Raw genomic sequence first — 249536 nt, forward strand, 5'->3', positions numbered from 1 at the left:
AGAACCACATGACAAATAATGGCAGCATGAGGTTGGGAGGTAACACCCAATACTTTGTGAGGGACGTATTCTTTGCCTATGACTATATTTTCCAGATGAGGCAGCTGAGGCTTCAAAGAGTTAAGTACCTTATCCAATGAAATGAGTTACTCAATGATTGAGGCAGAGATTTGAATTCAGGACACATAGCTCTGAAGTCCATACTTTTCCACTATAATAATGCTTCCCAAACTAAGTTATCGATTTGTGCTATACAAAAGGTGTCCTGTGGTCAGTTAAGTTTGAGAATATAGAATACCATGTCTTCCCCTTGGAAATTCAAAATGCCCACATGCATAATAAAGGCTTGGAGAAGTCTTGCAATAAAATAGCTATTTAACCCAATAGTGTCCTAGACATAAGTGGCCACTGAAATATTTTTTCTGAACTTTTTAATTTAACTTATATATAATTGACATAATACTATATTAGTTTCAGGTGTACAACATAATCATTCAATGTTTGTATATATTGTGAAATGATCACCACAATAAACCTAGTTACCATCCATCATCACCCATAATTATAATTTTTTTCCTTGTGATGAAAACTTTTAAGATCTACTCTCATAGCAACTTTCACACATACAATACAGTATTGTTAACTATAGTCCCCATGCTATGTATTACATCCCCTTGACTTACTTACTTTAGACCTGGGAATTTGTATTTTTTCACCCCTTACTCTATTTCACTCACCCTGATCCCCTCCCTACCCCATCTCTGGCAACCACATATCTGTTCTCTGTATCCATGCGTTTGGTTTTTGTTTGTTAGGTTGGTTTGGTTTTTTTCTGTTTCTAGATTCCACTCTGAACTCTTTTTTTCAAAGAGTACTTACTAATGTATAGATAATCAACATTACAAGAATACATACCTCTCTATACCCTGCTGTCATTCCTAAGGTCAGTAAATATCCCTATGGCACACCTGAGAGAAAAAAAGAGAAGCCTAAAGTGGATTCATCAGGTTAGAAATGTGAGCAAGCCAAAACATCCTCTGAATAAATACATAACCATGAGACTTAACAGAAGGATTTTAGCCTAGATGACATGAAGGTAAAGATGTATCTTGGGCCAAGACAGCTTGGGTTCAGCTCCAAATTCTATTCCTGGGCAATCTTCCAGAGTGTCCTGGGTATCTCTGAGGTCTGGACTTGCAGGAGGCCAAGAGAAGTTCTAGAGATACTCAGCCAAAGAGAGGGAGGGCACAATAGAAGAGAAGGACATTTGGCAACGCAAGACAAGAAGAAAAGTAGGATAGGAACTGGTCGGGAAAGGTAAGCCCCTTGGAGAGGAGAGAGGTTAAGTGTTACCTTATTATAGCAGCAGTGGCATCCAGGCACTGCTGTGGTCATATAGCACTGTAATTGTTTCCATTTTCCTTATCAAATCACTTTACATCAGGGTTTCTAAACAATAGCACTGTTGACACTTGGGCCAGCCAATTGTTTAGTGGGGGAAGGTGTACATTGTACATTGTAAGGTGTTGAATAGCATCCCTAGCCTCTACCATATTCCAGAATTATATGCCAGGAGCACCAAAAATGTCTCCAGATTTTGCCAAATGTCCCTTGGGGCAGAGGGTGGGGGTGAGGAGTGGGGAACGGAGGAGAATCACCTCCAACTTTGAACCACTGCCCTAAACAGTTCTTTGGCATCGTCACCACGCCATGCTACCAAATAAACTCCAAGTAAGCAATTAGCCTGCAAAACAAAGACATGACCTCTCCTGAATAGTATCACCTGGGCCTCAAGCTGCTTTCCAACCTCTTACTGCTTTCCCAGTTTTTACTACCAGGTCATGTGACTTCTGCTCACTCATGAGGGCCCTTCTCAAATCTCATCAACTCCTTCCATGAAGTCTTCCTGTCAACTTGAGTCAGCTGTGAACCTTAACCTTCCTGCTCTATCCTACAATTCATGGTACAACACTGTTAGCAGGGGTGCGTGATTGACTACAACTGTTCATGGTACAGCACTGTTAGCAGGGGTGCATGATTGACTACAGCTGAACATCTATATATATTTGATCTTGTGCTGTCCTGTAACTCATTTTCAGTGAGCAAACATTGATAGAGCATGTATGATATATAAGACACCATGCTGGTGCAGTGGGACACAGAGACACAGGATATGATCTTTCCCTGTAAGAAGTTCACAGTCTCAGGGGAAGATAGACCCAGAAGTTACAGCTCTACACAGCTGCTTGTTTTGTCTCCTCTGTGGGTCCCTGGGTATAAATGCAAAAGTCTAATCCTTCTTTGGTGTCCACCACAGTGCTGAGCACACAGCAGGTGCCCATGAGATTGCAGTGAACTGGAATCAGTGAGGAAACAGCTTCTGTAAGACCATATCTCCATGAAGGCAACTGATATCTACTGGGTTTCCACTGGGCATCTTCTTTCATGGAGATGTTGTTCAGTTAGGGCAAAGATATGCAAACAGTGGTTGTCTTTATTTGAAAAAAATATAAAGATAGCAATCCTATGTAAGTTGCCCTGACTTCCTTTAAAAAAAAAAAAAACAAAACAAAAAACAAAAACAAAAAAAAATTTACTGCATGAAATCCAAAAATCTAGGACCCACTGCTTGAATAGGCAAAGTACAAAAAGGAAAGGTGGGAGGGCAAGATACACATTTAAACAATTTGGAAATTATGAAGACTTTGCAAAAATAACTATTGACAACAAATAGACTAGGGAATACTTGGAAAATGTGAAAATATACAGAACAAGCAAATTGTAAGAGTTGCATTACTGAGTCTTTGGGGGAATATACTAACGCTCTAACATTTTTGAAATTGATGGGGAACACAAGGACAAAAGGAATGTGGGAAGACAGATGGAGGTATTCGCTGTCTAAAGCCAGAAAAAACAAGAGCCCTAAATGGCCATGGTTTAGGAAAACTAGCTCTAGCATTTCCAAGAAACAATGGAATGGAGTTTAAAATGTTTGAACAACAAAGATGAATAGTGGACACAAGCTATAATAGCAAAGACACAGCTACCATTTTGAGTCAGAGGATGGAATCCACAGGTGTCAAAGCTCAGAGACACTCCCCCTCCCCCAATAAATAGTAGCCGGAGTTTTTAGTGTATCATTGACATATTTAGTTCCCCTGGCCCTGTAACCTTTTTCCTTCCTCTCCTTGGACTTGAATTAGTATCACAGGTGGCATTTATACACAAGCCTTGAAAAGAACCAAGCTGGTGACTTGACAAGAAAATTACCCAAGAATTCTATCCTTACCACTCACTCAACAAAATTGAGAGTGGTACCAGATCCAGAGCAGCAAATGGAGCTCAGGCACATCTGTTTCAAAAGGCACCTCTGTCTAGAGTTTACAGTTCTAAAACCCACTTTAGGACATGCTCCACTACCCTCTCCTTCAACCACAGCACAGCCCAGCCCATCACAGTTCTCCAGCTTCAAGTCACATTTTCCTGCTCACCCTTGCAGACACCAAAAACTCAGGAATATGGGTATGCCAGCAGAAGTTCTCCCCTTGTAGAATTGGGGCCCAAGAGCCAAAGCCCCATGTCAGGAGGAGGAGTGGTGATGACTTACATCTGATGGGCCAAGGGGCAGGGTAAGACCAAGGCCCTCCCACAGCAGGCGCCCATCAACCTTAGGTGGAAGGATTCAAACCAAGAGGCCGTAAAGACAGCATTATGTTAGCCAAGTCCAAACTTTGCCCAAATGGCACACAGCCTTTGACACAGTTACTTTCAGGTGGCAGCTCCAGTCTACCCAGCCCTGAGAAAGTTAGAGCTTCATGGAAGAGTTGCACCAGAAAGAAGCACAAATCTCAAGGCCAGCCCCAGCCCAGAGATGTATCCAGCCCTGGAACAGGAGAAACTGTCTCTCTTGACCAGAATGTAACCACTCAAGAACTTGAAAATGAGAAAATGAGCCTGTCTTTTACAGTCAGGGCAAAGATATGCAAAGCCTACCTGGCAATATTAACATATCTATGGATGGAATGTGTGTGTACATTAAAGAAGAAATTCTCTTAAGGCAGTTGTTTTATCAAATTGCCAGTCCTTTCTCCTTAGTAGGTGGTAAAATGTATGAGGGGGTTAACAGTATTTTTATTTTATCTTATTTTTTAATTTGCATCCAAATTATTTAGCATATAGTGCAACAATGACTTCAGGAGTAAATGCCCCTTTCCCATTTAGCTCATCCCCCCCCCCCCACCACAACCCCTCCAGTAACCCTCTGTTTGTTCTCCATATTTAAGAGTCTCTTATGTTTTGTCCCCCTCCCTGCTTTTATATTATTTTTGTTTCCCTTATGTTCATCTGTTTTGTCTCTTAAAGTCCTCATATGAGTGAAGTCCTATGATACTTGTCTTTCTCTGACTAATTTTGCTTAGCGAAATACCCTCCGGTTTCATCCACATAGTTGCAAATGGCAAGATTTCATTCTTTTTGATTGCTGAGTAACATTCAGGTATATATATACACCACATCTTCTTTATCCATTCATCCATTGATGGACATTTGGACTCTTTCCATACTTTGGCTATTGTTGATAGTGCTGCTATAAACATTGGGGTGCATGGTTAATGGTATTTTTTAAGTGAAATAAAAGATATAAGAATGCACCACACATGATAATAAGTATTGCTTCCACTAAGTGTCTGCGTGTGTGTGTGTGTGTGTGTGTGTGTACACATGTATAGTAGTCTCAATTTAAAATGTATATCTTGGGGGACACCTGGGTGGCTCAGCAGGTTGAGCATCCGACTCTTGATTTTGGCTCAGGTCATGATCTCATGGTTTGTGAGTCAAGCCCTAACAGTGCAGAGCCTGCTTGGGATTCTCTCTCTTTCTTTCTCTCTCTCAAAAAGAAATAAACTTTTTTTTTTTAATCTCTGGCAAAAATTCCTGCAGCACAAGTTTTTCCAAAGTCGCTTCTGGTGTTGAAATATACATGCAATGTGCATAGCTACATATACTCACCTCAAGGCAGCCAAAAACCTCAGCCCTAAAAGAAATTTAAAGGAAAACATCAGTCCCCAAATGCATTAGAAATGGAATCTCTCCCATGAGGCTGGACATGCTTTTGAGATGTGATTCTCCAAGTGTGCTTCCCAGACCTTATAAGAAATGCATACTCTCAGCCTCACCCACACCTACTGAATCAGAAATGGTGGAGGTGTGGCCCAGCCATGTGTATTTGAGAACCACTGCTTTGGAGAAACTTACCAAGGAGGAGACAAAAATAAAAGCAACAACAGTCCAGGCAACAGCTCACATGAAGAGCTGTGCTCATGATACCCACTGGGCTACACCATTTAACACAGAGGCTGAAGAGCTCAGATTCTGTAAACCCACAGCCTGGGGCTTGAACCCCAGATCTGATACTTGATGGCTGCTACTTCCTTTAACCCTTGCATCCTCATCTGCAAGTTGTTCTCAGAACTCAGTGACACATTCCCTATAAAGCACTTAGCACAGAGCAGCTCACTGAGAACCAATATCCTGGAAGAAACTCAAGAAAGTCTATCCCCTCTGAGAGTGTCAATATCTCTACGGTTTTAGCAGCCTTTGGAATAGCGGTCTTCAAATTGGGGTACACAGACCCTTGGGAGTATAAGCAGACTTGGTTTGGGAGCACTGAAAAATTTATTTTTTTTTAATTTTTATTTATTTATTTTTTCAATATATGAAATTTATTGTCAAATTGGTTTCCATACAACACCCAGTGCTCATCCCAAAAGGTGCCCTCCTCAATACCCATCACCCACCCTCCCCTCCCTCCCACCCCCCATCAACTCTCAGATTGTTCTCAGTTTTTTTTTTAAATTTTTTTTTTTTCAAAGTTTATTTTTTATTTTTGGGACAGAGAGAGACAGAGCATGAACGGGGGAGGGGCAGAGAGAGAGGGAGACACAGAAACGGAAACAGGCTCCAGGCTCTGAGCCGTCAGCCCAGAGCCCGACGCGGGGCTCGAACTCACGGACCGCGAGATCGTGACCTGGCTGAAGTCGGACGCTTAACCGACTGCGCCACCCAGGCGCCCCTGTTCTCAGTTTTTAAGAGTCTCTTATGCTTTGGCTCTCTCCCACTCTAACCTCTTTTTTTTTTTTCCTTCCCCTCCCCCATGGGTTTCTGTTAAGTTTCTCAGGATCCGGGAGCACTGACAGATTTATGAGGATCAGTTTCCAAACCCTCAGTTTTCTGGCAGATTCTCCTCAAATTGATCTGCCTGAACTGGGGGCATCAGGCAAGTTCTCTTTCCTGACCTTCTCTTTCACGGAAGTCTTCCTCCCACTGATCAAAAGAAAGACATAGTTCTCACTCATCCCAAACCTTAATAGGATCCGGCCTGCAGTATAAACTTCCAGGGCTCCAAACAGAGGGTGTAAATAGACATATTTATGTGAATGTCTCTAATGAGCGGGTAACAAAGCCATTTGCAAGTGAACAACTCAAATGACTGGTTACCTGTCCTTTTCCAAGTCACATGTTTTCAACATAATCCAAGAAAGATCTAACTGAACTATCAACTGATAGATCACTAAAAATAATTTTTGATGATAGATCACAATGTGATTTTAATATATGACTTCAACATACTCAAAATAATTCAGATAAAGAAATATTCCTTATATTTCCATCTACTGCTATGAACATTTTCCATCTACTTATGTGAACATTTTCAGCACTTGTGTCTTAATAAACAAAAAATAGGATTGTAAGTAAACTTGTCTCATTCTAGCAGTAAGTAATATTCATCTACAGGTAGATGAAATAATTTTTAAAATTCCTATCCATCCCCTACAGATGCATTTCTAATGAATTTCACTTTTTATATTTAATAATTATATATTAAAATGTATATTTATGTGTTTCTCAACTGCATAGTAATAATAATTATAACGATAATTCAATCCAGAAGAAATGTTTCAATACTTAAAGCCTTTTAGTCACGTGAAATATTTTCAAATGCTATTTCAATTTATATGCATGTTATTGTTGCAGAGAAGTATGATACAGAAATCAATAAAAAACTTTCAAGCATAAAAATATATTACATTAGGATAAAATTCTGTGGGGAAAGCAGAATGAAAATGTAAGTTAAGGAGAAAAGAAATGATGTAAAAATGTCTGACTACTGAAGAAAATCTTGTTTGGGTATTTATAAACCAAAGGTAGTAGTATGATGGTATTTAGACTTCATTGGGAATTGAAAAAGAGCAAACAAAGGTTTATTCTTAAATGTCAGTATTTACAATATGCCAAAAATTACACTCTTTGCAACTATGTAAAGTTATAATGGGAAACTGTAGATATCAAGTTAAAAACATGCAAGGGGGTACATTGTCTCTCAAAATCCTTTCAGGGGACATGCAAGGAAAAAATTCTGAAGACCTCTGCTCTGGAAAACCGCCTCCTTCTCCTCTTTCTTCAATAAGTAAACATTTTTTAATATAATTTATTGTCAAATTGGTTTCCATACAATATCCAGTCCTCATCCCAACAATCGTAAACATATTAAACAGAACTGATGTTCTCAGTGCTGAATTGGACACTGAGAAGCTTCCCAGAGAAGTAATCAGCATCGTCTGTTTTCAAAACTCATCATCTAGTTGAACCAATTTGGATATTCCAGTTACTCTTACTGTGTAACAAGCTAACCCAAAACATGGTGACAGAAAAACATCATTGGATTATGGTTTCCACATAATCCAAGGAGGACCTAACTGAGCTGTCAACTGGTAGATTAAAAATAATTTTTAATGCTTAACTCTAGAGAACAAACAGATGGTTACCAGAGGGGAGGTGGCTGGGGGGATGGGTGAAATAGGTGATGGGGATTAAAAGTACACTTACTGTGATGAGCACTGAGTAATGTATACAATTGTTGAATCACTGTATTGTACACCTGAAACTAACATAACACTTTATGTTAACTACACTGGAATTTAAAATAAATAAACAAATAAATAGTTTAAAAACAATCATTGTGAATGATAGACCACTATATGATTTTAATATATGACTTAAGAGACGCTCATAATTAAAACGTAACAATATTCCTTACATTCCTCAGATTCTGTGGGTCAGGATTTCAGATGTGGGTCAGGGGTCCCGCAGGAATGGTTTGCCTCCACTCCACCATGACTGGAGCCTCTGCAGAGGAAACAAACAGCTGAATGCCTCAAACACCTAGGAACTAGAACAGCTAAACCTGGAGGATCTACTTTGAAGTGGCTTCTTCACTCGTGTGTCTGGTATTTGAGCTGAGCTAACCAAAGACTAGACTCAGATGGGACTGATGACCAGAGTACCTTCACATGTGACCTTTCCATATGGCTTTGGCTTTTCACAGCACAGAGAGCAAGCATCCCAAGAGAATTAAGTGAAAGTTGCATGGCTTTTTATGACCTAGCCTCATGCAGGAATCATGCAATGTCACTTCTGCAGTACTCAGTTGGTCAAAGTAGTCACCAGATTCAAGGAAAGGAGACACAGACCCCATCTCTCAATGGGAGGAGTATCAAAGAATTTGCAGTCATATTTTTATTTTTTTTTTTATTTTTTATTTTTTTTGCTTTTGGTATTTTTTTTTTTATATATGAAGTTTATTGACAAATTGGTTTCCATACAACACCCAGTGCTCATCCCAAAAGGTGCCCTCCTCAATACCCATCACCCACCCGCCCCTCCCTCCCACCCCCCATCAACCCTCAGTTTGTTCTCAGTTTTTAACAGTCTCTTATGCTTTGGCTCTCTCCCACTCTAACGTCCTTTTTTTTTTTTTTTTTCCTTCCCCTCCCCCATGGGTTCCTGTTAAGTTTCTCAGGATCCACATAAGAGTGAAACCATATGGTATCTGTCTTTCTCTGTATGGCTTATTTCACTTAGCATCACACTCTCCAGTTCCATCCACGTTGCTACAAAAGGCCATATTTCATTTTTTCTCATTGCCACGTAGTATTCCATTGTGTATATAAACCACAATTTCTTTATCCATTCATCAGTTGATGGACATTTAGGCTCTTTCCATAATTTGGCTATTGTTGAGAGTGCTGCTATGAACATTGGGGTACAAGTGCCCCTATGCATCAGTACTCCTGTATCCCTTGGGTAGATTCCTAGCAGTGCTATTGCTGGGTCATAGGGTAGGTCTATTTTTAATTTTCTGAGGAACCTCCACACTGCTTTCCAGAGCGGCTGCACCAATTTGCATTCCCACCAACAGTGCAAGAGGGTTCCCGTTTCTCCACCTCCTCTCCAGCATCTATAGTCTCCTGATTTGTTCATTTTGGCCACTCTGACTGGCGTGAGGTGATACCTGAGTGTGGTTTTGATTTGTATTTCCCTGATAAGGAGCGACGCTGAACATCTTTTCATGTGCCTGTTGGCCATCTGGATGTCTTCTTTAGAGAAGTGTCTATTCATGTTTTCTGCCCATTTCTTCACTGGGTTATTTGTTTTTCGTGTGTGGAGTTTGGTGAGCTCTTTATAGATTTTAGATACTAGCCCTTTGTCCGATATGTCATTTGCAAATATCTTTTCCCATTCCGTTGGTTGCCTTTTAGTTTTGTTGGTTGTTTCCTTTGCTGTGCAGAAGCTTTTTATCTTCATAAGGTCCCAGTAATTCACTTTTGCTTTTAATTCCCTTGCGTTTAGGGATGTGTCGAGTAAGAGATTGCTACGGCTGAGGTCAGAGAGGTCTTTTCCTGCTTTCTCCTCTAAGGTTCTGATGGTTTCCTGTCTCACATTTAGGTCCTTTATCCATTTTGAGTTTATTTTTGTAAATGGTGTGAGAAAGTGGTCTAGTTTCAACCTTCTGCATGTTGCTGTCCAGTTCTCCCAGCACCATTTGTTAAAGAGGCTGTCTTTTTTCCATTGGATGTTCTTTCCTGCTTTGTCAAAGATGAGTTGGCCATATGTTTGTGGGTCTAGTTCTGGGGTTTCTATTCTATTCCATTGGTCTGTGTGTCTGTTTTTGTGCCAATACCATGCTGTCTTGATGATGACAGCTTTGTAGTAGAGGCTGAAGTCTGGGATTGTGATGCCTCCTGCTTTGGTCTTCTTCTTCAAAATTCCTTTGGCTATTCGGGGCCTTTTGTGGTTCCATATGAATTTTAGGATTGCTTGTTCTAGTTTCGAGAAGAATGCTGGTGCAATTTTGATTGGGATTGCATTGAATGTGTAGATAGCTTTGGGTAGTATTGACATTTTGACAATATTTATTTTTCCAATCCATGAGCAGGGAATGTCTTTCCATTTCTTTAAATCTTCTTCAATTACCTTCATAAGCTTTCTATAGTTTTCAGCATACAGATCCTTTACATCTTTGGTTAGATTTATTCCTAGGTATTTTATGCTTCTTGGTGCAATTGTGAATGGGATCAGTTTCTTTATTTGTCTTTCTGTTGCTTCATTGTTAGTGTATAAGAATGCAACTGATTTCTGTACATTGATTTTGTATCCTGCAACTTTGCTGAATTCATGTATCAGTTCTAGCAGACTTTTGGTGGAGTCTGTCGGATTTTCCATGTATAATATCATGTCATCTGCAAAAAGCGAAAGCTTGACTTCATCTTTGCCAATTTTGATGCCTTTGATTTCCTTTTGTTGTCTGATTGCTGATGCTAGAACTTCCAGCACTATGTTAAACAACAACGGTGAGAGTGGGCATCCCTGTCGTGTTCCTGATCTCAGGGAAAAAGCTCTCAGTTTTTCCCCATTGAGGATGATGTTAGCTGTGGGCTTTTCATAAATGGCTTTTATGATCTTTAAGTATGTTCCTTCTATCCCGACTTTCTCAAGGGTTTTTATTAAGAAAGGGTGCTGGATTTTGTCAAAGGCCTTTTCTGCATCGATTGACAGGATCATATGGTTCTTCTCTTTTTTTTTGTTAATGTGATATATCACGTTGATTGATTTGCGAATGTTGAACCAGCCCTGCATCCCAGGAATGAATCCCACTTGATCATGGTGAATAATTCTTTTTATATGCTGTTGAATTCGATTTGCTAGTATCTTATTGAGAATTTTTGCATCCATATTCATCAGGGATATTGGCCTGTAGTTCTCTTTTTTTACTGGGTCTCTGTCTGGTTTAGGAATCAAAGTAATACTGGCTTCATAGAATGAGTCTGGAAGTTTTCCTTCCCTTTCTATTTCTTGGAATAGCTTGAGAAGGATAGGTATTATCTCTGCTTTAAACGTCTGGTAGAACTCCCCTGGGAAGCCATCTGGTCCTGGACTCTTATTTGTTGGGAGATTTTTGATAACTGATTCAATTTCTTCGCTGGTTATGGGTCTGTTCAAGCTTTCTATTTCCTCCTGATTGAGTTTTGGAAGCATGTGGGTGTTCAGGAATTTGTCCATTTCTTCCAGGTTGTCCAATTTGTTGGCATATAATTTTTCATAGTATTCCCTGATAATTGTTTGTATCTCTGAGGGATTGGTTGTAATAATTCCATTTTCATTCATGATTTTATCTATTTGGGTCATCTCCCTTTTCTTTTTGAGAAGCCTGGCTAGAGGTTTGTCAATTTTGTTTATTTTTTCAAAAAACCAACTCTTGGTTTCGTTGATCGCTCTACAGTTTTTTTAGATTCTATATTGTTTATTTCTGCTCTGATCTTTATTATTTCTCTTCTTCTGCTGGGTTTAGGCTGCCTTTGCTGTTCTGCTTCTATTTCCTTTAGGTGTGCTGTTAGATTTTGTATTTGGGATTTTTCTTGTTTCTTGAGATAGGCCTGGATTGCAATGTATTTTCCTCTCAGGACTGCCTTCGCTGCGTCCCAAAGCGTTTGGATTGTTGTATTTTCATTTTCGTTTGTTTCCATATATTTTTTGATTTCTTCTCTAATTGCCTGGTTGACCCAGTCATTCGTTAGTAGGGTGTTCTTTAACCTCCATGCTTTTGGAGGTTTTCCAGACTTTTTCCTGTGGTTGATTTCAAGCTTCATAGCATTGTGGTCTGAAAGTATGCATGGTATAATTTCAATTCTTGTCAACTTATGAAGGGCTGTTTTGTGACCCAGTATATGATCTATCTTGGAGAATGTTCCATGTGCACTCGAGAAGAAAGTATATTCTGTTGCTTTGGGATGCAGAGTTCTAAATATATCTGTCAAGTCCATCTGATCCAGTGTCTCATTCAGGGCCCTTGTTTCTTTATTGACCGTGTGTCTAGATGATCTATCCATTTCTGTAAGTGGGGTGTTAAAGTCCCCAGCAATTACCACATTCTTATCAATAAGGTTGCTTCTGTTTATGAGTAATTGTTTTATATATTTGGGGGCTCCGGTATTCGGCGCATAGACATTTATAATTGTTAGCTCTTCCTGATGGATAGACCCTGTAACTATTATATAATGTCCTTCTTCATCTCTTGTTACAGCCTTTAATTTAAAGTCTAGTTTGTCTGATATAAGTATGGCTACTCCAGCTTTCTTCTGGCTTCCAGTAGCATGATAAATAGTTCTCCATCCCCTCACTCTGAATCTAAAGGTGTCCTCAGGTCTAAAATGAGTCTCTTGTAGACAGCAAATAGATGGGTCTTGTTTTTTTATCCATTCTGATACCCTATGTCTTTTGGTTGGCGCATTTAATCCATTTACATTCAGTGTTATTATAGAAAGATACGGGTTTAGAGTCATTGTGATGTCTGTATGTTTTATGCTTGTAGTGATGTCTCTGGTACTTTGTCTCACAGGGTCCCCCTTAGGATCTCTTGTAGGGCTGGTTTAGTGGTGACAAATTCCTTCAGTTTTTGTTTGTTTGGGAAGACCTTTATCTCTCCTTCTATTCTAAATGACAGACTTGCTGGATAAAGGATTCTCGGCTGCATATTTTTGCTGTCTAGCACCCTGAAAATCTCGTGCCAATTCTTTCTGGCCTGCCAAGTTTCATAAGAGAGATCAGTCACGAGTCTTATAGGTCTCCCTTTATATGTGAGGGCACGTTTACCCCTTGCTGCTTTCAGAATTTTCTCTTTATCCTTGTATTTTGCCACTTTCACTATGATATGTCGTGCAGATCGATTCAAGTTACATCTGAAGGGAGTTCTCTGTGCCTCTTGGATTTCAATGCCTTTTTCCTTCCCCAGTTCAGGGAAGTTCTCAGCTATTATTTCTTCAAGTACCCCTTCAGCACCTTTCCCTCTCTCTTCCTCCTCTGGGATACCAATTATGCGTATATTATTTCTTTTTAGTGTATCACTTAGTTCTCTAATTTTCCCCTCATACTCCTGGATTTTTTTATCCCTCTTTTTCTCAGCTTCCTCTTTTTCCATAACTTTATCTTCTAGTTCACCTATTCTCTCCTCTGCCTCTTCCATCTGAGCCGTGGTGGTTTGCATTTTGTTTTGCATTTCCTTTAAAGCGTTTTTCAGCTCCTCGTGACTGTTCCTTAGTCCCTTGATCTCTGTAGCAAGAGATTCTCTGCTGTCCTGTATGCTGTTTTCCAGCCCAGCGATTAATTTTATGACTATTATTCTAAATTCACTTTCTGTTATATTATTTAAATCCTTTTTGATCAGCTCATTAGCTGTTGTTATTTCCTGGAGATTCTTCTGAGGGGAATTCTTCCGCTTGGTCATTTTGGATAGTCCCTGGCGTGGTGAGGGCCTGCAGGGCACTTCCCCTGTGCTGTGGTGTATAACTGGAGCTGGTGGGCGGGGCCGCAGTCCGACCTGATGTCTGCCCCCAGCCCACCGCTGGGGCCACAGTCAGACTGGTGTGTGCCTTCTCTTCCCCTCTCCTAGGGGCAGGATTCACTGTGGGGTGGCGTGGCCCGTCTGGGCTACTTGCACACTGCCAGGCTTGTGATGCTGGGGATCTGGCGTATTAGCTGGGGTGGGAAGGCAAGGTGCACGGCGGCAGGGGGGGCAGGCTTAGCTCGCTTCTCCTTAGGTGATCCACTTCAGGAGGGGCCCTGTGGCAGCCGGAGGGAGTCAGATCCACTGCCGGAGGTTTGGCTCCGCAGAAGCACAGAGTTGGGTGTTCGCACGGAGCGAGCAATTTCCCTGGCCAGAGCCGGTTCCCTTTGGGATTTTGGCTGGGGGATGGGCGGGAGAGATGGCGCTGGCGAGCGCCTTTGTTCCCCGCCAAACTGAGCTCTGTCATCCGGGGGCTCCGCAGCTCACCCTCCCTTTGTCCTCCAGCCTTCCCGCTTTCCGAGCAGAGCTGTTAACTTATGACCTCCCAGACGCTAAGTCGCGCTTGCTGTCGGAACACAGTCCATCAGGCCCCTCCGCTTTTGCAAGCCGGACTCGGGGGCTCTGCTTGGCCGGCGAGCCGCCCCTCCGCCCCAGCTCCCTCCCGCCAGTCCGTGGAGCACGCACCGCCTCGCCGCCCTTCCTACCCTCTTCCGTGGGCCTCTCGTCTGCACTTGGGTCTGGTGACTCTGTTCTGCTAATCCTCTGGCGGTTTTCTGGGTTATTTAGGCAGGTGTAGGTGGAATCTAAGTGATCAGCAGGACGCGCGGTGAGCCCAGCGTCCTCCTACGCCGCCATCTTCCCATGCAGTCATATTTTTAAACCACCACATTGGTTCAGGTGAGGTGTGGTTTTTTTTTTTTTTTGCAACTTACATTCCTAACTGATAGAAGAGATGATACAAGATAATATAAAGTAGACAAGATGTTGAACAGTGCAAGTAGGCTGTTGACCTCAAAGTAGGAAGAAGTAAAACAGATAAAGCCTTCATCATAAATAAACACCAACTGAGGGCCTATAAGTACACAGCCCAGAATAAAATGCCAAGAGGACTGAATAAACACTGTAAGACCTGAGTCTCCAATGCTAGAAATGAGTTCAAATCTCAACCTTCTACCCACAAACAGCATGGCTTTGGAAAATCCTAGCTAAGCCTCGGTTTGTAGATCATAAAAATGGAGAGCATACACCAGGGTTGTGGTGAGGCCTAAATAAAATAGCATGAGAAGAGCCTAGTATGGTGCATGGCACTCAGTAAGTGCTCAATAAATGCTGTGCATTTGTTTATTCACTCAAAGAACCTACACATGTGGGAAAATTGAATGAGCATCCACCATTAAATTGACAGAGAATTAATATTCTACAAACATAAGTCAGAGCTCCAAAACTCCCTTATGGGTTCAGCAGACTTGACTGAAATTTATGTAGTGCAAAGCTTAGAGGGCTTAGACCAATTTTCCCAGAAGAAAATTAAAACAGACTTTAGAAGATCTTCTGATATCCAGGTGAAGAGTCAAGTCTTTTGCCTGCAAAGCTCATCCCCACCATTTCTGCCAATTTGGGAAAATCTGTATCATTTCTCATGAGAAGCCAACTATCCCAGTCTGGGCTACTTTTTCTAAACATTAGATCTGAATTGATTTATTTTATCCCTAAATGCATTGGGCCACAATCTTCCTGAATGGATTAAGTCAGATCTTCTATTTTTAGCAGCTGGATTATTCAGTCCATTTCCCTACTATAAATACCTACCTACACTTGTTTTTAAGTAGAATTCTTTTGTCTTCTGATTGTCCCAGTCTAGATTAGAGGGGGAAAGGTGAGGGAGAATGCAAAATGGGATAATGGAGAGAAAAAGAGGGACTTTCACAGACTCCAAAATCCACAGCTGACTGGATGTGGGAGAGAGCCAAGAGGTTCTCACCCTTCTCCACATATTTCCTTGAGAATTTGGCAGTTGTTCAGGACCTAGAGGAGCCATTCAGGCTCTCTCCTACCCTCTTATCTACTGGAAATTTCCTTTTCCCAGTCTCATGTCTCAGTGTCGCTGCTCAGAGCATATGGACAGTGACCCCAGCTTCCAAGACAGACCAAGAGACATTTTTTAATCCTTGGTCTTAATGCTCTCAAGTCAAAATACATTTTATGGTATCTCATACCCATATCCTTGGAGTCCCAAAGAAGGGGGACACTGAGCTTTCACCAAATACTGATCAAACTCCTAATGAGCTCAAAGCACTAAAAGAAAATAGGCCAGAGTCAGATGAAGGAATGGGTCCACCAGGCAGCTGCCTTCTGTGCTGGTACACATAAGGAAAAGTGTGCTCATCTGTCACCAGGGCACTTGTACACCACAAAACTTAAGGCAATGGAGGAAAAAATGGAATTTCAAAGCACTTCTCAGAAAAACTAGAAGGAATACCATAAAACAATCCTGGAGATACGACTAAGACACCTAGGAGCCATGCTTTTGATCATGAATATTTGTCATTTTAGGGGAGTCAGCATCTAAGTGTTCTCCCTATTTGGGGGTTTCTACTAATAGTCCTCCTTCTCCCTTTATTATCCTCCCTTTATTATCTCAGTTTTCAGCTCCTCCTCCAGACTAAAGCTGAACAAATATTTGATTTGAACAAATAAATTGATACAAGAGGGCAAGAAATTATCAACAGTCCACCAAGATTCCCATGTGTCTCAGTCTGGATACTCCCCTCAAGGATCTCAGAGGGTTACAAAACACACTTGTCCACCCACGTTCAGGCACCAAGGCACCACTGTAATCCAACAGCAGCCAATGGGGAGTAGAGTCTCCTGACCTCTTGATGATGCATGAAATGCAAATGTGCCTCAAATAGTAGAAAAGTGAAAAGTATTCATCAAATATTTTCAAAAACAATTCATACATGATGATGAAGTGGGGTTTATCTTGGGGTAAACTTGGAAGTTTAAGAAAGAATGACATAGACAAGGTAGCTGCCATTCCTGCCTCCACCATGCCTCTAACTCCCCAATCCCACCATCGCAGTATCCACCGTTACTTATTGGGTAAGTATGGAATATTATACTAAAATAGAGATAATTGAAGAATGTACCTATGGAGTTGTATATAAGGGTAGACAAAAAATTACAAGTCAACTGGTAGCCAGGAAGAAAATCAGACTAGGAAGTAAAGAGGAAGATGTTCCTAGTACTATAATTCAGGAAATTTCTTTATTAAAAGAAGTTTGTCATTCAAATATAGTCAGTCTTCAAGATATGCTTATACAGGATTCAAGGTTATATCACATCTTTGAATTCCTTGGCTCTTAAGAAATACTTGGATCCCATCGCTCCTCGTCAGTTCATGGATTCTTCACTTGTTAAGGCTATTTGTACCAAAAATTAAGTGTTAGGACTTCATCAAGATGAAAAGCTTCTTCACAGCAAAGGAAGCAATCAACAAAACTAAAAGGCAGCCTACCAAATGGGAGAAGATATTTGCAAATGACATATCTGATAAAGGGTTAGTATCCAAAACCTATAAGTAACTTATCAAACTCAACACCCAAAAAATAAATAATCCAGTTAAGAAATGGGCATAAGACATGAAGAGAGCCTTTTCAAAAGAAGACACCTGGATGGCTAACAGACACATGAAAAGATGCTCAACATCACTGATCGTCAGGGAAATATAAACCAAAACCACAATGAAATACCACCTCACCCCTGTCAGAATGGCTAAAAGTAACAATACAATAAACAATAGGTGTTGGAGAGGATGAGGAGAAAGGGAAACCCTACACCCTCTTGTACTATTGGTGGGAAGGCAAACTGGTGCAGCCACTGTGGAAAACAGTATGGAGTTGCTTAAAAAGTTGAAAATAGAACTACCGTGGAGCACCTGGTGGCTCAGTAGATTAAGCATCAAGCTCTTGATCTTGGCTCAGGTCATAATCTCACGGGTTAGAGAGCTTGAGCCCTACATAGGGCTCTGCGCTGATAGAGCAGGACCTGCTCAGGATTCTGTCTCTCCCTCTCTCTGCCTCTCCCCCACTTATGCACATATGCACATGCTCTCTCTCTCAAAATAAATAAATAAACCTAAAAAAAATAGAACTACCCTACAATCTGGCAATTACACTGGTTGTTTGCCCAAAGGATACAAAAATATAGATTCAAAGGGGTATATGCACCCCGATGTTTATAGCAGCATTATCAACAATAGCCAAACTATGGAAAGAGTCCAAACATCCACCAACTGATGAATGGATAAATATATATCTCACATCTTCACACAATGGAATATTACTCAGCCATCAAAAAGAAGGAAATCTTACCATTTGCACTGATGTGGATGGAGCTAGAATGTATTATGCTAAGCAAAATAAGTCCATCAGAGAAAGACAAATACCATATGATTTCATTCATATGTGGAATTTAAAAAACAAAACAGGTGAACATATGGGCAGGGGGAGGAGGAGAGAAGAGAGGCAAACAAACCACAAGAGACTCTTAATGATAGAGAACAAACTGAGGATTGCTAGAGGGGAGGTGGGTGGAGGATGGGCCAGATGGGTGATGGGTATTAAAGAGGGAATTGTTATGATGAGCACTGGGTGTTGTATGTAATGATGAACCACTAAATTCTACTCCTAAAACCAATATTGCACTGTATGTTAACTAGAATTTAAACAAAAATTTGAAAAGGAAAAAAAAAGGACGTGTTCGTACCAAATCATTCAAGGGATGTTGTTTTGTCCCTCTAGAATAGCTCCCCACAGAGGCTTAAAACCTTGAAATCCATTGGCCACAAAGGAACAACTAAATTGGCTGGTCTGGGCCTTGCCAGAGCTTTTGGAATACCTGTCAGAGCATATATACATGAGGTAGTAACACTCTGGCATAGTTTTGCCCAAGTATTGCTGGGGTCAGCTCTCTGTTCAACTCCGGTTGACCATATTTGCAGAATTAGCAACTAATAAGCCACTTTTCCATAGGGATTCAGAAATTTATCAAGTCTTCAGGATTTTTAGAGCTTTGGGCACCCCCAATAATGAAGGGTGGGCAGAAGTGGATTCTTTAGAAGACTGTAAATTTCCCAAGTGGAAACCAGGAAGTCCAGCATCCCATATTAAAAACTTGGTTGAAAATGGCTTAGATTTGCTTTCAAAAATGTTAATCCCAACAAACAAGTTTCTGGCAAATGACATTGAATCATCCATATTTTAATGATTTGGACAATCCGATTGAGAAGATGTAGCTTTCTGACAAAAAATTTCCACATGCTGTCTCAAGAACAGATAGTTATATTTTTACTGTTACCTCTATTTTTGTCTCATGTGTTCTTTTCTATGTTGTAAAACTTAAGCTACACTTCATCATCTAATTTCAAAAGTGTAACTTAAAAATGTAAATATTGTTCTATATCAATTTAAATATAGTAATTCTGTGTATGAGTGTAGATCTCACTGTAACAAACTGTAACAAGTATTTGTTACTATAATAAAACTATAAATCTAGTATTGATGATAGGAATTAGGGGGAAACATTTTTTTATGTCAGTAAACTAAGAGCAGACGAAAACTTCCCCAACCTGATAAAGAGCAGCTCCAGAAAACCTACAGCTGACACCAATACTAATGGTGAATGACTGAGTGGCTTTCCCCTAAGATCAAAAACAAGGCAAGAATATCTGCTTTCACCATTTTATTCAACATTATACTAAAAATCCTAGCCAGTTTAATAAGGCAGTAGAATAAATAAAAGGCATGCATATTTGAAAAGAAGTAAAACTGTCTTTGTCACAGATGACATGATTGCCTATGCAGAAAACCCTAAAATATCTGCAAAAGAGCTGATTTCAGCAAGGACACAGGATACAAGGTCTATAAAAAAAATAGAATTTCTATATTCTAGAAACAAAGAATTAGAAATTATAATAGATACCGTTCATTTTTTAAAAAAACACTGCTGTATTAGTTTTCAATTGCTACAAATTAGCAGCTTGACACAACAAACATTTATTATCTCACATAGTTTTGGAGAGTCAGGAATCAGGGAGCAGTTTCAGGGGGCAGCATAGCTCGGGGTCTCTCAGGAGGTTGTCATCAAGATGTTAGCCAGGGCTGCACTCATCTGAAGGATCTACTTCCAAGATCACTCATTCACGTCTTGCTGGTAGAGGCCTCAGTTTCTCCTTTATGAAGGTCTCATTTCTTCACCACCATTCTTCCGGTAGATCTGCTCCAATGTATTTCAGAGCAAGCAATACAAGAGAGAGCAATGAAACAGCTGTAATGCCTTCGATCACTTAGTCTCAGCAGTGGCCTCCTGTCACTTCTGTCATACTCTCTTGGTCACACAGATCAACCATGGTACAAAGTGTGTGGAGGGTGAGGGGTTCTATACAAGTGCATGAATACCAGGAGGGAAGGAGCATTTCAGGCCAATCTGGAGGCTGGCTACCACAAATACCACTTATAATAGCATCAAAAGACATAAAACACTTCTGGATAAATTTAACAAAATATGTGCTAAACCTCTACACTGAAATGACAAAATAATTACTGAAATATCTAAAGAAGGCCTAAATAAGTAAAGATATATACAATGTTTATGGATTGAAAGACTCAATATTAAGATGTCAATACTTTTCAATGTATTGGGATTCAATGTAATCTGAATCACAATGCCACCAGGTTTTTTCTTAATAGAGATTGACAAACTGATAGTGAAATTTGTATGTAAATGTTAAGAACTTAAAATAGCCAAAACAACTTTGAAAAGAAGAACAAAGTTGGAGGACTTAGACTACCTCCTACACTGCAGCCTAAAATAGTGTAAGAACTACACTATTTTAAGATTTACCATAAAGCTACAATAATAAAGACAGTGTGCTATTAACATAGGATAGACATATAGATCAATGGAACAGAACAAAGAGTCCAGAAATAGGCCCACTCATATATGGTCAATTAATTTTTGACAAAAATGCCAAAGAAATCCAATGGGGCAAATTTTTCAACAAATGTTGCCAGGACAATTGAATATCCCAGGAAGAAAATAACCTTGAACATTGCCTTACACTATACACAAAAATACCTTAATATTGATCACTGGCCTAAATATAAATGCTAAACTAAAAAATTCTAGAAGAAAGCAGAGAAGGAAAATGTTATGATCTTAGTATAGGCAAATAATTCTTAGACAATACACAAAAAGCACTTATTCCAAAAGGGAAAAAATTTGATAAATTGGACTATATCAAATTTAAAGTTTCCTATTCTTTGAAAAACAGCATTAAAAACAAACAAAAGGAAAATGCAGAAAAAAATATCTGTAATACATGTATCTGTCAAAAGGCTTATATTTGGAATATATAAAAAAAACTCTTATAGCTTAATAATAAAATATTAACTCAAAAATAGGCAAAAAAGAAAAAACCTTGAGCAGACACTTCACAGAAGAAAAAATATAAGTAGCAGATATACAAATGAAAAGTATGCTCAACATCATTGTCATCGGGGAAAGGCAAATTAAAACTCCCAGATACTACTACCACCCACTAGCATAGCTAAAATTAAAAAGAGAAACCATACCAAGTGTTGGCAAGGGTGTAGATCAACTAGAAATCTCACACTTTGTTGGTAGAAATGCAAAATAATACAGCACTTGGAAAAATTCAGTGATTTCTCATAAAGTTAAATATTCACATAGTATCTGACCCAGCAATCCTTTAGGTAAATTTACATAAGAAAAATGTGAATGTAGGTCTGCACAAAGACTGCTTGCAAGTGTTCATAACTTTTTCATGATGGCTTTTATTCATAAGAACTCAAAAGTAGACAACAATCTGCAAGTCCATCAAAAGGTGAATGGTGAATAAATTGCGTAATATCCCTACAACAGAATATAGCTCAGTGTTAAAAAGGAACAAAATATCGACGTAAAACAAGATCAAGAGGAGGGGATATACTGTAAAAAGCCAGTGGGGACTTGATGGACACGTTCTATGTCTTGACTTTGGCGGGGGGGGTTTGTGTGGGTGCATACACTCAAGGAAATTTATTAAAGTGTACACTTAAAATAGGTACACTTTATTATATGTAAGTTATACCTCAATAAAAGTAATTAAAACATTGTTAAAAAATATATTCATATGGTTAAAAAACAGCAAGTAAACACTGAAAAATTAGTACACTTTCATCAAATGTCCAGACCTCCAAATACCCCATCTCTCTACCCAAAGGTAATCTCCAGTGATTTCATGCCTTATTCAAAAACTGTGTGTATATGTGTATACACCTCTACACTGGTATTTGTATATGGATATTTATATAGATATATGCACACAAATGCACACATATACTTTGTTTATATACAAGTAGACATATTTCTATTATAGCAGATGCTTTTTGGTGCCTAGTATTCCCTTAGACCACCTCTGATTTCTGCTGCAACCCCCATGGTCAGTCCCTTCCTTGTACACTGACAAGAGTCCCACCTTGAACACTACCACTTTCTCCAAAGTCACAGGAGCCTAGTCAGCCGACAGGGAGAGGCAGCCTTAAGCAACAGGAGTTAAATCCCTGGAACACCCCAACTAATACAGGATGGGTTTGGGTTTGGTTAATAAACGCCCCAGTCTTCCTTCTTGCCAACAGATAGGCAATTCTGGGAGACAGGCATTCTGTGTGTTTTCCAAAGGTCTGGACTTAGGCTTCCTTTACCTATAGCAGCAACTCAATAATACAACTTGGGTGGGTTTTTTTGTTTTGGGGAGTTTGGGGGGGTTGTTTGTCATTTTTGCATTTTCTATCTCACTGTCTTCACCCTCTCACTGATTTTTTCTGGGGTTATTTCCCAAATAAACCACCTGCACCCAAGTCTCTGTTTGAGGCTCTGCTTTCAAGGGACCCCAAACCAAGACATGCAAACACCTTATTTTTTCACTTGATATATCTTATAGGTTGCACGATGTCAGCCCATGCAGTCTGTCCTATTGTGTCTCATGACTGTGCAGTTCTCAACTGCATGTGTGTACCATAGGTTTTATAACCATCCCCCATCAGTGGATATTTGTTTATTGTCTTTTGTTATTGTATACAATGTTTGTTTTAAAAGATCCCTAGGCACATCTTTATAAGATAAATTTCTTGAAATAGAACGGATAAGGCAAAGGGTGTTCTTGATAGTCTTTAAATAGGATAGTTCTTTAAATAGGACTATCTGATATAACTCATATAACTCAGGATACTGATACAACTGATATGACTCAGGACTCTCTGATATAACCCTGATATAACTCAATGGTAAAGTCTCACCTGTACACACAGTTTTTCAGTCACAAATCCAATGTGTAATCATGTGCAGTTATCCCTATCAGAGTTGATGCTAGGCCACAACCCAATACCCTAAGCCTCTTTCTGCTCAATTCTCTAGTCCCCTTTTCTATGGGATCCACCTGCCATCTCACTATGACCTCAAACACAATCAGGAAGAGGCCCTGAGACAGAGTAAGAACACAAACTAAAACAGAGAGAAGTGGCAACGGGCAGAATATACATAAAACCACTAATTGATTGCCAGAAATTTTACAAAATAGTTCTCCTATTCACAGAAGGAAGAAAGAGTACTAAGAGTCAGGAGGCCTAGGCCCCAGGTTCTAGCCCTCCCTCCGCCAAACCAAGTGGTTTGATTAGGTAGTTCTCCCCATGCCTCAGTTTCCTCATTTGTAAAATGAAGGGGTAGGCCTAAATTATTCTCTCTAAAGTCCTTCTCACTCTGATATTCCAAATTTCTATGACCCACGCAGTTTGTAGAAAGGGCCACCTAATACTCCTATCAAGTACTGAATCTAGAATAATTCCAAGGTATCAATCCAGCCACCATCTATCAAAAAAAAACTCTTTCAACCACAGGCAGATGCTAGAAACTACTGTGTAAGCCGCAAATCACTTGAGATCACAACAGAAATGCAAATACCTCAAGAACAAAAGCAAATATCCCCTGACAGGGGATATTTGCTTGTAACATTCAGTAGGAGTGGAGTTCTGCAGACCACACTTTGGGAACAATGTTCTAACCGCACGGGCAGCTGGAGTTCAGGTTTTAGAGTCAGGAGGACCTGAACTTACATCCGATTTCCTCCATACATGCATATGGCCTGGAACTAGTTGTTCTGTAGAAACTGAGGCAAATAAGCAATGTTATGAGGTTGCTGTGAGAACCAGAATAGGTGATAAATAGTGAACTTGGGTCTCATGCTTCCAAAAACCGCGGTAAGGGAAAGAGTCAGTTGAGGGAGCCAGGTTAACCTATACACACACACAAATACATATTTTTAAGAGCTAAATACTTGCTACAGATTGAATGTTTGTCCTCCCCTATTCATATGTTAAATTCTACCCCCAATGTGATGGTATTGAGAGGTAGGATCTTTGGGAGGAATTAGGTCATGAGAGCGGAGTCCTATGGATGGGATTAGTGCCCTTATAAAAGAGACCCCAGAGAGCTCCCTTGCCCCCCACTACTGCCACCATGTGAGGATGTGTCAAGCAGATATCCATCTATGAACCAAGAAGTTGGTCTCACCAGATATGGAATCTGCCAGCACCTTAATCTTAGACTTCCCAGCCTCCAGAACTGTGCAAAATAAATTTTTGTTTATAAGCTGCTGAGTCCCTGGTATTTTTGTTATAGCAGCCCACACAGACTAAGACAATACTAATGCTATATGCTAATCTTTCACCACTTAACTGTTCTGTTGCCATGAACGTTTAGTGATTTCCAAAGCTTTACTTTTATAAATAATGAGCCAGTGAAAATCTCTATACACTCATCTTTGACAGGTCCTAACTAGTTGTTAGACAATGAGGACTTTTCTGTGGGGTGATGGGGGCAGCTAGATTTCAACTGCACAAGATACAAGTTAATCCCAAGTTCATCCAAAGAGCATTTACTGAGCTTCTGGATGGCAGGCACTAGCAACCCAGGCGCACTGCATATCATCCTACAGTGTCTCCCAGAATGGGTACAGGTGTATCTCTTTTATAGAACAAGTGTGGTTTTGTGGTATAAACTGAATTCTTATGAAATGGGAGGAAGAGACAAGACCTGAGGTTTAAATATGTCTCGGCCTACCGTAGACCAGATGAGGGGAAACTCTTCCGAGAAGTGGGAGAAGAGAAAAGAGTCTGGAATACTCAGGACCCCAAACTGAATATGGAGCATCCTGTTTCCTCCCATCATCAGAACATGAGTCCAGCCACCTGTGTGCAGTTTTGCCATAATTTATTCAACTCGTCAACTATTTACCGAGCATCAATTATAGCCACTAATAGCTCAGCTGTCATTCACTGAGGCAGAATAGTGTAGGGGTTAGGAGTGCAGACTCTGCCTTTTAAGAAAATGAGGTCAGTCTATATAAAATGACCTGTAGGATGATAAGTGACAGAAGTAAGGTGCACAACAGTGTGTAGCAAAGGTACACAAAGGTATGTATAAAGAAGAGGGGATACAAATGCTTGTTTATGCATAGCCTATCACTGGAAGGATTCACACACACAAAAAAAGAAAAAACGGTAAAAGTAGCACTACTTCTGGCCATGAGAGAGTACTAGAGACTCCATCCAACCAAATTTACCCTACTTCCTTAAATAGCTCTTACAAAAAAACAGACAAAATTAAGCAATGGTTTTAAATATTGAGCAGCAGACAGTGTGGGAAGGGTCACTGATGTCTGAGAGGAGGAAGAAGAAGAAGGTGAGTCCTAAACTGCCCCAGCTTACTGCTGGCGGCTCATTTCTGGCCACCAACCAGGGAGGAGGACCCGAAGCATACAGCCTGATGTTCTTCCTGAGTTCAAGAGACCGAGATGGCATTCAGGGTGGCGAAGCAGCCAGATTGCCAGGGAAGAGCGTCAGAGAAGAGAGACTCCAGCAATTTGCAGAGGGGTCCCCTCTAATTGTGGCCTGACCTCGGTCATCACACACATGAGAAGCCACCAGAAGCTGGGAAGACCCACTGCAAAGCAGTAAGCCCAACAATGTCCCCACTTCACATGGGGGTGGAGATGGTTTCTGTTCCCAACCAGGCAAAGTGGAAAGACCGCATAATCCATGGAGCATGAGGCAAAACCCTCAGAAGTGGGGACACGTTAGCCCTAGACCAGAGGCTATTGTGACCAGCATAATAAAGCATAAAAGTAGGGCCTCTGGGTGGATGATTGGGGTCAGGAAGGAGGAGATTGGGCCTCAGGGTCAAGGCTTGAAGTGAACCTGCCTGTTCACTGTATAACTTTTTACATTCTTTCAAATTTTTACTGTATGTAAGCACTCCTTTTTAAAAACTTTTTTTTTAACATTTATTTATTTTGAGACAGGGAGAGACAGCATGAATGGGGGAGGGTCAGAGAGAGAGGGAGACACAGAATCCGAAACAGGCTCCAGGCTCTGAGCTGTCAGCACAGAGCCCGACGCGGGGCTCGAACTCATGGACCTCGAGATCATGACCTGAGCCGAAGTTGGACGCTTAACCGACTGAGCCACCCAGGCGCCCCTAAAAACTTTTTAAAGGGGGAAGTCTCTGGAATCAGACTGTCAGGGTGAGAACTTGACTCCATTTCCTATGAGCTATATAAATCCCAGCAAGTTGCTCAACCACTATGTGTCCTCGTAGTGGGATGGATTTCTTTGAATCATTATGAATATTAACTGACATGTTTATAGAAACACAAGCAACACCTGGCACTTCTGTACAGATGTTGGTTTTGCTTCCCCATGACCCATGTTTCTGGCCAAAGCATCCCATTTTTCTTTTGGGAAACACACATGCCCCACTCACCCATGTGACCATGATGCCATTCCCCAGCTCCAAGAACAGATGTATTACTATGGCATTAGAAGGTAAAGCCTTTGGGAGGTGACTAGATCATGAGGAGAAGCCCTCAAAAATGGGAGTAGTGACCTTATAAAAGGGACCCTAGAGAGCTCCCTCGCCTAATCTGCCATACGTGGTAACAGTGGAAAGGTGCCTTCTATGAACCTGGAAGCAGGTCCCACCAGACACTGACTCTGTTGGTACCTTGATCTTGGACTTCTCACCCTCCAGAACTAGAACTGTAAGAGATGCATTTCAGTTATTTCCAACCTATGACCACATTTCATGCCCCTGGAACAGCAAGTAATTGGTCTAATGAGAGTGGTATGGAGGCTTTTGCTGAAATATTGAGACAGAGATGCTGGTTTTTCACTGGGTTGCTAAGTGAGTTGGCTGAAGCTGCCACTGGTCATTTTCAGGGAACCAGCTTGAGAGGCGAAAGAAGCAAAGCCTAGAGATGGAGACAGATGTGGTCCTGATGATGTCACTTGAGTACTGGGATCCAGCCATACCTAAAGCCAGGTTCTGTTACCAGAACCAGAAGAGGACTGGCAAATTCAGTAGGGGTTATCATTATTCAATTCATTCAACAAGCACTGAGCCCACATGAAGTGCCAGAAACTGTGCCTGGAGCTAGGTATTCAAATATGAGGCCCTGACCCCCGGAAGTGTATACTCTAGTGGAGGAGACACTTATGCAAAGCAACAGCTTCTGGGACAGAAATATTCCCAGGGTGCTCTAGGTGAGACATCCAGAGAGCATCCTGGGGAGGAACAGGCTGGACATCCAGAAAGCCTTTGTGAGGAGGTGATGCCTAAATTGGGGCTCAGTGAATGCTGAAGAAGTGGCCATGAGAAAAGAGAAAGTAAAAGCATTCTAGACAAAGAGGTGAGAGAAAACAGATATGCTTGGGGGAGCGGGACAAACAGGAGGGACAGCAGAGAGAGATGTGGTTGAAAAAGTAAACAAGGGGTGGGGGGGGCACGCCTGGGTGGCTCTGTCCATTGAGCGCCAACTTAGGCTCAGGTCACGATCTCGCAATTTGCGAGTTCCAGCCCCATGTCGGGCTCTGTGCTGACAGCTCAGAGCCTGGAGCCTGCTTCGGATTCTGTGTCTCCCTCTCTCTCTGCTCCTTCCCCACTCGTGCTCTCTCAAAAATAAACTTATATATATACAAACTTTGTATGCTAATTGTTACAGGGTGCCATTTAAAGACTTACATCAAGAGAGGAATATGATCAGATTTTTGTACAGAGAATAGATGAAAACACAAGACAGGTAGGCGAGACTAACCAGGCAGATGTGGGAGAAATCCATGCTTGGAATTATGAGGGACTTAATGAAGAAATTAGTAGGGATGGGAAGGAGTGAAAGAATGAATTTGAGAAGTTTTGAGAGAAAGAACTGACTGGACCTAATGCCAATAACGTATTTCAGTTTCAAACATTAAAATGGGAATAATAGTGAACATTCTTATAGTCCTTACTCCCCACCAAGTCCTGTCCTGAGTGCTTTACACAAATTAATCTATTCAATCCAGCCCCATGAAGTAGATATTATTGTGATTTTTCATTTCAATGTTAAGGAACTGAGTCATGGAAGGTTAAGTCACTTGCCTGAGGTTATACTCTAGCAGGTGGTATAATTACAACTGGAATGGTGGCAACCTAAACCTCGCCCTATGCTATTGACCCCACACTCTGCTGCCTTGTACAAGCATACATTTAAAAGGTAGATGATAAAGTAAGGGGAGTTGGCCAAGGAGAACAAAAATGTCTAGGGAAGCAGAGGCCAGCATCACAGAAATAAGGAAGGTGAACTCTTGTTTCTTACCTCAGTGGTAATTAAATACCCAATTATGTAATTGGAGGAAGACAGCCTGGGCTTAGCTGGGAAGAGAGTGCGAGGTACTTCTGCGCATAGTATCTCCTTTATTTGTCATGGTTCCGTAAAACAGGTGTGTTCATAGCCCCAGCTTCCAGATAAGGAAGTTGAGAGATCAGGGGACGCCCCGAGGTCACACACTGGTAAGTGACCCAGCCAGTTCGCAGGCGTGGAGAAGACTTGCATTCTATGCTTGGCTCACTGGAGTGTTGTCTGGGTCACTGGAGTGTTGTCTGGGTCACTGGAGTGTTGTCTGGGTCACTGGACTGTTGTCCAGGGCTGTAGCAGGGTGGGAGGAGGTACACAAGAATGGCCACATCCCTGCTCTCAATGGGTCTATAATCTTGTTGCTCCAATGAGGCTATAACAAATGAAAACAAAGATCATGAAAAGGCAGGATGAAGGTGTGTGCCTGGGAAGTGGTACAGACTCTGGGCCCCTAGAGCAGGTGAGGAGGCATCATGGGGCTGGTGGACATGGGTTGGGTAGTGAAGGATGGGTTGAGTATAAAAACGAAAGGATATTTCTAGGAGCTGGGCCCTCACCTGGGTGCTCTGTCAGTGGCAGACACCTGCTGTTTCCACCTGTGCAGCATCACTATTATGTCCTTCTATCTTCTTTTAAGGAACCACTCCTCCCCATTGGGAACCATGTAGTTTGGACAGGGCTGGCCTGACTTCTCCCTCAGATTCCATCTGGGATCACTTGAGGCCAGCCTGGCCAACCACTCAGTTTCATTTCCCCCAACCCAATGACTGGCTCTGGACCCAATCCAACCCAATGAGACTCAATCTCAGGTGTGTGCTGGAACATTAGGAAGGAAAAATTCCCCAGGATGGCTGGCTCTAGGAATGTTATTAGCCTGGAGATCCTAGGGGTCATGCTGTAGAGGGGCCTGAGAGTGAAACCCACACTGAGGAAAAGGGACAGGAGGGAGAGAGATCTGATGTTTCAGATTCCAGTTCCTGGATGCAGCCATACCTTCAAACATCCCCAGAATTTTTAGTTATTCCAACTAACAAATTTCCTTTTTTGTTTATGCCGATTTGAGTTGGGGTTTCTGTTACTGACAAGAGAAAGGGGTCTGACTGACACAGAGCCCCAAAGATGGTTGCTGTTAAGCCCCAGGAATCCTAAGCCAGGGTCTATCTGCCTTCCTCAAAGTAAAGGAGATCAGGAGTACAGTGAGGTGAGGTCCATAAAAGAGACAAGGGCTATGGGCTTCTGTGAAGGATGAGATAAGTATAGACTTTGGAGAAGCAGCTTTAGTTTCAATCATACCTCAAAAGGTGGATAACTTTTTTACCAACTGGCATTTGAGAAAAGTACAGCACCACAAGAAAGGGACTGCCTCACATGTGAAGGCACGGAAATAGAAGAACGTGGGCATGTTCAGGGTGCAGCCCACGGTCAAACCTGGCTAGAGGATGGAGTGATGAGGGGCAGTGGTGAAAGGTAAGGCTGCAAAGGTGCCCTGAAAGGCCTCAAGAGGTGTATACTTGGGATGCTTGGGGACACAGAAATGACAGTTTCATGGGATTGGAGACGTGTTCCCTTCCAAAGCCTCTAGAAATGGTTGGATCCCAGCTAAGCAGAGCAGGCTCTCAGGATGTCCTAAAGCAGATAAAGAGCTAAGGGTCCAGTTAAGAGATGAGAGAGGGGCTTTGTTCTCTGGCTCCACTGTGCTGGGCAAGAGACCATATCATGTTCTCTGAGCCTGGATCCTCTCCTCCCTGCTTCTGTGAGGCCAGGACAGGGGGTGAAATGGAACCTGGCACAGCACCCCGCCCCCCTGCTCCAGGTGGAGCTTCCTGGGGGGGGGGGGGGCAAGACGATGTCTAAGCCCCAGGGAGCAGGGAGCCGTCTGAGTTTCCTGGGGCCCCCAGTTCCCCTCAGCCTCCCCTGCAGTGCCTCACAGCAACCACTGACTAGGGGATGTGTCCCTGCTGCTTGAGTTAATTACAGTAATTATACCTGCTCCCTCTTCGGCTCTGGTTCCCTTTGTTCCCAGTTTCCTGCCCGCTCATTTGCAAATCTAATCGCTCTGTGTATTTTTTTTTTCTTTAAAGAGAGAACAGGATGGAGAGACAAAGATAGGGAGCAGAGAATGTGGGAGAGAAAAAGTGGGGGTGGGAGTGGGCTGGGAAGGGGGAGGGGAGGGGACAGATGGAGGGACAGCGGTGGAAAAGCGGACAGGAGCAGCAGAGAAGACAAAGGACCATGAGAGCCAACCCAGGGCACCTCTTAACTGCAGGGTCACCCTGAGTCACCAGCTGAGGCCCCAAAGGTGGAAATGTGGGACCACCATTGGCATAGAGTCCCAATCTCTCCCCATACTAGGCTGGTCCAGCACAAATTACAGGCTGTAAGGGCTTCAAATTCAAACAATACCAGTAGATACCCCAGTTCTTTAAATAGTGCTTTCCCCAGGTACTTGTGGGACTTTGGCTCATCCAGATCACCTGCTGGACGCTTACTTAATTCAGTGTCAGATGGCTGACAGGTGGCCATGAGGACTCAAACAGGGAGCAGGAAGGAAACAAACTACTCTGAGGAAAATCTGAGAGATGGTTGAGGGGTCTTTCCTCTCTCACCCAACCCCATCCTAGAGACCCTCAGGAAACATCCTGGTCCAAAGATTTTCCAAATGTTCTCTGAGGAGCACTGAGTTTCCATGGAGAATCCTCAAGGAATGGGAAGGAATAAGTGGGCATAGGTATCCCCCAAAACCCCTTTCAATGACCTTTATCCAGCTCATATATTGGGTTCCCCTAAACTTTTATTTGGAAATAATACAAATTTATGTGTTTTCTCTTTTTTTAAAGTAGTCTCCATGCCCAACATGGGGCTCAAACTCACAACCCTGAGATCGAGTCACATGCTGTACCAACCGAGCCAGTCAGTCACCCTGGAAGTAATACAAATTTTAAAAGGAGAAAAATCCTTCCCTCCTGTAAGGGATTAGAAAACAATGAATCTAATCCAAACTTCTCATCTGTCAGATAGGGGAAACTGAGGCTCAGATGGATTAAGTAGCCTATCCTATATCACACAATAATCAGATCACCTCTTGACTCCCACTTGGAGATTTCCACCACCCCATGCTGCTTGTCAGGATGCCAGGGGGATGCAGAGATTTTGCCAACGCTCCTGGCTCTTCTTGGGCCCATCTGGAAGAAGGCTGATGGCATCATCCTGCCAGAAGTCCTCCGTGAATCTGAGAATCCTCACTCTTCAGTCCTCTGGATGAACCCATCAGATAAAGTATTTCCCAAAAAATAGCTGCACCTATATTTACAATCCCTCATGCCCTTTGCAGAACCTTCCCACCATCACCACCCCATCAAGAGGTAGAATCTATTTCTTCTCCTCTTGATCTCGGGAGTCCCTTTCTGATTGCCACAAAGAACAAAATATGGCAGAAATGATGCTGCATGACTTCCCAAGTTAAGTTTGAACTATGGCAATACAGTTCCTACCTGGCTTTATCTTTTGTGAAGCTCACCATTGGAGCCCAGTCACTGGGCTGTGAGAAAGCCCAAGTTACAAGGAGAGACCACGTGTAGATGTTCTGGCAACCGCCCCAGTGAAGGTCACAGCCAACATCCATTGTCAGACATAAGAGCAAGGAAACCTTCAGATAATTCCAGCCCCCAGGTGCTGAGTCAGCCTGAGTCTCCCAGCTGAAGCCCTGACTTTGGGGAACAGAAGTGAACCATCCCCACAGTCCCTTTTCCAAATTCCTGACCAGCAGAGTCCTTGAGCATAACAGTTATTTCATGCCACTAAGTTGTGGGGTAGTTTGAGACGTGGTAATGGATAGCCAGAATGGGTGGTACCCAGAAGCTAGAGCAGATATTCCCCATATGAAGTTAAATTCAGTAAGCGAGCAGCCAACAGCCAGGGATCCCAAGAATAGACTTTATGCCATGAATCCAAATCTCCAGCTAATATTTGGATTCTCCCCCCACCCAGTTCTTCTAATTAATTCACAAGAGAAGTTCAGAGTTCAGGTCATTTTGGAGGCAGGAGGGGGAATGGGAGTGGGTGTTAACTCCCCACACTGGATTCAGCCAATGTTTACTAAGTACCTACCATGAGTCAGACACAGAACAGAGTCCCCGCCCTCAAGGAACACAGTATAATTGGGGAGGCAGACACATCCACACTCAAAAGTAATTATAATGCAATAAGTTAAGTTGCTATTAAAAATAAAAGTACTTTGATAGTACTTTGAAAACAGTCAAGATAGGGGCGCCTGGGTGGCGCAGTCGGTTAAGCGTCCGACTTCAGCCAGGTCACGATCTCGCGGTCAAGGAGTTCGAGCCCTGCGTCAGGCTCTGGGCTGATGGCTCAGAGCCTGGAGCCTGTTTCCGATTCTGTGTCTCCCTCTCTCTCTGCCCCTCCCCCGTTCATGCTCTGTCTCTCTCTGTTCCAAAAATAAATAAACATTGAAAAAAAAATTTAAAAAAAAAAAAAGAAAACAGTCAAGAGTATTAGCCTCAAATTTTTGGTATCCTAGGATGGTTCCAGTCCACCCAGAAGTATAAATGTTACTCACCTGTGGTTCTCAGCTCTTGGACTCCAAATCCTCTCTTTATCCAGTCTTTGGAATGAAAGGCCTGTGGTGCACCCTTGCTTGGAAAAAGTCAAGGGCTTAATAAATGTCTTTTCACATTTTACATAACCCTGTAGAATAGAATGTTACTTGTTCCCCAGAATCCATTCTCCCATTCTCCAGAATAACAAGACCCTTGATTTTTTGGTTTTCCTGGCCACCTGGAATAAGTGGCCTCAGCGGCTCACTGGCTGCTCAGTGGCCTCCCGCTCACTGAAGCTGCATGTGGCCATGTGACTTATGGGATATATAGTAGGTGATGTATGAAACTTCTGAGCTGAATCTCAAGAAGAGAGAATGTGCCCTGCTTGACAGCATTTCCACCTCCTTCCTAGCTAGAATGAGGATGTGGTTCTAAGCCACTTTATATGATAAGATGAGACAAACACCTTAGACAAAGCAGAGCTTGTATCCCTTTCACCTTGGAACCCCCTTCTCGCTGTTACAGACTAGGTCACATGCACAAAAAAATAAACCCTAGGCTTGTCTAAGGTACTACTATTTAAGGAGACCTTCATGCTAAATCAAATCCTACCCAAAAAGTCCATTAACTCAAACTATTAGCTCTTTATTTATTCCCATGTGCACACAAACACACACACACACACACACACACACACACACACACGCACTGTGTCGAGCCTTCAGCAGATGCTCAAGAACTAGTTGAGAAATTTGTTTTTGGAGGAGATCAACTGCACACTGCTGGCATCACTGCTCCCTGCTGCCTGGGGTACCAGCTCACAAGTGTGTAAGATCAAGCTTTCCCACGGGGGTACTGAAGCTCCTGAGGATACCTTGTGGTATGTTGAGTGATATGCAAAACAACACTTTCCTAGAGACCATTTTGCTCAGAGTTGGTGAAAATGATTTTGAATTGTTTATCTCGTAAGACACTTTGTCATATATACAAGACAGAAGCAGCAAAATTCCACTTTCCTGTGTCAGCCAATCTTGTACTTTTCATGAACACCGAGAAAGCAGGAAATGTTTATGTGCACCAAGCAATTGAAAAAGTTGTTTTTGTGTGTGTGTTATCAGGGAAACCTCAGTGGTACCCAAGCAAACTGAACTATTACTTTAGGGAGAGGAGATTAAGCCAGACTTTCCCTAAGCATGTTCTGTTGATAGATATCACATGAGGAAAAGAATGGAAAGGTTTCATGGTCAAATGAGTTTGGGAAAAGCTGGATTTAACAACAACAACAAAAAAAGACAAATAACTTTCTTTGCTGTGGGATTTCTCATGGTTTTCAATATGGTGACGTGTATTATGAGTCTCCAGCAGGGAGATACAGCGTACGGAGTTGCCCACAGTACACCTTCGCATGGACAGTTTTATGGTGAGTGTTTCCAAGGAACTCACTTGCTGAGTTATATAAATGTGAGTGTTCTCATTGTTGGTCGTGTCTGCCGGAGTGGAGGAGTGGGAAAATGTATTTAACCTATTAAATTCTGGATGGAGCAATATGCCAACCCCTCTGATATCAACCCCTCTGATATCTTGCCTTTCTGCTGTCCCACTTGCCCACCCCATATGTGATGATTAGTTTGATGTGTCAACATGGCTAGGCTGCAGTACCCAGTTATCCAAACAAACACTAATCTAGGTGTTGTGTTGAAGGTGTTGTGAAGATGTACTTAACATCTATCATGAGATGACTTCAGGTAAAGTCTATCCTCAGTAACGTGAGTGAGCTTCATCTAATCATCTGAAAGGCTTTGAGAGCATAACTGAAGTTTCCCAGAGGATGAAGAAAAAACTCTCTAAAGTTTCTGCACCAAAAGAAGAGAAATGTTAGCTAAGATCAATATTATGAAATGCAAACTCAAATCTTAAACATTGCTTGATGCCCTTTCTGAAGTCAGTCTCAGAACTGTCTGAGAAGGTAAAGCTCATGTAATGAGAGAAAATGTGGTACAACTTTGCTTTCTATAGATTTGTCCCAGTCTGTTTTCAAAGAAGCAGCCAAGCTAAAATGGGTGAGTTTATTCAACTTATTCCTGCAGGCAGATATTAATGTACTCAAAAGTGTACTTGAACAGTTGGTCAGGAAACTAGAGATGACTGAGATCTCTTTGTTTTATTTTAATAGTCATATAGCAATTTTTTTCTCATTATAAAAATAAGTCAGATTTCTGGGCAGAATCATCTAAGTAGAGCAAGTACACAGAATCTCTCTACTCAATGAAATAAAGCAAAAAAAAAGTGAAACAAACCAATAAAAAGTCACAAGCAGCAATCAAAAAAAAAGAATGGAGTAGAACTTCGTACCATAGAAACCCAAAATGGTAGCCAAGAAAAGACAAAAGAATATTCTGGCTCCTTACATTATTCTGAACAAGGTAAAATGTAGGAAAGTAATTGAGTCCAAGGATTCCTGAGAATTCTCACAATATCGTACAGCTGGGGAGGTATGTCCTCAGAGAGTAAGGAGGCAGATCTAGGTAAAGCTACTAGAAAAGCTCCAGTGAGTAGAAGCCCCTCCATCACACCAGGGGCCTCAGCAGAAGCAACAAGGGCCACTGGGGCTGGCCATCTTTCCAGGGAGACAGATAAGAGGAAAGAGAAAGAGTATAAACCCAATCTAATCTAAGTTGGAGTATGGGAGGAAGTAACCCAACAAACAGAACTAGGTCCCCATGAGAGTTTTATTCTATAGAATAACTTGAAAATATAAAATCAGTAAACAGAACATGATAGAACAATAAAATGAAATTACAAGAAATGTCACAGAACTAAAGAAACAAATTGCAAACTAAAATAAATGTATTACAAATTGAATAAATTAGGAGCAGCTGAATGAAATGGCATCGACCCAGATGAAAAATAGAACTGACAGGATTGGGGAAAGCCTGATGTAATCACAGTGCATGAGGAGAAAATAAAACAGAGATTGAAGTAATTAGGGAATGATAGGTGCAGAGGACAAAGACTGTCAAACTTAAGGATAATTGGTGCCCCTGAAGTTAAAAAAAAAAAAAAAGAAATCCAGAAATGTTTTGAAATATAATATAGGAAAGTTTCACTGAAATGAAGCAAGAATCAGCAAACAAGATGGTACATCATATATACCAAAAACAATTATTCCAGAGTAATACATACCAAAATAGAGCTTAGTTAAGTTGCTGAAGAAAAAGAATAATCAAAATAAACAAGTTATAATGGACTTCAAGAAAACACATCCTAGTTAAAACACTAGACCTCAGAGAAAAAGAAAGAATAAATGGAATAAGCAAAAGAGAAAACAATCAGACTGGCTCCAGACTTCTCACAGAAACATTCAACTCATGTAAGGTCTATGAAGGTCTATGAAGTCTATGAAGGTCTAAGGGAAAGCAAGTCTAACATACTTACAAATTATGGAAGACTGTGTTCAAATGAAGGGCACAATCGGATGTTCTCAAACATGGTAGAATGCAGGCAATAGAGAATCTCAGCACCTTCTTTTAAAAACTACTCAATGAAACAAGAAGACCAGGACAGGGAATATGTTAGAAGCCCTCAAGAAGATCTCCTACATGGGGCTTTTAGACCTCCCAGGAGGCCATGTGGAAGTCTTCCCTTCTCTCGGGGAAAAATGAGACCAATAGACCGTGAACCTTATTTTCAGGCAATGAGTATCAAGTGCATCTGTGTGGAAGCAAAATGAGGGTAACTACAAAGTCCTTCTTTGATGCCTCTTTGGATTCTCATTCACCTGGTCACTTTCATACCACTTTCTAATATTAAACAAGGCAAACTGAAGCTGTTATTGGATTTCACTATCGGCCCACAATTTCTGCACCAAAGAAAGTAACTAAAATCATGGAGTACCCTTCATTTTGTGGGAACGACTGCACTGGAAACCCCGCTGTCTGCTCCCAACTGCTGTATAACCAAGCCCAGCTCTAGAGTCCAGGACCTTTCAGACAACAGGTGTTCTCACTTCCAGAAGCAAAGCTGGAGGCAGGAAGGCTGGTAGTGTCTAGACCCTGTCTGGGTGCTGCATTTGAACAGGAACAAAGGGCACGTGAAGTCCTTTTCCCCATCTATCTCAAAGTGCTGAAATCGCCACCTCGCTGCAAGATAAAGGAATGATGGCACCTCTGACCTGATCAGGATGCATCACAAGCTGGGGCACCCCCAACACCCTGAGTACAGGGACAGCTCCCCAGAATGAGATGCATATGCCAGTTAAAGTCTCCGCTGAGGCTGCCTTCTGCTGCTCCTGCCAGATGAGAGGGTAAGGGACCAAAACCTACCTGGAGAGGCAGGATAACACAAAGGTTAGGTGAGGACTTTAGCATCAGATGGCCTGGGTTTTAATCTCCTCTGCCACTTCCTGTGTGACTTTGGGCAATTTCCTTTTGTCTCTCTGTTTCTTTATTTTCAACATCTGTAAAAATGAGGTTAACAGTAGTCCCTACTTCATAAGACAGTTATAAAGATTAAATGTTAATCCATGTAGCACACTTTGAAAAGCACCTGGCACATAGTAAACTCAATAAGATGTTAGCTACACACAATGCCACCCTGGGCAATGAGGCTTCTCTGCCCAGGAGCTGGAACCAGGAAAACTTCCTGCTATAAAATCCTCTGGGAAAATAGGATTAGGGTACAGGGGACTAGAGTTTTCTCCCAGAGCTTCTGATAGCGCTTATGCCCACCCTTAGGATTCAACATAAGCCAGGACCACAACCTCTCTCTTAAGGCCTGGTTTGACATCAGGTAACAGCCACTGTAACTAGAATGTCAATGCATTCCCTTTGGTCCTCATCACTGTGATACAGATGAAGTAAAATTATTCCCATTTTCAGATGAGAAGACTGAGGTTCAGAGCAGTCAGGTGATTTTTCCCAACTTCACAGAGCTTGAGGTAGATGAGCTGGGATGCAAATCTATCCTTCTGCCTCCAAATCAGTGCCCCCACCCTCGCATATGTCCCACGTTGTCTCTTTCTGTATCTCTGCCTTTCTCTGTGTATCTGTCTTTCTGTTTTTCTCTCTGATGTCTGTTCGGCTGTCTCTTTCCTCCTGTTCTTCTCTGATTTTCATTTCTCCCATTCCTTTCTTCCCAGTTTAGACCTTAGATCCCCCACAGTCTATCTAAAACAAAAGAGGTTTAGGGCAAATAGCAGCTCAGGTCACAAGCCTGCCTGGGGATGGAGTTCTGTGTGCAGAAATACAGGACAACTTTGTTACTTCAGAACAAGAGCAGAAGGGAGATTCAGAGAGAGAGAGAGAAGCAAGCACTGTAAGAAGCAGCTCCTCATCTGTCATCTTTCTCAGTTCCCTTCACCTTCATTACAAGGCTGCGTTCTGATCATTTTCCCAGACCCCACTGCTCATTCTCAGGGAAGAGAATCTCTAGAAGGAAGGGACAGAGAAATGGCTCTGGTGGCTGAAGAAGTAAGGCCCCATGCAGTTTCCTTCATCAAGTGCATTATGTGGCTGTTTAGAAGAGGCAAACCTGGGCCCTGTGTCTCAGAGCCTCTGAAATGGCAGTCCAAGCTACAGAAGCTCATTTTTTCCCTCCCCACAGTATGGACCCACCACTATCAACTGGGCAGCGAAAGGGCGCCACCTCCTGGCTAGACACGAGTTCAGGACAATGCAGGCAGTTCATGACCCACATCCCCCCTTCTAAAGTGCAAGCAGCACAATCTTCAGTGCCTTACACACCAGTCACCCTTCTAGGTTTGGGGAATTAGCCGACTCCATTGAGCCATGGAAAAATGACCATGCCTCCACTCACCAATTGGAGTCAGCAAGATCACTACCATTGTCAGTACAGCTGTGCAATGGTCTAAATATTGTGTTCTTGGGGCGCCTGGGTGGCACAGTCGGTTAAGCGTCCGACTTCAGCCAGGTCGCGATCTCACGGTCCGTGAGTTCGAGCCCCGCGTCAGGCTCTGGGCTGATGGCTCGGAGCCTGGAGCCTGTTTCCGATTCTGTGTCTCCCTCTCTCTGCCCCTCCCCCGTTAATGCTCTGTCTCTCTCTGTCCCAAAAATAAATAAACGTTGAAAAAAATAAAATAAAATAAAATAAAAAAATAAATATTGTGTTCAATTTGCCACTTTTTTTTTAATAATCAGGAAAGGGAAGGGGAAAGTGTTGATACTAGTAAGAAAGTGAAAAGTCTCATAAACTTAGGACAATGGAGGCAAAGGTGAACCATTAGCTTTGACTGGCCACTCAGGGCTCTCCAGCCAGCCAAGTCTGCATTCAACCGTGAAGGAAAAGTGAAATTAAAGGCAAGTGAAGCGCTAGAAATAGAGACACAAAGGTTATGTCTAAAAGGCAAGATGTAATTACAGATTATATAATTTGATCAGAATGCCATTGATAACATGTAAGTCCACTGTCCAGCTTTCAGACATTCTGCTTCTATATGTTTTCAAAAGCATATTATAACAAAAGCAAAGATGGCAGCATCCTCCTGACCTACAGGACAGACCTGTGGTGAACTCTGTCTCCGCCATGGGACACTCCAACATGGTCAGAGAAGAACAAGAGGCAGCAGGGTGGGAGGAGACAACTTAGGGATGAAAGGCCTGAATTCAAATCCTGACTCTCCTATTTGAAATTTCTATGGCTTTAGGAAAGTCAGAATAAATCTCTCTGATCCTGGTTTTTCATCTGTAAAGTGGGATGATAACAATACCCGCCAAACTTACTTCCCAGAATTGGTGTGAGTTTCAGGCGAGATAATGTAAAGGAAATAGTGAAGGAAACAAATGCTGATTGAATGTGCATGTGCTGGCAGTGGGGTAAGCACTTTACATAAGTTGTCTCTTTTAGTACCATGAGGAACAGGTTATTACTGTGGTCTATAAATGAGGACATTAGTAGAGGTTAATTTTCCACAGATCCCACATGTGGGATGCAACTTAGGGGCACCTGACTTTTCAATGTAATATTTTATAAGCTATGAAGTGTTATATGAATGTAACGGCAGGGTTTTTTTTAATGTTTATTTTTGAGAGAGAGTGAGTGGGGGAGGGGAAGAGAGAGAGGGAGACAGAGAATCCCAAGCAAGCTCTGCACTGTCAGCTCAGAGCCTGATGTGAGGCTTGAACTCAGGAACCACAATCATGACCTGAGCTGAACTCAAGAGTTGGACTCTTAACCTACTGAGGCACTCAGGCACCCCCAGGGAAGTTTTTATATAGGAAATTTGTGGGAAATGACTTGTCAGAAGTTAGTGCTCTTTAGTATATGAAATTTCTAGACCCATATTCCTATTTCCCTTGCTCTTTGCCCCAGACTTCAGATTCTCTCTCCATCCAACTCCCAAAACCTGGCATCTGGGAAATTCCAGTATAAGTCATCTATATGTCTCTCAAATGAGATGGAGGGGGAATGCTTGCCTTTCTATCTTCCCTCTCGTAACCAAGTGAGCCGCTTTCCTGCCTGAGGGAATGTCCAACATCAGGGAGATGGTGAGAAAGCCTGTGGTTCTGGGGACAGACAATTACTCATAGGTCCTATAGCCACATAACTCAAAGCTCCACTTAGGATGGACCTTACTATTGATATTATGAACCACCATGACCACTCTTCCCTCAATACCCCCTCTCTCCCCATCAGAGATAGAATCCCAGATTGGACAGACTGGTAGTCAGTCCCTGTGTAGAGTTCTGTAAGTTCTATTACATTCCTGCCTATCTCTCTAGAGGCCCTGATTTCCATACCAGGGTTACAACTTCCCTTCTCCATCTCTACCTGCTAGTCCAAGGTATCTCAAACCAAACCCATCTAAACAACTTAACTGTCCTCAATACTCCCTATCTCAACATCTTGTGCCAGGCAATAGTATAATCTTCCACACAGAGGACAAAACTAAGTCCACAGTGTCTGCACATAGTAGGAACTCCATAAACATTTGTAGAGTTCATGCATTGAACACACATTTATTGAATGTCGTTGGTGTGTCAGGTAGTCTTATTGAAGCTGGGGATGCTGTGGTCAACAAGGTAGATGAAAGACAGAGACAGAAAAGGTATGAGTATGGAATGTAATTTTATGTAGTAATGAGTACTAACAGGAAATCTAAACAGAACAATGAGGTAGCAAGTCATGGGTTATGAAGTGGAGGGAGGGGTCTGTTTTAGATAGAATGGCCAGAATAGGCCTCTGAGGAGTTGACATTTGAACCCAGGTCAGGGTGAAGCAAAAGCATGAGACAGGCAGATGTCTGGAAGGAAAATATTCCAGGCAGAGGAAACAGCAAATATATAGGTCTTGAGGCAGTACCAAACTTGGGAATTTGAATCCAAGCAAGAAGGCCAAGGTCACCAGAACAAAATAAGCTAGGAGAAAGGTAGTAAAAGATGAGGTTGAAAAGATAGATCAATTTGGGTTCTGTGGAGCCTGAAGGCCATGGAAAGGGTTGAGATGGGAAACGTGAAAGCTTTCCAATCAGGGGGTGAAAGACGTGACATTTATATTATAAAATACAGGGTATACAAGGGATACAGGAGTACTGATGCATAGGGGCACTTGTACCCCAATGTTTATAGCAGCACTCTCAACAATAGCCAAATTGTGGAAAGAGCCTAAATGTCCATCAACTGATGAATGGATAAAGAAATTGTGGTTTATATACACAATGGAGTACTACGTGGCAATGAGAAAGAATGAAATCTGGCCCTTTGTAGCAACGTGGACGGAACTGGAGAGTGTTATGCTAAGTGAAATAAGCCATGCAGAGAAAGACAGATACCCTATATTTTCACTCTTATGTGGATCCTGAGAAACTTAACAGAAACCCATGGGGGAGGGAAAGGGCAAAAAAAACAAAAACAAAAAAAAACAAAGAGGTGAGAGTGGGAGAGAGCCAAAGCATGAGAGACTCTTAAAAACTGAGAACAGGGGCGCCTGGGTGGCGCAGTCGGTTAAGCGTCCGACTTCAGCCAGGTCACGATCTCGCGGTCCGTGAGTTCGAGCCCCGCGTCGGGCTCTGGGCTGATGGCTCAGAGCCTGGAGCCTGTTTCCGATTCTGTGTCTCCCTCTCTCTCTGCCCCTCCCCCGTTCATGCTCTGTCTCTCTCTGTCCCAAAAATAAATAAAACGTTGAAAAGAAAAAAAAAAATTTTTTTAAAAAAACTGAGAACAAACAGAGGGTTGATGGGGGGTGGGAGGGAGGGTAGGGTAGGTGATGGGTATTGAAGAGGGCATCTTTTGGGATGAGCACTGGGTGTTGTATGGAAACAAATTTGACAATAAATTTCATATATTAAAATAAATAAATAAATAAATAAATAAATAAATAAATAAATAAATAAATAAAATACAGGGTATATTCTTGTAAAAACATATAACTTACACATGTATTTATATATTATGGATATGCATACATGTATAATACATATATTCAATTGTACATCTCAAATGCTAAACAATTTTTAAAATTTTAATCTGTTTGATTGCATTCAAAATATACAAAATGGGATAACTAACTAGCCATGAATCACATTCTGTTGTCAGTCTTCATATGACAGGGAAAATAATTTAGATGTAAGATAGGAGCTAAAGAGTTATAGTGTAACCTGAATATAAAATAGATTCTGGGGAATAATAGTCTAAAAATAGATACTACCTTATAGTAAACCAAAAAAAAAAAAAAAGGCTAATAATTTTATTTCATTGTCCCTGAGTTTCTTTTTTGCTATATTATTGATTTGATCAAAAGATTGTGAAATGCATTTTGAATGCCTGAGGAAAGGTTTTTTTTCATGCCATATTTTTAAATTGGGGTATTAAATATACATAACAAAAATTATATCATTTTAACCGTTTTTAAATGTGCAGTTTAGTGGCATTGAGTTTATTTATACTGATTTTTAACTAATTTTTTAAAGTTTATTTTTATTTATTTTGAGAGAAAGATAGACAGCAAGTGGGGGAGGGGCAGGAAGAGAAGGAGACAGAATCCCAAACAGGCTCCACACTGTCAGCACAGAGCCCAATGCAGGGCTTGAACTCACAAACCTGTGAGATCATGACCTGAGCTGAAATCAAGAGTCAGATGCTTAACTCACTAAGCCACTGGGCACCCCTATTTATATTGTACAACCATCAATACCATTCATCTCCAGAATTTTGTTCATTCTCTACAACTGAAACTGTGTACCCATTAAACGATAACTCCCCATTGTCCTCTCCCCCAGACCCTAGAAACCAACATTCTACTTTCTACCTTTATGAATTTTACTACTCTGGGTACCACACACGTAAGTAGGATCATACAGTATTTGATCTTTTGTGATTATCTTCTTTCATTTAGCATAATGTCTTCAAGGTTCATTCATGTTGTAGTATGTGTCAAAATTTTCTTCCTTTTTAAGGATTAATAATTCTACCTTGTATGTATGTACTACATTTTGTTTATCCATTCACCTGTTGATAAATACTGGGTTGCTTATACCTGTTGTCTATTTTGAAAGTGTTGCTGTGAACATGGCTGTACAAATACCTGTTCAAGTCCCTGCTTTCAGTTATTTTGGGTATGTATCCAGAAATGGGATTGCTAGATGATGATAATTCTATTTCTAATTTTTTGAGAAACCACCTCTTTTTCATAGCAGCTGCACCATTTTACATTGCCACCCACAAAGCACAAGTGTTCTAATTTCTCTATATCCTTGCCAACACTTACTATTTTCTGGTTTTTTTGATAATAGCCATCCTAATGGATGTGAGGTGGTATTGATTTGCATTGTGGTTTTGATTTGCATTTCCCTAGTGATTAGTGATGTTGAACATCTTTTCATGTGCTCATTGGCTATCTGTATATCTTCTTTGGATAAGTATTTATGCAAATCCTTTGCCCATTTTTTAATCAGACTGTTTGGTTTTTGTTGCTGAATTTTAGGAGCTCTTTATATATTCTAGATATTAATCCCATATCTGATATATGATTTGTTAATATTTTCTCCCATTCTTTAGTTGCCTTTTCACTTGCTTGGTAGTGCCCTTTGAAGCGCATTGAAGAAATTTCAACGTTCTTCAATTTATCTGTTTGTTCTTTTATTTTCTGTTCTTTTGATACATATCTGAGGAATTTTCTTTTTCAAATTATTCTGGCTGGCATTTTGAGACTTGACTATAAGTTAAGGATGAAAACAGAGACAAGGTAGGAGGTGACTATGATACAGAAGGAAGTTTATGTGGGCATGAACTAAAGTGGTTGGTAGTAGAAACAGAGAAGAATGGATGCGTTTAGATATATTCTGAAAATAACAGAGAAACAACCTGATAATTTGGATGAGAGATACAATGAAAATTAAGGAATAAAAAATGATTCCTACTTTATGACCTGAGCTACTAGATGAATGATGGAGCTGTCATAAGATGGGAACATTTGGGGAAAGAGCTGCTAATCAAAGACTTTGGTCATGTTTTGCTGGAACTGTCTATTATGTATCCAAAAGAGGCACCTGAGAGATATACAAAGCTGAAGTTAAGAGAAAAGATCCATGTGGTAGATACGAATTTGGAATCCCCTAGTTATCTATTGCCACAATGCTGCATAACAAAAAGAAACAACCACAAAACTCTAATTGTTCGTGCAGCTGGATTGACTGGCTAGGAGGCTCTTCTGATCCTGGCTCAAATCAGTCATATATCTGGGAGTCCACTGGCCGTTATTTTATCCAGGCCAGCCTTGGCTCTCTGCTTCACAGATCTCCCATGCCCTGACAGCCTAGTTCAAGAATATTCTCATAGTAATGGTAGAGGTGCAAGAGTGGAAGACCAAGCCCAATTGTCCAAGCATTTTTCAAGCCACTGCTTGCATCAAACTTTGCTAACATTCCATTGGTCAAAGCAAGTCACATCATCAAGCCCAGGGTCAGTGGAGAGCACTGCCAAATTATGTGGCAAAAGTTGTAGATCCAGATAGGGTTGAAGAACTTGGGCCATTGTGTGATCTGCCACATTACCATTGTGAAGAGAGTGTACTGAATGCCTTAGGACTAGAGGGAAAGTAAAGATGAGCAAAGAAGAATGAGCAGTTTGTCTTTGCCAAGAACTGAAGAGGAATTCTAACAGGCACCACCCTCAAGCCTTAAATCTTTTTGTCTACCTCTCCTACCTGGTCTCCTGCAAGAGTAAAAACAGTGAGATCTGAGGATGAGCTGAAAGATGATTAAATTATGGCCCAGAACAATGTCACTGAGAATGGTTCAAATTCACATATGTTTTGAAGGTAAAGCTGACAAAACTTGATGGGAGTATAAGGGACAGGTAAGAAACAAGGAGACTCTTAGGGATTTTGTCTGAACAACTAGTAGTGCCATTAATAGGATGGGGAAGACTGGGGGAGAAGCTGGTTGGCGGGGACAAGATAAGAGTAGTTTTGGACATGGAAGGATAAGATCCCAGTGAAGATATTCAGCAGGCAATCGGATATAAATGTGTGAAGTTCAGGATGAAATGCTAAGGACAAAGATACAACTTTCTGAAGTTACCAGCATATAAGGGGATTAAAAACCAAGGGAATGAATGAAATCACCTAAGGTATGATGTATCTAGAGAAAAAAAGACAAATAGGCTAAATGATTAACTGCATTCTCCCTCTTTACCCCTGCCTCCAGTAGACACCCTCTTCCTGCTTAATATCTCCCAAATGTGGACCCTCCTGTCCACCTCTACAACCCTTACCTTAGCAAGAAATTTTCATTTTTCACCTAGACCACTGCAATTGTTTTCAACTGATCTCACTGTCTCCAGGATCACTTCATTAGTCTCGTTCTCGATATAGTCAGCAGGTGGGTCTTTGTAAAGCAAACCTGTTTTTGCCTAGCCTGCCCAAAACCTTAATACAAACTCTATAATGAATGGATTAGCCTGACATTACCTGAACCCAGTAACTAAAGTTAACTTCACTCGCCCCGGAACAACTAGTAATTCAATAGGAAGCATCAACTACGAAGCCTTTCTGCCAAAAGAAAGAGCCTGTATTTGAACAGCTGCTAGCTCTATCAGTTCCTAGGAAATGTGGCAGTTGGAAGAGCTTGTTCAAGAGCACCACAAGGGTACAATCAGCCAAATCCAAACTCTGGGAGTTCTGCAGGAAAAACAACCCAGTTTCCTAACAAATTTTTTACTAAAATTAAAAACTTTTTAAAAATTTGTTGTAAGTCAGAGGGTGAGTGCATAGAGAACTAATACAGATTGAAAGACAAGAGACAAATCATCCATACGCTATATGTGGACTGTGTTTGGGTTGTGATTTAAACACTGCTGTAAAAAAGACATTTCTCAGACAATCAGGGAAAATTGAGCATGGACTGGATTTTACTTGATACTAAGGAATTTTTGTTTATTTTGTCAGGTGTGAAAATGATATTGTAGTTGTATTTTTTAAAAGAAATAATCCAGTATGTGTATATATATATATATATATATATATATATATATATATACATATATATATATATATATATATATATCTGTGGTTATATTTTTAATTTTTTTTAATGTTTATTTATTTTTGAGAGAGACAGAGACAGTGTGAGAGTGGGGGTGGGACAGAGAGAGAGATACACATAGAATCTGAGGCAGATTCCAGGCTCTGACCTGCCAGCACAGAGCCCGATGTGGGGCTCGAACTCACATGCCATGAGATCATGACCTGAACTGAAGTCGGACACTTAACCTACTAAGCAATCCAGGCGCCCCTCTGTGGTTATATTTTTTAAAAAAGAAATTATCCTGAAGTATCTATGGGTACTGAATTTGCTTCAAGATGCTCCAACAATTAAAAAAGAAAATTGAAGGAATCAAAGAAACAAAAGTGGAAGTTAGTTGGTGGTCACTAAAGTTGCGCTATGGGTATGTAAGACTTCATTATACTAATCCATCTTTATGTGTGTTTAAGATTTTTCCATTGTAAAAAGGGGGAAAGAGGAAAAAAGAAAAAACCTTCACACAAGTAGCAAGTCAACATTAAGTTGGCCCTATGCATCTTCATTTCATTCTCCAATCTCTCACCCTCCTGACATGTTATGTTCCAGATACACAACAACCCATGTCTATCTAATAAAATACATTCACAATTTATTAACGTATTTTATCTAGATGTTAACTAATATCAATTTCCGTTTTCTCAAAGTCACTAATAGTCAAAATTCCCAAGACCAACACCAGTGTACTGTGATAATGGTCTACAACAGAGCAGACTTTATTTTGAGTTGCTAACACATAAATTTTATTGGAACGCTATACACCCTATTTCCTGGACACCTATCCAATTCCCCTTCATACCTCCAAACCTTTCTTTGTATCGTTTCTTGTTTCTGGGTGCCCTGCCTCACATCTCCACCAGGAAAACTCCTCCAGTGTTCATGACAAATGCCAGCTCCATCACAAACCTTTCCCCTCCATAGCTCCTACCTCCCATTCTAAGTAGTCAGGTGCTCCCCACTCTACCCCCCTGATTCCTTGTATAGATGTCATTGTCGCTCTACATAATTGTCTGTAATGTCCCATGCTAAATGGAGAACTTCTTGGTGTGGTTTTTCTATAGGTATATCACCCAACTCTAGCACATGGCCAGTGCTCAGATAAATTCTTTTTTTTTTTTTTAATTTAAATTCTAGTTAGCTAACATACAGTGCAATATTGGTTTCAGGAGTAGAATTCAGTGATTTATCACTTATATGCAATGCCCAGTGCTCATGCCAACAAGTGCCCTCCTTAATACCCACTCCCCCATCTAGCCCATCCCCCACCCACCTCCCTCCATCAACCCTCAGTTGTTCTCTATTGTCAAGTCTCTTTAAATTTTTTTTTAATGTTTTTATTTATTTTTGAGAGAGAGAGAGACAGACAGAGAGAGTGAGGGAGAGGCAGAGAAAGACACAGAGACACAGAATCCACAGCAGGCTCTAGGCTCCAAGCTATCAGCACAGAGCCGGATGCGGGGCTCGAACTCACAGACTGAGATCACAACCTGAGCCGAAGTCCGACACTCAACTGACTGAGCCACCCAGGCGCCCCTCTATTGTTAAGTCTCTTATGGTTTGTTTCCCTCTCTTCTCTTCCCCCCTTCCCGTATGTTCATCTGTCTTGTTTCTTAAATTCCACATATGAGTAAAATCTTATGGTATTTTTCTTTCTCTGATTGACCTATTTCACTTAGCATAATACCCTCTAATTCCATTCACATTGTTGCAAATGGCAAGGTTTTATTCTTTTTGATGGCTGAGTAATATTTCACTGTATATATAGACCACATCATATTACCCAATCATCAGTCAATAAATTCTTGAAGAAAAATGAGGAAGAGGGAGAGAGTGAAGAAAAATGGTAAAAGCAGAGCCTCCCTTCCTCCCTTTTCATTTCAGAGATTCCTGAGATAATATATGTGTCCTCAGAGGGCCCAGAAGTATTTTATCCCTCACTGCTTACATCAAGTATATCCAAGAGCCCACTGCCCACTCAGTTCACACCCACCAGGGCAAATAGTCTCTAAGCAGGTGTGAACTTTCATCACAGAGGTCCCGTTTCTCTGCCTCCTCCAATCCCTAATTTAACAGTAATGACATACACAGAAGTCAACCTTCAAGTTTCCAAAAACTTTGCCTTCTCAGCCCAGACCCTGTAGACTATAAAGGAGGATGGACAAAGCCCCCATAGCTGTGTTTCTGGGCCTTTCCTGGGGCCTCCCACGTGGGATGGGCTCCAGCAAGATGCTATAGTGTCTTGCAGGATCCAAGGCACTGATAGAAGCAGGAAACATGATTATAGCCACTTTCTCCAGCTGATTACTGGCTCTGGTACTCTGACAGCCCTTAGCAAAAGTTACCTCTCCATCATCATGAAGACAGCAACAGTCACCACACACACACACACACACACACACACACACACACACGATTAAGGTAGGAAAACATCCAGGGAGAAAACCAAGAGATCAGGTTTATTTTAACATGTGTCTAATTAACATATGAGATCATGACATAATTCAACTGAGAAAATGCGCATCAAACTGTGCAGTGCTCTTCCAATGCTACAAAGATATGGAAGATGAATTCTCTGTCCCCAAAAGGCTCACAGTTTGGGAAAAGAAAGGCAAGTATGATATAATGTAAAAAGTGCTACATCTGGCCTGTGAGCTAGAGTACCATATATTGAAGAGAAAAGGGAGTGATTAACTGTGTGATTAACTGTGCAGTATCACACCTGTGGAAAAATGCATTTCTGTACAGTAATAAGGACATAAAGGAAATTTAGAGTAATAAAGTGAACACTGTTCTATGTTCCTTGTTTTCTTCCTTTTCTTGAGGGTAGAATTCAACAAGTCTTTCTTTAGAGAAACATAAAGGACTTAGATCAAGGAATGAAGGGAAGCTATGTGAGGTAGTTTGGAGGTCCTGTGTAGCCTCTGCCCACTTTGGAAAAACAGATTATGGCACGAGCTTTTATGTTTTTGATATTTTTTAAATTTATTTATTTTATTTTGAGAGAAAGCATATGAGTGAGCAGAGGAGGAGAAGAGAGAGAGGAAGAAAGAGGATCCAAGCAGGCTCTGCACTGTCAGCACAGAGCCCCACGTGGGGCTCCATCCCATGAACCTCAAGTTCATGACCTGAGCCAAAATCAAGAGTCAGAGCCTTAACCAACTGAGCCACCAGATCATAGCATGAGCTTTTATGAGAAAACAGCCTTGAGTAAGTCACAGTTAGGAGTGGAGGCTCTGAAGATGGACAGGCTGGGTGCTCTCTGTGTGTACCAACTTGGCTATTTATCAGCTATGAGACCTTGGCCAAGTTATTTAACCTGTAAGCCCCAGTTTCCTCATTGTAGGATGGAGGTAATAATGTTTGTTGAAATAATTATATTGAACAATACTTCAATGTTTCTTAAATGGGAATCTACAAACATGTTTTCTGAGTCTTAATAATTTTCTTAAACTACGTTTTTAATGGAATAGTTTTCCATTTGGCTAGTAGATTTAAGATTCTAATATTAACATATTCCAGATCCTCTCTGGCTGACTGCCTCAGAACTAAGTCCTGCTGAAAGACTTCAGCATCAGAGGTTTTGATGCCATTCACACAAGTGTTGGCACCAATGACTACTACTTTAATGACGTTAGGCTGGTAAAGAAAGAGAGAGAGAGAGACAGAAAAAGAGAGACTAACTTATATGTAAATTCTTCTTGAGTTAAAGATAGGCCAAATGATGTCATATCACACTGTGCAGATGGAAGCTTCAGGGTGGTATAGTGGTTCGATAGAGAAATTTGTGGGAGAACTGAGTCATCACTCAGGGCAAGGGAGCAGTGATGTGCCAAAAGAGTCTGTACCCCAGTCATGCACTACAATTCACAGTACGAACAGCTATTCAGTTTCAGCAAACATCATCTGTGACATTAAATAAACGATGTTGATTTGAATTGTTTTGTGTTGTACTTTTGTTTGCACTTAATTTATAAATATCCTTTTGTTTTGTAGTTGATTAAACATTGTAAGCATAAGAAGCTGAGACCTAGCTGTATGTCAATATGTATTTAAGAAACACAATGATCAAGGAGGAGCCAAGATGGTGGAACAGCATGGGAGCTTTTCTGTGTGTCTCATGTCCATGAAAAAGAGGCAGATCAACACTGAACCATCCTGCACACCTAGAAAACTGATTTGAGGATTAACACAACAATCTGCACAACCTGAACCACAGAACTCAGCAAGTACACGGCATGGAGAGGTGAACTGGGGGAAAGAGAAGCCACGGAGGGCAGGGAGCTGTTTTTGTGTGCAGAAAGAGGATGGAGATCAGGGTGGGGGGGGGGAGAATACGGGAAAAGCACACCTCCCAAAAGCAGCTGGAGAGAAAGTGGAAAGTGGAAACGGCAGCAGGGACTGAACTAAAAAGGGAGAAAGGAGAAAGGAGAGGGTTTAAATTCCATTAAGACTCTATAAACAGGGGGAGCGCAGAGTCTGAAACTATGCAGCTCGATACCTGGCAGTGCTCTGGCAGGAAGGGTGAATTCCCAGGAGCAGAGTGAAGTCTGTGGTCTTCGGGCCACATTGAGAGAGGCGGTTCCCCTGCTGGGAGGACATCTGGTAGAGGCTGTGTGGTCCCCCAACAGGCAAAGGCCCCAGGGGACCTGGAAGAACAACCACATTTGTTTGCTAGTGCTGGAACAAGATCTCTGGGAGTAAAGCCTGGTGCCAGATGTGTGTTGTGACTTACCATAACCCCTGAAACACTGTTGCTACACAATCGTGTGAACTTTTTCTGGGGCGGGCTGGCGCCCAGCCACAGTCTCTGGGCATCGGCCACAGCACAGTCCCGTGAACGTTCCTGGGTGCAGCCAGCACCAGCAATTGCTAAGTGAGACCCTCCCCCAGAAGGTCTGAGCAGGTCAAAGCCACAGTCCCTCAGAAGTAAGGGGCTGGGGAAAAAAAGCTGCATCTAAAATAAAACTCAGAAAGAAGTTTCTGCCTGGGGCTTCGTCATGGACAGTGTAAAAGTAGGGAGAGGATGGAGGCTGAAGACAAAGGACAGGTGCACAATTGCTGATCAGGGAGAACAGAATTCCGATACTAGACACTGGGTAGCTGGGTGACGCCATTTTCACCACTCCCGCACATGTACATACACACCTATGAGTGCCCCGACAATCCACCCCAGTAAACTAAGCAGCACCATCTAGTGGAGAACGGAGCTGTTAGACAAGCACCGCCCAACTGGGTCAACCTCACTCTTCAGGAACACAAATCTCTCCTCCTGCTTAGTTTATGGACTATAAAGTGCTTCATAGCTTGACTTCTAGGGGAAAACGAAGTAATTTGAATTGTATTTCAGTCTGTTCACTGGTCCATCTATTCCATTTTCTTTTTTTTCCTCTCTCTCATTTTTGTTTCTTTTCTTTTTCTTAAATACAGAAAGAGAAAAAAAATTTTATTTTCAATTTTTATTAAAAACATTTTTAAAAATTTTTCTACTATATTTCATACTTCTGTGTAAATTTTTTTCAAATTCTATTTTACTTCTATCATTTCATTTTATTTTATTTCAGTGTATTCATTTTTTCAAATTTTCAAATGATTTCCTTTTTTTTTCCTTTCCCCTTTTTTCTCTAATCTGTCAAGCCCCTTTCAACACCCATACCAAAACACACCTAGGATCTAGCAACATTTATTTGATTTGTGTGTGTGTGTGGTTTTTAATTTTTTTATTTTAATTTTTTTATTTTAATTTTTTTATTTTAATTTTTATAATTTTAACTTTTTTTACTTCATTAATTCCTTTTCTCCCTTCAAAATGATGAAATGAAGGAATTTACCCCAAAGGAAAGAGCAGGAAGAAATGACAGCCAGGGGCCTAACCAACACAGATACAAGCAAGATGTCTGAACCAGAATTTAGAATCACAATAATAAGAATACTAGCTGGAATTGAAAAAAGATTAGAATCCCTTTCTGCCGAGATAAAAGAAATATAAGCTAGTCAGGATGACATAAAAAATGCTATAACTGAGCTGCAATCTCGAATGGATGCCATGGTAGCAAGTATGGATGAGGCAGAGCAGAGAATCAGCAATATAGAGGACAAACTTATGGAGAATAATGAGGCAGAAAAAAAAAAGGGAGACTAAGGCAAAAGAGCATGATTTAAGAATTAGAGAAATCAGTTCTAGTATTTGTGTTATTAGAGTCCCAGAGAGAAGAGATAGTGTGCTGCTAAACATTTTTTTAACAAATGATGGCTGAAAACTTCCAAAATCTGGAAAAATAAATCAACTTACAAATTCAAGAAGATCAACAAACCCAAACACAATAAACCCAAAGAAACTCATGCCCACACACATCGTAATCAATTTGGTGAAAACTAAATACCAAATAAAAGTCTTGAAAGCAACCAGAGAAAAACAACACATTATCAATAGGAGAACAAGAATTCCAATGACTGTGGATTTGTTGTAAGAAACCATGGAGACCAGGAAGAGAGTCACACCCTTCTTAAAGTTGCTGAGAGTGAAGAACTACCACCTAGGAGTCTATACTTATCAAAAATACCCTCCAGAAATTAAGGTGAAATGAAGACCTTGTCAGATGAAGGAAAACTAAGAGAATCTAATGCCAGCCAGTCTACTCTAGGAGAATTGCTAAAGGAAGTTCTTCAGGCAAGAGGGAAATAATACCAGAAGAAAATGTGGAACATCAGAATGACAGAAGAGCACCAGAAAGGGTAAGTGTCTAGTTAAGCACGATAAACTATTCTTCATCTCTTAAATTCTTTAAAATATGTTTGATAATCCAAACTAGAATTATAACATCATCTGGTGGACCTTTCAGTGTATACAGATGTACTATGTAAGACAACCATACCATAAAACAGAGAGAAGAGAGGGTCTGACAATTGCTAAGATTTTTACATTCTACCTAAAATGGTAAAATATTGCCTTTAAGTAGTTTGTGGAAAGTTAAGATGTATATTGTAATCCCTAGAGTAGCCACTGAAAAAATGTACAGAGACATAAGCAAAAAATAAATTAATTAAAATGGAATACTAAAAACTGTTTAGGGGCTCCCGGGTAGCTCAGTCAGTTAAGTTGTCTGACTTCAGCTCACATCATGATGTCACAGCTCATGGGTTCAAGCCCTGCATTGGGCTGTCTGCTGACAGCTTGGAGCCTGGAACCTGCTTCGGATTCTGAGTTTCCATCTCTCTCTGTCTCTCTCCCACTTGCACTCTGTCTCTCTGTCAAAAATAAATAAACATTAAAAATTTTAAAATAAAAACAATTAAAAAATTAAAACTGTTTAAATAGTCTAAATAAAGGCAAGAAAAGGGGGATTCAAGGAACAAAAAAAGAGGGTACAATCATAAAATAAATAATAAAATGGTCGACCTAGGTCAAAACTTATCAATAACTGCATTAAATGAAAGTGATCTAAACATATCAATTAAGGCAGATGTTGTCAGAATAGATATTTTAAAACCCATGACCTAACTATTTGCTGTCTATAAGAAACTCACTTCAAAAATAATGATAAAGGCAGGTTAAAAAGTAAAAATAAGGGAAAAGGTATACTGTGCAAACACTACACAAAAGACAGTCAGCAGGGCAATATTAATATCAGCCAAATAAAAAAAAAATAAGAAGAAGAAGAAATGAGAAAATTACCAGGGGTCAATTCACCAAGAAAAAATAGCAATCCTAAGTTTATATCTAACAACAGAGATCAAAACACAGGAAGCAAAAATTGAAAAGAACTGAAAGGAGAAGTAGGCAAATATATAATTATAGCTAGAGACTTGAATGCCCTTAATGATAAATAGAACTAGTAAACAGAAAAACAGCAAGAATATAGATGAACTACACAACACCATCAAAAACTGGATCTAACTGACATTAATAGAGCCCTCCACCCAACCACAGAAAAATATCCTTCTCTAATAAAACATATCCTTCTCAATAGAACAGCTTACCCAAGAACAGCAGAATATACATTTTCTTGGAACATTCACAAAAACAGACCATGTTGTAGGTCATAAGATAAACTCTAACAAGTTTAACGGAATTGAAACCATACAAAGAATGTTTTCCAACCACACTAGAATTAAACTAGATCAGGAACAGAAAGATAAGAGAAAAACTTCCAAACACTTGGAAATTAAACAACACAACACACTTTCAAATAACTCAGGGGTCAAAGATGAGTCTCAAGGGAAATTAGGAAATATTTTTAGCTAAATAAAAGTGAAAATACAACAACACATCAAAATTTGTGAGATGTAGTTAAGGCAGTACTTCCAGAGAAATGCATAGCATTAAATGATTATACTGGAATATAATCAAGGTCTAAAGACAATAATCCAGGGTTTCATAGTAAGAAACTAGGGCGGGGAAAAGAGCAAAATAAACAGAGAACAAGTTAAGGAAGGGGTAATAAAGAGAGCTGAAATCAATGAAATTGAAAATAAAAAAAATCAACAAAAACCAAAAGCTGGTTATATGAAAAGATCAATAAAACTGAAAACCTCTAAACGAAACCCAACCAAAACAAAAAACAAACAAACAAACAAAAAACAACAGAGAAGAGACACAAATTGCCAATATCAGGATTGAAAAAGGTGCTATCACTATAAACCCCACAGACATTAAGAGGATATAAAGAAATACTATGAACAATTGTACACACATAAACTCAAAAATTTAGATGAAATGGATCAAGTCTTTTAAAATCACAAATTACCCAAACTCACCCAGAATGAAATATATAACCCAAATAGTACTATCACTATTAGAGAAATTTAATTTATAGTTTAAAACCTTCCCAAAAAACATAAGCCACAGGACTAGATGATTTCACTAACAAATTCTACCAATCGTTTAGGAATAAATAATACCAATTCTAGACAATGTCTTCCAGAAAATAGAAAAGAAAGGAGCATTTTGTCTCAATTTATGATGTTATGATTACCCTGACTCCAAAAACCAAAGACTATATCACCTCTCCCCCCAAAAAAAGGTAAAAAGAAAAAGAAAGAAAACTAGAGTCCAATATCCCTCATAAATATAGATTTAAAATTTTCAAAAAAATATTATCATATTAAGTCCAGGAAAATATAGAAGGACAAGTGGAGTTTATTCTGGAAATGCAAGGATGATTCAATATTTGAAAATCAATCCATGCAATCCACCATATCAACAGCCCAAAGAAGAAAACCCTTAGGATTGTATCAATTGATGCAGAAAAGCATTTAACAAAATTCACTATCTAATCACTCTAAAATCCCAGGAAACTAGGAGTGCAAGAGGACATTCTCAACCTAATAAAGGGCATCTAGGGAAACCCTACAGCTACATCATGTTAAATGTGAGACATCAAATTCTTTTCCCCTAGACTGGGAAGAAAACATAGTCTCACCAGCCCCATTCAGGTGAAAATCTTAACAGATTGGAAAGGAAGAAATAAAACTGACTTTATTCACAATTTTCAAGGTAGAAAATCCTAAGAAAACAACAAAATTCCTGGAAACAAGAATGAGTTTAGCAAGGTCACAGGCTACCAGATAAACACAGAAAACTCAATCATATTTTCAGATACTAGCAAAAATACATACCATTTATAACTTCAAAAAATTAAATCCTTAGATATAAATCTAACAAAATACATGTAGAATCTGTATCCTGAAAACTATAAAATGCTGGTGAAATAATTCACATTTGACCTAAATAAATGGTGAGGCATACCATGCTCATGAAGTAGAAAAATCAATACAGTAAACATGTCTATTTTTCCCAGACTGATCAATAGATTCAATACAGCTTTAATCCAACTCCCAACTGGATTTTTGTATAGATTTGGGCAAGCTAATTCTAAAATGTATACAAAAAAGCAAAGGAACAAAATGGTGCTAATGGACTGAATGTATGTGTCCCCTCCAAAACTTATATGTTGAAACCTTAGTTCTCAATGTAGTGGTATTTGGAGATGGGGCCTTTGTGAGCTAATTAGGTCATGAGGGTGGGGTCTTCATGACAGGATTAGTGCCCTTATAAGAAGAGACAAAGGAGAGCTTGCTTCTTCTCTGTCTCCACCATGTGAGGATACAGTGAGACTGCAGTCATCTATGAACCAGGAGGAGGGCCCTCACTAGAACCCAACCATGTCAACACCCTTTCTTGGACTTCCAGCCTCTAGAGCTGAGAAACAAATGTTTATTACTTAAGCTACTCAGTACTGTTACAGCAGCCCAAACTGATAAATAGCTTAAATAATTTTGGAAAATAAAGAATAAGATTGGAGAAATCAAACTACCCGATCGTAACACTCTCTACAAAGGTACAGTAAGTCAAGACATGGTACTAGCAAAGAAATACACACGCACACTGGGGTGCCTGGGTGACTCAGTCAGTTGAGCATCCGACTTCGGCTCAGGTCAAGATCTCGCGGCTCGAAGTTCGAGCCGCATGTCAGGCTCTGTGCTGACAACTCAGAGCCTGGAGCCTGCTTCAGATTCTGTGTCCCCCTCTCTCTCTGCCCCACCCCTGCTTGTGCTCTGTCTCTCTGTCTTTCAAAAATGAATAAACATTTTTTAAAAAGAAAAAAAATACACACACACACCAATGAAATAGAATACAGTCCAGAAATAGAGCCACACAAATATGGCCAACTGATTTTTGACAAAGGTACAGAAACTATTCAGTGGAGAAAAGACAGTCTTTTCAGCAAATGGTGTTAGAACAACTGGACAGCCATATGCTAAAAAAAAAAAATGAATTTCAAATTAAATTTCACGTCTTACACAAAAATTCACCCAAATAAATCATAGATCTAAGTATAAAATATAAAACTTGTAGAAAAAACAGGTGACAATCTTTGAGATGTGAAATTAGAAAAACATTCTTAGATTTAACACCAAAAATATAATCCATAAAGGAAAAAATTGAGTATCAGACTTCTTCCAAATGGAAGATTTTTGGTCTGCAAAGGACACTGGTAAGAGAATGAAAAACTACAGATTGGAAGAAAATATTTTCAAATCACATATACAACAAAGGACTACATAAAGAATTCTTAAAACTCAACAATACAAAAACAAATAATACAATTTTTAAATGGACAAAGGAATAAAATAAACACTTCATCAAAGAGGATATATGGATGTTAAAAAAAATGTTCAACATTATTAACCATTAGAACAATACAAATTAAAAATCAGTGACTTGTCCACCACACATCTATTAAATGGCTAAAGATAAATTTTAAAGTACCCAAAAGACCAAGTGTTGATGAAAATGTAGAATAACTGGAACTCTGTGAACTTGCTGGTAAGAATGCAAAATTGTATGGCCACTCCAGAAAACAATCTGGCAATTTCTTAAAAAGTTAAATATACACATACTAGCAATCCCATTACTAGTTACTTATCCTAAAGAAATGAAAACTTACATTCTGGGGCACCTGGGTGGCTCAGTTCGTTAAGTGTCCCACCCTTGGCTTCAGCTCAGGCCATGATCTCACAGTTTTGTGAGTTTGAGCCCCATGTCGGGCCCTACACTGCCACTGCAGAGCCTGCTTGGGAGTCTCTCTTCTTTTCTCTCTCTCTCTCTCTCTCTCTCTGCCCCTCCCCTACTCACAGTGTCTCTCTCTCAAAACAATAAATAAATAAAACTTTTTTTTTCAAATTTCCACCATAGGAAGCAGAAGGCAGCAAAATCAGGGAGATTCTTCCCTTACCTACTCCACATCAGGAAGGAAGTACATGTCAAAACTTCTCTTATCAGGGAGTGAACATCTTTCTCAGAATCACCCAGAAATATTCCCTTGTATCTCATTCACACATTCGTTCCTGGATCAGGAAGTGGGCCCACCTCCCCAGAGATCACACCTGAACTGATACCTGAACAAAACTGATCTTCTGTTGGCAGAGAGGGAAAGGAGGCAATATGTGGTGTCTGCCGTGGCAGTGTTATTATTTCCTCCTCTTTGCAGATGAGGCAACTGTGGCTTAGAAAGGATAAGAGACTTGCCCAAGGTCACCCAGCTGGTAAATGCTGAGGCCAGGTTTCAAACCCAGTACTGTCCGACTGCCAAGCCTGTGCTCAGAATCTCTGTGTCAGTACCTTTTTGGGATGCATTTGATGCAATGACCAATTCCTTCCCTCCCTGGAGTGTCAAGCTGGAGGGCTAGTCGTGATCGCACTGCTAATGACATCAAAGGTCTTGCATGGAGCATGGAGCAAGGGTCCCACTGTGGATCAACATCTGGGCATCCTGCATGTGCCTCCCTGACCACATATCTGTGAAAGCCCCATCTTCCTGTGGCTCTGCCTTCCTTGGCCTCTCCCTGCTGACCTCTGTTTTTTCCCCCCTTGAATGGGCCTTTAGAGACTATCAGGCAGAACAGAGCTGAGTAAGGAAGCTGGGCTGGAAATTCTGCCCCTCTGGCTCACTCCTTTATCTGCCTCTCCGGGCTACTTCCTTGGCCCTGTTCTGTCTGCTCATCTTCTCTTTGCTGGTTTCCCCAGGGACCCTGACACCTAAAATAACTCAAAACTCACTGTATATGATTCTACTGCAAACATATCCTCCCCTAAAGTGAGGGCTGCAGACTGTATTTCAATGAGAAAATAAATTAGCAGGTAATAAATTTTCCCTTCTTTCTCTGTGTTCCTAGTGGGCCTTGAAATTAGCAAGAACCAAATGTCACATTAATTTCACTGTCAGGGACCAGGGCTCAGGATGACATCAGAGCATCCCCTGGGATCGGGATCCATTAGCCTGAGGACCAGTGGAGAAAGGGAAGCTGACACTATTCGTGAGCAGGTCCTGTGTGAAGTCCTATTGTGTTTTTTTTTTTCTGGGCAGTTTCCCAGGAGGATAGAACTGAGTCTCTAAAAAGTGAAAGGTTTTGGGGTGTGGGCATGAATAGATTTTCCAGCACTTTGGTCGTGTTCTCAACACACTGCTTGTATTCCATCCCTCTTTAATGAGTGCTTGTGGGGAAAGAGCATCTTGTTGTGTCTAAGTGATAGTCTCTCCGTTCCAAAAGAATTTCTGCAAAACATTATTGAGTGGGACAAGGAAGGATTAGCAAGTCCTCGGATTACTTGAGCAATGAAGATATACTGCCATGGGCCTTTTCATTTGGAACTCAGTCTTGGTCAATATCAACATCTTACGGCAAGTCGATAAATCCCAGTATCAACCTCAGTGGAAGAAGTGTCAATGCCTGCTGCCGGCAACTTAGTTTATGGTGAATCAAGACCTCGAACGAGGCTTTAAATTTGCTGATGCTTTTTTCTGTGGGGTTTGTCGTGGCTCACCCGGCCAGATCGATCTGATGCGTCGCGCTGGGGAAGAGGAAAAGGACTGTGGCTCTCGGAGTATTAGCAAGTTCATTTCACGCTGATGTTGCGACAGAGGCCAGGGGAAGGTTTACAGAGGCCGCATTCATCAAGCCAGCAGGTCGCCCAAGACAGCCCTCAGGCTTGAAGCAGAGAGACATAGAAGGGAGGGGCTGGCGGGTGGCAATTCATAGGGAGAATTATGGCTTCTACTGGCAGGGGCAGGTAGTGAAGAGGAGAGAGGGTCTGGAGGCTCTGATGGCTCACAGCCTACAGAGAGGAGCCAGAAGTGGGCAGGAGCCTAGTTCACCTCAACCGTCAGGAGCTATTTGGAACAAGGGCATTATTTCCTCCCCAGAGTTTGTAGCAGATTGAATGCAAAAATGGCCCTAATTCTCCATCCTTCCCACACCACTTGCAACGTGACTCAGTAGTTCCTTCCATCAAGGGGTTGAGTCTATTTCCCTGTTCTTTGAATTTAGGTTGCCTTGTAACTTACTTGGACCAACAGACTGCAGCAGCACGAGTGGGCAGCAATGTCTCAGTTCCAAGCCTAGGCCTCAAGAGACCTCGCCCACTCCCCACACCCCCTCTCTGTCTCCATCATGAGAATAAAAGCAACTAGCCTTCTGGAGGATGAGAGAGCACATGGAGAAGAGCTAAGTCTCCCCAGCTGAGTTCACCCTAGACCAATCAGCCTCCCGCCAACCTGTCAACTGACCACAGATGCATAAGCAAGCCCAGCTGAGCCCAGCCCAGATCAGCAGAGTTGGCCAACCAATCCATAAACCTGTGAGCTATGATAAAGGGTTATCATTCTAAGTCAGTAAGGTTCGGTGGGTGGTGGGTTGTATAGTATCATCATGTCACCAGATCACGGATACAAGGTTCATCCGATTATTCTTGTAACCACAGCAGTGCCCAGAGGAAAGCACCCCAGGCCCTGAACTTTAGGGCTCCTGGTTCTCTGAGGACCAGAGTTCTACCAGCTGGTGCTAAAAACCTAAATTTTATATACACACACAACAAAAAACCCACAAGGTTGGTCCATCCCTTCCCCGATAGGCTGCCAGCAAAAGGTCATTCACATTTGCCCAATCTATTCTTAGAGGCAAAGGTCATGACTTCAAAGACAACCAGTGCATGGGGCGCCTGGGTGGCGCAGTCGGTTAAGCGTCCGACATCAGCCAGGTCACGATCTCGCGGTCCGTGAGTTCGAGCCCCGCGTCGGGCTCTGGGCTGATGGCTCGGAGCCTGGAGCCTGTTTCCGATTCTGTGTCTCCCTCTCTCTCTGCCTCTCCCCCGTTCATGCTCTGTCTCTCTCTGTCCCCAAAATAAATAAAAAACGTTGAAAAAAAAATTAAAAAAAAAAAAAAAAGACAACCAGTGCAGCTTTAGCTCCAGGACAACATGGCTTTTTTTCTGTAATGAATGGGCAAATGCCCATCTGACCTCCACCTCCCCAATATGCCTCTGAGTCACTGAACCATTTGGTGCAAGTGGAGGGTCAGCCATTCCAGGCTAAAAAGAAAAGCGGGGTAGGGAGTATTTTGTATTAGTCATCTGCTGCTGCTGTAACAAATTACCACAAATTCAGTCTTAACACTAATTTATTAGCTGACTGCTCTAGAGGTCAGAAGCCTGACATGGGTCTCACTGAGCGAAAACCAAGGTGTTGCCAGGACCATCTACCTTTCTGGAAGCTCTAGGGGAGAATCTGTTCCTTAGCTTTCCAGGTCTTAGAGGCTGACCTCACTGCAGGGCCCATGACTCCCTGCCTCCATCTTCAAAGCCAGCAACAGTGGATCAAATCACTCTCACATGGCAGCTCTCTGGCCTCTCCTGCCTATTCTTTTAAGGACTCAAGTGATTGAATTGAACCCAATCAGATAATCCAAGGTCATCTCCCATCTCAAAGTTCTTAACCTTAATCATAGCTTCAGACTCACGTTGGCACTTTAAAATAATATCATTAGGGATGCCTGGGTGGCTCGGTCGGTTGAGCGTCTGACTTCAATTCAGGTCATGATCTCACGGTTTGTGGGTTCAAGCCCCACATCAGGCTCTGTGCTGACAGCTCGAGCCTGGAGGCTGCTTTGGATTCTGTGACTTCCTCTCTCTCTGCCCTCCCCCATTTGTGCTCTGTCTCTCAAAAATAAATAAATGCAAGAAAAAAATTTTTAATACCATCATTAAATCTGGGGATTAGAACATGAGCATCTTGGAGATCCATTATTCTGCCTACCACAGTTACACTGTGATTTTACAACAAGGATTGAGAGATAGGAAGCCTTTATTTTTCTTGAATATCTCCATGGAATTGATGGTCCTACACCTAGAATTCCCTAAAATGTAGGCTCAAGTTAAAGGAAGGAGGGATGGACATGGGCCAGGATTAATAGCATCCAATAAATCATCCTCAGAGTTGCAGAACATCCCTCCGTCCCTGAAATGCTGGTCTCAATATTAAGGATGTAGGGTCTGGCTCCCAGTTAAAGGGCGGGACTAGATGGCCATAGCCCAGTGGGAACACAGTCACCATGCTGCCATGATCTACACAGACCTTCCAGAAGCTGGTGATGCCCTTGTGGCAGTTCAAGGAGGCCATTCAGGAGCCACAGCAGACTTCAACCAACAAGGTCCTCTCCCCACTTACTGATCTTTGTGTTAAGAACCGAGGGGTTGTGGAGGTGGGTCTGAACAGGTTCTGCCCTCAAAGCTCTTACAGATTAGAGGATCACACAAAACATGCCCTTCAATAGGTGACTACTTAAAATTTTAGAGAAAAGTATCACAAGCAACAAACAGTAAAACGTGATGGACGTTCAGAGCAGGAAAAGATGGGAAGCGGGCACTCGACAGGGAGAGGAGGAGTACAGAAGAATCTGGTGAGGCTTTTCGAAAGAAATTAAGGAAGCGTGTTCTATGTCTTATAGTTTAAGCTGGGGTAGGCAAACTTTCTGCAAAGGGGCAGATAGTAAATACTTTAGGTTTCGCAGGTCATACAGTCTCTGCTACTCAACTCTGCTATTATGGTAGATAAGGAGCCACAGACAATAAGTAACTGCAGTACATGGCTTGTGTGGCAATGAAACTTTATTTATAAAAATAGGCAGTGGGCCAGATTTGGCCCACGAACTGTAGTTGGCTGATTCCTGTTTTAAGCCATGCTGTAGGCATCCAGTGAACGTTTGCATAACCATGAAAAGATATATAGAATATATAATGCTTTGGTTAAGCTTTGATGAATGGAGAGATCTTGAATATGAAGGAAAACCAGGGATAAGGTAAAATTAACTATTTCTATGAGGTACTGAAGAAATCAGGCCCTCAAGAGTTTCCAATAGAGGATTTTGGATAGGGGTAAAAACTTGAAATACGACTAGTATGTGTAGGGTTGTTTTAGGAAGAGTCCTGATAGACAAATAAAGAAGTTTAAATGTAAGACAATGGGAATTTGGGAACCCTTGATAGTTTTTGAGCTGGAAAATTATGGCATGCAAATATTTTTCAAATCACTGAGTAAGTTCAAGGATTGGCCTCAGGCTATGCGGGCATGCAAAGCAGAGCTCCTGAGTGCTGTCCCCACTGGATAAAAAACTTGGCCTTGTCTCTGCCAGCAAGTGGTCATGATGCCACCTGCTCCCACACACAGTTGTCACCTCACACATAACTAGGCCCAGATTCACAGAAGATTCTAGTTGTCCATTAGGGTGCGGGCCTGGCTTCCCTAAAGCACTGGACAATTTTGCCTTCCTGTCCTCTGTGAGGCGGTCCCTGTCTCCATCTCTTCCCCTGTTCCCTCCTCCACCGCCTCCACCCTAGAGCCCTCCTGCTGCTGTGAATCACATGTTGTAACAAATGAGTTACCAAAGGTTCCAACAAGCTGCTCATCATTGTCCCCAGCAGGAGAAAAGCAGCCCCGACCTGGAGCTGGGACCTTGTTAAGAGTTTGTAATGAGCTGACGGGAAGCTATTTCTGCCTGATTAGAATCCTAATGCGCTGCTGACTAGGTGAGTAGGAGAAGGGCTTCCAGCTTTCTCCCCAGCACTCCCACCCCTCTCCCTGCTCCAAGCAGAGCTCCAGGCAGGAAATGGTTCTTTGCCAGCAGTTAAGACCATAAAGAACAAACACAAAGCAGCCCCTGCCCATCCTTCTTCTCCTCCTGAACAGGATACCTCCATCTTCCTCATTTTTCTGAGCCCACCAACCTCTGCCACCTGCTAACATCCTAATGAGGCCACCTGGACCTATCCATAATTGGTCACAGGTGCCCCCACAGGTCCTGGCAAGGTCCTCACTCAGAGATGGAAAGGCAGGAGAACACACCATCCTAGTCACTGGAAAGATGAGGCCACAGGGCCAAATTCCCACAGTGACCAGTCGTAGCAAAGTCTCCAATGCAAAGAATTTCCCTCAGGTTCAATTCAGAGAATATTTTGATATCCCCATTTTCTTCCAGTTGACTGGCTTTAGAAAGCATCTGGATTAGTTCCAGAGTGAACTGATTCACCACAACAATGATTTTTAAGAAGGAAAATGAAAACTCACAACATATTTTGGGGGTAGTTCACGGTTCAATAAAAAAATAATATTTGGGTTCAGTTTGGGATTCAGGTTGTACTTATGTTCAAGTGCCTGTGTCGGAGGAAGTTGGATTTTTGAAAGCATAAGAGCTTTTCATGTAGTCCTGGGTTATGGATTCAGAGAAAAGAAGACATTTTGAGGTGACAGAAAAAGAAAGTATTCCCAGATTGGGTAAACCCCCCTTGGAGTGCCTATGGGGTACAGTCCGGTCTGGCCCCTCTGCTTGACAAGGGCAGCTCCCATGTCATTCCAAAGGGATCCCCATCACTACCAGGGAGTCCCTTTGCTGTACCTTCCACAAAAGTAGGTTCCCATTCCAGGCTAAATCACAAAACATGAGGCCTTTTGCTCCCACCAAGCAAATCACACCAAAGCAGGTCTTCTCAACATTGACTGTATGTTGTTACCACCAGGGGAACTCCCAAAAATGCTGATGCCAGGGTCTGCCCCCCCCCCAGAGATTCTGACTCAATTGGCCTGGAGTATAGCTAGGGTATTGAGACTTTCTAGTATGCAGCTAGAGCAGAGAACCACTGGTCTAGAGTAATGCTTCTCAGACTTCCATGTGTATGTGAATATCCTGGGATCTTGTTAATCCTGGGATCTTGATTCACTAGATCTGAAATGGGCCTGAGATTCTGCATTTCAGCCTCCAGGGGATGCCCGTGCTGCTGGTGCATGGACCACTTTGAGTAGAAAGGATCTAACATATCATCCTGAAGTGCTATTACATTTATTGGACACTACATTTTCCAGGACTCTGTCAACTGTCATCAATAGAAACCCCACTCAAATTGGAATAATAAAAAGGAGGAATTTCTAAGTACAAATAAATGGGAAATCCAAGGGTGGGACTGGCTTTTGGCATGGCTGCATCTAGGAGCTCAAATTATGTCCCTAGGACCTTCTGCTGCTATTCTGCCTTCCCTTGAGTTTGCTCCATTTTCAGGCAGGCTCTCTCCATGTGGCAACAAAGATGGTCCAGGCAGTCACACAGGCAGCGACGCCAGAGAAAGGAGTCTGCCCTTCTCTCCCTCACCATCCATATTGGTCCTGGAAAAGTATTTGCTTTCCCCAGCTTGGGTCATAAGCCCACTGCAGGTCAGGGACTGGTCACCTGAAACACAGGTATTGGGGAGTGACAGTTTCCTAAAGGAAGGGAGGCAGAGCAAACCACAAAGGAACCAATGACCCGCATGAGCACCATAGTTATGCACCAGAAGTTTCTTCAGCTTCCACTACCACCCCCCTTCTCTTGCCATGAGCTCTCACCCACCATCACACTGCTCCTCACAAATGGGCTAAGATCCTCCCTATTACTCAACAATTTCTCCCTTACAGATTCACTCCGGTCAGATGCCAGCATCCAGGGTGAGCAAGAGCCAAAAAAGGAGTCCTGACATCTCCCACTTCCTCCACCCCTACCGACCTCCACAGCCAAGAGAAGAAGACGACCAAGGAACGCACAGTGTTCTAGAAATGGAAAGAATATTCAGAGATCAATCCCTCCATTTCACAGATGAGAACACTGAGGCTCAGGGTGGCTGAATAACTTGTCCAAGAGCACTCAGGCAAAGTCTGGTTTTCTGACTCCAGTCCTGACTTTATGATATTTATATTGTCCCCCCTGAGATCAGAACCAGTGCAGTCTAGGCATTGGACCTCCTTGGGGCTTAAAAACTACTTTTCACTAAGGGCACCCATGTGGTTTAGTCGGTTAAGCATCCAACTCTCGATTTTGGCTCAGGTCATGATCTCATGGTTCATGAGTTCGAGCCCCATGTTGGGCTATGCACTGACCGTGTGAAGCCTGCTTGGGATTCCCTCCCTCTCCTTCTCTCTCTGCCCCTCACCACCTCACACGTGTGTGCACTTTCTTTAATAAATAAATAAATAAACTTAAAAAAATATTTTTGGCTAAAAGGGAAAGGTAGGATGGAGACATCTCTGCATCCACAGGCATAGACAGGTTTCCAGCCCACTGCTATGTCTACAACTTCTCAGGAACCAGCATGTATGAGATGTGTGCGCTTGCCCACAGGGTTCTGCGTGCAGAGTAGGAAGAAGTAAATTCAGGTGCCCGGTGGCTTTGGGTTCTGAGCATCCAGCAAGGAGGAAACACCAGCAGAATCTATTCAAAAGAACCCCTCAGGCTCCTGAAAGGGAAACTGACAGTTTATCACCCCTCAATATCATTTACAATCATTTACAATGTTATATTTTATTTCTAAGAATAGCTAATATACGTAATGTTTAATATGTGGCAGGTCCATTCTAATTTAATTTACATTAATTAACTCATTTAATCCTCACAAAGACTCTGAGATCGCAACAGTTATTATTCCCATTCTACAGATGACAAAACTGGAAAGCACACAGAGGCGGGAGGGGTTGGTGCTAAAAGATGTGATGAATTCACTTTCAAAGCATTTTCCTTTCAGGGGGCACATATCTGCCCCTCAGCTGCAGGAACAGTAAAAGCACTACCACCGCGATTCTACAGGCAGAGAAATTTAGGGCCAGAGAAGGTGCAAGATTTCCTAAGGCCTCACACATGTCTTAGCATCTGCAACCAGGCCAGCCTTCTGCCCCCCAGAGGTTGCTGCTGCTCTTTGCCACAAGGGGGCGCCCATGCCCTGGGCCCCCATCTCCTGAGTCAGAAACCTCCCCACCTAACCGGGGCAATTTAAGGCAGGAGGGCATCATGGAAGGCGTAGAAGGTGCCTGGGCTTGAAGAAGAAGAAGGAGGAGGATTTTTGTAAGTCAAGAGCCTAAAGAAAAAGACTCATTGAATCTTTGCTAAACACGTACTAGATGTGCAAGCACAAGGCCAAAGCACATCACTCACATCATTTCTTCACTTCTCACGCTGAAAGGTGGGCATTCAGATTTCAGTGTCACAGGCAAGGAGACCGCAAATATGAATCAGCTTGTCTAAGGTCACAGCAGCAGTAGCATAGCAGAGCGAGTTGTGCGCCTCTCTCGCTAACGGAACGGCCAGCACCTTGGTAGCTTCAGATCAAAAGTGGTGGGAGTATTTACACCATGGAAACGGGCAAACACCTTGGAGAGCCCACTATTAGACATTTCCCGGCACAGCATGGCACAGCCGGTGAGAGAAGGAAGGGCTGGGCCTTGAACCCACGTCTCTCTCACTCCTAAGCGTGGGCTTTTAGCCACTGTGCTGCCCTCAGCATGGCTCAGTATAACTAGTGCCCGCAGGCTCAGAAAGGACTGCTTTTCAAAGACAACCAACTGGCTGCCTTCAGACCAAATATGGCATCAGCTCTTAGTCTCTCTGTGCCTCCACGTGTTCATTTGTAAGATGGGGATCGTAATAATATCTCCCAGGGTGGCTGGACAAATTAATATACAGGAAGCTCTCAGAGTAGTATCTGGCACAACTGTTAGGTTTCATTTGTTAGGACTACACAGTGTTTAAAATGTTTAACCAAAAATATTAATTGGTTGCCAATATTTTCAAATCACATTTTTTTGTGTAAAAGTCCTGATATCTAGGCTGTTTAGAAAAATTGTAGGATGTGACCTCACTTTACCATGTGACAATTACCAGCTGGAACCAGACCACAGCTGCCCCCTCCCTCCCTCCCTGGATTATGCTCTTTGAGGAACCGCTCTTACTTCACTTACCCTCCACCTACCCAGACAGCACCCATCGTCTTCAGAGTTTGAGACCCCCGCCCTCTGCTCCTTAAAATGCACAGAGTGAATGTGCTAGGATGGATGACCTTCCAGCCACATGATCATCTGCTATTACACCCTCTTAAAGCTGAGGAAGCGGGTCTCAGGGACGCTAACCGTGCCTAACTCCGTGTTGGAAGGGCAGGGACTCAGAGCCCAGGCCTGCTGGTTCCTAATTCAACACCCACAAGCCACTTCTGAGCCAGAGCCTGACCTCAGAAGCAGCTTGGGAAGCTCTCACAATATTGGGAGTGAGGTGAGGTACGATGCGATGAGGGCTCTACCATCCTTCCTTGTTTCCTGGACACGGTGGGACACAGGAGATGTGGCTCTCAGAGTAGGGTTGCCTGATAAAATCCAGGATTCCAATTAAGTTTGAATTTCAGGTAACTTTCAGATAAATGACCATATTTTTAGTATAAGTATATCCCATGTATTATTTGGGACATACTTACACTTTACAATTTGTCAAACTTCAGATAATGAATACTTTTAGTATAAGCATGTTTCAAATAATGAATGAGACATACTTACACACACACACACACACACACACACACACACACACACAAAGTTCCTTTATCTGAAATTCAAATTTAACTGGTACTTTTATTTGTTAAGTGCTGCAACGCTAAAAAGTCCCTGGCCTCTGCCAGCCCAGCCCCAAGGAAGCCAGAGAAGGGAAAAGAGGAGGAGGAAGCCCTCACACCGGGGCTGCGGCTGCGGGGGACAACAGCAAAACAGCCAACCCACCACTGCACACAACTGCACCAACAGTTAAAAACTTTGTCTTCCCTACATTTATTTTACAAGTCAGTACTGTTTTTATTAGCTAATGTGAGCAAGTGCTGGGTCTTCCAAAAGTCGTCACCCACGGCTTCATTTCTGCGGTCACCAGGGAACCGACCCGAGGCATCTGAAACAGAGGGGCTGGTTGCCATTTGGGGGTGTGGGGAGGGGGCAGTGGCGGTGGCTTCCTATGGGAATCCCGCAGCAGGACCAAGACCCAGACTGGGCTGCACTCTCGGGCCCTTGACGCCCTCCGGGCCCCAGCTGCGCACCCCCTGGACAGCGCCCTCCCCTGCCGGGAGCTGCCACACCGCCCGGGGTCGGCTGTGTGCGAGGAGGACTCGCCGCCCGCCGCCCCTCCGCTGGCAGACTGGCCGCCCTCGCCCAGGCCGAGACTGCGCCAGCCTGCGCGGCCCTAATGATCCGTGACCGCGCAGACACCGGCTCCTGGCCTCCCCCAGCGGCTGGCTGCGCTGCTCGACCTTCCTCTGCAAACCCAAGGGCCTGGGTCGGGGGAGGGCAGCAGGCTGGGGGTCCTTCCCCATCCCTGGCCTCCAATAGGGAGCAGGCGATTGGCTCCCTGCAGGCACCTGCCCAGGTGAGGTGGGCCAAGGACACGCATGAGGACAGACACACACACACACACACACACACACACACACACACACACACAGTCTCTGCCCTGGCTGGGGCCCAGGCGTGCATTCTGCCAATCCACCCCCCTCCCTGGGTTAATAATGATCAGGCCCGAGGCTGTGCCAGCTGTTCCAGGTGGAAGGCAGCAGCACCATTGAGACTCCGTGTGAACCCCATCCCCCAACTCCTAAAACCCCAGGTTGCCCACAAACAAGAAAGCAGAGGGTCCCAGGGCACATTTCCCATGGGAGGGGGTGGTGCCCCTACCCCATACACAGAGGCAGAGAGATGGGAGCTGGCTGCTGCAGGGAGGGGCTGTCCTGCCTCTAAACTATCAGGCCTCTCCCAAGTTTGCCTCCCCTCCACCCCCACCTTCCCCCTCCTGGTCGAGCCATCACTCAGCTAACCCTGTTTGTTTTCTGCTTTGCGCTTCTCACTGTCTGACGTTATATATATTTGTTTGTTACTGCCTCTCCCTTGTTATGGACGTTGTCATTCACTGCTATGGTCCCAGCACCTGCAGCAGTATGCAATGCAGCTTCTGGGCCCCACCCAGGACAGCAGCGGAGGGCAGGTATAGCTCCAAGGGGTACGTGGGGTTGGCCGAGGGCATCAGTGGTCCTCCCTGTGCCCCATTCCTGCATCTCTGCCCTCCTTTCCACAGGTGTTGGTCCAGGGACACTCCTTAAACAGCCCACTCCACAATCTTAGCCTCAGAGTCGCTTGCCAGGAAGCCAAACCACAACAATAAGCATTTGTGGAAAGAAAGAGGAGAGACAAGGAGAAAGAAAAAGCTTTGACCCTTTACTGTTAATCATTTTCCACCTCCAAAGAGGACCTCAGATTTACCTACTTCCCTCCACATGCAATGCCACCACCGTAATCAAAGCCAGCACCCTCTGTCGTTTGGAACCCCTGTTTTGTCTTTGCAGCAGACACAGTTGGTACTCACCCCAGACCCTCTCAGCCTCCTCCGGGCTCATCTGCAGCTGGGGGGTGGGGGTGGGCTTGCAGCGCCCCCCCACCCCCACCCCAGGGCTTCCTTCCATAGCACAAGAGCTTGCTCAGCCCTTGAGCTGGGCAGCAGGCAGTGTTAGGGATTTAACGCCCAAGGGACCCTCCTCAACCAATGAGAACAAGACTCATTGATAAGTAACCACCCCCCCTTGGGAGGACAATACCCACAAGACTCCTCTGAGGCCCCCACAAAAGTCAGCCTCTCTTCCCAGGCCCACAGTGGTGCCGCATTCATCACCCCCCCCCTCTATTTACTGGCTTTTCCCTTTTCTTCTCAGTTACCCCATTCCCTCACTTGTGCTCCCCAAATAAAGACTGCCTACACCCAAATCCCCCTCTCAGCATCTGCTTCTCAGGGAATCCAAACTAGATGAGCGCCCCCCACACATACACACTTGGCCCCAACTTCTACTCGTAACTTCTTTGAGCTTCTGAGTGACAGCACTGCAGGGACACTCACCTTCTTTCAGCTTCTTTCCCGCCACAGAGACTTTACCCCAGTGGCTCAATTTATTCTTCCATTAAGCAACTATTCGTTGATTGCCTACCATTTAAAGCATTGGGATACAAGAGTCAGCAAACAAGAGTCAAGGGTCCCCGCCCTCTTGGAGCTGACATCTGTCCTCCTGTGCCCCTTCCTCTCCTTCCCCAACACAGATGCCTGCTTCTCTTGTCTCACTTCTACTTACCATTTAAGTCTCAGCTCAAATGGCCCATCCTCAAAAAGATCTTACTGCCCCCTTCCCCATCAACTCTCCCCACCCCTACTCCACACAGAGCCTCTCCTTTCTCATTACACCTGTCACCAGATTTGTCTCTTCCAACATCATGCCCACTCCACAAGCACAGGACAATGCCCATTGCTCTCTCCTGTGCCTTTGGCACTGTGCTTGGTACCTAGTGAATGAACCAATAAATGAATGAGTGAGTGAATGAATGAATGAATGACCTAATGGCGCCATTCTCATGAAGGAAAGGTAAGAGGAGAAATGCAAAACTCATCCTTGTGCATGGGCAGAGAAAGGCAGATGAGATATTTTTCACAGTAACCAGTACTGGTGACTGAGATGACAGTAAATTTTGGAGTCCTAGTCCATCAGATAGCAGCAAGAATGTCCCCGAGGTCAGGAGAGAATGGCAGGGGGCATACACAATGAGATGCAAAAAAGGCAGTCCATCAAAACCAAACTATTTATTCCTCCTTTACCATCTCCCAGCCACAGAAAGGCAGAAATGGAAGGTATCTCAGGAAACATCTATCCTCTTAACACACAGGTGAGGAAACCAAAACCCAGAGAGGCGCTTTCTAGTGAAGGTCCTATGATTAGTGACAAGCCTCCAAATGCTGAACTCACTGCCCACTGTTTGTTAAAATCAGAGCCTCAGGCTGGTCCATTCCAGGCTGTAGGCTCAGATTCCCACAGCACTGTCCTCAACTTGAGCAGCTCATTGTCCAGGAGAGATGCCTTTCAGGCTCTGTATCAGCAATCAGTGATGTGTAGGATGCCTATACCTCTGTCCTTGTAGCCTGGTACTGCCACATTTCCTTTCTCCCTCCAAAGGACTGCTCTGGGGAGACCACCCAGACCCCACCTTTCTAGAATTTGTGCTTTGGACTCCAACAACCCTTCCCAGGATTGAACTTTTGCTTTACTCCTGCATGTTCAGGACTCCTCAAAGAAGCTCAGTGCTCCCAGGTGCTCTGTGCATCTGGAAATGACTCAGTAAAGACAAGCCTCCCCTAATGGACACTCACTAGGCTCTGCCCTGCCATTTTGGGGTTTGTCCTAGCCTCAAACCTCATCCCAAGCTGAACAGCAAATGGTCAGTGACAACTGGGTAACATCCCACCTAAAATCTTTTTATACCTGATCTTCAACATATCAGAAGAATAAGCAAACATACAGAAAAAAATGATAGCTCACATTTATCAAAGGCTTATTATGTGCCAAGACCCATGTTAAGCATTATATCAGTTTTAATTTAACAATTGTATGAGGTGGAAAGTTTTATTATAAACCCCATTTACTTATAAAGAAACTGAGGTTCAGTGAAGTCAAGTGACTTGCCCAAGACCACACAACTAGTAAGTGACAGAACTGGAACTCAAGCCCAGGTCCATCCAACCCCAAGCTCTCAGTTTCCTCCCATCACCAAACCACTCACCCTTTGCCAGAGATCAGCCAGGACCTAGACACCAAAAGAGAGGCCAAGTGTGTGCCAGGCACCAACATCTCTTTAGAAGATGGGTGTCCCAGAGCCAATAGATTATCAAAGGATGGTGAGGTCTGATGATACACAGGTAAGGAGAAGTGGTGACTATCACATATGGCCCTATGCTGGCCTCTGAGCTTTGTTCTGGGGCCCAAAGCAAAATGTGAGACTTGAGAGCCCTCAGCCCCCCCTTCTCTGTACCATCCATCCCCTTTCCAGCAGCCTTACCCCAAACCCCTTGCCTCCCCAGCCACACACAACTGACACCACTCCAACATTATATAGAGAAGTGACTAGGGAGTTAGGGACGTGTTATCCTTCAAGAGCATGCAGTTTTAAAGTGGATGCAGAAGGAGGCAATACTAAAAGGAAGAGTTGATTCCCTACCTTAGAATGTCCCCATCAGTTGTAAGGTGATTTTCACTACTGGCAGTGAAAATACTAAAATTTGTGGATTAGGTAGGTTTTGGAAAACTGGAATAAATTCAGGACCTTTCTTAAAACCACACCACAGTGACTTGAACGTGATATGTATGTATTCTTGATGGAAGAGAGAGGATGGCATGGCAGTTGGTTCACTGGTAAGTGCATGACTCACAACCCATTCTGAATATGGCACAATCCAAGTGAATAATCAGGACCGCTATATTATTAGTAATGTGGCATTTAGGAATTGTTACAGCACTTTACTTTCTTCCAGGTTTTTTTTAGACTATATCAAAACCTGAGTATCCCCAGGGAATATACTCCCTGACACGGGAATATCATCCATCATGAACACAACAGCTAGGAAAAGAAGCTCAAAAGAAACTGCAGGCTCAAAAGGGCACTTTGCTGAGACAATAGGAAGTTGTGACAGCTTGTAAGATGCTCCCTGTATTCATTCAAGAAGGTATCCAAACACTGCACCCCCCATGAACTCTTCCTCCACCAGTGTGAGAGAACTGTCTGGTCCAAGGCCAGAGCCCTCCCAGGGCCAGGGGCGTCTACCTGCTCCAGTCTGCTCAGCTGCCATACAAAATGCCACAGACTGAACATCTTAAGCCATAGACTTTTATTTCTCAGGGTTCTAGAGGCTTGGGAAGTTCAAGATCAAGGTGCAGCAGATGGGGTTCCTGGTGAGGACTCTTTCTGGCTTACAGATAACCACCTACTTGCTATGTCCTCACGTGGCTTTTCCTTGGTGTGTGCAAGTGGAGAGAAAGAGAGAGATGTCTCTCTGGTGGATAAGGCCACCAATTCCATCATGAGGGTCTTACCCTCATGACCTCATCTAACTCCAATTACCTCCCAAAGATGCCAGCTCCAAATAACATCAGTTTGGGGGTTAGGGCTTCAACATAGGGATTGGGGAGGCAGGGCGGAACACAAACATTCATTCCATAACACCAGTGATGGGAGTGATCAGTATAAAAGCTGGTCCTCAGGTGACTGCTGCAAAAACTGGATCATTCATTCATTCATTCATCAAACTAATATTTTTTAGTACTTACTATATACTAGGCATATACTGATATTAATTAGCACTTATATCAGTGTTCTGTAGTGAGGTTCCAATGTTGATTCAAGTAAATCTAGTTCCTGTCTTCATAAAGATAATAGTCTTCAAAATCTGACAACCAGAATCTACGGAGAAGAGAGCACCAGATGTCAGCATAGGTCTGTACAGAGTTCATCGATTCATTCAACATTCAGTGAGTATGACCATAAGCTGGACACAAGGAGAAAACACACATGCTCTCTGCTGTCAGAGAGCTCACAGCCTATGACATAGAAGCAGGTTGCAAACACACTGTGGTTAAGTTCTACAGAGTTGAATCATGACATATGCATGTAACATTTGTGCATGCAATTATACAGCAAAAAAAAAAGAAAGAAAATCAGATAAACAATACAGTGCTTCACCCACCATTCCTCCCATTAAGCGATGCCCCAGCACTGGCATGAAGTAGGATGTGAAACTAGTGTACCTTCCATGTATTCCACTTGCCTTTATCTCTCTTGGTGTGATCATTGCCTGCTTGACTGACATTTGTTCACTATTAAAAAGCCCCATTTTTCTTCACTCAAGGCCCCTAAACTCAAGCCAGCCACTTCATCTGGTCATCAGCCAAAGAAGCGGGATCAGTTTCATCACAGGGTGGGCCAGACTACTTTTTTATTTTTTTAATATATTTATTGTTGCCATATAGTTGACATACAATACTATATTTGTTTCAGGTGTACAGCATAATGATTCCACAATTCTGTACATTACTCAGGGTTCACCGTGGTAAGTGTAGTGGGCTGGAATTGTTGTGGGCTGTGATGCACTTTGTAAGCTGCCCAGACAGTTAATCATTCAAGCCGGGACACCACTGAAAGTGAAGTCAGGCAATGTTGATAATTACACCAGAATAAGAGGCATAAAGTAAGACTGTACTGAGCAATCCAGGAATATGACATCACTATTTACCGGTGACTTTCAGGGATTTTTTTTCAATCTGAAAAGAGGTTTTTTTATAACAAACAATATGTTTTGTTATACAGGTATTAAGCGGTGAATCACTGGAATCTACCCCCAAAACCAAGAGCACACTGTACACACTATGCTAGCCAACTTGACAACAAATTATACTTTAAAAAAGAATGTTTTCGGGGCGCCTGGGTGGCTCAGTCGGTTAAGCGCCCGACTTCAGCTCAGGTCACGATCTCGCGGTCCGCGAGTTCGAGCCCCGCGTCGGGCTCTGGGCTGATGGCTCAGAGCCTGGAGCTTGCTTCTGATTCTGTGTCTCCCTTTCTCTTTGCCCCTCCCCCGTTCATGCTGTGTCTCTCTCTGTCTCAAAAATAAATAAACGTTAAAAAAAAATTTAAAAAAAAAATAAAATAAAATAAAAAAGAATGTTTTCTAGCTTTAATTTTACTTATTTTAAAATAGATTAAAGTTCACAATGATTATTCAAAAAGAACACAGAGAAAAGTCTCCCTCTGACTCCTGTCCTCAGCCACTTAGTTGCCTGTACAGGAACTGGCAGCCTATATATAAATACATATATGTGTGTGTGTGTGTGTGTGTGTGTACATGTGTATGTACAACTATATTTTACACAAATAAGCATTCACACTGTTCTGTACTTTTTCTCTTCACAGTACAGTTCAGAGATAATTTCATATCGATATGACAAGCTTCCTCCCAATTTACAATGCTTACTATCTCACTGTATGGATGCACATAATTTATCTAACCAGCCTCCATTGATGGACATATAGACTATGTCCCATCTTCTGCTGCAATGAATGACCTTGACCATACATCATTGTGTATATGTGCCAGTATATCTGTAGAATAAATTCCTGGAAATAGAACTGCTGAGACAAAGGGCATATCAACTCAGATTCTGTTTGGTTGCTCATAACAGAAAAGCCAAAATAATGGTCACTTAAACAAGATAGAGATTTATTTCTCCCTTGAATAAAAGGAGTCTGGCAGTGGGCCATCCATTTGCCATGGGCTCCCAAATGTCAAGAGGGACCAGGATTCTATCTTTCTGCTGTGCCGTTCTCCATTCAAAGCTTATACAACTATGGAGGCCTTCTTTCAGTAAAAGAATACAAAATTACACATACCCATTTAGAGTGAGAAAAAAATAATATATACAAATTCTTAAAAGCTGAAATAACACACACATCACAACATCTGGGAAAAACAATATAACCTCTCAACCACCCACCGTATCTTTATAATAGGTTTTTTTCCTTACTTTTTTTTTTTTTTTTTTGGCTACATGATCTTTGATCACTTTATCACAGGACAAGATTTTATAATACCTCCTGGAAAGTAAATAAAAAGATAATTGAATTTTTCCTTCAGCACAGCTCGCTAAAATTTATCATTGTTGTTGATAGTTGAAATGCATAAAACATGTGACACATACTATTTCTAGTACTACTACAGATTTTGCCCTACAAATATAGGAATTCTGATAAAGTCTATGTTTCACAATGCCCATCAAAAAAAATATCTGGTGTGTTTATCAATGTATAAGCTAAGTTATTGAACATGTTCCCAATAGGAGAAAGTTCCCATTTTATGTGGCATCAGTGAATACCAAATTCTCCACCTGCAATTTTGTATATCTCTTTAAGTGGGAAATATTACACAGACTAGCTTCTGGCTCCATACATTTTAACGTTTTTCCTCTTCCACTACCAAAGATTTCTGATGCTGGGCATAGGACTCATTCACATTGGGATATGACTTGGTATCCAAAGCAGGGGGAGCCGGCCCAGTGACCAGCAGGGGTGTTCATGGAAGCCATTCCCACAAAAAGATGATGAGCAAATGACTGCAAACCACAGAAGCATGTCCAGTTAAACACCAACTAAATGCAACCCCAGTTCCTCTTCTTCCTGGCTGGGTCCTCCAAATTCCCATGACCATTCCAATGCCAGCCAACCCAAGGGAAAGCGTGACACAAGGAAAAGCAGAATAGAAATAGACAGCAGGCTGAGCCATTTGCAGTTAGAATATGTTACTTCTGCAAAGATGGTCACAAGAGCACCTGACCATGTGAACATGCTAAGGCTCTCCAGGGCAATGCCTGTGCAAGTGAAGGGCTCTGAAGGCTCAGCTCCCTTACCTGCATGGTAAAATGCCCCTGGCCAGCAAGGTTCTGGATTCAGACTGATCAATCACACACCCATGATTTGGAAGATTGAAGGGAGGCAAACGCCCTTGTTCTTTTGCCACTGGCACTTGCTGGGGCATCTGTTTCAGCATTCACGACTTTTTGCACTGGCTATAAGGCTCCACATTGTGCAGTCCATCCATCACCCACTTTGGATCTCCAGGCTGGATAGGGCAGCTGGGTAGGTCCAGGAAGAGCTTTCACCTGCTCTTTGTTTCAATGTAATGTCAGTTCTGGTCTCACACATGCAGGAAAGAAAAGAATACAATGAACACCTACCTATGTACTATCCCACCCAGTTTCAGCCATCATTAATATTTTGTCATTTTTGCCTCATAATTGAATCATTTTATGGTAAATTAAAAAGACCATGACAGTTCACCCCTAAATACATATCTCCAAAGAGTAGGGACAGTTCTTCAATTAACAAGACCAATAATATCCCTAATAAAAGTAGCAATAATTCACTAATACCACCTAAAACTCACTTCATATTCAAATTTCTGCAACTGTCCTAAAAATACGTTTTATAGTTGTTTCTTTGAAACCAGGATCCAATAGGTTCATGCAATGTATTTGTTCGTTATGCCTCTTAAGTCTTGTCTTATTTGGAACAATCCCCCTCATGACATTGACTCTTTGAAGAGATCAGGCCTGCTGTCATGTAGAATGTCCCACATTCTAAATACATCTATTTCCTTAGGCTGTCGTTTAGTTATCCCTGGTATTTCCTGTAAAATGAGGTAGATCAAAAGGCTTGGAGGTTTTTCAGGTCAGATTTATTGAGGTATAATTTATATATTGTAAACATCATGTTTTTTACTTTACAGTTCTTTGCATTTTGACAAATGCAAACAGTCATGTAATCTAAAAGCTTGGTTTGATTCAGATTTTACACCACTGGTCAAAATAGTTTACAGTGATGCTGTGAACTTTCCATTGAACTTCTTATCACATCCTTAGGTAATGTCTAGTTGTCCCACTATTAATGATACTAATTTTGAGCATTGGGTTCCTGTAGCTTTCTGATCTCTGAACGTGTATTAGTTTTCTATTGCTGTGCAACAAATTACTACAAACTTAGAGACTTAAAGCAACACCTACTTATTAACTCAGTTCTGCAGGTGGGAAGTCAGGCATGGCATTGCTACGTTCTCTGCTCAGGGTACCACAAGGCTAAAATCAAGATGTCAGCAGGCTCCATTCTCATCTGGAGCCCAGGCTCCTCTTCTAACCTCATTGAAGTTGTTGGTGGAATTCAGTTCTGACTGATCTTGATTGTCAAGGGAAAATAAGACTGATGCTACTCAGTGGTGACCTGAGAGGCATATGTCTGGAATGACAGGATTCCTTGGGATGCCTACTTGTCCATTAGGAAAAGTTAATGGAAAACTATAGTAACCACATACAGGCAGAATCACCAAGAGAGTACATCCTTCAGGAAAGCAGGCTTGGATCATTCCACCAGATAGAATACCCTGAATAGCTGAATGCTGGCTGAGGGCAAAAGGAATAGGAATAGATGGCAGAGGCAGGAAGTTATAATGACCAAAATGTAGTAAACATGCATATATATTCTTCCTGGTTTTGTTAAGTATTTTCTTCCTCTTTCCTCCCCCTGTTATTTTACATAAGGGGTGTTAGTGGCAGCTGACCTTATAATGTAGTCTTTAGAATATCAGATGGATTGTGACTGAACTAGAAGGGGAGAAAACATTCAGCCAGAGATGGGCACCGTGACTGACGACAGAGTGGCTACATTCTTGTTTGCATTATTTTGTGTAACTGTGCTTTCTTTTAGATGGAAGCATGTTGTTGAATTGTTGCTTCTGGAAATTTAAATATGGACAAAAGGGTACATATGGATGCTGGGAAGCCAAAGGGCTGGATCATATGAGATGCTATCTACTGTCATTCAGCACCCCTTTCAATGCCCTCCTATACTCTCCCACAGGGAGATATGATATAGAACACAGGGGTTAGAAACTCAGGAACTACACTTTCCAGATTTTCTTCCCAACTGGAAGTTGGGTTTGGTTTCCCAAACAATCAGTTTTTGCCAATGAAGTGTGTTCACAGTGAAACACAAAAGACTAAAGGGATAGAAGCTGTTCTTAATCTGGTTCTGATGGCAGCCAACACACATAGGCTTTGGCCACTGTGAGTTTTGCAATAGTAAGCCTATCACTGGCTTCAGGGCTACAAGGCAGCTGTGACTTGAGCTGTGACTTCCTAGTCTCTGGATGGCAGCTTGGGGCAGTGTGACCAAAAAAAGAGAAAAAAATCATTGCATAATCCTATCATCCTAAATTTGGTTCTTTTAGTCCATCCAGTGGACGCCATCATCTAAGTCCCTTTATTAAATCCCTTTCTGCTTGAAATACCTCAAGTCATTCTGATTCCCTGAAGACTGATAAACTCTTCCATAGTGTTTATACTAATTTGCATTTCTATCGGCAAAGTTGGAAACTGCCACTTTTTCTCATAGCCTAAGCAACACAGTGTATTACTAAACTTTTTGTCTTCTGACTAATCTCTTAGGTGGAAAAGGTATCTTAGTGCAATTTAGTTTGCATTTCATTCATTCAGTGACAGTGAACATCTTTCCATGTGTTTAGAAACCATGAGGATAGGGGCACCTGGGTGGCTAGTTGGTTAAGCATCCGACTCTTGATTTTTGGCTCAGGTCATGATCTCAACGTTTGTGAGTTCAAGCCCCACATCAGGCTCTGCGCTGACAGCACAGAACCTGCTTGGGATTCTCTGTCTCCCTTTCTCTCTATCCCTCCCCTGCTTGTGCTCTCTCTCTCTCTCTCAAAAATAAATAAACATTTTTTTTTAGGGGCGCCTGGATGGCTCAGTCGGTTAAGCGTCTGACTTCAGCTCGGGTCATGATCTCACAGTTTGTGAGTTTGAGCCCCACATCGGGCTCTGTGCCAACAGCTCAGAGCCTGAAGCCTGCTTCAGATTGTGTCTTCCTCTCTCTCTCTCTGCCTCTTCCCCACTCATGCTCTATCTCTCTCTCTCTCTTAAAAACAAATAAACATTAAAAAAATATTAAATAAACTTTTCTTTTAAAGAAGCCATGAGGATTGCTTTCTCTGTGCATTGTGCCACTAGCTTGCTGTCACACAGCTGCAACCTCAAGGCTTGGAACCCAGGCCCCTAATCACATCAGGTCACCAAAGACCTCCACGTTGCCAAATCCAGTTGTCAACCTTTGATTCTTTAATTTATACTACTAGCAACATTTAACAAAAATGGCCATGCCTCTTCTTTGAGACACTTGCTGTCCTTGGCCTCCAGAGCTCATACTGTCCTCCTTTTCCTAACTCACACTTCTTTTTGCATGTTCCATCTCATCTCCCCAGCTCTGTACTATCTGGTTGCCTTGGGCCTCTCAGGCCTCATGCCTTCTTGGTTGATACCCAATCATCTATGATCTTGCCCAGGCTCATGACTTTCAACATTTCTACACTGAGGGTCCCAAATTTATATCTCTAGCTCCAACCTCTCCTACTCGAAATGACCACTTGATGTTTAGAAGTCATCTCAGACTAACTATGTCCAAACCAAACTCAACTCCTCCCTTAACAAAAAAATAGAAACTTTGGGGCACCTGGGTGGCTCAGTCGGTTAAGTGTCTGACTTTGACTCAGGTCATGACCTCATGGTTTGTGAGTTTGAGCCCCACATCAGGTTCTGGGCTCCCTCTCTCTCTGCTCCTCCCCCCCCCCTCAAAAATAAATAAACATTAAAAAAAAATAGAACCTTCGCCTCCCACTGTTCTCAGTTAATAGCACAGCACCTTCTCACCAGCCACCCAGGCCACAAACCAGGCAAAAACCAGGACTCCTTGATTCCTCTCCCCCATTATTCTTCATCCAATCCTTGGCAACCTACTGGGTCTACTTTAAAGGTCTATCCAGAACAGGATGTTTGCCGTCCCATCATGGGTCCTGGCTTATTGTAGTGGCCTCCAAATGATCTCCCTGCTTTCACTTTTGCCCCCTACCAACGACTCACAGCATCCCTGCCAAAATTATTCCACTAAAACATAAGTCACATATGGGGCGCCTGGGTGGCTCAGTGGGTTAAGCATCTGACTTCGGCTCAGGTCACGATCTCACTGTTTGTGAGTTTCAGCCCCGCGTTGGGCTCTGTGCTGACAGCAGAGCCTGGAACCTGCTTTGGATTCTGTGTCTCACTCTCTCTCTCTCTCTTCCTCCCCCGCTCGTGCTCTGTCTTTATCTCCCCAAAATAAATAGAGATTAAAAAAAAAACATATGTCACATCAAGTCACTCTAGTCAAAACACCCCACTGGATTCCCATATTACTCTAAGTACCTTCCAGCTCTTACAATAGCCTACCAAGCCCTTCTTGATCTGCCCTCCTGGCTAACAAGTCTCCAATCTTACTGCTACTGCTTTCCCTTTCCTATTCTCCACTCCAGCTATACAAGCCTCCTTGTACCTCAGATCCACCAAGCACATGCCAGCCTCAGGGCTTTTGCACTTGCTGTTCCCTCTGCCTGGAATGATCTCCTAGAAGGCCAAGCTGCCAGCTCCCTCATCTCTTAGGGGTTCAAATGCCATCTCATTGAGGAGGCCCTTCTTATTTAACCTAGTCGCTTCTGCCCTCCCTCCAGGAATTCCCACCCCCTCTTCCTGCTTTCTCATCACAGCATGACAAGATTTGAGCCCCTGTCCGCCAACACCACAACCTCTCCCTTCCCAACAGGGTTTGTAAGCTCTGTGAGAATCAGGATTTCAGGCTATTTTATTCTTTGCTAAATCCCTAGCACCTAGAATGGTGCTTGACACATAACAGGCACTCTGTAAGTATCTACGTGAATAAATGAATGAATAAAGCTAATATATAGCCGAGAGGACACTCATGTAAACAGAACCAGGAGATGTAGCTTTGGGAAGCCATGGGAGTGGATGAAATTACCTTGGAGGGAGGAGGTAAAGCTACAGACGGGAGATATGAACTCACAAGCCATGCAAAGTGTCTAACCTGGAGATGAAGAGTTTAGTGAGAACAGGATGAAAATGCTGTAGAGCAGGTGACAGTTAAGAGTAACAGCCGACGCATAAAACACGTCAGGCACCCTATATGTATTAAATTACAACAACCCGATGTGTTCAATACCGTTACTATTCCTAATTTTACAGACAACTAAATGAGTACAAAAGGTTTAAGGACTTGCCCGGGGTCGTTTGGCAAAACTGGGGTCTGAAGCTGGGCTTTAGTCTTTGTGTTTTTACTATGACTTCTCTGATGAGAGCTGATCAGGACTGTACCAAGGTTGTGGACGATCCCATCTCCAGTCTCCATCTCTGTGCTCACCACGAAATATAGGAAGAGCATACATGGAGCGAGGCAATGTGGCCTTCTGAAGGGCGGAAACACGTTACCAGAACGAGCTCTGGGCAGAGGACCAGCATGGGTTCCTGGCCTGGCTTTGCTACTAACTCTTTGGACCTTTAGCCTGGTTACTGAACACTCTGACTGTCCCCTGCCCCATTGTGCAAAGAGTGGGCTGGCTCACATAATCCCTCGAGTTCCTTCTGGCTTGGAAATTCCACGGTCTATAGTCAAGGGAGATAAGCACATAGGACAGAGGCACCTTTCCTGTAACACCAGCTACAAGGCCAAAGGGAAAAATCAATAAATAATTGGGGCCTGCCAGACAGACTTTTCTGATGGAATCGACAGCTCTAAGAAGGTTACTAAGAACTAGGGCCTTGGAAAAGGGAGCTATGGAGAAGCCTGGGCAGCTAAAATGTAGTCCCCATAGGGTGGCGCTGCACGTTTTGGATGCGTGTTCATTACTAGGGTTCTTCTTCTTTTTGGCATTATAATTATTAGTAAAAATAATAATGTTGGAGACTCTACAACATGTCCGGGGAGAGGCCAAGAATAAAATTTAATTCCTGAAAGCCTGGATTGTAGAAAACATAAATCTAAAAAGGAGGAAAATACAGTTAAAACCTAAAAAGAAAAAAATAAGCTGAAGCTTGTGTTGATTTCTCCACACACCTGTCCATAATCTGTGCGTATGCACATGTGCACACACACATGTCCACACGGGCACACCTAGGAGAACATGTGTGTCTATATATACCCATAGGATTGGCCAGGTATATATTTTTCTATTGGAGCCTGGCTCTTTAAAATGGGGGATAATGACACTGAAAATTATTCTAAGCTTTTCAAAGACATAAATGACCAAGCTGCCTCCTGACTCCTGAATTACATTACCCAGAAAGAACTTAATAACATGCTATTATCGCTTCTCCTCACTGACAGGATTTCGGGGCTGAAAAGACAAACAAGAAGTACGTTCGTAATCACCAGCACAGTCACCTCTGCCGAGCTGCGACCGCAGCTAATTCCAGGTAAGTGCTGTAGGGTGGAAGGAAGCCTGGGGCTGGCAATGCGACTAGGTGCTTGGTAATTGTCACCAGTTCAGTTGAGCTGTCACCAGCTGAGAGGGGGCTACAGGAAGCTCATGGAGCCAATGGAGAATCCCACGGGGTGAAGGGTAGAGAGACTGCATTATGGGAACCAAAATATAATTTCTTAGTTCAACTGACATAATGCACATAAAATTCCTTACAAACTGCAAAAGTGCTCTACCAATGTGACTATGAACAGAAAGGGGCATCATTAAAGGCTCTTGTTTGGTTAGGGCTGCCATGTACAGCTGTATAGGCTGTGTACTGCTCAACTTCTGAAAATGTCATTAGTCTATGAGAATGGTGCCCCCTGGAATTGTGCATTGTGGCAGCTCTGTTAGTTGACGTAGGGCTTAGTTAGCTGATGAAGTCCACTATAGGGGCTGCTGTTTTTCCTCCTGGATAATGCTTAAGTCCCAGTGATGAACCATCGAAGTGTGCTTCAGGGTAATTAAAAGGCAATTATAATTAAGATCCTTGAGGACAGGAGTCATGTCTTATTCACTCAGTATCCTGAATCTTATGACTGGTATATAAGTGTTCATAAAAAAGTTTGTTAAAAATAAGAATGGATGGATATTGAATGAATGAATCAGATAGAGACTCATGGGGGTCAATTCCTGGGGAAAATCGGTTATAGTGATCACAGAATCTGTTTAGCTCAGAAAGTGCAACTGCACATTCCATGCCTCCTCTTCCATGACTTGGATTATGACAAGGCTTTAGTGAAGGGCCGTGGACATGTCATGAGTTCAATAAGACTTTGTTCAAGATTTATGATGTACCTCACCCAACGGTAGGTACTATTGTCTCGTATAGTGGTAATAACACTGGGGTCAGCAAACAGAGCATAGGTCATGATCCCTGCCATCAAGGATCTTACAATTTAGACAGTTTAGTCAGATATGGGTTTATGAAGAAGTGAAATAATGCTATCAGGTAGTATGTCCCAAATATCAAGGAATAGCAAAGATGATAAGTATCATAGGAGTTCAGGGCAGAAAGCACAGGATATCTGCTCTGCCACCTGCTGTATGGTCATGAGAAAATTACTTAACTGTTCTGTCCCTCTCCAAGCTTGTAAGGCTGATGTAAGACTAATCATGCTTACCATGCAAGGTCCTTAAACAAAAGAGTAAAACCGGTAAGTATTTAAAGCCCAGTGCCTGGCACGTGGTAGAACTTTCCAGAATGTTGGTTCCTATATAAGAACTTTTCAGTCACAAGTGACAGAATACCAGCTGATCCCAACTTAAGCCAAAAAGGGAGGCGGGGTGGTATTTTTATATATACTCACAAAGTAAAGCTGCAAAGGCTTCAGGCATAGTGGTATCCAGGAGCTCAACTGATATCACTAGTGCTCTGCCTGCATTGCCGTTTCTCAGACAGGATTTCTCTAGGGATAGGAATAGCTGTCAGCAGTCAGGCTCCAGCTTAGCCTCAGAAGGAAGAGCTTCTCTCCCTAGAAATTGGGAGGAGGAAAGTCTCAGGGAGCACTCCGACTGGTCCGGCACAGCTCATCCAACCATGTCTTACCCAATGAATATGGTCAGAGGAACGAGATGACCCAGTTGATGAGGGCTGGGTTGTGCACAGACTCGTGTGTATGGGGGTGGGGGGTGTGGTGGGGAGGGGTGTGGTGGGGGGGGGTTAGCTCTATCTAAACCACCTGCAATGAATTTGAGAAAGGGCTAGTTCTTGAGTGTGCTCAGAAGAAATAAATAAAAGAGCTGCATGTTTCTACCAAAAATAGGAGAGCTCGTAGTTCTTTACAAAAGCAAAAAAAAAAATTATTTCTATTGGTTTCATATGCAAACACTATGTGTATGTGTACAAATTCCCAGAGTAGCTGCACAGAGATGGAACCCACCTGACCCCTGGAGCCGGGACTTTGCGACCCCTGGCGAGCAGGCACAGTGCTGCAGTCACTCACCGCGAGGGGGCGGGCAGGAAAGCCCACCAGATGGGGTCTCTAGCGGCTTGGGGGAGGTCAGAAGCCGAGCCCTGGGTTGAGGGGAGACGGTGGCATGGGAAGGGCAGGGAGGCAGTGCGGAGCCCCGGCTGGCTGACCTCCCGTCTTCTGTGCCTCAGACTCGTTTCTGCAGGGGCTACGGAGGGTCGCACTGTCTACTCCGGACATGCGCTGGGCCAGGGACATCCTAGCCCCCAGAAAGACGCTCGGGCGACACCTAACCACTCGCGGTCAGAGCAGCGCGGAGCGTCCCCTGGGAGACACGAGCAGCCCGGGTGGCCGTGACCGCCGATCGCGATCGCCGGCCAGGGACTGGGCCAGGCGTCCGCACGACCTCACGGCCACCACACAGGCCCACCAGCCCCCTGAGACGCCGCGACAGCCTCCTCCCCTAACGCTCTGTTCCCTTTTCGCGTCTTGAAAAGAAAGGGGGGTGGGGGTGGGGGTGTACTGTTTACCTAGCATCCTGTAACTGTGGCCTTGAGTAACCAAGCATTTATGTCACAGAGCGGGCGGGGGAAGGGGCGCGGAGAGCGGGAGAGAGAGAGGGAGAGGAATCAAGCCCGGCATAAAATGTGCCATCACAATCGTCATTTCAAATCATTTATCATGCATTCGTTTGTCAGTGCATATCTATCTAAACTCTGTTTAGGACACGGCAGTTAAGCGAACAGGCCCCAGAGTGGTAATGCACAGGTCCACACCCCAGCTCTCCTCTGCGCGGCACCTGGCATTTAGAAACTATTAATGCCATGGGCTTTATGGTGCTCATAAGCACCACAAAGTGTTTATGAGGGGCTGCCCTCAACAAGGCCCAAAGTATCTCAACTCCAACCTAGGAGTAAACGTATTTTGGAGTATTTGTAAAAATATCTACCGGACTGCCCTAGGCATGTGGAAATCACATGATGTCATAGGCTGATTCTAACATGGCCCCCAAGATTCCCCCACCCCCAATACAACCCTACACGTCTTGTATAACCCCCTTCCTTTAGATGTGGGTGAGACTGTGAATATGATGTCACTTCATAATTCTGTTATGTTAAAGGATTTTTGCAGTATCGTTGATTCAGAACTCACCCAAATAGAGATTATCCTGGTGGGCCTGGCTTAATCAGGTGAGCCCTTAAGGGGGCGGAGTCCTTCCGGAAGTTAGATACTTTCCTGCCTTAAAGAAGCAAACAGACATGTTGTGAACTGCCTGTGGAAACTGCCTGTGAGAGCTGAGGGCCTCAATCCTCTAATCACAAGGAACTGAATTCCTCCAACAACCTGAATGAACTTGGAAGAGGACCCCAGGCCTGGAAAAAGAACACAGCCAGGCTGACACTGTCTAGCCTTGAATGTGGCCTTGTGAGACCCTAAGCAGAGCATCCAGTTAAGCTTCTGGACTCCTGAGCCACAGAAAGTGTGAGAAAAAATGTCTGCTATCTTTATTCTCTCTGTAGTAATTTGTTACACAGAGTAGAAAGTTAATATACATTCTAAATCTACTCAAAGCCTTGCTGAATTTGGTTTAAAAATGGGGTGTGCCTGAATGCATATGCTAGAGAGAAAGAGCATTCAAAATTTAAAAGATGGTCCCACTAGTTTGGGATCATAATAAAAAATATGGACTATTGGGGTGCCTGGGTGGCTCAGTCGGTTAAGCATCCAACTTCAGCTCAGGTCATGATTTCATGGTTCATGGATTCAAGCCCTGCATCGGGCTCTGTGCTGACAGCTCAGAGCTTGGAGCCTGCTTCAGATTCTGTGTCTCCTCTCTCTGCCCCTCCCCGGCTCACGCTCTCTCTCTCTCTCAAAAATAAATAAACATTTAAAAAAAATTTTTTAAGTATGGACTATCATTCATTTTTTACTGAGCACCTACTCACTGTCTGCAAGGCAGTAGACTAGGAATTTAATCAGGATTTGAAACTAAAACTGGAAATTTATTACTGCTACCACGTAAGAAAATTAAAGGGAAAATGTTTAATATTGAAATATAAGGCTTCCTTCAAACCGAGAAACAGACTCTTAACTACAAAGAACAAAGTTACCGGAAGGGGTGGGAGGGATGGGTGAAATAGGTGATGGGGATTAAGGGGGGCACTTGTGACGAGCACTGGGTGATGTATGTACATGTTGAATCACTATATTGTACACATGAAACTAATATTACACTGTATGTTAACTAACTGGAATTTAAATAAAAACTTTCAAAAATATATCAGGCCTCCTTAAGTCATGCTCATCAGAGTGTATGCTTGTCAAGGATGAGCTTGAGACAGTGAGTGAATACTAGTAATAGTAATGATAATAATAGTAATATAATAATAGTAATAGAAGGCAGACCCAGAATTTTAATCCAGCTCTGTGTCCCAAATTCCATGCAAATAAACTTTGTGAAACACCTTCCATCCGGCAGGATATTAAATGGCCCCTTCGCCTCCTATCCCCTTCACCCCCACCTGCCAGAGGATGTGTGCCCTCATCTGTGTCCCGACCACCCCACCCCACCCCCAGATCTCCTCCAGAAACAACAGAAAACAAGAAATTCAAGCTACACAGAAACACACGCCTGGCATAACCGGAAGGCAGAGAATTGCCTAAAACTTCAAAACCACCATAAACAAACAAAGCAGACATGGTTTCCCACTGAGAGATCTTGCACACCCCTGCTTCACCGGCACAAGGCTCTGCTATGAGCTAGGATGAGCCTGCGGCATGGCGTCTGGGGGAGAAGAAGGGGCACAGGAAGGGACAGGCACCCTTTGACAGTTGGAGGGCCCAGCAAGCCAAAAGAGAAAAAAATTAGAAGTATATTATAGATGCTTTAGCAAATGGAAGACGTGGCAGAGCTGTGGCACATTAAGATATCTGCACTCTTCAGTGATGGGATCCTCCCCTTCCCCATTTCCTGTCCAGCTTCCTCCTCCCCAGGGTCACCATCTAGGGGCCACCAGGCTTCTCTCCGCTGAATGCCTAGGAAAAGTTAAGGCTTCCAGAAGGGGTGGTTGGGGAGGGAATCTCTTCCTGGCATTTGATTTCAAACAGCGAGCTATTTGGATCTTCCCTCAGGGAATGTAATAGACTCAAAACTTAAGCGAAGGATCTGGGAGAAATATTCGGAGTAAGAACAAGACTCCCCCGCCCTTCTATGCTCTCTGCCACTTTCTCCAACCCAACCCCGACTAAATAAAAAAAAAAAAAATTCCAGTCTGGTAGGAGGGGAGATGGCCAAGAAAAAATTATAAAAGCTGAGTTATCACTGGGTCCCAGACTGGAGTCCTAAACCCTCTTCCTTGCTATTTTATGTCTCAGGATTCCAGAGGGGTGTGAGGTCAGAGGACACATGTGGCCACCTACTAAATCAGACTCTGCATTTAACAAGAATGCATAGTGAGGTTCCCGTAGGAAGGCCTTCTGTGACAGAAAAGAGCCGAGAGAGAGAAAGAGAAAGAGAAAGAGAAAGAGAAAGAGAGAGAGAGAGAGAGAGAGAGAGAGAGAGAGAGAGAGAGAGAGGGTTATGAATGGAAAGACCAGTGCCATGATTAAGAGTACCTTAGGGGGCAGATGTTCATAGCATCTATTAATTTCTTAACTAATTATTATTTGACAAAGAAAAAAACCAGAGATACCTACGATAGAATATGTGTCACCTGCATCAAACAAGCCTGTCTGATCCCCGAGTGTGGCACATGTAAGGTTTTTAGCATATAAACATTCATAAGTGAACTACTAGGCCAGCAGGACTTACCCACCTACCCCTTGCCCCTACCCCATGTCCCTAGGGGGCCTTTCATGACAACCCTAGCCCCCACCCCATCCTCCCACCTCAGGAGAAATTGACCATTTCCTACTTTATTCCTAGCGCAAAGTAGGCGCTCAATAATTGTGTGCCAAATAATGAAAGTGTTGTGCTAGCAGGCTTTGATCAATTAGTAATTGTAATTGAAGCTGAATGTAATTAATTATATGATTTTGGGCTGTTCAGGTTTAATTCTACTAAAATTACATCATGAAAACAGGGCTGGTAGAAGGATTTCAGATAGAAAGGAGCTGTGACTGAAGCTTCCGTGTACAGTATGGTGCAGGCTGAGTTGGCCCCCTTGCCAGCAATAAAAGATTCACACAGCTACGTAACTAAGGGGTTCTGATCTTGAATCCCATTTGGATGCAGAATCCAAAATCAAGGCCTATGCTACAATACCAAGCTTACGGAGCTGTGGGCACGCTCTGCTATGGACTCTGCTTAATTTGGGGACATTAATTTGCCTTGATCCATTTCTACTGCTGCATGTTTTCCATTTTTCATGCCATGTGAATTTCTTTTCAACTCTCACAGCCCCAGAGGGTGTTAGAGCTAAAGAAGGATCTTTGGGGGAATCTTTAGAACAATGGTTTTTAGCCCAGTCAGACCTAACACAGCGTTTTTACAACAAATATTTTGTATTGCCCCTTCCCATCTGAAATGAAATCCATAGAAACTATAATCTACCTACATAATTATATATATGATTTTTTCAAAGTCAGATCGATACAGGTGAGTTGTAATGACCATTCAAATGCAGGTCCAATGCAGGTGAACAATAATTCCTAAAGAAACCAATCAGCCCTCAATTCTCATGGCAATTACATTTCTGGAAAATGTAATGGTATTAAAACCATGCAAAAAAAAAAATGCTTTACCTTTACATGTAAAACTGAGTTAGGTTGTAGACTCAGTTCATTATAAATATGATTTTCATCACACGAATATCCTATGGGACATTTGGAAATCACACAAGGTCAAAGGAAAATTCTTTGTTGAGTGAGGCTGTGCTGCCCCCAGGAAGACATCTAGCATCCTCAACCCCACCAGCTCAATGCCAGTAACAACCCCCAGTCATTGTGACAACCAAAACTGTTTCCAAGCACTTCCATGAAGTACCTGGGGGTAGTAGCACCCCCACTGAGAACCACTGATTATAACCCATTCTCCTTAATGTGTAAGTGAGAAGTCAGAGGTGGGGGAGGGGGAGATTTGCCCTAAGTGACCAGCTGGTCAGCAGCACTCCAGGTCTCTGGATTCCCATTGCAGGATCCCTCCTGGTTCCCTGCTGCAGCTCCCCAAGATGAACAGGGTCAGAGGAGATCAAGGTTTTGCTCAGAAATCCTTTGGGTTCCAATGCAGAAACTCAGGATGGCTCTGCAAACCCCAGAAGATCAAACTCCCTGCAAAAGAAAACACCGCCATGCAGTGTTGATAAAGTCCTCTAAGCTAGGGAATGACATCACAATGCCTTTAAATCAATCTGTCCAAATGAGCCCAAGATGTCTCTTTCCCCATCACCAGAAAGCTAGGAACGTTCTGTCAGTGTGGAAAAGTAAACTTGTTTGTCCTCCTGTGTTCGCTAATGAGAGCCCTGAAACTATCGCAGGTAAAGAAAGGATCCAGCTTTGAGAGCAAGAGTAGCAACTGGGCGTTTGCCAACACTGTTCCATCAGTAGCAGTTGACTGGTATGCTGTGTTAAGAAGGGTTCTAGAATCACATCCCAGCTCAAACCAAAAGGATGCAGTGATCACTTCAGAGTTTGCGCTGGCCATGGTAGGGGTTGGCAACACCATGCTGTATTGCCATACCTGTTTTCGAACCCCAGACAAATCCAGTGTACTTGCCTAGGTCAGAAGCTCATTAGTTTTACCAACGGCAGTCTATTTCATTCCATTTAATTCTTTAAAATTTCAGGCAAATATCTCCATCCTGATGGTTGACACGGTTCAATCGTGAGATAATCTGCTATGAGTGGTGGTACTAGGACCCTGCCTCAGAATCTCACTCCCTCACTCAGTACACACAAGCTCAGTGTGTTATACACCAGTCATTGGCAAGCCTGTTGCGTTGCACATAAGAATCATCCTTTTTCAGGGTCCCGAATTCATAAAGTAATAGGCATCACACAAAACTCAACATGAGTATCCACCATTTTCCACCTGAAATTAATGTATCCTTAGGTAAGGGATCAAGATGACACAGTACATAATGACTGATTGTAACTAGAGAAAGAGAGAGAGAGAGGACAGGGTTATGAATGGAAAGACCAGTGCCATGATTAAGAGTACCTTAGGGGGCAGATGTTCATAGCATCTATTAATTTCTTAACTAATTATTATTTCTTGCTAGGACAACTATCTTTTGAGTACAAGTGTCTTTTAGACAAAATGGCTAAATATTGTTTATGTTTAACTTTTTTTAGGTTTATTTATTTTGAGAGAGAGAGAGAGAATGGCAGGGGTGGGGCAGGCAGAAGAGAGGGAGAATGAGAACCCCAAGCAAGCTCCACATTGTCAGCACGGAGCCCGATGCAGGGCCAAACTCACAAACAATGAGATCATGACCTGAGCTGAAATTAAGAGACACTTAACTGACTGAGCCACCCAGGGACCCCCAGAAATATTGGTTATCTTTAAAGTCAATGAAAGTAGGTGACCTAGAAAAAAGACAGCTAGAAGAACACGAAATGATCATTCTAAAAAGCTTCCTGGGTCTCCTGGGTGGCTCAGTTGGTTGAGCATCTGACTCTTGATTTCGGTTCACATCGTGATCCCAGGGTCGTGGGACTGATCTCCCCTCCTTCCCCCAACTCTGCCTCATCAGGCTCAGGGCTGAGCATGGGACTTGCTTAAGATACTCTCTCTCTTTCTACTTCTGCCCCTCCACCACTCACACAGTCCCTCCCTCTCAATAGATAGATGATACATTATAGATAGATGATACATTATAGACAGATAGACAGACAGACAGACAGACACAGACAGGACAAAAAAAGCTGCCTGGGGCATCTGGGTGACTCAATCAGTTAAACATCTGACTTGGGCTCAAGTCATGATCTCCTGGTTCGTGAGTTCAAGCCCCCATCAGGCTCACTGCTGTCAGCATGGAGCCTGCCTCAGATCCTCTGTCCCCCTCTCTCACTTACGTTTTCTCAAAAATAAACATTTTTTAAAAAGTTGCCTGTATAATGCATTGAGGAGGGCACCTGTTGGGATGAGCACTGGGTGTTGTATGGAAACCAATATGACAATAAATCATATATATATATATTATATATATCATATATATCATATATATCATATATATGTATATGTATATATATGTATATGTATATATGTATATGTATATATATGTATATGTATATATATGTATATGTATATATATGTATGGAGACCAATATGACAATAAATCATATATATGTATATAAATCATATATATATATATAAAGAAATACAAAATTAAGTCAAATGCTCTTAAGTGAACTGATTTTAAAAATCTTAAAAAGGGGGGAACCGGGGTGGCTCAGACAGTTAAGTGTCCAACTCTTGATTTTGGCTGTTTATGATCTCACAGTTTGTTAACTTTGAGCCCCGAGTCAGGCCCTGTGCTGACAGGGAAGAGCCTGTTTGGGATTCTCTCTCTCGTTCTTTCTCTGCTCACTCTCTCTCCCAAAATAAAGTTAAAAATTTTTTTAATCTTACAAATGAAACAAAAAAAGGCAAGAAATAGGAAGGTCAAATGGATCTGTAAACATTCAAGAACACTTAATTTGAGATAAACTTGTCTCTGGAGAGAACCATTCCTTAGGCAAATGGGTTTTTGGCAATGTGACTATAGACATTTTGGCCTTAGGTGAATTGGACAGGAGCCAGTTTGGTGGGACAAGATGGGAGACTCGGAGGACAGGGAGGGGACCAGATCCAGACCAGGATGGTGGTGGTAAGGAGGTAGAGAAGAGTTGCTGAACATGGGGGGAGGGGTTGCTCTGAAGGTCAAGGAGGGGTACAGGCTGATGCCTGGCTCTCGACCTGGGCGACACCATCCAGTGAAACAGTGGGCCCTTTGGTCAAAATGAAATCTGGAGAAATAATAGCCCAAAAGAGAACCTAGAGATAGTCTCAACAAATCTTGCTTTCAGGTGGAGCTGCCGACTGGCAGCACTCGTCCCCATGAGTTGTTTAAATCCCTTTCTCCTCCCAGGCCACAGACTCCCAGCTCACCCCTGCCTCCACCAGCAATAGCCTCCCTCCTTACCCAAGGCCATCTCCTTTTGTCAGAGAGACCACAGGTCGCATTTTGTCTCTCCCCTTCCCTCCCCAATAAATAGGTGTTGAGGGAATACATGCGATACGCATGAACTGAGGCATGTGTAGGTGGCCACACAATGACCAGTAAAGGGCCTGCTATGGCCTCCACTGTCACACATGAGACAAAGAAGTGCTCTTCCCCCTCCAAGACCTGCAGACAGAGGGTAAACAATTGAGTGTGGATAGTGGAAATGGAGAGAAGGGTCAGAACTGGGAGGAGAAAGAAGCCACAGGGGCCCAGTGGCCTTGGGAGGCTCCCTACGCAAAGCAGGGCCTGAACGCTGTCACGAGCAGAAAGCAAAGGGGACTTAGATATAAGGACAAGCAGAGGAGGCAGAGTGGACAAGAGCAAGGCCATGCAGATGGGTGAGCCTGGTGTCTATAACACACTGAGATCAGCCTGTTTAAGAAGCCCACAACCCAGACAGAGAGAGAGGTAACAATCCTCATGTGAGCCCTCATCTCACTCAGCCAGACATGTGGCATTAGGGAGCGGAGCAGGGACAGAAGTTTCCACACACACAGTCCCATTCCTAAACTTGTCCCTGGTTAAGCTCGAGTTCCGTGAACTGGCCTGTGCAGCTCTCAGGTCTACAGGGAACACCTGTCTTTATCTTAAATGCTCCCAGGGACGTCTCTATCAACCTAACACTGTGATTAAAGAAAGAGCTCCCGCCAGCTCTCTGGGGGTGACCTGTGGACAGCAACTAGCAAAATCAATAAGAGAAATCAAGCCTATTTCAGCCAAAGAGCCAGCTTCTGAGAACCCCACGGGTCATTAGAAAACAGGCATGACTACTATAAAAAGCACATCCACACAAATGGCATCCAGCCAGAACGGCATGGGTCTCTGTGTTCATTCTGACCAGAAAATGGCATTTAAAGTAACCAACTAGTAGCCCTCACTCTGTCTCAACAATGGCAATAAAAGTCCTACTGTAATTTAACTCTGTCTGTTCTTGTTCAGTTGTATGGAGAGCATCCAGTCTATAATCATCTCTATTTTTTCTATGGATGTGTCTGTTATTTTCCTCTAGATTTCCTCGAGGCTCTCCACATCCTCCAAACATAAGTCCAGGGCCCTTAAAGATAATAGCTGCAATGATATGGACCCTTTTGGTTAAACATAAGATACCCAATTTAAAACAACTTACACAAAAAAGGGGAGGCAGATTTGTTGGCTCAAGTAACTGAAAAATCAAGGATGGATCTGACCTACAGGAATGGTTTGATCTAGGGGTTTAAAGGATGAGGCAGGCAAGATAGCCACCAGAGCTTAGCAACCAGTGGGAAGGTAGTCATTCTCCATATCTCTAGCTGAAGTTACAGGAAGGTCCTTCGGGTCATGAGCCCCTACCGGAACCAATCTCTGCATCCAGAGAGGTGGCCATCTGTCTACCCCCATGGTTTGTGAGAGCTCCTGGATCAGCACATTTGCAGGAATGGGTGTCCCTGCAGGAAAGGGGAATTCTGTTCAAGTGCAAGGTTTACTGGGTAGATAAACTGTCTATCTGCATGCTGTTTATCTATGTTTGCTTTTCCCTGTCGCTTTTACTAGCACTAACTCTTCGCATTCACCACAGTCCTCTGAGAAGGGCAACCTACGGAAAACCAGGCAATTTCACAGCAGGGGAAGCAGAAGCCCCAAGACCAAAGCAACCTGTCCACCGGTAGCAGAACTAGGGCGATGGGACTACTTCCAGCTGCCTGGCCCAGTATGGGCAGAGACGCTGGTCCAGGCCAAAGGTAGGAAGAAGTTCCAGATCTGCTCTGGACACATCTTGCCATTAGATTATTAGAGACATTAACTGTTACAAGTCAGAAGTCACTTCTAACCAACTCATTAAAATGGCCCACGTTGGGGGCACCTGGGTAGCTCAGTTGGTTAAGCATCTGACTCGATTTCAACTCAGGTCATGATCTCACAGCTGATGGGATTGAGCCCTGCACCAGGCTCTGTGCTGACAGTGTGGAGCCTGCTTGGGATTCTCTCTCTCCCCCTCCCCCACACTCTCTCTTGCTCTCTTTCTCAATAAATTAAAAAAAATAAATGTCCCACATTGGTGGTTTTTCCCCCTCCCCCATCTTTTGTCACCTCTCCCTGCATACTTGGGAGAGAGAGGAAAAGGTAAAAAAGGCAGACCCCCTCTATATTCCTACTTTCCATGGAGCACACTGCAATCTCTGCCACTGTTAGCTCCCTTCACAAGGATTTCCCTAGAAGGGGGCATATCCCAGCGTCCACAGTGGCCTAAGGGGCTTGATGTTTGAGACGCTGTTGGCCAGGTGAGCTCCGGGCCACACAGGCCTACCCTCCACAGAGAGATGGCTGTTCACAGGGTGTCCCTGCCCAGCTGAACCCACTGCGAGAGCCTCCCCAGCTCCAGACTGAGGAGGCTGTGGGAAGGCAGGGAGGGTCCAACTTCTTCGCAGGCTTGGTGGAAACAGTCTACTCTTACAGAAGAAAATGGAAAGTCAGAGGTTGAGAGCCTAAGCTCTGGCCGCAGACCACCTTGGTTCAGAACCTGCCTCCACCATTCACTGCCTGTGTGCCTCTAGCAAGCAACCTAAGCCCTCTGTGCCTCAGTTTACTCACCTGTACTAACGGGATAATAGTGGCCCCTAGACTTCATTGGGTTATCATGTAAATTAAGTGAAATCAAATCCAAGGCCAGCACATGGTCAGGGCTCAAAATTAGCTATTATTATTGCTAATATTTTATCATTTATTGATAACTAATTCTTCTACTCAGAACAAAGTCTACCTTAGGATTCCCAAGCCTACCCACAGAATTCAATTGCGTGGTAGATAGCATAGTATTTCCCCCTCCCCCAAGAGGTGTGCTTTCTAGTCTCTGGAACCTGGAAATGTGACTTTACATGGTGGTCAAAAGTATTTGCAGGGGTGATTAAGACTTGAGAATGGGGAGAGATTCCTGAATTACCTTGGGGGTGGTTAAGTAGTTACAAGGTACTTATAAGAGGCAGGTAGGAGGGTCAGAGTCAGAGAAAGCCACAACAAAGGAAGAAGAGGTACACGTGATACAGCCATGAGCCAAGAAATACAGGCAGCTTCTACAAATTGGAGAAGAATCCTCCTCTAGAGCTTCCAGAAAGAATGCAGCCTGTCTGATGCCCTGCTTTTTGGCTTCTGACCTCCAGAAGTGTAAAATAACGAACTTGTACGTTGTTTTAAGCCACTCAGTGGTCAGCATCACCATGACCTGGCATGGGGCTCCTGACTACCACCCTTAAGGCATGGGTGTAGGGAGCATTTTATTAAAGAACGCTCAGAAGAAGGCCTCCCCATACTCTAAAAGAACCCCATTCACATTAATCTCTCCAACAAATATTTATCATGTTTATTCTTATGAATACACATGACCACACTCACTACTTAGCAAGGGGCCTTAGCAGGGGTTCATCTAAGACCCAGGATCCTTCCATCTTTCTGGTGGGCTATCCTCAGCTTGTTGGATTTTCTTAGGGGAGAGTCTGACTCCATTTTTGAGGTTACTCTGACAGCTTCTAAGCCCCACCTTTCTCTTTTCCTTTTGGCCACAAGTCTGCGCAAACTGATATGAAAGCCCAAGTGTTTCCTCCATTGATACTAGTGGAAAAGTTCAAATTATGGAAACCACAGCCCACACACAGGAGCCCTCATCCTATCCTAGTCTCACCCCAAGAAAAACCAGGGGCATCTGGGTGGCTCAGTCGGTTAAGTGTTCAACTTCGGCTCAGGTCATGATCTCGAGGTTCATGAGTTCAAGTCCCGCATCAGGCTGTCTGCTGTCAGCACAGAGCCCGCTTTGGATCCTCTGTGCTCCTCTCTCTCTCTCTCTCTCTCTCTCTCTCTCTCTCTCTCTCTCTGCCCTGTCTTAGCTCACGCTTTTTCTTTCAAAAATAAATAAACAATAAAAATTTTTAAATAAAAACAATACAAAAAAAAATAAAAAATGTCTGGCCCTCATTCAAGCAATTCAATCAGAATCTTGGGCATTCAAAGCTCTCTCCTGGTGATTCCAGTGTGCAGGTAGGGTTGTGAACTATAGACCCGAGATTGCAACCATGAGCATGTGCATCAGAATTCCCTGGAGAGCTTATTAAAACAGATTGCTGAGCCCTGCCCCAGAGTTTCCGATTCAGCAAATCTGAGGTGGGGGCTGAGAATTTGCGTTTCCAGTAAGCTCCCAGGTTATGCTGCGGCTGCCGGGGCAGAACCACATCTTCAGAACCATCTAGGTCCTTGCAGCTCAAAGTGTGCACTGTGGACCAGCAGCAAGAGATCCCCTGGGAGCTTGATAGAAATGCAGACTCTCAGGCCCCAAACCCACTGAGTCAGAATCCTGTGTTCTAATGGTTGTTACACAAAATTTTGAGACACGCTGTTCTAGAATGAAAGTGCAGGGAGAGGGGATGAAGTCATGGGAGCTGAAAAGGCAGAGGTCAAGGGCTTCCTACCTAGCACTTCACCAGTCTTAAGAGCTTGTCCTTGCCTCTCACATATGGGAAAAAGAAAAACAGGAAGAAACATCGACAGAACCATGCAACTGTTAAGCTGAAGGCAGAACTGAGCAGAGTGTTTTCTGCCCCCAGCAGTGCCTGCCAGGGGCACAGTGACCTGGCTGATGGCACGGCTGAGGCAGCCTCCAGAGAAAGCAGGCCAGGAGGCACTCACCACAGGAAAATGGACATCACAGCTAACCCAAGGTTTAACATGTACTCTGCTGAGGACTGACCTCATCTTTCCTCCAAAAAAGGAGAGAGTGCCAAGCCAGTCTGTGCAGCTTCATAAGAGGCTTTACTTTACAGGAAGGAGGGAAGAGAGGAGGTGAGAATAGCCTTTTTGAACTAACGAGCTTTTACCAAAATGTTTATAGATTTAAGGCTGAGGAGACTGGGCCTCCTGCAGTTTCCCTTTGGCCAGTTACCTGCAAGCAGTGGGTACCAGGACACCTGGCATTCAAGGCCTCTTGTTGAATACAGGCCTTCCTGATCCAGCCCAACAAACACCACCGTCCCAAAATGTCAGGCTGCAAAGAACATGCCACTCTCTGTGGACTTGTCTGTCCTGCCTACTAAGATCTTGACCCCTTACCAGTTCCCAACTTTTAGACCCTAGGCCCTCATGGCTATACCTGGAAACTACGTCAGCCCCAAGTGTCACTTGCACGGCTCCATTTACCTCTTCTCTCAGTTGCTTACACTGAGGGTAATTCTCAACCTCCCAATGAGTCCTGCCTCTAAGGATTTGCTCAGGTGCCTCTAGGAACCACTTTGGCTCTCTGAGAGGTCATTCATTGGCTGTTCACATTCTTGGAGGCCTGGGAACAGGCTTGGAGCTCTGTGGAAATTAACCTGGCTATCGGACAAGGCAATATTCCTTATGCAGGGGATGAGCGACACATGTAGTGTATTTTTAATGTACGGATTTCAGGAGCCCTGAAGATAAAGTATTCTGAAATTCTAAATACTTGCATGTTGGGCACCTGGGTGGCTCAGTCAGTTAAGTGTCCAACTTCGGCTCAGGTCACAATCTCGTGGTTTACAAGTTCAAGCCCCATGTCAGTCCCTGTGCTGACATCTCAGGGGTTGGAGCCTGCTTTGGATCTTGTGTCTCCCTCTCTGTTTCTCTCTCTCTCTCTCTCTCTCTCTCTCTCAAAAATTTGAAAAAGAAAATACTTACATGTTTATCATGTTTATTTAGCACTTACTACAAGCCAGGATTCTGAACTTGCTAAGAACTGAGCACATACTTGAGAGGATGTAGACCACATGGCCATAGAGCTGGAATTTCTCTCTACTCCACCGAAAAGAGGAAGCAGGAGGAAATATCCATGTTGCCGAAATCAAAGAAGCCAACACCTAAACTGAATAAGAATTTAAGTGTTAAAAGGTAAAACATTCTTCAGAGTGAGCTGGTGATTTCCTGACACACTGTCGCTGCTGGGAGAAAAAACCGTCACAGGATTTTACTGGGAAGCATCAAACCCAAATCAATTTACGGCAAGTTCCACAGAGAAGGGATCAGAGCAAGGTCCTACATAGAAACTCAGCCATGCTATCGCTGAACCGCGGAATAGAGATGGAGACAGAATGATCTCCTACAGTTCTGGGCTCCAGATATGGCTCCACCCAGGCCGAGCAGAAAACACAGGCCAGCGGTCAGTCCATACAGGTATACCTCGGGTCAAGGGCACAGGACAAGAAGACAACAGAGTAGCTATTATATAATAATCTGTCTGGTCTTTGTCCCGGCTTCTGGGAAGGTAACTGTAACTCCTTGGAATTCCTCGGTGATAGGAGTATCCTTTTCAGAGTGTGTCCCTTGTATCACACCCGGGTTTTTACTAGATGGCCCAGGGTGAGGGCAAGATCAGCCCACTTTCTCCAGGGAGTGGGGAGAAAGGAGGGCTGGAGACAGAGTTCAATCATGTGATCAACGATTCAATCGTGTCTATGCAAGGAAACCGAGAAAAACTCTGCACACTGAAGCTCAGTGAACACACGGATACGCTGAGAGGGCGACATGCCTGACCCCAGGGGAGAGGCCGTGGCAGCTTTTCACTCAGGATCCTCCTAGACCTTGCCTTACATGTCCCTTCATTTGGCTGGTCCTGATTTGTATCCCTTATAATAAAACTGTAATCACAAGTATCTTGCTTTCCTGAGATCTGTGAGTCATTCTAGCAAATTATAGAATTTGGGGGTGGGAGGGTGGGTATGGGGACACCCAAATTTGTAGTCAGCCGGTCAGAAGTTCATGTGGCCCGGCGAAGCTCCAAACCTGCGGCTTGTGCCTGACATGAGTCTCAAAGGCTCTATGCCCTGAAGCCTTTGGACTCCGCACTAGCTCTGGGTGGTCAGTGTCAGAACTGCATGCAGGCCGCAGTGGTCCAGATCCACCCTGCCTCAGGCCCCAGGGAACATGCTGGACTCTCCTATCTCAACTGAAAATCCAATTCCCTCTGAAATCAAAGTTTTTGAGACTCCATTCGGGCACATATGACAGGCCAAAGAGTGAGTGTGATTTAGAACTACAGCACTGCGGAATGGAGTTCCACAATGGACCACCATTTAGCAGCTCTGTGACTTCAGGGAAGTAGGTCAACCTCTCTGAGCCTTGGTCCTCATCTCTGGAAGATGAGACTAATGACTTCTCCCCCTCGTAGAGCTGACAGGACAATTTAATGATGTAATTTATTTACAAAGAGCCTAGCATGGTCTCTCCCCATGGAAGGCACTCAATAATCATCAGCCAACTTTCCTCCTATTTTCAAACTTCCCTATACCCCAAACCCTCCCAGATTCTCTACTCTCCCTGGATAATTGTTCTGGGTGCTGGGCCCACTGGCAATATGCTGATGTTTTAGATCCCAGGGCAGGAGGGAGCCAACCATTAAACTAAAAGTGAGAAGTAACCATTACCTTGAACAAAAAGGACATTATATATTTACTTCAGTGGCTATAAAAGACACCATAAAATATAATATGCAGCATGCATCCTCATGATTAATAACAGATCTTGCAAATTATTCTCCCAGGTCCCCGGGTGCATCCAACTGGTCACTAAGAACAATTAATTCTTTCAGGAAATAAAGGGATTGAAAATCATCTCTGGTCAGCGGAAAACCTGCTTGTTGTATTGTGAACAAAGAGAAGATGAGAGTTGGATTCAGGGGTTTTCTGCCCCTGTGAATGGGATGAAGTAAGATCAGAGACACTCAAACACAATTGCTGCCGGTGAGCACAGGTGCTCGGTAATAGTAGGACCTGCCAAATGTGGAGTCTCTCAGGGACCTGGAGTTAGAGCAGGACTTTGGGGATGACCCAGAAACAGGAGCAGATGACTGAGTGGGGGCGGGGCAGCCCTGGCCGTGGGCAACAGATGGAAGCATGGAGTCCAGACAGGAGACAAGGAGGCTCCAGAGTGGAACCCTAGCCACAGTGACTGAGGCTTACATTACAGTCTCCAGGACTGAGGGCGTCAAATGAGGAGCCGAAGGGCTAAGTCAGGATGCAATGAGTAGAACAAAGCAGGTGGAGAACCCAGAGAAACCAAAGGCAGAGGTTTCAGATGAGCCTCTGAGTTCTTGGCCTTGGGCTTCTTAACTCCTCTGACCAAAGCGTCAGAGTCTTGGAAAGTAAGAAAAGCCTACATGCGGCAGGAAGTGGTCACACAGGGAAAGGCTGGAAGGATGACAGGGGCAAGATGCCAAGCAGAACACAGTGGCACAAGGCACCCAGGTCCACTGTTACCTAACGGCCAATGCGGACTCACCCCCAACCTAGAATAAAAATCCCATCAACAAAGCCCTTCCCTGCAACCCTCAAGGGGTTTTATTGAAACACAGTACATAAAATACCAAAGGGGTCACCGTGACAGCAGTGAACTCATGCCCCGGATGCCGAGCCACCTTGCTCAGGCGCAACACCTCTGGGGAGTGACAGGACAAGGAGAGGGAATCTGTTCCCAGCAAGATCAGAAACAATGCTCTTTTCCAACAAAATCAAAGTGCCCACAAGTTAAATGTAGGAATTCATGTAGGAAGTCAGTGGGATTCATGGTCCATCCTGACAACAGGAGTTGTTACCGGAGTAGGGTGACATCCAGCCCCATGGCACCCACCTAGAGTGGTGGGCCATCTCCCTGCATCAGGGGAGAAGCCTACTGCAGGGGACAGCTTGCGGGCCCAGAGACAAGGGCTACAGCATAGGGGAGGGATTCCAGAGGTGTGAAGTATAGTGGTGCCATGGACAATGATCATGGGGCCCCAGGCCACCATGTGACAGAAATAGGGCACCTGGGTGGAGACATGACAGAGGAGTGGAGTGAAAAGTCAACTTGCCCACCAGAATCACACTGGAAAGGGAAAGGGGACAGCAAGTCCACTCAGTATGGAGTGGGCAACAGCCAGCAAAGAAAGGCCAAGATCCAGCTGGCCAGCTTCAACCCCTTCACACGCAGAATGAGTTCATGAAGGTTGATCTGCCATAAGTTGAAGGCCTCGCTGAAAGAGATCTGGGCCCTTCTGAAGGACGAACAGGTACTCTTCTTCTTGTGCCTGCAGGACAGACAAGAAGGGAGGAGAGAACAAGAGATAAAGAGGCAAGAAGCACTCAGTATCACAACAACAGAAGATCCTGACTTAGTCAACTTACCAGGCCCCTGCCCTAGCGGATAACTCCTGGTTACATGATCATAGCACTGCCCACCCACCCAGAGACCAGAGGGACTCAACTACTCCAAAGGAACTTTCCAGATAAGTGGGGTAATAAAAGCAGCGGTTTCACAGGGCATCAAAGATCTAATGGACCCACTGGGTAGAACATTCCAATGTGTCCCTTTTTCTGGAAGGTTAGTAAATATATGCTAATCCTGAATTCCCCAAATTCAGTATAAAAGCTTTCCCAAACTTTCTGAGACTGAATCACCTGGAAACTAGGTCAGGTGGCCCTGAGAGGCTGAGGCCAGTATGGATTCAACCCAGCTCAACCCCTTCTGCACTAACAAAAGAACATGACAAAAATTGGTGCTATGATAATGACCCTTTAAGACTTGGTTCCCAGAGCCCTCAAAGAATAAATCATGCTCAGACCTTTCTGTGTGCAGTCTATTTTGCTATAATCTAATTCAATATCTGATCATGGTTGCATGATGTATGTGGTCAACACTCCCTTCATCAATTTGCCAAAATGACCCATTCCCTGCACTGGATGGATGGGAGTTGACACCAGTCTAGGCCTCCTCTCTCAGAAGAGAAAATTCAGCCAGAGCATGGCCATTACCATGTATCTGCACACTCAGGGAGAAAGGCCTAGAACCTTCACTTCTCTAGCAATACCTCCCTGAGGAAGCACCTTCCCTCCCTCACCAATACTCCAAGGGCACTGAGGCATCTAAAAAGATCTGATATCCCAAGTGAGCCTGCTGGTGACACTTCCCTGAGTCAGGGCCACACGTGCAGGGAAAAGAACATTGGCCTTGCCGCTTAGCCGATCCTGCGGAGACGGGTCCTGGGACCAGTTAGAGATGGGATGCATGCATCAGGGTGTCCTGATTCCAAGCCCAGGGGACACTTGGATGGGACTGAGACTCTCAGAAAGCATCTCAAACTTTAGCGAAGGTAAGAATCACCTAGGGGTGCCTGGGTGGCTCAGTTGGCTAAGCGTCCGACTTTGGCTCAGGTCATGATCTCATGGCTTGTGAGTTAGAGCCCCATGTTGGATTCTGTGCTGACAGCTCAGAGCCTGGAGCCTGCTTTGGATTCTGTGTCCCTCTCTCGCTCTGCTCCTCCCCTGCTCATGCGCTTGCGCTCTCTCTCTCTCTCTCTCTCTCTCTCAAGAACAAATAAAACATTTTTAAAAATTAAAAAAAAATTACCTGGAAAGCCTGACTAGGAGGGTGAGGTCCTAAAATCCACATATTTTAAAGTACAGGTGGCTCTCTGGACCGCCCAAAAACACAGCCCGGAATCAGCGAATTCACTGGAGCTGTCTCCTGCCCCTAACTTTTCCTCCAAGGACAGGTGCAGACTAGGGAGCTCAGGCAAGGCCCTGGGGACTGGTAGGAGAAAGTGGAGGCAAATGAGAGCCCTGGAGCAGGTCAGGGAGCTAGGAGGGAAGGAGAGGCCAGAGCCCACACTCACGTGGCCAGCGCTCTGATGCAGCAACGCGACATGTTGAGGAAGGAGCTGGCACTGGCCCGGGTGCCCAGGGCAGCCTCAATCCCACGGAGCAAGTCATTGGTCTTGAAGATGAGCAGCATCTGGCGAGGCACGTGGTTGAGGAGCTGGCTGATCTCGGGGAGGTAGTTGGCGGCATTGTTGCGGATCTCCGAGTCCTGAAGCAGCAACAGGGAGACAGACATGGAGAGTTGGTGTGGGAAGTGGGGCTCAGGGTGGTAGGTGCCTATGGCTGAGGGGCTGCAAGGAGGCTCCAGAAGGGATCTTCTAGCATATGGCTGACTCGGTGCCACGAGGGAGCTCCCCAGAAGGAAGCTTAACACGGGGGCTTTGTAGTCTGACAAACCTGGATATGACGTCTCACCCCAACTTCTGGCCTAGCACTGGATGCAGTACAGGAGCACATCGACAGGACCTCTGCCGTTCTTGGCTCCCCAAGGTCACCAATACCGATCCTCTAAGCCCACGAGCCAGTACTGACTGGGGCAGGAAGTCTACTTCCTCATCAGCCATTTGATGAGGCTGGAGTTAGCTAGCCTCTTGGCCCAAGGGTTCACCCATGTGAGGTGAACCAAGGCTTTTCTCACTGGCCACCAATTTGATGACAGGCCTGGAAGGAGCCCTGGAAGCTGGTGCCAGCTGAGTCATGTCCCCCATCCCTTCAGCCAAGCCCAGGCTGGTGCAGTTCATAGACCTCAGCTCCTGACCCCAACCCAACTCCAAAGTCTAGCTCTATCCCCTGCCTGACTCTGTGCCCCACCAGACACACCCAGAGCCCCGCCGCCCACTCAGTGCTTGAGGTCCCGCTGCCCAAAGAGCAGGAGCCAGGGCTTACCCCATGCTGGTGTCTGAGTGTGAGGTCTGGCTTCTTTCCCTGCCCCTGAATTCTGCAGGGCTCTGCGCAAACACCTGCCCCCAGCCAGAGCCCTGAGCATGATGGTGCACTTCTGACCTCTTCTCAATCTCCAGAGAAAATGGCTGCAGGCATTAGCTCATTTAATCCTCACGATGACCCTATCAGGTAAATGTATCACCCCCGTTTGAGAAAAGGAAACCAAAGCACTGAGAAGTTAGGCAACCTGCCTGCGGGCCACAGCTAGTAAGTGGTAAGTCAGGGTTGGAATCCTTGCAGAGCCCAGGCCACCACCACCACCAGGATCTGCCTCCTCTCACCTCACAGCGGGGACCCCGACCCTGGGCAAGTCCTTTCATCTCTAAGAACCCAGGGTCCTCACCTAAAAACTGGGAATGCTGAGGCCCCCTGGGCCCACCTCCCAGTCTGACCAAGAGGGACAGCAGAGATAAGGATCGGGCAGATGCTTGGTGCTAATCCAAGTCATGACAAGGGGCGCAGCAATGCTGCCAAAGGCTTCCCCACGCGGCCGCCTTCTGCAGCAAAAGCAGGACTCTCAGCCCTTTCTGGAATACGTGCGCACTGCTGATAACTGAGTAGCTGTGAAACTCGAAATGTCCCTCAGGCAGGAGCTATCAGACTGGAACATCTCAACACCAAGCCAGACACTGAGGCTGTCTGTCTCCCCACCGCCTCCCACCATAGCTACAGGCCACCCTGCCTGAGGGTTAAGGCCAGATCAAGGCCTTGCTCACCACAGGGACCCCCTCAGCAAGGTCGGGACTGACCTGGATGGAGACAGCCCCTCTCAGAGCACCTGCACCCATGCAGGCTCCCTCTAGGGGGCATCTCTTCAAGCTTGGACTATCCTGATGGTAAGTGTCTGCAGTAGACTCTGTTGGGTGCCTACCCAACAGCCATTCCTCATTCTCCTTTCTCAAAAGAACCCCATTTTTGTTCGCTTGACCCCTTGGGGCCATGTTATCAGGGAGGTGAGCCCCTCCCTAGCCCCAGGGTGGGGGATCTTGATTGATCTCAGCCATGGTGTGCCCTGAGCGGAATGCCTCTGCCAAGTGATTGGCTCAGGCATAGACATGAGACACAATTCTGGCCAATTGACCTAGGGGGGAGTCTTTTGAACCCTCTGGGAAAGGTTTTCTTGTTAAGGAACAATATATGAGAAGAAATGGCCCCTAATTCCCACCTCTGGACATCAATCAGGGCATAAAGGTGTGAAGCCTGTAACTGCCACAGTCATCTTAGAACCACGAGAGTTAGCCCAGAGCCCTGAATTGCTGATCTACTCAGTTAACCAACCTGGACCCACACACCTCCAGGCTTCTTGTTATGAAGAAAATAAATGCTTAAATGTTTAAGCCACTTTTAGTTGGAAAAACATCTACCCTGACACAATGTTGGAGGTTACACTCATTCTCAATAAGACTAAGACTCAGAAAAATGGAACCCTTACATCTCAGAGACTGGGCTGGGGCTGGTCTGGAGCAGCTAAGTTTATTCTCTCTCTGGGTTTTCGTCCAAAGTGAGGAAATGGATTCCATGTCTCCAGAACCTACACCAATACCTCTCTGTTAGATGTGGTTCCAGGACTGCAGGCCTTTATAAAAAGATGTGCAAGAAAGGATTCTTGCCCTCCAGGTACTCACCACCTAGCTGGAGAATTCACAGAGGTATACAAACAGCCACTCTCAGAGTCTAAGATGGCGTGTATGTGAGTGATACAAGTATTAAGGGGCCATGTTTGGCAAAGGTGATGAACAGGAGCTTCCTGGCTGGTGCTATGGACTGAATTGTGTCCCAAATCAATATGTTGAAGTCCTAACCCGAGTGTGACTATATTTGGAGACAAGGCCTTCAAAGAGGTCAACAAAATTAAGTGACTTCATAAGGGTGAAGTGTGACTTTATATTCTAACCCAATAGGACTGATGTCCCTCAGAGAAGAGGAAGAGAAGCCAGGAGCATGTACACATGGAAGAAAGACCGTGTGAGTCATGACGAGAAGGCAGCTGTCTACAAGCCAGGAAGAGAGGCTACACCAGAAACCAATCCTGATGATAACTTGATCTTGGACTTCTGGTCTTCAGAACTGTGAGAAAATAGATTTCTGTTGCTCAAGCTACCTCATCAGTGGTATTCTACTACACCAACCCAAGCAGACTAATACATAGCATTTATGCTGAGTCTTTATAAGTGAGTAATTCATAAGAACACATATCAGGAGCACCTGGGTGGCTCAGTCCAACTTTGGCTCAGGTCACAATCTCATGGTTCGTGAGTTCAAGCCCTGCATAGGGCTCTGTGCTGACAGCTCAGGGCCTGGAGCCTATGTCGGATTCTGTGTCTCCCTCTCTCTCTGCCCTTCCCCCCACTCGTGCTCTTTCTCTCAAAAACAAAAACAAGATTTTTAAATTAAAAAAAAAAACATATGATACACCAAGTACCTACTGTGCGCCATGCAATCTTACCCATCTCTGAGGCTTTAAATACCAAGTATACCCTGAGAACTCTCAAATTTGTATTTTGAGCCTGGACTCGTTCTTGGAGCTCCAAGCTTGGCTGCCCATGACACCTCCATCTGAATGCTCTAACTACTGTCTCCTGCCCCCTAACTATGTCCTTCCCAGTCTTCCCTATGCCAGGAAGTAGCTTCACCCCCTACCCTACGCCTGACCCCAACACATTGGGATGCAACTTTGACTCCCCGCCCTTTGCCTCCTCTCCACACCCAAGTTGACAGAAAGGCCTCCCAATCTTCCATCCAAAGTACACCCTGGCTCCATCTGCTTCCCTCCAGCTCTGCTGCCCCTAGTGAGGTCTGCACCCCCCTCACCTCCAGCCTCCTGACCGACTGCCCCTGTGCTCATCCTGCCCCGTCCAGAGAGGTACTTAAAGTAACAACTCTGGGCACATCCTTCTCCTGCTTGACACCTGCTTTGCTTGGTACTGAGAACTAATCCGAACCTCTTCCCATGGCTTATGAGACCCCGTGTGATGCTCTCTCTGCCCAGCACCCCAAATTCTTCCCATTCCAGCACCCACCTCCCCACAATCCAGACCATGCTGACGCTTTCTCCTCCTGCTCTGTGGCATCGTGTGCCCTCTGCCTGGAATGCTTTCTCCAAGCTCTGCCTTGGCTGCTGCTTCTCTTGTCCTCCAGAACTCAGATGTCAGCTCCCAGCAAGATCTCTGAGCACCCAGTCTACAGCACCCCCATTACTCACCCCACCTGTTGCCTCCTGTACCCGTAACCTGCAATTATTCCATTTACCTGTTTGTTCACTTGTTTACTGTCTGTCTCCCTCAATCACAGTGCAAATTACATGGAAGGCCTGTCTGTTCATCTTTGGATCCCCAGCACCTAGTTTAGGTTCCAGCAAAAACAAATGTTTGTTCAATGAACAAACTTCAGGAACTATGGGCAGGCACTTTACATGCATTATCAATAAAGCATCCCTGAAATTATCATCCCTATTTAACAAAGGAAGGAGATGGTCTCACTTCCAAGATAATGAGCTTTAAAGCCACACAAGCCTGGGGCAGCTGGCAGTCAATGCTGCCACCAAGCTTGAGGGGGAATGATGTCAATTTGCAGGAAAGCAGAGCCAAGAGACAGGAGAGGTGGTCTCTTTGGTGACGACATTTGAGATTCCATCCAGCCATTCCTAAAGGCCCCCATCACAAGGCAGCTTAGGGAGGACTGTGAATCTCCAAGAGGTGGCAAGAACCATCCAAGGCCATGCCACCAGGAAGAGCAGGATCTGCAACTAGAATCCAGGTCTATCTGACTGCACAAGCAGAACCTTGAGCAGGGGCCTCGGCTGAGCCTAAGCCCATCCCCACACAGCTATGGGCAAGTGTGCATGGGTCCAGCAAGCTGGGAAGACAGAAGCCAATTCCATGAGAGAATGAGAAGCCTGGGAGGGAGGTGGCAGTGAGTACAGGGAGGAGGGGTTCCTAGGACCAGTCTCAGCCCAGATTCCATGGGAATCTCATCTAGATCCAACAGAGAAATGAACTACAAAGCTGTTTTCGCTACACACTCAGGGAGAACAATGGGACAAGTGGCCGCGTGGGGAACTGAGGTGCTCTCCCCAGTAGGGAGCCCTACAGGAAGTTTGCAATGGGAGACCGTGCCCAGAAGGAGACAGCTCAAGTGGAACTAGACTTATCGATGAGACAGTCCCTAGGGATTTCTAGAAGTCTTGGAGGATAACTTGGTGGAAGCCTGAAATCTCATGTGAGCATGTTGGAGCAAAAGCCACAGCAGTCTGGATTATACAGTCAACACGACCAGGTTTGTAAGGCCAGGAGGGATACAGTGAGACACCGTTTCCTCTCCCTCCTTGCATCCAGGGCTGCAGCTTCTCCTCCAGTATATCTCCAGTGCTGCCCACAGTCCCATTGCCACAGCCCACCAGCCCACAACCTCAGGCCCTGGGTTGGCAGGGGTCCAAAGACCATCCCTGGCCCCACCCCTTGCATTCAGGAGAAGACAGGGCCAGGAGGGGACCACCCACCTCAGTGGCGGTGACCGGAGCTTGGCTGATGCCCCTGTTGACCGAGTCCCAAGACCGGGCCGTCAGCATACAGGCAAACAAGGGGTAGAGGTCCCCGGCTCCCAGGCGCTGGCTGTACTTCTTCACTCTCTCCATGTCAGTCCAAATCAGCGACTGCCAGAGGTGGCAGTAATCCAGCCGAAACTCCTCCGTGAGCACCTGTGTGGGGACAATGTGGCAGGACCTGAGCCTCCTTTCCCCACAGAAGACCTAGACCCTGGCTGGTATGATCACACTGAAGGGGAAGACCGGGGAATTAGGGCATGACATCTGCTTCTCTCCCAAAGTTCAGCCATCCCTGAAGGCCCAAGTTCAAAGCTACTATCTGGCCAGCCTTGGTCTTGAGGGCCAGAAGCTACCAATTGCCCACTAAAATCATATTCCCCGCCTCCCTCCTACTTGGATGTGGCCCTCTGCCCGAGCTCTGACCAATGGAATGTGGCAGAAGCTCCACATCCAGCTGCCAAAAACTCTCCCACCATACTTCTCTGAGCCCCCACCCCCAGGGAAGCCTGTGGGGCAGAGCCTCAGTCAGCCCCTGCCTTCAGACACCTCCACCTACCCGAGACAACAATTAGATGTCTGTTGTGTCTGGGCCATCATTTGTTTGGGGGGCTGTGTCTGACAGCAGCTGGCCTACCTCAAACCAACATACCCAATGTCAGTAAGTCTTTCAAAGGAGGCCAAGATTTTGGGAGGTGGGATCAAGGCCCTGAGGGGAAGAGTAAGAGGTCATTGGGGAAACCTCCCCAGGACCATCTGCCATGAACTCAAGATAGGCCCTGGTTCCCAGGACTGGCAGTGAACTTCCCAACTTCCAGGCAGGAGACCATGGCTCACCTGAACCCAGATGAGTCCCAAGTTCCAGAGAACAGAGTCTGGGGGTATCCAGCCCCTATCAGTTCCTGGCCCTCTTTCCCACTACACATTACATCCTCCCTGGGGCTGAGTTACCTCCTTACCCTGAATTTCCAGCTCATCCAAGGGCAGCTCATTTCCCAGTGGGCTGGCCTGGGCTTCCCTGGGAAGCAAGGTTTTTACAGCTGACAAAGCACCTGCACATACCCAGGCATATCCCCATCTACTCCCCACAGCAGCCTATAAAGGAAGCATTACCAACCTCATTCAACTGGAGAGAGCTCGTATGATGTGACTTACACAGAACAATAGCTCTAGGGGTAGGGCAGGGCCTCTCCATCTGCCCTGGATATCTGCCTCCCATGTCTGTGGCCGATCGGGAGATCAGCAACCTCTGATCCCAGGACCAGACCCTGGACTGGCTGGGTGAAAAAGGCCTCTTCTACCTGGTAGAGCCCGTGGTCCAACAGGACAATCTCTGCCCTTCCTGTGCCCGGGTGCTTCCGCACCAGCACATTGCCAGGGTGGGGGTCGCAGTGCACAAAACCATTGACAAAGATCATCTCGCTGTATATTTTTCCCAGGTGGCGTGAAATCTGAAAGAGAAGGGAGGCAGGTGGGAGTTACACCACATGGATACCTATCTCAGAGACTTCGACACTGGCCCCTCAATCTGGTCACTTTCAAGAGGAAGGCCAGCAGTGCTGGGTGGGCCTGAGTGGTCATGGTGGGACGAATGGCTTGTGATTGTATAGTTCTTGAGTTTAAGACAGAAGCTGAGTTCTAATCCAGTTATCCTCAACTTCAGCCACATATTAGAATCACCGAGAACTCAGAAGTGTTAGAGGTGGTCCCAGGCATCAGCACTTATTTTAAAGTTCCCAAGGTGACCATAATATAGAACGAGGTAGAACCACTGCTTCAAGCATGCCCAAAGGCTGTAACTCCCACCCCCAACCCCTGCCCTCCACTCTTCCCCAATCCTTCTCTTTCCTATTCTCTTCTCAGGATCTTCATTCTCCCACCAAAGCTAAAGATGAGCTGGAGAGCTGGAGTGGTTGTGACACCATCCCAACTTCCCCTTCTCCAACAAGCAGGTCTAGAGGGCTGTGGATCAGGAATACGTTACCCTGGCACCCCCTAGAGCTGTCCCACCAGCTCTGGGCTGGAGGCCCAGGAGGACCCAGAGTCACAGCCCTGCTCCCCTTTCCTTCAGGCCCCTTTCCCTTCATGCCTCCCCGCCAGAGACCAGGGCTAATCTGATTTATGATGTCTGCACAGAAGAAATGACACTGGAGAGGCCATTTAAATCATCCTGTCACTGCTGCCCTCCATGCCGAGGCGGTCTTCTTATCTTTACTCCCTTTTTATTAAAGCTAAAAGCCTCTTCCCAGCTAGGGAACAGCTGCTGAATAGCACCAGACCTGGGCCCACAGATGGTCTGCCAATGGGTTTCCAGAGGACAAAGAGAGGCTCAACTCACAAAGCTGATGCCCCAGGACACACACTGCCCTTGACATTTCTCTCAGTCCCTGCTGGACCCCATGGTAACTAGCAAATATGTCCTAGCCAGAGGAGAGGAGCTGGGGCCCACGGGTGGGAAACACATGAAGTAGGGTCTTAAGATGAAGGTTCAATTCCTTTCCTTTGCCTACAAAGCCCTGCACAACCAGGCCCAGCCTCCCTCCCCGGTCTTATCTCATGCCACGACACTACAGTCATGTCTGTGCTCTTTCTCTTCTCCAATGACCCTGTACCTTCCTACCTCAGGACCTTTGCACATGATAGTCCGTCTGCCAAGAGCCTTCCTCCCACCTCCCTCCCTTCACCTGGTTCACCCCTGTCTTCCTCCCCACCCCAGCTCAGCATCACCTTTCTGGGGATGCCTTCCTTGACCTCCCAGCCTAGATGAGGTTCTCCTGGCATAAACTCTCATAGAACTCTGTACTATTCTTTCACGGTACTAGCACACTATTTGTGTCATTATTTGACTAATGACCATGTAGCTCACTATTATGAGCTCCTAAGATGGCAAGGACTGGCTCTATTTTGTTAAATGGCTTTATTGAGGTATAATTTACATACCATAGACTGGTTCTACTCAGCATCCACTTGCCAATAATAAGCCAAACATGTGAATATAGGACTCTGCCTTCAACATGAATAAAACCCTTGCCTATGTTTTTTTGAGATGCTGTGGTTCCTGCCTTCATGCTTATCCTAACCCCCTTCATCTCTTCTGAATCCCAATCAATTGTAATTGGCTCCAAAATAAATCATCAAGAATCACCCTACAATAGCTGACAGCCTTATAACAACTTTACATGTAGGTACAATTATGATCCCTATTTTGCAGATAAGAAGCTGAGACTCATCGGGGTGCAACTTATACAGAGCTAAGGACTACAGATAGGTGGAGCCAGGACCCAAGCCAGGTGTGACCCCGCAGCCTTCTAGTAACACAGGCTCATGACGTCTGCACTTCTCAAGTGAACTCTGTGACCTTAAACAGGCTGCTGATACTCTCAGCTTCTGTACAACGGAAACAACAGTAGTGCCACTCACAAGTGAGAACATCCGGGTGCTTGGAGCCCAGTGACCCCTCCTGGGAGCCCTGTTTTTACTGACTCCTCTCAACACTCCTGGGAGGACTTTGCCCCAGGTCGGGTGCTCAGCCTCAGGCTGAGATGTCAGATGTCCCAGGGCCACCATTTTCTGTTTCCTCGGAGGCGGGCCCAGTGGAGCTGGTCCCGGCTGAGCCGGCAAGTCCCCTTTTGAGAAGCCCTTTTGTTAGGCTCTCCGGAGCTCCATGGAGCCATGCTCTGAAAGGATGCATTTGCCAAACCAATTGCATTTATTAAGTAATAATTCATTTTTATTTGTCAAGGATGCATATAAGGTCCAATCAGGGCTCCTGATCAGCCCAAGATAAGCAGTACAGCCAGACTGAGCTGACAGAACTCCAGCCAAAAGCAGAGAAATGACATTTCATTTAGTCTGGGCAGACCTGTCATGGGGAGATGTATGATCTCCCCTGAGCTCTCTGAAATATTGCTAATCGCTCTGGGCCCCCTATTACTACATTGAAAGATAGCCCCCGGGGATCTGGGGACTCAGGACGGGGGAGCCCTTGCCCATGAGGAGTGAGCTGCTGCCGGAGCAGGAGGAGCAAGAGACACTGCCAACTGAGGCTCATACACATGCAGGCAAAGCCATCAAGTGGCCCCCTCCATTTCGACACCCCAGCCAGCTGCCCCTCCTTGGGTGTCTTTGCATCTGGGAGCTGTTCTTGATGTTCACCTTCACCAGATTTCACCAACAGAGACAGACAAGAGGGGAAACCAGCCTATGCCGTCAGCTTTGCTCTGGAGCCCTCTTGGCACTGCCACTCATGGCATGGGTGACCCGAGGACAAGTGACCTGCCTTCTCAGTCCGGGTCTAAGTTCCCCTAGCTGTCAAGTGGAACTAATTCCAGCTGCTCTACTTCCTCCCAGGGTAACCTCGACATTCAAGGTCAAAATGTGACTGCATCTGGGAAAGCACTTTGTATACCACACTATATACGATACCATACACTATGTGTCTGCTAGATCTGCATAGACCTCAAGGTGCTTCATACTACAGAAGACACACAAATGTGTTTGTTGTGATGTGGCAGCTTATGATCTAAGACTTGGAGAAAAAAACGTAACCATTATCACTTTGATCAAAGTTTCATTTTCAAAAGGCTAAAAACATAACTCATAAGAATATAGGATGAATACATGTCAAAGACTGTTCACCTCGCCAATAGAGGAGCACATAAAAAGAGCAGGTTCAGAGAATTTCGAGGGACTGGGTATTTATGGGAACTTAAACAGGAATAAGAGACTGAGATTCCTGGATTAGATATAAAACTGGTTATTGCTCTACAGAGCAGTAAGGAAATCGTAACCTTTGAGGTTATCTTTTCCCCTGGGCAGAAATTATTTGCATATCTCTACAGGATAAGATCTACAGGTTGACATACGACTTCAGTCTGAGCCCCTAATTAATTGTCAACAGCAGAATCAAACAAAAGTACATTTCTCTAGATATTAAAAAGCCCTCGGTGGGCTGCCTGCACAATACCCAAGGAGGACTGTGAAAGGACACATTGCACACTCTTGCCCTTAATTTCTAAATTTTGGGTAATTTTTCTTAACATCTGTCAGAGTTTCAGTAAATACTTCCTTGGCACCATTTTGCCCAGAGAATGGCAGCCAGCCCCCCTCTTACTCAGAGACACCGAGGATCCCAGAAGAAACCTAAGGCCATCGCTGGGCACACAACCCTCTCTCCCATCCCCTTTCCATAATAATTTAGCTATGTCTTGTGATTAAGAGCAAACAAATATAAATACTGCATTGAACATGGGGATGCAAGTATCTCTTCCAGATACTGATTTAATTTCCTTCAGATATATACCCAGAAGTGAACTGCTGAATCATACAGTCATTTTATTTTTACTTTTTAGAGGAACCTCCACACTGTTTTCCACAGTGGCTGCACCAATCTGCAGTCCCACCAACAGCGTACAAGCGTCCCCTTTCCTCCACATGCTCACCAACAAACACTTCGCTCTCTTAGCTTCTCGATGCCCGTTCCAACCGGTGTGAGGTGATATCTCCTTGTGGTTTGGGTTTGCATTTCCCTGACGACGAGTGATGCTGAGCACCTTTTCATGTACCAGTTGGCCACGTGTATGTCTCCTTTGCAAAAATGTTCAGTTCCTCTAAGGCTGCCCCCTGCCCTGTGACAGTGGCATTTGCATAAAGACAAGGAAATGCCATCTTCTTAGAATGGTAACAGCTAACACTCTGTGCCAGGCACCATTCCAGGCACTTTCCATGGACTCACAGCCATCCTCTGTAGGAGACAAGTGGAGGAAGAAATACATAAAAAAGGAAAGAAGCTTGGCCGCCCAGCCGGCAGTTCGTGAAACCAAGCTCCAAACCCAGGTGGTCTGGGTCCAGGGAACAAGCTGTCAATCACCTCGCTATACTCCTCCTCCACTCACAGGGAAGCCCCTAAAGGCAGGGGCTGCAGCAAAACCCTCTGAAGGTCCTCACAGCATCCAAGAAGGCATTCCATTTGGAGAAAAGAGTCTCAGAGGGAAATCCAGGACTGCTTCTCTAACCAAAAAACTGTTAACTAAAGCCATAGTATAGCTCTTTTTAGAAAAAAAGTCAGTGACAAGTCTTTTAATTGTTCTGTGTAAAAAGAATGTCCATTCATGTAAGTGACTTTAGTAATTACTCAATGCCTTTATTCCCTGACAGTGGGGAGGTTAAAAAAAAAAAAAAAAAACAGGAATCTATAAAAAGGCTGAGTAAAGAATTAATTTAGTAAATAATATTTAAATCAAGGAGTTATTTTTGGATTTTTCTCAAAACTTGAATTGGCTGAAAGTGCTTTAATTATTCTATAATTGCAAGGATTAATTTATTCCCACCCCCAAGGGAACGTCTATTTATGTTCTTGGGGGTGTCATACAAGCAAGGCCAAGAACTCTCAAAGAAAGAGGAGGCTGGTGTTGCAGGATATTAATAATCACGTAAGTAGCCCAATATTAACTATAAAGAGGTTAATAATTCAAACTCTCCTTGCTCTCTGTCAGTTTATGGCCAGGCTTCTTGAGAGCCTGAAAGACCAGACCAGACCACTGCCTACAGAATTTTACTCTCCACCCTTACACTGCCCTGGGAACCTCCCTGGGGACCCATAAACCTCAGATTACCTGCTGTTGCCCAGTGAGGCCAAATCTATCCATGGAGAGGGTCCATCTTGGACGAGCCAACATTGAGATGAAATCCCTAAATGTGAAGACATGGGGAGCCTCTCCAACCACAGAGGTGGCGAGTGGGTTAATTAGAGGCAGCTGGGGGAGTTACTCTAATTTTGGAGCCTGGCAAAAGCTTCTCTGGGTTACACATCACCTGAGAGCCAGGACAGGGAGTATCCCCAAGGCCAATAAGGGTCTCCCGGCCAGACAGGTTCAAATGATCACAGCGACCAGAGGGACTGAGTCCTAGGGGCTAGGACTATTGAAGACACAGTTAAGGAAGAGCTGTCGACATCTGACATCCCCTGCCTTGGGCACAGTGCACTCCAGAGAAATATTTCCACATCCTTCCACCTTACCTGTGTCAATAGAAGAAATGGGGAAAGGGTTTCTTCCCTACACATTTCCTCTTTCCGCAACTATTTGACCACTAGTGCCACAGAGGGGGCTGAGGGTTGGAATTCCAGCATAAAAACAACTTCTATTGAGCATGTGCTGTGGGCACTACACCCAACGCTTCATGTTTCAATCATCAAACAATCCTATGGGTTATTCTCCTGCACCCCACTTTACAAGAGGCAGCTGGGGCTTCCAAAGGGTGACTGGCTTCACCAAGGCAGCATGGTTCGTAAGTAGCAGAGCTGGTACCAGAATCCAGGAAGGCTGACTCCACTCCTAACACCCCTGCTGTTGGGGAGAGAAATCTCCAGGAACCTGTCTCATGCACCTGTATCTCTCTAACATCCCCTATGCTTCTCAAGATTTGGTCTGACAAGTTATGGAGTTCTGTATGTGGACGATGGGAGGAGATGATTTCTTTCTAGTGATTTCAGTAAGTAGGGTCCTTGGTGCCTCTTCAGCCTTGCTTCCCTGGTCCTCTAAGCACCTCCTAACATAGAGCCAGAGGTCCACTGAGTGTGGTATTCACCACAGGGAAACTGGGGGACTAACTGCAGTCTGGCGTTTACAGATGGGGAGTCACCATTTGCTCAGTCGATGACCACCACTCATTTTCCAAGTCTACATACCCAGGACAACAGAGGAAGACGGAAAGGAGGGGGCGCAAAGAACATTCTCAGGAAGACATGCCTCTGTGAATAATGATACCATAAATTATGAATGATTTTTTTACAAACTTCACAGCCCGCAGTCTGCACAAGAACCCTGTGAAGTAAGTACCAGTGTGACGCCACCTGCACAGAGGTGGAAAATCAGAGTTTAAGTAACTTACCCAAGGGCACCTGACCAACAAATGGCAGAGCCAGGCACAACCCCGGGGTGCCGCTACTTTGAAACCCTCTGCGCCTCCCACCACAGCGCCCAGCCTCAGTGAGGCCTCACCCAGCACCACCTTCTCCCACATGCTGTGCCCACCTCAGGTACAGCACCGATGCGCAGTGCCTGCACACAGTAGGTGCGTGATACACGTCTGCCGAAAGACACAGCTGAGACCCTTTCACGGCTCCCAGCATGACGGGATGGGTTTTAAAACTGCTGGAAGGAAGAAGCACGGCCAGGGGTTCTGGCTAAATGTGGCAGACTGAATCCGCGCACTGACTCCACTCCATCCCCAACCCCACTAAAATGACTAACAGAAACCATACAAAGAGCCCCCAACAACAGGGCAGAGAAAAGGAGATGAGCAAGACTGTGCTGCCAGAGGGGGAGCAGACAGCTACTGAGAACGGGCTTAGGACAACAAGGGACCCTAAGCTGGCAAGGGGGGGGCGGCGCTTGATGTCTGCCCCAAGCCCACAGAGGCTCAGCGACTGAGGGCCCCTGACACCTCTGTAAACAGGAGTTGGGGGTCTTGAAAAAGGAGGATTGGGGCGCCTGGGTGGCGCAGTCAGTTAAGCGTCCGACTTCAGCCAGGTCACAATCTCGCGGTCCGGGAGTTCGAGCCCCACGTTGGGCTCTGGGCTGATGGCTCAGAGCCTGGAGCCTGTTTCCGATTCTGTGTCTCCCTCTCTCTCTGCCCCTCCCCCGTTCATGCTCTGTCTCTCTCTGTCCCAAAAATAAATAAACGTTGAAAAAAAAATTAAAAAAAAAAAAAGAGAAGAAAAAGGAGGATTTGTGGGAAGGCTTTCAGAGAGCTGAACCCCAGATCCCGACCCACCCCGCCACCTTTGACTCAAGGCAAGATTTACTTTCCGGAGAGGCAAAAAGACAGGCTCTGGGGGCCACACAACATACCCAGAGGGCCATCCCAAGGACAGAGGACTGAATCGAAGTCAACAAAACGAGCACTGGGAGCCCCCTGCCCTCTTCCCCCAGCTGGCTCCCAGGCATCTCTCGCAAGCCCCCCATCCCTGCACCCACCCCCACTCCTGGCAGACAGAAGACGTCTGCTTGCCGGGCCCCCACGCCCCATCCCCACCACCCCCAACCTCCCAACTTTGTCACCTTTCTCTCAGCTAATTTCACACAAATTCAATTGAGCCTCAGCCCAGGCAGGGTCTTAAACACACACTCACTGAAATCCAATTAACCTTCGATACAAGGTCTGCAATCAATAGTCGTCCTTTGGTTTGAGGAGGCTCCATCCAGCCTAGGAAAGCATGCTCCTGCTCGACCTTTACTTTTAATAAAATCAATGACAGTCACTGTCACCAGCTCTTAATGTGACTGGCAAATATGATCAGCAGGTCAGGCCCTCGGTAATGTGCTGTTTCCGGGTGCAGAGACTAAAACAAAAGAGGGCCCCTGCAGGCTGCTGGCCCCCCAGGGCCTCATGCTTGCCAGGTGAGCGAGCACACCTGGGCAGGCTGCCTCGTGCCTGGAGGCTGGCCTGGTGGCAGGTGGCGGGTGGTGGGTGGCGGGTGGCGGGTGGCTGCTGGGCTCTAGTCAGCATCTGAACCACCTGAAGTTTGCTAAAATGCAGATTCTTGCAACCCTTTCCACTCCAGATTCTGGAATAAATCTGGGGTGGAGCAGGCATCTGTATTGTAAAATAAGCTCCCCCTGGTGATTCTGAAATAGATGGGTGAAGTCTTAGCTCCCCAGCAAGCCAGGAATCACTGCTGTGTAAAATATTCAAGCGGGACGTACCCTTCAAGCCCAGCCAATCCAATGCCTTCCGCAAGAAAACTGAGGCCCAGAGAGGGGAAGTGATTTGTCCAAGGTCACACAGCAAGCCACTGGCAGAGCTAGAGCTTGGACTTAGGTCTTCTGCCTCCGAACCTGGTGTTTCTCTACCTGAGTCTATCGGATACTGGCTACTAAGACTGGTCTTCAGGTTGTCACACGCTAGGCTCAGCTAGGTTGGGATGCTGCAGGGTGAGGGGCCTCTCCAAAGTGCAGTGGGGCTGACCCGGTAAGCAGCTGGGGGTCTGGAGTCATCCTCATCCACCTGCAAAGCGATTCCTTCTACAGCCACTTCCTGAGTCCCAACTTCAAGTTGAGGAACCTGCCTGTGGCAGCCGAGACGCCACTAAACACCCTAGTGCCCAGGATACGGAGTGAGATGTTTGCCCCGTATCATTTCTGTCTGTCCCTTGTACTTCCCTGTCCGAGGAACACTCCTAGCCAGGCTGTCCTATGGAGGGCTTCACTCCAGGACAGGCCCACGGAGCTCCACAGTCCTCAGGAGACTTCAGAACCTCAGAAGTCCGTTAGAAGAGGCTTCAGGAACGTGGAGTCTTCAAACCACATGCACACAAACACACACACACCTTCACCCCCACTACTGTTCCATGCGGCCTGTGGCTCTGATGCTGCTCGGTAAGAGACACAACAGATTATTTTCTGTAAAGTAGGGCCTGTCCCCGGTCTTCTCCCAATATCACCGATGGTCAGTGACAGCACAGTAGAGCACATGGGCCACCACCCACTGCCCAGCCTGAGTTCTCTGGAGACGTATTTAATGACAATATCTCAGAATACCAAAGACACTCCCAGATCACGCAGACCCCAGACGCCAGGGGCAGGGGACTGAGGAATTAAGTAAACAAGACAGTGTGGTACTATTACAAGGATGGACCAATAGACCAATGGAAGAGAACACAGCTTCCAGAAAAGACCCACAGGTGACTGACGACAAAAGACTACACTGTGTGATTCCGCGTATATGAACTTCAGCAGTGAGTGAAAGTGACCTCTGGTGACAGAGTCAGAAAGGCAATTCTGGTGAGGGTGAGGGAGCCTGCCAGAGGGCTAGAAACAATTTGCATCTTTATCTGGCTGGAGATTACATGGGAAATCCATGTGGAAACGATGGAAGTGTGCCATCCAGATCTGGGAGCTTCCCTCTCTGGGTCTCCCGATTCCTCACCTGCAAATACAGACACACTAAGCCGTCTCTCCTAAGTTTACAATGTAGAAAGGGCCTGGCACAGGGATGGTAAACGCCAATGGTATAAGGAGGTAAAGGAAGAAAGGATAGCGCCCCATGATGCTAATAATCAACTACCAACTTAGAGCATCAACCAGACATCAGGCGTGATGCTCAGCCCTGCTCACGCACTGCTTATCTCCTCCTCATCTCTCTAAAAACGGAACAATGTTTACATGAAATGGAAAAAACCGTGCCTGACGTGAGTTAAAGAGGGAAGGGTTGCATTCAGATAGTGCCTGTGTGGTGGACAGAGCTTCTCAGTCAGTTCTACACCTCCTTCTCCAAGGAGTTACTGATGCGGCCGTCACCCGGCTGGCCCTGGTTCCACCGCAGCCCCAGGCCAATCCCCGAGAGGGGGAGGGAGAAGGTGGAGGAGCAAAGACTTTGATGTCCTACAGAACTGTGTTCAAACGGCTGGGCTCTGTCCCCACTAGCTGTGTGAGGTTGGACAAGTCATTTGACCTCTCTGAGCTTTAGCCTTCTCATCCATAAATGGGGTTATGGTCTCTCATCTCACCCTTGACAAGACAGCTGTAAGGAGTAGAGACATGTGTCACGTGCCTGGCACATCTTAGTTGCTTATAATTATTATTACTGCTGTTGTTTTCCCCAAATCACTCTGATATCAGCCTGCCCCACTCTGCATGTCCACAGAGAACAAAACACCAACGCTCTACCCCAGCCCTGCCTCACAGAGGCTAACCCAGGGCATGAGGCCGGCTTATTTGTTCTCCACTAATTCAGAGGACGTCCACTGAGCGTCTGCTCTGCACAGAACACTGGCCTTATCTGCAAGGCCATTTAAAGAGGGGTAGAGGCAGGGGCAGATGAGCCCAGGCTCTCAGAGGGCATCACCCTGCCCAGCTCCTGCAGGCCACCTCCAGCCCAGCTGCCCGTCCTCCCAGGACAGCACTCAGCCACGAGAGCAAAAACTATAGCAGAGCACATCTTTGTTTGCAGTTGTCTTTGAAAATCAAAGCTGCCTCTGATAAAACACCATTACAGCCCTGAACTCACTGTATCCAAAGAGATTAATGGATTTGGGGGTGCTGCTGCAATGAAAATCCCACCACAGCTGGCAGTAAGTAAATGCCAGCAACCTGGTGGGGGAAGGGAAGGCATGGGCCTCTGGCATCTTTCCTGATCAGCAGGCAGAGATCCTGCTCCCTTTAAAGCTGTTCAGGAAAAGCCAGAAGCGATCTCCCTCCCCTCCCCACTAGAGCCAAAGACTTTGTACTAGAAGGTCCTGGTGGGCAGAGGATCCCTGGCTAAACACAGGACCCACCCCATCCCAACCAATAGTGGAAGAGATGGGCAAGCAGGTCTCCTCCCTCCTTCCTGTGTGGGAGCTTGACCCAAATACCCTCCCCAGGCCCACCTTAGAAGGCAACAGTGACAGAAGCAGTCAGAAGACCCAAGCTGTGCTACTGGCCAAGCGACCTAGGGAAAGACACCTGCTCTTCCTCTGAGTTCCCTGCCATCTGTAAAGTGGAGAGCTCAATTAAAACAGTCCTTTTCTGGGGCGCCTGGGTGGCTCAGTCGGTTGGGCGTCTGACTTCAGCTCAGGTCACCATCTCGCGGTCTGTGAGATCGAGCCTCGCGTCGGGCTCTGAGCTGATGGCTCAGAGCCTGGAGCCTGCTTCCGATTCTGTGTCTCCCTCTCTCTCTGCCCCTCCCCCGTTCATGCTCTGTCTCTCTCTGTCTCAAAAATAAATAAACTTAAAAAAAAAATTTAAAAAAAAAACAGTCCTTTTCTTATATTTTCCCAGCCCCCAAAGGGAGCTCTCTTCCAGAAAAGCCCCTCCTTTTATGAACTAAAAAACAGTGGAGTCAGAGGGACTTGGGTCTCAATCCTAGCTCTACTAGCTGTGTGACCTTGGGAAAGTTACCTCCCTCTCTGAATTTCTGATTCCTCATCTGCAAAATGAAGACATTAAGACCTTCCTCCCAAGTTTATAATAGAGAAAAGGGCCCGGCACAGGGAGTTAGGCATTCAATAAACATTAATGGGAAAAGGAAATAAAGGAGGAAGGAGGAAAGGAAGAAGGAGAAAAGGAAGAAGGAGGAAAGGGCAGAGCCCAAAGGTAAGAATGAAAACAACAATCAGGGTGCCTGGGTGGCTCAGTGGTTAAGCGTCCAACTTCGGCTCAGGTCATGATCTCATGGCTCGTAAGTTCGAATCCTGCATCGGGTTCTGTGCTGACAACTCAGAGCCTGGAGCTTGCTTCAGATTCTATGTCTCCCTTTCTCTCTGCCCCTCCCCTGCATGCACTCTGTCTCTCTGTCTCTCTCTCTCTCTCTCTCTCTCAAAAATAAACATTAAAAAAATTTTTTAATAAAAAAATTTTAAATAAAAAGATTTTTGGGGCGCCTGGGTGGCGCAGTCGGTTAAGCGTCCGACTTCAGCCAGGTCATGATCTCACGGTCCGTGGGTTCGAGCCCCGCATCGGGCTCTGGGCTGATGGCCCAGAGCCTGGAGCCTGTTTCCGATTCTGTGTCTCCCTCTCTCTCTGCCCCTCCCCCGTTCATGCTCTGTCTTGCTCTGTCCCAAAAATAAATAAAAAACGTTGAAAAAAAAAATTAAAAAAAAAAAAAAGATTTTTAAAAAGAATGAAAACAACAACAATCTTGCTTCCAAATCAGAGCACTAAGTACATGCTAGGCACCATGCTAAGCACTCGTGTGGTCCTCATAATCTTCGTAGAAGGAGGTACTGTCACTGCCCCCATTGACAGAGGCCACACAGACACCCGGAGGCCTGGGCTCCCAAACCACACACTCTCCTACCATTCTACTGGCTCATGTGCTGAGCCAGGGCGTGGCTTCCTCCTCTGGGCCATCCCACCACTGGGACCACAGGCTCATCTTCATATGTTGCCTGGAGTAGGGAAAGGAAGAGCATTCACCTCTCTCCACTCCCTCCTCTCGCCTATCCAGAGTGCTAGATCACGTCATTACGATCCTTAACACCCTTTGTGACTCCCCAGGACCTCCGGGGTCCTGCCGGAGGTCTTCACTACCTGCGCCCACCCTATTCCTCCACTATTTCTCCCTGGAAACCCTGCCAAACTTCACCATTCCCTTCCCCTTCCTTGCAGTGCCATCGCTGCCCCCCCCCCCCCCACAACTCCTCTACCCCGCAGATCCCTACTCATCCTGTTGGGGAAGCCCACCCACAGCAGATGCCAGCACTTCCTCCTTGCTGCTCTCTGGGATCTCCCCCACCCCCCTCCTGCTGCTGCGGGGTGGTGGCAAGGATTTAGCTGTGTACCCGACTGCAACACTAGGTGGGGAGCTCCTTAGAGAAGGGAAATATGTGTGGTTCCCTCTGAACCCACATACTCAGCTCACAGGAAGGACTACAAAAATGATGGGCGCTGTTGAAAAAGTACAATTCCACCCATACCTGTAAGACCCTATGGCAATCAAGAAGAAGAAAATGGGGTACAGTCCCCACCCCACTGGCCAGCTTTCTTTCCCTGAGATCAACAGGGCAGGAGGTGGGTGACAGAAGCCTCACTTTTCTCATAGCTCTTTGAAGTAGAAGCAGTTGGCTCCTGCTGTCCCCTGCTGGCCTGATCCCTTGAGGCCTGGGAGTGGCAGGGAGAGGGGACGGCGGAAGTGGGAAGAAGCTGTGCCCACGCCCCATGGGGGCAGAAGAAGTAAGTCCACAGATTTCACACCACTGTTCTCTGGGGCCGCTCAGCTCTGTGGGGTGCAGATGGGCCAAGAAGACACATGGTAATCACTTGTCCAGGCAGGGGCTACCACCAGGGCCTCAGCATGTGCCTGCACCCCACTGTGTGCTCCCAACCCCCACCTTAGGAGACAAGGCAGAGGACTGGACTGGACGCCCTGGAAGGGTGCTTGGTGCTCAGCGACATTGTAATTCTTCAGTCAACAGGTCCATTTCAAGGCAGTGAGACCTCACCGGGACATACCTGCCCTCGGTGGGCAGCCCCGACAAAGCCCGTGTCCCTCGCACTGCAGCCATGAGGGCTCAACCTCACCTCGTTGACATCAATCTTGTTCTTCTCCATGTAGTCTCTGTCATTGACCTGGCCGCCATCCACAAACTCCATCAGAAGGACCCGCTTGGTGGACAGCTCCCAGTAAATGCGGGGGACCTGAAATGGGAAAGAGCAGGTCAGAAGGGCTGGCGGGCCGGAAGCTAGGGGCCAGGATCACAGAAAGGTACAGTGAGCCAGGCAAGGGCAGATGCTCCTGCCAGGAACAGGAGACGAAGCCTGAGTGGGACCTGAGCAGTAACAGGTGGGGAAAGCGAGGGTCGGGCCAAGACAGGAGGGCAGGCCAGGCTGCCTCCTCTGCCAGCAAGGCCTCTGGTCCTTCCGTTAGAGACCCCCTCCTGCTTGGGGACCACAGAACGGCTTCCCCACCCTCCTCAGTGCCTCCAGACACAATTAAGAGCCAAAAGTAAAACTGGGACTTAGGGGAAAAGGTGTGGAACCCCCCATACCTGAGCCAGAGTTGGCATTAAAAGCTATTTCCCTCTCTCACTAGGCCAATTGCAAGCTCCTCACATGAATCTCATCCCTTTGCCTCAGCTTCTACACCTGTGCAATGGATATATTATATGTATATGTTTATGAATGAGTTAACCAAAGAACAAATTTTTTTACTGGATGATAAATTTTTCAGTAAGGAAGTCCTGAGTTTTCTCATGCCTGTTCCTACAGGTCTTCTGTGGCAGACAATGCTGGATCCCAACCCAGTACCTATTCCCAATCCTCCTCTTCCCCAGAGATAGGAAAAACGAAATATTTTCCCTGCTTGCTTTGCAATCAGTATGGCCACAGGACACCGTTCTGGCTTATGAGTGGAGGTCTGCTAGAAGCTCTGGGAAGGTTTTTATTTTCTTCATAAAAAGGGATGTTTGTAAATGGTGCAGCTCTTCTTACCCTTCTGTCCTACTTTGAAGTGAATGTGAGGGGCGCCTAGGTGGCTCAGTTGGTTAAGCGTCCGACTTCGGCTCAGGTCATGATCTCGCGGTTCGTGAGTTCAAGCCCCGTGTCGGGCTCTGTGCTGACAGCTCAGAGCCTGGAGCCTGTTTCAGATTCTGTGTCTCCCTCTCTCTCTCTCTGACCCTCCCCCGTTCATGCTCTGTCTCTCTCTGTCTCAAAAATAAGTAAACGTAAAAAAAAAAAATTAAAAAAAAAAAAGAAAGTGAATGTGATACCTGGAGCTGCAGCAGCTATCTTGCAACCATGAGGAAAAGTCCAAGAAAATCAGAGATGCCTGCCCTGATACGGTCAAACCACTAACACAATATCAGCAGGCAACTGCTGTAAGCCTTCTTGCCATGTGAGGAAGATAAATCTTTTTTGTTTATGACACTCTAAATTGGGCTATTGGTTACCTGTAGACAAATGCATTCCTAATTGATGTGCTCTCCAACTCCCTTGGACTCTAAGAACACCCAATAGCCAAAAAAAAGAACAGATTTCACCAGGATTAGGCAGGAGGTCAGACCGCACCAATGGCTGCTGGGCTGCCATATGAGTGAGTGACAGCCAAGAGTGCCACCAATGTTAGGACGAAGGAATTACTGGGATATTTAGCATGTCATGTTTCCCCAACAACTTGATGGGCTTGTTTCCACATACAAATAAAGAAACTAGGGCAGCTAATTCAAGGGTTCTGGGGAATAAGGACTTCCCTCATCTCGACCCCCAAAACTCATCTGGCAGCAAGACCCCAGTGCTCAAGTCAAGAAACCTGTTTCCCTTCCTACTTCTGCTAACTCTGCCATGTCTTAGTCCAGCCACTTAACCTCCAATGCCTCAGTTTTCCTCCTTACAAAGGACTGTTCCTGCCCCATTGCAAGGAGCTCTGAGGATAACTGGGGCTGCGCATACCAGTAAAACACCCTGGGCTTCCTGGAACGAGGGTCCCAACTGAAGTCAAGGTGTCATTTGGGTTTGCTACTTTCCTACAGTTTGGGCCATTTGAAAATCTGGGCTAGAGAAATCTGTGACTCTCTAGGACTGTGAACTGAAATTTCAGTCCTGCTCGGCACTTCTCAAAAGCTACCTTTAAAAATATGAGTGCAAGTTTGCTGTCCTTGACCATGGCTTCCAAAGGGAAGGGACACATTTTGGGGTTGAGTTCTTCCCCGGGTTTGTTTGGAAACCTAAGCTTGGCAGTGGGCACCAGGGGCTCCAGGAACATGAGGTCGAATCCCCCATCTGGGTCTGCCTGGAGCAACATGGAAAACAGCTTGAAAGAGCCACAGATGGAATGAGAAAAACCCAAAGACTGGAGACTCTGGCCTTGTTAATAAGGGCAGTGGGAGGCTGCACTCCCCGCGCCTCCACCTTTCTCCCCGGTCTCCCCCCAGATGCAGCCATCCCTGTCTGACAACACGATGGCCCTCTGCGGCACCTGCTTAGATCTCAGATGACAGAATACCAAACCGGGAGGCAGAGAGCTTTGCCATGAGAGTTCAGGGAGGATGGCAACTGCCCCCCGATGGCGACACCACAGAAAGGACTTCAAAAGGCAGATCTGCTCCCTGCACAGTTAGGAGAAACTTGGCTGGACAGTGGGACGTAAGGTCGACAACTTGCTCCTAAGTTACCCTGTGGGCAGGAGGGTTTGAAGTGTAAGGTGAAATTCCCTTCACCCCAAAACCAGTGTTTCATCCCCATGCCTTACTCTTCTCCTCCCATCAGAGTAGGGAAAGATGAAAGAGAATCATTTTAAAGAGGCAATGAGAAGAACCCACCACCTCCTCCAAACAAAACTGAACCTAGGGAGGTTCATGGCCAGTGAGGCCCAAGGGTCACACCCTGGCCATCAGGACTCTAGATCCAAAGTCTATCTCCTTGATAAAGATCACAGGCCCCACTCCCGTGGGCTCCACATACCCCCATGCTGGGGCCAGTCCTGATCCAAAGAAGGAAGGCACAGATTATGGAAAATTCCAGCTCAAGACCTTGGGCCTCAACCTCATAATCTGGCCATGACCTCGCGCTTCTATTTTGTTCCTGCGCTTTGGTGAACACAACTGTGAAGCAGGCCCCAATTTGCCTGGGCCAGTGCCCATCACCTGAGGGAGCCCAGGGAAGCAGAGCACAGACCCGGAGTCAGATCGTCAGGCTGGGGCCCTGGTTCTGCCACCTCCAAGCTATGTGACTGCAGGTACATTGCATGACCTCTCCGAGTGCCAGCTTTCTACCTGAAAAAAGGCGATGACATTGAAGCAACATCCCCAACTTCCCACTAGCATGTGTGGAGTCCTGGCACTCGACACAGCAGCACACACTTAGCACCTGCTAGACAAGCATCAGCTGCCATATGACAGTCGTGCAGAGTATCACAGGTGGTTCTGATACACAACCAGGGCTAAGAGCTAATACTACAGACAGTTCAGCACAATAAATCATTGTGCCCCATGAATTATCATGAAGGCAGAATAGCACAGTGATTTAACATGCAGGCCCTGGGGCCAGGTTGCCTCCATCCAGAACCTGCCTCTGCCCCTTAGGGGAAGCTGCGTAACCTCAGGCAAATGGTTTCATCTCTCTGGGCCTTAATCTCCACACCATTGACATGGGGCTAATCATGGCATTTCCCTCGTATGGCTAGATAAGGATTAAAGAGCAAATACGAGGCGCCTGGGTGGCTCAGTAGGTTAAGCTCTGACTTCAGTTCAGGTCACAGTCTCATGGTTCGTGAGTTCAAGCCCCACGTCGGGCTCTGTGCTGACAGCAGCCTGAAGCCAGCTTCAGATTCTGTGCCTCCCTCTTCTCTCTGCCCCTCCCTGTCCCTCTCTCTCTCTCAAAATAAACAAACATTAAAAAGTAAATAGGGGCGCCTGGGTGACTCAGTCGGTTGAGCATCTGACTTCAGCTCAGGTCATGATCTCATGGTTCATGAGTTCAAGCGCCACGTCAGGCTCTGTGCTGACAGCTCAGAGCCTGGAGCCTGCTTCGGATTCTGTGTCTCCCTCTTTCTCTCTGCCGCTCCCCCACTCATGCTCTGTATCTCTCTCAAAAATAAACATTTTTTAAAAAGTAAATATACACAAAGCACTTTTAAAAAGCTAACATTGCATAGACATGTGAAAATTATTAACTCACACAAATTATCATATATCAGTGGTTCTTAACCTTTATTTGTGGAAAATTATTCTCCAAAAGCATACACATCCCTCAAGATCTGCCCACAACTTCTGGATAGTCGCAGGATCCTAACCTTGCACTAAGGAACCCTGGAGTGGCCGCGCTCTGGAGACGACCACTTTACCTACCCTGCCTTGACATGTGCAGGCGCACTCTCATGTCTTCCGGCCTCAAACCCCATGGCTATAAGGCTTCTCCCTCCTACCTTGTCCCCAGCTGTCCCCTGGGTTAGTCACAAACCTCACCGCATGCTCTGTCCCCTCCCCATAACACACACACACTCTGACTACAAATCCACAAATGCCCTGGTCTTGACCGTTCAGCCTGGCTGCCCTCTCGCCCTCTCCCAGTCTCCCTGACACCACATTTGCATTCAGAGCTCGTCTGAGGCTCCGAGATTTATGGCGTGGGGCTGAGGTTATTAAACCCCACTGGAAGATGCCTCACACACTGAGAGGTAAACTCTTCACTGAGGCTTAATTACGCACAGATGTTGTGATGGGGTGCCAGTGTGCAAAAGCAATCTATCTCCAGTTTTAAGAGCTGAACTGGGTTCACAGTGCAAAATTCGCTTCCCACTTGTTATGTGTTTAAGCAAAATTAATTACTCAGGAGCCCTAGTAGCACCATTGTCTTAGGAACAGTGTGTGGGTTTTAGAAGCAGCAGGTCGAATCGTTACATTAATTATTTACCCATTTGGCATCCTCATTTCAAAAATTTGTGTTATTATTATTATTACATGTCTTGGTCTGGCAGGCGCTAGTTGGCCTCAGCCAGAGGACGATCTGCTGTTTCCATGGGAACGGTGAAGGAGATGGTTCTGTTTGTCAGGTTCATAGTTCTGGTGCTGAGGAGCACCCCTGCCGGGTAAGAGGCAACAGAATGTCCTCAGGCGAGCACCAGAGATGAAATCAGAAAATCTGGGTTGTAGCCCTAGCCCCTCTACTCTAAGACTGCCATCTGTAAAAGGGGATGATGGCTGCTGGCAGGATTCAATGTCATGGTACCTGCAAAGTGTTCAGGGCAGCAGAAGAAACATTTAGTAAGGACTGCCTATCCCTTTGTACAATCAACACTTCTTGGAACCCCGCTCTGAGCTCCTTTATCCTGAGTAGAATTAAGTACTTGCTCTCGGGCATCCACAGAAACACAGCAAAGTCTCTGCCACAGTATGTACCTACGTGCATGGCACAGACCTGCACTGTGGCAACAGTGTGTTTGTCCCCGCTAGATGGGAAGTTTGCTCAGGTAGAAGCCAAACCCTCTCCTACTCATCCAGGAACCCCTAGCTCCTAGCAGAGCAACAAGCTCAGGAAATGTGAGATAAAGGAATGAAGGAACGGGACATGCAAGTAAAAGCAAACATAGTTTAGACTCCACAGCACTATGCTAGTTAATCTCACTCCTTGTCTAAGAGAGCCAAGTTTTTATTTTATTGGTGGCTTGAACTTCAAGGCTGGGGCAGGATTACCAGATCTAGTCTGCACATCTGGATTTACAGGCACAAGAGGGTCTGTACACGCAGATTTACAAGGAAAAGCCAGTCAAGCGTCCAGCAGGCATTTAGACAGACCTGGCTCTCAACTCACTCAGAGTCAAACTTTGCCAATGGCTACATCTTTCACCAAAATCAGTGTCAAGACTACATTGACCCACAGTTGCAGCTTCCCTCCCATGAGCTGAGCTTCAGGATTCTCAGGTGGCTAGTAGAAACACACCCTCAGTCTCCCTATCTCTGTTAATTAATCTGGATAGAAGTATAAACACTACCTCCATTTCTTCGGATGTCTTCAGAAGCCACGAACACTTTAGTCCAGAGCAAAAGACCTTCCCATTCAATGCACTGAAACACCCTCCTCCCCAAGAAGAGCATTGCTTGACTGTTTGCTCTGGAACAAGCATCTGGAGCTCCTAAAGGCTCTGTGACCTCCCTTCCCACATGCTCCAGGCTTCCTGAGTGAAGAGAGAAGGGCCTGATCTCTTCAAAGAGTTGAAAGCCAAGCTCTCTATACAGACTACCAGAGGGGCCCAGCCCCTGCACCATGAAGAGGAGCCCCTGGGTAAACGGGTCCACACCCCGCCACAGACCTAATGTGTTGTAAGAACAGTGGCGGTGACATGCATCTCTCTCATCCCAACCCCCATGGAGCCCGTGGGGGACCATCAGGCCAGTCCTCAAAGGCCAGCGCCAGTGGCAACCTCCTCGGCAGAGCCTTCCCTACCCTACCCTACTCCCTACCATGGGAGTCCCCTCTCCCAAATCTCTAGAACACTTACCAGTGGACCTCGTACAGAGCTGCTACTTCGTATCACTCGATATCATTTCCCTCAGGAGGAGTCTTCTGTCACCATATAGGCAGTTCTACAGTAGTTGAAAACACAAACTTTTTCCGATGTGACTGATCTACCAGGGGTCAGTTTGATCCTAATCCAAATTTTGCACTTGCTTCTATGGGCTGTCATCCACAGGAAGCACTGTATGACCTCAGGAAACTGCTTCAGCTGAACTGCACGACATGGGCACACACAACACACACAGACGCACACCTAAACATCGCCACGTGCATACACCCGCCATCATCACTTTCCATCCGGTTTCAGACGACCCTCCGTCCACACCTCAGAACAACACTCCAACAACTCCTCTGATGCCCAGTTTCACAAGCAGATGTCAAGGTAGAGGCCCGTGTTCTGCTGCCTTACGTACTTCTCAGCCATTTAATGTGTGCAAAAACTACACCACTGCTTTCACTAGGTTCCTACCTTCTTTTATTTTCTGGGTCACTGGTGACATTTCTTAAAATGTGCATTTTCTCTTTTGCGAATTGTCTCTTTTTGTTATTTTTTTTTACTGACGTGTAATTAACATACAACGTTCTATTAGTTTCAGGTGGGTGATTCAACAATTCTATACATTACTCAGTGCTCATCACAATAAGTGTACTCTTAATCCCATTTATCAATTTCACCCATCCCCCCACCCGCATCCCCCCCTTTGGCAACCACCAGTTTGTTCTCTGTATTCCAGCCTGTTTTGTCTTCTTTTGTTCGTCTGTTTTGTTTCTTAAATTCCACATGAGTGAAATCATATGCGGTTTGTCTTTCTCTGACTTATTTCACTTAGCACTACATACTCTAGTCCATCCAAATTGATGCAAATGGAAAGATCTCATTCTTTTTTGTGGCTGAATAATATTCCATTATATATATTGGAATATGTATAATATATAACATATACTGAAATATATGTAATATATATACTAGAATATATATATAATATATATAATGGCATATATATTATATATATTTCAGTATATGGTATATATATTATGTGTTATATTATATATATTATTATATATATACATAATATATATTGTGGAATGTATATATAATATATACAATGGATTATATATTATATAATGGTATATGTATAATAATATTATACATTATATAATATCATATATAATAGTATATATATTCCATCATATATAATATACATATTATATATACATAATATATATTGTGGAATATATATATAATATATACAATGGAATATTATAGATGTGTGTGTGTATATATATCATTTGGTAATATTATATACTGACTATATATATATGTAAGTACTGTACATATACATGTATCACATCTTTATCCATTCATCTGTGGATGGACATTTGGGCTGCTTCCACATCTTCGCTTTTGTAAATAATGCTTCAATAAACACATTTCAAATTTAGTGGGCTTTTTCTTTGGGTAAATACCCAGGAGTGGAATTACTAGATCATATGTTAGTTCTGTTTTTAGTTTTTTGAGGAACTTCCAAAAGTGTTTGCCACAGTGGCTGCACCAATTTACATTCCCACTAAATGTGCACGAGGGTTCCTTTTTCTCCACATCTTCACCAACACTTGTTATTTCTTGTCTTTTTGATTCTAGCCATTCTGACTGGTACCTGGTGATACCTCAGTGTGGCTTTGGTTTGCATTTCCCTGATGACGGGTGATGCAGAACACCTTTTCATGTGGCTGTTGGCACTGGGGTAAGCCTAGCCCTATTTTCCCCCCAAGAAGCCCTGTGGTTTCTGTTGTGTGATTTTTGCATCCTGTGGAGATTTCTAGGAAACCATACGTTGTATTATAACAGAACTGACTATATCAAGCGAGGTAATATACATATAATGGTAGGAACGGCGCCAGAGCTCAGCTGCGTTAGCCACCATCAGCAGCAGCAGCAGCGGCATCCCATGCTTCACGGAGGCAGAGACCCAGCTTACAGGCCCTTGGGTAGCACTCAATGTCTCAGAATTGCCAATCATTCAATAAACATCTGTTTGACTGACAGGCCAACGATCACATTTGGCATTTCTTTGTAATGCTACCTTCAAGAGCTTTAAGGAGCAACACTAGGGACAAATCATCCATCCTCGGAAAGAAGACTCAGGAAGGGGGCATCCCCACTCATGTCCTGCAGGGGGAGTGTTCAGGGCAGGGACAGGCCTTCCCTGTGCTCTCTCACCAGACCACCTTGCCTCCACTGCCATGCCCCTCCCACCTTTAAGAAGTCAATGTGCTTGAGCATTTGGGCCACTCTCTCAGCATTCCTCCCTTCGTTGAGGAAATCCAGCTCCAAAGGCAGGTTCTTCTTGGCCTCATCCACCAGCCACATGAATTCAAACTCTGGAAACAGCTGCTTCACAGCCAGGATGAGCACCTGAAATGCACCAAACACCCCGTCAGTCAGCCCACGGCACCCACCACAGAAGCTCGGGTCCCTGCCCTCCCGCCTGGGTCCAGGCAGAAACAGCTCCCCAGGCCTCCTCTGAAGTAAGGCCTCCCTGCTCCCCAGGGGCCCATCTCTGTAGTTCAAATCCAAGAGGATAAAAGCCCAACAGCTGCCAGCAGCCACGACTCCCATGTGCCAAGCCCTCCCCGCATGCCCAGTGCTGGGCTGAGCGCTTATATCGTGACTCCATTTGGTCTTCACAACTCTGGGGCGTCAACCATATGCACTTATCCCCATTTTATAAACAAACAAGTCAAGGCTCTGAGAGTTTATAGGACTGTCCCAAATTCGCCCAGCAAGGAGGCACCGAGTCAGGACTCCACTTGAGTCGACCTCGCCCCCAAATCCTCGCTCTTCCTCACTTACTGAACTGCTGCCTTCAGCCTTTGCTGCTCCCAGACTTGTCCCTCATGGTCCTGTTTACAAAGGGCAGGGAGGGTGCTGCAACTGTGTGGCATTTTGTTATTTCTTTTTTTTTTTTTTTTTTTTTTTTTTTTTTTTTTTTTATTTATTTTTGGGACAGACAGAGACAGAGCATGAACGGGGGAGGGGCAGAGAGAGAGGGAGACACAGAATCGGAAACAGGCTCCAGGCTCCGAACCATCAGCCCAGAGCCTGACGCGGGGCTCGAACTCACAGACCGTGAGATCGTGACCTGGCTGAAGTCGGACGCTTAACCGACTGCGCCACCCAGGCGCCCCAGCATTTTGTTATTTCTTAAGCTGAGCAGTGGATACACGAGCATTTATAATGTGATTTTTTTTTATACTTTTCCCTTGTCTAGAATATTTCTTGATAAAAAGTACACTGCAATAAGAAAACAAGGCTGGACAAGACAAGAGGAGTAAGAGACAAGGGATGTGACTACTAGGACAAAAAGCTCAGGTTTCTGGCAATTTGGCCACCTTTGGATTCTTGAGTGAGAACACGATGAAAAGTGGGATTTTAGTGGACTTACAGGGCATTTATCAGTTTAGTAATATGAAATTAAACAACCCTGGCAGAGAACAGGAGCCCAGTGATATCTGCAGAGTATGCCATGTCCCCTCCATGGTCTGGGACTCAGTTCTGAGGCTGCTGCACACTGGGGCTCTAGATTTAAGATGATCTAGAAAGTTCATGGATGATGGCTCTGCAGTAGGTGATGAGAGGGAGGCCAGGAACATGGGAGATGTTCCAGTATTCCCCAAGAGAAACACAGAAGGCAACTCTCCTGTTCTACTATAAGCCTTCCTGTCAGTGTTCAAAGTGATCAATCCTCCCAGAAATTCTTGACATGAATTATAGTCCAAGTTCTCTGAGAATACCCATCTCTACCCCACGGTTACACCAAACAGTAATGAGCAAGAATTAGAAAACCATGGGCCCATTGGTACCAAGAGACCTACCCCATCTTTTGTGGACTGAATGTTTGTATCCCTCTCCCCAATTTAATGTTGAAGTCCTAATCCCCGAGAGATGGTGTTTGGTGATGGAGCCTCAAGGAGGTAATTAGGTTTAGATGAGGTCATGAGGGCAGGGCCCCTATGATGGGATCAGTGCCTGATAAGAAGAGGAAGAGACAGAGCGCTCTTCCATGTGGGGGCACAGAGAGAAAGTGGTTCTCTTCAAGCCAGAAAATCCTCACCAGGAACTAAATTAACCAGCACCTTGATCATAGACTTCCAACCTCCAGAACTATGAAAAATAAATGTTATTTAAGTCACCTAGTCTATAGTATTTTGTTATAGCAGCCTGAAAAGACCAAGACACCATCCCATCTATCCATAAGGACTCACTGAGCCCCAGCTATGAAGCTTGTCATATGCTTCCTTATGTCCTGGTCTGTATCCTGCCCAGCACGGTTATAGGTACACACAATACAAAAGAAAGAGATCTAAAGCAGGGCCATTAACTACAAGGCATTTACAGCTTTGTTTTTAAACCCTATGTCCCAGACGATGTACCAGATGCCATTCTAAAGGAATCACCACTCAGAGTTATTACACTCAATTCCTATCAAAACCCTTTTTAATTACATTCTGCTGCAGTCTAATTTCTTTTAAGTCTTGTCTAGTCTTTCATGAGCTAGACCTGTGACCTTATGATAATTGATTTAGTTTATGTTTTGTTTCTGTTTGAGTCACACAGAGCTAGGAAGGAGAGGTGGCAAGAGTGAAGCCCATACTGCATGTGTCAGAGCCGAGCACAGGGAGCAGCAGTCCCCGGGGCATCGCCTCTCATTGCCATGCCCTCAGCTGCCACCAATGGGGAGGCAGAACCGGTGCACAGGAAACAGAAGCACTTGTCCAGGCCACACCTGTCAGCTGAAGCACCTGAATTCTACTCTCTGGACTCCAAGTTCAGGGAGAAACCTCTTAGACATTTTGCTCCAGCCTAAGTTCCAGAAGTTCTCACCCAGGAGGGCCAAGGAAAGGAACCACAATGGGACTCAGTCATTTGTTTGATCAGTATTTACTGATTACCTCCCAGGCAGTTACCCTGGGCCAGACATGGGCATACACAGGGAGCTACATGTACCCTAGTGGGGTCTCTACCTGGGGATGAAGCTTCTGGCCAAACCATAAATCCTCATCACTTATTGTATGGTCACTGTTATTTGTGATATTTTAAACTATCATTAATATCCAAACAGCATTGAAAGGCATTTTAAAGATTTTTCTGTTACTAATCAATTATATAATTAGGCATTACTAGTACGATTGGTTATAAATACCTAATGTCATTAATCATAAAAGCAAAGACTTTATTGATTGATATTAATTGCTAATAGCTAATCAGTAAACCAATTCATAATCCAAAAAACTTTACAGTACTCATAAAGCTGGTTTCTAAAGCATTGCACGCATAGTGGGTGAGTCACTCCCTTGGTTAACATAAAACAAGAGAGTCTATTTGAATGGAAGTTAGTGGCTCACAGCTTGATAAAAGGATACCATCCCCTTTAGAGTAAGTTTACCAACTTGAAAATGCGATGCTGGCTATGAAGCCCAGAAGATGTACATACTCACATAATTTTGTACATAATCGAGGGGAGCTCCCAACCCCTTGAACTTCAAGGGGGTGGGGAGATGGGTCAGTCATCTGGTCCAAATCTAAAATGGCTTAGGTTGCTGCCATTTTAGACTTTTCATGGCTGAGGAGAATAAAACAAAACAGTTTCACCTTCTGTTTTCATTCAATTTCTTTCCTAAGAGCCTGCCCTAAGTACATTGGTTGAAGTTTTCCCTTTTTGACAACAGCTGCAGCCAACTAAAATAAAACAGGTGTTGTTATCAATTTGGCTTTTTTGAGTTTTCTCCCAAGATGTATCTTCTCCATAAAATTCTTCCAAAAGCCAATGTCTCCACCAGTGCCTAGCATGTTCTCAATACTCAGCAGATGTTTATTGAATATTCACGTGAATGAGTGAATAAATGAATGAACAAATGAACATTTCAAAGGGTTTGTCCTCTCCCCAGAGAATAATATGTTCACATGTGCGTTACTCAAATACATCAAATTTTTCTATTTCTGAGGTTTTGGTGGGAAGAGGGATTACCTCTGAATTTTCGGTAAACACAATTTTGGAATGCCTGAGAATCTTCTACGTGATTTGAAACCTTATGAATCAATCGAGGTATGTTCAACCATTAATATTTCCTTCAAGGTGGAATAATGAAATTATTTTCCTATAGGGTCATTGGCTCACAGGAAGAAAAATCAATTGTGAGCCACACAGAAATATAATGGAAAAATTGAAAGTCACATCAAAGTTTGAAAACTACCGATTGCCATTTAAAACAACAAAAAAATGGAAATTATCATTATTTAGTGACTACCCCATGCCAGGCACTGTGCTACGAGGCACTTTCTATACATGCTCTCATTTAATCCCCTTCTTGCCCATTTTACAGAGAAAGAAGGCAGTTCCAGGAGGTTAAAGAATTTATCAAGGTCACATAGCTTGTAATTTCAAATGCAGGACTTGGACCCAGGCTTTTTTCACTCTTTTCTTTATGCAGGCCTGACTCATGCAATACAATACAGGACAATACAATAGGAAGCTTGAGATAAGGCATAAAAAGAACTGTTGTGAACTGTTAAAACCAACTGAAATAAGAACGACTATTATTAAGTTATTATATCTTATAAAAGAAATAACGCTTTATGGGAAAACAGCACACTAAATAGAACGCCTGCACGGATCTGAACTGGTAAAAAATGCATGTTCGACAAGGATCGAAAATCAATTCAGAGTGATGTAAATAGCTTGCCATTCACAGGGTTTATCTTTGTTCTGATAAGTTATTAAAGTGCACAGTTTTTAGAAAAGAGAATGATAGGGTGAAGAGAAGTTTCCATGGGATAGTCTATCTCTGGGGGTTTTTTAATGTATTTTATAGAAAATAAAATCAGCTATTGGGAGTCTGTGCCAACACAAACATTACCTAGCCACCCACTGTTCAATCAACACATTCAGAAAAGAAACAAGATGACAGACAGCATGCACTGAAAATGTTGTTCAAAAAAAGTCAAAAACATGACCGTCACGGGTCTTTATTTTTAGAGGCCCTTGGGACGGGCCAGAGGATATCAAACAGTGGATTCTGGTGCTCAGACCAGAGTCCCACCCCTGTGAGGCACAGCACCTTGGGGACAGGACTTAGACTCTTTAGAGAGTGACAGAGCACGAGAGTATTCATCATCAGTTTCAGAAGCTTACGAGACAACAGGGGGTGATACCGGGTGCTGCTACTGGGACCTGGGTATTATGGTTTTACCACCAGCTCACACGTCCACTGAGTCCTGCTGTGTCTCTAACAGTGAGAACGGCAGTGAGGTCCAGCCTGCTGAGCTCCCTGCTCCTGTGGGTGGCCAAGAGCTGCTGCAAAGCCAGCCGGCCAGCAGCCGAACAGACTCGGCCGTGTCAGTTCACCCCTTCCTGCTGAATCACTGTTCCAATCTCTGGGCCCAATGAGTCTGGCTCTGGACAGCCACTCAAATCAATAAGAGTCACTGGCCGTGCATCTAGAAGTAGAGGTGCCCCAACTATTAAAGGGACAATATCAGGTGATAATGACAAAGCTGAAAAACACCCTTGGCTGTGCCTTTGTCTTTTGTGCAAAGTCACCAACACCATCAGGTTCATCAAACACCATTTACTGAGAGTCGGCTTCCACCTGGCTGCCACCATTCAACAGTCTACCCGAGAGACCGTCCCCTTCCCCAAGAAAAGTGCCAGGTTCGCAGGAGATACAAAACACTAAGGTCGCCTATGCTACTAGGTGCCAACCCAAAAGCCATTTCCCTCACCTTCCTGGCTAACAGAACCCCAATTTTGTGCATCTTTCATGTCCCCCAAGGAAGGCAGGTCTCAGTCGGAGAAGGTGAATCATGATCAAGTCTCTTACGTCTCTTGCCAAGATTGATTTAGACTTGGGCATGCGGCCTACTTCTGGCCAATGAGATATGAAGGAAATTCTATTGAGGGGCTCTTTTTTGATAAGGAATAGGAGGGAAGAAACAGGCCCTCTTTGGCACGGGATGTCACTTACTTGTAATAGCAGGAACTGCTGCAGCTATTTTGGGACCATGAGGAGCACTACCTTAGAAGGACAAGCCAGGATGTGGAGATGGCAAAGTAGAAGACAAAAGGAACCTGGGTCCTTAAAAACCACAGTGAAAAGGGCTGCTGGTGGAGTGTTGGGTGGGTGGATGGGCTAAATGGGTGATGGACATTAAGGAGGGCACTTGCTGGGATGAGCAATGGGTATTATATGTAAGTGATGAGTCACTGAATTCTATTCCTGAAATCATTATTACACTATATGTTAATTAACTTGGATTTAATTTAATTTTAATAACAATAATAATAAATTATTAAAAAAAACAGTGCTGTGCTGGATCAGTCAACCTTGGAACAGTCAACACTATCTCTGGCTGTCTTGGAATGTGATATGATACAGGCTACTATCATTTACACCACTTTTAATTGGATTTTTCTGGTACTTGCAGCCAAAAGCATCTTTTTTTTTTTTAATTTTTTTTTTCAACATTTATTTATTTTTGGGACAGAGAGAGACAGAGCATGAACGGGGGAGGGGCAGAGAGAGAGGGAGACACAGAATCGGAAACAGGCTCCAGGCTCTGAGCCATCAGCCCAGAGCCCGACACGGGGCTCAAACTCACGGACCGCGAGATCGTGACCTGGCTGAAGTCGAACGCTCAACCGACTGCGCCACCCAGGCGCCCCTGCAGCCAAAAGCATCTTAACTGATACAACTGGTAGGAGCCCCCCCACCTCCTCACTCAAAAACCTCACTCCCAAACCTGTCCTTATAGCAGACATGAATTTAGATTTACAAGTTCACTTCTTACACTGCAAATATTCAAAGGTTAAGCCTATTAGTCACTCTCTCCTTACTATGAATTACTCTGGTCAGATTATCTTCCTCTCAAGACCATGCTGTGAGGAATCATAGGGTTGGAGAGGAGAGAGGGACAATAGTGTGCAGCAAGAGGGAAGCATGAGGACACAAAATACCCGCAGTGGTCATAAAAGAAAGCACCAGAAGGCTATGTTTTTCCTCTCCCTTGTCTCCAAGTTTCTGGTGGCTAAGGTCACCCTAATGCCCCCTAGAAATCATTCTTCTCCTGCTAACACACACGACAACCTTTCTGGGGTTTTCATTCCTAAATATAAAATGAAATGAGCTTTCCAGTTAGGCCCTTCTTAGTTTTACAGAGAAGGGTGAGGCCAGGTAGGACACTTTTCCACCAGAGACCAAGCCCAGTGAGAAGGCAGTGCCACTGGTGCTGCTGTGAACGCTGATGTTGGACAGAGGTCACCTCGTTTCCGGCTTCTCTTCTAAAGGTGATGAGTATAGATCTCTGATCAGCCTTGCGACCCCAGCCCCAGCACTGCCTCGGTCACTGTGCATGAGCCACTCTGTGTGTACTCGGCACACAGTTGTCAGGCTATACTTCCCAAGAAAAGCATCTGATGCTTATCTCCAGGAGGAGGATGCCAAATCTTTATTACCGCTATTATTGCTATTGACCTGACAGCCACCGTTACTTAGAGAATGAGGCTCTGAGTACAGAAATGCCAGCAGCGGTTCTCCTAAACCAAGTGGGTCCTGATGGCACCACTGGGGACAGGAGTGGCTGCTGGGTCCCAGGACACCCAAGGATGCTCCGAGGCTCCCAGTTGACTCCCAAGTATGGCTGTTCCGTAGCCACTGACAGGTGCTCCAGAAAACTTGGGTTTCCAGATGGATGCCCAGTGCCACTCGGGAACCCTGCTCCCAAGCCCTGGTCAGCTCCCTTTTCCATCACACAAAGCAGCTATTCCAAACCTTCACCCCCACCCTGGGCCTCCAATGCCACCTCCTACCCCCTCATTCTCAGCAGATGGTCTTGCCTCCTACTGCAGCGAAAAAAATAGAGGCTATCAGGCTGGTACAACTCAGCTGCCCACTTTCCCTCCATCATCCCCCTCTGCCCCACACACTCATCTGTGTGCAGCCTCACCATCTTCCTCTAGTTTCAATCTAGGCTGATTGGGGCTAATGCTTCCACCCACGTCCTTAGAGCCGAACCCCGAGAGTCTCCCCCAGAATCAGATCTGTCAGTTACTTCTCTTTCCTAGATCTCCAGTCCCCCCACACTCCATGGCCACCCTCCCCATCAGCAACAGCCTGCTCCAGTCCCCGCCTCTAATCCTGTGCTTTGCTCTAAGCACAACATGGTCCTCCCCAGTGTCATGGCCACATCTGAGAAGAGTGTTCTACATCAACCGTCTCCACTACCTGGGGCCTCAGTTTTCTCCCACCCCTTCACCCCATTCTCCTTGCTCCCTCCACAGGACTCCCAATAACCAAATCCGAAAGGCCCTTTCCAGAGCTTTACTAATTTTATCTCCAATTTGACAGCACTGAGTAATACTGGCAGACTGTATTTCCCCAAATGGCTGCAACAATATCTCCCACTCTGATGCTCTTCTAGAACCTGGTCGCGCAGAGGGGGCTTTTGTGACTCTTGTTCTTACCAACAGAGTAAGGAAGAAGTAGTGCTAGGCTAGGTCATAAAAGTGTCCTGTGCTTTCAGCCTTATTCTCGTGGGACACTTGCTCTTTGAACCCAGCCACCATGCTGTGAGGAAGCCCAAACAGCCACAGGGAGGCCTACTCGGAAGGACCCAAGGCCCTGCCCACAGCCCCCACTGAGCTGCCAGCCATGTGAGCGAGCCACCTGGAAGCAGATCATCAGCCAGGCCCCCTCACTGGCACCGCGTGAAACGCTGGTGAGTCTCTCTACCAACCCTACCCGACTGCAGATTCAGGAGCAAAGCACACGACCATTGTTTTAAGCTGCTGTTTTCTTTTTTTTTTTTTTTTAACATTTATTTATTTTTGAGACAGAGAGAGACAGAGCATGAACAGGGGAGGAGCAGAGAGAGAGGGAGACACAGAATCCGAAACAGGCTCCAGGCTCCGAGCTGTCAGCACAGAGCCCGACGCGGGGCTTGAACTCACGGACCACGAGATCGTGACCTGAGCCGAAGTCGGACGCTTAACCGACCAAGCCACCCAGGCGCCCCTAAGCTGCTGTTTTCTAACTCTCTTCTTGAATGGTTTCCATTGCATGTAGCAGCACTGCTCAGTCCTGGTCCTCCTTCAATCTCTCTGGCCTTGCCCTCTCCAGTCCTGCGGGGGCTTATCTTCCTGGGTATACACCCCCCATGACGGTGTTCCTCACAGCTCTTCCCTTGCCCTCTCCTTTTCTCTTTGCCTGACCTTCCTAAGTGACCTCAACTACTCCCCCAGATTCAGCTACCTACCATGAGCGTCCCTGCTGTGAAATCCTACATCTCTATTTCCATCCTGAATGCAGACCAGCAGAGCGATCCCCATCCAATCTCCTGACCACAGTATCTTACACCTCACGGTGGTTCCACCACCCGTCCCCCCTTGTTCTGAGGTCATCCTGACGTTACTGATCTCATAAGAAACTGCATTTCCCAGGCTCCCTTGCTAACTGGCTTCCATCTAGGCTTGGCCAGATGGGGCAACACTGGCAAAACGCTGAGGCAGGGCCTGTGGCTCCACCTCTCAGGTGATGGGCCCTATGGCTGTGATCGGCCTCTCAGAGGACCGGCTCATCATGGGCCAGCTCCACTGGGTGGCCCCAGCTCCTGGGGTCCAGAGAACCATCTCTTCTCCTTGTCCCTCCACCATGAGGGTGGCAGAGGCTTCCTGCAGTTGGTAACTGTTTCACCATCCCATTTGTCTTCTCTGCAATTCCATCCCCTGGGAGCCCCATTTTCTGTTTTGTTTTGTTTTTTTAATTTTATTTATTTATTTTTGGGAGAGAGAGAGAGCATGAGCAAGGGAGGGGCAGAGAGGGAGACACAGAATCCAAAGCAGGCTCCAGGCCCTGAGCTGTCAGCACAGAACCTGACGCGGGGCTCAAACCCACAAACCATGAGATCATGACCTGAGCCAAACTCGGTCGCTTCACGGACTAAGCCACCAGGCGCCCCAGCCCATTTTCTGTTTTAAATTCCCTCTGTTGGAAATACCTAGAGCAATTTTCTTTCCTCCCGACTGGACCCTGATGGATACACTGGTTAAAGGCATCCATATTTAATCATTTAAGCCAGAAACGTACAATTTGTTTTATTCTCCTCCTTTTCATTCATGCCAGTATTTGCTACCACCCCATGTAAAGCTGGTCACAAAGTCCTGATGAGTCTGTCCGTCGAGCCCATCCCTCCCCTTCACTCCCATTCCCCTGCCTTGGTTCACAACAGTATTTCTGGTTCCGACCAGTACAGCAGCCCCTCCGTTAGTCTCCCTGGCTACAGTCTTTCTGCCTTCCAGTATATCCTCCAGACTGCCAACAGACTTCTGTTTCCAATGTACATCGGATCATGACATTCCCCTGATTTAAAATTCTTGAGTGGTTCCCCACGGACTACAGCAGAGAATCAGATCTGCTCAGTTCCACAGCAGTTCCATACTTGCTGCGTATACTGTTCTATGCCTTCGCCTGCAAGATAAGGCCCTCCGTGCTGTCCTGTCGACCTCCTCAGCCCCATCTGTAACCATTCCCAGACACATCACCTGAACCAGCTCAAGTTCTCCTCTAAGCACACCCTGTTTCTCCGAGACTCAGGCCTTGGCACAGGCTGGGCTATCCTTCCCCCACCTGGCTATCTCACCGGAGCCTCAGTGAAGCACCTCCCCGACCCAGGACGCCCCCAACAGACCAGGCACAGAATTGACAGCACTGTGCACACACCCCTTTCGTGGAGCTCATATCCCCACACGGTGGCTGTTTGTGTCCAGACCTGCCCTTCTGCTAAACAGGGATGAAGACAGAGCTTCCTCACTCCCGTGTCCCCAGCACCCATTGGTGCCTGATGCAAAAGAGACCTTCCATGTGTGTGCGAAGTTCAGTCAAGGTAAGCTGAGGGAACAAACTGAGAGTCCAGAGTGAGGAAACGAATGGAAGGGAGACAGCAGACAAGGGGAGGGACATGCTGGCAGGTTAAATGCACTGACCTCCCAGGCCGGGTGCTGGCTACTGCCCAGCCAGCACCTGGCTCACCCTCCCTTGCTCTGCAGACAGAGCTAGAAAAGTCCAGAGACACAGTCTTCCATCAGGGCTTTTCCCAGGAACGTTTTTAGGTAGACAAGCTTGTTCAATCAAAACATGGGAGATGAGCATACAGTCTACGTAAATATTTCTATGTGATCTTCCTGTCACTTCTACATCCCTGGGTTGACCACATGCTCCCTTCTGTTATAAATTAACAAATTAAGCTGTAACTTTTCTACCCCCAAGGAAATCACTTTTGGTTCATCTCATTTCTACAACATGCAACTGAGGTCTCCTTGGCCCCAACAGCTGCCCATCATGTTCTGAGACCATCCCCAGATAGTTCCTAGGAACAAATTAAGAAGAACTGACCAACCCAGCCAAGGGTCCACCCCACCCCAGTCATAGCACAGTCACAACACTTCCTTTGTCATGGTCTCAAGCTTTCCTCTCCTGCCTTTCTGCTCAAAAGGTCACACTCCACCCAGCTGCCTTGAGCCAGTGTCACAGGAGCCACCTAGTTTCCAGAGAAATATAGAATGAGGATAAAGGAAAGAGAAAGGGGAAGGCTCTCACCTCCATCAGGAGAATGTCCTTCGAGCTCTGAGCCTGTACCTTTGGATGCTGGACCTTCACAGCCACCGTCCGCCCATCATGCAGCACTGCCTTGTGGACCTGGGCCAGGGAGGCGGCCCCCAGGGGGGTGTCATCAAAGCTCATGAACAAATCATGGATCTGTCAAGAGTGGAGAGAGAATGGAACGAATAAGATGACCCAGTTCAGTGAAAGGAGCCAAGAGGATGGGCCAGGGCCAGTGCTGCCTGATGCCCCAAAACAGACTTTCTGCTCCACCGGTTGTATGTCAACCCAGCACCTTGCCTGGGCTCCCTGCTGCCATGGAGATTCCCAGCAAGCATCTGGAGGGAGAGAGAAAACACATGTGGAGGGTGTGTCCCCATACACATGCATGGGTGCTCAGAGCACCTCCATTTAAGGCCAAAGAAGTGCTGTCTAGAATGTTCAAAATGGAGTACCGTCTGCTCATTTAATTATGCAACATTGCACCCCTGGGACTCTCATGCACACACATAAAATCAAGAGTAAGCAGAACCAGGGCACCAGACAGCCCAAGGCAGGGATCAGATATTCCAACCAGCCAACATGGAGAGCTCAAGGGATCCCAGGCTGGAGACTCCAAACCTAACAGCCGCCTCTTGTTCCTGCCGGAGCAGCAGGCTCAACATGGGTCCTCAAGCCCACTCTCGGCCAGTGGAGCCGAGACCCAGCAGGGACCCCAGGGCCGCACACCCCAGCCTCGCTTTTGGCCCCTACCTGCAATGCCACCCAAAGGGAGCCTTGGGCAGATCCCTTGCCCTTTGTCTATGAAATGGAACATGTACTCCTAACTTTTCTGTCTTCTCTTCTCTTCTTCCTTCCTTTCCTCTTAGAAATGCCATACCAAATTTTCCTAAAGGAAAAAAGTCTTTCTGACTTGAGTGGTCACACCTACATGGTCCAGATATGAATATTCTACCAGATGGGAAGGAGGTCCCCAAAAACCTCTTGCCAAAATGTCCAAGGCTGAAATTCTCACTCCTTCCATTTCTTTAAGTCCCTGTATAGCTTCCCAATCCTGGAAGGTCCAGACATTCTCACACACACACATAAGTGTGCCCATGCATGCTTAGTCCCAAGGCCCTCCTTCTCATGTCCCCCAGGCTCTCACACCCATTCAGTCTTCTTGCCGCCCCCCTTCTGCAGCAGGCACTCCACCCTGCCCCGCAGCCCCCTCCTCTCCTGGGGCTTCAGCAGTCAGACAGCCCATGGCCACCATCCCATCCCTCTGTTTGCTAGGCTGCACTAGTAGCTTGCTAATCTCCCTCATAAATCACTCCCTCCAGCCCTGTCATCATTTCTGTATCTTTCACTAAACTCCATCCCATTTATCAACATCCTTTGGAGGTCAAAGGTCCAGGCAACATGGGAGGGGCCCACACTTCTGTCACAGGAGATGGGTATGGATTGGCTTCCCTGTCCCCCTTCTTCTTCCTGGGTTTTTATTTGTACTCCTCCCAGTGCCTATTTACCCGCCTCCTTCCCCAACCATATACTTGTCTCTTTCCCTCCCTCCTGAGTTCAAGGCTCCCTGAGGGCCAGATTCTCCCTTACATCAATCACCCCAAGTCTCCCCATACAAGAACCCTTTATTCTGGACTTGAGCTTGGATTGGGAGAATGAAAGAACCACCATCTTGTAAACCTCATCAGAACATCTGCTTCAGGTGGGCAGGGATTTTTGTCCCTCTTGTTAGCTGTCAAATTCCCTGCACTTAGAAGAGCCCCAGAACCAGTTGGTGCCAAACACATATTTGTTGAAAGACTGAATCCACTATTCTCTCCATTGGAGAGGAACTGAATCAACTCTTTCTTCCTTTTGAAATGACTGGGCCTTCCTGCTCCCACACTCCTACTAATCCAAAATCCTCAAATGTAAAAGCACATGTCCTGTATGGGATTTACCTAGGTGGACTCCCCCTGTTACTCCAGGGCAGGTATGAGACCCCAGCCTGGTCGATCAGAACCCTGAATACCCTGGGTCACACTGACTGGTTCAGAGATGGACAGGTGACCCAACTGATCCAATCAGACTCAACTGTTTTACTTCTGTTTGAACTGTAGGAGAAGAGATTTTTTTCTTTCTGCTGAAATTGAACATAAAAATTGAACTTGAAGTCTGGAGCTATCAGGAATCGCAATAGCAAAAAGAAGAAAGCAGAGACAAGAGATAGAGAGTGAATCCATGGTTGAGCCCCTTGATCTAGCCATGCCTGAATACCCACCCTATAATTCCTTTTTCTGCTTAAGTCAGTTTGAGTTGTTTTCTGTCACATAGGACTAGAGGCGCTCTGATATTTCTTGGGCCCCATCTGGGGTAGATGAAAGAAACATGAGCATGGTGCCCAGCACCCCCAAGAGGCTCAGTAAACATGAGTTCCATGGCCTCCCCTCTCTCCTCTCCTCGGTGGCCTCTTGCTGGGACAGAGATCCAGGAATAGAAGGGAGGGAGAGCTTCAGCAATATTCCTGGCCATTACATAATGAAATCAACAACAACTTCCTTTAGAAACCCTCTGGCTGTTCCTAAAGGAGCACCAAGGAGAACGTTTTCTGGAGCATTTCTGTGAACTCAGACCCTCATCTCCCAGGCAGCTGGAATGGCCCCATCTTCCCACTGCAAAGGGACTTGGGGGTCATCTGACCCCACTCCCCACCCCAAGCCTCCACCTGGCTTCCTGGGAACATTTGCTCATTTTCTAAGGACAGCCAGTCTTCAAATCAGTGTCATTGCGGGGACGCTGCAGAGTCATTGCAACTGAAGAGTGACATGGCATCACTAGGGCTGTGTGGCAAGAACAGCTGCCAGGAGCACTCCAGGGAGAGGTGAAGGGAGGAAAGGGCTGAGGCAAGCATATCCCAATCTCCAGGGGGAGAGGAAGCCTGGCCCACCATCTCCCCAGGGAACAAGATAGGGGCCTCCCACAATCCCCTGCTCTTACCAGGGGATGCAGGGGGTCCAGAGCTTAGGATACCACCCAAACTCAGGTGCCTCAACTCAGTACCCTGAACAAGGCCCAGTTGTGAGGACCTGCCCTAATCCCCAATTTGACGGATGGAGGCAAAGAGAGGCATGGGGAATGAAGAGGCACCACTCACTCTGCACAGGGAACCTGCTGGGCACATCCCCTCCTCACCCCACCCCTGCCCACCCACCACCTCCCAGGGCCCCTGCAGCCATCCTTTCCCCTCTATCAGGAACCAAGTCACACACCCACACCCTCCTGTGCTTACACACACACACACACACACACACACACACACACACACACACACAATTGATTGCTAGTGAATGTTCCTAGCTGGCTTACAAAAAAGGTAATTAAAGATTGGTGCTACAGCCTGTAATTAAATATGAATAAAGTATCTCTAAATGGAACCTGATTCAAAGTATTCAGTGCAAGTACTTTGTGCTGATAGATAGTAAGGAAAAATAGACACTGTCCCGAAAGCAGAATTACGCCCCCCACGTGGCTGACACAAACACCACCCCCTCCAGTCAGGCCCTGGCCCCCAGCCCTCTGAGCAGAAAGCCATTAGCGGAGGCCAACGGCAGCATGCACAGCAATTAGAGTGGAGCGGGGCCCTGAGCTGCCTCAGTCCCTCACACAAACCTGTCTCCCCTTCTAGGGCTTTCTTTCCCTCGCTCCTCTTTCTTTCCTGGGGGTCTGGCAGCAAAATCAATTAAGTAAGACAACTGTATTTTAAAATGACGAGCTGTGCTTTTTAATTACTGTCAGCCCATGATTCAAATATACTGATGTCCCTGTCTAGAAAAGGAAAAATAATCAGGAAAAAAGTTTCTCTAGCTTTGTATTATCTGGTTTTTCAGGGTACGTGTGTGTATGTGTGTGTGTATGTGTGTGCATGCAAATGTAAGGGGCGGTGTTTGTTTTTTTATGAGCAGAAAACATCAGAAGGGCAAGAAGAAATGTGTCTTCCCCCACAGGCTCAGGTTAAGACTTCAGTGGACTGGCGTCAGCTGGGGTCCAGGAAACCGAAGCCACATGACATCATACCCAGGTACAGGACAGAGTATGAGACTCTCTGGGAAGTTAGGTCTGCCGATTCTCATGAAGTCAGTTTTCTGGATAAATGTTTCCAAAATGCCACACTGGGCAGCCAAGCACTGGCCAGGGTCCTCATTTCACCCAAAATAAGGTAAGAGGGTGAGGATCTTCTGTGAACACCATTGTAGGACTCCTGGGGAGGAGTTTCACATAAGCCTCTCAGCCGGCCAGCCTCAGGCCCCTCACCAGCCACAGGAAGGGGGATGTCCTGGATTTTCCAAGATGGCCCAAATTCAAATATCCCATCCTGGCGTCCCCGTAGTCATGCACATCGGACCTATTCTGGATTTACTACATCAAGCTACATTGACCTAAGATAATGCCAACAAATCGAACAAACCCACAACTGGCTGGCTCCGGTTGAAGACAGGAGCTTGCTTCAAAGCAGGCAAGTCCAGGCCTAGCTGCCAAGGCCAAGCAGCTCCCACTTAGGAGTTGGGAAGACTGCCCAGGGCACCTGGGGAAGGTTACCATGGCATCAGCAGCAAACAACATCTGGATCTCGAGGTCTAGAGATGCCCCCCTCCCCATGCCTGGCTGGGTGCCAGCAGCCATCCACTACAGTCTGATGAGGAGAGGGACAAGTCCCTGTACTAATGGAGTAGCTGGAGTGAACCTACCCCACCCTGAGCCTGAGGCAGACAAGACAGGCCCAGCTACCAAGGACTCTGCAAAGCACAGACTGCCTTGAACAGAAAACCCACCATCACATCCTATATGCCGTTGCTTAAAACCCACACAATCCTTCCTCTTGTCACCGTTTCCCAGGGACCTGCCCCAGGCATGCCTCCATCTCACAGTCACCCGGTCGGCTGATACCCCACTTTGCTGCAATTCCTTCTCCCCGTTAAACATGCCTGGTTTATATCCCACCTGTTCAGGGTCATTCCTGCACCTTGTAAGTAACACATGATGCTGACAGCAAATAGGTGGCACATGGTCCTCTCATTCCCCCTGCAGTGGTTTTAAAATAAGTCCACAGGTACTTAACAACTCCTCCCTTTGAGAGGTGCAGCCTACTGCCTGCCCACCTCTGAGTGTGAGCTAGACTCGAGACCTGGCATATGGAGGAAATTAGTGCATGCCTTCTTAGACATCACCAGACATCCTTCCTGTCCTTTCCCGGAGAGCGTGCTCTTGGGAAAGCAAGCTGCCATGTCATGAGGACACTCAAGCAGCCTGTGGAGAGGCCCATGGGGTAAGGAACCAAGGCCTCCTGTCCACAGTGAACCATCCTGGAAGCAGATTCTCCTTCCCCACTCATGCCTTCAGATGACTGCAGCCCTCACCAACACCCTGCCTATACCTCACAGAGAGTCTGAGCCAGAAGCATCCAGTAAGGTCCTCCCAAATTCCTAACCCATAGAAACTGTAACGTAGCAAATGTTTGTTGTTGGGGGGTAATCTGTAATGCAGTAATAGCTGACTAATAAGCCTCAAGCATACTCATGCCAGATATCACTAATCAATCACAGCATTCATTTCTTCTGGGCACAGATGATGCCTCAGAATCTCTCTCAACACAGTACTCCAGGAAGCCACTACCAACAGATCAGAATTAATATAGGAAACGAAATCAATCTGCCATTCCTTAGCTAAAGTCAGTCAGTCAATCAGCAAATACTTACCTGCAGGCCTGCCACATGACAGAAACCATCCTAGGTACATAAACCAACAAAACAGACACCACCTCTCGCCATGAGGAGGTCTCAGTCTGCAGAATAAGGCAACAGCCCCAAGAAAACATACTTGCTTTTAAAAAAAAAAAATTTTTTTTAATGTTTATTTTTGAGAGAGAGCTCAAGCAGGGGGGGTGCAAAGAGAGAGGGAGACAGAGGATCCGAAGCAGGCTCTATGCTGACAGCAGCAAGCCCGATGCAGGGCTCGATCCCATGAATCATGAGATCATGACCTGAGCTGGAGTCGGAGGCTCAACCAACTGAGCCACCCAGGCGCCCCATACTTGCTTTTTAGCAGGGCCTGCTGGAGGCAGTGCTCCCTGCCCAGTACCAATTCACCCAATCCTGATGGGACTTTCTGGCAAGGTAAGAGGAGACTTCTGATATCACTATGTAGACCCTGGGGGGTCAAGGGAGAGGTCAAGGCATCCAAATGTCTCTTCCTCCCCACTCAGCGGCTGCCCTAACTCAAGCCAGGAATACCCCCACCCACAGCTTCCCAGACAGAGCAATTTATTATAATAAAAATAATAATGACAATAACAGCTCAAGGACACATAGTCCCTGTATTCCATGGAATCTGTGTTCCTTCTGGAGTTTTGAAAGATCAAACTGTCGGTTCTGCAGAGCCATTAACTATTGCTACTGCCTAGCTGGGAAGAAAGAACGAAGGCCCAGCGGCAGCACCTGAGGCCTTTCTTGACAAGGGCCAACCCCAGGAATTACCAAACAGTGGTGCTGTCTAAATTTGCACAAGGAGGCTGGCACAACACTCAACCCTTACCAGTTTGCTAAAGAGCCTCTAGGTATAAGACAATCGTCCACCTGACTCTGCCAAGGGCATCACAGTCCCGACCAAGCTTCTATCCTCCCAAAGAATGGTAACAAGCAGCTGACCGAGAAGTATGAAGCCAGGAGCAGTCATACCCTACGGCTGCAGGCGTGTTCCCTGGGAATGCCCACCAGCTGGCCAGGATAGTGAGTCCTGAGAGGCAACAGGGCACAGTAATTCCAATGCAAGGTCTGGAATTGTAGGCTGGAATTAGCCAATGCAAATCTAATCATAGGCTGCAGGCGCTGCCCACACTCAAATTCTGGCTCCATGGTGCACCAGCTTGGGTAATTATACAACCCATCTGTACCTCAGTTTCCTCATCTGTAAAATGGGAATTTTAGTACCTACCTCAGAGTTGTTGTGTGAAACAACACACGTAAAGGATCTAGAATAGAGCCTACAGAAGACCCCCAATAATGGGTGCCCTATCTAATGCCTCCACGAAGAGGACAGAGTGGTATATGAGGAGGGCGCTAGACAAAGAGTTAGCAATTCTAGGCTCTCAGTTCTCCTCTGTCAGTGAGTAAAAGCGACTGTCTTCATTCACCCAGAGACTGTAATGGCCTCCTGACTGGTCCACTCACTTGCATTCCTTTCTCCTCCAATCTACCCACCCCATGCAGCTAAAGTGCATTTTCCAAACAGAAGCTGATCATGTCACTTCTCTTTGTTTAAACCACATCGCCAGCTTCCCAGAGCCAAAATCCTTAACACAATCCAGAGTCTGATTCTGCCCCATCTCCTCCCCCCGCCCCCAGAGCTCTCTCTGTCCTGCCCAGATAGCCTTTTTCAATCACCAGCACACTCCCTCCCTTCCCACTGCAGGGCCTTTGCATATGCTGTCGTCGTTGCCCAAAAGGCTCCCCTTTCTGCTCCTCATCAAAGTAACTCCTACTCATCCTCCAAAGCACAGCTCAACTGTCATTTCTTCAGGGAAGCCTCCCTGTGTATATCCTCAGAATTCAGGGTGCCCTTCTAGAGAGCAATTAACATAGCTGCATTCTACCTCGATTTGTATTTGCTTAATCTCCCTCTTTCCTTCTAAATGACAGACTTCTTCCATTTTTGCTCAATACTGTATCCAAAGCACCTGACACATAATTAGTATTCAATAAATATTTCTTAATGAATGCATGAGGTTCAACTTTCCCTATCCTCTTCCTGGTGGGGGGACTTTGGGCCTTCCAGCTGACCTGGGGGAGCTAAAACATCTCCCAGAGGCGGCTACTGTTCCTCCAAAGTAGCTGAGGGAGGCTCGCTGGTGCTGGGCACTTCGAGAGCCGCGGGTGGAGGGACTCTATGGAAATGTTGTGATAATAATGATTAATAAAAAGCAGATAAACACCCAGTGTGGTTGGCCAGCCTGGGAAGCCATCCATTAGATCTGTCATTCATTAGAGGTGGGGGAGGGGGCAGTCCAATCAGATCTCTTCAGCTTAAGCAAACCTTCTGTAAATTGTAGGCTGCAGGCGCTGACATTTGATGAATTATTCTTCATAATCCACCGTTGGCTGTCATAAATCTAATCTTTCAACGTTCCCCATCTTAATAACTTGTACAGCCTCACGGGGTGACATGTCTATGTCTCTGCCTATGACAGAGATCTCTGGGATAGAAGAGATTGTGCGGTACAAGGTGCACTATGAAGCCAGGACCTCACAGCCAGGGCCCAGCCCAGGTAGGTATCCGCAGGGTGACCACAGTATAGAAGCAGTGAGGCAGTGAGCCATCCTTGAAGCCATGGGGTGTCTGGGAGCCAAGTGCTTATACCCCATCACAGGGCTGAGAGCCAGATGGAGTCAGGAGCTCAGCCCCAAGAACCAGGCAGACAGCTCTACCCCCTCTACTACAACCTACCCACATCTCCTCCTTGAACTTGAACTTGGTTTGGTATAGCTTGGTTTGGTAAAGGGATGTCAGGACATCTTTGGTCACAGGGACTAAATGCTCAACCATGGGTACTTCCTTACTGCTGCATAATGTCCGTTGCCCTCAAAGTGCTCTCAATCTTCTCTCGAGGTTAGGAAGAGGAGATATAATTGCGCCCACTTTATAGAGAGGAATATATTGGCTAAAGGTCTTTTGTTTATTCATCCATCAAATGTTTAAGTGACTAATATAAGCAGGGCACTGTGCTAGTCACCAGGGACTTAATGGGAACTGGGTCCAAATCAGGTACAGCCACCACCCTCTGGAGTCACTACTGGAACCTGAAGTGGTGAGACAGGAATTAATGAAGTCATCAAAGATAAAGGTAAATGGCCAACTCCGATAAGTGCTACAAAGGGAGAGGTAGCTGACCATAGAAGCTGTGTTCAGAGGATTAAACCTATCAGGGAAGGCTTCTAGGAGGAGGTGACAAAGACCTGAGATCTGAAGGATAAGGAGCCAGTTCAACTGGATGAAGGAAAGAAGAGCCATCTAGACAGAGAGAAGGACTTGTGCGAACCCTACAAAGGGGAATAAGACACAGTGACATGAGAGCCAGGAAAGAGATGGCCAACAACTCCCAACCCAGAATCCAGGCTGCCTTGGGCCCCCCGGGTCTTCCCCTGGCGAAGTCCTTAACTACAGCTCATGCCTGCAATGGAGAAAAAAGCCTGGACTCTGTAGTTCGCACGCATTTCTGGTGAGGTCCCAGGACTTCTAAAACCTGATGGGCTCAGTCTCCTAAAACTCCAAAGGCCTTTTTCCAATAACCTTTAGATGTTCCTATACCCAAAAAGTAAGGAAGAGAGGAAATAAAGCACAGACATCCTTGCTCACAGTGGCAATAGTTGCTGTCAGGAAAGACCTCCTTAGCCTTTGGGAGGTGGCAAAATGCCACATGGCAAAAGAGCTAAGGTATGTCCCTATGCCTCAGAGCCCCAATAAGAGAGCTCAGGTACCAAAGTCCTTGAGATCGAAGCACATTCCACCCAGTAAGAAGTCTTCCAGATGTGCTCTGCATGTGACAGCAGCAGTGCCCAGGGATTTTTTAAAGGAAGGCAAACCCAGACTTTCAGGATCTACCAGGAAGAGAAAGCCCACATTTTGGGGAAACCACACACATTCCTGGCTGACCCCAGCGAAGCAGACTGTAAAGAACATCAGCTCTGAGGTCAGCAGCCCTACCTGCCAACATCTAGCCATGTGACCTTGGGCAGTGCTTAGCTCCACTACCATTCGGCAAAATGGGAGTGATAATAACAACACCTATTTTGCAAGGGCATTCTAAGTGTTAAAGGACACTCTGCATCTAGAACAGAGGACAGCAAACGATAGCCTTTGGGCCAAATCCAGGTCAATGTCGGTTGTTTTTTTGTGTTGTTTTGGTTTTTTTTACAGCTTACCAGCTAAGAATCCTTTTTTATATTTTTAAATGCTTGGAAAACCCAAAAGAATAATATTTTGTGATATATTAAAACTATATGAAATTTGATTTCAGTATCCTTGAGTGAAGTTTGACTGGGACACAGCACACCCGTTCACTACACGTTGTGGCGGCTCCCATGCTGCCATGGCAGAGGTAAGCAGTTGTGACAGAGACTGCCTGGCCTGCAAAACCTAAAATATTTACTAGCTGGCCCTAGGGTGGGCAGAAAAATGACTCCCCCCCCCCCACAAAGATGTCCATGCCCCAGTCCCCAGTAGTGTGATTAGGTTAAGGATCTTCAGATGGGGAGAGCATCCTGGATTACCATGTAGGCCCAATGTAATCACAGGGTCCTTATAAAAGGGAGGTGGAAGGGTCAGAGTCAGAGCAGGAACTATGACAAAGGAAGTCCAGATAAAAGGGAGAGAGACTGAAAGACGGCACACTGGTGGCTGTGACGAAGAAGGAGCCATAAGCCAAGGAATGCAGGCAGCTTCTAGAAGCTGGACAAGGCAAGAGATTCCTCCCTAGAGCCGCTAGGAGGAATGCAGCACAGCCAACACTGGAGTTTTAGGCTTTCTGAGCCACAGAACAGTAAAATAATACATGTGTATTGTTTTAAGCCACTAAATTCACACTAATTTGTTACAGCAGCACTAGGACCCTAACCCAGGCCTCTACGGAAAAAGTTTGCTGACCTCTGATGCAGCGCATTAGCCTAACACTCTCAGTACAGCAGTTTCATCCTTTTGTATTTCCCAGGGTGGTGCTGAGGCTAGAGAGCTGGGGGGGTGAGACAGGAGCTGCCCTGGCAGTGTGGAAACACAGGTCACATGTGAAGCCCAAGCTGAGGCACCAAGAGGACACATCATGACTCTGGTTCTGTGCCAGGCAACACCCAGAACCGGTCCTGTTCCCCCACACTGGGGCAAGGGGCCCTCTGCTCCCCCCACTGCCACATACACGCTATTCCCGCCCAATCCTAAAACCAGCCTGGCTGAAAGGATAGCCTCCCCTCCTCCCGAGAAGTTTAGTTTGCTTTTGCTCACGAGAAACCACCAGTCATCAGCTCACACCAAAAACCAAAGAGCAGTGGGGGCCTGGGGAGATTTATTCCAATAAATAAGCAGGAGGCGCTCCAGTTGTTGAAGTAACAACCTCTCCTACAAACCCGGCTATGGGGAGACACACACACACACACACACACGCACGCACGCATACACTTAGACCTCTCCTTAGATCAGGGTGCTGATGACTTTTTTTTTTAAGTCTGGAAATCAGGAACCCAGTGCTGGGCGCAACCTCTCAATGCTAGACCCCAAATCACTTAGTCCCCCATGGACCCTCCACCAACTCTCTGACCACCGACTCTTAAGGAGAGAGGGGGCCACTGTGCAAAGCCCAGCCCCGCAGAAACATCCTTCCCCAAACTGCCAGCAGGGTGACCTGCCGATACTGCCCCACCAGCCCTCTCAGCACCGTGTCTGTTCTCAGACGGCCCCCAGCGTTCTTACCAGAGCCCCTGGAGCCGCTAGTGGCCCTCCCTCCCCCTGAGCCCCTCCCCATTTAATTCTTCCTTGAGTCCTGCTGATTCAGTCTCCAAATTATGTCTGTCCACTCCTCCTCTGTCACTCTTGCCCAAATGACCATAGTGCCTTGTAACTCTCACCCAGTTCCACTCCTGGTCCCCAAGTAGCCACTGAGGACTGGACCGTGCCACTCTCTGCACAGAGCCCTTCAGTGGCTACCAACCACGGATCTCCTGAAAGTGCCTGGCACACGTCTCCAGCCACATCTCTTGGTATCTCTCTGCCCTGCCGCCACCACCCCTTTTCTGTCCCCACACAGATCCATGCTCTTTCCTACCCAAGGGCCTCTGCATTCTCTGTTCTCTCTGTCCTACCCTCCTTCCCCTAATTATCCCTGGTCTCAGCTTAATTGCCACTGAGTCCTTGGAAAGACCCCTCCCCAGACCCCCAAATTCAGAGCACCCTATGCTTTTCTCTCATGGTGTTCATCACAAGGGTCATTAAGTTTTTATTCTTGTGATCGCTTGTTTAACATCCGCTGCTCCCCTACAACTAGAGCCTAAGCACCAGGACAGCAGTTTGTTCAGCCATACAACCTCCAGCACACACACGACAAAAGCTCAATAAACATCGGCTGAGCCAATAAACGAACAAATGGCTGGTGAAGGCTGCGGAGGGTCCAAACACACGACTGTGGGACGACCAAGCCGTCCAAGCCAAGCACCTGCCCTCACCCAGCCCAGGGCCCCACGTTTCCAGCCACAGGCCCCTCGGGTCTCACTCTGGCTTCAGGCACCTCCCCAAGGTGATGCCCACCAGAGACGACATCCTTAGTTCAGGCCACTCCACCTGCCCAAAATGCCCTCTCCGGGCTTTTGTGTTTGTTCTCCTTCTGAGAACACTCAAGTCCTACTCAGGTTTTGCCTTCTCCAGAAGACCCCAATTCACCCCTCTCTGCGGCCCTATTTGTGGATTCCAAGGACACTTCTAAAAGCGGTAACCCAAACCTCAGGTGACTTTCATCTCATCCTGACCTCCTGCTGAGCTATGTCTCTAGTGCATTCTGTACCTAAGCTCCTGAGCTGTCAGAGTTGTGTGATGAGTCAGTAACTCAACAAGAGCGGCTACACAGCACCTTCCTGACTCTCCCGCCTCGGTTGTACTTCCGTGCAAAGATTTCTACCCTCTGAGCGAGCAAACTGGGGTTCCCGTCCCACCTCTGCCACCCACCAGCCCCATGACCTTAGGGAAGATGCTCAGCTTCTCTGGGTCTAAACTGCTCACTTTTACAAGTGAGGGGGGTGTTGGGGTACTTGGTCCCTGACGACTTTCCCTATAACTCTTACTTTCCCATGCTGCACTCCCATGATTGTGCCCCAGCCCACACCAGCCTCCTTCCACACACACGCTCCAACCTGGCTGTCCACCTGGAGTCAGCTGACCCTTCCCAGTGACACACAGAGGTGCCCTCACACACAAGGAGCCACCTCCAAAGTGTCACAAGCAAGGCCACTGATGGGCTCTCCTTGAAGCAGGGCCCCCCACGCAGAAACCACCCAGGAAGCTTAACCTAGGACATCGGCTTGCTCCTGAAGCCCCATGAATAAAGAAACAGGCACAGCTGGCCTATTCATAATCAGCATAAAAAATTGATTAGCCCTTTCCAGATTAAACATTATTGTTTCAACGACGAACATAAATCAGCCAGACGTGGATGGCTTGCTTCTCTCTGCCAACAAGGAGCTGCGGCAGGTAGACAGTGCGTGGGGCCCCAGGGCAGTAGGAGGAGATTAGGGGTCCTCCCTAGAGAAGGGCCCAGCTCTCAGGAGGTACAAGGGAGAGCAGACCACTCCTCACCCCCATCACTGGCCCCCCACCTGCAAGCACAGAGGGGCAGCACCTTTTCCAGAGGAGAAGGAGAAGGACCAAACAACCTCACTGCATGCTTCTCAGAGCACCTCCTCAGCCATCTGATTGGTGAGGCAACACAGCACCAGGGCCAGCCTAGGGCTGAAGGCAAGGTGGCAGGCTAGTGTGCTGGTAGGGGAAAGAGCGTGGCCCTCAGAAGCAGGCTGGGTCTCACAGGCCCTTTGGCGTGTGTAGCAGCAGCCTGTGTAACTGAAGCACGTATGTCCCTCCAGTCAGAGACACTCAGGTTCCGTTCCCAGCTGAGCCGCTGTCCTGCTATATGATCCTGAGTAAGTCACTTAGTATGTCTGAATCTTGTTTTTTACATCTGGGAAGAATGGGGAGAGGGATACCTGACTGGCTGAGCTTCCGTGAGGACTAAAATGAGACTGTGTGTTTGAAACATCTAAACACATGTTAGGGAAGGAGAAAACAGTAAATAAACAGTTCCTTGACCTGCTGGGGCTCCCCATCCATCTGTCCCACCTCCCACTCAGGAATTCTGGGAGAAATCATACACTGCTAGGACACAAAACCTGGGGAGAGGCCCAGGTCCCCTTATAAGGAGCAACAGAACGCAGCGGTCAGGACCTTGGGTTCTGGAGTCAGGCCTGGTTTTGCTCCTGACTCAGCCTCGGACTTCTGTGCAACCTCAGACACGTGACTCAACCTCTCTGGCCTCGGCTTACTCGTCAGTAAAATGGAGATAATAGTACTCTCGCAGGGCAACTGTGGGGATTATAGGAGAGGGCACTGCACAGTACCTGCAGTGCTGTGCAGTGCCCGCCGATTCCTTCCCAAACTTCCCCCTGCTCCCTGCTATAATTTCAGTATTTGCATCTGAGTCAGAGAGGGCTCTTTCTCCATAGCTGCAGGGATTAACGGCCCTCGGGAGCAACCATCACTATGAAGTTAGGATGCTGGGGTCTAAACACCCAACCTTCTCTCTTGGCCCTGGAGTGGGATGACTTTTTTTAATTTTTATTTATTTATTTTTATTTTAAACAGAGAGGAGGAAAGAGTACACACAAGCAGCAGAGAAGAGCAAAGGGAAAGAGAAAGAGAGAACCCCAAGCAGGCTCCACACTCAACAAGGAGCCTGATGTAAGGCTTGATCCCACGACCCCGGGATCACAACCTGAGCTGAAATCAAGAGTCATACACTCAGTCAACTGAGGGGTGGGATGATCTTAAGGTGAATGTTTGCTACTATTTCCGAGTGTCCCCACAGCTAGTTTAAGGGCACACAGTCACCGGCTGCCTTCTTTTCCCTGAACCATGTTCCTACTTCCCTACTGGCTGCACCTGACCTTCCCACAAAACCACTTACACCAGAATCCTTTCCTCGGAGTCATCTTCTGGGAGTGCCCAATCAGGATGGGAACCCAGTTGAAGTTGATGATTATGTGCCTTCTAAGGCAGTGCAAGACCTGGGGTTTCAAATCACTGCTTCTGCCCCGGCCATCAGCAGTAAAGACAATCCTCTGGCTCACTTGGACGTAAGGACAAGGCATCAGAACCACAGCAATCACATCCATCCTGCCCATACTGCCAACCTTAGCCCCGAACAGCCTGCAAGAGGAGACCCACTCCCCCTCCCTGGAGAGGAAAGGAAGGCCACAAGTTCTATTCAAGGAGAAGATGAGGGCCCTGCGGTCCGTCTGGCAGTCCCAGAAGGCATAGGGTCATCTGTCAGGGAAGCTCCTTCAAGAGCAGTGGCTGTGGCAATGATTCTCTGGCTTGTGGCCTCCTGACCCACGGCCCAGCCTGGGACGCTCACACTGAGCTTCCAGGAGATGGCAAGGGGAGAAAAAGTGGCCATGCCCCAGCTCTGGGAGACAACTAACATAGCCTCACAAAAGGGAGAGTTCACCTTTACCAGATGTGGAAGAAGAAAAAGGCCTCCATGCACAGCTCCTGCCTTGCACCCCTCAAGCCATCCTGCACGATTGGCTGACTCTGCCCGAAATCAGCCATGGAGGCCTGCACACTCATGCACATGCACATGGAAACTATTAGTTGATATGACTTAACACAGGTTCTAAGACCTGGGGCCTGCGGTGACTCCCCAAAGCCTGCACATCAAGATCCAACACCCGCACGCACTCTGTTGCCCCCCAGAAACCAGGCCCTCCCGGGGATAGCAGATGCATAGCAAGAGGGGTGGGCCAACACAGTGGGGTGGCCGACTGTGAGCCAACACAGTTCAAAACCTGGTTCCACCTACTTTAAGCTATGAGACGGTGGCTGTTACTTAACCTGTCAGGGCTTCTGCTTCCTCATTTGGAAAACTGGAATGGCCAAATCTACCAACCTTGCTGAATTAGAAACAGGGTTTCTAACCTTGCAGGGTTAGAAACAATATCTGTAAAACATCCAGGCAACGTGTGCTACACAGCACGTACCACACAAACAGAAACTCTAACATCATTATCATCCATGGACATGAACATCTTTTACGCCATGTTCTGCCTTGCTGCTTCCCACCCCACCCCACCGGTCACCTTGGGGTTTAAATGAGAGGGATGGCATCTTCTCATGGACCCCACCTCCTCTAACCTCAGTGATTTGGTCAGAGAATGGACATCTGTATTTGTTTCTCAAGACTACCATAACAAATCACCACGGATGGGGTGGCTTAAAACAGCAGAAATGTACTGTGTCACAGTTCTGGGGGTTAGGAGTCTGAAATCAGGGTGCTGGCAGGACTGCATTCCCTCTGAGGGCCCCAGGGAGAAGCCTTCCTTGCTCTTCCTAATTTCCAGCAATCTTCACTGTTTCTTGAGTTTGAAGCCACCACTCAAATCTCTACTGCCACTGTCACATGGCCTCCTTGCAAGGACACCAGTTGTTGGATTTAGGACCCACCCCAATCCAGTATAAACTCCTTAAGTTACCGAATGACAGCTGCCAACACCTCATTTCACATTCTCAGGCTCTAGGTAGAACAGCAATGGGGTCCAGGAGTGTGGGGGACATGAGGTAACCCAGTACAACACTTAGGCAGAGTCCTGATCCAGAATTTCATAAAAGGAAACTGGGGTTGCGGAGTGGGGAGTCCCTGCTAGGGGCAAACCTAGGAAGAGGTGAGGTTGAGAGATGCCAAAGGCAGCAAGCGAGTCATGGAGGAAACCAACTGTGAGCGAAGTTGACCAGCAGGATGAACATGAGAACATGAGAGACAGAGAGGAGTGGAAGAGCACCCCAAAAGCCCCACTCAACCCCGTCCCTTCCTAAAGCATGGGTACAGGACACACTAAGTCTGCCCTCTTGCCTCGGCTCGTTCAAGTTGGGGTTCTGATCCTCGTGACCACAAAAGCACTAATGCCTCCATCTATGACAGCTTGATCTGCGGCCTCCAACTATTCATATGATGAAGCCATCACCTCCAGGAGTTAACCTCCAGAATGTGACCTTATTTGGATATAGTGTCATCACAGATGTAATCAGTTAATATGAGGTCACACTGGCATTGGTGTGGGGGGGGGGGGTCCCTAATCCAATATGACTGTGTCCTTATGAAGGGGGGCAATTTGGACACAGAAACAGACACGCACACACAGGAAGAACACTAGGCGAGCATAAAGGCAGAGATCAGGGGGGTACTTCTTCAAGCAAAGAATGACAAAGATAGCCAGCAAACCACCAGAGGCTGGAGGAAAGGCCTGGAACAGACTGCCCCTCGCAGCCTCAGATAGAGCCAACCCCACCAACACCTGGGTCTCAGACTCCTGCCCAGCAGAACTGAGACTACGGATTCCTGTTGTTTAAGCCAGCAGTCTGTGGTGCTCTGTTACAGCAGCCCTCGTAATCTAACACACCCCACCCAAAGGGCCTGCCATCCCGCCCTGCTGCTCTCTATGCCTGGGCACCTGGAGCTGTGCTCAGAACTCACCACCCTCGAATGGCCCCATCCTTTCCCTCTGCCAATCTCACTCATCCTCCGAGGGCCACCTCCCCCAAGAACCCTCTTCTGAACTTCCCCCTGAACTTTCCCTGCATCAGCCCCACAGCTGAGTGCTTAATTGTTCTCTAATTACTTCCTCTGTGAATTGTTCTGTCTGCCCAGCTTTGGGAGAGAGGGAGGGTGGAACGTGGCTTTGACATATTCTAGATCCCCCACAGCATTGGCAGAGAGGTAAGTACCTATCAGCTGCTCAACAAGTCTGTATTTTCTGAGCGAGCAAAGCAGTCAGTGGTGGGCCCCAACCTTCCCGAGTCTGTGAATGGGGCCACCATAAGCTGAGGCAGTTTCTCCAGCAAACAGCCCAACACAGCAGCTAAGCGGAGGGTCTGGGTCTGGGCACCACCCTGCAGGTTAGACCCCAAAGAGGGGGGACGTGCCGCAAGCATGGTCTGCAGATTGAAGGGGAACAGTGAGTACGCGGATATGACCATCCCAACCACCGTCAAGCGGGAAGGCTGGCTGAAGGATACAAAGAATACCCTAGAATCCTCTTACTATGATGGATCAACTTATGAAAATAGAGCTTCCTAAAGTCCACAGGAGACTCCAAGGTCCCAAGGAGGTGAAAGCCACTTGAGCCCCTCCACGTTTCTTTGCCAGTAAGACCAGCCTCATCTCTGAGAGTTGGCCGTCTCACTTCCAGACAGTAAGCTCCCAGCCCTGAACAGAACGAACAGTCCAGGAGGACGAGCACTGGATCAGGAGTCAGGAGGCCTGGGTTCAAGTCTCGCTTCTCCTGCCACCCAGTTGTGCCACTCTGGGCCAGTGACTTCCTGCTCTGAGCCCCTGTTCCTCACCATTGAAACACGAGCGTTGGATGAGGTGACTTCTAAACCATTACAACCCGGGAGTTAGTTACTCCCTTGGGTAACCTTCATCTAAGGCGCTTTGCCACTGAACAATGAAGGCCAAACAAGAAGAGTCAGTGTTTGTCAACCCCAGTGGGGTGCTGGATATAATCTGGGGGTCCCAGTCTCCCTGCTTCATTTTGTCCTCACAACTGCTCTGCAGGTGACAACCAGAGCTAACAGCTGCAGGATTTACTGTGCACCAGGCCCCGCCCCCCAGATGGGCTATAGTTCTCAAGCCCTGTCATGACCCTATTAGTGAGCAGGTTCTCTTATCCCAGTTTACAGACAAGGGAACTAGACTCAGAAAGAACTAACGACACAGTTAAAGTCTGGTAGCATTTAGGATTTTGGAAGGCCCCCTGCCTCTAAAGCCTATTTTATTAACTATGAGGCCATACTGCCTCAGAAATGAACCTTTTGTTCCTTCCGGAAGCCAGACCCTGCCCTTGCCCTCACCCCGTAGTTTAGATAGCCCCAGACACGCCCTCACACAGCCCTCCACAGGCTCCCATGGGTACGTCCCAGGGAGCTATGAGAGTGAGACCGAGGCAGGAGCAGAGCTGACCACCCTGAGGACTCTAGGACCCATAACGCCATGCCATGACATCCCGCGTCAGAGTGTCTCAGTGCAGGTAACAACCCATTACTGAGCACCTTTGCTGTGCCAGGCACTGGACAGTGCTCTGAGAGGACCCCAGGATGAGTGGGAGGAGACCACCCACCCCAAGAACATAAACCCAGAACTGAAATGACCAGACACAAGTCAAGTGCTCTGGATTCACAGTCCAACCTGGCTGAGGAAGCCACCGAAGGCTGCAAGGGGACAGGGGCACTCCAAGTAGTTCTGCAATTCAACTCAACCACACTTACTAACACCTACTATGTGCAGAGTCCACACTAGGCCCCATGGGAGGTTCAAGATGGGAAAGCAGCCCACCTGAATGCAACAAATAACTGCCTAAGAGCTGCGACAGGGGACGGAAAGTACTCAGGGGGTATGTGAGGAGGCCAAGGTACAATTTCACTGGAAACAGTACCTCAGTTTCCCATCTGTAAAATAAGTAATAACAGTACCTCTCTCAGAGGGTCTTAGTGAGAAGTAAATTGATGTGTGTGGAATTTCTGAGGCAGTGCCTGCCCCTGGCAAGCACTCAGGGTGTGTGTGTGCATGTGTATGTTGTTGTTGTCAGACCCCGAGCTCAGAGGATGAGAAAGAGCCTGGTGACTTAAGAAGGGGATGAGAGAGGACAGACCCAGAGTGCATGGAGTGAACCCCCACAGCGTGTGGCCAGGGCGTAGCCGTGTGAAGACGGGAGCAGGCCATGAGGCTGAAAAGAAAGCGGGAAGCAGCTCCTGACCTGCTCTCTGGGGGCTCTGTTCCACTGGCTGTGGAAGGGCCATGCAGAAGCTGTCCAACAATGGGCCGAAGGTGCCTGGGAGATGGAGCGGGGCCCCAGGGAGGAGCCTCTCGGGGCTGAGGTAGGGCAGCACTCAGCGAGGAGGCTGGGGCCAGGAGGCCTGGGGAAGAGGAGCCACCGCCACGGCAGCCACCTCGGTCTCTCCCTCAGTGACTAATGGCACACCATCCGTCCCGGCTGACAGTAATGCTTCCCGCCATCCATCTCCTAGTCGTTAAATTACCATTTTATGGCCAAAATCTCTCTCTCATAATTGATAAAAATCTCCTTTTGATGTTCAGCATTATTGGGGGGAAAATGTTTTTTTTATTCTTCATTATGTTTTCAATATAAATGTACTTTTTATTGAGAGCTGCTGGGAAGTCTGGAGGAGGTGACTCTCTCCCCCTCGCCCCCCAGTCCTCCCCACACGCAGCTTTGTGGCCACCAGCTCCTTCTGTTCCACTCCCAGAATGCTCACACGGCAGCCGTCTCAGGGATCGTCTGGGGAGACAAAGAAACCAGACGCCGGAACAAACAAAGGTTGTGCTGAGGGCCAAGAGACAGCTGAAGCCCTCAAGGTGGCCCTCAGCTCCAGGCCAGTGGAGCAGCCAGGGGTGGTGAGTCAGGGTGAGCTGGCCTCAGGCGGATCTTTGGCAACGTGCAAGAACAGCGGCGAGAGCTGCAGAGAGCGGGGACGCCCGGGGGCTGACACAGCACGTGGCCCAGAGGTGTGCTCAGTAAATATTTGTGAGCAAGTAAGAGAAGGACAGGGAGAAGGTGGATCAGCGCTGGAAAGAAGGCAGCAAGGAATATGACATGGAGGCATGTGTCACCGGGGGGGGGGGGGTAGGGGGGGAGTTTTCTGCCGGCCACAGGTACCCCAGGTAGAATCGGCTCCTCTGGCCCCTCTGCCCATGTCCCTTGCCCCAGTCCAACCTAGGGCGTGTTTATCCCTGCATCTGCCCACACCCAGCTCCTCCAGGACAAGAGAAGCAGAGCCAGCTGCCATCCTGCAAGGAGGAGCACAGCACAGCCACCAACTCCTGACCCTGGGCACCTGTGGCTGTTCCCACGCCCAATGTGTCACCTTTAGGGACCAAGAGCACAACGTAGATGCTACTGATGGCCTCAGGACACTGCAACGGTTGAAACTGCCTGGCTGAGCTGCCAGCAGCCCCCAGGTTGGGGGTCACGGGGCAGTGCTCAAGAAGCCCAGGAGACAGGCTCCCAAGGCAGCCTGTGGGACATTTCTAAGAGTGGAAGGGAAGGGGCTGACCAACAGGTGGAACACCAGGTGTTGATCGCGGAAGAGAAAGGAGGATTCTACTAGCAAAATAGTATCTGGGACAGAGAACTGTACCAGCATCAGAAAACCTGGTTAAAGACCCAACGCTGCCATTTAATCTCTCAGAATCTCGGTTCTCACACATATAAAGCATCCAGCGTAACACAGAAATCATCGCTAATATTTGCTGGCCATTTGCTCTCTGCCGGGCATGCTCTACATGCTCCACATCCATTAATTCATGTAATCCCCACAGGCATGTACTTCCCCATTTTACAAATGAGGAAAATAAGAGACAGAGAAGATAAGTAACATGTCCAAGGTCACACAGCCAATAAACCAGCAAGCAGTTTAGCTCCAGCCCACCTTCAAGACTCAATAGGAAGCTTAACTGTCATATGAAGGCAAGACCAAGGGTAGAAATGTTTGGTCCTGACTAAGGGCCACGTGGGAACCAGGGGGGTTAATTTTGTGTGTCAACTTGGCTGAGCCATGGTGCCCAGACATTTGGGCAAACTTTATTCTAATACTTTCATAAGGATGCTTTTGAATAAGATTCACATTTAAATTAGTAGACTTTGAACAAAGCAGACTGCCCTCCCTAATGTGGGTGGGCCTCGTCTAATCAGCTGAAGGCCTGAATAGCATAAGACTGACTGCCTGGAGCACCAAAAGTTCTGCCAGCAGATGGCCTTTGGACTCAAACTGCAATATCAGCTCTTCTTGGGTCTCCAGATGGACACCCCCTCCAAAGATGCAGGATGTGCCAGCCTCCAAATCGCATAAGCCAATTCCTTCCAACTAATCAATCTCTCTTTACTTACACACACACACACACACACACACACACCCTCTTGGCTCTGTTTCTATGGTGAAGATTGACTAACAGAAGAATGAAATCCAGCCCTGGCAGAGCTGCCACCTGAAGGAAGGGATGCCCGGAGGGGGTGCCTTTTACTGCTGCTCACACAGTTCTCCATGCACCAGCAGAGAGCCCGCATGCAGGCATGCAGTAATGACAGGGGTCATCCCAGGCTTTGCTACTCACCATCCACGCCCATCATCCCCTCCCCCAGCCCTGAGGCCTCCATGGAAGCCCCTGCTGCAGTCTCTGTCCAGTCTCTGCACTGCCCCCACTCAGCACCCCCACCACCAGGAGCCCCTCACACAGGCCAGACAGTCTCCTGCCTCACCTCCCTGCTTCCACTTCTGCTTCTGCTGGTCCTCATGCCAAGAGCACCTTCTCTCTGCACCCCAACCAAGCTTGATAAATGATGGAGGTTCCTGGGGGAAGAGCTATTTTATCTCTTCCCTGAACTTTTGCTTACACCTTGAGCAAAGCAAGACAAGAACATCACCCTCCACCTGTTCCTGTAGGTTCATAAGAAACAATGAGGTATGCATTCCCCCACCTGATACACAGCGGTTCTCTTCCATGTTCCAGTGGCCGCTCTGGTCAGATGGTCCATCAAGAATGCCGATCTCCTATGACAGCCTTTCTCCCCAGGTACTATGGGAAATTATAAAACAAGTACGAGTCTAGATCCCTACCATGTGGAGCTCAGGGGTAAAAGACTAATGAAACACGTGTCAGAGTGCACAAGCCAGACCCCAATCCCCCAACACCAGTACAAGCGGTGCCCCTAACAAAGGCATTTCTGTGCATCACTCTGGCAGCTGACCTCATTTCCTTCAGTCTCTCATAGAATTTTAGAACTAGGAAAGAACCTAGCTGCATCCAAAGTTTCTAGAACCGTGCTTTCTTCACTAAATACCAGCTGTTTGGGCAACAAAGAGAGAGAGAAGGAAGGGAAAATGAAGGAAAAGGTGTCTAAACACAGAACTGCAGGCTGTTAGTGACTGCAGGGGGCATCTGAGGAGTCCTAGCCCAGAAGAGAAATGTGGAAGGATGGGTTTGTGGTCAGAACCCTGCCAGGTCCTTCAGCAGGAAGGAAAGAATTCCTGGGGACCAGAGAAGTCAACAGCTTGTTCAGAGTGCAAAGGTGTCAGCCTGGGCTCCTTCCTCTGCATGAATCATGCCCAGGAGAATAAGGAACCCAAGTCTCAGCCACCTGTCAGGGTTCCCCTCTGCTGAAAAGGGCCAAGCCTTCAGTACCTTTCCCTGACGCTCAAGCTCCGGCACCATCTGCTGGCCAACGTCAGCACTGCACCTAGTCCTACAGTCCCAAGGGCAGTTAGGAGACCAAGGTTGAGACCATTCCCAACGCACTCCAGACCCAGGTGACTTTGGAGACACCAGAAATGATGCCACCTCCTAGAGTTCGGGCTTCCAACTGCTTCCCAGAACGTGTCCTTCAGGACTTAGGCCTAACATTCAAAATAAAAGGGAAAAAGCAAGTTTCTTTCTGGTAATACTAGCTGAGAAACTTCTAAGACACAGACACAAAAAACTTTTCTGAAAGATTTCTGCCAGACAGAAGCTCTATTGTAGAAGACAAAGCACTGGTCTGGTAATCAGAAGATCCAAGGCCTCGTCCTGTCACTCACACGCCCCTCCCTTAGCTCTGTGGTCCCATCCCCACCCCACACATCCCTACGCCAGGACAGTGCCCCTTTATTCACTCTCCCCTCCACACTGATGGCACCGGCTGCAGTGCAGAGATTATGCACTGCTCCAGAATCACATGTAAATCACAGGGTCCAGAAGAACTGCAAGTTCATGCTCATCTCCCACACCCTGCTGGGGGACCCCTCAGGACCAGCCCCATCTGCCTGGGAGAGGGCAGGGACTGGTGTAAGGACACTAGTGACCCTGTAAGGCCTCTGTTGATGGGAAGGGTAGATACAATGAACCAGCACAGCCAGAACACTCTGGCCACCCCCCTGCACTTCGGTCTGAGATTTAGGGGCAGCTATGTAGTCTTTGAGCTCCAGGTGTCTTCGGAGCCCATCCAAGAACTCGAACCCAGACAGCAGATGGGGATACAGGACAGACTTGGCTTCCTTTAACCACGTTCTTGAAACCGGGGACGAAACAAAGCTTTCTACTGAGGTCCCAGGGCAGGTGTAGAGCCCACAATCGGTGGGGTCCACTCGGATATCTTCCTGGTGGGGAGAGCTGCTCCCCAAGAAGTGTCGTGGAAGAGGCAGGAGGAGGAGGGAAGTACAAAGTGAGTGACTTTCCCCGCCCTCACACCCCCACACCCACCTACCCTGTTCCCACATAGCCCCTTTCCCCTCCCTCCACCCACAGAATGAGAAAGTGTGTCACCAGGGAACAAATGCCATCTTCCCAGGAGGGAGGAGGAGGAGGAAGAGGGGGAGGAAAGACTTCAATTGTGCGTCTGTGGGGGCCGGGGTAAGAAAGCAGAGGTTGCCGAGCTTCCCAGCTGTGAAGGACGCCCCCTCAGAACCGTGACCTTGACATTAGCCTGCCCTATTCAGAGGGCTCAAGACAACCTGTGGTGCAGGAGCCGCAGGCCACCATGCTCAGGACCACATGGCCAGGGAGGCCTAGAGAAGAGGCCCTGAAGATACAGACAAAATCTTTTAACCCCATACATCCTTTGGCCAGCTGGGTGGGCCCATTGTGACTGCTGACACCCCAAACTTCTCGTCTCGCTCTACCCTGGCTTACAGGGGGCCACTGACCCGCTCTTGCTTCCCACTCCAGCCCTCCACAGACAAGCCGGCCTAGAAGGGTTAATCTGCTGCCTTCCCTCCCTTGCATCCGCCCCCACGAGCTGCCACATGCCAGCAATGATGCACTTCACACTGTTATTACAGTGATTTATTTAGTTTTAATTGGGGGGTGAATCTCGTGCTATAGGAAGCAGGAGGCCAACAGCCTTGGCAAGAAGCAAAGCCATGCACAGGCCTGTGCCATGCCAATCTGGTCCCCTCTGCCTGGGGTATCTCCATCCTAACCTTGCTCCTCCTGGCTTGTGGGCTTGCTCCTGACTCTAGCCCTAAATCGGGTTTACCCTCCACTTAATCTCCACCACCCAAGCTTTTATCCCTCATCTGCAAAATGGGGTTAATGACAGGTAGGTACCTAACACTGCTGTGAGGATCAGGTGAGATAATGCAGGGAACACAGCACTGCCACCCACACACAGTAAACCCTCCATAACTGATAGATATGATTAGGTTGAACCATATGAATCCCATTACACTGCAGGGCAAAAACAATCACACATCAACTATTTCATACGGTTCAACCACCTTTTTCACTGAGGGCCACTGAGGTTCCTTCTCACCCCTTTGATTTCACTGCTGAAAGTTGCCACGAAGTATGTTTCCATTCCAGGGGTGAAGCCCCAGCAGCCAGCAGGGACAGCTCTGCCAGGGCCTTAGAAGCATCCCATCCCAGCCCCCATCGCTCCCGGCATGGGCAGCTACCTCTTTGCCCAGGTCCTCACGGATGACCCGGCGGACCTCTTGCATGCTGCTCTGTGGAGCCTGGCTGTGCAGCACCTTCAGCGTGCTGGTATACTCCTCAGGCAACAGGTAGTCCAGAGCGCCCAGGTGCTGGCCCACCTTGATGAAAGTGCCCCGGTTGGCACAGCAGAGCTCACAGAGACGCCTGGCAGAACGGAGGTGCACCTGCAGGGAGATGGGCCAGGAACAGAGAGGTGTGAGTGCACACTGCCCACTGGACATTCTTTCCCTTTCCTGCCCCCACTGGTTGAAGAGCCTGATTCGCTCCGAGAGTACGTACACACACACACACACACACACACACACACACACACACACACACCCTTCATTCACCTTCTGCCTCAATGCTCTCCTTCGGTCTCAGTACCTAGGGCCAGCAATTCTGACCTCATACTGAGTGAGGCTGGCCTCTTCATAGGGCCCGGTGTGCCCATGCTTCTGGTCTTTTCTCCATCAAAACTTACCTGGCCCAGGAACCAGAGCAGTTGTTCAAGGCTTTTAAGCAAATCTAATCTACTGATGATTCATTTGTGGGTACACTGAGTTGATGTGTTTGCCACCCAACCCTCAGACATACCAATAATACTATCTGTTTGGAGGTCTACAATTTCTAAAACATGCTCATACGCATTCTTTCTTTTAATCCTTACGGCAGCTCAGGGAGTCAGGTATTGGTATATTTAAAAATAAGAAACTCAGGGGTGCCTGAGTAGTTCAGCCGGTTAAGCATCTGACTCTTGATTTTGGCTCAGGTTATGATCTCGTGAGATTGAGCCCTGAGTTGGGCTCTACGCTGACAGTGTGGAGCTTACTTGAGATTCTCTCTCTCTCTCTGCCCCTCCTCCACTTTCGGGTGCTTGCTCTTTCTCTTGCTCTCTCTCTTTCTCAAAAATAAACTTTGGGGCACCTGGGTGGCTCAGTCAGTTAAGCGTGCAACTTTGGCTCAGGTCATGATCTTGCAAGCCCACATCGGGCTCCGTGCTGACAGCTCAGAACCTGCAGCCTGCTTCTGTTTCTGTGTCTCCCTCTCTCTCCGCCCCTCCCCTGCTCACACTCTGTCTCTTGCTCTCGAAAATAAACTTTAAAAAAATATTAAGAAATAAATAAACAATAAATAAATGATAGAAATAAGAAACTCAGATGTTGTGCTTATACAGAAATAGCTAACATAGCTAATAAATGTCAAAGGAAAGTCTAGAAAACAGGCTAAACCTAGGGCTCTTTTAACTCAACAAACTTTAGCAGGGGTCTCCTTTTTTTCTTAAGTTTTTTTTTATTTTGAGAGAGAGAGAGAAAGAGTGAGCATGGGAGGGGAGGGGCAGAGAAGAGAGGGAGAAAGAAAATCATAAGCAGGCTCCATGCTGTCAGCACAGAGCCCAACGTGGGGCCCAATCTCACAAACCATGAGATCATGACCTGGGCAGAAACCAAGAGTCAGACATGTAACAGACTCAGCCACCCAAGCAACCCTAGCAGGGGTCTCCTCTTAACTGGAAGAAAAGTTTTACTGGGAAGCGTCAGGCAGCTGGACAGGTCTCCTAGGACAGGGTAGCCTTCAGCCTGATGCCCGCTGTCCTTCCAGAGCTGGGGGTTGGCCCCCGTTGGGGACACACTGGGCTATGTGTCCCCAGTCATCACCCCAGCTCAGCTGAAGGTCCTGGAACTGTGAGGTCCTGTCTTCCTGGAGCTACAGCTTCTGAGGCAGGATGGGGCTGTGGGCACACACAGAAGGTAAGGGAGCCCAGTGCCCTGTGGGAACCTCTTCCACCCATGCAATCAACGAAGAGGGAGTAAACATCTACACGGATTTATACTCTCTTGAGTGTTATGGAAAATGCCGACATAATTAAGCACATATTGGAGGCAATAAACCACCTGAGGAGTTAAATAACTTTTGGCAACAATGATGGAACAAACAGTTAAAGATCCTATATAGTTAGTTGCCAAGTGCATCGTACATAAAACTGTTACTTTAGAAATTAAGAAGAGAACACCCTTGTCCTAGCAGCCCAGGAGCCCATCTGCCCTGTTCCACCATAGCACAACAGATGCCCCAGACTCCAGGCACTGCGGGGCTGTGCCGAGACCCTTGTGGGCACCCACTACTGGCTCCACTGGACACCTCTACCTCCCACCCCAATGAACCCTTGGGGAACCCTATATACACATGACTCCATCCCCCTACACAGAGTATAGCCTGTGTAGTATAGCCCAGCCTTGATGTGGACACCTGGTCCAAGCTGGGCCACAGAGTCTTTTTTACCCTGCCGGGAGGGCACAGGAAAAAGGAAATTAACCCTAAGGATTAAGAGGAGAGAAAGCTTTTAGATGGATCAAAGGATCGTGGGAATGGGGTGGATTCTCTTTAAGAATTTGGAACTGGGGGCGCCTGGGTGGCTCAGTCGGTTGAGCGTCTGACTTCAGCTCAGGTCATGATCTCACAGCTGGTGAGTTCAAGCCCCGCATCGGGCTCTGTGCTGACAGCTCGGAGCCTGGAGCCTGCTTCCGATTCTGTGTCTCCCTCTCTCTCTGCCCCTCCCCTGCTCATGCTCTGTCTCTCTCTGTCTCAAAAATAAATAAAAACATTAAAAAAAAAATTAAAAAAAAAAAAGAATTTGGAACTGGGGACTCAGCTGGCCAGTGGCACATGGGCAGTAAATCAATGCTATGGCTGGCCAAGGCCATGCTCAAGCCCTGGTTTTGAGGAAGTGAGAAAGAGGGCAAACTGTGGTCAAACATGGAACTGGGCATTTCTTCATGGTACAAAGGTCCAGGCTAGTGTGAACAATCATTCCCCAAATTCCAACCCAGAAGAAGAGAGATCCAAATCACTGGCAGAATAAGACGCAACACATAGGCATCCACAATCCACTAGTCCTAAGATACAGTACGGCTGGAGCCCACATCCAACCAGACACCCCCGGCTAGGCTGCCCCGGCACCCGGCCACCCTCTCCCCCAAGGAGGCAGGCTCAGCCCCTACATCAAAGCTGCTCTGGGGTCAAGGCCACATGGAAGCAGAGGACTAGAAGGTGGGGTGAGGCCACATCCCACTTTCCCCTCCCTGCCCAGGAAAGGCATCAACCACTGTGTGTTCACTGGGACTTACAGCAGGCCAGTCCCGTGCCCTCCAGCACATGGGAAGATGTGACAGAGCCATTCGTGCACAGAGAATGACTTGCCACAACAGGATCACACTGAGAACCGCAGGAGCTTAGATGCAAGAAACGGGAGGACCGGAATTAGAGCAAAGGCTTGGCTCACAGGAGGGCAGTGGGTGTGTGCTGATCAGAACTATGGCCTCCAGACTCCAAATCCACCCTTCTCCACCCTGCACTGTGATCCTGGGGCTGCAGCCTGTCATTTCTCCTTTATCAGATGGTTTGTTATTAGGGGACTCTGGAGGGACACTGAGGCCACAGAAGAGCAAGGAGGCCCCATTACCAGAGCCGGTGTGGCATTTTAGCTCAGCAGCCGGCAGGCCAGTGGCTTGAGGGTGCCCCCTTCAGTGGCCCTCCCAGACCAGACCTGCCTCACTAAATTTTCCCATAACTGGCAGGCCCCTCTAATGGCCCAGCTCAAGCCCACACCCTCCAGCCAATTGTTCTGACCAGCTAGTAGAGGGTTCCTGTACATTAGCTCTGGGCCACACTCCTACAGATTTCACTGTCACCCAGGAGGCTACTCCCACAGACCCTGCCTTCTACCATGTCTCCTCACCACTGGGCAGACCTCCATCTCAGCCCTGCAGGTGGGAGGCCCACAGCTGAGTTCTGTCCTTATTCACTACCCTTCAGCCCCAGAGGGAACAGCTGCTTTATATGCTTACTACTTCTGTACCCTTAGAATCTTTTATCACTCCTCGAGTTAACTACCTTTTACTTTTCCTAATTAATCATCTTTTCTATTAAGTTTTCCCCACTCAACCCTCTTGCACTGTTGGTGGGAATGCAAACTGGTGAAGCCACTGTGGAAAACAGTATGGAGGTTCCTCAAAGTTAAAAATAGAACTACCCTACCATCTAGCAATCATACTAGTAGGTATTTACTCAAAGAATACAAAAACACTAATTCAGAGGGATACATGCACCCTGATGTTTAAAACAGCATTATCGGGGCGCCTGGGTGGCTTGGTCGGTTAAGCGTCCGACTTCGGCTCAGGTCATGATCTCACAGTCCGTGGGTTTGAGCCCCGCGTCGGACTCTGTGCTGACAGCTCAGAGCCTGGAGCCTGTTTCAGATTCTGTGTCTCCCTCTCTCTGTGACCCTCCCCCGTTCATGCTCTGTCTCTCTCTGTCTCAAAAATAAAAATAAAACATTAAAAAAAAATTTTTTTTAAATAAAACAGCATTATCTACAATAGCCAGACTATGGAAACAGCCCAAGTGTCCATCGACTAATGAATGTGTAAAGGAGATATGATATACAGATAAATATATATATATATATACATAAATATACACATATACACACATACACAATGGTGTATATATGTACGTGTATGTATGTATACATATACAGAGAGATAGATATATACATACACACACACACAATAGAATATTACTCAGCCATCAAAAAGAATGAAATCTTGCCATTTGCAATGGCGTGGATGGAACTAGAGTATATTATGCTAAATGAAGTAAGTCAGAGAAGACATACCATATGATTTCACGCACAAGTAGAATTTAAGAAACAAAACAAAGAAGGAAAGCGGGGGAAAGAGAGAGAGAAATCAAGAAACAGACTCTTAACTACAGAAAACAAACTGATGGTTACCAGAGGGGAGATGGGGAAGGGGGGGGGGTATAAGTGAAATAGGTGATGGGGATTAAGGAGTGTACTTGTGATGAGCACTGGGTGCAGTATGGAAGTGTTGAATCACTATATTGTACACCTGAAACTAATATTACACTGTATGTTAACTAATTAGAATTTAAATAAAAATTTCAAAAATAGTCAAAAATAGGGTGGATTCCATTCTAAACTTTTTAATACAGTGTGTGTTATACAATTTACTTACACAATAATCAATGTGAAATAAAGATACCAGAAGTGTAAAAAACTTTTTAAAAAGTCTTCCCCAGAGAGATTACTGGTGTGAATGGTCCTTGGTGGATACACAGGATTAGTCCTTGAAATCAAATTTGAATAAATTAGGATAAAAAGGGCACTTCAGATCAAGAGAGCAATACAGGACTACATATCTGCATGCATGTATGTGTGTTGTTGAAGACCTAACTTCGTTTTCTTTAGACTGGATTCACATCTGCATTTGTCTCTGCTGCTGGCAGCCCTCAGTAATATTCTAGGGGCGCCTGGATGGCTCAGACACTTAAAAGTCTGACTCTTGATTTTGGCTCATGATCTCACGGTTAAGTTCATGAGATCAAGCCTCATGTACGGCTCCACACTGACAGCATGGAGCCTGCTTAGGATTCTCTCTCTCCTCTCTCTGCTCCTCCCATGCTCACTTATATGTGCTCGCTCTCTCTCTCTCAAAATAAATAAACTTAGAAAGAAAGAAGGAAAGCATCAGCCTACTGCCCCTCACCTGTGGCTTGAACCCAGGATATCTCTTGGCACAAAGTAATGGTCACCTTCAAGACACTGTCTGGGCAATACGGGGAGCCCTCTCTGGTCATGCAAGCCCAGGAAAGCTAGTCAGTCCCCAACTCACAAGCTACTCGGCACACAGCCACGGGGGCAGAGACCATGTGTGTCCCTATACGCTCTGTGTACCTCAGGGCAAGCTGTCCATGTGCCATAAATGTAGATTAATGACAACTATGGGTTATATACTCACAAAACCGCCATCCATGAAGCTGAGTCAGCATCTACTGCAAATGGCACCCACATTTCAACTAAAGAAGCTCCAAAGTCACCTTCAACCAGCTTCTAAATACACACACACACACACACACACACACACACACACACACGAAGAACATTGCCACTCACCAAACACTTACATTCTTTTAAGGCCAAAAGACACAAATGCTGAAGAATAGAGTAGGGCCTTTGATCTCCAGGGTCCCTTTTCAGCTCCAGCTCCTAGGGCTTCACTGTCCTTTGGGATCAGAAGGTGGGTCCCATTCAAAATTTCAAGAAACTACTAGCTTAGTAAAAACCCCTCTTTTCAGCATTTACTTCCTTAATCTGATACCTTAAGGGGCAGTACCTGCTGGCAGCAGGGACCATCCACAGGGATCCCATGGTTTCTACCACCCAGGAACCTTTCCCCCAACAAGGAGCGTGCTCAATGAAAAGGCAAAGCTTCTGGAATCTCGGATCTCTGCATTCCCCTGAATCTACTCCTTCATGCTACACATCTTCAAGCATGCACCTACATAGGCAAAGGCAGCAGGAAGGACGATGAAAGTTAGTTTACACTAGTACTGTACAACAGAAATCGCTGCAATGGCAGAAATGTTCTACATCTGCACTGTCCAATAACACAGTGGCCACTAGCAGCTACCAGTGGCTGCTGGCCGCTTGACATGCAGCTAGTGTGACTGAGGAACTGAATTCTCCAATTTTTGTTAATGTTTAGAGAGAGAAAAAGCACAAGCGAGGGAGAGGGGCAGAGGGAGAGAGGGAGGGGGGAGAGAGAGAGAGACAGAGACAGAGAGAGAGAGAGAGAGAGAGAGAGAGGGAGAGAGGGAGAGGGAGAGAGAACCCCCAGCAGGCTCCACACTCAGCACAAAGACCAATGCAGGGCTAGATCCCATGACCTTGGGATCATGACCTGAGCCAAAAATCAAGAGTCAGACGCTCAACCAACCTAGCCACCTAGGCATCCTTAAAGTATTTAAATTTAAATCAGGGCAGCTGGGTGGCTCAGTCATTAGACATCTGACATTGGCTCAGGTCATGATCTCACATTCATGAGTTTAAGCCCCGCTTCAGGTGAGCCCTGCTTCTCTCTCTCTCTCTCTCTCTCTCTCTCTCTCTCTCTCTTTCCCTCTCTGCTCCTCTTGGGATTTTCTCTCTCTCTGCCCCTTGCTCACTTGCTCCCTCTCACTCATTAATTATTAATTAATTAATTTAAATAATCACATGTGGCTAATGGCTACCATACTGGACAGCTCAGGATTATAAATCAGGAATAACTATAACAAATAATCATTTATTTAGTGCCTTGGTCTACGTACTATTCCCGGCCTACAGTAAATGCTGAAATATACGTGGTTGATACTGTTTTTAAATCTGCCCCATATATCCATAAAATAGATCTTAATATGTGTCTTTAAAGATGACAAAATGATCTCAGAGAGGTTCAGTAACATTCCCAAGGTCCTAGAGTCAGTAAAGGGTGAAACGGTGGTGTGTTCAAGCATGTGCCAGGGGGCAGGCATGAACTGAATTTCTCCACGTGTTCACACAGTGGGAATGCAAGCATTGTGGGGATGGTCTTCGTGGGCAAGGAGTTCACCATGCAGACCAAGAGGTGGCCACGCACCATGACACTAGAATCACCGATGGCAGGCAATAAAGGTAGTTGCCCAGTAACTCCCAGGTATGACAGCACCTGGCTGGCACCAGGGCGGCCATGGAAGTTGAATCAAGCGTATACATTTAAAAGGCCAATGAAAACTGCAGACGGCCTTGAACACAAGAAGACGGGAGTCATAAAACATGATTAATAGCAATGGCTTTGGAATTAAAAACACCTGAGTTTAAATCCTACTTTGGGGGCGCCTGGGTGGCTCAGTCGGTTAAGCGTCCTACTTCAGCTCAGGTCACCATCTCGCGGTCCGTGAGTTCGAGCCCCGCGTTGGGCTCTGGGCTGATGGCCCAGAGCCTGGAGCCTGCTTCCGATTCTGTGTCTCCCTCTCTCTCTGCCCCTCCCCCGTTCATGCTCTGTCTCTCTCTGTCTCAAAAATAAACGTTAAAAAAAAAAACCATATTAAATCCTACTTTGCTACTTACCTGCCCTATAACTTTGGACAAGTTAATTAACTTTGGGGCCTCAGTTTCCTCATCAGTAAAAGGAGGAGAAAAATGGTGACTGTCACTGTGATGGTCATATGAAGCAATTAATAAAAAGGAGTTTTAGTACAGGGCTCAGCACACAGTCATTGCTCAATATATGAATCAAAAAAGATGGTGGGGGGAGTGGAAACCACTATTCCTAGAAAAATGAAATTGAAAATAAAAATAAAAAAGAACACTCCGGGCCCATCCAAACTCCCTATATTTTGTTCAGACCAACACGTCTAGACCACAATCTAATAGAAACAATAGCTAATTTCATGCTCTGTCATCTAAATGGCAGAGCATCCATACACAAGAAATGCAAACAGCGATACAGCATTATTCTCAACACTGGCTTAACTTTCTCTGCCCCAAGACCCTATTTCCTCTACTACCCTAACACCGACCACCCATCAGCTCACTGACCCAAGTGCTGCCTTAACCAAGCACCTGGTTTCTCTGGATGGTTGGGGGTGTAGCTGCAGCACGTCCTCACTGCAGAGGCCTGACATTCCCCCTTCTGTCCCTCCCAAAATAACCGCAGGAACAGCTGGCGTGGTCTCCCTGCCCCTCCTCCAACTTCATTTTCACTCCCAGCTCAATAACTTGCCTTATGATTATCTCATTACCAATAACCTTGCTGTAATGAGTTTTAATCTGCCTCATATTAATTAAAAGCATTGTTATTAGCCAGCTTGGTTTAGAGTTTTGAAAGTGAATAGCTAATAAGATCAACTCAGTACTGATTAATTATTGATTGGGAGGGAGGGAACAAAGGCCCAAAGAGGGAAATTCTTGACTCACGTCTAAACACCCAAGAGCAGGGGCTTGGGCCTCCAAACTCAGCAGGAAGGTACCAAAGTCAAAGCCTTTGAATCAACAAGGCTCCTCATCAGAACTGGGCAGTATCTTTCTGTGCCTATAGCCTTCTCACAGCCATGGTGAACATTCCTAAACCCACCGGACTTTCTGCAAGAAGTGTGGCAAGCACCAGCCCCACAAAGTGACACAGTACAAGAAAGGCAAAGATTCTCTTTATGCCCAGGGACAGCGGTGTTATGACAGGAAGCAGAATGGCTATGGTGGGCAGACTAAGCCGATTTTCCAGAAAAAGGCTGAAACTACAAAGAAGATTGTGCTGAGGCTTGAATGTGTTGAGCCCAACTGCAGATTTAAGAGAATGCTGGCTATTAAGAGATGCAAGCATTTTGAACTGGGAGGAGATAAGAAGAGAAAGGGCCAAGTGATCTAGTTTCTAACTTCATATTTTGTTACATTATGAAGACAATAAAATCTTGGGGTTATGTTCAAAAAAAAAAAAAGAACTGGGCAGTATCTTTAGTGGGGTTGACTATACGTGTTTGTGACACAAAGAGGAAAGAGACAGACACACAGACATGCCCCATCAACACAGAAAAAAGAGAGAGATCATGAAAGAGTAAGTAAAAGACAGACCCCAAAACAAAACAAAGATTTTTGATTAATTCTTCTAGTCAAAAATTCAAGACCCAAAGGAAACATAATAAAATGTAAACAGTAGGGGCACCTGGGTGGCTCAGTCAGTAAAGCCTCCGACTTCGGCTCAGGTCATGATCTCACGGCTCAGGTCATGATCTCACAGCTCATGGGTTCGAGCCCCGTGTCGGGCTCTGTGCTGACAGCTCAGAGCCTGGAGCCTGCTTTGGACTCTGTGTCTCCCTCTTTTTCTTCCCCTCCCCTGCTCACACTCTTTCTCTCTCTCTCTCAAAAATAAATAAACATAAAAAAATTTAAAAAAATAAAAAATAAAATGTAAACAGTAGTATCTCTAGGCTGTGAGATTACAAAAGTATTTTTCTTCTTCATAGGTTTTTGTGTATTTTCCAAATTTCTTATAACTCCTATGTATTACATCCATAATGGGGAAAAATTTTTTTTAATCATCCCTCCTTCAACATCTTCTACAAATATAAAAGTCCAGCTGATTTTTTATTCAGATTTACAAAACAATGGCTGTTAAGGCATGGGATATCAGGCAGCGAAGGACAGTGATTCCTGAGCAATGGGAAACAAACAAGGTGAACTCTACGATTGTCCCAGTTCACTGCATTAAAAGTTTACAGGCCCAGCATCAGGAAAGGGAACCCAAGAGGTGCCCAGAGAACTCCCTAAGTTGAGGAGATGGAGCTGAGAGTTCAGGAAGGCCAAAGCAACTAGGGTTCACAGGACAGAGTTCTGGGGAGGAGAGAGCTATACAAAGAAGGAGCCCTAAAGATGTGTGGAGGGCCATCAAAATCCTCGAGAAGAAAGCAGGCAAAAACCTCTTTGACCTTGGCCACAGCAACTTCTTACTCAACACATCTCTGGAGGCAAGGGAAACAAAAGCAAAAATGAACTATTGGGACCTCATCAAAATAAAAAGCTTCTGCACAGTGAAGGAAACAATCAGCAAAACTAAAAGGCAACCGATGGAATGGGAGAAGATATTTGCAAATGACGTATAAGATAAAGGGTTAGTATCCAAAATCTATAAAGAACTTATCAAACTCAACAACCAAAAAATAAATAACCTAGTAAAGAAATGGGCAAAAGACATGAATAGACACTTCTCCAAAGAAGACATTCAGATGGCGAACCGACACATGAAAAAATGCTCAGCATCACTCATCATCCGAGAAATACAAATCAAAACTACAATGAGATACCATCTCACACCTGTAAGAATGGCTAACATTAACAACTCAGGCAACAACAGATGTTGACAAGGATGCAGAGAAAGAGGATCTCTTTTGCACTGCTGCTGGGAATGCAAACTGGTGCAGCTACTCTGGAAAACAATATGGAGGTTCCTCAAAAAATTTAAAATAGAACTACCCTAAGACCCAGCAATTGCACTACTAGGAATTTATCCAAGGGATACAGGTATGCTGTTTCAAAGGGACACATGCACCCCAATGTTTATAGCAGCACTATCAACGATAGCCAAAGTATGGAAAGAGCCCAAATGTCCATCGATGGATGAATGGATAAAGAAAATGTGGTATATATACATACAATGGAGTATTACTCGGCAATCAAAAAGAATGAAATCTTGCCATTTGCAACTATGTGGATGGAACTAGAGAGCATTATGCTAAGTAAAATTAGTCAGAGAAAGACAAATATCATATGACTTCACTCATATGAGGACTTTAAGACACAGAACAGATGAACACAAGGGAAGGGAAGCAGAAATAATATAAAAACAGGGAGGGGGGACAAAACATAAGAGACTCTTAAATATGGAGAACAAACAGAGGGTTACTGGAGGGGTTGTGGGAGGGAGGATGGGCTAAGTGGGTAAGGCGCATTAAGGAATCTAGTCCTGAAATCATTGTTGCACTATATGCTAACTAATTTGGATGTGAATTAAAAAAATAAAAATAAATTAAAAAAAAAAAAGATGTGTGGAGGGTCCATGTCACATATTCAGCACATGCACATGAGAAAACCACATGAGCCTCAAGAGAGAGCAACTCCAAAAGACTAGGGTTAACAGTACCCAGTGCACATATAGGCCCATTGCACCAGCCAGATTGGAAAATCCAATAATTCTGGAGGCACTTGTTATAATCCCCAGAAGGGCCTTGCCTCAGTTGTGGGGAATATCCCAAAATAAACACTGCTCCATTCCCATCCAACAAATATTAAAAGAAAGGCTTGAAAAAGAATCAAACTGTTTCCAAGTAACTGAACTGTGTGTCCCAGAACAAAGCTCAAGAGTATAAGAATACAGGGGCGCCTGGGTGGCGCAGTCGGTTGAGCGTCCGACTTCGGCCAGGTCGCGATCTCGCGGTCCGTGAGTTCGAGCCCCGCATCGGGCTCTGGGCTGATGGCTCAGAGCCTGGAGCCTGTTTCCGATTCTGTGTCTCCCTCTCTCTCTGCCCCTCCCCCATTCATGCTCTGTCTCTCTCTGTCCCAAGAATAGATAAACGTTGAAAAAAAAAAATTTAAAAAAAAAAAAAAAAGAGTATAAGAATACAAAGGGCACCTGGGTAACTCAGACGGTTAAGTGTCTGACTTCCTCTCAGGTCATGATCTCACAGTTTGTGGGTTCAAGCCCCACACTGGGCTCTGTGCTGACAGCTCAGAACCCGGAGGCTGCTTTGGTTCTGTGTCTCCTTCTCTCTCTCTGCCCCTCCCCCACTTGTTCTCTCTCTCTCTCTCTCTCTCTCTCTCTCTTTCTCTCTCAAAAATAAATAACACATTAAAAAATAAAAAATAAAAAGAATACAAAAACATCTAACACCCAAAAATATAAAGGTACAATGATGTCTAGCACCTAATAAGAAATTGCCAGGTATGCAAAGAAGAAAAATACAAAATGAGAGGAAATCCAACCAATCAAAATCATCTCAGAGCCTAAGCAATAAGACAACAAAAAGAATTAAAAGGCATTCAAATTGGCAAGGAAGTCTTCAACTATTTGTAGAAGACATGATACTCCATGTAGAAAACCCAAAAGACTCTACCAAAAAATTGCTAGAACCAATATATGAATTCAGCAAAGTTGCAGGATATATCAATGTACAGAAATCTGTTGCATTTCTATACACCAATAATGAAGCAGCAGAAAAAGAAATCAGGGAATCAGTCCCATTTACAATTGCACCAAAAACCATAAGATACCTAGGAACAAACCTAACCAAAGAGGTAAAAGATCTAAACTTAGGAAACTATGAAACCCTTACGACAGAAATTAAAGAGGACACAAAGAAGGGAAAAACATTCCATGCTCATGGACTAGAAGAACAAACTTTGTTAAAATGTCTATACTACCCAAAGCAATCTACACATTTAATGTAATCCCCATCAAAATACCACCAGCATTCTTTCCACAGCTAGAACAAACAATCTTAAAATTTGTATGGAACTACAAAAGACTCCAGATGGCCAAAGTAATCCTTAGAAAAAAGCAAAGCTTTAGGCATCATGATTCTAGACTTCAAATGATATTACAAAGCTGTAGGCAGCAAGACAGTATGGTACCAGCACAAAAACAGATACGTAGATCAATGGAACAGAATAGAAACCCAGAAATGAGTCCACAACGATATGGTCAACTCATATTTGACAAAGCAGGAAAGACTATCCAATGGAAATAAGACAGTCTCTTCAACAAATGGTGCTGGGAAAGCTGGACAGCAACATGCAGAAGAATGAAACTGGACCACTTTCTTACACCATACACAAAAATAAATTCAAAACGGATGAAAGACCTAAATGTGAGACAGGAAACCATCAAAATCCTAAAGGCACAGGCAACAATTGGTTTGACCTTGGCCACAGAAACTTCCTACTAGACACATTGCTGGAGGCAAGGGAAACAAAAGCAAACATGAATTATTGGGACTTAATCAAGATTGAAAGCTTCTACACAGCAAAGGAAATAATCAACAAAACAAAAAGGTAGCCTACAGAATGGGAGAAAATATTTGTAAATGACTTATGGGAAAAAGGGTTAGTATCCAAAATCTATAAAGAACTTATCAAACTCAACACCCAAAAATCAAATAATCTAGTTAAGAAAGGGGCAGAAGACATGAATAGACATTTTTCCAAAGAAGACATCCAGATGGCTAACAGACACATGACAAGATGCTCAACATCACTCATCATCAGGGAAATACAAATGAAAACCACAATGAGATACCACCTCATGCCTGTGAGAATCGCTAAAATTGACAAAACAAGAAACAACAGGTGTTGGCAAGGATGTGGAGAAAAGGGAACCCCCTTGCACTGTTGGTGGGAATGCAAACTGGTGCAGCCACTGTGGAAAACAGTATGGATGTTCCTCAAAAAGTTAAAAATAGAACTACCCTATAATCCAGCAATTACACTACCAAGTATTTACCCAAAGGATACAAAAATACAGATTTGAAGGGGTACGTGCACCCCAATGTTTATAGCAGCACTATCAGCAATAGCCTAATTACGGAAAGAGCTCCAATGTCCATCAACCGATGAATGGATAAAGAAGATGTGGCATATATGTATACACAATGGAATATTACTCAACTATCAAAAATAATAAAATGTTGCCTTTTGCAATGACATGGATAGAGCTAGAGTGTATTATGCTAAGTGAAATAAGTCAGAGAAAGACAAATACCATTGGATTTCACTCATATGTGGAATTTAAGAAACAAAACAGATGAGCATATGGGAAGGCAGGGGAGAAGAGAGAGGGAACAAACCAAAAGAGACTCTTTTTTTTTTTTTTAATTTTTTTTTAACATTTATTTATTTTTGAGACAGAGAGAGACAGAGCATGAACGGGGGAGGGGCAGAGAGAGGGAGACACAGAATCTGAGACAGGCTCCAGGCTCTGAGCTGTCAGCACAGAGCCCGACGCGGGGCTCGAACTCACAGACCGAGAGATCATGACCTGAGCTGAAGTCGGCCGCTTAACCGACTGAGCCACCCAGGCGCCCCAAGAGACTCTTAATGATAGAGAACAAACTGAGGGTTGATGGAGGGAGGTGGGTGGGGAATGGACTAGATAGGTGATGGGTATTAAGGAGGGCACTTGTTTTGATGAGCACTGGGGTGTTGCATGTTAAGTGATGAACCACTGAATTCTATTTCTGAAGCCAATATTGCACTGTATGTTAACTAACTAGAATTTAAATAAAAATTTGAAGAAATAAAGAAGTGAAGAAACAAAAACACAAAAAACTCAGAACTAAAAATGAAAGTTAAGAAAATATAATTTTAAAAAACCAGAAGTGAAACCTATATTAGCATTAGTAGAGAAGGACCTTAAAACCAGTTGTAACTGCATTTCATTTGTTCAAAAGTTAAGCAGACACAAAAACAATATTTAAAAAAAAATAGAGTGAGATCCAAATGAAAATTCTAGAGATAAAACTGTAATGTGTGATGTACAAAATGTGTGGATGAGATTAACTGTAGATTAGACATGGTAGAAAAAAAAATTAGTAATCCTGAAGACCTAGCAGTAGAAACTATTCAAAACAAAATACACAGGGGTGCCTGGGTGGCTCAATCATTTAAGCATGCAACTCTTGATTATGGCTTAGGTCATGATCTCATAGTTCATAAGATCAAGCCCCACGTCAGGCTCTGCACTGACACCATGGAGCCTGCTTGGGATTCTCTCTTTCTCTCACTCTCTGCCCCTCCTCCACTCATGAGAGGAAGAGAGAATCCCAAGCAGGCTCCATGCTGTCAGCGCAGAGCCCAACGTGGGGCTTGATCTCATGAACCATGAGATCATGACCTGAGCCAAAATCAAAAGTCAGACACTTAGCCAACTGAGCCGCTCAAGTGCCCCTGAAACACAAAATTATTAAAAAAACACACACACACACACACACACAAAGAAAAAAGAATGTTTTTTTAAATGGAAAGAACATCATTGATCTAACAGACAAATTCAAGCAGCCCAGTAAACATGTGGTTGGGAGTCTCCAAAGGAGAGGATATAGGAAAGGGTAGGAAAAAAAAGACATGAAGAAATAATGGCTGAAATTTTTTCAAATTTGATTTTCTAAAAAAACTATAAACCAACAGATCGAAGAATCTCAAAAAGTTCCAAACATAAGAAACATGAAGGAAACCACATAATGGAATTGTTCAAAATCAGTGACAAAGAGAAAACTCTTAGAAGTATCCAGAGAAAAAGACACATTATGGACAGAGGAACAAACATAAGAATGACAGCAGATTTCTCTCTGGCAACAATACAAGCAAAAGCCAGTAGAGCAACATTTCTGAAAGCAGTGAAAGAGGGGCGCCTAAGTGGCTCAGTCAGTTAAGTGTCTGACTTCAGCTCAGGTCATGATCCCACAGTCCATGAGTTGGAGCTCCACGTCAGGCTCTGTGCAGACAGCTCAGAGCCTGGAGCCTGCTTCAGATTCTGTGTTTCCCTCTCTCTCTGCCCCTTCCCCTCATGCTCTATCTCTCTCTCTCAAAAATAAACATTAAAAAATAATAAAGAAAAATTGAAAGCAGTGAAAGAAAACCCAGAATTCTATACCCACCAAAAACAAAGATAAGATGAAAACTCTCTCAGGCATATATAAAAGCTCAGAGAATTCATCTTCCTGTACAGCAAAAAATGTTAAATAAATTCCTTCAGGTAGAAGGAAAATGATACAGGAGAGAAATACAGATCTATGAAGGAAAAGAGACTAGAAATAGTAACTTCATTGGTAAATATACAAGAATCTTTTCTTATACTCTAACTCTTTAAAAGATAAGCAATTGCTCAAACAAAAATAATAAAGTAATGTGGAGTTTACAACATATGTAAAAGCATAATGTATTACATCAATAGCAAAAGGCTAGGAAGAAAAAAAATGATAGTATACTATTATAAGATTTTTATACTCTGTGACGTGGTATAATATCACTTGAATGCAGAATGTGAAGAATTAAAAATGTATGCTGTAGGGGTGCCTGGGTGGCCCAATCAGTTGAGCGTCCGACTTTGGCTCAGGTCACAAACTTGCATTCATGAGTTCAAGCCCCACATCAGGCTCTGTGCTGACAGCTCAGAGCCTGGAGCCTGCTTCAGATTCTGTGTCTTCCTCTCTCTCTGCCACTTCTCCACTCACACTGTCTCTCTCTCTCTCTCTCTCTCTCTCTCTCTCTCTCTCTCTCTCTCAAAAATAAACAAACATTAAAAAACATTTTAATTAAAAAATGCATTTTAATTAAAAAATGTATGATGTAAACTGATACAATCACTAATAAAAAAAAAAGCAACAAAGGAAATAAAATAGAACCATAAAAAATATCCAATCTAAAAGAAGGCAGGGAAAACAAGAAATAAAGAGCAAATAGGACAAATAGAGAACAAGATGAAAGACGTAAATCTAACCATACCAATAATCCATTGAATATTAATGGTTTAAACACCCCAGTTTAAAAGCCAGAGATTGTCAATTTGGATAAAAAAGAAAGACTTGAGTATATGTTGCCTATAAGAAATGCTCTTTAGGGGCGCCTGGGTGGCGCAGTCGGTTAAGCGTCCGACTTCAGCCAGGTCACGATCTCGCGGTCCGTGAGTTCGAGCCCCGCGTCAGGCTCTGGGCTGATGGCTCAGAGCCTGGAGCCTGTTTCCAATTCTGTGTCTCCCTCTCTCTCTGCCCCTCCCCCGTTCATGCTCTGTCTCTCTCTGTCCCAAAAATAAATAAACGTTGAAAAAAAAAATTTAAAAAAAAGAAATGCTCTTTAAATATAAAAATACCAACAGGTTAAATGTATAAGGATGGGGAAAGATATATCATGCCAACACTAATTAAAATAAAGCTGGAATGCCTATGTTTATATCAGACAAGAAAATTTCTATCCAAGATGGTGTCACAGTTGAATTCTACCAAACATTTAAGCAGGAAATATTAACATTTCACTCAAACTCTTCCAGCAAGTTGAAGACAGAATACTTCCCAACTCATTCTATGAGACCAGCACTGCCCCAATATCAAAACCAGACATTAAATACAACGGGGGTGGGAAGAAGCTACAGACCAATGTTAATTGTGAACATAGATGTAAAAATTCTTTTTAAAAAAAATTAGCTAATCAAATCCAATAATTTAATAAAAGGCTCTGTTCTCATTACATCCTATCAAGTGGTGCACAATTTTGATTTGTCTCCCTACAGGCAATGTTAATTTTCATCACTTCATTAAGACAGTTATCCACCTGGCTTCCTCACTTAAAGCTACTTATTTTTATAAGTATCATGTGAGGAAGCACTACCAAATTTTAGAAATAACCAGTTCTTTACAAATTCTCAATTTATTCATCTTGTTTGTTTTTGTGCACTTGGATTCATGAATGTCTGTTTTTTTCAATAGGTCACAATCCGTTATTATCATTGTTTAACAGCCTCCCTGAGGTATTCTGACCCATAATAAACTACACATGTACAATCTCATATTTTTATATATGCATACATTCATGAAACTATCATCATAATCAAGCTGGTAAGCATATCCATCACTCCCCAGTGTCCTTTGGTCAAGCCCCATCCCTCTATATACTTTCCATCTCCAGACAACCACTGCTCTGCTTTCTTTCAGTAGTCAAGAATTTTCTTGAGTTTTATGTAAATGAAATCATACAGCACATACTTTTTTTTTTAGTCTAGACTTTTTCACTCAACATAATTTTTTGAGATCCATTTTGTTGCTGCATGTTATCAACAATTTATTGTTGATTTTTCTTACTGAGTAGTATTCTACTGTATGAATGTACCAAACTTCCTTATTCGTTCATGTGCTGATGTACATTTGGGTTGTTTGCAGTTTAGGAGTACCAATAAAGCTGCTATAAACATTCATGTACAAATCTCTGCTCAGACATATGCTTTCATTTCTCATTAAATTAGAAATGTAATGGTCAAATTGTGTGACACGTATATGTTTAAGTTTTTAAGAAATTAAACTGTTTTCTAAAGTGGTTGTGCCATTTTACATTCCCACCAGTGTGGAAGAGCTCCTCGACATCCCCCAACGCTCGGTGTAAGAAGTCTTTCTCATTTTGGTCATTCTCATACATGTGTAATGATATTTCATTATGGTTTAAATTTGTGTTTCCCTAAGACTCATGTGTTAAGCATTTTTTCATGTGCTTATTTGCCATCTCTACATCTTCTCTGGTCAAATGTCTGTCCAAATCTCTTGTCTGTTTTTTAATTGGGTTATTTGTTGTTGTCTTTTTTATAACTGAGTTACAGAATTCTTCATATATTCCACACATAAGTACTTTATCAGATATATGATTTGCATATGCTTTCTCCCAGTCTGTAGCTTGTCTCTCCTTTCTGTTAACAACATCTTCCAAAAAGAAGTCATTTTTCATTTTGATAAAGTAAAATTCACCACTTTTTCCTTTACGGATCATACTTTTGGTGTTGTACACCTAAGAAATCTTTGCCTATCCCAAACTACAGCCATTTTCTATGCTTTCTCCTAGAATTTTTATAGTTTTAGGTTTTTATATTTGGGTATGTGATCTATGTGGAATCAGTTTCGTATGTAGTAGGAGATATGGATCAAAGTTCAATTCTGCATAAGAATATCTAATAGTTCTAGCACTTTTGTTGGAAAAAAATCTTTCTAAGCTGAATTGCCTTTGCACCATTGTGAAAAATTAATTGTTCATACATGTGTGGGTCTATTTTTGGACTCTCTAGTCTGTTCCATAGATCAGTTTGTCTGTCTTTACACCAATACCACACTGTCTTGATTACTGTAGGTTTATAGTAAGTCTTGAAACCAAACAGTATTCACCCTCTAACTTTGTTCTTCTTCAGTGTTATTTTTCAGCACTGATTCCAAAACCCTCTGCATTCCCATATGAACTTTAGAATCAGCTTGTCAATTTATACACAGAAGCCTGATAGGATTTTGACTGGGATTCCCATGAATCTATAGATTTATTTGGGGAGAATGGACATCTTAGCAATATTGAGTCTCCCTACCCATGAATATAATACACCCCTCTCCATTTATTAGGTCTTTTTAAAATTTTCTCTCAGCAATGTTTTGATTCATATACATCACTTTAGAAATTTGTCCTAAGAAATTAATCTAAGACATGGAAAACAGTCCATGTACAAAGATGTTCAGCACAGTGTTAGTTATAATGGAAAAACATATGTAGACGCATCCTGAAAGTGGGAAAAAGGAAAAGCTAAGTAAATCAGGTAACAGTCACACAGTGAGTTAAACTGCTTTTAAATGGACTACAGGACAACATGGAAAATACTAAGGATAACAAGTTAAGTGAGAAAAACAGTTCATCATATTGACAGGATACTGTGGATGTAACAGAACAGTATTAGAAGGTATATAAAAATAATGATGAGTTTGATTTGGTGAAATTATAGGTAATTGCTTCTTGAATCTCTAAATTTGTTAACATAATTATTGGTTTAATAATTGCTTTTCTATTTTTAAATTAAGAAATAATTCACATACCATAAAAGTCACCATTTTAAACTATATAGTACAATGTTTTTTTACTATATCCAATAAGTTGTACAACTGTCACCTCTACCTAATTCTAGAACATTGTTTTATGTTTATAAATCAATTATATTTTTTTAGTCCCACTTCATGTATATGTGAAGTCCTGAGTCTTTGCAATGAAAAAATTTCTGTCTTCAATCAGTCTATCGTACTCATTAATAGGTGATAAACGTTGTGAACATCTAAGTATGTACAAGTATCTTATCATCTAATGTTTTACTAACATCTAATAATGTATATTAAAATGAGGATCAAATTTAAGGTGCCAAATGACCTGTCAGCATAATGGAAGCACAAATAGGTCCTTGATTTATAATTTTCACATATTCTTCTCCATAATCATCCTTTCTGTTTGAATTACTGACTCACTCTACCAGCATAGAATATAAGCTGCTAAAAAACAAAATCTTGTTCACCACACACTCCATACTACTGGTCCTCAGTAGTAAATGCACAGTCCTTTACAGTGCATGAAACCTTTCACACACATTACCTCACCTGATCCAGGTAAGAGCCCTTGAAGGGGGTGGGGGGAGCATACTATCGCTCTCCCCATTGCACAGATGAGGGAACTGAGGCTCAAAACAGTTAGGGGGCTTGCCCGGATTACTGAGCCAGTAAATAGTATATCCAGGGTTTGAGTCATTGTTGTACAATTCCAAAACCTATCTCCTACTAAATTCTGCCGCCCCCCCAAACACACTGTTAAATATTCCTCATGGATTAGAAGGAAACTCCAGGCAGCCAGTGCCTGCTATGGGCCCTCAGCATTGCCCTCCCTATGTGCTCACAATCCCCCAACTCCCACCCCTTGCTGAGCCTCAGCTATTTCCCACAGCCAGGCCACATGGCCACCACAGGGCTTGGTCATGTCTGGGCTCCCAGGAGCTGTTCCAGTAAGCCGGCTACAACACTAAGACCAGGAACAAATTCATGAAGTCACGGAGGCCTGGAAAGCACCAGTCATACAGAAATCAGAGAATTATTGAGTGAAGGAAGTGAGCAAGGCCCAAGAAGCGTAAGTTCTCAGTGCAGCAACTGGACAAGGCCACCGGCTTGTGCAGCCCAAGGAGGCAGGCCCAGGAAGGGGCAGGACACTGGCCACAGTGGGAAAGGAGGACAACCGTCACTGATAACCTTCCAAAAGTCTCCAGGGCCTTCAGTATGAAATTCAAACTCCTACCTGGGCCAACCAGGCCCAGCACGATGTAGCCCAGACGCCTGCCAGCTTCATCTCTTGCCCTCCCCTCATCAGCTATCCCCCAACCCAGTGCACCATACTCTGCCCCCCGGCCTTTGCACAGGACACTCCACAATCTTCACCACGCCTCACTTCTTTTCACCTGTCAAAACCCTCTTCGGCCTGGACCCAGGCCTCTCTCCCCACCCCTCCTTTCCTCCCAGTCCCAGCCTGGCCCCTTCCACTCTCTTCCCTGCCAGCTGCCAGCCCCTCGTTCTTACAGATGCAGCTACCGCCTCCCCCATCACAGAACTAACAGCAGAGCCCAGAGTTCCAGCCCCAGTGTGGCTCAGCCTTCCATTTGTCTGTGCCTCCCTGGGACAAAGCCGGGCCCAGCCCATGCTGCACCTCTGTGGCTATGATCATAGGCTCTGCTCTAGATGACAAACAGCAGGGAGGCAACTGCACACATGGCCAGGTTGCAACCAGACCAGGCTGGGCCCAAGGTGAGAGGCCAGGGCAACAGAGCTTCCAAATGTGAGGAATGATGCTGGAGCCATCTTCCAAGGAGGGCAGCCTCCTTCCCATAGTCCTCATCCCTTTCTCAGGGAGCAGACAGACCCCAAGAAGGCCTCCTCGGGGGTCTGAAGCAGAGGTTTTATTCTCTGCAACCAGGCAAGACTGAACCCAGTGATGATTCACTCAACAGAAGCCACAAGCCCATCACCACACACCACCCAGGCAGCCCTCCCCACCGCTGCCATTCCCTAAAAACTCTCCAAGGGGGCTCTGGACACCGCTGCCATCAGGAAATGCCACTCTACCAGGAGGCAAGGTCAAATAATTCCAGGGGCAGACCATTTATCCTGCAGGAGTCACCCCTGGCCAGACTCCCAGGACGATCTTGGACTCCTCCAACTCCCCAGGCCTCCCTGTCAAGGCCACCCAAAGGGAACCACTACCGACAGCCTGCGCGGCTACACTAAGGCTTGGAAGTAACCACAGCACAGCTTTCAGGTCTGGGCTCTGACTGGGCCCTGCCGTCTAAGCCCATAGGAGAAATGGGTGTGAGGGACAAGGCTGGCACCAGCTGGGCACGGACACCCAGTCTGCAGACTAGGAACACACTGGCATAAGGGAGCAGGGACTGTCTGGGGGAGATGTTATAGCAATGTTCCAATCAGAGGAAAAACCAGGCAAAATGGTCACCAGGACCCCTTTTGGCAGCTGGCCCTCGGAGAACCACAGCAGGCCTCCAGGGTTTCGTCACATGTCCGAAACCAAAGCAAACTTCTGTGAAGTAGGACATCCAGAAGAGCAGGCATTGACAGACCTGGCACCATCTCACACCTGATTATTGGTACTGCGGGAATTTTCATCACCAAATTACAAATTCCAAGAGTACTGCAAACCCAGAAGATCGCAGAGCATTCAACAGGGAAGGACAAGAGCAGGTGTCTAAATTCTGCAGAGGGGGTGACTATCGAGCAAGAATCTAAAAGGACAATAAAATAAAACTTAATGTTTAGATTAAGTTACTAATATTCATTTACTATTTACTAGGTGTTAGGTTCTCATCTAAACACTTTATATGTGTGTTGTCTTATTTCACTCCATAACCACCCCATAAGGTAGGCACAAATATTATCACCTATTTTACAGATGAAGCAGCAATGGCTCAAAGAAGTTACATTGCCCAGCCAAGGGCACATAGCTAACTGGTGGCAGAGCTGGGATCTGAACCCAGGTAGTGTGACTTTAAGACCGCAATGCTCCCTAGCAACAGTGAAACGCTTGTTAGAATACCTAGCTCAATCAGATGAAAAGGTTCCAAACCAGAACTCAAGAACCCTGGATTCCGGACCAATTCTGCCTCTACCTTACCGCTCCTACTGTACAAGTCCTGAACAAATCCTCCCAGCTTTCTGGACCTCAGCTGGCCTATTTGTAAAATGAGAGGTTGGACAGAAGCAGCAAAAGCGTGGGTGGCATACATGTCTCCCCCCTATTACCATACCCACGGCTCACATCAGACATCAGCGACCAACCACAACACACATTCACTGAGCCCACGTGAAGACATGCTCATTCTCTACGCCGCGGTCAGACAACCACTACCTACAACTGGAGTTGGCAAATGAAATGCATTTGCCTTCCCAGAGCTAGATTGTTTCTAAGGTGTCTTCCGACTCTCAGAATTTACAACTGTGTTACTGGGGTTCTAAAGGCAAAACTTTAATTCTAGTCCCACTGCAACCAGATCATCATTATACCTCAGTCTTCCATCTGCAAAATGGGCATTATGTTACACATGGCCAGCTCTACTTTTTTCATCTTTAGGATAAACAATGCCCCAAGCCAATGCCTGATCTGTGTTATACAGACTGTATCTGCTCTCAACATGGTCCTGCCAGGCCCCTTTCCTCTGCTCCTGTAAGGGAACCCGATAAAGAGGAGATCCAAGACCATGGCAGGATGACATGACAGGATGAAGGGATACAGGTTCCTTTGCATTAAGCACTGTGTTTCCAGAAAGTTCCAAATACACACTAGAGGTGATAATACCGGAAATTATCCGTCGTTGCCACCTTGGCAGGAGTTTCTTTACCTGTCCATTTTTCCAGCCTCGGCAACTGAGAGAACAGAGTTCTATGAAATGGGATACGTTCCAAATATAGGTTCTGTTTCAGAGAAGGCCATCCTAAAAAGAAAGTTGTAGGAGGGGGCATTTGGGGAGGGCAGCTGCTAGTGGCTGAGAAGGCTTCATGAATAAAACATGCATCACAGCTGCCAAGGATACTTGCATTTTAATAGGGAACAGAGTTTTAGGCCAAAGGAATTAATCTCTAATGGTAGAATTACAAGTATCAGCAATGATTTAGGGAGGTATTAAGCAAAGAAAGTTGTTCCAGCATCCCTGAAATCCCAACAAATGAACTGATGTGAGTGCGCAAGCCCTCAGCAAACAGTGAATGTGCTGCAAATTTAAGGGATTAATAATATTATTACTGGCAACTTGTGACTCTGCGTGCCAGTGAGCAAGGCTGCCACCACACAGACAAATCCAGATGCCCACAGGAGCCCAGGACACGCACTCTTTGGTCTGGAAAGCATCCATTTGGGAACCTAGTTGCCAGAAAAACTGAAGAGAACCCTTCTCTCCATCTGCCCCTTAATCACACACACTGAGAAGATGCATAATTAATTTGTTCTCAACAGTTGCTCTGTGGCTAGAAGAGCGAGGGCATTTCTGGAATGGCAATTACAGACAAGAAGAATAAATGTTAGGCCACAAGCAGAATAACATATCCAGCCAGCCTGCTTCCCCTCCCTTCCCCATCATCCCTGTTCAGGCCACGGGCTTGGGTCTGGGACAGGAGTCTTTTTCATTTTCTCACAGCCTTGAGATCTTGGGGGCTGGTAGCAAGGAAGAGAAAGCAAGATCCTCGACACAGGGAAGGAGGCCTCACTCTGACCTCAGAAAGAGGGAACACGTGCAAAGCACATGTGCGACGTGAAGGTCAGTGGTAGGAGCATTTGGGGGGACAACATAACACGTATAGGAATTAGAAGAAATTAAAGAACTCTCACTAATTTCACGCATTGTGATAATGAGGGGAATACTTAGAAAACATCAGCTATTAGAGATACACGCTGAAATTACAGGTGAAATGGCATGATTTCTGCAATTTAAAATTCTTCAGCAGAAAAAAAATAAGTGAAAGAATTATAGCAACATATTTTAGATCTAGGTGCCAGGGTTCATCATATTTCCTACTTTTTAATTGCATTTGAATTTTCATACAGGAGTTTTTTTGTTTTTTTTTTTTAAGGTTCAAAGACAGATCCTAACTAGCCTGCTGTTCTTAACCCTTCCTTGTGGCCGAGAAGCCCTGTGTTCTTGGCCCAAGCCGGCCTCTCCCGCCTCATTTTGTACCACTCGTCCTGTGATTCACTCTACTCCATCCCATTGGCCTCCTTTCAGGGCCCTGAACAAAGCCAAGCTCATTCCCATCTCAAGGCTTTTACGCTGCAATCTTCTCAGAGGGCCAGCTTCATGGGCACGTGACCAGTGCAGCCACACTTGGAAGGCCCACCCTTGGGGGTGCCTGGGTGGCTCAATCGGTTGAGCATCCGGCTTTGGCTCAGGTCATGATCTCACGGTTTGTGAGTTCGAGCCCTGCGTCGGGCTCTGTGCAGACAGCTCGGAGCCTGGAGCTTATTTCAGATTCTGTGTCTCCCTCTTTCTCTGCTCCTTCTCCCGCTCATGTTCTCTGTCTCTCTCTGTCTCTCTCTCTCTCTCAAAAATAAACATTAAAAAAAATTAAAAAAAAAAAAAAGGAAGGCCCACCCTTGGAAGGACCCCACACTCATGGTTTAATGTGGAAGACAAAATAGTGCCTGCACCCCAACAAAGATGCCCACCACCTACTCGCTGAAACATGTGACCATATTACCTATGCGGCAAAGGGGAAATAAAGTTGCAGATGAAGTTAAGGCTGCTGATAGCTGACCTTGAGCTAGAGAGATGACCTCAGATGATTAGGTGGTTCTTTCAAGTGGAAGAGGGAAGTAGAAAAAGAGAACCAGAGAGCCGGCAGCAGGACAAGGACTTGGCCGGATGTTGCCAGCTTTGAAGATGGAGAATGGGGGCCATGAGCCAAGGAATGCAGGCAAGAAAAACAAGTGAGTTCTCCCCAAGAGACTCCAGAAAGAACACGGCCCTGCTGACGCATTCATTTTAGTCCAGAGAGAAGCCTTTCAGACTTCTGACCTCCAGAACCATAAGGGAATAAAGTAGTATTTTAAGCCGCTAAGTTTGTGGTAGTTTGTTATAGCAGCAGTAGGAAACCAATACAGTAGCTGGCTTGAAATTCTTTTTTTTTTTTTTTAATTTTTTTTAACGTTTTATTTATTTTTGAGACAGGGAGAGACAGAGCATGAACGGGGGAGGGGCAGAGAGAGAGGGAGACACAGAATCTGAAACAGGATCCAGGTTCTGAGCAGTCAGCACAGAGCCCAACGCGGGGCTCGAACTCGCGGACAGTGAGATCGTGACCTAAGCCCAAGTCAGACACTTAACCGACTGAGCCACCCAGGCGTCCAGAAATTCTTCATTTTATCTTTGAATTTGTGTTTTGCAAATGAAGCCAGATGGGACAAAGCAGCAGGCCCCAGGGGGATTCAGCTCCCAAACACAGTCCCACCTCCCCAGCGAGTTCTCGGCTGGCCACGCCCCACCCCAGCCCCATGCCCTGGTTGCACACAGTCTCCCCACCACACAGCCAGGCTGCTTCTCCACTCACAGTGGCAATCATGTCACACTGGTGGAGAAGACCTGCATTCTGCCACTATCCTCCGTCCCCGCTGGGGGCTTGAGTGTAAGTTTAGGCAGGGTAGACTCACGCACACGGCACACAGTATCCCTCCCCAATTTATTTTTTTTTAAAACTTTTTTTTTTTCAACGTTTATTTATTTTTGGGACAGAGAGAGACAGAGCATGAACGGGGGAGGGGCAGAGAGAGAGGGAGACACAGAATCGGAAACAGGCTCCAGGCTCTGAGCCATCAGCCCAGAGCCCGATGCGGGGCTCGAACTCACAACCGCAAGATCGTGACCTGGCTGAAGTCGGACGCTTAACCGACTGCGCCACCCAGGCGCCCCTGCCTCCCCAATTTAGACCAGCTTCACCAGGGCAAGTTCAACAGGAGACTCAGCAGGGATCCCTTACCCACCCCCAACCCAGACCCTGAGTACATACCAGCACTGAGGCAGCAATCTCTTGGGGGCTGCCCATTCATGGTATGTTGGGGCTGCAGGGCCACGGAAAGGGGAGACTAACTTCCCCACCCCCAGCCGGAAACCCAAAGCCCCATTTTGCACTAAGCCCTATAAATGAGGCAGCCCGTCCCGCCTCTTCCGGCAACAATACTCTCTCTGCTCTTCACCTGCTGCTCTTCCATCACTTTCCCGTGTCAACTGGAAAACCTACACCAGAGACCCCTTCCCCAGCCCAGCTTTGGTCGCTTTTTATTCCATGACCACAGTTTATCTCTTTTCGGACATTCAGCAAGAGCCAACATTATCTTGTTTACTTAACTCACTGATGCACTAAAAAGAGCCCACTGTGTGCCAAGCACTGTTTTAAGTGCTGAAGATACAGCAGCAAGCAGAACAGACACCTGCCCTCCTGGAAAGGATGTTCTCATGAGTTCCACCGCTGTTAAATATCTCCTATCCCCTCAAGAATAGACCACCGTATACCTAGCACCTCGCACAGTGCCTGGCCCATAGCAGGTGTTCAATTAAAATTTGCTACATAATTGGCTGTATGAACAGTGAGTGGCTTAGGTGCTCTGCACTGTGATCAGGCAGAGCCTGGAGACATCCCTCTTCGTCCTACAGAGTGTGGGGCATGGGATCTGAGGGTGAGGGAGGGGGCAGTACCCCAGCTTTCGAGACACGTTGCCTTAAATTAGCTTCACATATGTCACACCATTATCAGTCAACAGTTTATTTGTATATTTAAGTGAAGTTATTCTGCTAATTGGACATATGTCTCACGGTTCTACAAGAAAAAGTCTATTAAAAAGTCTTGCTGTAACAGGCAAGAGCTTTGAGGGTAGTTTTTATTCAGGGACAGGAAGGGAGCTGAGTGGATTTTAATTTGGTAGAAAATAGCTGCTTGGGGCCAAGACAGTGAGAAGCGGGGAAATCAAGAACAGGCTCTTAGATTATTAGTGTGGTTAACAAGCGTCTCCATCAACCTTATAGCTGCAGACTGCCTTCCACCAACTTTATTAGTTATTTCACGGCCTTCCATCTACCCCTGCTATTCTAGCAATTCCCATTTTGGAGACGTGGACACTGAAGCAGGAGAAATGCATCCCACCCCTGCCAGTAGGAGTTAGGCCTCACAGCCCCTGTGGCCTAACCTCCTGAGTACATGAAGATGTGAGAATTTCGGAGTCAGGAATAAATTAGCTCAAAGGGTTTCAGGAACAACAGTAAAGGGCTGAGGGGGTGGGAGAGAAGGCAAGGAAAGCACTGGTTTGTCAAGACTTGACAAATAGCCCAAACTCCCTTGCACAATAAGGAAACTCATGCCTTGGCTGCTGGTCTGGAGGAACCCTTGAAGCTCATCCAGTCCAGATCAGAGAGCCAGGAGTCACACAGTTATAAACACAGGCTTGGGAGCCACACTATTTGTGACTAAATCGAAGACCCTGTAGTGGGTCAAATGGTGGCACTCCAAAAGATATGCCTTTGTCCTAACCCCCTGGACTTGTGATTATGACCTTATTCAGAAAAAAGGGGGGCGCCTGGGTGGCGCAGTCGGTAAAGCGTCCGACTTCAGCCAGGTCACGATCTCGCGGTCCGTGAGTTCGAGCCCTGCGTCAGGCTCTGGGCTGATGGCTCGGAGCCTGGAGCCTGTTTCCAATTCTGTGTCTCCCTCTCTCTCTGCCCCTCCCCCGTTCATGCTCTGTCTCTCTCTGTCCCAAAAATAAATAAAAAAAAAAAAAACGTTGAAAAAAAAAAAAATTTAGAATGATGGGTTGATGTTTAAAAAAAAAAAAAAAGAAAAAAAAAAAAAGAAAAAAGGATCTCTGTAGATGTAACTAAGAATCTTGAGATGAGATCTCTCTGGACTGCCCAGATAGGCCCTAAACCCCATGACAAGTGTCCTCATAAGCAAGAGAAGACAGAGGAAAAGACTGGAGTGATGCAGCCACAAGGCATGTCTGAAGCCACCAGAAGGAATACGGCCCCACTAGCACCTTGATTTTGGACTTCTGGCTTCCAGAACTGTGAGAGAATAAATTTCTGTTGTCACTGGCCACCCAATTGGTGATAACTTGTTATGGCAATTACAGGAAGCTAATACACCTGCTTACTAGCCACAGACCCTTGGACAAGTCACTTAATCTGTTTCTTCATCTGTAAAATGGAGATGATGACAATAGTATCTACCTCAGATTGCCGTGAAGTTAAAGGAGATAATATAGAAAGAACCCTTAGTGCAGTGCCTTTCCCACAGGATTCAATCAATGTAAACACTTGTTCTTAACATCAGAAGCCTGCCTGGGGAACTCATTAAAAATACAGCTTTCCAGGCCTCACCCCAGAATCACTGGAAACAAATCTTTAGAGTACAGAGTCTAGGAATCTGCACTTTATAAGGCTCCTTTATAAGACCCTCAGGGGTCTCTGCACTTTGTAAGACCCTCAGGGGTCTCTGATCGTGTGACAAGTTAGAAACCACCAGTGAGCTGTCACATTCCCACCTCCATAACAGACAGACAGAATCTCTTCTGTTTCTGGAAAGCTGCCCTTCCAGATACAGATTTCACAGCTGTCCCTGGTAACCCATTGCAGTACTAAATTACCTTTGCAGTAAGAAAGTCCTAGTTTATGGCATCTCTCATCACGTAGCATCATCCCACTCCCCAGCACTACCCCGTTCCCCAGCACTGTTCAGCACAAGTAGAAAACAGCTGGGTCATGGTGGAAGCACCCAATCCAGGGCAGGAAAGGCAACGGTGTGGGGTTTTCAGTGGGAAAAGCAATAAAGTAATGAGAAGCCCAGCATAGCTAGTCTGAGATGGAGTCTGAGATGGACAAGGTCAGGTTCTCCAGCTGGGGTTCCTCCAGCTCCTGCCCCATTTGATGTAGGCTAACCTTAACATAGCACTATCCCTGAGAAGCAGGGCACTCTGGCCTCCTCCACCCCCCCCACAAGAGCCAGGAAGCAGGGGCAAGTGGTGATCAGCTCTGTGGCAGGAAGAAGCCAGCCCTGTGTGCCCAGGCAGCCTGTGTAAGGCAAACGAGGAACTGGCTAATGCCATTAATTGCGCTGACCAGTACAGAGAGATGCCCAGCACATGGCAATGGCATCCCATCACCAGAAACACAAGGGCTTATTTTATTTCATTTCTGCTGTGGCCTCTGGAAAGAGATCACGGTTTCTGAGCAGCAGCAAATACCATCCTATCAGGCAGCTTCAAGTCTGAATCAGCCTCAGGAGATAAATAGGGTGAGCTAAGACAAGAGAAGAGCTGGACAGAGTGGCGACACCCAGCAGGGGAAAGACTGAGGCAAGGATGGGTGCAAGCCAGAGTCTGGCCCAGCATCTGCTACAGATGCTGCAGCCTGCTTCTTCAAGGGGTGACCTGGCACCAGCGATAGCGTGCACAAAGACGGTATAAGCAGCAATTTCAGGTGGTACCCAGGGCACTTCTCATTTGCATATGCAGACCCCCAAAAAAGAGACAGCTAGTCTATCAAGCCTGTAATTTTCCTTAAAACAAAACCAAGTAAAGGAAAAAGTCAACAGGATGAAAAATATCATATAAATACATGAATAGTTGGTTACAAAGAAGTACATAGGAAGGCCAACCAATGAATTCAAAATAGTGCTTGCTTCTGCTTTTGTAGGAGGAAGGCTGGAATCAGGGTAGTACCCAGGAGGCTACAATTGTATGGGTAAGGATTGTTTCTGAAATTATGCAGTGAGTATACGAGTGACCACTAAATTATTTTCTATACCTTTCCTTAGGTCTCATACATTTCACATGCTTTTAAAAATACAAGGGGTATGCAGGTCCATAGGTCGCTGATAAGTCTAGAGCAATCAAGAAGACAACTTGACATTTGCACGCCTTGTCTGAGAACTACAGAGAAGCCACCGCACAGCGAGTGCAACCTCCAGGGAGAAGCCCGAGTCAAGCCACATTTCCCTCCAGGGTCCCCAAGGACAGAAGGAGACCCGCCACATCTCTCCCCAGACCATGCCCAGGTCCCAGTTCCTACTTCTGTGGAACTCTTCCCGAATCAGGGCCACTGCAGAAAGTTCTGCAGGTTTGCAATGCAGTACTCAGAAAGGTCTGGGTACACAGAAAGCTAAAAAGGAGGCACTGGCTGCCATTTCAGACTCTGGCTCCCTGTTCCACAGGCCTGGTCCTTAGATGACCCAAGCAGAGCAAATTAAATGCAGCTCATGCTCCTGCAAAAATTATCACAAACTCTGAGAAAGCCAGTCACCAAGACAGCAAGGATTCCATTTCTCTCCTCCTCTTCTGTATAGAAGACTTTCTGACAAATGTTCCAGGATGAGAAATGAAAGCAGCAAAAGGGGGTCTTAGGGACAGAGTACACAAAAACTCACCAAAAGCTTCCACACCAGGTTTACTGTGCACACACAGAGGAACAGTGGCCCAAGTAGATACCACTACACCAGAGGAGGCCTTCCTAGGTATGCACTCCACCCTCACCCCCCATGATGGGTTAGGAGCCCCTCCCATGCAAGGCTCCTACCCTCCCCACCCCCCACTCCTTGGCTGGAAGTTAGCTGCTGTCAGGAGCCAAAGCTGGAATGAAGACAAATCGATCCTTCTGCAACTGGTGATTTCATCCCTGCTTCCCCCACTGGACTGTGAGCAACTGGAGGGCAGAGGTCAAGTCTTATTTCCCTTTACATCTTCTGAGGCTGAGCCTCATGCAAGCCCTGGCACAGAGCAGGCTCAGTTAAGGTTTGTTGAAACAGATGGCTGGAAGAACGGTGAAGACATGTCCTGGTTTGGCCAGGACAGTCCCCAGGTTTCAGAGAATATGCCTGACGAGCCAGACACTGCTACAGTTCCCCCTGCTGGGCAAGAAGATCTTTAAAACACTGCTTGAGTCATCATACCTTCACTAAGCTGGTAGCACACTTATCCTCAAAACTGGCAGTTGTTCCATAGCTTACGAGTCGAAACCCTTTCCCAAAGCAAGGAGCTAGCATCTACGGATTCCTTTGGAGGGTCTATACCTCCCTCCACTAGGAAATGCAAATTCCAAATATTTGTTGAATTAACTCTTTGGTTGACTGATTAAATACAAAAAGGAATTCCCGGGGCACCTGGGTGGCTCAGTCAGTTAAGCATCTGACTCTTGATTTCAGCTCAAGTCATGATCTCATGGTTTCGTGACTTCGAGCCCTGCATGGAGCTCTATGCTGATAGGACAGAGCCTGCTTGGGACTCTCTCTCTCCCTCCCTCTGCCCTTCCCCTAATCACACTATCTCTGTCTCTCTCAAAAATAAATTAACTTAAAAAAAAAAAAAAAAAAAAAGGAATTCCCAGGAGGAGGTTCTATGGCCCTTCTTCCTCCTCCTCTGTGTTTCCAAACCCATCCCAGCAGGACCACAGCCTCAGGGCTCACACCAGGGGAATGGACCCAGGGGAGAAGCAACTCAGCAGCAGCAGCTGGTTGGCAAGAGTGGCTGCACAGGCAACTTCTATCCAACTTGGTGCTTTCCCCCAGGTTGCAAATGGATAAACAGGGAGACAACCAGGTGTTAAAGTGCAAAGAACATGAGATCAGGCAAGATCTAGATGTCCAAGTCCAAGCCCAAGATCTGCCACAAAACTGCAGAGTCAGGGGAGGGGGGGCACTTAAAGAAATCCTATCACGCCTCTAGACCTTCAGTTCTGTCTGTACATCAGAGGCCTGAGCTAACTGGTGCTGAAAATACCTTTCTCAAGGTCAATGGCATAATTATAAATAGAGTTATCCCCCCACCTAAGCCCCTTACTCCACTCCTCTCATCAGTATCCTTTTCCCCCAAAACACCCTACCACATGCCATGGTTCTAAAAGCTGACAACATATGATCCTTCCCTCTAAATGCACATTTCAGTAATGTTGAAATTGTTATCCCACACCCAAGCCCAAAGCTGCTGTGTCCCTAAACAAGGTCAGGTATAAATGTTAGCAGAATTTAATGGGCACTAAAGGTTCTTACAGCAACCTCTTATCTGCAGGTAAGTACTGCTGGTGAACCTCCTATCTCTAAGTTATATAGGAGCCCCACTAGGGGTGTACTGCTCTTGACCTCTCTTCTCCCTCTCACTCCCCGTGGGAGGACGAATCGGCAATCAGAATGGTGAATTGGGGAAAGGAAACATTTCATGCTCAGTCCACCCCTTCCACTCCCCTCCCTTTTTGGGATCTGTACACACCCGCAGGACACTGATACTCAGCCCTTCCCTGCCCTAAGAGGCAGGCTCCCATGTGAGAGGCTTGTCCTGCCACGAATGTGCCTGCGTGGCAAGTCTATCAAATTCAGGAGTGAAAGTTCAACAAGCCCACTTGCTCACAGACCCAAGACACAGGCTCCAGCCCAGCATTTATCAGTAATAAAGCCGACATTTTGAGCTCTTCCTGGCAGAGACCTGCATCTCCTTGGCTCTGCTTCTCAGACAAAGAGGAAAAGAGTATTAATTGTTACCTCCTCCGGCCCAAGTCGTAAGTACTAGAACAATATGACACACACACACACTGCTGACCTGAAGCATCTGATACAACAGAAGCCCAGTGACCTGCTCAGAAACAAGAAATTGGATTCGGCTAAAAAAAAACTTCCCAGTCACAGCAGCAGCTGAGGTCCCTCCTACATTAGGACTCTGATTAACAAAGAAAGATGCACCACCTGTGATCTCACTCTCTCCCTATACCTCCCTCTCTCTCCCCCTGGTCTCCCCCCACCCTCCGGCTCATATGCTTCTACTCATTGTCTATAGTGCAGAAGCACAAAAAATATTCAGTGACTGATGACTTTAAGCATTCTTATTCCCTGAAGGCTTAAAATATTTTACCCAAGAACTTGCCATAGCTCCCTACTACATCTGGTATAAAACTTGGCCTCTCATCCCTCTGTGACCTAGCTCTAATTCTCTTTGCCGCTATGCCCCTTCACTCACCCATACCCTAGTCCCAAATAACATCGAACTAATCTCTGTTTCTTATAGACAATCCCCAAAATTTTACCCATCAACCTCAGCCAAAATCACCTGTCCGCAGTGTTACATGTTTTAACCCTACCCCCTTTCCAAACCCAGCTCAAATACCCACTTAACTCATTCAATCTCACCCAGCTTGGGCCACTCTCTCTGCTCTGATATACCTTGGGAGTCTTAACTGTCTTAGGGTATATTAGGGTTGAACAAGTGTACATGAATATATTATAGATAATAAGAGGCAGGTTTCTCACTGTCAGAGAAGTAAGTTACACATAAGGAATGGGAGAAAGTTAAAATAAACTCTATGATGTTAGACTGAAATTGGAGATATCAGTATGAACTCATGGTTTTTTAATAGATGAGTGTGTGTATGCATGAGTAAGTACACATACATATATTTCCTAGCCCTGTCTTCTGGGAGGGGCTAGAAACAATGGCACTCTGGGAGCAATACGCAGACCTAGCACCAACATCTTGGTTTCTAAATACCATTCTCCAAGAAAAGGAGCCAGGGCTCTTTGGAGAAGTGATTGATCCTGGGGCTGGGGCTGGGGCAAGGAAAATACAAGAGGAGTCTGGGGCTTAGAAAGATAGGATAGTGCTCACTATTAACAATAGCCAAAGTATGGAAAGAGCCCAAATGTCCATCAATGGATGAATGAATAAAGAAGATGTGGTAAATATATACAATGGAGTATTACTCGGCAATCAAAAAGAATGAAATCTTGCCATTCGCAACAACGTGGATGGAACTAGAGGGTATTATGCTAAGTGAAATTAGAGAAAGACAAATATCATATGACTTCACTCATGAGGACTTTAAGACACAGAAAAGATGAACACAAGGGAAGAGAAGCAAAAATAATATAAAAACGGACAAAACATAAGAGACTCTTAAATATGGAGAACAAACAGAGGGTTACAGGAGGGTTGTGGAAGGGGGGGATGGGCTAAATGGGTAAGGGACAATAAGGAAATCTACTCCTGAAATCATTGTTGCACTGTATGCTAACTAACTTGGATGTAAATTAAAAAAAGAAAAAAAAGGAAAAAAGATAAGATACTGCTCAGTAAAGAATTGAGACATACAAAAGGACACAGGAATCAACCTGAAAGAGCTCCCAATGACCAAAATTAGAATAATTGGAACAATGAACTGATGATTGCTTTGGATTGGTACCTGTAGAATAAAATAAATATCCATGAGTTCACAGTGATAAAAATAATTAAACAACTGAAGGAGAAGGGATGGCTCACAAAAGAATGCCAATTAACAAATGGAGAAATAAGGAAAATAAGAAATCATTAATTTGTTCATCAAAACGATAAGGAGCCGCTGAGGCAACCCTTGTGCACTTTGATCTCCTCTCTAGCTAGATTAAATAATCCACAGTATTTAATTAAATAAAGCTTCTCACCTCTTACAAATTTAGCTGAGGCAAAGGCCACGGCCCCCACTTTACAGACAGGGAAGTACAGGTGCTTGGTGGCAGGCCACGAGCCTAAGAACCTGGCTCCAGGGCCAAAATGGCTCAAATACTACTCTGCACCATGCAAACCTCTCCTCACCCTATTTAGACCTTGGAATTTCTATTTCATTTCTTTCTTTGAATTACCAGACCTTTTATGATCAAAACCTTAACTGTGTTTCAAGATCCAGCATGCTTCTTATGCAGTGCCTGGGTGGCTCAGTCAGTTAAGCACCTGACTTTAGCTCAGGTCATGATCTCATGGTTCACGAGTTCAAGCCCCACATCAAGCTCTCTGCCCACTTTGGATCCTATGTCCTCTTCTCACTCTGCTCCTCCCTTGCTTGCACCCTCTCTCTGTTTCTCTCAAAATAAATGAATAAACTTAAAAAAAAATCCAGCATGCTTCTCCAAGAATCCTCAGTGTTATCAGGATTCATTTGATTGTAAGTAACAGAAAACTGATCTCAAACCATCTGGAGCAAAAAAAAGAATTTCCTGGCACATATAACTAGAAAGTCTATTTCAGGCTCAGCAAGATCTAGGGACTCAAATGACTACTTCCCTCCACAATACTGACTCCATTCACAGACAGGTTTTCCCCTCATGGTGGCAAAATGGCTTCCAGCAGCTCGAGTCAACATCCTATACCCACAGCTAATACAGCAGAAAAGGCAGTGTCCTGTGGGGAATACCCTCAAAAGTCCTGGACCTGATGTTCACTGACCAATACTGGTTCAAATGCCCGTCCTTGAACCAATCTCTAGGACCAGAGGAATGGACTCTATAGATGACCTAAGTCAAGTGCCCCCTCTTGGAGCTGAGGATGGGGTAAGCCTCACTCAAACCTCATGGTGACTACATGAAACATGAGTGGCTCCCCAAAAGAAGTTTTGGATGCTACTTCCCAAAACAAGAATGGCTCTGGGACTGAAAATTTAATGTATGTCTACCACACCCCAACCCCTTGGTCAGAATCAACGCAATCCTGCCTCCTCCAGTCCAGTCTGGACATCCATACCAGCTGTGACTTCTTTCTGCCTTGTGGATATACTGGTTCACACCTGTCATCTCTGTTTATAAGCATCCTGGACACCGAGAGTCTGGTTCTCCAAAGCCCTGGGGCTTTGCCACACCCCCTGAGCTGCCCAAAAAGTGCCACTGAGCCCCTAAAAAACACTACTTCACTTTGACTCCTACCCCCTCCTGATGTGAAGCTGAGTCACTGAGATACCAGCCAGCTGAGCGCCAACCTTGAAAGTGCTTCTCTAAGTCACTGTCTCTTGGCTCTAGCATACTCCGGGACCTGGGGACACTGGCTTGACAGGTAAGATAATTATGTTTTACCCTTCACTCATTCTTTTATCAGTCACGAAGACAAGAACAGATAAGCATTCCAATGGAAGAACACACTCTTGCAGTATTTACTCGTGCTCTTTAGTGCCAGCCAGCTCCCCTTCCCAGGCACAACTCCCAGGGACCAGTCTGCACCCGTTATCGGTGCCAACTACCACATGCTGCCCTCCTGTCAAATATCACACTGCACCTTCCTTCCTGCAACCCCCAAAGTCGCCAACTTCTCCAGGAGCTGCGGCACCACTGTCTTTCAGATGACTTACACGTGAGGGCAACTGTCTGCACATTACCCATCCCCTGTTCCTCTGCAGAGCACTTGCCCCTGTGTCTCGGCCTGGCCTCTGTGCAGAACGTCACTCTGGGGGCCCCAAGGCCCGGAGCACTGGTTAGATGGAGAAAGAGGGGCCGGGAAAGGCAGGAGTTTGGCATTAAGTCCCAGAAATGGAGGGCTTTGAGTTTTTCCAATACAAACTAACATTTCGTTCATTCATTTGTTCAACAAACCTTTATTCACAACCTACCATGTCTGAGGTACTGCTGTAGGTGCTACAGACATGGAGATACACAGACAGACCAAGTCTCTGTCCTCATGGGAGAACATCTCCCAGTAGACATTGGACTTACTTTTGAAACCTGCTGGACATTTACATTTCACAACGCACCCTCTCAGATATCTATATAATCTGCAATATGTGGCATAGCCAACTGCAGTCTCCAGAAAGGAAAATGGCAGCTCCAAAGGCTAAATGACCATCCCAAAGACAGAACACAAACTCAGGTCTTCCGAATACAAACCTAGCACCCTTTCTAGGTCCTCTCCCGAGGAAGGAGCTAGCAGGGTGCAGCCTGAAACAGATATTAAGTCAACTCAGTCCTAGGCATCATCTCTAGAAGTAGAAAATATGGAAAAGATGAGCCAATCCCTGATCTAAAAGAATCTATATTCTAAAGTGAGAGACATGTAACCAATTATCATCTTTCGTAGGAATAAAGGCGACAGAGTGATTAAATTCAAACAGGAAGATATCTCTGGAAGGATACACAAGACAAGATGATCATCACTCCCAGGCAGGAAAACTAGCTATGTGAAGAACAGCAGGAGGAGGATCATTTTCTATGTTCAAATGTTTCTATGTTCAAACTTGGAATCGCATGCCAGGTGACTCTAGTTCCCATTAAACAACACTTTGAGGACGCAATCAGCCAAATCCTGAATATGCAAAATTCTACAGGACAAATGATCTGCTTTCTTCAATAAGCAAATAGCTCAAAAAAGGAGGGGGAGGAGGAAAGAGAGATATTATAGATTGGAGAAGATTTTGGTTGCTGTTTCCTAATGCAATATATGCCACTTCATTTGGATCCAGATTGCAATGAACCAACTTTAAAAAAAAAAAAACATTTTGGGGACCAGGGATATTTGAGTATACACTAGATATTAGAAATTATTAAGGACAGGGGCTCCTGGGTGGCTCAGTCGTTAAGCGCCAACTTTGGCTCAGGTAATGATCATGTAGCTCGTGAGTTCAAGCCCAGCGTCGGGCTCTGTGCTGACACAGCCTAGAACTGCTTCGGATTCTGTGCCTCCCTCTCTCTCTCTGCCCCTCCTCCACTGACGTTCTGTCTCTCTCTCTCAAAAAATAAACATTAAAAAATTTTTTTAATTAAAAAAAGAAATTAAGGACATATTATTAATTTTGTTAATTAGGAGTATGGTATCATAGTTTTTTTAAGGTACTTATCTATTAGAGATACAAAGTGAAGTGGTTACAGATGAAATAATATAATGCCTAAGATTTGCTTTTAAATATTTGAGCAAAGGGGCTCCTGGATGGCTGAGTCGTTAAGCATCCTACTTTGGCTCAGGTCATGATGTCACGGTTCAGGAGTTCGAGACCCGCATCAGACTCTGTGCTGACAGCTCAGACCCTGGAGTCTGCTTCAAATTCTGTGTCTCCCTCTCTCTCTGGCCCTCCTCCACTCATTCTCTGTCTCTCTCTCACAAATAAATATTTTTAAAAATTTAAATATTTCAGCAAAAATAAATGAATGAATAGAGAGTAGATGACACAAGATTGGCAAAATGTTGATAATGTCTGAAGTTGGATGATAGTTCCATAGGGTTCATTATACTATTCTCTCTACTCTTGTTAATGGTTGGAATTTGTATAATGAAAAGTTTAAATAAAAACTTTAAAATTAATTACCCCATCCACCAGGAATGATTGAGAAGGAAAAGTGTCACGGAGGAGAGGTATTTGAGCTGAGACCAGAAGGATGACTAGAGATTTTCTAAGGGGCCAAGGGCATTGCAGGCTGAGCAAAGACATACAGATCTATCACAAACCTCTCTCTGGAGGAACCAAAAGTATCTACACTTGACCCCAAACTCAACTCACATCCAAAAAAATGCCCTCTTGTGTGATGCCCCAACTCATCTCATTGTAGCATCAAAATCAACTGACGGTTCCAAGTGAGGAGACAGGGAGTGGGGTCAACAGCTCCACTCAGAGGCCTAACAGGAAGCCCCAGTGTAGCCTTGAGAGGACAGGAAAGCAATTAACCTCTTTCAACTGGGTTTTGCCTGACAAAGCACTTCAGAAGCCAACTGAGTTATCTCAGGAACAGAGCCTTCATCCCTCCTGAGTCATCCCAGACACCTTGTGCTCCCCAGAAACATACACCAGCCTCCCCAACAGTGCCTTGTAGATTAATAACCTCAGTATCACAGGATCCAGCTTGATGTCAGCCTGGTAGCCTGGACCATCAGCACAAAAACACCTCCAATGAGGAAAAATCCTCTGCTCCTTGCCTCCAAGCCTCCAGCCTCAATCCTCGCACAGCCCCTGCCCCCCTTCAGCTCCACACAGAAAGCTCGCTGGCTTGGCAGGTACTTCAGGACTTACCCAGTCTTGGCCTGGCTCAGCTGGGCCCAGGGTTCCTTACCTTGGATAGAAGCTGCAAGTACTCCTCTGAACCATAGGGGACACTCCTCAAGGAGGTGAGATAGTCATAACTGATGACAGCTGTCTGTGAACCAAGGAAACGAGAGGCTTAGCACCTGGACATTCAATATCGCTCATCCACCCGGTCCCACAGCTGCCGGCCCCTGACAGAGGCAGTGTGTCTAGAGAAGTAGACAACCCCTCCGCTGCGATGCTCTGCCCCCAGATCTTAGCCTGGCCGGCTTCCTCCTGTCAGTCAGAGCTCTGCACAAACGCCACCTCTGCAGAGAGCCCTAATCGAAGGCTGCCCCACCCACCAGGAACTCTCAATTATTCATCATAACAAAATTATCCTATCCGAAATTACCTCACTCATTTGTTTCCTGGTAGGTGGACTATCTCCTCTTTGCTAGAATTTCAGCTCTATAAACACAGAGGCTTGTCCTTCCTGCTCATCACTGCATCCCCAGCCCCTTTTTACAGTGCCAGACACACAGGTAAATGCTCAGTAAAGACTAGTTGAACGAATGCTGTTGGATAAACGTATTACCACAAGTAAACATCATTTTACATTTATGTTTGCTCTAACAGCCTAAGTTTTGATTCTGGGTCCCTTGGCCAAAAGTCTAGGAGAAGTCCCCATGTTCTTGGTGAAATCAGGAAATTACAGGCTTCCAGATATCTCAGACATGGAGGAGGCTTGAGGATTACCTAGGCCAACCCTTCCTTTTTAGAACTGAGCAACTGAGGCCCCTGGAAGGTAAGAGGCTTACAAGGCTGATACCTAGAGGAGTCTGCTCCCTTGTCTACACTCCCAAAGCTTTATTCCACTCGATATAAATGTGTTGAGCACCAACCGCGAACAAGAGTTGGTCACTGAACAAAGCACAAGGCCAATCAAGACCAGAGCCCTGGCCTTCAAAGAATGCACAGCCTAGTGGCTGGTTTATAAATCACTGGTAAATGCCTTCTTCCCTCATTCCCAGCTACAGCTGGCCCTTGAACAACATGGGTTTGAACTGTGCGGGCCCGCTTACATGTGGGGTTTTACCGGTAAATTACCGTATGGTACTGTAAATGTATGTTCTTTATGGTTTTTTTTTTAACGTTTATTTATTTTTGAGAGAGAGCATACCCATGTGCGAGAGAGAGGTGGGGGGAGAGGCAGAGAGAGAGGGAGACAGAGGATTCGAAACGGGCCCTGCACTGACAGCACAGAGCCGGACATAGGGCTCAAACCCACGAACCATGATATCATGGCCTGAGCCGAGTCAGACGTTTTATCAACTGAGCCACCCAGGCACTCTTTCCTTATGATTTTCTTAATAACATTTTTTTCTAGATTACTTTATTATAAGAATACAGTATATAATACATATGACATACGATGTGTTAATCGACTCTTCATGTTATCTGTAAGACTTCCGGTCAACAGTAGGCTATTAGTGGTTAAGCTCTGGGGGAGTCAAAAGTTATACGTGGATTTTTGACTGCATGGGTGTCAGCACCCTAACCCGTTGTTAAGGGTCAACTATATTCAAACCCCTAAGGTTCCATCAAAGCCTGCTTCCCCTAGGACACTCATCCTGACTCCCGGCCTACGGGTCTCACTCTTGTGTCTGAGGTCCCGTAGCAGTGGTCACCTGAATCACACATCTTGATCCGATCCATGGCTTTAAAACAAATCCATTGCTTTTTGACCCATTCACATGAGCACTCCTCAACCATCACCTCCTTCAAAGCTGGATGTGGGTAGGACGGTACATTTCTACCTCTCAAAGCCTGTAAAGACCACACTGGGCCCCCAAAAAGCACTTGATAAACACTCAGGAATCATTTCATACTCTATGGCCTATCTATTTATCTATTTGTCCATTAGATTCTATGACTAGCTAGGGAGAAGACTTCACAACACTGAGTATTAAGGAAATGATCAGACAACAACCCAAACAGACAGCGCACAGAGTATATCTATGCCAAGGGGAAGAAAGGATGAGTTCATCCTGCAGCAGACAGAGGAGGCAAGAAAGCACGAAGCACGTGGCAAATGACCCACCAATGGGGTAGTTATATATGCGCGTTTGGGAGAGCTCCTTTCAGCAGAGTGAGGAGGACATGATTCAACAGGGAGGATGTTCTTGAGCCACTGGAGAAAACTTCTAATGGTGAAATATTCAACTAAGATGCTCTTTTTTTTTTTAATGTGTATCTATTTTTGAGAGAGAGTGTGAGTAGGGGAGGGGCAAAGAAGTGGGGAGGGACAGAAGATCCAAAGTGGGCTTTGTGTGGACAGTAGTGAGCCCGATGCAGGGCTAGAACTCACAAACCATTAGATCATGACCTGAGCCAAAGTTAGACATTCAACTGATTGAGCCACCCAGGACCCCTCAGATTAGATTGAGGGTTGGAGGGGAGCCCCAAAGTTTTCCAAGGCCCAGATGTTCTGAGTATGAGCCCTGCATCAGGAACCACTCACACTAGCGCACTGAAGAGAAAGCCAAGTTTTCTGGTAGAGTTTAACCAAGGCTGCAAAGTCTTTCCACGTACATTTGCTGAGGAGCACCGGTCCAGGTCTGTCTCTAAAATTACATACAGAATCTAACATGTCAAAGCTTCAGAACAGAGACCCTGTGCAATCCCATTCTATTTCGGCTTAGTATGACAGAGGTTGGGCGTACAGGAATATAGGTGCCTGAGGGTGCACACCCATGCCTGTGCACTGTGCAGAGGGAGCTTTGCACAAGGAAGGGCACACATGCAGCTCCACACATGTGGCTGGCACGTATATCTGTTACATGTACAAACACCTGCAGGTAATACAGCAGTTCCTCTGCCACCCTGACAATAAGAAAAACCTACCGTTGCAACTGCTCTGCCCACCCTGACAGCACCAAAGTCATTAGGATCCAAGTACTTGTTGCTGTAGAGGAAGAAGCCAGAGGCAGCAAGAGCCATGCCGGTCCACGAAGCAAGCTTGAGAGCCTTTCGGGCCATGTCCCCAGACCCTGCCGAAGGAAAGCAGAGAAAAGGAACAGTTGAGTTCCATAGTTAGTCAGACCAGGATTCAAATGCAGGCTCCGCCACTTAATAGATTATACAACCTTGGGCCATTTTCTCAATCTTGCTGATCTCTGTTTCCTCGTTTTTGGGGTGGCTGCCTCAAAAGTCGTTGGGATAAAATGAGATCATGTACATAAAAGGCTTAGCAGAGTACCTGGCACAAGCCAACTCTCAAGGTCATTTTTCCTTCCACAGTGCCAGGCACCATTCTAGGCACTGGGGACAGAAGGAGCAAAACAAAGTTCTTGCCCACATGGACTTACACACTAGATGGGACAACAGATCAGAAGCAAACAGACATATATTAGAATAGCAACTGGTATTAAGTACGGAGAAGAAAAAGACGGTAAGAGTTAGGATGATGAATATGTGACAGAGGTGCTGTTTTAAACAGGGGAAGTGGCAGAACATGCTAACCACCATTACTTGTAACTATTATTTGTACCACCATGCACATATAGGCATCATTAGCCCTCTGTGCCCAGGTCTGAAGTGCTCAGGCCACAGCCAAAATGGCAGCTGGTCAGAATCAGCCAGATAAGCTCTCAGTGTCTGGCTGATTTCCAAAATATTTATTTCAGTTAGAGTAAACTGCTCCCTGTCTAGATTGTGAGCTCCCTGAAGTTTTGCCTGAAGGCAAATACCATGACTATTAGTACACCGTCCACTCACAGTCTTGCAGGATACTATGCGTTAGGGATTCGATGTCCACGTGATTTGATCTGTTCAACCAAACATACTCCCAGTCGGTAGGATCAAGTGGGCTCAAGGCTCTTTGATACCCTTCCCCACCCTACTTGTACCAGCTCAGCCCACCAGGTGGACTGTTGGAGCATTTGGAGGTCACTGTACCCAATGGGCTGCTTCTCTTCAATTTCTGGGAACTCTATATCAGACTAAAATCCTCGACCATAGCTGCAGGTACCAGGGGAGAAGTCCCACCCAGGAGAAGTGAATCACCAAGTCACCCACACGTGCAAACCTGTATAGAAGCAGCAGGAAGATTCAGGCCATCACTGTTTGCTCTGCTTTGGAGTCAGTCTGTGACCATCCCCTCCCTGCTCTGTGCCTCTGTTTCCTCTTTGTATGAAAACTATTGCTACACACAGTCTTGTCTTCATTTTCTTTAAAATGCATTTGGACTCATGCCTCATAGTATAGCCACAGATTTTCTTAAAATCTTTAATTTTATTTGAGTGAAAGAACACAAGTGGGGAAGAGGGGCAGAAGAAGAGAGAGAGAATCTTAAGCAGGCTCCATGCTCAGCACAGAACCTGACACGGGGCTCAATCCTACAGACCTGAGCCAAAATCAAGAGTCAGAGGTTCAACCGACTGAGCCACCCAGGCATCCCACAGATTTTTTTTTTTTTTAAGTATTCACAGGTACATCTTATTCCATTCTTCTACTTTCAACTTAAATTTATACTGTTTCTTTAAACAACATATAGTTGATTTTTCTCTTTTTGCAATTAATATAGCCTATGTATTTAGATTTAATTTTAGCATTTTCTTCTATGTCTTCTATTTTTCCTACCTGCTCTATTTCTTTGTCTCTCCTTTCTTGACCCTTTCTGGACTCAATAATTTTTATAATTCTGTTGTTTTTCTCCTTGGCAGTCTTCTTTTCCTAATCCAACATTTCTAACGTATGGTCAGAGGAATACCTGTAAAAATACCATTTCAAAAATGCAGATCTCGGGGGTGCCTGGCTGGCTCAGTGGATAGAGCGTGAGACTCTTGACCTCAGGGTTGTAAGTTTGAGCCCCATGTTGAGGATAAATTTAACTCAAAAATAAAATCTTATTTATTTTTTTAAAAGTTTATTTATTTCGAGAAAGCATGTGTGCATGCACAAGTAGGGGAGGGGCAGAGAGAGACAGAGAGAGAGAATCCCGAGCAGGCTCTGCGCTGTCAGATCTCACGGGGCTCAATCTCACAAACTGCAAAATCATGACCTGAGCCAAAATCAAGAACTGGAGGCTTAACCAACTAAGCCACACAGGCACCCCTAAAATCTTTTTTTTAATCTAATAATTTATTTTTTATAATTTACATCCAAGTAAGTTAGCACATGGTGCAACAATGATTTCAAGAGTAGATTTCTTAAGCCCTTTACCCATTTAGTCCATCCCCCCTCCCACAATCCTTCTAGCAACCCTCTGTTTGTTCTCCATATTTAAGAGTCTCTTATGTTTTGTCCTCCTCCCAGTTTTTATATTATTTTGCTTCCCTTCCCTTACGTTCATCTGTTTTGTATCTTAAAGTCCTCATATGAGTGAAGTCATATTATACCAAAATCTTTTTTAATGTAGATTTCTTACACTATATTAACAAAATGAGGGATAAAAATCAGATCATCTCAACAATGCAGAAAATGCATCTGAGAAAATTCAACACTCATTAATGATTAAAAACTCTCAACAAAGTAGATACACGGGAACATACCTCAGCATAATAAAGGCCATATATGATAAGCCCACAGCTAACATCATACTCCATGGTGAAAGGCTGAAAACTTTTCCTCTAAGATCAGGAACAGGGCAAGGATGCCCACTCTCACCTCTTTTATTCAACACAGTACTGGAAGCCCTAGCAAGAGCAATTAGGCAAGAGGAAGTAAAAGGCATCCAAATTGGGAAAGAAGAAGTAAAACTGCCACTATTTGCAGATAACATATTATATATAGAAAACCCTAAGCAATCCACCAAAAAACCATCAGAATAAACAAATTCAGTAAAGTTGCAGGATACAGAATCAGCATGCAAAAATCTGTTGGGTTTCTATGCACTAATAATGAATAATCAGAAAGAGAAATTATGAAAATCCCACTTATAATTGCGTCAAAAATAAAATATCTCAGAATAAATTTAACCAAGACCTATACACTGAAAATTATAAGACACTAATGAATTGAAGACACAAATAACTGGCAAGATATTCTGTGTTCATGGATTGGAAGAATATTATTAAAATTTCCTTGGGGTGCCTGGGTGGCTCAGTCGGTTAAGCAGCCGACTTCAGCTCCGGTCATGATCTCGCGGTCCGTGAGTTCGAGCCCCGCATCGGGCTCTGTGCTGACCGCTCGGAGCCTGGAGCCTGTTTCCGATTCTGTGTCTCCCTCTCTCTGACCCTCCCCCGTTCATGCTCTGTCTCTCTCTGTCTCAAAAATAAATAAACGTTAAAAAAAAATTTTAAAAAAAATTTCCATATTACCCAAAGCAATCTACAGATACAATGCAATCCCTATCAAAATTCCAAAGGCAGTTTTCACAGAAACAGAACAAACTATCCTAAAATTTATATGGAACTACAAAAGACCAAGAATGCCCAAAGCAATCTTGAGGAAGAAGAACAAAGCTGGAGGTATCATGGTCTCTGATTATACTACTATATTACAAAACTGTAGTAATCAAAACAGTATGGCATTGACATAAAAACAAACACATAGATCAATGGAAGCCAATAGAGAGTCCAGAAATAAACCCACGCGCATATGGGCAATTAATTTACAACAAAGGAGCCAAGAATACACAGTGGGGAAACGACAGTCTTCTCAACAAATAGTGTTTGGAAAACTGGATGGCCACATGCAAAAGAATCAAACTGGATCCCTATCTCATATCATACACAAAAACTAACTTAAAATGGGTTAAAGACTTGAATGTAAAATCTGAAAACATAAAACTCCTAGAAGAAAACATAGGCGATAAGCCCCTTAACATAGCTCTTGGCAATGACTTTTTGAATCTGACACTAACAGCAAAAGCAACAAAAACAACAAATGGGAATACCTCAAACTAAAAAGTTTCCATACAGCAAAGGAAACCACCAACAAAATGAAAAGGCAACCTACTGTATGGGAAAAAATATTTCCAAATCATATATCTGATAAGGGATTCATGTCCAAGATCTATAAAAAACCCACACAATTCAACAGTTTAAAAAATCTGATTAAAATACAGGCAGAAGATATGAATAGATATTTTCCAGGGAAGACATACAAATGGCCAACAGTTATACCAAAAGACGCTCAACATCAGTAATCATCAGGGAGATGCAAACTGAAGCCATAATGAGATATTACCTCAGACCTGCTAAGATGGCTACTATCAAAAAGACAAGATATAACAAGTGATGGCAAGGAAATGGAGAAAAAGAAACCCTTGTGTACTGTTGGTGGGAATGTGAATTAGTGCAACCACTATGGAAAACAGTATGGAAGCTCCTCAAAGACTTAAAAATAGAACTACCATATGACTCAAATACCCAGAAGTGGAATTGCTATCCAAAGAAAACAAAAACATTAACTCAAAAAGATATATACATTCACATGTTTGCTGCAGTATTGTTTATAATAGCCAAGGTAAGAAAACAACGTAAATGCCCATCAATGGATGAACGGATAAAGAAAATGTGATATATATGTAAATATAATGGGATATAACTCAGCCATGAAAAGGAAAGAAATCTTGCCTTTTGTGACACATGGGTGGACCTAGAGTGAAATAAGTCAGAGAGAGAAAGACAAGTACTATATGATCTCACTTATATGTGAAGCCTAAAAAACAAAAAACCAACTCCAGATACAAAGAACAGCTTGGTGGTTACCAAAGACAGGGGGTGGAGGTGGGCAAAATGGGCAATGGGGATCAATAGGTACAAATTTCCAGTTATAAAATAAATAACTCATGAGGATGTAACATACAGCATGGACTTTAATTAACAATATTTTATTACATATTTGAAAGTTGCTAAGAGTAAATCCTAAAAGTTCTCATCAGAAGAAAAAAATTTAGGGACACCAGGGCAGCTCAGTCGGTTAAGTGTCTGACTCTTGATTTTGGCTCATGTCATGATCTCACGGTTCATGAGATTGAGCCCACGTCCAGCTCTGTGCTGACAGCATGGAACCTGCTTGGGATTCTCTCTCTCCCTTTCTCTCTCTCTCTCTCTGACCCTGCCCCCTCCTCACCACGTGCTCTAGCTCTCAAAATAAAAACTTTTAGAAAAAAAGAAAAAAAATTTTAACACACAAAAATGCAGATTTCTGAAGTCTACTCACTGACCCACTGAATCACCAACCCTGGAGATGGGACTCAGGAATCTGCATTTTAATAACATAAGGGTGATTTTTACTCTTTAATAAAGAGGCTCCACTGCATTCAAATCCATCAGTGAAACCATGCCCAAAAATCAAGTCTTCTCAGTTTATTGCACCTACTCCCAAACCCCCAGTGTCTGCAATTGGCACACAAGAGTGACTGCAAACAATTATTTTTAAAGAAATAATTTCAGAAACTCATTTCTTTCCCTAAACACAAATGCTCTGGCTCAGCTCCTGGTTCAGTTCTGGGGGAAAAAAAGGAGTTTATAAATAAAAAGAATAAATTAAATTAAAACCTTGTTTTGTAGAATGTGGTTTATTTTCTTTATATTCTCTTTATTTAGGAAAGCCTCCCTATCCCCACATCATTCTGCATTTTAATTATTTTTTCTGCCAAAATTTATTTTTTTTAATATGAAATTTATTGTCAAATTGGTTTCCATACAACACTCAGGACTCATCCCAACAGGTGCCCTCCTCAATGCCCATCACCCACTTTCCCCTCCCTCCCACCCCCCATCAACCCTCAGTTTATTCTCAGTTTTTAAGAGTCTCTTATGGTTTGGCTCCCTCCTTTTTTTTTTTTCCTTCCCCTCCAAAATTTTATTTTTTTTTAATATTTTTTTTTAAATAATCTCTACACCCAACATGGGACTCGAACTCACAACCCCCAAGATCAAGAGTCACATGCTCTACCCACTAAGCCAACCAGGCACCCCTCTGCCAACATTTTAGTAAGCCAAGGGCTCCTTCCAGACCAGAGACATGGTGGTTGAGAACATGCACTCCAGCAGGCCTGCATTGGAGCCCCTATAGTCATTTGCCCAAAGGGTTAGCAGCCACACTGCTAACTCTCTCTGAATCTTGTGACCTTGTCTATAAAATGGGGATGATGACATCAGTGTCTACTGGATGGGATGGTGACGGACGAGGAAGTCATGCAAAATGTATAGCAAAGAGCCACCTCCACAGTAAGAACACAGCAGCAACTGCTATCACCACCAACACTGTTGTTATCTCTTATTATATTATTACTAGTAATTATTTCCTCTCCCAATGCCATGCTCCAGTAAAGGACCTCATTTACACTGCTATCAGCTTCTGCAGGACTTCTGCGTGCCCCACTTCTAACATCCTGGCAGGCTCCCACTTCCTCCTACCTTTTCCCCTTGTTCTCTACACCCTCAGCCTGCAGGATCTGCTCTCAAAAAGGGTAGCATACAGGTCATGATCTCACGATTCATGAGATCCAGCCCTGCATCAGGCTCCATGCTGACAGTATAGAGCCTGCTTGGGATTCTCTCTCTCCTCTCCTTCTGCCATTCCCCTTGCTTATGCCCTCTCTCTCACACACAAAGTAAAAGACGTTTTTTTATATTTTATATTTTTATATAAATAAACAATAAATAATGTTTATTTATCTTTGAGAGAGAGAGAGAGAGAGACAGAGCGTGAGCAGGGGAGAGGCAAGAGAGGGAGACACAGAATCCGAAGAAGGCTCTGAGCTATCAGCACAGACCCTGACGCCAGGCTCGAACCCATGAACTGTGAGATCATGACCTGAGTCAAAGTTGGACGCTTAACCAACTGAGCCACCCAGGCGCCCCAAAGTAAAAAATGTTTAAAAAGGGCATCAGCATGCTCAGTTCACCCTCTACCTTGTCTTGCCAAAACACAGGTTCCCAAATGGACCCAGAAGCAGGCTTTACATTAGGCTGAGTGCACTCAGCTCCTTACACATCTTCCTCCTTCAAGATCATCAGTGTAGTCCATGAGGGACCATTCCTTGTGGGGCCTGAAAAGAAGCCCACATTAAAAAGGTCATCTGGGGGCACTTGGGTGGCTAGTTCAGTTAAACTGACTCTTGATTTCAGCTTAGGTCATGATCTCACAGTTCACGGGATCAAGCCCCGTGTCAGGCTGTGCACTGACGGCACAGAGCCTGCTTTGGTTCTCTCTCTCCCTCTCCTTCTGCCCCTCCCCTGTGTGTGCTCGCTCTCTCTCTCTCTCTCTCTCTCAAAATAAATAAACATTTATAAATAAATAAACATAGGTAGATAGGTAGGTAGGTAGGTAGATGGATGGATGGATGGATGGATGGATAGATAGATAGATAGATAGATAGATAAATGGCCATATGGAGGGACTGGTAGTCAGGAACTCAGCCTCTGGAGCCAGGAAGAATCCTGCTCTGCTGCTCACCAGCTCTGTGACCTTGAGCAAGCCACATTTCTTGGAGCCTCCAGGTAAACATCTACAAAAGAGTTCTTGATAGTACCTCCCTCCTAGGGCCACTGTGAGCATTAGAGGAGATGCTGTTTTAACATAATACCTAACATACTCAGCAAGACGTCTTTTCCTTACTGTCACTTTAAACTTCATTTTTTCTTCCCAGAAACACTGACAAGTTTATGTAGACTAAGAACTCATAGCACCTGAGAGACCAGGATTTGGCACAACCCTGTACAATTAACAAAGCAAGGGAGGAAGCCCATCTTATCTTGACTGAACTGCTCAACCATTCTCCATTCCAAAGCCATTTCCCCACATCTCACCTGGCTCTTACTCTCCACCAGAGTCGTCACCACCCTAACCTCCACATGCACTCATTATCCTACCTCCCCTCCACCTACAGAAAAGTCCAAGTTCTCTAGCAAGGGGTTCAAGGCCCACTCTATTCTCACCCCGCCCCACCTTGCCTGCTTCATCTCCCAAATACCTCTGCACACTCAGCCCCCCCTCATCCCTCTATGAAGCCTCTAAGTGAACCGACCACTTAGAATTAGTTGCTCCTTCCCATCTGGTCTTATTATGCATTGCTTTTATCTCTAAGAATTTGGTCCTGTATCTGCCTCTTCTACTAGATGCAAAGGGCTGAATTTGTTAATATATTACATAACTAATTTATAAGTTTGCTAACAAATACATAATTGAATGAGTAAGAGAGTGAATTTTTCCACCTAAACATAGAAACTTCAGTCCAATTATGCATTCCCCTGCTCTCAACTCTCTAATGGCTCCCACCTCACTCAGATGAAGACCCAAGGCATTGGCCGACAAGGCCCTATCTGATCTGACCCCCCAGTTTCCTCCAAGGTCTCAGGCCCTTCCTTTTTCCCCCTTGCTACCGCACTCCAAAAGCACTAACGTCCCAGCTATTCATCAAACCCACCAGGCACACTGTGGCCTTACAGCTTTTGCTCTTGCTGTTCTCCCTGTCAAGCACACGAGTCACAAACTATTTCGGTAAAGGGCCATATATTAAATATTTTCAGCTTTGCAGACTATGTATAATGCCTCTGTCACAGCTACTCAATACTGCATTGTAGCACAAGGCAAATGGCAAGCAGAGACAAAATATAAAGTTATGAGTGTGGCCAGATGTGGCCCAGAGGCTACAGTTTGCCAAACTCTGCCTCGGCGTGGTAGGTGCTCCAAAAGTATTTACTGAATGAATGAATCAAGGGAGAAACTATACCCCACTAGGCCTGTGCAGAGCCAGTAACAACACAGGTCCCCAGGTGAGAATCACTCCAGGGCTATCAATTCAGTAGCCATCCTACCCCAGCACCCCAGCACCACCTCCCAGCTCTTGCCTCTTAAACCCCATCTTCCTGGTGCGCCATCCTCCAGGCCTGTCCCTATAGGCAATGGAGCCCTGAGACCATCCCACCCTGGGAGGGGAAGCCACAGCAAGAAACAGACACAATTCCCAAGACCTGGTTTTCATGCAAATGTCCTCAGTAATAAAAGAGGTGGAAATTGAAAAACATAAAATAGATTATAGAGGAGCCAAACTGTGCCTAAATAGACTGGAGCTGGAGTTTTCCATACGGTGTCAGTGAGTCTTTAACATGCAAATAAGTTGTTTCCCTCAGGGTATTTTAAAAGACCCTGTCAGCCGTGAAATATGTCTGTCGATGAAAAACACCTTTCATTATTAAACCTTTTGCTAATGAATCACCTGCCCTGTTCTGTTTATTTGCCTTTCTGACTTTCACCTGAGTTACTTCTCACAGGAGCACACACTTTTGGGAGGGGCCTTAAGGACACCAAGACCCTAAAAACGTAAAAATTAGATGACAATTTTAGCAACAACTAACCTTTACAAAGCCCTCTGCACTCATTATCTCATTAGATATTCCACACAACCCAGTAAGATGAGACAAATATTATCATCATCCACAGGCATAAACGAGGAAAGGAACAAGTTGGGAGATTTTTCCCAAGCGCTCAACCAGTAAACGGCAGAGTTGGAGCTTGAGGCTGTCTATGGCACACGGCCTCCTTAGCAGGGACTCTGTTCACCCATGTCCTTAGCACTCTTCACAAATAACCGTATCAGTCACTGTGGGCAGCGACTCTGCCTTCTGACCCTCTACCCTGCCCAAATGGCAGGCATGTGGAAGACACTGCTTGGAGCCCTGGAAATCAACATGTCAGAATATCAACCAAACCTCACCAGAAATAACCGATTCCAGTCTATGAAACATTTAGGAGAGCTGTGTTATTGTCAAATCTATAAGAATGGAATCCATCTTGCTGGACCATAGGGAACAACCCAGCAGGTGATGAAATGAGGCAAAAGGCAAGTGTGGAAAGCTCTACAAATGGGAAGTTGATAGTCAAATGGAATGTCCATCCCCTGGACAGAACTAAATGGGGAATCAAGCACTTACAGTTTGTGGTGGGCCAAAGAGTGGCTAGGCCCACCAGTTACCACCCATCCGCAGTCCCCATGCCACATTCCAGGTCAATAAGCATGGAATCACCGTGCCCTGCTTGGTGCGCAGGTGAGAATGGTCAGAAGAAAGGCACTCTGGGCTCTAATTCCATCAATCCCATATAGTGACCGCAGCCTCCTCCCATTTCCTAAAGAGGCTACTAGAGAAATGGGCATTATTTCTTCTGGTCTACTCCCAAGACTGGAAAAGACTCAATAATACCCTTGGAGAGAGTGATCAGGTTTTCAGGGAAATCTGGTAATTGATGTGGATAAAAAGCAAACAAGGTGAGGGGCATCTGGGTGGCTCAGTCGGTTTAGCATCTGACTCTTGGTTTCAGCTCAGGTTTCACCTCAGATCTTGAGGTTCCTGAGTTCCAGCTCCACGTGCTGCCAATGCCAAGCCTGCTTGGGATTCTCTCTTTCTCTCTCTCTGCTCCTCCCCCACTCATGCACATGTGCTCTCTCTCTTTCTCAAAATAAATAAACTTAGAAAAAAAAAATAAGCAAACAAGGTGGAAAATATCATCATGTCTCAAGTCTGGAAAGATGCACAGCCAATGCCCAGGGACCATCTAACTGGCCTGATGAGGTTTATAACCTGACCTGCCACCAATGATGCAGTCCAAATATAATCATATGTCCAGAAGGTGGCTGAATCAATATTGATTAAACAAAGGAATCCTTGGCTGATGCCACGGTCCCAGAACAGACAAGGAAAATAAATCTCACCCAGGCAAGGAATAGAAATTCCCCATTCAGTTCATCCTGGGAAAGTAGGGACTCAGGGAAAACAGTGGAAAATCAAGCACAAAGAGCAAGTGGCAGGTAAAAGGTAGGCCACTGGAGTCCCTCCGGCATAAAAATCTAAATCCAGATTTAGTTAGTTGGGGGCCAGGGAGCTGGACAGGGAGTCGGAGAATGGATACCAGAACCAAGCACTATTCTTATCTTATAGGTCCCCTGTCTGCAAGAAAATGTATATTAGCAGGAAGGAATAAAATGCAAGCTCTCCCGGCAGAGGTAAAATCTTACATCTGTAAAGGCTGTTGAGAAACAGCCAAGCCAATAATAACACAAGAGGATATGATGTAATCCAGGAAAAATGACAGAAGTGTAAATCTGTATATAAAATAATGTAGGGGCAAATTAATAGTGTACACAGTGATATGCACATGTTTATCATGACAAAATGTTAAACTGGCAAATAAAGACACAAAGACCCATAACCCAGTGTGAGAAGTTGGTGCTTTAAATTCACAGGATTTTTTTTTTCCTATAAAGCAGTAGTGCTCAAAATTATGTCCGGGGCAGCATCACTATCTCCAGGGAGCATGTTACAAATGCAAATTCTTGCTCCCCAGCCCAGACCCAGTGAATCAGAAACTCTGGGGATGGGGTCGAGCACTGCGTATAGTAACAAGCCCTCTAGATGATTCTGATGCAGTTTGATAGCTTGTTCAATAAGAAAATGCTTAAAGAAAACATACAAAGGCACAGATAAAGTCTAGTTCACTTTCAGCTCGGTAAATATTTCCTGAGCACCCATTAAGTGCCAATTATCAAGGACGTGATCAATAAATACTTGTTGAATTGGCTGACTTCCTACCTAGTAGAAAGTAAATGCCACTTAACCTGGGGAGAGAGCTGTGCTAGGTGTCTTCCAGCGGCTGCTCTCCATGCACAGCTGTCATCAGCACGTTCCAGTTCCAGGAGAACTGGAAGCGCAGGGCCCCGCAAAGTGTGGGAGATCAGGGGCGCTCCGGGACACGCCAAGCTACCAGATGGAAAGCAGAGATTTGGGCGGCACCCCACGCTCTAGTCCAGAGATCACGCCCAGCCCCCCGCCGCCCGTGGCTCGGAGTCCACACGCCGCCTAGGCAGAGGTCGCCCGGGTGAGCCACCCGATGCCTCCTCCTCCAGCACCAGCCCTGCCTACATGCGAGACTGCGCCATCGAAGTAGCCAGTCCACACTTCTGCCCACTGGTGAGCCGGGCTGGAGAGTGACCGCAGAGGAGGCGGGGCCCTGCCGGTCACGTGGCCGCGCGCCGGCCTGGGTAACAAGGTCACAGGCCGCGGGTTCCCTCCTGCGCAGTTCCAGCGGAGGCGGGCGTCCGGGGCGTTTGCACAGCCACCCCAGCACTCTACGCGCCGCGCGACCCTGGTGCGACTGCCCTACTCACCCCAAGGGACGCGGGGACGCGGCGCCGAGTTCCGCGCCGCAGCCGGGTGATGGGATTCGCCGGGACTTGGCTCTCAGCCACCCGCTGATTGCGCCTAATGAAGCGGAGGCGCCGCGCGGCCTGCCGGGACTTGTAGTTCGTGGTTCCCTAAGCCGCGGCCAAGCGAGCCACCGGACCCGCGCTCCCCGTGGACCGCTCCATCCGAGGAGGTAGAGGGGTCAAGACACCTAACCTGCCAGGGGCACTTATTTCTTTGCCCGGGCTGCGGACACACAATCTTTCTGAAATTTGTTTTCAATAGTCTTTCCGAAGGAGGCGTAGATTCGTGTTCCGTGGAGGATGGAGTTGTGGGCTTGTGCATTTCAAATAAGGTATTAGAACAAGCGAGGAAGACTTTCACTGACAGTTGCCGAGTGGTGAGAATGTGCTGATTGATCTTAGTTATCTTTGGCCCCCCTTCATTCATTCATTGACCTGTATCGCATGATTATAAGATGTGCTTTGGAGACATTCATCAGACGCTCATTCCACAAATATCTCTTGAGCCACTCCCCGGGGAGCAGAGATGGGGGCGGGAGGGGGGGGTGGTCATCTATCAATTCAATCAATTCCAGTCAAATTTCCAACAGGATTTTGCCTGGACTTTCACAAGCTAATCTAAAATTTATATGCAAAAAAAAGGGGGGGTGGGTAAAGCATAACCAAAACACTCCTGGAGGAGAATGACATGTTTCAAGGACTTGGCCTTTCATACATCAATATTTATTATAATGCTATAAAAAATTGAGGCCATTTAGTATTAGTATGAAGATAGGCCCGGGTGGGGAGAGAGAGAAGAAATCAGCCTAGAGAACCCAGAAACAGATCTAGGAATAGGTGGGATCTTGATATATGATAGAGCTGGCATTATAGGTCAGTGGGGATAGGCACATTATTCAGTATATGAGCTGGAACAACTAGTTATCTGTTGGATTCCTCACTCCAGGTAGATTAAAGACTTTCAACAGGAAAAGCAAAATAAGATGTTTTAAAAGAAAATAAAGGAAAACATTCTGTGATCTCAGGATAGGGTTTATTAAATGACACAAACTGTATTTACTACCTTGATAAATTTGGACAACATTAAATTCAATAACTTCTCTTCATCGACAAGCATTACAAAACAAGCCGCAGACTAAGACAATTGCAGTACAGAGACAGCAATAGTATAGAATTGCGTAATACAGCCCCGCTGTCTCACATGGGCAGTGTATGCATGCTAAGACAAAAACATGAATAATTTTCAAGCAGTGTAAGAAGTGTGAGCTGAAGGCATGAACAAAGTGATATAGGAACACAAAGAAGGGAGCAGTAATTTTGCCCAGGAGATTCTGAAATGCTCCATAAACTAAGAACTGACTTGGAGGCTGGGAATTAAAGTCTGAATAGGGGCTCCCCTGGAGAAAGTTGTTGGCATCAAAAAAATCCTATAAAAAAAAGCATAAAAATGCAGTAAAATACAGTAAAAGACATAAAGGTATTTAAATTAAAATGGGAAATTTAAAACCAGAGAGAGAAGACAGAATAAATATATTAAAAACTTAATATGGTTCCTCTAATTGCCCCCCTAAGTTTAACTATGAAAATGTTACCAGCAGGCTAACAGCTACCCTGAGGAATGGAAATGGGGAGGGGAGGCTAGAGAACTTTCAGTTTACATTCTGTGCCCTTGTATCATATTTGAATTTTTTTTACAGTGAATGTGCATATAACTTTCACAACTAAAATTTAATTACTTAAACATGTAAAAAAAATTATTATAATTTTTAAGCCTTCCAGTTCAACGTGGTATGTTGAGTATACTCATTTAAATCCACTCCTTCCTGAAATCCCATGAACATGACAGGAAAGAAATAAAAAAGTCATAAAAGCCAAAGGGAACAAGAGACAACAGCAGATAGGAAAAATCAAAAAATAAATGTGGGAAGCTCCAACACGGATAGGGAAATAAGACTTTTATAAACAAGCCTGTGAGCCCCAGCCCCAGAAATTTCTGATTTTAGAGTCTAGTCTGGGATGTGGATCTCCCTTTGTAATTCTTAGAAAGCTCCCTCAGTGATTTTAATGGGCAGCTTAGTGGAAAGCTCTGTCAAGGAGGCAGTTCGTGTTGTGAAAAGTGGGTGGATTGAGAACAGTGGTTCTCAGCCAGGTTAGAATCACCTGGAGAGCTTTAACAATCCTCCTGGCCCACACCCTGGACCTCTTAAGTCATTTTCTGGGGAAAGGACCCAGGTGTAACTATTTTGTAGAGCTCTCCAGATGGTTTCAATGCACAGTCAAGGTTAGACACCATTGAGTTAAAAAGTCTTGTCTGGACTGTGTGACTTAAAGTAAGTTTTCTAATTTGGCAGAGCTTGACCTTCCTTTTGATTTACCAATGGTAAAATGATAAAATGGTGGTTTCCTTCTTGATAAAAGGTGTTAACCACCATCTGTCCTACCTGCCTCAGAGGTCCTTGGGAGGATCAGGTGAGAAGGGGTATGTGCTTTGAAAACCAGATATTGCTGTGAAGACATGTTCCATTAAGCTTAGAAGAAAATCCAGACTCTTAACTCACATGGCACCCCTGGGCCTGTTCCTACTCCCTCCGTCTCCACCTTCACCACCCTTCTCCCCCCGAGCTCAGGCCACTCCAGCCTAACCAGCTTCCTGTCTGTTCCTCAACCTGCCAAACTGGCTGCTGCCATGAGACCCTTACACTTGCTGTTCCCCCATAATTTCAAAGGTCTGCTCCATCCCAGCAATCCGTTCTCTGTTCCAATGTCACCCTTCCAGGGAGGCCATCCCTGACTACCCTTATCTAACCACCACCAACCCTACACATTCCCTGAGACACATTCTATCCCCTTACCTTGCTTTATAACACTCATCAGTACTTTAAATTATATCATTCATTTGTTTAGATGGCTTTTATCTGTTTCCCCCACTGGACTTAAAGCTTTATGAGAGCAGGGATTTAGATCTTCGGTGCCTAGAAAGGAGATAGACAACAGATAAGCAAAGAAATAACAGGATCGTTGCATGACATAATAAGCCCTGTGAAAGAAAGAAGTAGGGGTGTGTGATAAAGAATAACTAAACAGAGGCCAGAGATGGCGTCTTTGGAAGGAGAAGTCAGGCAAGGCATCTTTGAGGAAACTGCAACCTGATGGATGAGCGAACCAGCCATGAGGAAGATGAGAAAGTGTATTCCAAGCAGAGGGAACACAAGTGCAAAGGCCCAGGGGTAGGAAAGAGCCTGGCAGGTTTGAGGAACAGAGAGGAGCCTAGTGGAACTGAAGCAGAGAGAATGGTATAGGAGGAGGTAGGAGAGGCAGGTAGAGGACCTCGGAGCACTCACTGGTTTGGATTTTAGTACAAGTGCACTAGAAAGCCATTGAAGGATTTTGTTGAGATGGGATATGACCCAAGAAGCTAAACAGAAAATGCACTGAGCAACCAAAGCTATCAGGGGAAGTGGCTAACTTATTTCACAACCGACCACAAAGTCCCAGTTGAGTTTCTGAGGCAGTAAGGCCTGGGGTTAGTAAACTGAATATTTAGAATGCTGTTCATGAGAGGCATTCATTCAGGATGCTGTGTGTCTTATCTCGGAAGTGGACTATCTGGAAGGAAGCGTCACAGCAGCCAACCAGAGGAAAAGCAAGAGAATCCAAGGAGCAAGATTCTTGCTTAAGGCAATGAGAAAACATTACTGTAGAGAGAGTAATAAGGGAATTGTGTTCTATGCAGGAGGGAGAAAGTCTTAGGGCCTATAGTAGAGGAAGCAAGAAAGCTGCATTTGGTTCCCACCAGTATTCCAAAGGTGAACAATGCCCTGTTGGGTAACAACCACAGAAGGAGACTTGAGCTGGAGGGCTGGAGCTTGTATTAGCACCTGCCCAGGACAGAGAGTGTTCCAGCAGGAGAAAAGCAATCAACCTAGATCCAGGACCAGAAGGTCAGCCTCCAGCTACCCAGAGGGCAGTTGAACATTTGCCAGAAAGTCTGCAGGCCAATCCATAGGCCATATACATTTGTGTGCTAGGGTCAAAGAGCAGAGGTTAGGGCTGGAAAGAGAGCAAGGCCTGCTGGCTCTGGACACTTCTAGGTATCAATGACCATGAGATAGAAACCTGCTCAGCCTGCCCCGTGGGATGGCCAGACTGGCCTGGACTTGATGGGAGTTTAAAGGGATATTTTTTAACACCTGGGAAGAAGTAAATCAAGATGAGTAATCTGGAATTCATTTCCAAGCCAGGGGCTGGAGTGACATGGAGAGCACGGATTTCTTATCTGCCCCTGACTGGCTGAGGGATCCCACAAAAAGCACATCACACAGGCTCTTCAATTTTCTTATTCTTTTTCCAGCTTTATTGAGATATAATTGTCACACCCTTCAGTTTCCTTATCTGTCATGAGGAAGAAAAAAAAATTCCTTGCAAGAAACAGCTGATAAAAAGAACCAAATGAATTCTTAACCAGAATTCTAAATCAGTTTACTGGAGATATGTGTGCATATCCCATATATATCCCATAAATACACATATATACATATATATGGGATATACTATATATATGTATAAATGTTATATATGCATATATATGCTATCATTTATCAAGCACTTAATATTTCCAGCTGCTAGTCTCAGTGCTTTAAGTATATTTTCTCATATTACCTTCATGATATATGAGATAGACATCTTTATTACCCCCACTTTATAGCTGAGCACACTAAGGCGTTGAGAGTTAAGCAGCTTGTCCATGATCACTCTGTAAGGGTGGAACTGGGATTCCACCCCACAAATCTGACTCCACATCCCATACTTTGGAATGAGCAGTTCACTCTGATCATAGGTATATTTAGAAGGAATCATTTGAGGCAAATGTCTCTGGGGCCAAGGTAATCTATGGCCCTGAGGTCTTTGAGCAGTTTTAACAGGAAATAGGCAAGCTGGCTCAGCAGTAATCCTTTATTATCAACCATTAAGTGGCCACAGCTTTCAGTTAAGAGGGAGGATGGACTGGGAGTTTGGTTAGCTGGTTCCAGTCCTGCCTATGCTACTTGTTGGCTGCCGACCTTGGACCTTGGACCAGTCATTTTTCCTCCCTCGGACTCAGGATCTTCTTTAGTAAAGCAAAGGAATTTTAGGGGCAGAACTCTAAAGTCTCTTCCAGCATTCCACATTCCACGATTCTTTGAGTCTGGAAGCAATGTCCAACCTCCTATAGACTGACACAGAGGGCATAGCTGAGTAAGCCCCTACACTGAATATTCTCTGTATCCTGCCAGAGGTCCTCTCTCCACCCTTCTCTGCCTTGCCCTGTGCCCAGGAGACTGACCAGCGCAGGCTGCATCCCCAGGGGCTCCCCTGTCCTCTTAAAGTGGTTTAGCCAGTGGTAGGAGCAGGAGACAGGAGCAGGAGACAGGTAGGCCCAAGGAGAGGGAGGCCCAGATATCTGTATATCTGTTCACACACACACGCACACACACACACACACTGCATCCTGTGTGCGCTCCTGCCCTTTGTGTCTGCATTCCAGCAGAGGCTGGATTCCTCTCCTGCCACAGTTCCCGCCTGGGCACTTCTGCCCAGCCCCAGCTCTCATTGGGTTGAAGGAACACCACCATTCCCACACTGTGCCCCCTTAGACCTGAGAGCGTTGATGGCTTCCTGCTGTGCTAGTTTCTAGCTGTTTCCCCACCACTGGCTGGTTCCCTTAACTGCTTATGCCTCCACTGAACAATTCGTTCATTCAACACCCTGCATTGAAACCCTTGAACATGCCCCCTGTTTCCCGCAGGACCCTTTCTGCTACTGCCCCCTTGGTGGTGAGGCGGCTTCCCTCCTTGTTGCTGCTACCATGACATCAGAAATTTCTCCATGTCACAGAATCCCAGACCTCAACACAGGAACTCCACAACACAGGAATCCCACCTCCTTTCAAGGTCCTGCAGGCCTCTCCACCAAGCCCTACCACTAGCAGGGGACCTAGAGATAGGCACTTTCAGAGTAAGGGAGCAGGATTCCCAATTCTCCCACAGCGCTGGGAGCATCAACAACACTATTTTACTAGCCAAAGTCTATTTAAAAATGCCTTAGATTCCTCTTCTGTAAATTGGGGATAATAGTATCTGTTCTCAGGCTTGCTATAAGGACCAGATAAAACAGCCTATGCAAGGGCTTAGTACATTGCCCGCCAAAGACTAAGTAGATGTTCAATAAATTTAATTCCCTTTCTCTGTTACGAAACTGGGAGGAGTGGGGAAGCCATGAAAACAATTTGATGAGGTAAAGTGGCTTCTCCAGAAATACCATGTCACCTCCTTCAGTTACGTAGTGGAATAGCCAGGGACTGGGATGGCAGTGGACCAAAGCAGAAAAAAAGAACAACTCATCAGAAAAGCAGGCTTTTGTCAAAACAAAAACAAAAGAAAAAAAAAAAAACCACAATGCTCAAACCCAACTGCAATGAGCAATTATGGAACAATAACTAAATACTTTCTATAATTAGAGAGAGAAACTATGACAAGTGATCAGGGTGCCTTTGTCTGCACTGACCCTCTACACCCAACGAAGATCTTAGCTCACATGAAATGGAGACTAGGGATCTTTGTGTCTTTTTTTTTTTAATTTTCTTGAGAAATTAAATCTCACACCACCCTTCTGTTGCCAAGAAAGGGAGGCAGAGGAGACAGTGAGGACCCTCTTATCAAAAAAGACAGGCAATTGGAAATGTGACTCATGTCAAGGGCTAATTCGACCCTCCTGAGAGAGGCAAGGGTCTTATAGCTTCCCACAAGAGCTGCTGACACCCTGGCCCTACCCTGCTGACGGGGCAGGTGGGTGGGTTAGCATTTCTGTGGGAAGAGGAGGGCACATGGGCTTTGATGGCTATCTATCAGGAGGCCCCTTTGACTGAAATCTGTGGAGGAGCAAATCCTTATCTTTAACAATGGATATTCTGGACAAAAGCAAAGGAGAAGATATTCCCACAAACATTAGTGTTAGAGACTTGTTCTCTCGGTCTTGACAGAAGGACCAAGCTAGCTTCTTCGCCCTGAACCTCGATGGCTGCCCAGACCCTGCTATTCTCCCAGGCTCCCAGGTTCCTTTTCCCTTCCTTCTCCTCAGTCCCACCTCACTGAGGCTATTGACCCTTCCTTCCATCTATCCTTCCCTCTTTCTCCTTCCTCACCATTCCTGTCGCCACAAGCATTGTCAGGCTCCCCACACATCCCACGTCTAGACTTTTCCACAGACTTCCATCTGGTCCCCCTTTCTCCAGACTCCTCCCCCTCACAGACATTCCACAAAACACCACCTAAAACACCGCATTCACTATGCCATTCTCTACACTGGGACTTTCTCAACTATGGTATACACTATGGTATACACCAGGTGCCCCTGGTATACACTAGGTACTTTTCGGTGGTGTAATACACATGCTTAGTGTTCTGCCCAGGTCCCCTTTACCAGGCCAGTATCCCCATTACTCAGCTCCTGTGAGTGTTGGCTGCTAACAGTTCACAGCTGTCCCATCCTCCAGAAAATTAACAGGGCGGAAGGAAGCTGCCTCAACAGGAAATGTCTGAAAGGTTACACCCTCACACGTTCCCACATCATGGTTTCACGAAGGTCCTCTGTTTCTTAATACTGGGATGCTACAAACTGCTTCTTTGGGAGAAAACCAGGCCAGTCTGGGAAAATCTAGGACACCTGAAGTTCGGTTCCATAAGAGGCCACGAAGACCTAATTGTCTTCCCCTCTCCACCTGGAAGAAACATTGTCGGGTATCTACTGTGTCCCAGGTGCTGAGCCATTATTAAGCACCTTGTTTTGAAGATACTGATGTAAGTAATATGATTTTCCTGCCATGCTGAGAATCCCGTAGTCTGATGGTAGACACAGATTATTGTTTTTTAATTTTACAATCAATTTTAAAAATGCTATATAGACATGTGTAAAGTAATACTGGGGGGGGGGGGGTGGCGGACAGGGAGCTCCTCTGTTTCAGTTAGAATGGAACATAATGAAGTTCAGGTTCAGCAGCTGGGTTCCAGTGTGGGTTCTCCCACTTACTAGCTGAGTGCCCCCAGGCAAGTCAGTGATGGTGTCTGCTGGGGAAAAAGAGCAATGAAATGCCCCTAGGAAGGCTGGAAGGGGATATATCTATTTAATGCACATTGTGTCTGGGGAATAGGATTGCAGGTGGTTATTTTATTCTGTTTGCTTTACTATTTTTCAAATTTTCACAGAGAATAAAATCCTTTTAAAATCAGAAAATGAGACTCACTAAATTTTTTTAATGTGATTTAATTCTCATAAGTACACTCCCGGGTACATTCTTAAAAAGCATCTCTCCTCCTCCCCTTACTTTATCTATCTATCTATCTGGCAGAGTTCACTAAAGGGTGGTTTTTAGGACCACCTGCATCAAGATCACTTGGAAGTCTTAGTAATATACAAATTCCAAGCACTACTCCCTGGATTCAGACTGTCTGGAGTGGAGCCCAGAAAACTGTATTTTGACAAGCTCCCTAAATGATTGTATTCTCAGCACGAGCCTGAGAACCACGACTGAAGTGAATGAAACATTCTATTTATGTTAATTTTGCAGGTTACTAGGACTTACCCACACATGTAACCTTTTAAGAGTTTTACACTTCCGGGGCGCCTGGGTGGCGCAGTCGGTTAAGCGTCCGACTTCAGCCAGGTCACGATCTCACGGTCCGTGAGTTCGAGCCCCGCGTCAGGCTCTGGGCTGATGGCTCGGAGCCTGGAGCCTGTTTCCGATTCTGTGTCTCCCTCTCTCTCTGCCCCTCCCCTGTTCATGCTCTGTCTCTGTCCCAAAAATAAATAAACGTTGGAAAAAAAAAATTTTTTTTTTAAATAAAAAAAAAAAAAAAGAGTTTTACACTTCCTTGTAAAATAAGTTTGCTGAACAGAGTGTAAGTTTTCTTGGTGAAAACATGGAGTCATGTCCATGATATGGTGAGGACATTTCTGTTGATGTCTCCCTCTCTAAAGGGGTCCTGGGTGGTGATACTCTTACAGTTCTATTCATTTTGTACCATTATTCACCATCCAGTCTCTGGTACTCTTTTTATTAAAAAGCATTTATTTACCACTTCCTAGTATACCAATTGTCCCACTAAAAGAAATCTAGGCTCTTTAGAGCCTCATTCCACACCTGGGGATGGAAATGTATGAGATAAGATGATCCTGAAATATCTTGTCATACCAGAAAGCCTGGAAGCTATCGACGACTACTAGGGTTAGGTCAGAAAAACTCAGAAGTGAACATGAAGAGCCTCCACTTGCAAAAGGATGGGACAATTTGATAATCTGCTAAAAATATCAATGGATTGAAACACATCAAATATCTTTACCTCTGTGAGTTTATGATGGTACTCCAAAAAGAAAAAAAATTTTTAAGTCATCGCTGAAGAATGCAAGAAAACCACCTAATTATTTTTAAAATGGGTCATTAAAAAGAAAGAATCTGGCATTCATTCTCTTTTTCCTTTGTGAAATTCTCTTTTATAAAAGTATGCCGGCTAATAAGTAAAAAAGGAATGACAATTAGAACATCACAATTCTGCAATTCCTAATGATTTATGGGTGTAGCAATGATCATGAATGTCTGCTAACATCACAAGAAAGACTACCAGACTTTGGATTTTCCTGATAGAAGTAAACACCATCATGTATGAAGTTGCTTTGTCCCTCCCCTAGCCCCACAACAAAAACAAAGCCAAACAAAATCTTGAATCTGATCAAGCCTCTAGAGCTAATGAAGAATTTACAGGAAACGGAGGAAGAACAATATCACAAAGATGCAAAATCAAAGCTATAGGAAACTCTAGGAGGCAGATTATCTAATTTCTTCAACAAAATATTGCATGAAAAAAATAAGAAACTATAAAAGAGATGTGAGACACATCAACCAGTCACAATGGATAAACCCTATTTGGATCTTGATTCAAATAAGAAAAAAAAAAAAATATATATATATATATATATTAAAACAGCAAAACCAAGAACATACAAGAAACATACAAAACAAAAACGTTTAAGACAATCAGAGAAAGACCAAAATTGGGTAGATATTTAATGATACTGAAGAATTCATTATTTTTTAAATATAGGTATAATACTGGTATTTTGTGGTTTTTGAAAAGGAGTCCATATCTTTTAGAGAAGAGTGCTGACATATTTGCAAATAAAATACAATATTTGAGATTTGCTTCAAAATAATCTGGGGAACGGAGTGGCAGGGGTACCATGAGCAAGATTGCCCCCATGGTGAAAAATATTAAAGCTGGTGGTAAATTCATCAGGTTCATTTTTCTGTTCTCTCTACTTTTGAGTATGTTTGAGATTTTTTTTTTAATTTTTTAACGTTTATTTATTTTTGAGAGAGAGAGAGCGAGAGAGAGCATGAGAGGTGGAGGTGCAGAGAGAGAAGGAGACACAGAATCCAAAGCAGGCTCCAGGCTCTGAGCTGTCAGCACAGAGCCTGACGTGGGGCTCGAACTCACAGAGTGCAAGATCATGACCTGAGCCGAAGTCAGAGGCTTAACTGACTGAGCCGCCCAGGTGCCCCTATGTTTGAGATTTTTAATAAAATTTTCAGCATATTCATAGTTGAAACTTGAAATTTTCAGAAAAGTAAAAGAAGAAAATTTAAATTATCCATAATCCCACCCCACAGAGATAATCACTACTAACATTTTGCTGTATACCCTTCTGCTTTTTAAATATAACAGAAATACTGCTGTGAATATTGTTTTATAATTCGCTTCTTTCACTTAAGATAGTATATTTTTCCTTGTCATTAAAAATTCTAGGGGCATCTGGGTGGCTCAGTCAGTCAAGCATCCAACTTCAGCTAAGGTCATAATCTCGTGGTTTGTGAGTTCAAGTCCCACATCAGGCTCACTGCTGTCAGCCTGGCAGTGCAGACCCTGCTTCAGACCCTCTGTCCTCCTCTCTCTGTCCCTTCCCTGCTTTCATTCTCCCAAAAATAAATAAATGTTTTTAAAAATTCTAAAACGCTATTCTTAATAGTTGCAATAGTATTTTAGTTCATAACATTTAGTCAAAACTCTATTTTTGCTACTAAAAAATTTTGCTGCTCTGAACATCCTTGAAAATGTTTATTTGGAGGCCCCACTCTTTTTTTAAAAGTAGAGCTAGTAGTTAAAAGAAGATAAATATTTTCAGGTATTTAATACATACTATCAAACTGTTCCCTAAGGTTATAACCATTTATATTCCTGCCAAGAGTAAGGTAGAATTCCCCTTTTACCAAACCTTACCCTTCTGGGAGTTTTTAATTTTCCCTATTTCATAAGGAATTCTGAGTCCAAAGAGCAATTGATAAGTGTGTTGAAGCCAGACAGACCTATCCTTGAATCCTATTAGCTCTGTGACATTGTGAGTGTTACTTGACCTCTCTGGATCTGGGAAAAGAATAACACTGGGACATCATGGCCATTGAGTAAGATCAGAAATGTAATGATATATTACCTGGACATTTCTTAGCATGGTGCCAGGCTTGGTAAATGTTAGTTATAACTACCATCATTATCATTATTATTATTATATATTACCTTCCTACAGAAAAAAATTCTTAGCTTTTGTGACAGCTGCTTTCCTTTTCATGAAAAGCCTTTTTTACTTACCTCTGCATTCCAGCTGTATTTAAGATAAGTTAGGATGCTTCTGGTTGGATCTCAAAGAAACCTCAAGTCAAAATGATAAAGCTGCAGCACCCAAAGGTAAGAAGGATTTAGAAGACATGGTCTGACTCTGTTTTTAGTGACTTTGGCAGCTCTGCCCTTCTCTGTCTGTTGTTTTCAACCCCATGCCAATGTCCCTGGGATAAGGCAGCTCTCCAATAAAAGAGATGCAACTAAATCTCCATGCTTCTTCATTCACTTCCAGAAAGACTTCCTGCCCACTACCCTCCAGTCAGATCTTGAGATGTACACTGATTGGGGACACGGCTTTATTTATTTTTTGACTTTTAATTTTTTTTTGGGGGGGGGGTGGAACTTGACAGGCTGATTCTCAAGGTAAAGATCCAAGAGGAAATACTGAAATCTGAGGCTACTGAATAAGGAGACCAATGTGAGAGGACCAGTTGTAACAGAATAAAAGAAACCCCAAACTTTCTACACTTATGGACACTTGCTACATGACAGAGGTGGCCTGCAGATCGGTAAGGAAGGAGCAGACTTTTTAATACACTTTTTAATACACTGATAAAATTGAGCATCCATGTAGAAAAAATTGAAATTACATTCCTATCTCACCTCATGCACGGTAATCAGTTCCAGGTGGAATTGACCTACATGTAAAAGGAAAAACTAGAAAGCTTTCATAAGATAATACAGGAACCATGTTCAAGACCTTGGCACAGAGAAGAATTTCTTAGACAAGACACAAAGAGCAGTAACCAGAATAGAAAAGATTCATAAATTTGCTTAATAATCACAATTTTCTGCTCATCAAAAGATACCATGTTGGAATAGAAATACATGTGGTAGACAAAGGACTAGTTTCCAAACCACATGAAGAATTCCCACAAATCAACAAGAAAAAGACATATAACCTGTAAGAAAGGGACAAGACATTAGAACAGGAACTTCACAATAGGGGAAATCAGGCACACCTGGGTGGCTCAATCGGTTCAGAGTCCGACTTCAGCTCAGGTCATGATCTCATGGTTTGTGGGTTTGAGCCCCCCATCGGGCTCTGTGCTGACAGCTCAGAGCCTGGAGCCTGTTTCAGATTCTGTGTCTCCCTCTCTCTCTGCCCCTCCCCTGCTTGCCCTCTGTCTGTCTGTCTGTCTCTCTAAAAAATAAATAAATATTAAAAATTTTTAAAAAAGAGGAAACCAAAGGCACTCTCCTCATTACTAATTAGGGAAATGCAAATTAAAATTGATGCCATCACTACATACCAGATAAAAATTTTACAAGGTGAGCATATCAAGTGGTGGAGGTGAGAACATAAACCGAATCAACCACTTTGACACTGGTTTGACATTATCCACAAGCAGGAAGATCTGCATACCCCATGACTCAGCAACCATTCCTGGGTATATGTACCCTAGAGAAACTGACACACCAATATTCACAGCAGCATTGTTCTTTACTAACTCCAAATTGTAAGCGCCCAAGTGCTCATCAGTAGTAGAACAGAAAGTCTTAGACAAGTTAGCCAATACCCTCTCTAATAATAACAATAACTAATACTCAAAGGGCACTTACTAGGTGCTAAATGCTGATACTAATCATTACAAATACATGCAGAACTTAACTATGTGCCAGGTACTCTTCTAAATAGGCTCCGTGTATTTACTCATATATTTATCATATATTTCACACTTAACCCATGAAGAAGGTACAATTATTATCTCCATTGGCTTTTTTTTTTTTTAAGTTTATTTATTTGAGAGAGAGAAAGTGAGAGAGAGAGAGAGAGAGAGAAGAGAGAGCACGCACCGGAGAAAGAGGGAGACGGAGAATCCCAAGCAGGCTCTACACTGTCAGCACAGAGCCCGACTTGGGGCTCGATCTGACAAGCTGTGAGATCATGACCTAAGCCGAAATCAAGAGTTGGACACCTAATGGATCGAGTCACCAAGACACCCCTATCTCCATTTTCAAATGAGGAAACTGAAGTCAAGAGGTTCACTAACTTGCTCAGTATCACACAACTAGTGGTAAAAGCCAGGAGTCTGTCTTCATGGAGCATACTCTAAGGCAGAACCTTAAGAAAAACCAGCAGATACAGAGTTAATAAATAGAGGCTCAAGAATTAAAAAAAAAAAAAAAAGGAGAAAGTCCATTGTGGCTTCCAGTTATCTCACAGGGGGTCTCAGGAAACTTGGAGCAGAGATCTTTTTATTAATAACATCTTTATTGAGATATAATTCACATACCATAAAATTCACTCTTTCAAAGTGTACAATTCAGTGGTTTTTATTATATTCACAGAGTTGTACAACCATCACCAGTATCTAATTTTAGGAACCTTTCCAATAGTGTAAAATGAAACCTGCACCCATTAGCAGTCACTGGTCTTTCCTGGTCCCCCCTTCCGATCCCCCAACCCTGGCCCTAGCCCCAGGCAACCACTAACCCGTGCTCTGTCATGGTCATGTCTGTTCTGAATATTTAATATGGATGGAATCATAATATCTGGTCTTTTGTGACTGGCTTCTTTCACTTGGTATAATGTTTTCAGGGTTCAAACATGTCATATCATGTGCTGCTACTTCATTCTTACTACTGAATGATATTCTATCCCATGGAGATTCATTTTGTTTATCCATTCATTAGTTGATGGACATTTGGGTTGTTTCCACCTTTTGGCTATTATGAACAATGCTGGGCTATGAGTATTTTGTACAGCTATGAGTATTTTGTACAGGTTTCTGTGTAAACGTGTTTTCATTTTGGGGGGGTATATACCTAAGAGTGGGGTTTCTAGGTCATATAATAACTCTATGTTTAACATTTTGAGGAACTGCCAAACTGTTTTCCAAAGTAGCTACACCCTTTGTTTCCACCAGCAATGTATGAGGGTTCCAATTTCTCTATATCCCGATTAATACTTTTTATTGTCTATCTATTTTTTTTATTTTTTTTCAACGTTTATTTATTTTTGGGACAGAGAGAGACAGAGCATGAACAGGGGAGGGGCAGAGAGAGAGGGAGACACAGAATCGGAAACAGGCTCCAGGCTCCGAGCCATCAGCCCAGAGCCCGATGCGGGGCTCGAACTCACGGACCGCGAGATCGTGACCTGGCTGAAGTCGGACGCTTAACCGACTGCGCCACCCAGGCGCCCCTGTCTATCTATTTTATTATAGCCAACCTAGTGAGTGTGGAATGGTATCTTATTATGGTTTGGAGCAGAGTTCTTGACTGTAGGTTGAACTTGACCTTGATCTCTGCAAGGGAAGTCTCTTCCATCCTCAAGCCTTCACAAAACCTCTGCCACATCTCTCAGACGCCTTGTAGGAGTGGACTCATGTCTGTGAGCAAGGATAGGCTCTGGTCCTTCACTTTCAGTTGACCTTCCCACCAGTCACAGCTAGACCTGCTAGTTCCCTTGCTGGATGCATGCCCTCAAAAAAAAAAAAAAAAAAAAGTTCACAGGGTCTACCCACTATCATTACTTTTCCTATGGGTTGAGCCTGGCCTTGACCATTCAGTCTTCCATTGTCAAGTTGAGAGATCCTGGATTCTTTCTCTCTCCTCTGGACTGCTCAAAGAGAAATACTCTCACCTCTGGAAGCTTCTCTTTATTGCCCTGGGAAAATTTTGATTTGCCTTTGTCAGGAACAAGCATGTAGATAGTTTATTTTATGGAGGGGTGTAAATTCCACCAGCTACACAGATTCTGATTTCTGTTATTTAAACACTAAAATATTCTCAAACTGTCATCTAAAGGAATAGCTTTATATTATTGTTGATGTGTAATTGAGTGATGGATGTGAAAACTCCTTCTGTTAGGAACTTGTGTTGATGGAATTTTGAGAGGTGGTCCCCCAGGGTACACGTGTGTCCTTCTGGTAAGTCAGGGAAATGTGAAGATGTGAGTGCAGCTGGTATATGGAACCAGGAGGACTTGGCCATTGACCAGCTTCAGTCATCTTTTGTCTGTTAGTGATGTGACAGCTAGGGACATGGCCCCTTCTGAGAAGGGGTCAGGGTAGAAGGTCAAAGGCAGGTCAATAGGCAAAGAAGATCCAAAGTCAGCTGCTGCTACCTCTGAGACCTTTCTCAAGCTGTTCCACCTGCTTAAACAACCTCTCAACCCCACCCACTGCCTAAACCTCTGCCACTGTCCTTCTAGGCCTCACCCACTAATAGTATATGACCCTGGTCAGGTGATAGATATTACAGGAAGCATCCTCCGAACTCCCAGACCTGGTGAAGGGACTCTTGTTGGTACTTCCAAAGCATTTTGGGCTTACCTCCAGCATGGCACTCATCACATTGTGAGGTTACCTTTTTACACCAGGGGCTGCAAATGCATATGCCTACAGAGGCCAAGCAAATTATCAAAATAAGTGAAGCCAGTCCGACATGAGAATAATCCTGGCTTTTAAACAAAAAGATCATTCATTTTTCTGAAATCATGCAGCTACTTCGACCCATCTTTTGATCTCTTTTGAGAGCAGCCTAGGTAAATGAAAGGTTTTACTTCTATCATAAGAAAAGCAGTACAGCTGCAACAATGAACAGCCAGTGACTCCCTCAGCTTTGGATGCAACAGGGGGTGGCGGGGTCTGTGGCCCACATTGCCACGTGACCAAATGCATTCTAGAGGACTGCCACCATGGGAGAATGCAGGCCCAGCTCTGCTGTTTTCCAAAAGCAGTGGTAATTCCAGATTTTATTGAAATCTCCCCATTTTGAATTATCTGCAACTAATTCAAAAAGTTTAAAGTGTATGTGTGGGGGACAAACAGAATACTTCTGAAGACCAGGTTTAATCCACAAGCCCCAGATGGACCAATCCGCTGGTTGTTAGGACTTGGGCCATCAGTATTTCACTGAGTCCCCCAAATTAGCTCAGGGTCTAGTACAGAAAAAACAAAATTTTTTTGTTTTTTTTGCTGGTACAGAAAAAAAATTTTTTTCAGGGGCATCTGGGTGGCTCAGTCAGTTGAGCTTCCAACTTCGGCTCAGGTCATGATCTCACAGTCCCTGAGCTCGAGCCCCGAGTCAGCCTCTGTGCTGACAGCTCAGAGCCTGGAGCCTGTTTCGGATTCTGTGTCTCCCTCTCTCTCTGCCACTCCCCCACTCATGCTCTGTCTGTCTGTCTGTCTCTCTCTCTCTGTCAAAAATAAACATTAAAAAAAATTTTTTTTAAGAAAAAAATTTCTGATAAATTTTTGAAGAATAACAGCAGATAACCATTTAGCACTCACTGTGATCCAAGCATGTAAGAACTTTCCATTCATTATCTCACATCATCTTCACAGCCTTATGAGGTAAGTAGACTTGCTGAAGGATACAGAGCTAGGAAGCAAAGGGGGCAGGACTCAAACTCAAGTCTGACTCCAGATTTCTTAGAAAAGTAGAATCAGGGGTGCCTGGGTGGCTCTGTTGGTTAAGCACCCAACTCTTGATTTTGGCTCAGGTCATGATTTCATGGTTCATGGGATCGAGCCCCACCTCGGGCTCTGTGCTAACAGCATGGAGCCTGTTTGGGATTCTCTTTCTCCTCTCTCTCTCTCTCTCTCTCTCTCTCTCTCTCTGCCCCTTCCCACTCACTCTCTCTCACTCTCTCAAAAATAAATATATAAATATTAAAAAAATAAAGAAAAGTAGACTCTTCCATTCCAGGCCCAGTATAGAATAGTAGTTAAGATCATATTCTCTGGAACTAAGGTCCAGATTGGTCACTTTCTATTTGTCATCAGGCAATTTACATAACATCTCTAAGCCTCCATTACTTGGTCTGTAAAATGGAGATAATAAGAATTAACTACTGGGCTGCCTGGGTGACTCAGTTGGTTAAGTGTCTGAATCATGATTTCAGCTCAAGTCAAATTCCCAGGGTCGTGGGATCAAGCCCCATGTCACGCACCATGCTGAGCATGGAGCCTGCTTAAGATTCTCTCTCTTCATCTGTCACTCTCCCCAGCTTGCACACTCTCTTTCCCTTTCTCTCTCTCTCTCATAAAAAAAAAAAAGAGTTTTAACTATTCATAAGGTTTTAAGGGGCAAATGAGTTAAACAGACACAGAGGAGCTCATCAGCAAATAACTATTCTTATTGTGCCAGTATTTTCCCCTTTAGGGTTATTAAATCCATAGCCAAGCACACACACTGAAGCTTCTTCATCCACAATCGGGGATATTCAGGTGGAATATCTTGCTACTAGAGAAGAGACAAGGAAGTAATGTAAGGAGTCACTTCAGATATCAGATGGCTGCCTTCTGAGCCGGCAGCACACTCGATAGGAATGAAAATGATCAAAACAAATGACAGCGCTCAGGGCAGGGGGCAAATTGTTCCCCTGCCAGGCTATTCAACAGAAAAAGGAATAGTTATCTTGGGTCTAAAGCTTCATCCCCACTGGAGCCTTACGTTTCAAATCCCTTTCAGGTTAGAGCCAGCTTTCAAAAAGAATAATTAAATCTGAAAAGAAATGGGGTCAGCAGGTCTTGCAGTGCTTTTAAACAGGAAGTCTCAGAGCTCAGGGAGGGAAGCAGCTGACAGCAAAGCTGCTTTCCTGTACCTCAAAACGAAGAACAGCTCGGCTCGCTCGGTCCCAGGAAGGAAATGCAGGAGCCCGTCCCACCACATACAAGTTCACCTTAACTTTAAGTCATCTAGAGTCGAATAATCGATTCTACTCAAAAATTGCTGCATTCCAGAACAACTTCAGTTTGTCTAATAAAAATTACTGTTATCTTTAGTAACAATATAAAAACAGAGATTGCACTCATGATAACAAAGAAATGAAATACCTGGGAACCAATATCCTGACAGACGGGTACAATCTATATAAAGAAAACTCCAAAATATTATTGAAAATGATGAAAGAAGATTTTAATAAGTCAGAACCCAAACAGTGTTCCTAAAACATAAAAATGTAAAGGTAGATAACCAGCTAATCTACGTTAATTCATGGTCAACTCAATAACAATGTTCCTAAAAGCTTTTCAAAAAGTACTCAATAGGGGCGCCTGGGTGGTTCAGTCGGTTGAGTGTCTGATTTCGGGTAGGGTCATGATCTCATGATTTGTGAGTTCCAGCCCTGCATTGGGCTCTCTGCTGTCAGCGCAGAGCCAGCTTAGGATCCTCTCCGTCCCCCTCTCTCTGCCCCTCCCCCACTCATGCTCGCGCTTGCGTGCGCATGCTCTCTCTCTCTCTCTCTCTAAAAAGCAATAAACATTAAAAAAAAATACTCGGGGCACCTGGGTGGCTCAGTCGGTTGAGCATCTGACTTCAGCTCAGGTCATGATCTCTTGGCTCATGGGTTCGAGCCCTGCTCAGGCTCTGTGCTGACAGCTGGGAGCTGGGAGCCTGCTTCAGATTCTGTGTCTCCCTCTCTCTCTTCCCCTCCCCCACTCGTTCTCTCTTTCTCTCTCTCTCAAAAATAAATATTAAAAAAATTTTTTTAATACTTGTCAAAATAATTCTAAATTTAATTTGGAAAAAATTAATGAAGGGATACTATGTCATACTTCTTATTCAGTTATTTATTCATTTTATTAATTTTGCATTTTACTTGACTTTGCTTTTACAGCTTTATTGCAATATATTTCACATCCCATAAAATTCACCTTCTAAAGTGCACAGATTGGTGGGTTTTAGTATATTCACAAAGCTGTGCCACCATCAGCACTATATAATTTTTCAACACTCCAAAAATAAACCCTTGTACCCACTAGTAGTCACTCACCTTTCCCATCCTCCAACCCCTACCCAACCCAGCCCCAGGTAAATTTTTTTTAAGTAAGTTCTACACCCAAATTGGGGCTTGCACTCATGACCCCAAGATCAAGAGTCGCATGCTTTACCAACTGAGCCACCCAGAGCACCTCCCCCCCCCCAGTAAATATTAATCATTCTGTCCCTACCATCTGTCTATTCTGGAAATTTTATATGAATGGAATTATATCTGGCCTTTTGTGATTGACTTCTTTCACTTAACATAATGTTTCCAAGGTTTCTATAGTCAAGAATTTAACCTTGCACAGAGATCTGACCTTTGTCCTCAGCTTCTGGGGAATAATTTCTAAGCTCTTGAAATGTCATGCTTAAGAGGAGCATGGTTGTTTGCCTGGGAGTCTTGGGTCACCAGATTGTCTAAAAATATAATTTAGGGTGGGTACTGGGCACATCAAATAGTCAGGGTAGGGGATGGCCAGAAAGTCCAGCAATGTGCTTTAGTGTAGGGGTCTAGGTTACCCAGTATCAGTAGATGTCTGGAGGGGCTATAGACTGAGATCAGCCACATAAGCAATCAGTCACACCTACATGATGGAGGCCCAGTAAAAACTTTGGATGTCAGGGCTCAGGTGAGCTTGCCTGGTTGGCAATAATTCCTGAAGATTGTCATGTATCACTGCCAGGAGAGCAATGCTGTCCTGGCTACACGGGGAGAGGACAGCTGGTTGCTTCATATTTGGAATCCTCCTGGATTCTGCCCTATGCATTTCTTTCTTCTCTTAGCTGATCTGAATCTAGATCCTTTTCCTGTAATAAGCCATGAGGATAACATCTTTCAGTGAGTTCTGTGTGTCCCTCTAATGAATTATCAAAACTAAGAGGCAGGTGCCAGGGTAGCTCAGTTGGTTAAGCGTCCCGACTCTTGATTTCAGCTCAGGACATGACCTCACAGTTCATGAGACTGAGCCCTGCGTCGAGCTCTGCACTGACAGAATTGTGGAGATCATGAACTGAGCCAAAACCAAGAGTCAGAGGCTTAACCAGCTGAGCCACCCAGGTGCCCCGCCCCATACTTGCTTTTGTTTCCTTTGCCTACAGAGACATATCTGGAAAGAAACTGCTAGGTCCTATGTCAAAGAGGTTACTGTCTGTGTTGTCTTCTAGGATATTTATGGTTTCAAGTCTCATGTTTAGATCTTTAATATATTTTAAATTTATTTTTGTGCATGGTGTAAGAAAGTGGTCCAGTTTCATTCTTTTTCATGTTGCTGTCTAGTGTTCCCAATACCATTTGTTGAAGAGACTGTCTTTTACCCATTGGATATTCTTTCCTGTTTTGTCAAAGATTAATTGACCATGTAACTGAGGGTTCATTTCTGGATTTTCGATTCTGTTCCATTGACCTATGTGTCTATTTTTGTGCCAGTTCCATACTGTTTTGATTACTTCAGCTTTGTAATATAACGTGAAGTCTGGAATTGTGATGCCTCCAGCTTTGCTTTTCTTCTTCAAGGTTGCCTTGGCTATCTGGGGTCTTTTGTGGTTCCATACAAATTTTAGGACTGCTTGTTCTCGCTCTGTGAAAAATGCTGGTAGTAAACCTAAAGCCAGCAGAAAGAAGGAAATCATAAAGATTAGAGCAGAAATCAATGATATAGAAACTAAAAAAAAAACAATAGAACAGATCAATGAAACCAGGAGCTGTATTTTGAAAAAAGTACTAAAACTGAGAAACCTCTAGCTGGACTCATGAAAAAGAAAAGAGAAAGGACCCAAATAAATAAAATCACAAATGAGAGAGGAAAAATAACAACCAACATCACAGAAATGCAAACAGTTATAAGTAAGCAAACTGAGAGAGAAGTTAGGTTGATGAAGTTTTGGGGTGATGGGGGGGTTCTTGGGGTCTGGAGCCAATAGCCAGGAAAGAATTCTAAAGATATCTTTGGTGTAAAAAGGTGATTTTATTAAAGCATGGGGACAGGACCCATGGGCAGGAGAGCTGCACTGGGGTCCTGACAGGTAACTCATTATATACCTTCAGGTTAGGAGGGGATCAGGGATAGAGCAAGTCTCTAAGGTATTTTGGAAGCAAGGTTTCTAGGACCTTGAGGGGCTAGCCGTTGCTAGGAAAACGCCATTTATTACCGTTTAATAAAACCTCAGTCATGAGACCCTTCCGGTGTATATGGGGGGCCATAAGCTTGGAGCATGATTGCCAGCATATATCTTGAGAAGTTGAGATAAAAGAAATTGACTTGCAGGATCCTGGAGTTTGGGATAATGTTAAGCTAAGGTTCTCTTTTGCCCCCAGCAAAATGTCATCCTTGAGGCAGCTAAGGTCCTAGAGAGAGGTCACTCTGCCGGTCTCAAGGACTTGTCAATGGGCTCTAGTCAGTAAGGGAATTTAATTTTTCATTTGCCTTAGTTTCCCACTTCACCATGGCAAGCACTTAAACCCCTTTCCTTTGTTCTCGGGTAGCCAGGAGTGTCTGAGGAATATCACACATATTCCACCTGGGGGTCGGGGGAGGGGGGGTTGTGCTAGCTTGTTCTTTGTCCCTTAGCCTGCCTCATGCTCCCTCATCAAGGTGGCATGCCCAGGATGCACAGCTAGTAAATAAGCGAGTCGGGAGAGGAGCTTCGGAATCTGTCTGTTTAACCACTTCGGACACTGACTTCACAATCTGTGTGTTTAACCACTCCACCCTGTCACCTCACTTGCGGCTAGAGTCACAGCTAGTTAGGAATCAGGTTAGGTCCTCGCTTCTCTGAGAATGAATTTTCCCCTCTACCTGGAATACCAAGAGTGGAGTGAGCAGATGGGTCCTGGCCAACTGGAGCAGCACCAATTCTGACCCACGTGGGGCCCTCCATTTTGAGCTGCTAATACCTGGGTAAGGAGGGCTGTGTGGCAGGAAGACCCAGCACAGAGGAACACAAACCCCCTCACCCACAGAACTGAATAAAGGGCTTGGCCTCGGGGTATAATATCATATTATTTGTGCAGTAGATTTGCCTTCTTAATTATGTTTTGCCAAGATTGTTATTAAAGTCAGTTGCTCTTCTGCATATACCCCAAGGACAGTGAGGGACCATGACTGGTAGAAATGCTTCACACGCAGGTGCTTCTGTGAGAAACGAGAGTGGATGGTAGAAACACTTCTCCGCCCCTTTCTTTCAATCCAGCATCCCTGGTCTTGGTCGGTATCTTACGGACTTCCCATGTTAATTACTTTAACCTTGTCCTCAGTGGCCTCCTTTGTCTCTCATCACCATAGAAACCCACTCGGACTTAAGAACTGTCTTTACTGCCAGTTTCTGTGACCCAGCCCTCTATTTTAGCCCTCCTTCAGCTCCACATCACCTGCTGAATTAAATCTAAGCTCCTTGATCTTGGCTTCTGGGACCTTGTCTAATTTGCTGCTCTTTTATACTCTTTCTAGAAATAATACATTCCTGGAGCAGAGGTTAAAGCAGATCAATGTCAACCAAAATATTAACAGTAATAACCAATATATTTACATAGTGCTTTAGAGTTGAGTAAAACATATTCACCTGCACTACCTCAATTAAACACTCCATGATAGATGTACAGCATGTAACACGATCAGCATATTAAGTTTGATAAAATCGGGGCCCAGAGAAGCATCTCGACTGATAAGGAGAACAATGGCAAAAGAAATGTAGGTAAAATTAAATTTCCTTACTACTTGTAGCCCATTGATAAATTCTTGAGACAGGCAGAGTATGACATTCCTCAAGGAACTCACAACTGCCTTAATGTTAATGTTTTGCTAGAGGCAGAAAGCAAGCTCAGTGACTATAGCCAGACCTCCAGGATCCCGTAAGTCTTCTTTAACATATAAAAATCTCATCAGAAATTTCCTTTATCTCTACTCACCCTCGCCCCCCCCCCCCCAACTTAAAAGTATACAATCAATCATTCCTCACAATCCCAGTGCAGTTCTTCCTGCCCTCGGGTCCTGTCTCCATGCTTTAATAAAAATGCCTTTTGCACCGTAAAGCCTCAAGAATTGTTTCTACACTGTTCACTCCTAGTCCATGTCACATAGACCATGATAACACAGTTTATTGGTGAAGCTATAGCCTGAATTTATATCTTCAGACTCCTACTGTGCTTGTTACATTACACAATGTGATCGATAATCCTGCATTTACCAAAATAGTTGTTTTGGTTTTTTTTTTCCTTTTGGCTTATATGCTGTGACAGACAAGATTCTAAGATCTATCCCAAGATCTCCTCCCTGCCCACCCCTTAGGTACATGCCCAGCATAATCTCTGGGGCTGTTAATATGAGACAACTGTCCCCTGATTATGTGGTTATATGGCAAAGTTGACTTTTTTTTCTAATGCTGACTTTTTTTTAAAAAAAAGCTTTATTTATTTTGATAAAAAGAGAGAGAGAGAACCAGTGGGAGAGGGGCAGAGAGAGAGAGGGAGAGAGAGAATCCCAAGCAGGCTCCGCACTGTCCATGCAGAGCCTAAAGGGGAACACACAACAGTGAGATCATGACCTGAGCCGAAATTAAGAGTTGGATGTTTAACCAGCTAAAGCCATCCAGGTGCCCCTAGGTTGACTTTATAATAAAGAGATTATCTGGATCGGCCTGACCTAATCAATGAGCCCTTTAAAAGCAGACAGTTTCCTCCACCTGGCGGCAGAAGAGAACGTTGGAGAGATGTGC

At 45.1% G+C, this 249536-nt stretch overlaps 1 protein-coding gene and 2 pseudogenes across 1 annotated transcript; 2 read left to right on the forward strand and 1 right to left on the reverse strand.

Annotated features, from left to right (window-relative positions):
* Positions 1 to 16786: 16786 nt before the first annotated feature.
* On the forward strand, positions 16787 to 18974 carry LOC124512233 (cyclin-dependent kinase 1-like; annotated as a pseudogene).
* An 83392-nt stretch (positions 18975 to 102366) lies between these two features.
* On the reverse strand, positions 102367 to 225421 carry ADCK1 (aarF domain containing kinase 1). The gene is made up of 11 exons (XM_047080284.1): positions 225370 to 225421; positions 213156 to 213301; positions 210298 to 210381; positions 170526 to 170729; positions 145248 to 145406; positions 133855 to 134013; positions 125169 to 125285; positions 111468 to 111617; positions 110125 to 110322; positions 104699 to 104892; positions 102367 to 103114 (listed from the first exon to the last, which is right to left on the reverse strand). Exons 2-11 carry the CDS (start codon positions 213288 to 213290, stop codon positions 102943 to 102945), a joined length of 1572 nt encoding a protein of 523 aa, XP_046936240.1. The 5' UTR covers positions 213291 to 213301; positions 225370 to 225421; the 3' UTR covers positions 102367 to 102942.
* LOC124512600 (60S ribosomal protein L36a-like) lies at positions 179476 to 179789 on the forward strand (annotated as a pseudogene).
* Positions 225422 to 249536: the final 24115 nt, after the last annotated feature.

This window comes from Lynx rufus, unplaced genomic scaffold (genome assembly GCF_022079265.1).
Source record: "Lynx rufus isolate CCGP_SWC_20201006 ecotype Redwood Valley unplaced genomic scaffold, mLynRuf1.p SCAF_17, whole genome shotgun sequence".
Classification (NCBI taxonomy): Eukaryota; Metazoa; Chordata; class Mammalia; order Carnivora; family Felidae; genus Lynx; species Lynx rufus.

Excerpts from the sequence above, each read along its gene's own strand:
- ADCK1 (XM_047080284.1), bottom strand. The coding sequence starts at position 213,290 with ATGGCCCGAAAGGCTCTCAAGCTTGCTTCGTGGACCGGCATGGCTCTT. Across the intron at positions 170,730-210,297 it reads ACTTGCAGCTTCTATCCAAG|GTGCACCTCCGTTCTGCCAG; the intron begins GTAAGGAACCCT and ends ATCTCCCTGCAG. Across the intron at positions 125,286-133,854 it reads AGCACATTGACTTCTTAAAG|GTCCCCCGCATTTACTGGGA; the intron begins GTGGGAGGGGCA and ends TTCCCATTTCAG.